We start from the raw sequence: 231,811 nt of genomic DNA on the forward strand, positions 1-231,811 counted from the left end.
AATTGATGCATGACAAGTTTGCATCAAACATTCAAGTCATCAAGATTGAAGAAGCATGTTGACAGACAATATGCTACTCTAGGCCTTACAAGTGATTTCAACCTATGGCTCTCTTTGGTGCCCAGTCATCCATAAATAACCTAAGCAACCAGATGGTGATACACCAACAAGTGTTGGTGTCCCTTTCTACGTCACATATTCCCAATAACCATCATAACCTAACAAATGAATCTAGGTGAGGAGACATATTTACCAATATCCTCCCAGCAGCAACAAATTTCTTCAGATTGTAAGTAATACAGATCAACCGAGAAGTACGAAGAAGCAAACCTGAGTCTTGGCAAAATAGCAAGAGAGACTAAATGCCCCTACTATGCAACACAAGCAGCCCAATTATCTTTGGACTTATGAACAGCATTTGACGCTAGAAGAAAGTATTGAAAAGAGTGAATATCCCCATAACACATAGACAAATATAGGCTAAATCCTGCATCTGTATAGTATGATCGACATTAATGGAGGAGAAACTGAACAAGTCAGGCTGTATTCTCCATCATGTATCCCCTCACTGGCTCACACCACTCTAGAGCTCAAACTCCTCCTCCTGGAGTGCCAGTTCTGCAGCTTCCTCCTCATCGTCATCAAGAGCAAAGTATTGGTTCCTCTCTGCTGGCCTGAACATGTAGAACATGAACAAGTAGAATGCCACAGTGGCCACCTCCTCTGCGGCAACACTAACCCATCTGTACTTGTAGTTAGTGATTGTCTTCAGAGCATACACAATTATCCTAGTGAAGTACAGGTATCCAATCACAACAACATAGAACTGGCGGAAAAGCGTAAGCTTGGCAAGGGTTCGGGCTGCCTTGCCGTCTGTCTTGGATGACTCCCGCAGCGAACGCATTGACCACACAACAGGGAAGAGCACGGCACAGCAGCAAGCAACATCCACAAACAAGAAGATCTGGTTCCATGTGACCCATCCCTGCAAGAATGGCCCTGTCTCACCGACCACAGCTGCAGCAATGTTAGCTGCAACCTGCAATGGGATCACCACCATGAGCACCTTCTTCTCTTTGTCCTGAAGGAAGGGCTTCAGGAATGACCAGCCGGTCCCAATCAGCGCAATCACCGCAAACAAGATCACACCCTTCACAAGCTGGAACAGATAGAACATCACATCCCACCCATGTGGTGTCCCCGCGGTGCGGATGTAGTGCTGGTCCTCGGCCGCCGAGATGCAGTAGAGCATGCGCGCCACGAGCAGGCCGGTCATGAGGTGGTGGATGCGGTGCGCCGACAGTCGGTTGCGATAGAGGGTAACGTAAAGCCAGATGGCCAAGAACACAAGATAGCAGACCGTGAAGAAGGCGTAGATCGCCGGAACGGGAGCCTGGCCGACGGAGAGGTAGTCCTTGGAGCCGTCCGGGTTGATGTTGTACATGTCGGTGCGGACCTCCATGGTGACGGTCGTCTCTGGCGCACAGTTGGCGAAGAAGAGGCTGTACTCGTCGGGGTGGGTGACGGGGAAGGTCTTGTTGTAGTTGCCGTTGCTGTCGAGGTCGGCGAAGCTGAAGAGCGGCTTGACGTAGGGGCTGGAGAGGACGCATCCCGGGTTGGGGTCGGGGTTGGGGTTCAGATCCGTGGGAGGCGGCTGCTCGTAGATGGCCTCGAAGAGCGCCTCGTCGGAGAGGAGGAAGAACCCGAACTGCGACTGGTCCTGCGTGGCGAGCTTCGAGGAGGTCCTGGCGCCGGAGATGGTGATGGCCACGAAGCCACGGCGGGAGAACCCAAACTTCTCGAAGAGGATGGACGCGCGGGAGTCGTCCTTGAAGGACTCCTGCTTGATCTCCGCCGCCGCGGGACAGAGGAGCACTCCGGCGAAGGCGAGGAGGAGGAGGAGGACGCGCGCGGCGGCGGTGGCCATCGCGGCGAGATCTGGGGGAGATGGGGAGGAGGTCGGAGTCGTGGAGGTGCGCGAATTGGCCAGACGGGTAGGAGGCGGTGACTTTACTAGGAGAGGCTTATGGAGGTAGACGTGGATCTTACGCCCGTTGGATCTGCGTCGCGATTGGTGCTCCTGTGGTGGGGGACTTTGACCGGGGGACTCTTAGCAGCGAAGCATCACGGGGGGTTTCGCGTCGGTTGGAGCGTTGGATGGTGATTGGACGGTGGATATGATTAGTATTATTATATATTACCGGTAAAATTTGGTCATGCTTTTATTGGGCTCTCACGCGGCTCTACGGACTAGCCCAATATATTTCGGCGACCACGCGGATGCATCTGCGTTGAAGGTTCAGGCGTTCAGCTAAAAGCGATTTGGACGAAGAAGATACGTACAGATTCTAGAAGGAAACGGGGTAAGGAACTGATGGCGAAGAGTCGACGGCATGCCGGGCCAAGCAAGGTCTTCGACGTGTTCGAGAAAGCTAAAGTCGCCGTGCTTCGCACAGAGGCCGTGAGATGGACGCACTTGCAGATTGACCATCAGGAACGAAAGGGTGTTTTGCTTATGTGTGTTAGGATTGGAAGCACCAGCAGAGAAGCGCTAGTGGAGACAGAGTGCGTCCTGACAGTGACTTGCCATTCTGATTGCCGTCTTTGTGTGCTCGCAAAATAGTACCCACGCGGTAGCAAGGCGCCAAGGCTGATCGGTACGAGAGATGCAGGAGCAGGCTGAAAATGGTGGGCAGCGGACGCGCCTCCGCGCTCTCTCTCTCTCCCGTCCGTGCAAAACCGTCGTGAGAGATGGTTCCTCTCGTGGCCCGTGGGCATGAGCCACCGGACTCGTCACGCGTATGATGTGAGGCACGGACGAGCGCGACCGACGGCTGGATGGTTGGTTAATCGTACGGTAGCTTTAGGCGTCGCGGGCGTGCGGTCCTGGGCTCCTGGTCTCCTGGATACGCCAGCGCGCTCGACTCGAGATATCGCATGCGTGAGCCGCGCGCCCGGCGGCGAAACCGGTGGGCGGAGTGTGACACCTTTGTCGGAGCGCGCGCGAGGAGGGAGGGAGGGAGTGGGCACACTGTCACCACCACCGCACCACCGACAACGGGGTCACTTCGCGTCGGCGGCTCGGCGCCTGCCCGTGCACCGCGCGCGCTGCCGACCGACGGTCCAGGCAGAAGGCAGCGTGAAAAGAGAGATGGGCTCGGACTGCTCGGTTAGACGGTTAGCGTGAGAAGGGAAGCGGGCGTGGTTGCAGGCAGCTCAGGTATGTCTTATGGGCTTGGGGGATAGGATGGGAGAATTTTTTGAATTTTGAATTTTATTTATTAAATATTTTATAAATTTAATTTTGTATTTTAAAAAATCACAAAACTAACCTCCTACCGTCCTCTAAGAGGACGGAAAGGTGAAGTGGCAAATGGCCGCGAGGGACAGCTGGCAACGGTGGCACGGCGACTTTTTTCATTTTGGTCCTTGGGCAAACTGCAAAAATGTCACATGCGCTTGGGAAATTTTCTATCCGATTGAACCGCGGTTTGATAATATATGTATAATGTATGTACTTATTTAATCATAACTACTATCTTAGCTTAGTCCCCCTCCAGAGATCAAATCCCATAGAAACACATTTTCTCCTATTTTTAACGCCCAAGAAAAAAATTTAAAAAAATTGCTTTGGCGAGGATTCAACCTCTGGTCTCCTAGCAACCACTGAGCCACTAAAGTATTTGTGACTAATTAATTACATACGTTATACATATATGCATCAAACCGCGGTTCAATTCAAAAATTCTCGATTCATTTGAAAAATTCCGAACGTGTACGTCACTTTTGTAGTTTGCCCCTTGCCGCCCTCTGTAAGGATGGAAAGGACCTAAATGAAAAGTTCACCATGTCGCCGTTGCCGGTCGTCCCTCGTGGCCGAGCGGTCATTTGCCACGTCACCTTTCCGCCCTCTTAGAGGGCGACAGGAGGTTAGTTTTATAATTTTTAAAATACAAAATTAAATTTGTAAAAAATTTAATAAATAAAATTCAAAATTCAAAAATTCTTGGGATAGCCTGCACCTGATATCTATATGGGCTGAAAGCACTAAGGACCTCAGTTTGGATGGGCCACCAGCCCATCACCAAAGAGGTATTGGCTAGGTAACGCTAACGCCTTTCAGGCCATGACATACTCTCAGTTCTTGCAGAGCTGCAGATAGAAGTTGTGAAGAAAGCGTCTCGAGTAGTCGAGGTCAGAACACAGAAAAAAGACGTACAGGCCCACTGCTTGACGAGGTATGCCGCCCATGACATTAGAATTTCAGTTGAATGGCAGGAGTGTTTCCTTTTTCTTCCGGGTAAACCTCGGTGGTGTCTTTTGATTGAGATCGTATGTTACTGACCATCACATCATGGGCGCATGTTATTCTTGAGCAATCACATCTCACCATTCGTAGCTTTGCCTTTTTAAGTACTTAAAGCACTAAACAATGCAAAAGAGAGGCCATCTATTAGGCCATTACCAGTGCTTGAGCTGCCGTGAAGGATCCCAAGCCCAGGGCGGATCTAGCACAAAAATCGAATAGGGATATCTTATTAGGATCGTTAGTATGCTTAAATTTTTTATACTTAACTACACATTAGTAATACACTAAATATTAATTTTGAGTGGGGTCCTAGGACCCCACTCCACATAACGTACGTCCGTCCCTGTCCCAAGCACGCCACACGTAGATAAGACCATTCATCCAAGAGTTTCTTCTCTTATAGTATAAGTAGCTTTAAAGGTGACCAAAACTTTATATATGCCAGCCCCCCAAATTTTATATTTTAGCCGTATGTTTTAGCAATACGTATAGAAATCCAAACTTTTACATTAAAGACTCTAAAATACATAAATTAATACAAAATTTATCCTACAATCTCCTCTCTCCTTAACTTTCCCCTCCCATCTCCCTTTCTCGGCTGGTGACGCCCCCTCTCCCTCTTTGGCGTCGTCGTCTCAAATCTGTCACCGATTCCTACTCCTTTGTCGATGGGCCAAGGTAGTGTGGACAGACACAGATCGAGGTGTTAGATCTGCACAGATTGAGGCATTGCCTCCTGCTCAACTCATCCTGACAGTGATGAAGGGCTCTGGATCTAGCTACAAGCTCACCAACCCTTCTTCTTATGTGGATTTGGGCGAGAGCTTGCTGCCCCTTCCCAGCTCAATGGCAATGACCATGGGTAAGCTCCGGATCTCATCTCATCTCCATATTGGCGTATCTCACTCGCCCCCAGGGGCAGATCTACCACCGAGGCTAGGAGGCTTCAGCCCCCCTACCCGATCTGCGTCACTGAAGTCCCCCTTAGCCGTGTACAAAATTTCTGGTATTATTGAAGAGAAGAGAGAGCTAAAAACAATTCTCTTTTGTCCAGCCCCCCTAATATTTTTTTCTGGATCCGCCACTGTCGCCCCCACCCTATTCTCTAGACGTCATCGACGCTTATCTCCTCTCCCCACTCGAGCCCCTTGGACAGTCACGCCTCCCTCCACTGTGTATCTCGAGACTTGTCTCTATAACGTTTGGCATAGATATCACATTCGGTAGAGGGCATGGGGATTCATCTAAAGCCACCCAGTCTCAACCCTCTCTCCACCATAGCATGCCTCCTACATTACGAGTTAAAATCACTGGTCACATAGAAAGCACTATGAATGATCTTACAAGCCCATTTTCAGCCTTCTGGTGCCACACCATCTTTCCTCTTGGATTTGCATGAGTTGTCAATGTTCAATGTATAATTGTCATGTACCCAGTTTGACAGCTATTAGCACTTGGGAACAGTGTTAGTGCTTTTAGAGACAAAGGAAATACCATATAATAATAAATAGCATGAGCTGAAAATCGCACAAAAAAAACACAAGCTGAACGTCTGTAAGTCTGTATGTACTGCTTACAATGCTTTCGCAGAAACAGGAGTGGCGCCTTCAGTGCGAAACAGGTTGTATGGTGCAGGTACCAACCACAAACAGCATAAATTCCGATAAAGAAGTCCTCACAACTGCAACTTTCCCATAAGATAAGCATTTTTTTTCCTTGATAAAGGATGTTTGTTCCATTCGCCTAAAATAGGTTATCTTCCAAACAACTAGTTCAGTCACATCACAGAAAAAATGTCTACAGTAGAAAGGAACCTGGCGTCTTGCGAGTATCACAGTTCGACCTGAGTTTGATAGGTAAAAGAAGTGTTCATTGGCTAGTATTTCTTTCCAAACATTTTTGGCAGTGCGAATCTAGTTATGCACATTAAAGCAGCAAAGACGACTGCTTAGTGCCATATGGAACACGGAGTAATCATTAGGATCAGTACCTGGAGATTTAAGCAGTCAAAATTCTTCACGAACTTTCTGCCTTTAGATGATCAGAGACCCCAGAATTGCTGCAAGATCAGAAGCTTTTTGCTCGGCTCCAAGTTTGGAGAAGCGGCAAAGAACACCTCGAGCTTTGAGAACTTTCAGAGGGCCCTTCTCTCTTCTTAAAGGGCAAAAAAAAAAAATTGAACTCCCACCAAGAAATGTCCGGCAACTATGGCCTGGCATGGGCAAAATACACGCACACAAAGATACAGTTAAAGCACTGCAGCTTGTTAGATTACTGTACAAGGAAAAAGAGAGAACAACTAACTACTCTTATCATAATTTAATCGTTTAGGGTTTATATTGTCACCTCAGGCGCCATGCATTTTCAGGTACAATCATGTCACCGTGTCCGTAAGGAAGGTGGTTATGAAATTTTGCATAGGCGGTTCACCGTTTCTATAATCTTTCCTAGTGCGTACGAATCTGTAGGGGAGCAAACACCAAACAAGAATCTTTTTCAAGTTCCAACCAGCACTAACCAAGTAACAGTGCCGGCAAAATATTCACCTTTAGACCTGCAATTCAGGATATTAACTGTTCAGAGTTGCAGACTTTTCTACTGTGATATTTTGATAAAAACCAATAAGTGGAATTTAGTAGGGTCCTAGGCACTTGATCAACACCTAACCTAATTGACACCCTTTCTAATCAGCACTATCATCTGCAAAGATGCAGGCCTGCTGTTTGTCAATGGGTGTTAGTTTAGATATAATAATGCCTTGCATTAGGGCTGGGGACCTAATGGCATTCTTATTAGATCTTTAAGCCATTTGCAGAACGTTGCTTAGTGCTCAAGCTGGTGCTGTGGGTACTCTGAGGAGATACAAAGAAGGATTCAGAAGAATATCATAAAGTCAAGGGCTTTAATTTAACGGGTTGCAAATGACAACCTGACGAATTTGTATATAGATATGTTCTTTTTTTTACTAGGGAACAAATACCTATTGTTTGCCGAAATCCGCGGGCTGCCAAGCCTTTTTTTACCTCGGAGTTTCTTTAGAGGTGATTCACCCTTATGGCCTTATGTTCAAGAAAGATCTGCATATTAGAAAAGGGACTGAATTACTTCCACAAACAAAAGAGGAACATCAGCATAGATCATAGATTTGAACAAGATAATCAATTGAAATGGCAAAGCTCCTGCCACATTCCTCGAAAAAAAAAGAACAAGATAATCAACCATGTCGACCTTAGGACAAATGCTAGGTGTGACAGATCTATCACATTATTAAGATGAGCTTTTTTACGCTATTTGAAAAGTATATCGGGGTGTAGCATACTTTAAAATGTAAAAATTTAGTACTTTAAGGTATTATGTACCTTAGGTACCAGAACTTTGCATTAATTTTTTTTACCTAAAGATACTTCTCAAAAATGATAAAAAAAATCCACCTAAGATATGGTAAAGAATCCACCGTGTTTAAGAATAACTAAAAACTGTCTCGTTAATAGTAGGAAAAATGATAAACATAATTGATCATGTTGAGTCTAAATTATAATGGTGCAAAGTTGCATGCAAAATACATTTGTATTTATAAAAACGAAGAAACAAACAATCATATAGGAGTAGCAAACTAATTCTAATATTAATCTTCGCACCAAATTGTACGGGAATGTCTGCTAGGTATTAACTATGCACAAAGGACTCGATGAGAGCTAATGCACGCCCAGCGATCAATAATTACAGCAAAGAGACAAAGTTGACAATGGATGCCAGCCCAGGCAGGGAGGGACAGCAGCTGCTTGCCTGCTTGTGAGAATAGGTAGAGAAAATGCCATAAAACAACGTTCTAGCTGCGCACGCCCAGTTTGGACAGACAACTTAAACAAGGGGCCTGAGCTCTTCCACTGATGTCACGCTTCACACTTCCACAGGTTGACATGAAGATGAAATAAACAAATAGCATACTGATCCATGTTTTGAGGGCATGCGTTCGTCCTTCCAAATTTACAATGATAAGCTTGAACAGGAAAGGTCAAGAGCTAATAAGATGTTTTACCTTGGAAGCAAGTTCACTCCAGAAAAACCTTTCAAATCCTTCAAAGGTTTTCCCAAATCAGGTGGTTTTGCTTTGCATGGATAGTTTAGCGGCCCTGCACCTTAGAGCATTCCCAACAGATACTCATTCCATCATCCATCCTGAAAATGGTTGTCTGTTTTTTAATCATGTAATAGTCTTGTAAAGCAAAAACTCGGTAATGTGGTGTTTTTCCTTTCTTCTAATAGTGAACGGCAGAGCTCCTGCCTTTCCCTTGAAATAAAATTAATCCAGGGGCTACCATCAAGCGAGCCAACCATCACAGAACATCTTTCAACACTATCTTGCGTTCTTGCTTGATGGAGTATGAGGTTTCCCCATTGCAGCCATGCATACATTAGCAGGCGGACCAAGCAGTTTGAGGCACCTGCATATCAGAAGGTACCAAGCAATTTGTAAATACTTGGTAAAAGTGCGCATCTCGTTGGCCTAGCTCTTAATGGATACCTTGTAAGCTACATGTTTAAACAAACAAATAGGTTAAGTCATGAGAAGAGAAGCATGCAGTGGAAGGAACGACTAAAATAACCTAATCACCAAATGCACTGCAGCCACAAAATAGGTCAATAATAGAGCACGACAGTAACTAGGCACCATAGTACTGCATTACATATAGCCGTGACAGAAAGAGGATTAGGATGCAAACAAAAGGCAGATCATAGGGGTAAAAGCAGGTCCCTCATAAGTACTAGTATAAGCCAATTAATAAGACTCTTTAGCTACGGGCATCCTGCTTTAAAGCATGCTGAAACTCCTTCCACTTCCTTCCTAAAACACAACCACCATCTTTGCCAAAACCAAACCAGAAACACACTCACCAAACACACAAGGCAAGGCAACAACAATGGCGAGACATGGCCCCCAAAGCCATGACCAACCACTCCAAGAAGAGGACTACATAGACATGGACCTGAGCTCACCTGCGGCAGCACAGGCGGTCACCGCTAGAGCAAGCTTGCTCTGCTACAGCACAGCCATGGCGGCCTCCTCACAAAACTCAAGGGAGTTCGAGTTCCACATGTCAGCTCCGGTTGACAAGTGGGAGCCCATGGCATCACCAGCCGATGAGCTCTTCTACAAGGGGAAGCTACTGCCGCTCCACCTTCCACCACGCATCCAGATGGTGGAGAAGCTGCTCGAGAGTGCAGCTGAGAAGGGACTGCTCTCCGCGAGCACTGCACCAGCAACACCTTACCAGTCGTGCAATGTGTCACCAGCAAATTCATGCTATGTCAGTGGAGAGCTCAATGCAGAGCATTACTTCCACGAATGCACGTCTGCTGGTATTGGAGCTGAGGAGGAGGAGGCGGCCTGTGAGAAGAAGACCTGGTCCAGGAAGCTCAAGTTCATCAGGCATCTCAACCTTGGACTCAAGCTCAAGGCATCAAAAGCTTATCTCAAGACAATATTTGCCACTAAAGGAGGCAATACAGATAGCAAAACTGGCACACCTGCTGCAAATGAGCTCTCTCATGCGCAGTTCAAGTCTTGGAGGAAGAACCCGTTTGGCCAGATCAGAAGCAACAGGTACATATCCTCACCTATCAGCAACAGCCTCGCGCTTGGAGGGAAGCTTAAAGAAGACGAGTTTGGCCACAGGAGATCCTTCTCCAGTGTCATTATCCGGTGCTCGTCATCAACATCAAACAAGACATCCTCTGCGTCAACATCATCATGTTCTTCATCGAATTCATCCTCCTCCATACTGAGCTCAAATGACTCTGGCGTGGGGCCAGTGCTGAGGAGGAGCAGCAGTGCAAGCTCAGAGATGGACAATCCAATCCAGGGCGCAATAGCATACTGCAAAAAGTCGCAGCAACTGGCCTCAGTGAGAAAGAGTGCAAGCGATGCAGGTTTTCGGTTCATGTCATCATCAGCATCACGGATAGCTGCAGAGTCTGAAGATTCAGACGATATAATTGAGATTTGCCGACGATGAAGTGTAAATGTACAAATTTAAACACTTTTGATAATCCTGTACACTTTTGATCTTCAGATACCTGCAGACATGATCTATCTTAAAATATTGTTATTCAGAAAAAAAAATTTAGGTAGTTCGTGTAAGACAAATAGTTTCGAAATTCTAATTCAAATATGTAATCAATAGGTATTAAAGCACTTAGTATGGCTATCTTTTGTTATATAATGACTTGGAGTAATTGTCTAACAGACTAACACGAGAGTGCAGATTTCCCACCAACAAACGAAACTGAGGTATTTTTTTCTCTGATAACTATCACCACTACAGGTGCATGTGCAGTACGCTGCTAATCAAAAGGATAAGTAAAAGATAAACAAACATCACAATTCAGAGAAAATGGAGCAGAATTAACCAAAGATAGCCAATTAATTTTTGGGTGGACCTGGCACTTTATTATGTGTCCTGAGTGGCTGTCTACACATGTTGCCAGTTCCTGATTAGCTCTCTGAAGGTTATATTTCAGATGGATGCCCAAAGAAATCAAGACAACGGAGTTCTTATTCTGCAGCCTGACTGCAGCTTCGAGTATTAAAAATGCGACAAGGGCAGAAAGGGCTAACTTGTGTAAGTAACAATGGGCACAGTGCGCCACTACATTAACTCAAGGGAGTCCACCTTATGCACAACAAGCTTTTCCCACGCCTTGGTATTAATAATTTAATCTGCATCTTGAGCTTTGAACTTCTGAATGATACTATTTCAGGGGTTCCGGATGGCAGTATGGCACTGTCATGGCCCTATGTTAACCAAGGACACATCTGTACTACAGAAAGTACCTTGATTAGAAAATACACAGTACTGGTGGCCGACACACTTAAAACATAAAATGTAAAAGGACAAAATCCCTTTCTTGCTGTATATACATAAAAAAGAAATCCACTGTAGTTCTTATTAGAAACATGACATGCTGATAGGCATATAATGCTCAACTCTAAAGTTGTGAATCATAAGTGGGGAAAGAACCAATTGATTAGGCAACAAAAATAGATGAAGAAGAATGGGAATTATGAAAACAATTGGAAGCAGAAACTTTATGTTCCCACTGATTATTTCCTGGGTATCCTGATCCGGATTGAAAGACAGATTAAGATAGGCTGTTGGGATATTACACTATTTCTTCGAATATGCAGAATAATGATCAGGGATTGATTGTGTACTACAGTTCCATGTTCCATTGATTTTTATTAACACCATCTTAAGTGCTAAAAAAGTATTCATGAGATTACATTGATCATGTAATTGCAATAAGAACAGAAGGTTCAATCAACAAGGTATGCCAAGGACATAAACCAATATACCTGCCACCAGTCAAAGCACAAGTCAAAGGAAATCATCCAATTTGGTCATTCCCACTTGGCATCCAGAGAGCTGCAGCCTGACGGAAAAAAGTCAGCTTCATTTCCGAAGTACTAAATTTGCAACTGGTTTGTTTCTTCATTTAAGCATAAAATAATGATGAAAACTATAGAAGAACAAATCTTCCTTTTATTAAGGAATACAAAAGATCAGGTATCTTCCTTCTAAAAAGAGCGCTCCTTGTTAAAGAATATCATAAATTGAAAGAAAAATATCCACTCAAGGGAATACTGTGTTCCTTGGCAGCTTGGCTTCAAAACAGCACATGTGGTAAATAAATGACCAAGTGAAGACAAATAAACCTTAAACTAAAAGCGTGTGTCGACAAAAGGCTGGGCAGAATTGAAGCCAAAGTTAAGCAGAGTTACCGACCACATTGATGATGTTGAGCTGTGTTAGGATAATAGGCATGTAACACGGCCTACTTTACACCTCCCTGCTTCTGTATAACCCTAACCCATAGTTAGCCAAATGTTTATCAGCACACTGCCTGTAGTTTGCATGACATAAGCTGCACATTTGAGCTAATGTGCTTTTCATGAATTTAAAGTGTTCTAAGATTGCTTCATGACTTGTACTGTCCATTTCCTAATTAGTGAGCAAATCAATTGTGAGTTATTGTGATGAACCAAAACCAGTCTTTGTCCCAGTCCATGTTGTCAACAAGATACAGGCATATCAGAGACCATTTCAGCCCCCCACAATGATGATACCTTTAGGCTTATGCATATGGTTCCCACAGTCCATGTTGTCTAACCGTTCCCTACTATGTACAGAAGAATCATTGCAGCACTATTCTTTTGCTTGATCAAAGATAAAAGATTATATGATTTTTTGTAACTATTTAATAGTGTAAACTATAAAATTAACTACTATAAAATTAAAATCCACTCTATAAAGATGGGTTGATGAACTTCTATATAGAAACTCTTTGAAAAAAAAATCACCATTTAACCGTTCGAAAAGCGTGTGCGCAAAAACCAAGAAATAATTTGGGGCAAAAGAACACAGCTTAGGTAATTTGCTAGAAACCTTGCAGGTCTTAACAGAAAATACGGAAATAGGACAAACATAGGAATAGAATACCATGTCCTCTAGATTCTTATAGGAATTGAAAACATATTAAAGTTCAAAACTATCCTTTGATTTATATACAGGAGAAACACAGGAGGTTAGAGCCATGAGAAGAAGAAATCATGAGGTGACCTCATATTTATTTTCCTCCAAAATCTCTATATGATTACCCAATCCATATAAATTTCAAAGGAAAGGGAAGGAGCAATCCTTTGTTTCAAATATTCTCATAGGACATATTTCCATACAATTGAAATCCTCCAAATTTTCTATGTTTTTCCTACAAATCAAAGGGGGCTAAAAAGGTCCAGAAATACCCTGCTAGTTATGCTAGAATTACAGATTCAACAAAAGACTGGAAAGGACTGGGAATATTAAAAGGCAAAGTTACAGATTTACAGTCACATTATTTAGATCCATAGCAAATTTTCATTTCTGGTCATAATGAATAAATAACCAAAAACTGAGAAAATGGTTCAATAATTTATTAGCAAAAAGGTTTATATTTACAGCATAAAACAGCAGCAAAATAGAATTAAGAAATACATCAAAAGGCAACATTGTAAGAATAAGATGAACAATTGCATAAAGGGATCTAAAACGTGTCAGATTCTGGTGCTACATTGTGACATGAAAGTTGATGAATGCATCACAGACTATAAGTAGGCACAAAAAGAATAACAAAAAAGATATTCTAATATTTCTCAAGAAAGTTGGCAAATGGAACAACTGAAGCTTTGAACAATTGAACGATTGGTATTCCATTTAGTTCTGAGTGGTTTGGTTGATACAGGTAGGAATTGTAAAATCAAGAAATACGTGAGCTATGTTATCTGTTAATGTGTATATCTGTAATTTTCATGTACATACTCAATCCAGAGACAGACCGAATCAAGGATAACCTTTCTCTTACAAGGCATACACTTGGTTAAGCTCTGTCTCTGAGAGCTCGGTATTATCATACCAGGAGCTCGACCCACTTCTTCTTGACATCTTCTCTTTTTTTCTTATCTTCCTTATGCGCTTTGATTTCACCACATAGTATGTCATTGTACCAAGAACACCAGTCATTATGATACCACCTATCAAACTAACCAGGAGAGCTGCCCACTGGAAATGGCGGCCTAGCACAATATAGCAAGAGGCTATGAAAGAAATGGTAGTGCAAACTGATGCCAACCACATAAGCTTGTTGATCACCTCAACAACCTTCCGCTCAGACTTAGTTTCTCCCCTGACAACTGTTATCTGAACTACGACCACCGCCAATGATGTAAAGAGAGCTATGGCATTAAAGATGAAGAAAATCCTAAAGGAGACTGTCTGAACAACAATTGCAACTCCATTGTTGGCATTCCCACCAGGTACAGTGAATATGGCTGCAAAGGCTACCGTAGCAAAAAGTACTGCAACAACAGTTACTGAGTTTGTTGCATTATTGATGCCTTCTCTGTGCAACTTTCTGAGTTCCTTAGCAATTCCATGCACATTTTTGTTTGTCTTTCTCGTCTGTTCCAGCTGTGTGTGGACATCTTTTTTGATCTCCGTCACTGTTTTTCGGAGTTCATCTCGAGGCTGATTCAGCTCCCTGGATCTTAGTGCGCCATGCTGAGTTAAAATATCCTTTATTTCAGAAGATTCCTCACATAGTGGCAAGCCTTCAGCTATATCATAGGCAGTCTTGTGGTCTCTGGTCAGTGCATTGACATGGGTATCTGGTAACCGCAAGAGAACAGCAACTATCTGTAGAAGATAAGAAAAAACAAACTTAAGTCTTAGATTAAGATGTGATTAGTGTGAAATATATCTATTGATACAAAAAGAACTAATGACTATCTATTCTGGTCCACCAAAAAATCATTTAATGCATCCTAAGAAAACTTTGCATTTCATACTAGATAATTTGATCAGCCAGGAGAATAACTTGGTTTTAATAAATTTGATTGGATGATGCCCATACTATTTCCACCTATTTGATTTCATTTAAAGTGCAAATTAATGTTTTCAAAAGAAGAGTAAGTCTTAGTGGATATTTGATCATTCTACTAACTAGGTATAATCACAGTGTAGAGTTCTAGGTCCTTTTAGTATTGCAGTTTTCTTGGCATAAAGTAATCCTTCATAATGGAAGAAAAACTGCCAGTGCAAGGGGGAGACAAAGTTTTCTAAAATGAAGACATCGAACGATATAATAATTACCTCTGCTCGCTTTTTCCTTGTTGCTACATGCAAAGCAGTGTTTCCATTTTTGTCTGGCAGCATTACAATTGCTGGATCAGCATCGACAAGTGCTCTGAGCACATCACAGTTTGTTCCTTTTACAGCCATATGCAAGGCAGTTTGACCTTTCTTGTCATTCCTTCTTGGTAGCTGAGGATCTTTCTCAAGTAATGCTTTAACAATTTCAACGTGCCCTTGTCGAGCAGCAAAATGCAAGGCATTTTTTCCATTATCTTTGGCCATTTCCACCAATCCAAAATCATCTATTTCTAGTAACAACTTGACCACTTCGATATGGCCCCTTGTTGCTGCTGATATAAGAGGAGTAGTATTTGCAGGTCCAAAGGTTTTGGCAAGCAACCTATTGTGAAGTAATATTTCCTGCATAACAGCTGCAAGAAGTGTTTGCTCAGAGGTTTGCAGACTACATAGCTACAAGGGGTAACATCAAGATACAATGATCAAGAGAAAAATACTAATTATACTATCCTAGCTATTCTTATGTATAAAGTGAAAATGAACTGGTGTATAGAATACATTAAAAGGCCAACACACGTTTTACGTGATTATGCACAGTTTCCTGCTACAAAACCAAGATTCAGAAATTCAAGATCACATGTTGCTATCTTAACAATAAAAAACCAGACTAGCATACTCTTTGAATCACACCAGGTTGCACCATGTACACTGAACTCAGAATAAAAGTGAACAAAGTAGGTAACAACTGATATTCATGGACACATAAGAAAAAGATAAGCAATAATCGGTATAGACTTCCAAAAAACCAGCTGATTGAACATGTGCTCGATATGAGTTTGATGCCTAAAAATCATATTGTGCAGGGCAACTACTACTATTATCCCGCAATCTTAGATCCCAGCAATAATTAGTGTTATGAAACACACACTGCTAACTTTTTTAATTGGATTTCCCTCTCTCTACGGAAATGCTAATGGCAGCACAAGTTATATCATAGACTTTTATGATAAGAAATCTCGAAGTTCCGGAATTTACAGAAACTTTTGCATCTAGTCCCTGTTCCGTCAACACGTCAAAACTCCAAATTTTGCCCCACGCCCCCACAGCTAAACATATTTCAACAGAGAACTCTGAATGCGTCATCTCACCATGATGCCCTTCTCTCGCCGCGACGTGCAGCGCATCGTACCCCGACCTGTTCTTCGCGGCGACGCCCTCAGCGTCCAGGTGCCTAAGCAGCTCCATTACCACCTCCAGGTGCCCCCTCTCCGCCGCGGCGACGAGCGGCGTCTCCCCGGCCTCGTTGGGCTCCGCCGCCACAGCCCGACGGACCTCCTCCAGCGCCTCCCTCCCCTCCCCCGTGGCCACGGCCGCCGCGGCCTCGTCCAGCGCGCGGCGCAGCGCCCCGGCGTCCCCTCCGCGGGCAGCCACGTGCAGGTCGGTGTCGTTGTGCCGCCCCGTCACCTGCCGCACGTACCGCCCCCGCTTCCCGCTCCCCGACACCGTCATCACCTTCACCGGCGCCGTCCCGGCCCCTCCTCCGTCCTCTGCCACCAAACAAACCAAATCAGCCCCTCGAGCACGCACACCACACCACACATTCCACAGCTCCAGCAGCGCCCACACACACTCACCTTCATGGATTTCGAGCGACATCGCGACAGAAGCGAAGTGTGGGTGGGGGGATTAGCCCGGCTCACGTCGCGCGGTAGGGTTCCCGAGGTAGGGTTTGGGCGGGCAGCTCTTAAATCGCCGGCGGCGGGCGGCGAGCGAGGAAGGCGCGAGGAAGGAGAGGTGGGCCGGGGGCGGAGGAGGAGAATGGCGAGAAGGTAACGACTCCCCTCTGGGGTGGTAGAAAGCGGAGGAGGTTTTGTTGGGGTTCGGGCGGGCGGAGGAGAAAGCGAGGGGCATGGGGCCCACCTGGCAGTCAGCGAACGAGACGGGGAGCGAGGCTGCGAGGAGGAGTGTGAAGTTGCCCGGTGGCTTCGTCGCCGTCCTTTTTCCTCGTCGAACGTCGACGTCGCGGGGGTCGGAGCTGCTGCTGGAGTGTGATGAGTCCAAGCGGAAGAAGAGAACGGAAGTGGGAGAGGACCGCGCTGCCGTGCGTCACATAAATCTATGGGGATTTAAGGCACGTTCTGTTTTTGGTTCTATCGAATGGTACTAGTCTTGCTAATTGCCGTCGTTCTCAACCTTTGTGCTCAAAAATAACGATGGTTAAACTGCTTGCCTGGTGGGTGGTCACGGATTAGTTATAAAATATAAGCACGGTGGCCCGCGCAGACAGCGCTGCTAACTTTATTATGAAATTTCTTATATAATATTAAATTAAATTATATTGTAAAATATAAATATTAAAGTAGTTTTAAACTCAGACCAAACTTAGATCAAACTTTTATATTTGATGTTCCACGCAAAGTAAAACATTGAATTCTTTTATATTATCTAAATAACATAATAGATCTAAATATAATACTACAACAGATCAAAGTTATACAAAATTTATGTCATAATACCTCTTCTTCCCTCCATCTTCTTCAATCACACATTTCATATATATTACTTATTTGTTATTATCCGCAACATGTTTCACTTTATGTTTACTTATGAAATAAATTAAATAATTTTTAGGCATATGAGATTATTTTTTTTAAGTTTAATCTTGCACGTTATCCTTGTTGAGATCGGACGGCAGCAGTGCCGATTAAAAAAAAGGCGAATTTTTTTCTTATCGGATTCCAAAACATACTATCTTTTCTTTTTTTTATCTCTTATTTTCCTTCGACTGCTCGATAAAAAAAACCTAATCTTTTTTTCCTTGGACGGTAGCAGCACCAATTAAAAAACTGATTTTTTTCCTTTTCCTTGTCAGGTTCCAAAAAAATATTATCTTTTCCTTTTTTTATCTCTTATTTTCCTTCGACTGCTCGATCAAAAAAACCTAATCTTTTTTTCCTTGGACGGTAGCAGCGCCAATTAAAAAAACTGATTTTTTCCTTTTCCTTGTTAGGTTCCAAAAAAATATTATCTTTTTATTTTTATCTCTTATTTTCCTTGTCCGACCAAAAAATCATTATCTTTTCATTTTTTTATTCCAGATAATCCAAAAATCAGGGTTTTTTAATCAAAAAATCACGTTCTATTTTCTATCCTAAAAAAATTTCTTGTCCGATCCAAAAAAATTCACAAAAATTTGGATGTTTCCAAATTGTATTTATAGATAGACTCTTCGCTCAATATCAATTATTCTAAAACATTTAATCTGAGATTTGAATTTTTCTAAACCATATTTACACATGGACTATTTTCTTTATATTCGAGATTGTATTTTTCTAAACTTTATTACACATGGACTTCTTATTATTATTATTATTATTATTATTATTATTATTATTATTATTATTATTATTATTATTAATGGATCTTTTCTTGTCCGATTAAAAACATTACCTTATCTTATTTTTATCTTTTTTTTGGCGTCTAGTATCTTTCCTGCCGTTTCTATGAGTCTGATTCCTATTGATGTACGATTGATTTTGTCCGATTAGCTAGATCTAACAACCAATGCATATATGCAGCTTTTGTCCGATTGATTTTTTTATTTTTTTTCTTATTTTTCTTTGATTAATCACAGAATTTCTAGCCCGTGAGAGTCAACATGGAGGCTTCTTTTTCTATTACTTTAAATATATAATAGATTAGTTCTAGTATTTAAATTTTTATTAAAATATTAATATTTTTCGTACTATTCAGTATTCCACCAATCACTTGTTATTTAAAATTTCTTCAATTTTACCCATGCATATCAATCATCTTCATTCATTCTTCATGTATTAAAGAACTATGTATACTGTCATTTTATTTGACGAAATTGACTTGTATCTATATTTGATTAATCGTCTTACATATAAATTTTGTGTAAACATATAAAATTATAAGTCGTGTTTAAAATATTCTAGTAATAAGTTAAATTATAATAAATTAATTAATAGCTATATAAAATTTTAAATAAGATAAATAATCGATGTAATAATCAACCGTGGTAAACAGAAAAGGCGAAGGGAGTACTAGCCAACCTAGAAAATTATGTGTGTATCCACCGAGCCGGCAATGACATATCGCAGATCAGTACGTTCGTGGCCCATTCAGGATCTCCCTTTGAGTGGGCTTTGTTTGGACGCGATACGGTGTTGGCATGGAAGGAGACAGGAGATGGGCGAGAAAAGGACGACCCGCAACCGGCAATAGGAATATGATGAGGAGGAAGCGATGGGAAGGTACGTGACAGCAACACACCAAAACTTCGCACCGTCGGAGGTGTCTCGACTCGCACGATAATACTGCTTGCGGTTTTTTTATCAAGCAGTGCAGAAAAAGGGGAGGGCGCGTCCGGCCATGGGCGGCACATTTTGGCCTACTAGTGGAAAGCTAGAACGAGTCGTTTAGCCTTTCAGGCAAGAAGTAGGTATATTCTCGCGTGATGTTGTCAACATCAAAATAATCTAACAGCGCAATTGCGCAAAAGCTTATGCTAGGGACAAGTTTAAATTCTCTGATCACTGACGTTTCCGAGCAAAAAAAAAATTACATACTTGACTATCCGTTTAATAATTTTTTAAATACGTAAAAGTATAAGCTATAAATATACATTTAGCTATAAATCCAATCACAGCAATAAATCATAATTACATAATTTTTTAAATAAGATAAATTGTTAACCGTATAAAAAAATAACGGTGATATATATTAAAATTTAGAGTGGTATACATTTTTATTATATTTTTCATGTACATATCTACCCAACCCTAACTTTACAAAATATACATACGCCATGGATGAGGATGCAATTCGCCAATAGATGGCGCAACATGGAACACGTCCTCACCGTGTAGCAGTGGCAGATCTCGCCAGTAAGATTAGAGGTATGAATAAATTAGAATTTAGCTCTCTTCTTATTGATCATTACTATAAATTTTAAGGAGCTATTCGTGTTCGTAAGGCTCTAAGCTTTACCGGGGTAGCACAACGCGCCCCTGCCGTGCAGCACAACGCGCGTGGTTGCGCGGCACCGGCCGACGGTGGGGCCAGGGCAGGCTGGTGCCGCTCAGTGGTAGCGCGACACCACGGATTCGGTGAGAGCATGGTGCCGTCGTGGTGCCCCGTTATAGGAGCATGGTATATGCATTTTTTTAATATTTATTTACTTGTGTATATACTTATAAATCGATGAAAAATGAATATATATTTTATAAAAAAAATCGTTTCCTTGACATGGACAGTAAACATCACGATCGGCATTGAATGAATAGTTTGAAATCCAATGCATGTAACGTCATGCAGACAGTAACGAGCTCGTGCTGGATGTCCGTACGTCATGCAGATAACGCTCTGTTTGACCAATTAATTCCAGGACGGCTTACTGGCTTGTCTGGGCCGGCCCGAAACGCCAGCGCTGCAGCACGAGCGGAAACGGCCCAGATAACAAACTCCAGAGAGTAAACCGAAGCCGTTTCCCCAGTGCGCGCCTCAACAAAATAGCGACGCGAGCCTCCTCACTGTCCCGTCCCGTCCCGTCCCCTGCAGGCATGGAAACTCCTCAACTCGTCGGCCAGCGCGGGGGAGAGCTGCCGGCGGCCGTGGCTGACGCCGCGTTCGTGCCGTACGCCGCCATCGCGGACTCCTCGCTGCGCGCCCTGGCCGGTCAGGCCGAGGGCTTCGGCCGCCACGCCATCGGCGGCCTCCACGGCGACGTCTACCACGTCACGACCCTGGAGGGTACGTACGCACACGAGCCTGCCTGTTCGTCTCAATGCTTCTTCCTCCCTGCATCTAACGTACTGGTGCCCCTCTCTCTCCAGACGACGGGGACGGCTCGCTCCGGGAGGGCTGCCGGAGGCGCGAGCCCCTGTGGATCATCTTCGACGTGTCCGGCACCATCCGCCTCTCGGCGGCGGTGCGGGTGTCGTCGTACAAGACCATCGACGGCCGCGGGCAGCGGGTGGTGCTGTCCGGCAAGGGGCTGCAGCTGCGGGGGTGCGAGCACGTCATCGTCTGCAACCTCGAGGTGGAGGGCGTCCGCGGGCACGACGCCGACGCCGTCCAGATCAAGCCCGGGTCGAGGCACGTCTGGATCGACCGCTGCGGCCTCCGCGACTGCGCCGACGGCCTCCTCGACGTCACCCGCGGCAGCACGGACGTGACCGTGTCCAGGTGCCGCTTCTCGGCGCACGACAAGGCCGTGCTGATCGGGGCCAGCAGCGGCCACGTCGAGGACCGCCGCATCCGGGTCACCGTCCACCACTGCCTCTTCGACGGCACGCGGCAGAGGCACCCGCGCGTCCGCTTCGGCAGGGTGCACCTCTACAACAACTACACGAGGAACTGGGGCATATACGCTGTCTGCGCCAGCGTCGAGTCGCAGGTACCTGACACCCGAAAAAGAAAAGAAACAGATCGAGCTGAAACTTAATTTGGGATGTTCATGTGTGCTGTGATTGTATGGGTTTGACCTGAAAAATTTTGATGACTGCGATACTGCTGCAGATTGTATCCCAGTCCAACATTTACGAGGCAGGGGAGAAGAAGAAGAAAGTTTTCATGCACATGAAAGAACAGGTAATTTGCCTAACCAAATTAATGGAAGATAAACAGGCAGAGCGCGTGTTTTATATAGACGTAGTAGATGATAAAAATGGACTGCATTGGTGACTAAAAACAGGCGGCAGACAGAGATCGGGGTTCAACCGGGCTCATCCGTTCTGAAGGAGACCTGTTCCTAAACGGTGCAGAAGAGTGCACTGCTCATGATTCAGAAGCTGCGGCAGAAGGGCTCTGGGACTTCAAGGTCCAGGATTGCTACCAGTCTTGTTCAGTCCAGCCAGCGTCAATGGCGCTCAAGGAGCTACTGGAGTGCTGCACGGGCTGGCAGCCAGTTCCACTGCCAGAAGACATTTGTCTCGAAGAAAAGACTGATCCTGCTCCTGCTACCACTACCGCTTGACATTTGAACCGCTGTAAAAAAAACTTGCTCCGAATGCTAAGTACTATACAGTCTAAGTACGATGGACCACTTTAAAAAACTTACTCCGAATTATAGGTAATATGCAGCCTAAGTACGATGAATATTGTAAAATGGGACTTCAGGTGTCTGAAACTCTGAATTCTGAAGCTATCGTATAGTATTATATTAATCAAACTTGTGGATCAGATGACTGTCATGCAGTCCTGCTGGAATATATAAAGATCAACATGAGGAATCAACTGATCTGATAGCGCCACCTGATTTTGACCTGCGCACGCAGACATTCATCTGCATGCCTGTTGTTTTTATGGTTTCTAGTGTTCCATTTGCGAGTTGCATATTTAATCCTCTGGTATTAAGGGATCTAGGCCGCGTTCGCTCCACCGGGTAAGACAACTTAATCTTCTCGTTTTTCGCGCACACGCTTACTAAATTGAACTATTAAACGGTATATTTTTTGCAAAAAATTTCTATAGAAAAGTTGTTTTAAAAAATCATATTAATCTATTTTATGTTTTTACATAATTAATAATTAATCAATCATGTACTAATATATTACTATGTTTTCCGAGCCAAATAAGTTAACTTATCCATCTCTCTACCGAATACGGCCTTAGTCTTTTATTTGCACACAGATGTATAAAACCGTTCCGTGTCATTGGCCTGTTTCAGAATGTACAAATATATGTTAAGAAATTAAATCGCTGAGAGTTTACACGTTTGCTTTGTTGTGATATACAAGCGATCACGATATATTTACATAAGCGTAACTGTGTATTACACCAATCGTGTTAAGTTTAGTAGTTTCGAAAGCATTTGAGATACATAGGCACATACGCGATAGACATGGTACGTTCAGGAACATCCTACACCAGTTCACTAGTTCAAATATCCATTTGCGTATTCTGAATCATGATTCACGCTGAGTTCCCAAACTTGATTTTTGTTTTGTTTTGCAGGATCAGTGCAGTGAGGATATCAAGTATGACGAGGTTAGTCATGCTGATCAGCTCTCCCATCATGGTAGGCTTCATAGTTTGATTTCCAGACCTTTCTCTAACTCAATTTCCACAGGAGTTTATTGCGAACTCCCGTGGCGACAAGCTGTTCACTTGCAGATGGACGCCGCAGAAACAAGCGGCAAAAGCTCTGATCTTTATCTGTCATGGTACTACTACTACTAACAGATTCTCTTTTACTGTTCATTCAATTCACACAAGCAATTAGATAATCTAATCTTTTTCACCTTGATTCTTCTTTTGCCAGGAATCGCAGGGGAGTGCAGCATATCGATGAGAGGTATCAATTATTCAACTATCAAGTTCATCCTTTGGTTATTCACTTATTCTTACCTGAGTACCTGATTGTAAGACTAACAACTGCACAAATATTCAGATACCGCCGCTCGGTTGGTGCGAGCCGGATATGCCGTTTACGGGATTGATCATGAAGGCCATGGTAGATCATCTGGCCGGAGATGCTACGTACAAAACTTCAGCGACATCGTCACAGACTGCGCGAGCTATTTCACGAGTATTTGCGGTATGAACTGAACGATATCGTCCTATCGAACACACACAGTTTTGGGGATGGCAAAGCTCTGAATTCATGGCTCCCGGTTTCAGAGAAGCCAGAGAACAGAGAGAAGAAGAGGTTCCTGTACGGCGTCTCCATGGGTGGAAGCGTGGCGCTTCTCCTCCACAGGAAAGATCCAGCCTACTGGGACGGCGCCGTCTTGCTTGCTCCTATGTGCAAGGTCCATTCATGGCGAGATGACTCGACAACAAAGCTCTCTCTCCTCTGAAACCTGTAGAGGTTTTTTTTACTTATAACACGGGCTTGAATTTTCTTTCCAGAATTTTTAAAACGATTCGTGTATGGTTGTTTGCTGTCTCGTACTCCAGATTTCCGATGACATGCGGCCTCACCCTATCGTGGTCAGCGCTCTGAAAATGGTGTGCGCTGTAGCGCCAAGTTGGAGAATCATACCCACCCCAGACATCATCGACAAAGTTTGCAAGGATCCAGAGATGAGAAAGCAGGTATAGCTAACATGTGCTAGTTTGCATGGTCGGAAGAAATGGCAGAATTTACTGAACTTACCTTTGTTGGTATATGCGTTTAGGTTCGTTCAAATCCGTATATATACAGGGGAAATCTCCCACTGAAGACGTGTCATGAACTCCTGATGGTCAGCTTAGACATCGAGAAGAACCTGCATGAGGTGAAATTTACGCGCGCGCGCTCTCTCTCTCTTCCTAATTAGAAGGAACAATTAACAAACGGGCGCTTTTACGGTACCTCCTACCTAGGACGGCAGTAGTGCAGTAGCTAAATTATCACAGTTGATTTTTATGGATACTTTTATCATTTGTTTAAGTAATGGGAGGGTCAAATTAGTCTTTTAAATTAATTGGAGTGAGTTTAGTAGTAAGCCTAACATGCTGTGCGTTAAACACACAAAAAAGGAAAGAAGAAAACGTAAAAAAGAGAACGAAATCAGACGTAGTTGCCGCCGCTCCTGTTTCCTCGATTGATCGTTGCATCCATCCAGCTCAGGCACCGCCTCCATCCACTGCCCGCTCCGCCGCAAGGGCCTTCATCAACCCGGCCAACCTAAACTACATAGAAGAGAAACAAACATACATGCCTTTCATGAACTGTATATTCACAGAAATGTCATGCTTTTTCCTCCAAAATAACCCTACTACTACACCACTACACAATCTAACGAGTATAGCAGAGAAGCATCTCGTTTGTTCGATCTGGTACAATGGATGGTTCACATCTATCCAAAAGTATTCTAAAAAGATCCTAACAAATAATGTATCCTTATTAGAACAGTGTATATGCCATTGCCATGCTTATTTTCTCGGCTCAAGCCGCAATAAAAATCTGTTCGCGCATATGTTCAGCTTTAGAAGCTTCAATCCCTGGAGTTCTAACATTTTCAGTTGACAGGTGACACTGCCGTTCTTGGTCCTGCACGGTGGAGAAGACATCGTGACTGATCCTTCGGTGAGCAAGCTGCTGTACGAGGAAGCATCAAGCAGGGACAAAACCTTCAAGCTCTACCCTGGGATGTGGCATGCTCTGACGGCTGAGCTTCCTGACGACGTCGAGCATGTCTATTCTGATATCATCTCCTGGATGGACGAAAGGGCGGAATGCACAACCGTTGTTTCAGAAATGAGCGGCACGCCAAGTGCCTGATCAAACATGTCAATCTCGTGCCACACCATTTGCTGATAGGTTGACTGAAGAACTGCATGTTATTTCAAGTAACTTGTACAGTTACTTCAAACACCTACTGAAACTTCTTTGTTCTGAATAACGAAACTTGTTCTGAGCAGGAATTGTGCACTGCAGAAAGCAGAGAGGCTGAGAACAAATGACATTTATTACCGAATACCATTATACTGGAAATCGGTGAAACTTTACGATTGGATGATGATTGATTGGTGTTGGTGTCGCTAATTTAAACAGGAGGTTTGACGTGCATTCGCTAACCACCAAGTTGTTGTTGTGTCTCGGAGAGGAGAGGAAAAGCAGCGAGCAGTTTGCATGGTTGCTTCGGTTTGACGAAAAGACGAGGAGAGGCACGAGACTACGAGAGCGACGCGCCGTCTCCGATCAGAAATTCAAAGCAGGGTCACCACACGATACGATGTGGCACGCGACATCCTCGGTCTAACGGCACCGCGGATCCGAATCTCCAAGCCGCGCCGCACGCACATAGTTACGTGCCTGCGCGTTATCAGTTGGGGGGCGGGCGAGATTGATCAGTGCACCTGCCCGGGCCGTGTGCGGTGCCTGGGCCAGACCGGGAGAGACTGTGAAGCTGTGAACCCTACCAACTTCCAGGTCAACCACATCCAACGAATCCCGGGGCAGTGTATTTGCGTTTGGAACCCTGTATTTATCTCATTTTTATAAAAGGTAACTGTGCAGGCAGAGCACACTTTTGAAAAGGAAAGCAAACATTATCACAATATATTTTTTATATATCCAAATTCATTACCATACATATAGAAAGAGCTAAAATGTATTAGAATATAAAATGAAGGTAATATACACCTAACACTCGCGGTCAAAGTATCAACGTTCATCGGTCCATGGGGGTATAAGGGTGATTGTGTAAAAAACTAAACAACATATTTACAAATAAAAATAATTTATGAATAAAAATTTTATATACGTATTTTTAACGATCTAAAAGTCAAGGTTGAAAAAGAAACTCCAGTAAAAAAAAATCTCAAGATCAACTCCAAATTTATGGTTGAAATTTTAAATTTTACTTTATAAACATAAGCATAAGCGGAATGATTGGAGTGATAGAAGCATGGTTATTACGTGAGCACGATTACACATCACATCTATCTAAATGCTTGAATATGAACAAACGTTAAAAATTGTCCTTGGTTATAACATATTAACATATTACTAATGCATACTTGTAAGGAATTACATGATACAAGGTAACAGTTGTATCTATGGATACAACTACTTATTCTGGGCTAAACAAGCTCCACATATTACATGAAGGATGTATTCACGTCGTCACGAAAGTACATCATTGTGGATATCGTGGTATTGGTATAATTTTATAAACACAATTTTAAACAATCATTACATTCCATCACCAACCTGGAAAACATCGGTTCTGGTACACTAATAAACTCTCATTTATGTATAATTTAAAAATCCACGGAAAGAGAAACTGACATGGCTAAAAAAGTTATTCGGGATGATCCAAACTGCAGCAATGACACATTTACACAGTCTAAATAAAACAAAATATAGGTTCAATGGTGAATGATGGTTCAAAGTGAAAATTAAAAAAATTAAAGGTATCCAAAGTGCAGTTTACTCAAACAAATATCACCGGACGATGTCCATCCATCAAATTTGAATGCTTGAGAAGGCTGATGTTTATAGTATAAAAAGTTCGATTTATGACATATTGAAAATAAAATTTGCTTGTGAGTGAAGCGAGTATGAGTATTTGTTGACAGTAGAATTGGTAAAAAGGACTTGAAAAGAATTTGCTAATGTCCTCTTCTGGCATGAAATGCGGGTGCTTTTTAACAAAAGGAGAACTGTTGGAGGGTCAATTCGCAACAATGTCTGAGCAAATGAAAACCCCAAACTCTCCTCGCAGTACCATCGGCTTTGTTTCTTCTCCCCCCAACTCGCCTCGCCTCACCGCGACGCCACCAACTACCTCCGCCACCGCCACGCCGCGCTCTCCCGCCATGAAGCAGCTCCACAAGCCGTCCCCCACCCACTCGCCGGCGGCGGCGCACGCCCCGGCGTCCAAGGTCCCCAAGCCCGCGCGCCCCGGCCCGCGATCCTGGGTCGGGTACCTCCTCCGCGAGCAGCGGCTGCTCTTCGTCCTCCTCGGCGCGCTTATCGCGTCGTCGTTCTTCCTCCTCCGGCCCTACCTCTTCTCCCTGAGCCCTTCCTCGCACATGCCCGAGCGCGGCCCCCTCTTCTCCTTCGCCTCGCGCTCCTCCGCGTCGGGCGTCCCCGCGGGGTTCCGCCCGCCGCCGCGCCGCGTCGTCGTCACGGGCGGCGCGGGCTTCGTGGGCAGCCACCTCGTCGACAGGCTTCTCGAGCAAGGGGACAGCGTGATCGTGGTGGATAACTTCTTCACCGGGAGGAAGGAGAACGTCGCGCACCACCTCCGGAACCCCAGGTTCGAGCTGCTCCGCCACGATGTCGTCGAGCCCATCCTGCTCGAGGTCGACCGGATCTATCACCTCGCGTGCCCCGCATCCCCCGTGCACTACAAGTACAACCCCATCAAGACGATCATATCCTTCTCGTCCCGGATCTGCACATACTTTTGATTTGCTTACCTTGATATCAACTTGATCTGATCGTTTCCTCTTCCCTTGGGTTGGTGGGTGGGGCTGGGAGATATGCTCCGAGCAAATTGAGCACCAGAGTGGTACAGATCAAACTCGTATGCTGATAGATTTGGCGGTTGTATTTGGATTTTAGAGAACCCTGGATCCTAATTTTATCTCTCTTTTTTTTTTAAAAAAAAATGGAGTTTGTTCTGGTAGAGAGATCTTGGGAAAACACGTCAGATATGTTAGTTGCGATGCGCAGTGTTAGATGTGGGTAACGAATTATATATAGTGCCATTTATCTAGACGATGTTTTTAACAGAGTAGTAGCAGTTCCATACTTCCATCAACAATCCTTGGCAGAATGGATTAATTTGCTCATTTAAACGCTATATAGCACAAACCAACATACATGGTATGAAAACTAAAATAAGGATTAGGAACATAGATACCATGATGCAAGTCAATGGTAGTATAATACAGCTGTGGTTTGAGTCAAGATCACCTGGATTTCTGTAAGGCACACTTCTCTATTTATTTATTTTCTTAAAAAAACTTTTCATGTGCTTCAGTGTAACTGAATATACTTAATATCAAACTTTTATGTTTTTACCTGGAGATTTGACCAATTAGAATTCTTCACGTTTTTTTGTTAAAACTGTGTTATTTTCCCTATCTGCAGTAGATTTCTTTGTTGCATTTATATATTATCAAATCTGGGTTTCTTAACAACCATTACAAGACAAATGTCATGGGAACCTTGAATATGTTGGGACTGGCAAAGCGAATTGGTGCAAGGTTCTTGTTAACTAGCACAAGTGAAGTTTATGGAGATCCTCTAGAACATCCACAGAAGGAGACTTACTGGGGGCATGTTAACCCTATAGGTACTGCATTATAGCCTTTTGATTCTGTTCAGTCCTTTGGATTTGGACCTTTAAAGAACTAAGCCCTAGCTTCTCCTCCATTCCAGGTGTTAGGAGTTGTTATGATGAGGGGAAAAGAACAGCAGAGACTTTAACCATGGACTATCACCGAGGTGGTGGTGTTGAGGTAAAAATCTAAATACATCTGCTTATTTTCCATGCTGGTTTATCATTCATTGAGATGAAGATTATTATCTAGATTATTGGGCCCTTTAAGATTTTCATTCACATGCATTTAACTCAATACAACAAAATGCAATGCAGCACAATCTATAGGAATGGTCACAGACCTGTTTCATTTTGGCCATTAAGGCCTGCAAGACCCCATTTCACCCCTGTTCTGAACAGTTTATTGCAGGGCATGGGAGTGACATAGTCTTTATTAGTTGTCATTTTATAGTTCATTAATTTCTATTCAAATTATATTATATGCAAAACAAAAAATGGTTAAAGTAGAATTTACATTAATATGTCGAATATATAGGGCCTGATTGGTAGTGCTACCTGCAGTGGTATAGCACAGCTGATTGGCTGCAGGCCTGCCGCAGATTTTATTTTCTGCCATTTTTTCTCAATGTGCAATACACGCTGCTGTTGCTACCTATTCTGATCAGGCCCATAATCTGTTCACTGACTCTTAACAAGATGAATAAAGTAAAACTGCTGTAAACACTGTAGTTCTTATTTTAGCCTTGTGTGGCTAGAATATAGTATTCTACAATCTTTTGCTAACTAACTTATATACAGGTGCGGATTGCTCGCATTTTCAACACATATGGCCCTCGAATGTGTCTAGATGATGGGCGTGTGGTTAGCAATTTTGTTGCCCAGGTTTGTTTAGCACATATAGTGGATTATTATTTTATTAACGTTTAGTTACAAATTTACACTGTCAATACAAAAATATGAGGTTATACGTGATTATACTTGCAGGCATTGCGTAGGCAGCCAATGACAGTTTATGGCGATGGGAAACAAACAAGAAGTTTTCAGTATGTTTCTGATCTGGTAAGAAATAATCAGTATCCTTTACTCATTAGTTGCAAATGCTGTCACTCTTTTCACCTATTGTATGTTCTCTGGGCAGCACTCTTTTACAGATAGTTTCATACTTCAAGATCCTAAATAAATGAAGTGTTTTATCCACAGAACTCTGTTATATTTCCTTTTTAACCATAAGGCATTCAGTTGGAACTATGGAAACACTTGAAAAAAACCATCACATGTTCTTGATGATCTGGGAATCATCAACTTATAGTATTGGACTTCTTTTCCGTTTATGTGATAAGATCTCTTATGCTTTTAATCATATTTCAGCTCATTTTATCTCTAGCAGATGAAGGGTGAACAATGAGTGCATGTTATTGTGTTCTTCTTGCAAAGTCTTAAGTTCAACAATCTTTTGTTGTGTTTTTAGGTTGCTGGATTGATGGCTCTGATGGAGAGTGATCACATTGGCCCTTTCAACCTGGGAAATCCAGGAGAATTTACCATGTTGGAACTTGCACAGGTTTGTGCACAATTTGTTTTGCAGATAATTTTCTTGAATTGGTGCATAAATACCATTTTCCTTCTACAGGTTGTGAAGGAAACAATTGACCCAATGGCAACAATTGAATTCAAACCCAACACAGCTGATGATCCTCATATGAGAAAACCAGATATTACCAAGGCCAAGCAACTGCTACGTTGGGAGCCAAAGGTCTCTCTCAGGGAAGGTCTTCCGTTAATGGTGAAGGATTTCCGTCAAAGAGTTTTGGATGAGTAATCAAAGCATTGTATGTTTACAGTTTACTCAACTTGATTATATATGTGATGCTGCAAATATAGTTAGTAGTACTTCACCTACTGGATCACGCAGTACAATGCTATGTACTGCATACACGATAAATGTTGTAGAATTACTTGATTTTTTTTTATCTTGGTGAGACAACAGAATTAATCAATCACTTGTCCACATTGTGGATCATAGAAGTCTGGTGAGAGGGATAGATTTGTATATCAGGAGCTACTATTGGATTTCAAATTTTTATCTTCTAGCTCCTAATTGTAATATGAATATTTGATTTAAGCGAAATGTATTCAGGCAAGTTTGCCTTATTTGTTCTTCAGTTCAATCATGTTCCTTCATACGTTCAACAGCCATTCTGTTTTGCAGTACTGCCTGTAATGGTTGACTGTTGTGATTTGTGAGCATCGCCCATCGTAATTTGAGAAGCTAGTAATATAAATCATATTGTAGCCCTACTTGAGATGCACCCTGAAACTGAGAACCCCGCTCGAGCTGCCATCTCTGCTAGTTTCGTGCGCATCAGCTGCTCTGACAACAGCGAATCCGGTGGCGCCGTCGTACCGTCCCGTCCCTCCGACCACCGCGACGTGAGACTCTTTCTGGTCGTCGCGATGAACCCCAAAGAACCTGAGGCTATCCTCCTCACCGTCGCCGGCGAACGAGGCCGTCACTGCCACAATACGGACGCCGTTGTCCCCCAAGCCGGTGACAAGGACTCCCCGCAGCTTCCCGGCCAGGGGCTGCCCGAACTCTTTCTTGCCGTGGAACTGCTCGTCGACGACGGCCGCCGCGCCGGGCTGGAGCGCTCCCGGCTGCGTCAGGAGGTGCAGCCAGCCACCGGAGTGGTGACCGATTGGGCCGTGACCGGTGAAGATTGGGTGTTGTGATGAAGGAACGACGGTTTCCGCCGGCGTAGCTCCGGCGGTGGTGTAGAGTGTCATGGTCTGGTCGGAGTCATGTGGGTGGACCAGGGGTTTGTGGCTCGCCGGCCGGTGGGCGGCGGCCGTGTTTAGCATGGTCAGTAGGAGCGCGAGTGCAGTGTAGGCTTGCGCGAGGATGCGCGCACGAGTTTGTGCTTGCATCTTGGCTCGGTTGTGACTCGTGAGATCTTTTTGTGTTTGATGGAGGTGTGATTTGTGAGTGTGTGTGTGCGCGCGCGCGCTTGCTTAAGCTGTGCAGAATTATGGTTTAGGTAATCATGATGCAAAACGATTGAGGAGCAAATGGAGTTGGTTCTGTGCTAAACTGCTCCATTTTGGATCTGCAACGACTCCCACTTAATAGTACGATCACACCAGGTGGAAAGAGGTGGAGCTGGCCCAGCTCATGATGGACCAAACTGAATGGTGATGGATCTTACAAATTAGGGGTTTTTTTTATCATCCTTTAAAAGTATTTTGAAGTACCAAAATTTTAATGTGGAATTTTGGTACCTCAAGGTACTATGGTATAAAATTTTGAACTAAATTTTTTAATGTTTTAAGGTACTTTTTAAAAATAGTAAAAAATCCTTTTAAACCGAGGTAGCTGGCGACGAGCGATTATAGGTGGTGTTTGAAAAAGGCTAAAATTTTTTTAGCCCATGTCACATCGGATGTTTGAACACTAATTTGGAGTATTAAACATGGACTAATTATAAAACCTATTCCATAACCTTGGACTAATTTGCGAGATGAATCTATTGTGCCTAATTAATCCATGATTAGCATATGTGATGCTACAGTAAATATTTGCTAATTATGGATTAATTAGACCTAAAAATTTGTCTCGTGGATTAGCTCTTATTTATGAAATTAGGTTTTTATTAGCATATATTTAATACTTCAAATTAGTATGTTACATGAACTAAAAAATTTTAGCCCCATCTAAACACCCCCATAATACATGTTGAATCTCGTGCAGGCATGCTATTCAGCTGCTATCAGTCCTATCACCTGCTAGTGTAGCTGCAAAGGCTGATGGGGGAGAAACGATCAGCAAGGTATCCCCTTTTACTTAGTGTGATATTATTCTTACAAGTTTATACATGCTGAAGTCATGATCTTTACCAGGCCGATCTTGATGAAGTCAGCGGTCTGCATTTGGACGCTAAATCATCAGCGCGTCTCCTTCAGTAGCAGCAGGAATGTACATCACCTAAGTTCTCTTGCAGTACGACGATGTACCAAAAAAACTCGATAACTTGGTAGTTGGTACTCAAGTGCGAATATTTCTCCAGAGCACTGAATTGAATTTTGCAGAAGTCTAGAAACCGAACTCTGTTCACATCCCTCTTTGCTGAGTAGATTGCATATGAATTATCAATCGTGTATCTAAGTTGCCCATGCTAATCAGTGTCCAGATCCTGTTTGCCATCTGTTGATTTTTATTAAGCAACTGCTTATCATCTTATTCTTTGAAATATGGTTCGCATTATCCTCCATATTTGATTGCGTTTATCCATCATTTTCCCGCGGCGGCGCGAAAGCTAGGCATCTTTGTCTCTGCTTCATCTCCCTGGAGGTTTTGAGGATGTGTTTAATGCACAGAGGCACATCGGTCTGTCCGTTCCACTGTCGCTGTACGTTGCCCGTGCATTTTCTTCCTTACAATGATAGCATTTTTTAGGTCGGTTCTTGATCATTCCTCCATTCATTGAATCATGCAGCGAAACGCGTGAAACTTGGTCTGAAAAGGCTGTAAACATTTTGCAAATCTGTGTTGCTATAGATATAGTAGTAATATAGCACTCAGGCTACGGGAGCCGTCGTACCGTACGGCACCGCCGTTCGCCTCACGTATTGCCGCCGCGACCCCAGCCACCGCGAAAACAACATCGATCGACGAGGGGGGGAAATGACGCACGCCATGACACCAATTCGCCCTGCAACGCGACACCACGCCCGATCGGCATCAAACCGGGGCGCGCGCGCGGTCACGCAGACACGCAGCACGCACGGTCACGCAGACACGCAGCACGCACGGCCCCTGCTAAAATTAACTTTTTGTGGCCCATCAGGGTCAAGTTGGTTGCTGGTATGGTGCTTATCAAGGCCAGAAATCCCCGTAGAATTGGTACCTACGAGGCTGCGACGTCGCAGGTACATTGCACCTTGGTTGCAACCAGTACACACCGGCCTCACTAGCTAACAGATCGACGACCTCCAAACCAAGGCGTCTTAGCTGGTGACTCCATCGGGAACTTGTGATCCACATTGGTTCGGTTTTGCGAATTGTGTGATGCGCCATCTTTCGCTCTGGATAGGGAGGGGGGACGCCTCAAAATATCTCACACAGTAGGTGACAAGTCCTCTTTGCTCTTTAGTCGCAGTCTCGGTATATATTTTTCCGCCGCGGCGACACATTTTATGTGGCTTTGCGTCCAGCGTAGATGGCTATGCTTGCTTTGGCCATTTGCAGCTTTTTATGTCACGGATTCGATGATTCCGTCTGTGCCCCGGTGATCGAGGAAGAGAAGGCTGGTCTCGTTCTGTACTACCTCCGTCCTAGTCAATTTTAATATAAGTTTCATGGGTAATAAATAAGGTGTCATGTAGATATTTTTGATGATATGATAAAATATTAATAAAGAGGGAGATAAAATGAGTTTTATGGAGATGAAACATTTTGTGCACTATTACCTAGATAGCTTGTGTCTTACATATAACCTAGAAACAACAATAGATGAAACTATGCATTGAGAGAGGGGGGTTTTATCCTAGTTTTAAACTTTTTAGATGACATATCACTCTAGATAATCGCGTCCATGAAACTTATATCGAGGATGGGCTAATAACTTTATTTTTCATTTTTTCGTGACCACCATTCGTCTTATTTGAAAAATTTATATAAAAACTTAAAAAAATAGTCACATATAAAGTACTATTTAAAATATTAATTAAAAAAGTTTTAAATAAAATAAAGAGTTAAAACAATGTATCCACCAACTAAGAAATAAAGTTATTATAAGACGAAAATAGTATATTTTTGATCAATGGGGATCAAAGAGTGAAGTGTTTGATTTGACAGGAGCAGCTATGGACGCTGCTAGCTGCTGCTGCTGCTGCAGTGTGTGAAAGAATCCGACAAAATGGGTACCAATTTGTTGATCGCACAGTGCCGGTACACTGTATCGGGATGGACCGCCGCTTGGTCCATCATTTCGTACGATGCAATTTGCCCGGCCAATGGGTGACCGCCACGTGGCTCAAGATCTCACTGACAAAATGGATGAAGGCTAGAATGCATAGCTGACCTGGCGCACTCCCATATTCCGGGAGCAGCTAACCTTAATCTCGGCAACATTTCGCCCGAATTTCCGGAGAGCTGTCTTATTAAATCTTGGTGAATTATCAATTTACCAACAGTGCGTGCTACAGTATTTTGCGCTTGATCTGCACCTCAGGCACATGAGAAATTTAACTTTTTGCCACTCTTACGAGAGGTCAAACAGATTTGTTACTCGCTGTCTATGACATGTGGGTCCTCATGAGTCTATGACAGGTGGGTACAGTGACAAATCTGTTATGAAAATCCGTAAGAGTGGCAAAAGTTAAAAGTCCCCAGGCACATGAGTGGATTTTGCATGTCCCCTCGTTTAGATTAATATAAAATATATCAGCACACAAACATACAAGTTCAAAGATGACTTCTACAATCCATAGGTTATACGTATACTATTCAGAGCTCAATTTGTTATGTTTGTTATAAATCGTAGAAGTCATATTTGAATTTGTATGTCTGTGTAGTGATATATCTTATATTAATCTATCTTCATAATTTTTTTTAAAATTTTTTGATGACTATTTAGATAATAGGTAATAGACGATGGGACGTCCCCTTGAGGATTAGAATACTTTCCCGCTAATGTGATGCATAGCGCCGTATGGTACAGTGTATGCGTTGTGCATTTGTGATTTTTATATTGGTATTTCATCTCCGATAGGAGAATGGTTGCAATACTGCAACTATTCTGTTGGGAAATTCAGCGGAGCAGAACCAAAGTGTGCCTACTCCAATCATATTTAGATACACATTATCGTATATCATATATTGAAAATATTTTTATTGATAAGTTGTATATGCACTTATTTCTTGTATCACCTAAATAACGATTAACAAATTGACAAGAGAGATTAATATAAGACATGTCTCTTTACACCCATGTAAATTTAAATTCGACTTCTACATATTATAAAAAAGTAACAAATTCAATTATGAACGTGTGCATCCTAGTTTTAGTTTAATTTGTTATTTTTGTTATAACTTGTAGAAGTTGATTTTGGACTTAAATATTTATGGAGTGATAAATCTCATATTAATTCATCGTGTCATTTTTTTAATTTTTATGACTATTTAGATGACATATAAGAAATGTGTGAATGTTTAACCGATTGATGAAAATTCATCTCCATCGTATATGGGTAACCGATGAATAATTAGAGGCATGATATAGCTGTCTCCAGGGCTGTTCATCTATGGTTTCTTATAAAATTAACGCTATCAAGTATCAAGAGATATGCTTTGAGCTTGACACATGAATTAGCAATGAAGCTATATATGGTTGTCACTGCGTACAAATCACTGTCGAGGCTGCTACGTCCTTCTCCGTTTTTTTTATTTAATGTCGTTGGTTTTTAAGTTAGATTTGATATCCGTCTTATTTTGCTATTTTTGGTTTATTGCCAAAAACACTATAAGTATGACTTATAATTTATCATATTTGTATATTTTTTCAATAAGACGAATAATTAGATATAAGTTCAAAAGATAATTGTGTCAAATAGAAAAAACAGAGAATATGGTATACACGTCTCTGCGTATCCTGTTTGACGGTACTATACCTATACTATTTTGGTATCTCATTCCTGTATACAGGTAGCAACATTATCTCCTGTTTGCACTGGAAAATCATCGGAGCTAGCTTCACCATGTATCATGTATGTAACGTATGTATCAGCTAACTATAAACAATCTGTCAACTTAATCACGGTGAATTCGTGTAGAAACTGAAAGTCACCACCCATGCATCGGACGGCCTGAAATTGACGAGCATGCGTAATTACCCCTGCGATCTGACCGTCAGGAGGCGCGATCAAAATCAAGCCACACACGAGACGGAAAACGGACAGGGTAAGGTGCGGGGGCATGGCGGGCCCGGAAAAATCCCCCTCCACCGCCTCTCCGCGAATGGGGAGGCGGCACCCACGTGAGCAAGCCCCACATGCTGACATGTCCCCACTCGTCGCACTCGTAGCCCTCCCCTATTTCTACCTCCTCGATGCTGCTGCTTGTCACGCTCTCGTTGGCCGATCGATCGCCAGCTATCTTCACCCATCATCAACCATCTCCTCGCCGCGACGCCGTCGACCGGTCGATCCGCCATTAGCGGCCGATCCGGCGAGCGGCAAGCTAGGATCTCTCACCTAGCTAGCTTGCTATCTCGATCTCCAGTTGTTCATTCCGAGTTAATTAAGCCAGCTCGATCGGTTGTTCTGAGAGATTGGCCGGCTTGTCCAGCTTGGTGTGTGTGTGTAGCTATGGACGGCGGCGGCGACTCGTCGTCGCCGGCTTCGTACATCAGATTGGTACTACGTCTGTTCTTCGTACCGCCGTGACCTGCTGGTCTGGATCGTGGCCTGCAGGATGGCTCATTCAGCTGCATGTACGTATGCTTTGCTGCAGGTGCAGCATCTGATCGAGAAGTGCATCTGCTACAACATGAACAAGGAGGAATGCATGGAGACGCTGGAGAAGCACGCCAACATCAAGCCCGTCATCACCTCCACCGGTAATATGCATGCTCTCATATATACTAGTATGTATACATAGGCTGCACAAAGGTTGTTTTTGACGCCGGATGATCCACCACTCTGCATGTATGCTTAAACATGTCTGGTTCTTCCTTTTTCTCAAAACTATCTATATACATGCTTGCCTTCCAGCTAGGGGTGCATGCAAACGGACATTAGCCTTGATCAATGCATTGTTATGCATGCTTAGTTTGTCTGGCCATATCCTACATGGCTACTGTATCTGCTCATTCACGGAGCACCCATCCATTTTTTTGCTTAATTATTCTGTCTTGAACAGTGTGGAAGGAGCTTGAGAAGGAGAACAGTGAGTTCTTCGCCACGTACAAGAAGTGCCCAGGAGAGGAGTCAGTGCAGAACAAGAGTAGTTCTTCACAGGAAGCTGCTGGTTCCAAGAGTTCAGGGGGAGACGACGACTAGGAGCAGTACTGAACCACCGATCCCCGTTACATGGGCATGTGCATGCATGCATGGCACTCGCAAAAGAGGGGCCTACTTCTACAGTAGGAGATCTATCAAGTCGACCGCACTTCGTACCTCGTACATCTCTAGCAGGAGAAGTACATAGCGTATAGTAGGAGTAGCCCCCTCATGAGCTGATTAGAAAATAATTTAGGACTCGGGTTCGCAGCTCGCCATCTATCAGCCGTCCGGTTGGTGTTGCATGCATCCGGATGATGATGACATGTGTGTAGATACTCAGGCGAGCGCCCCTGTTGCTGTCAGTGGAAAGATCGATGGATCTCTGTGTGTTCCTGTCTCGTCTCTCTATCACGGGCTAGCTAGCTAGCTCTCCGCTCTCTCCTGTTGTAGCGCACACGTAGTTACCGCTCTGTGTTGCAGAATGATGAAAGAAAACCCGAGGCACCGAGCCAAACCAACCCGTCGGTTAAGGGTTTCTTCGGATCACATGAATTTTATAGAAATTTCAGAGAAAATAGTTTAATTCCTTTAAAATTCCTGTAAAGTTCCTCCGAACCGAAGAGGGCATAAAATCTTAGCGCGGCGTGGGCCGCGATCGCGAGATGGACGTCTACGGACTACGGTGGCCGACCAAGGGCGCGCCTCGTGGCAAAACCGATGATCTGAGATGGAGGGGTGTTTTTTTTCCGGACAAACACGTGCACTATTGACGTGCTCGACCGTGCGACCGCGACACTGCCGTGCGCGATCATCGCCAACCACTTGGGGGAGTTGTAAGCGTGGGAGACGCACGCATGCCGTGTCGGCCGCAGAATATTATCAGGGCTAGCGCTTTCGTAGCTAGAGAGCGGACCAAGCTGGAAGAAAATTATATGGGATCCATGTCCTTCGCAAATTTAGAAATATTTCACTTACCTATAGCTATGTATCCATATACAGATCTTAAAGCCATGGCTCTACCTAAAGAAAAAAAAAAGAAGATAAAATTTTAGAGTTTTTTTTATTCTTAAGGAGATACCATAAGGTGCCACTCTTTTCTATGTAAAATTTAGTATCTTCTAGTATCTAAGGTACCAAGAGGTATCAAATTTTACATAGAAAACAGTGGTACCTCTTCGTACCTCCTTAAGGATGGTAAAATTGCTCAAAATTTTAAATACTTAAGGTAGAGGTAGAAGATAGATGTTGAACAAATAATAGGATCTTTCTGAATCGTGAAATAAGAATGTCTTAGGGAGGTCTTAGAGCTATGTAAAGCTCGCAAGCAAAGTGCGTGTGTGTGGTGGAAGTGCTCGTGTGGTCGATCAATGGACCGTGGGATGCCGGTCCCAGGCTAGGAAGCGGTTCCTCTTACGTTAAGTTAAAAGAGATGTTATCGCTGATATATAAATCGTATTATCTACGGATCAATACGAGTCAATAACACGATTCTCTTTGATTTAAAAGTCTCAGATCTCGTTCCTCCGGGCTGGTGTGCGTACTGGTGTAGTAGTAGAGAGTACAAGTAGTCTACGTACGAACGACTGTTGCGTGCTAGTGCCGTCGGCTGCGGCGCACCACGCGTACGCGCTGTGGCCTTCGTTCGTCGTCCGTCGTTCCGGGGGCGGTACGCGCGCACGTACGTACGTGTCGTGGTCGGCACTGCCGTTTCGGTAGGGTTGGTTGATCGGTCGGCCGCCGTTTTTGTACGTAGTACGTACGTGCGTGGTTTCACAATTTCACATGCTTCCGTAGTGGAGTACGTTACAACATGTGCTGCCAGATTCATTCCGCCAGGACGTACTGTCTCGTCAGCACATCAGCGTACGTACGGACTAGTGATGATGACCGGTTAATTTCCCTTAATTTGCCGCTTCACCACGTGAGCATTCCGATTAAACATCGATCGTCCCTTTTTAAACCAAACAAGGTAATATTGTCTGTTTATTGTATTGTCAACCACAGTCCAAAGTTTACATTCTACTCCCTCCGTCACCAAAAGATTTTATTTTTTAATTTACTTTCCTAGTGTTTGATCATTTATCTTATTTAAAAATTTTAAAAAATTAGTCACGCAAATTATAATTTTTTTAAAATAATACGAAGAGTAAATAATTGTATCCAAAAACTAGAAAATGAACTTATTTTAGAACTCCTGGGAGTAAAACTTAACTTTCAACGTTATTTTAGTTTTTTCATTGTGATATATTGGATTTTTAATCCACTAAAACACAACACATATAAACTACAAGTTCGTCTATAGGCACCAAGCACCACGTCATCATCTGGAAACCATGAAAACTCCCCCGAAATGTAACTCCTTTATTTGGCTTGTAACGTGGAACAGTAGATAGGCTTCAACAGAGAGAGAGAGAGCGACTAAACTAACGTACATGCCGACTCAGAGTTAAAAATGAGTTCTTCGATGTAATTGGTGTCAAAATACACTAATTATAATTAATTTTCAACATTATACTCGTTATCTGAACTATATAACTGTCAATTTTATCGGAGGTCGCCCGTGTTAGCTGACCACGACGAGTGTACTGTAGCTTTGCTTAAGAGCCAACCAATACATCGACCAATAGGACAGAATGAGCGCAGTGAATGAATGGTGGATGGCTCTGTCACAGGGTCATGTCAAGGACAAAAGAGAAGACCAAAGCTTGTGCCTAGCAGCCGCACAAAAGCTCAGAGAGCTTATTTCGTGGTGAGAGTACTTTGTTTATAAATAAACTCCTCTATAAATAACTACTTTCTTAAAAAAACTATAAATATCCGCTTTATCTCTCTTTATTGAAAATTAAAAGAGGCATACCTTCTAGAATCTTAGGGGTGATTTTTTTTTTGGCATATTATAGGAAAATCCAAACATCGTATTTACAAATAAAAAATAAATTATAAATAATTTTTTATATATGTGTTCTTAGCGATACTGGAAAATAAATTATCGTGAAAAACTTCAAAACCTACTCTAAATTTAAGATTAAAATTTTAAACTTTGACATATAAGCGTAAATAAAAAAACCGTTGTTTAGTTCAATTTTCCATAGTGAATCAGGAGTACAAGCTCTTTTAATGCAACTGTTTAGATACTGTGACTACTAGGGCCGCGTTCGGTGAGGGCGACCAGTTAACTTAAGCCCCTTGTTTTTCACGTGCACGTTTACCGAACTGCTAAACAGTATATTTTTGTAAAAATCTTCTATAAAAAAGTTACTTTAAAAAATCATATTAATCTATTTTATATTTTTAATAATTAATAATTAATTAATCATGTACTAATCTATTGCTACGTTTTTCGTACCAGGTAACCTCTTTAAACGAACGCGGCCTAGGCCGAGGCCAACCCGTCCGATGTGCTCCAGGCCTAATATTTCTTTCGCCCAGCCTGGCCTGCTTACGTTTTTCACTGTTACGAAGATATATACTCGTATCTTGTTTTTCTTTGTTTTTATTTCCCTGAAATGCATACCTTATGTTCCTGCACACAGTAATACAGTATACCATATAATACCACCGCGTCAACGAACCAAGCATAAGTTCCATGAATTAGAGATTTATTAGATTAAGCAGGCGTGGCAGTGCTGATTTACTGGTACAAAGGGAAAGAGGCGAGATGATTCCAAGAAAGATGGTACGACGAGAGTATAAATGAACATACGTAAGGATGACATACTGATAATTGCAGTATATCAAGGAGTAGTGGTAGATGTCAAGGGGGCTCCTGCTGCCTTGCTCGTCGTCGACACGGGCTTAGACGGCGGCACGACGGGGAGGCGGTGGCCGAGAGGCGGCGAAGGTGGGAATGGCTCCGTCGGGAGTGGCGGGAACCGCCGCTTACTCGTTCGCCGCCGTCGCCGTGGACGTCGTCACTGTAGCAGCAGCAGACGAAGCTGCGGCCTCCACAGAGGAGATGCGCGGCGGCGGCGGCAGCAGAAGCAGCAGCATTGTCGCCGCCACGGCCACCGCAAGCCGGCGCTGGAATCCATGGCCACGGCACCCCGCCATCTCAAATGCGGCAACGCGATGGGGGTAGAGTGATTCCCCCTCTCGTTTCGTTTTATAAGCAGGACAGATCGATACGAGCTACTAGTAGTGGCCAGCGTGGGATTATTAATGTTGGTATTGTGATCCGCTTGGCTAATTTGGGAGTGAACTGGTAGTAGTAATGAACTATTCACCCTATCAAGGATCATAGGTGCGATAAATGTATTTATGCATGCACGTTGCTCCTGCCTAACTTGATGCAGGGAAAACTGAAACAATCTAATCCACCTATTGTTAGGACAGTCAACTGGACTTGTACAATAAACACAAACCAAACTCGCACAAGCCCACATGCGTGAAGATTTACCCCATGCGGACCATCAATCGTACCTAGATCGGACGAATATACGTATAATGGTATTCGTATGATCCGTGTACGATACACACGACGCTGCTGTATGATCATATTCGTGTAGGATTGACGGTCAGGATGGCATGCGCCAGCGCCGTGCGTGCTACTTCCGTCCGTGGCTCCGCGTCAGCGCCGTGTGTATGATCGTATTCGTACGATCGGTGTACGATTGACGATCCGCATGGCACGCGCCAGTGCCGTGCACGCTACTTCCGTCTGCGGCTCCGGGCCAGCGCCGTCATACACGGATCATATAAATATCTTCGTACATATAGCAATATGTACAATCTTATTCATAAGATCCGTGTATGATTGACGGTCCGTATGGCATACGCCAGCGCCGTGTGCGTCATATGTCATATACGGATAGTACGAATACCATCGTACACGTAGCAGGGAGCAGAAGACCAGTACAAACTGTTTGTGAGCCTGTCATCAGCAAGCATGTGTTTACGGTATTAAAAAAAATACTACATTAGATGGTTGAGATAAAGAATCACGACCGTGTGACGGTGTAAGAACATCAGATTTGAAATAAAGTCAATATGGAGTATGATGTAGTGATATAGATTGTATCGATTTCCTTTTAACAGCAAGTACGCTAGTCTACCACAAGTAGTTACAAGTCACAATCTACGTTACCTTGGACACTGCCACCACACACACACACACACACCACTCCAGGATTCAATCTCATACACCCGCAGGTTTCCTGTGGTACCTGACGAGTGACAAATTTCTGAAACTATTGCTGCTAAACTTAAATAGTTTCAGGCTTTCAGCTAGAAATCTGTATAGTAATCCGTACTATAGTAGCACTGTTTGCGGCCTTGCGACCGGCGCCTGGCTATTTTTCATGCGACAGAGCATGCTCGGGCCGATGGGTGAACTCGTAGTCGAGGTGCACGAACGCTCGCTCGATCTCAGGCAGGCGTTCCAGCTTCTCTTGCAGGGCCTCGCCGATGTCATGCGCCTCTTGCAGCGGCATGTTTGACGGCAGCACGATGTCCACCTCAACGAAATAATGGGAGCCAAACGTGTAGGCCCGCACCGTGTCGATGTGCCTCACGGCCTTGTGATGGTTCCAGCAAAGGTAGGTCAGCTTCTGAAGGTATTCTGGCGGAGCTGATTGCCCAACGAGGGAGTGGACATTTTCAAGCACTGTCATCGACCATGTTCTGATCGTGTAGATTGCTAGCTGCAAACGAGAAAATAGAAAATAGTTTCTGAAATACAAACGTTTGGAGTACAAGACTTTGAGTAACTCTCATTCTCATTTTTAAAACGTTTGGATGCTGCAAAGGCCAATACAACACACACAGGAAGATGGAACCACTGGAGTTATTTACTTATTTCAGACTTTCAGCAGAGGAATTAGTATCGAATAACAGTTTTGAAAAGAAAATATTGGTCCCTCTAGGAAACCATAATAACCACCAATAACCTGTTTTTACTGGACGAAAGGGCAAAATCATACCTTCGAATAAGAGCAAAATAATACCTTCGAATTAAAAAGAAAACGTAACCGACCGTTACCTGGGTTTTTGTTCAAAATTTTGGTTTCAAACTTCTGGTTTGGCTAATGCATAGTTGCTCATCAGTCAAGCATTTAAAGCACATGAATACGCCTATGCATGGTGTTGTAGAAAATATGTATTCCAAATTAAAATTTAAGTTGTTCTGGCCAGTACCAGCATACTGGCTTGCGGATAAATGGAGATAACTGGTACTGTCGAGATTTGCATTCCTAGTTACAATAAGTCCTAGCTGATCTTTCCATCATGATAACTGGAAAACGACATGGTGTAAATTATCTCTCCTTTTTTGTCTTCCAAAAACTAGTTGTTTTCCCCAGTTAATTCCCAATCAGGATGGGGTGCGCATCACCAGGTTCATGACATGGTGAGCTTCTGGCTCTAAATTAAGGATTAGATCAAATATGGCATATACTCAAATTCTAATTTTACACTACTGCGATGGAAAAGGAGAGGAAACTCTTTAGTACTTACGATGATTGCACCAACCGGGTCGATCCAACCTTTGATATAAGTTGCAAGCAGTGCAGCCACAAGACCAATCATATTTGTGATGACATCAAAAAAATGATCCTGTGCATACGCCTTCACTATTTCGTTTGTGAACGTGCGGCAATATAGAACAAGGGCAAGTTTCACTAATGTCACTGCAAGCATGATGTCCACAACCCACTTTTCTTGCTCTTTTGTCAAGCTGAACTCATCACCCTGGAGACCAAGATTACCAATTCAGCAATAAGAAAGGTATATGGCATGGTAGTACAACAGAATTTCAAAGCCAATAAACATCCAACTTACATCAGATACCTATCATTCTAGAAAAAGATCCTCAAGCAAAGTTCTGGTCAAAAGCAAAATAAGAGTATAATTTCAAGGCCAACAAAAATCAACGGACTTACATCAGACACCAATGAGCGTACTGATTCTAGGATGATCTGAAGGCCAAGTGTCGCCATAACAGAGGCAAAGACAAGTATTCCCTGAAGAGATTATGATGAAGCAGTCAACATTTTGAAATGAAGTTAAAAGTGCATGATTGCTAATACTATGTGAAAAGACAAATTCATATGCTCAATCATTTAATGAAATTAGACTGGATAACTAATAAAGATTTCCACGCATAATTCAAACATCACTCCAGATTGTCTGACATTAGAGTAGCACAGATATGGACACTATACCATTGGCCTAACAGCCAGAGATACCTGATGAAAATTGGGAACATGATTTCTAGTAACTATGCAAATCCTCAGAACACAAAAATTCACGTGTTACTATAGTCCACCGGTCAAGAGTGTTTGCAATAGTTTCTTTTCATTCCTTGACTATTTCCACTTGGTTTTCTTTTCATTTTGCATATAGAACATTACAAGGAGTAACTGGTTATGCATCACGAACAGATGAGGTTTGAGTCTGTTGGAATAAATTACATAAATTACAGTAAGAAGAATGAGCATGGAAAACATGCAAGTAATCTTGTGATAGGAGTATAGGACTCACCAACGGCTGCATACGCTTTTTACCAATAGGGTATCTGTAGGGATTGGGTGTTTGCATAGAAAAGGCAGTAAACCACAAGATAAATCCTGACAACAAGTCAAGAAGGGAATCCAAAGTTGAAGCAATAATAGCAAGTGAACCGCTTCTCACAGAAGCATATACTTTTGCAGCAAAAAGAACCATGTTTGCTATGTTCGAAAGCCGGATGGCTAACGTCTCACTCCTAGCAATCTTTTCACGCTCTTCCTACAGGTAAATAAATTTAAGGTCAATGTTGCAATGCACCCTAAGGTTACAACAGAAAGCCTATAAAACATACCTTGGACATTCCTGGAAGAAAACCACGATCAGTAAGTGTATCCATTTCATTAAAGCCCTCTAGCATTTCCACTTGTTGTTGGTAGTATTCAGCAACAACATCCTCAGGACTTTGAGCTGTAGGAGTAGTAGGGGGTCATCTTTTCGCTTTTTTAAGGAAAAAGCTAAATGAAATATTTGCAAATGGAAAATAATTTGCGAATAAAACTTTTACATAGATGTTCACAGTGATCTAAAAGACAAGTTTAAAAAATAAACTACAATGAAAAAATCAACTCCAAATTTAAGGTTAAAAATTTAAATTGTGGCTTATAATATAAACAGAAAGCAAAGATGGGGGTGTTAAAGAACATCAATCACAAAAAAATGTCTGGCATAAAAACGATAGTAGCATTAGTGGAGCAAGCAGGCATAATTTGCCATATAGAACTACTGAATAGAATGCTATAGATATTGAAAAAAATAATAAGAATATACAGGAGAAAAAATGACTATTTTGATTTAAATAGGATTGCGGGGCCTTGATTTCAACCACCAATCCACCACAACTTTAAGTGCTACCAAGCTACCATAAACCCACAAGGACTCTCTAGTCCCTACTTCTATAGACATTGGGAAAGCAGTGATTGACAATACGTGAGAAAAACAACTAGACAGAAACCTCCAACATATCTAAACCCCAAATGGTGAGTATGGCCAAAATGACATGATTGGATTATTAATTCAACTTATGTGCGCAATGCAACTTTTTAACCGAAAGAAAACATCTAACATTGCTCCTAATCTTAATGAAATTGGTTAGCCCGGTCTGGGTTTACCCGGCAAAAAAAAATTCTGAAAATACATGAACAACAAGCATTGTTGGCATATCTCGTGCCATCCGACTGTCAGATAACATTGTGGGCTTGTCACCTTGATAGTCACCCAGTGCCTCACAAGTTACAAATCGGCTCAGTGCGAACCTCCCCCACAGCGGCCATAAAAAAAGGTTTTACAGGACTCTGTGCACGTGCAGTCCAAGAACAGGGCAGCTCATGTGAGGACTGTCGTGCCGACGTGCCCTGCCCCAGATTAGCACACCCAATAGACCAGTGCCCCATAGGCAATATCAGAAAGCTAAAAATTAAAAGGGAAACATACACATTCCTCATTCCACCACTATAACATTCCTCATTCGTATTCTTTTTTCTCTTAGTCATAGATTGCACATGAAGAATCTAGCCTACCATTGCCATCAACATCCTAATCCAATCCCCATTTTTGAAAAGGACTAGTTAGCACGGCTGAGCTCTGGCTAGCTGCTGGAACGAAAAAAAGTAACTTTTATTTATACCAAAGGACCTGCTTTTATAGCAAGTAGAAAAAAAAAGGTTACAACTACTTTACTAGATAGCTATTGCAAAAGGACGAAAACAAATGAACCATGTTGCCCAACACACGAGAAAGGTAAACGAATGAAGCTAGATCAAGCAATCAATCAACCAACCAAGTATACGTGCACAACAAAATATATCCATAAGCATCACAGCACAGGCATAGGACGCCAGGTAGTAGCAAGCGCGCGACGACGGCGAGTAGGAGAGAGGGACGTACACAGGACGCCGAGGCAGTGGTGGTGGAACCCGCGGGGCGGCCTCTCCTGCTGCACCTCCGGCGGGCGGAAGCCGTCGAAGTTAAGGCGCCACGACTTCTCCGCCGCGGAGGCGGCCCCCCCGCCGCCTTCGCCAGAACCGGCCTCGACGGCGGAGAGCAGGAGCAGCTCCTCCCCCTCCTCCCCACCGCCCCCCGCAGCAGTAGCAACCGCCGCCGCCGCCGCCATTCCACAACCCCGGGAGCCGGAGGCGACGACGGCGCGCGCGCGCGCGCTAGCGGTCCCCCTCGATCAGTGGTTCCTCCCTCCTGGCGCGGAGAACGGCGGGGGTAGTCTCGGCGAAGCGGCCGGTGGTGCGGAGGCGGAGCAGCGCGGGCGCTCGCGCTCGTGCTCGAGGGGGGCACAGAGAGTGCGGCGCGTCTCGTGGTTAAAGAGGGCCAAGAAGGCGGCGGGCGAGGGAGGGAGGGAAGGGAAGAGGGAGTGTTCGGCCGCGTGCGCCGAGCCCATACACCACCCCGGGCCGCGGTCTTTGGTCCGTCTTAACGGCGGTGCACCTGGCCTACGGACAGGTGGAGGGCCGCGATTCGAGAGGACTCGGATCCCCGCGGTTGCGTGGGCACGAGATGACATGGATATGATGCCGAGGGGGGATCGGGGGCAGCAAAACGGAGCAGGAAACGTGGGGGTCCCTTCCCTCGTTTTGACAAAAAAAAACGCATTGCGTGATTGCCTCTCCCTGTCTCCCTAGTCGTCCATCAGGAAAATGATCGATGCTGATGGCTGAAGAAACGAAGATGAACTGATCAAATGACGAACATGGACGCTCCTGGCTTGATAGACTGATGACACTGCTGGTGCGAGCATGCGTTGGAGAACATGGTTACTCGGGTAACATGTACCCTAAGTTTTCGTTTATGTTTATAATTATATGTTAAAATTTAAATTCTTAAATTTAAATTTGGAGTTTATTATAATGTATTTCACTGAAATTTATAATTTAGTATTAGTTTTTAGGGAATAATTAACTTTTTGCTACTCTTAGAATTGGTGCTAACATATTTGCCATTGGCCTCCACATGTCATAGACACATGAGAACCCACATGTCATAGACAGCGTGTGGCAAATATGTTATGTGTCATTTCTAAGAGTGGCAAAAAGTTAAATACCATGTTATGTGTCATTTTTAAGAGTGGCAAAAAGTTAAATACCCTGGTTTTTAGATGACTAAGAATACATATATAAAAATTTTATCCATAAGTTATTTTGTGTTTGCAAATATGTATATAAAGTATATAAAAGTTTCCATGAAAAAGCTAACACATCCAGGGGCGGATCCTGCGTGGGTGCTGGGGGCTTAAGCCCCACTACTGAGCGGATCCCCATAGAAAATAAGAGGGAGGAAGAAAAGAAAAATAGAAAAAATATGAAGAGTATGGAGGCTTGAGGAGGAAGAAGAGAATTAGCCCTCCCCTAATTTCTTAATCTGGATTCGCCCCTGAACACATCAACCCCATAAAATTTTTGGAAAAATAATTGCTCCATTAAGATTTCTGGGATCATCAGGAAGAGAGCCTCCTTAGGGCATATTTAACCCGTGGTTGTATGTAAGTGTTTTGAATCTATTATATGGATAGGTAAAAAGACCGATTGTATAATTGATAGTCTATTTTATTATCGGTAAGTTATGTAATATTTTATATGTAATTAAAATCAAATATAATAAATTATTGAATATTCATCGTCTGCTAGCTGTACAACCCGTCGATTCCGCCTCAGAGCACGAGCTCTCGCCGTTATACGGTCGAACGTCGGTCCCGTCGTCTACCAGCTGAGTTGAGTATTTTTTACCGTCTACAGGCCCGGCGTTGTACAAGGTGTGGTTGGAGTCACCTCCTACGTCGAGATCGCCGTAGCTTTCGTCTCCAGGACCTAGCGGCTCGGTGCGTGTACTTCCAACAAAAGGTGTCAAAACTCGAAACAAAGTGGACCATACGCCTCGTGTTTCTTCCATCCAATGACTCACGAGCCTGCCACCAGAGCGACGTACGCCGGGTAAGCAGCCGGCATGCTGAGAGAGACGCCGCCCCATCACTCCATCAGCCCATGAGGCATCAGCCCTGCAGGCTCCCCCGCGACGCTGACGCCTCGCCGCTCTGGGAACAGGAGTGGCGGACGGGACGTCGTCGTGGCCGATCGCCGATATCTGGCCGCGCGCCCGGACGCCGGACGGTTTTATCGCCGCCGGGTACGTACGGTCCACAGTTGTTCGTTGTCCCAATGCTTGCTTGGCCCACGACGGTCAACAGGCAGCAGCAGCAGCCGCCAGTCAGCCGGAGCAGCGCCGGCTGCTCACGGATAAACGTCCCTTCGTCGGAACTCGGAACGTGTGACTTTGCCGGTGCAACGATCCTGGGTCACTTGTCGCGGGAGACGTCACCCATCCGACTGGAGCGGCAGCAACATGCGCGGGAGACGTTCCACAGCTTGACGGGGACGGAGCACAGGGAGACAGGGACGCAAGGGAGGCAACCAACAAATGCTGCAAGAACACAAGAGAAAAAAAAAGAGAGATTCAGGTTTGGTGGGAGAAATGGGAGTCACGTCAGTGAATCGGTCAACAAGAAACAAAGAACCTACCTCGCTAAAACCACACATGTATACTCCAGTAGTATTACATGGTTGTTGGTTCGAAACTTGGGATCAAACCAGCCAACCGCTTACCGGCTCATGCCTTCAAACCCATCATTGTAGGCTGCAGTAAACTTAGAACAAAAATTATCAGAGTCCTATACATATTATAACACATATAATATCTTTATTTTTAACTAATAATATAACTAATATGGACTAAAATAATTAAATATTAAAATTCTATCTAAGGTCCGGTCACAAGAACGCCCCTGATTGACGACCCAGAAGATGAGCTTAATTGGTAAGCTCGGGAGTATGGTGGCCATGATGACGGGATAGTGGATGGCTGAGTAATAGGTTATTGTAATGGCATATCTGTAAATAAAAAATAATTTATGATAAAAAGTTTATAAACATATTCTTCGTGATCTAAAAAATTTAAAGATAAAAAATAAACTATGAATCAATCTCAAATTTAAATTTTGTATTATAAATATAAGCAGAAACAAGGTGCGAGTGGAGAGACGACAAGTCGGCAAAAGCTTAGGATAACGACAATTGACATGATTTCTATACCTATAGAAAAAAGACAAACCGAATTCAATTTTTGAAGGACATGAGGATAGCAAATAGCAGGGATGGCGGGCTAAGCGAGCAAGTAGAGTGGTGACAAACAAGAAAAGTGACGGCAGATGATGTGTCATTTAAAACTATAAAAATTAGAAACCTGAAAAAATAAGTACTGTTTTTTTAAGATCCTAAGACAACGAGTGGAATGTTTAACAATTCTTTTTAAAACATATACATTTTTTATCGCAATATGTAACGGCAGTTGCAAGCATCACCTAGCTGGTTATCTTTGTACTGGTGTTTGTCACGCAAATTGCACGCCCCACCTAACCACGTTATCCGCGAGAAAACACAACATAATATCATTGTTTTCACTAGTTCAACTTAGGGCCCGTTTGGTAGTGCTCTAAACTTCAGATCCTAGCTCTAAACTCTAACTCTAATGAGAGCTACTCCAATGGAAACCAGAGAGCAGATCAAAACTGTTTGATTAGCTTCGTCTGTTCCAGAACTCCTAAAATAGAATATGAAATAGATTGACAATAATAGCCTTGCGTATTATGTGTAGTCATGATTAAACCATAATTTAATTATGTTTTTTTCATGTAATTAAATATTGATAATTTTTCTTTTGAACTTCAACCACCCAACTATATGGTTATAAAATACTATATGATAGTTAAAACATAATATAAATATTTACTAATAATATATATAGTAGCATGAGTGGCAGATTTAAGTAATTACTATAAATTAATAAAGGGTAGTGGGTCTTTTGGTATGGAGTGGAGTTGTGGAGCAGCAAAAACCCAACTCTACCCCTGTAGTTCATTTTTCAGGAGCACCTCCGCCAACTCCGCTCCAAAAAAAATTAGAATCTGTACCGTTTGGCACAACTGCACCTCTAGTTAAATTGGAGTTGGAAGTTGGAGCTGTGCCAAACAGCCCTTAGCATGCTAAGGCTGCCCTACTCTCTCGACATAAAGTCAGTAACATGTGTCGAAACTGAGGATCCCCGAACTTCCACGGTGCCGTAGATCTTCAGAGAATTCCGTCACGTACGACAGTCCGTAAACCGGGACACCACGTACTGCAGTACAACTACTGCATATGGCCGTTCACTTGGGAAGTTGGTAGTTGGGGCACAACCGCCAGAGCGGTGCAGTGGGCCATAGGACATGGCCTGTCAGTGCTTGACCGAATGGGCCGTCAAGGCAGAAAGAAGGCCCACTTTTTAAACAATGGAACTTCATTAATCCAGCCTCTATGTCCACTAAGGATATACACGACTAAAACGTTAAGAAACACTTAGATTCATGCCTTAATAAGACGAAGAACACACATCCATAAAAAGAAAAAAAATATGACCTCAACGTCTTGTTTCTTGACATCCTCACTCGAAGAGTCGAAGCAACTAGGTTCAGACAAAGGAAGTCGTCTAGTCGCCACAACCCCCAATGCACCGTCGCTGCAAACCTCCACCGATGTCATCTTCATTCATTTTAGGTGAGGCGATGCCATGCGCCGCTGGTTAGCCCACTTTCTTCCATCGTCGTTCAGTCAAAACTAGCCAACCATATTTGAGCTGACGTGTCCGCTTTTGTTTCACCGGATTCTTAGGCCTTCGTCGCCTGTAGGGCCATTAACGTCATCGGGATCCTCTTGCTTCCGTCGGTGCCCACAAACTTGCTGATAACTCAGCCATCTCTCACAAAGGAAAATCTCTTCCATCCGGACTCCTAGGCCTTCACCGTCTAGGGCCACCATCACCGATGGGATCCACTTTTTTCAAATCTGTCGCCTCCTCGCCAAGATCCTTGCGTCAACGCTCAAGCCGCTGTCATCCCAGGCCACCGCCGCCACGGAGGAGGTCTTCCCCCCGGACTGACATAGGGGTTGCTTGGTTGGTGCCCTAGCATAAGAGCTTTCACTCAGATAGACACATTCAACCACAAACATATAAAATAGAATGTATTAATGTTTGACTCAGACATGATTTCGAGGACACCAGGCAAACAAGCCCGTAGGCCCCGTACTCCCAAGCCATTGCCGCCCATAGCCCATAGGGCCGCCGCTGCCTACGGGATTACCCTGTAGGGTCCCTACCGAGATGTGGCCGTCGACGACTCGACGCTCAGTCCTCAGCCGTCCCCATCACCATCCTCCGCCATGCCCGCCGCCTCCCGACTACCTCTGCTGCCGTCGCCACCCGCGCGGCCCGGCCACTAGCGGCCGCCACCGCCACGCCTTGAGCATTGCACGAGGCGTCGGCGACTCAGTCCCTCGGTAGTCATCGCGGAGGCCGGCGCCAGCGTGCGCTCTGTGAAGTGGACAGAAGAAAACAATTAAACGGGCACGTATTTCCAGCGGCGGCAGCGGGGGAGCCGGCATTCCGGCCGTGGCGAACCTGGTCCTTTTCTAAAGCCGGTGACGAGGACGCTCCGGCGGACGGAGCCCGGAGGTGTACCGAAAGCGAGCGTTCGTCGCGTCGGATTTGCTTCCGCGGCGCGCGGTTGGTTGCTTCAAACACCGTGGAATGCTTCCAAAATCAAAGGGGAACGATCGAAGAGGGTGAAGTGACCTATGAAGGGTGACCTGTTGGAACCTCATCGCGTCTAAAATTAAACCAACAGATCATCACTCCTGTGGGGAAGTTGCAAGAAAATCGATGCTTTTGTAACCTGAACATGTTTGCAACCTTAAGATATTTTTTTCCTTCTTTTCTTTACTTGTGATCGAGAGAGAAATCACTGGACATTACAAGGAGGAGGAAAGACAGCACGAGAAGAAAGAAAATCAAACGCGGCATAGTACTAAACAAGACACGAGATCAGTCTCGATCGAAGAACCAGGCCCCAACCTTCTGCACCTAGCCCAGGAACACCACCGCTTTAGGAGGAACACGTACCAAACAACACGCGCGTGAGGCACCGCCCTCTTCTCTAAGCCTAAGCACCGTACTTGTAGCTGGCGATGTCCTCCGTGATCATCTCCAGGTCCCTGGACGCCACGGCCATCGACATTGCCCGCCGGTGCCTCCCCGCCTGCATCCTCGCCGGTTGCTGCTCCGACGACGCGTCCGCCGCTGCGGGCTTCCGCTGCTCGACGCTGCCGCCGTCCGCCGCCACGTCCTCGAGGCTGGCGAAGTTCTCCGGCAGCACGAACACGCTCTGCGACGCCCTCCTCTGGTGCCGGCCGGCTCTCTGCGACATCTTGAAGCTAACAACGGCAGCAGCAGCAGCAGCAACGACGAAGACGCCTAGCTGCGACTTGGTCCGCAATATCGTTGCTTTGCTCGACGCCTTAGCAAATGAAGAAGAAGCAGCCGTTATATATAGGCTAACTCATGCACGGAAACAGTTTCATTATTTCTACTGCTGATCTACTGGTACTACAATTGTAGCTTGTACTAAATAATTGTGTGTCAGTTCCTGGCTCCCAAGTAGCATTGCATCCATGTGGAGACGTAGTCCTTTCGATTAGGATAATTTTTCTGATTAAACAAGGGGACCTGGTTGCTGAAATGGCACGGTGCTCTTTGCTGATTCGGTGCTCTACCGTCTGGCATCTCGCTAGCAAGGATCTACTGGACTAGCCGTGTGGTGTGATCGATTCGTGACTGCCTGATACAAGAGATCAACTTGGCTTCTAAACTGAAGCCAACTTGGCACGTACTGTTAACCCTGGTAGTTGACTTGGTTGGTGAGTGCAGTGTTTTTATCCATTTCCTGTACGTGTACGATGTCGCTATGAAGCTTCCTCGAGAGTAAATATATGGAATTCGTGAGGCGTATGTACAGGAATCTCAGGACCGAGCTCGCCATTTTTATTGGGGGTATTGCTTGGCTCATAAATCATTCTGACATTATCAGCAGAGAACCACGTGCTAACCGAGTAGAGAATCCACCAACAGAATCAATCGCATAATGCTAAGCAAGATCGACCACAAAAATTGAAACATGCAAGCTAGTACGGATGCCCTGATTGATCATGAAGTTTTTCCAATAACACACTTGCAAGAAATTTCCTCTCGCAATCCTTTGTCCCTGCACAACAGTATGATTCTAGTACTACATACAGGGTAGCGCTGTTACTGCCCACAAATTATTGTTAAGAAATGATCAGTTGGTTGATCAATAATCTTTTCTTTCAATCGTTCGCGCTTATCTCAATGGAATCTTTTCGTTTTCTTATTAAGAAGCGCATCACTCTGTGTGTTTTGTAGGTGCTACAACCTGATCAAGCTGGATGTTCATGCGTGCGGAAAGAAAAAGAAAAGGGTAGTTGTTAACTGTCAAAGAAAGCACCATGCATGTTAGAAGATTCCAAATTCCTGCCTCAAATCCAGCCTCACATGGGTGATACACATGGGTTGATCCCCCACGCATTGGGCCTGGGCTCCGCTCGTGTGCATCTCCAACAATTTTGCTGCAAGTCGCCAAACGAATGAAACAGGGTTTTGTGCACAGGACGTTTACGTTCTTCGTTCCGCCAAAAATTAAAGCTTGATTTGTAAATTGTAATGCGGGTGTGGGAACTGGATTGTTCCACACTTCCATGGCATAGGATACATGGTTTGGTCTGAGTACGTCGATGATCAAAATTGTGGTTGAACTGGCAGGCTGATCTAGTATGTATATTTGTGTCAGTTTGTGTTGAGAGCGAACTACTCTTTTGCCATGTATCGTGCTTCTTATGACCCGAGTTCACGAATCAGTAAGTGAACAGGTGACGGAAGACAACTTACTTTGTCTATACAATATGAACTCAAGTGTAGAAATAGTTAAATACTCAGCTAGTGTATTTCTTAGGTAATCTGGTTTTATACGAGGGGTATATGCTACCGGATCCCCTAGGAAGTTACAAAAGTATCTCTTGATCTACCTCGAACATACAAGGGCATTCCGATATATGAGTTGTTAGCAGCACTTGAGTGTTAGTTCCCTGAGAATCTTTAAAAGAATATCATGCGGAAACGGAGGTGGCAAGCTTCGTATTAGCTATTATCGAATTTTCCTTCTTGAGTGCCTAATTTCCTAGCACCTTGATCCTACATGCCTTAGCATAACCGTGCAAAGATACTCGAGCAGGATATTCAGCTTTTGGCCTTCAAAGTGTGATATCCATCAAGCAAGACGCCTTACTCAAGAGGGAAGGTGAATACCCTCCTCGGCCATGTAAGGAAGTATACACCATGGCCCCAAGGAAAATCGGATACTTTGAGCACAATGGGAAATCGAATACCTCGGGCACGTAGGGAAGTTCGGATACCCTTGGTGCATAAGCAAGGCGAACATTTGTAAGCGCTTTGGGCGAATAGAGGGTTAGGTGACCCTGTAGCAACCATGCTAATGAGAGGAGGTACAATTTCACCTTTTTGAGCTAAAAAGGAACATACTGCACTCCCAATGTTTGGTTTTAGTTTTTGTCTATTCGTATGGCTTATTAGCATCCATAAAACAATTTATAAGTAAAATTTAGCAATTTCAAAATTAAATATGGTAAATAAATTGTAAAAAAACATAAAATCAACTCCAATTTAAGTTTTAAAATTCATTTTTTTCTTACGAGTATGAACCCAAGCAAACAATCTAGATATATTTTTAACCATAGCTACCTATTTACACATGGTGACCTATCACATGTATTAGTGGTGAGCCTTATTTTTTTAGAAAAATTAACCATTTGCCACTCTTATAAGTGCAATTACTCTTATGTGTCTATAACATATGGGCCTAGATCCATATGTCATATGTCATAGACACATGAATATGACCAAAAGTTAACGCCACTCATAAAAGTGATAAAAAGTTAAGCCCAGACCCACCTGTGTGCAACTCAACCCATCTCTCCTCTATCTAGATATCCAATCCTATTTGGTATACTTATAATTAGCACGATCACCCTTATTATACTTGCTTTAAAACCGAATGGAACTGATAAAACTGAATCGACTAAACCAAATAAATCAAACGCCCACGCTATTAATGACAACTACAAGCATGTGAGTGTGATTTGGTGGTCGCGGAGTGTCCGTTATAGTGAATGTCATCATCATTGACATTGGCATCTTGATCTATGTGGTGATGATGCTTTGATTATTTTTTTTGAAAAAAATCCAAACCACACATTTGCAAATAAAAATAAAATATACATATATTCTTAGCGATCTAAAAGTTAAGGCTCAAAAATAAACTTTAGTGAAAAACTCCAAAATCAACTTTAAATTTAAGGTTAAAAATTTAAATTTTGGCTTATAAGCATAAGCAGAAATGAGATGAATGTGCTAGCATACAAGTTCATGTTTCTAACTGGTGACGGAGGTTCAACCGTTAATGGCAATTGACAACATGATCATCCACTTCCGCCCCCTGATGGCTGGTGGTAGTATAGTTGTGTTTTTTTTCTAGTTGAACATGAAGATAAAGATCATCTAAATTTTTGATAGTTACTTAACAATGCAAATGCTAAATTAACTAGTTGAAGATTTAGATTTTTTTGTGAAAAAAAAACATATTGCTTAGCAGTTCAGAAATGTTGCGTGCAAAAATAGAAAGAAAACTAAGAATGATCTAAACAATGAGCACAACCTAACTTCTCGAGTGATTATAGTATCCATGGTTCGCCAAACCACGGTAACCACGGCGATAATCATGATTACCATGTACTTCACTGGAGTTGATATAGAGACCGTTGGATACCCCTCGCTCGTTCATCGTCTCGGCCACCGTACGTACCCTAGGGCTCTCTATGTGCCATGCCCTTCTCCACGCCCATTATGGTCTTCGAGTAGGACGCTTTTCAGTGTTGCCCGCCTTCCCATCTTACCTGCCGGCAGCAAGGGTGGGATCCAACAACGAGCCCTTATGGGCAATTGGCTGGCGCGATGAGGCATGGCCGTCTTTGTTGCTAGCCATTGTGGCTAGGGATAGAAGGAAAGTGAAAAAGAAAGCAGAGAAGATTACCCTAAAAAAAAGAAAGCAGAGAAGAGAGAGGGTAATGCCGAGGAATTGAGACCCACGTTATTTTTGTTTTCCTATATAATTGACATACATGCCACATATATTTATTTTATTATATTTTATTTTAATTCCTCTGTTTCCACATAAGCATCACTTATTGATACAAAGATTTGGTAAAAAAAAAGGCGTTGTACTCTGTCAAGGGAAACAATCCTTAATTTGCACTGGTATTAGGGCATGTACAACCTAAAGATGGGGTCTGTCTCTAATCAATGATTTAGACAGATGAGCAGACAGGTCATACAACCCAGAGGCTATCTCATTGTCTGCAAGCAATTTAATGATGCACATATAACTAAAGATCAATTATAAATAAATTTATGTATACCACTGTGTGGCCGTAGAAAATGTATCAACCATAAATAATAGAAACATGGGCATTATAACATCACTAAACTGAACATTCAGACATATCGTAATATGACAAGAAGCTTAACACATGTATTGCACAATAAACTGAACAAAACAGTGCACAATCAAGTGAAAAAACAAAATCAGCTTCCGCCGCCAGAAGAGGTTTGGCTGCATAAAAAAATCAAGGATTCAATCATTACGAACACTTACAATCTACTTAACCATGTCCAAGAGAAGAGGGCAGCACAGCTAGGAGTTGGGCACGCCACCACCAAGCCGGAGAGCTGCCGCCTCCGCCGAATCCAACTCCTTCTTCAGTTTCCTAGCCCGGCCAGCATCGACATCTCAAGGATGAGGGCAGCACAGACGCGTAGGCTTCGACGAGGTGGTGCGAGTGAGATTTGGCAGAGGTCACGAGGGTGAAGAAGACGACAATGTGCAGAGGATTTGGCGGGCTGGGGATGATTTGGAGCGGGAAACTCCCGCGCTCGCGCACCCCGCGCGCGGGATCCATTCCTGTCGTCGCCTGAGGGAGATGCACCCTACATCGGTACCGTGGCTGTCTCTTCCACCTGGAGCACGGGACGGGAGCGTCGTCTCGCGAGGTGACACGGACGCGGTCGCTCGTGGAGGCAGGGAGGTATATGCAAAATTGCCTTCACACAGACAGGACAGAGACACCCGTTGTACATGTCCTTATAAGTCGAGGACACTCTATACCTAGTTTTGCGGTCGAGGAACGCAAACTCAACCCCTAATTTTTTTTCTTTTTTGTGAAATTTAACTCAACCACTAATTGAGGGACATAAGGTGAGCTTCTTCTGCTTGTGAAAGAACCGATCAAATGGGCCGCACGCCCGAAGACCATCAAGTGACTTCTTGGTGGCCCAAGAGGCCAAGAGGCCTAGACCAGCTCGGCACCGCAGATCCGACGGCCAGTAACGCCTCAGCCCCTCTCAATCCGAGCCGGGCGCACCCGGCATTTGTTGACAACTACAGCCGGTCGGCCGCCCCGGACCCGAGCGGCGGCGGCGCCAAGCCGCCAGTGGTCGCCATCTCGCCGCTGGGAGCTACGATGTAGCGGCGGCCGGCGGGGATGGCGTGGCGGACATGTAACGGGAGTAGGTTGGCATCGCTCTCGGTTCCCCGCCTTGCCGGAATCGCCGAGGTCGTCCCGCGGCTAGTCCTCGCGCAGTTCGGGGGAGCTTAGCCGCTAAGACGTATGGCGTCTCAGAGCTTCAGCAGCGCTACGGAGGTCTAGAAGAAAGCGGCGGCCTTGCTGTACGAAGGGGAGGACATGAACGGCTTCTGGTAGGAGCTCGCGCGGAGGTTCAGAGGCCCGACCACACCACACTAATCATGCCCGACGCCCTGACTCCTGAGAAGCATGGAGCTCCCTATATTGGATGGTAACTGCAATTTGATCAGGTTATATTTATTTCTCTGTGTTCCTAGTTCATATCTGCATAACGAACATTTTTTTTTTATTTGGCTGCATTTGATAGGAAACATGGAGTCGCTATAATGCGTTATGTTAAGTTCCTTTGCTCTAATGGGTTTAAATGGCAAACTCCAGAGGAGTATAATGCTGTCATTAATTCTTACAAACATCTACGTATGATATGTTTTATGCTTCAGAGTTTAGGCATGCTACCCATGGAGCTATGGATAATTATGTTAGGTTAGCACCTAGCTGATGCTTCCAAACTGTGCTCAAGAGTGTGATTCTTGTCATTGATTGGCAATTGTTGAAGATATACTAAGAGCATCTTCAAGAGAATGGTCATCTCACTTGCCATACTAAAATTTAGCAATTTTGTACAAAAAAATATCCTCCAAAAGAATGGCTATTTGATTTGCCATGCCATTTAAATAGCTAAACTTGAGTCCTCAATTACCTAATCTAGGAACTCATTCCCTCACTAGCCCAATTGCTATCCGTGGATTCCACGTGGGTGGGACCCTCTTGTCATCCTTTCCTAGCTAGTATTTGGAGAGTGGGGATGGATAGCCTCTTGGAGATGCTATATGAATTCGAGTTCCAAAACTAAAATGAATGGCTAAACTTTGATTTGGAGAGTCAAAATTTAGCTATTCTCTTGGAGATGCTCTAATAGTACACCCAGGTAAAATTGGAATAGTTTCATTTTAGACAAAGGTGTAGTCATAAGTAAACATGAACTGAGAGGCCTGAACATTGTGAATCTTGAAGGTAGCTAACCCCATTTTTCTTTTTCTTTTTTTGTTGGTGAGGATTATTTCCCAATTGTTGTTCAAGCTAAAGGTCTAAATCTCCCAATTCAGAGTTGAACCACTCCTAAAAACATGAGTTCAAACTCCTAAATCAAATCAAGGAACTTTATCTGACATGTTTTGATAGTGTCAACATTTCAGAGAGAAAGTAAAGCACCATATGGAATGCAGAACTTCTGTGAATCTTGTGGGCATTATATTGTTTCATACAAAATTTTAATGAAATTTTTATGCATTCTAGACAACGATGAAATAAATGAAGATCAAGCTTAATATAAGGACGAAGCTTCTTTGGCAATATCACCGGTTCAGTTATTCTGGAACCTGCACCTTTGAATTAGGAGCATTGCTGAAGTTTCTGCTGTTCCACGGCAGCACTGATGAAGTTATTGATTCAGTTCGTGTCAATAACCATCAAAATTCACATTAACACACTTCAATCTTCGTATCACCAAACTGCAATTCTGCAGACCCTAGGTCATTATTTGAGGGAAAAGAAGACATGTATCTAGGATCATGAAGTCATATGTTTGGTTAACAAGAAGCACCTGAATTATTTCTTCATGCTCAATCAATCTATTGAAACTTTGTAACTGTATCTATGATAACTTCTCTACTAATATGATGCATCAGAAATCTTAGTACACAATCAAATTTAACATAGTGTGAAGTAGGGTATTATGTCCTCTATCGCTGGGGCTTTGCATTTCCCAGATAACAGTAACCAAACACTCACCTGAGCTTTTCAACTTAAAAAAGCAAAAGTTGACACGACAAATACTAGTCCGCCACAAAAGATACAGTAGCCTCCACAACAAGAGCACTACTTCTGATTATTGTACTTCTGTAACGGAAGAACTTATACATGATCATGCATTCTATTAAAAGAGCTCCGGGGATAACACTCCATTACCATCTTCGCATCGAGATGAAGGAAGACCTGCCAAAGTTGTCTAGTTGCCCTACATGGCCTAGCACCTGCCTAGAGGATATCTTCACAGCACCAATCGTTGAGGCGTCGTCTTCAACACCGCCGGCGACGAAGCTGAGAAGTAGTGAGAACACTGCATGTTCTGCATGCAGGGCAGCGGTGTCAGGCCATTGTTGGGGATAGAGAGGAATCCAGGAGAAGGGTCCTCCATGGAAGATACTGTGTTTGGTTTCATTTATAGAGTGCCCATGAGGTTTCTTTCATCAAGTGGAAGCTTAGGTGGTGGAGTGCCTTTTCACAGACCCAAATGAGGTATCTTCCTTAGCATATTCCTTAGCATGTGGAAACTTTTTTTTTCTGCTCTATGCTTTGATTTGCTTTGTAGTTTTTCAAAGTATATTCCATGCTTTTGTGTGCCTTTTGGGGCCTATAGGTTTATGAATAATAATTTAGATGATGAATACTCTCTGTATGTACTGCGGTGTCTTGAGTCTTGACGAAGCATGGGCTGGAAAGTTGTTTTTGGTGGTGATCAGTGATCAGTGATCACCCAGAGCGGATCTTGCGTCATGGACCTAGGTAGCAGCTGAACAGTTTTGGCTGGCCTTGCATTGTGCCTGTCAGATCAGTTCTTTACTTGATGCACTGTTGTTGTTTATGCATGGAACTCAATACTAACCATATGCAGATTCCAGAACAAATTATTTTCCTTCTAAAAAGGGTGAGATTTTAGAAGAGCTGTATTTCTCTGTGGTGCCCTGCTGTTCTTACAATGCAAATTAGTGCGATAAATTGGCATCTGATCTGGCCTGGGCCTTGTGATTGTTGTAATCAAACTGAACTAGGCCAAGTGGGCCTTTTGCCTGCTTCGGTCTTATAACAGGGAAGTACACAAACTCCACAGCCCTCCCAAACAAGTTCTTAACACGATATTCCCTCCGTCTCGAAATTGGAAAACTTAATACTACTAAATTAGATGTTATATAAATCTGAATAGATAACATCGGATTTTTTTAAAAAATTATAACATCGATTTTTGAAAGCAACATTAACACTACCCCTATCTTAACATAGAAAAATCTAGTACTGGATGAGATATATTATAGAATTATATGAATCTAGAAAAATGATATTTATTATCAGACGTATGCTTATGGAGGTGTAGTTATAACCGATTAGTTGCAACGAATATATATTGCCAATACATTCCGTGAGAAAAATGTCGGAATGCTTGCATGCGCATATGGCAGGCACATGCATGGTGGTGGTTCTCAAATAAATCTTCAGAACATGTTGTGAAATCTTATTTGTGAAATGAACCGGATTTAATTGTTGCAAAGGTTTACATGATGTGACTCTTGATAAATATAAAATTTTGATGTATGTTTTCATATTAACAGTTCCTAATTATTTTCGGAATAGCAATTGCCAAGTTGTGGTTTCTGTTTAAACTGTTAATTTATGTGTTTAATACTTTAATTCATGCAACGGCCAGTTAAAAAAATGCTTAAGCCGATAAACGTATCTCAAAAGCGGCGTTTTTTTAGAGTAATTTTATCATCCAAGTATTGGAAGATAACATATTTTCTAGTGTAAACTTTAGCAACTCTAGTTATTTTGTATCTTGGGGTACTAAAATCTTAAACATAAATTTTGGTACCTAGAGGTATTTTCTCAAGATGATAAAATTACCCTTTCTTTTAATTTTGCCAACTGGGATTCAAACTCAATATGGAAACTTGAGGAAGAAATAACACTATGGAAATCAACCTAATGCAGATCACAATCAATTTGAGGCAAACCGGATATCAATTACTAATATAATCATAAAATGTTGAAATTTTACTCTAGCTCTAATGCTATATTAAGTTGAATGCATCAACTAGTTAAAGCAACATTAAAATGACAAGAAAGAACAGGCAAGTCACTCATACTTCACCATACTATTTGTAATTCTGAATTTTATTTATTCTATCTTGTACAAATAAATTGCTTGTTCCTCATTTACAATTATTAAATTTCAATATTTTTTATTGTAGAATTGAGTTCTTACACAAATCTAATTTATGACACCCCTTTTAATTTATTTTGGGATTTCAGTTATAATATATTCTAGATAACTTGTGCATTTTCTTAGCGTGAATTAAATATGAAAGTTTGATCCCACTAATTGATGAATATGCATAGCTTTTTTTGCAAATAAAAATTGGATTAATGTTTGAATTTCTAAGGAGTGACTAACCAGTATGCATGCACTATGTTACTCCCTCCTGTATTTCTATTTGACATTGTTGTCTTTTAGATCTATATTTGTTCATTCGTCTTATTGATAAATATTGTGCAAATATGTAAAATTATAAGTCATGCTTAAAATTTCTTTCATGATAAAGAATCATAGTAAAATACTTAATAATTACATAATTCTTTTAAAATAAAACAAATATTCAAATATAAATCCAAAAGTTAATAGAGTCAAATAAAAAGATCGAATGTAGCATAAAAAATAGACCGATGGATAGATAGATTTGAACATGTTATGATCTAAAATAATAACTTCGCCTCTAAAAAGTGCAACAACTCTACAAAGCACGGGGGATAATCACTTATACATTTGTCAGAGTTGAATCGAGGCTGTTGTGCTACAATCGACGTCAGAAATATGCAGCTGCGGAACGACAAAGTAAAAACGGAATAATTTCATGGATTTATTGTTATTTACAACAAAATACAAGTGTTCGTTTGTGAGTTCTTCACAATTACCCTGGCATATGAGCAATATCTAACTAATACCAGGAGATAGAGCCCAAATTACAGCAAATCTACAAAATGTTAAAAAAATATAAACAAAAGGAAGATCAACGTTGTATCTTTTATATTATCAAGAAACAAAGGAATAATTTGCAACAGCTACCATGCAAGAATCTGTGCAATTCAATGGAAGGATCAAAGAAAACAATCCAGCATGGCGAGCGCTTTGTGTACGCCCTGCCCGCCGGCGGCGAGGCCCACCACGTTCCGGCACTTGGCGCAGTTCTCCGACGGCGTCAGGTTCAAGTCCAGGCAGACACCGCCGCCGTCGCAGGCCTTCACGGGCGCCGGCTTACTGACGTCGTTCATCGTCGCCGCCTCGGCCTCCGCGCGGTGCCGGCGCATGTGCCCGCCGAGCGCCTGGCCGATGGGGAACTCGAGCCCGCAGACGGGGCACTCGTGCACCCTCGGCTTCGTCGGCAGCGGCCGCGGCGGCGTCGGCTGCCCCCCGAGGCAGAGCCCCGCCGCGTCGTGGGACGCGGCGCCGCCGAGCGCGCTGTGCTGCTGCTGCTGCTGCTGCTGCCGCGGCCGCTTGTGGCTGGCGCGGTGGCCACCGAGCGCCTGGAACGTCGGGAACTGACGGTTGCACGTCTTGCACTCGAACACGCGGTGATCGTGCGCCTCGGCGCCGCCGCGCACCACCACCGACTGCGCGCCGGAGACGAAGCCGCCCCCCACCACGCCGTTCTGGCTCTGCTGCGCGAGGAGCATCAGCACGCGGGCCGTGTCTACGCTGCCGATGATCTCCTGCATGTCCCACATGCTCCTGCTCCTCTTGCTCATGGCTGGCTAGCTGCGTAACCCAGCTGATCACTAACCACACGTCGCAGATCGAATCTGTATATCCCCTGCAATATGTAACAATACTTGCACATATGCTACGCGTATGAATATATATAGAGACACCAGAGAGGCAGAGACCGTGGCAGCTAAGCTAGCTAGATAGTTTGGTATACATAAGAAATTGATCCAGTTAGCACGACGAACGGCGGCCCCGGCTTGCTTCTAGACGTGGATTTATCTTTACTTTTCCAAGCGTTTGACCACGGGCGCGTTGCGATTATAATTACTTACTGCCATATAGTATAGTAGTACTTATGCCGCGTTCGTTCGTGTTGGTGTAAGTCCATGGCACGAAAAACGTAGTAATAGATTAGTATATGATTAATTAATTATTAATTATTAAAAAATATAAAATAGATTAATATGATTTTTTAAAACAATTTTTTTATAAAAAATTTTTATAAAAGATATACCGTTTAGTAGTTTAGGAAGCGTGCACATGAAAAAGAGGAGACAAGTTATCTAACCTAAGAGGGACGAACGCGGCCTTAGTACGAACACCTTGTTTGAGTACAACTCGCTAGCTAGTCAACATGTGTGTGCAACCAGCTAGCTAGCAATGTCTTCTTGTCTTCTAGAGTGGCTGCGCTCTCGCGCGCGCACCGCCAACCACTGGATTGGATAGCATGACGTCCGCGGGCGTGCCGGGTGGCGTGGCGTTCTGGCTCGGGCAATTCGCCATGGTTTGTTGCCTCAGCTGGGCGGCGCGCCGTCGCGTGCGCGCGTGGCCTGCCCGCCGGCCGGTCGTTCAATCCTCCCATTAATTTCCAGCACGCACACTGAAGCAGCAAGCAGCACGGCCGGGTTTCACACGTACGCATGCACCTCAGCCGGCCGGTGACGACTGACGACGACGCATGCATGCTACGGCCGTTTTCATTTATTGGACTGGCCGGCAGCTCTCAGAATTGATTGATTAACACGTCCGGCCGATTGATCGCGGCCACTCGATCGATCATCTAGAACGAGATGATCATCGAATGGCGTGCCTGCATGGCTGTTGATCGGTCTAGCAGTGGAACTCCTGTATACAGATCGAGCACGAGCTGGGCTGTGAGAAGGGAAAAAAGAAAAGTCTAGTGCAGTACTGTGTTGTCGAGACTGCATAAGCTACTCGTGACAGCAGTATAATGTCGTTCATGCATGCTTAATGTCACCGGCCCACAAATTTCTGGATGGAAAGCCTGGTCTTTATTATTCTGTCTGATGAACAACTGGATTAACTTTCCCTGAAGGATCAGCTTTGCAGCAGCTCAGTCAAATGCCAATCCGTGTTGGCTCACGTTCTGAGCTTTACCATTGAATTCAAACTATGCCATGTTTTAAAGTTTTGGAACTTGCGAAGATTATTGTGGTGGGCATACCTAACTTCTGAGTTTAGAGGCAACTGAGCAATTACGCTTGTAGATGATGAGAGGTTAACTTTTGTATATTCGCCGTTAGTTTTATTTAAAAAATTATAATATTTAAAACTATAGGTACATCTAATAATAAAACAAATCACAACATAATAAATAATAATCATATAATATTTACTAAGATATATGGTTATGGTTAATCTTATGTTCAACAGCCAATAACGTAATGTATTAAAAACCGAAGGGAGCAGTATTTTGGTGGTGCATTAATTCCCGGTCTTGGCGGCAAAATTAACGATTTGACCGTAATCAGTGGGGCGAAATGGCTAGGTGTATGCGTTTTGTTTGGCTGGCTGGGCCCATCCAATGATTCAGTTAATTTGAGCACCTGCCTCTAGAGGTGAGAACAGCAAAGGCCAAAAGGAGAACATGTCTTCTATGCAACTACTACTTCGTCACAAACTACTAATTGCCGATGGTCAAAAATAAGCTTCAAGAGTTTGACTATAATTAAGCATTTCCAAAATGATACTAAGAAATCATGCATAGTGCCTAAATTTGATAAAAACGGATCAGCTTAACTAAATAAACTCCCAACGTACTATTCAATTAAATGGTCAACACACATCCATGTCCTGAGCAGCTGGGACGTTTTTCTTCATTTTTTCTTTTTTTTTAAAAAAAATATTGAGCTGGGCCTCAAAGTTCCTTTTTTTTTTCTTTTTGCGGCACATATAGAACGACTAGTAGCTTGCATGCACGCATGACTCATGCGTGCGAGAGTCCTAGTTACACCTACCATTTGTTCCTCTTTTTTTTTTTTTTTGAAGAGTACCATTTGTTCCTGAACCCTGCATATTTTTTTCAACACAAGCATCACGAGTAGTGAGTACCATGTTCTAACCAGAACCAAATCTTGGACTCGGACTGGAGTGACTCAATCCACACATCAGTGCATGTGCTGCACGATTTCACCAAACGTGTTCTTTGAATTTCTTGCAGCAGTTGTACAGCTACAATAAATTAGCATTTTTTTTAAAAAAAATCCTTATTAGGTAAAGTGCTGAAGAGATAAGGGTTAACCATCTAGGTCATGCTTGCATAAGCTGTATCACTACTACTATGCCTATGCCTGCACGATCAGCTGAGTGCCAAAGGTCAGCTCGGCATATTTAATCGGACGACTTCTGCGATAGTGATCAGTGTGTGGAATGGATGTCTTTCCAAGGTCTAGTTTCTTCTAGCTGATGGAATTTAATTTGGAGCTCAAAATGTCCAAGAAAATTAGGTCATACTATCGTACAGATTTACTCTAGAAGTATAGGACTGACCAACTTGCGTCATAATTAATTCGCCATCAGCAACTCAAGATTATGGCTACGCTGTTAATCATTACGGAAAAATGATCTGCCGAACCCAACATGCATAAGCATTTTCCCCCATTGTACCCGATTGGAACGTACGAAGCGAAAATAGAGAAGTTTATTGTGCACGATGCAAATCATATAGGGAAAGTCACGACGCTATTTGGAAACAATGGGACCATAATTTCCTCTTTTTTCCCCTTTGTTTGAAGTTCATATCTATGACTTGCAATATAACATTGGCTATGAGAAAAGATGAAAAAGTTCACCATCGTCTTTTCACTTCTGCTTCGGTTTATAAGCCAAAATTTAAATTTTTAACCTTAAATTTAAAGTTGGTTTTGAAGATTTTTTTATCATAGTTAATTTTCTATCCTTTATTTTTAGATGGACAACTCTCCGGTGCATTTTATTGGTAGTATTATATTACCAGTAGAAAAAGAGTATTTTATACTTTGTTAATTACTTAATTAGCAGTATTTTATAATTTTATTTTTTTACAATAAAGATCATAATAAAAATGACGATATTACCCTTTCAAATTTCCAGTACACCTAATATTGTTAGTAGTATAATTTAATCATAGCCATCAGATAAAAATAGATCAGCGATATGGATTAAATTCTACTACCACTAAAATCCACCGGAGTCAGCACGTTTTTAGATAGTTAAGAACACATATATAAAAGTTTTATTTATAAATTATTTTCCGTTTAGAAATATGCCGTTCGGCAAAAACTGTGTAATAAGCACGGTATCCGGGTATCTTGTCAAAAACAGTGTAATACCTCTTTTGGCGTAACTAGAATTTTTTTAAGCCATTTGTAAATCCTTACCCTACTCTAATGCACTAATTCAGCAAGACTTTTGCACTGTTCGCAAAAAGGGTTCTTGAAATATACCCTGCTTTTCTAGACAAGGGGCAATACAGTGTATTTCAAAGTATACGAACACCTGTTGCAATTAATGGCGATATATTGGTTCCACACGGTGATCTGCTCCATAACGTACTTAGCATATGGAAGTCAACAATTCAGATGGAATGTACGCACATTTGATGTGGACGTTGGAATTGGTATGGAATTCATTGATGCAACTTGGATCAAAAAAACGCTCAACTCGTTTCCAAATAAACATCAGAATAAGCATGCAGTTGATGGCTAATCGATCACCAGCATAGGTGTATGGTTCAGTGTATCAGGAGTGTATCAGGATGATTGATGACTCCTAAATCCGGCAAGTCAGAAAAGATAACTATATATGCAGAATTGTGGATGTGCTTGTCTCTCTTCTACGTTTTAATCTGCGTTTGCTTTGCTGGCTCTTCACAGTCAAAGCAGATGAAAGAATGTCTCTGTCAGAGCATGTAATTAATTAGTATCAACTGAAGGTTCATCCAGAAGAAATCAAACAAGGATTTGCGTGCATGTATGTGATTGCATCATAGATGACATAGCAATACCAAGGTCAGAGTTTATTTTTAAACCTTTTCATATCTTGGTCGCACAGACGCACACCATGCCAATGCATGCATTCTTACTTGCAATGCAGCTTGCTTCATGTTGATGTTATGTTAATGTTCACAACGAATATATCTAGGCATGGTGTTATCTAGTAGTAAACGATATTGTTTTCTGTCTGTCTCTACAATTGCAGGAAACAAAATTTGCCAAAACCGTAGGTTCACCAGGTTTTGGCAAATACATCGTGGATGGCATGAAACCAGTAACAGCTGCAGTTTCAGTGTTTCTTGAAATTGTGAGCCATATACTTTTTCTCCAGCTAATCTTGTGGTTGTGGATATCAACAAACTGGAAATTATTTGCACTGAGAAAAACCATTTGCCTGAATTTTCAGAGAGAAGCTTGTTTGCTGCAACTGCTCGATTCCAACCCAGAGTACAGCTGTACAGGCTTCGGAATCAGAATATATACATATCTTACTTTTCCTTGAACCCATCCTCAAGCCAGCTAACTTCCCAGTAATTTCAGGCTTTCAACGTGTAAGTTGAGACTAAAGGGGTGATTGTTTGCAAACAACATATTTACAAACGAAAAAAAAATATGAATAAAATTTTTATATGCGTATTCTTAGCGATCTAAAATCTAAGACTGAAAAATAAACTCTGGTGAAAACCCCAAAATCAATTCTAAATTTAAGGGTGAAAATTTAAATTTTAGTTTATAAACATGAGTAGAAGTGAAAAATAGAGGTGTAGATAAATTTCGTACTTAATTTTCGTCATTGAACTGTTCTTAACCGATTAACATGCGCAAAAGTCAGACCTGAACTCTTTGTTCCTTCTACTTTTCAGTAGAAAATATCCTTGAACCCCTTTTGTTTCAGACCAGGATGTGCCCAGGTCAAGAGAAAAACCTTAACTACCCAGATTGCTGTGTCTGCAACTCTGAATGCAAACACATACCGGCTGTCAAGACATCAAAATCAGAAGACACTGTGCTCTTTTGAGGGTGATTTACTGATTTCTGACTTGATTAGCAGTCGACTACGTACTGACTTAGCTATCCAGTGTGAAGAAGTCAGCACACGGGAATGACTAGTAGTAGTGACTTGGCCACTGATCAATTTGCAGCTTCTTTTTTAAGAGTTATATTCGGTTTACCTGCCGGAGTAGTCGACTTTGAGAAGTTAGCTTGTACTGTTGTTGCACGAGTCCTTCACAAGTTGTTGGTGAATAACCTTACCTGACGAGAGAAAGAAGACAAGTTAGCATGATGCTTCTGAGATTGAATTCCATTTTTTCAGGTTAGCTAAGAGAGTCAAGTGTGAAATATTGATGGCACTTTTCATCCAAGCTGAGGATATGTTCCGTAGCGAGGAAAAGGGTGAAAACTTTCCATATTTCCCGTAAACACGCTTAACAAACTACTAAACAATTTTTTTTTTAGAAAAAAATTTCTATCTAAACATTTATTTAAAATAGTCTAAACAACTCTTCAAAAATATTAATCAATTTTAAGTTAATACTTAATTAATCATTCACTAATAAGTTTCTTGAAAAAGAAACCGATGATCTCTGAAGGCATGTTTGAAAAACAAGATAAGGATCGTTTGAGCTATAACTGATAAATCGTTTACGGAATTATCAGTTATCGGATCCTGAAAAAACAAAGTGCGTCCGTAGTGGTGATTATGTGCATGTCTATATGAGATTAGACGTTTGTGAAAAAAGAAGTCTACACACGTACATATGAGCGTATGCGTTTGGTTGGAGAGAAGCTTTACTGCAAGGCTGTAACCAGCCCAAGAAGTATGGGCCTTAGTTTGGGCTCTGGGCCGGATCATGATGCTATATTGGGCCGGATCATGATGCTGTATTGCAGTTATCGGATCTGTACCCGGAAAGTAAAAAAATCCGGTTCGCTCGCCTTCTTTCTCCTCCGTCTTCGTCCGGCTCTTGCTCCTTCCTTCCATCGCCTCGCCCCGCGCAGCAAGCGGCGACGAAATCCACCAGACCATCGCGGCAGCCCTTCGCCAACAATGCGAATCCACGTCCCCGAGATGGTAATTCCTTCCACCGCCCTCTTCTCTCGCGAAGTGTACCTGCGCGCATCTCTGTTTCTTCGGTTTAGTTAGGCCGTTAGGGTTTATGGGGCAAGACCGCAATAACAACTGGACAAATGGTGAAAATCCTGCGGTATCGGTGTGATATTCCATATATTCTCTCTATTTCAAGCGTAGAGAGACTATTTGGTGTTTTTGTTTGCCAAATTTTGCTGCCCGGAAATAATTTCTCTCAAGTGTTGGCTTTGATCGTTGCTCCGCGTGCAGGACCAGGAATCCTGCCCTTTGGTGAAGAACATTATTGTGCTGGATTCCGAAGGGAAGCGTGTGGCGGTCAAGTACTACTGCCATGACTGGCCCTCCTTGTCCTCGAAGCAAGCTTTCGAGAAGTCGGTCTTTTTGAGAACCAAGAAAACGAACGCTAGAACAGAAGGTGGTTTGCATCAAACTTTGAGCCAAATATACGCTGTTCTAACTTTATTCGGTAAAAATGAAAGCAATGTTTTTAATTCTACTTCCGTGGGCTCGGCTCTACCTGTGTAGTTAAACAGAGAATGATTGCCTTCTTCCTGAGAGCATCAATTAATAATTTAACAGCTTACTTCTCACTGCATGGCATTATTGGTTATTAGTTTATAAAGTTGTGGCATAATGTAGAGGCATACGCATATCTTCCTGTTGGAGCACCATTTCATTTTTTGTCTCATCTTTTGGAAACCCTGTTGATTACCCAGCCAAAAAAAAAAAAGAAGATGTCCTGTTGATTACGAAATTTTAATTTGCCAATTTCTGCATTGTGGCAGATTTTGCAGTGGAATGCCAACTTGTATTACAGTCTTACAGAATAACAAGTCTATCTGTTTTTTACTGATAATGAATTCTGCTGTTTTTCTTAAAATTGATTGAATGATACAAAGTTTTGGAGGGAAGATAGATTTTTTTCCCCAACAAATGCAATGATCTCAAATAATGCTAGGAGTCGTCTGAAATGCTTTATTCTTGGTTTAATAAATTCATTTTTGGTAATTGTAGAAATCGTGTTGCATTGCATGGGGGCATAGAAATTTGCATATTAGTCTGTTTGGTCCAATCATCCAGTTATAGTCATCCAATAATTTGGTTTTCTGTTTCCCATTTTGCAGCCGATATAGTAATGTTTGACAATTGCATCGTTGTATACAAGTTTATTCAAGATCTACACTTTTTTATAACCGGAGGAGATGGCGAGAATGAGCTCATTTTAGCATCACTTCTACAAGGCTTCTCTGAAGCTGTTGATTACCTTCTCAGGTGTGGCTGTACTGCTCCGTAAAACTTTTAACTTCCATTACACATGGTACTCAGTACTGTATCATGTCTTAACAAGTCTCTTTCTTGTTTCAGAAACAAAGTAAACAGAAGGGCTGCGTTTGAAAACCTGGAGCTTATCTTCTTATGCCTTGACGAAGTTGTTGACAGAGGGTAATTCTGTGTTTGCATGTGCTAATATTTGCTTTCCATCAATTTATTTGGCCTCTGTTTCCAAAAATGGATATGTACAATTTCTTGTCAATGTCACAAGTCATGAAGAAGGAACACAACTAGCTGAGGTTTTAATGACTATTATATATTTATATTTGATGAGTTTATAGCAAGAAGTTTATTTCAGTCCAACAAAAAGTACCTCGAGGTACCAGTATCTCGCGGTACCTTTAACCGTGCATATCCTACCCAGTTAGATTCAATGATGGAAAACGATTTGGTATCTCGAGATACCGCTATCTCGAGGTATTTTTTTCTCGTACCTCGAGGCAACAGATAGAGTAGGAGACCTGAGACCTTAGGCTTGCAATGCTGAAATACGAGATTAAACACTAGGTGGTCAGAGTAAAGAAACTAATTCTCTTTCCTTGGCCTTGTTTGGATGAGGAGAATTGGGCCAGAATTTGATTAAAAAATTATTATTGTCAGCTATCAGTTATCTATCATAAGAAAATGTAGTTCGTTGTAGGGTATGCTCAGTTCACAGCTCAACGTTCTTCAGATAACATTTGCAGAAACGACATGCTATGCAGAAAACCTACGATCAGGTGTTAAATATTTGATTAGTTGTAGTTTTCTGGACCTTTGCTTTTCTTGTTGATGATAATTGATTCCTCACAAATGGTTGTGCAGGATTGTTCTGGAAACAGATGCCAAGGCGATTCTTGAAAAGGTTTTAGGTCATGGACTGGATGGATCTGGGTCGCTCGCTGAGCAGGTTCGGCAGGCCGTCGCATCACCTTAAGTGTGCAATTGCAAATTAACCTGAGAGAGTTTCCTATTTTTACTTAATACTCTCTTGTGCGTGCAGAAGGTAAGCAATGCCCTGGCCACGGCAACAAGACACTTTGCGAGATCTATTTTCAATTAATGGCGAACATCCTTCAGGTTGAGACGATTGACGATGAGCTAACATCAGATAGATAGTTGTGTCTCCGTTAGCAGATCAATGCTCCCAGTTTGATGTGTCCTTCGAACATCTGTCGCCGCACAGTTGTTATTCTTGTGGTTCCATATCGATCTTGGGGTAATCGAGCACAGTAAACATGTCACGTTTTTCTGCTCAAATCAAACATGAGCTGGCTTCTCGGTTTCCAAATTGTGACTTCAGTATATACTGCTGCCATGTTTTGATATACGTTGACGACCAAGAGTAATCGTTTCGACGTGAGTGAACTTCGGCCTGGTTTGGAATTTGAATGAAACTAGAGCTTACCGATTTCTTTATAGCCATTTAAGTTGCTTAATAGTGTTTGAATAATCTCAGAATACTTGCTATCAAAACCGACCAATCTTGAAAACAACCAAAATTCGCATTACACCTCTATCATCTGTTGGTATCTTTCCTTTCATGTCAAGGAAAAGGAAAAGAAAAGGAAAGAGAAACAAAGCAAGCAAAGAGATCAGAATCACGCCGGCAAGCTGCTGCCGATCCTGCTCATATACTGGCACAGCAGGTCCCTCTGCGCGGCCGCGCCGACGTCAGCAACATCGCTGAACTGCTGCCTGTAGCCGTCGTCGTGGTTGTGCGACGGCGGCATCCCGCCCCTCGCCGCATCCTCGAAGTCGATCATGATGTTGGTGAGCAGGCAGCAGACGTAGATGATCCTCGGCAGCCGGTGCTTGTCTGGCCTCCACAGCTCTCCCTTGAGAACCTGCCACCTCTCCTTCAGGTTGGCCAGAGCACCCTGCACCACCATGATCGTCGCGGCGTGCCGTTTGTTGAACTCACCTTTCGCCGGAGATAGACCGTTCTCTTGGTACGGAGTCATCAGCCAGGGAAGAAGAGGATAGCTTGCATCCCCAAGAATGTACTCTCTCACCACTGACCCGCCCGGCTCTCCTGGAAGCTCCATTTGTCCATCCAGCCTTGCGCCTTTCTCGCACAGCCTGTAGAAGCCTGAGGTGCGCAGGATGCACGAGTCATTCAAGCTGCCAGGCCAGCCGCTGACAACGTCTCTGAACCGCATGTCGGCGTCGACGATGGCCTGCAGGACCATGCTGTTCCTGTTCTCGCCGTCGAGCCAGACATTGCTGTTAGGCTGAGCTGAAGAGCACATGAGGATGTGCGTTGTGTCTATGGCACCGCAGCAGTTTGGGAGACCCTGGATCTTTTCAAACTTGGCTTTGATGGTTGCCATCTCCTCAGGAGTAGGCCACTTCAGATGACTGGCAGCGCGCTCCTCCAAGGCCTCGATAAACTTCCAAGTGATGTTCGAGATGGCTGAGTGGTTCATCCCAAAGCGGTTCCCTATGCTCAAAAGTGACTCACCCGTGGTCAATCTTAACAATGCAACAGCTACTTGATCCTCCACGCCAAGAATTGCCTTGTCTCCAAACCTGAAATTTCTGAAACTTTGTGTCTTTCTTGTGAAGTCCCCACTAATCAAAGAGCAAAGGTAGTCAAAGGTCTTCTTCGACATCTTGAATACTGACTCAAAGTTTTGGCAGTCTTTGGAAAATTGGCCTGTGGAAACATAAGATTTAATTACAGATTGCTGTGGCATTAGTTGACTGTATCATAAATTACTTGACAAGAAGCTGCAGAAAGCATGAAGAGAAATTTCAGATATGCTGAAAGCTAAAGAATTTGATTCATTCTCTCCATACATATGGGTAGGAGAAGAACATGTGTGAACCTTCTAGTAGCAACTTAAACATAAGAGTTTCAAATCTAATAAAAAATGGTCCACAAATATCAAGATAAAGAGAAAGTAACAGTACTAGCAATATTGAATAATACTAAAAATGAGCTGGGCATATTATATGAGAAAAAGATTTAACTGTTTTGGCAATGAAGTAGCCAGATAGGAATACTCAATTCAAAAGTTAAGAGAAACATCAGTATAAGGGACACTGCCCTTGTTAAATATAGATGACTAGAATGCTGTCATTCATGTATCTAATTTCTTGAATCACCCTTGATGCTCAGGTTTGTACTAGATATTGAACAGCCTCTTGTCAAAACATGAAATCCTAATAATGTCACTTGTCATAAAGGATTGGTAAGGCATCCAGAACTGACCCTTCTCAGTGTTTCAGATCATTTCAACAATCAGGAAAGTTCAGGATAAAGATACAGTAGAACTTGAAGAATTCAAAAATCCTAATTTTCTATATTTTTTGGTAAGAACAAGTCTGACCAGAATAAAGTAAATCAGACTGACATATGGCTATAAAAATCTACATAGTTGTTTCAAGCAAATCGGACTTCTTTCGTGCTGCTTCACCTAATTATCTCTGACGAACAAGCTATGGAGAGGCCTAGTGAATAATTCCTGGGATGATCTATCACAGTGTATCACAGAAACAGTATATTTACTGTAGTACCAGCTACCAGAGGATCAATGAAATTTCCTCCTCGGAATCCATTTCTCTCATAACTAGGAACACGCCATTCAAGACATGTAGCAAATCCTATGAGCCCGACGAAACATTTTCTGGAATTGCCAGTCAATCTGTTCCAATCTCATCTTTTGTTTTCTTTCAAGAATTATTAGCAGCCAATCGGATGATGGAGTTGGGAAGAACTATCCATGAAGAAACAGGCAAATTTCTCGAAAACACATATGCTTCACTTAACAGTTTAGCACTTTAAAAACTATTGACTCAACAAGCAAAGCAATCCGATCACATGTATGAACTAATCGTTCTCCAGGAGGTGTTGTTGTTCCCTTAGTAAAACAAGCCAACAGTTACTTCATATGTTTCAAAGAAAAAGTAGGGCAGTTCTTGCAATGTCGAGCCATGAACAAGGGACCAGCCGATTCTGAATTTGACGCAATGGGCAAAATCAACAGCACCTGTAAAATTGTAGCGCCCAGAAATATAATTGCACCAAGGCTTCATAGATCTGGAATGGAGACGGGAACAACAAAACCACGAATGGCATAATCAAATTCCTCTCCCCAAACATGGCCTACTCGATTGATACCCATCGTAGCAACGGCATTCACAAGCTTTTTCCTTTGCTCATACCCTCTGAGCAATCGACATCCATGGTGGTCTCCAATCCAGAGCATCCCCGGCCCGAGATGGTTCGCGCCTCCCTGCACCGTACAATCCCACCACCTCCAAAACACGCCCACCGAAACAGCGGATTTGCGCACAGTAACCAACCTGATTAAGGAGCACTGCACGGGCAGATTAAGCAACGCATCGAACAGATACGCGCAGGCACGAGCAGTGCAAATTCAACGGCGGGTCTCCCTGATCTAACCCCGCGGAATCCGCCCGCGAACAATCCTAAGCCCGAGGAGATTAGCACGCATTACTCACCGGCAGCGAGGGTTACGGGCGCGGGCGCGAGGCTTACAGCGAGTCCAAGCACCAACAGACCGGCCATGGTTAAGGACGAGGAGCACAGTGCTCGAAACAGGGAGACGAGAGACAGAGGAAGAGAGAGAGAGAGGACCGCGAACGTATACCTGCTGCAAGCCTACGGGCGAAGCCGTCCCACCAATCCCCGCCTGCCGGCGCCGGCATCGCCTGCGCCGCCACCGGCATCGCCCTCTCGGCCTGCCGCTTCCTCCGCTTGGCTCCCCTCAGTGGTGCCATGACGAGACGAGAGCGACGCGACGCGAACCCCGGAGGAGAAGAGATCAAGAAAAAAAAAAAAAAACAAACCAGCCCAAGGCAGCAGAAGAGAGCAGCAACTCCCCCAATGACTTGAAAAGACCCCAGTTGTTTTAGTGCCTGAAACAAAGCAGCAGCTGTGCCAGAGCATTCGCTTCCGTTATTTATCAGTGCTTGCTAGAGGCATGCAAGAATCCAACAAGCTTACTGATGAGATAAATAAACACATGTAGCCCAAGCTCATGTCAATGAGATGGCAAGATGGCATGCAAATGCAGCAAAAGGGCTTGGAAATTTGGAAGAAACTTGGCAGGGTGGGTTGGTTAGGTCAAATGGAGTGGTCTCTCTGATCTACCTGTGGGTGATTTGGTGGTCTTCCCAGGGCTATAGTGTAAATAAAGAGAGGAGGAAGATTCTTTGTGTTGATGTGCTTGCAACTTAATTGGGAGAAAAAAATTCAAGGTAAAAGATACCTTTATTGGAAGAGTGTTTTGGGGTTGTTTGGTTGCCCCGCCTAAGGGAATTTAGTACAACTGATTCATGTTTTTTTGAGGGGGGTCTCTGTTGCTGCTGATTATCCTCTGCTGTTTCGTGTGGTCTGTAGTGCTTGTACAGTGCTTACAAGGCAGGCACAATACTATATGTGGATTTATTTACCCATTTCTCTTCATTTCTCATACTCTCACACTCGTATCAGTGGAATTGGTAAATTTTAAGGTAAAATGGCTTTGCTTTTTTGTGAAAAAGAAAACCAATGTTTTTATAGCTATAGGACTGATGTTTTTATGTAGGTTGTATGGGTTTCGCTAGATGTACAAACACAAGTGCTGTGTAATGTACTGAAGCGTATTTATAGTATATGTTGTACTTAATTAATTACGACGTGGTGTGATACAAGCATGCAAATATTAAACGCCGACGTACCTGATGTCTCATGAACTTCGAAAAGAACCTTGATTTGGTCACGTGTTAGATAGGCTGGTGTAGATATTTATTTACCACGATACCATAAAAAAAACATTTTTTGGTAGTTTGCAATGCAATATGTTGTTTAGTTTTCTCTAATTATTTGGTTCATTCATGGATTTACACCACGACACCATACATTCGGTAAGAAATTTCAAGGGGAAAAAGTGGGGAAAAAAATCGTAGAAACGGTCCCGGGAATAGTCGGCCACCTCGAGAACGTTTTCTGGTCCCTTTCATAGGCCCCATTAATGAACATATCCAAAACTATTCGAAATGTCTCGTGTTTAACTTTTTTCTAAGCATGTTCCCTGCTAATCTCGAGGGTTTTTTTTATCATCCTCGAAAAACACATCAAGATATCAAGAATTTTAGTACAAATTTTTTGGTACCTCAAGATATAACGTATCTCGAGTTATTATACGTTTTACATTAAAAATATAGTAAATTAAGATATTTTTTAAGGATGGTAAGAAAAGTTCTAATCTTGATCGTACTTAACTATTTACTTGACATGCATCTGTATCTTCCGGTTGTTCAAGAAGATAAAGCCAGTATACAACATCTTTGGAGATGTGAGCCACTGAACCATGTACAGTCAAGTGGGGATGGATATCACTCCTCATTTTCTTCTAGTGTCAATTTGCAAATCAAATCAATGAAGTATCTTGCAAAAAGACTTGGGTCATGTTTTTACGCTTGCAAATAATAGATTATGCTAGCCGCACGTCTTCAACAATAACCTTATTTTATAGCTTCCAAAGGGTAAATGGGAGTTGCCCGTTGCCCCTATTTCCTCGTGATATCGAAATGCCTCCAGTCTAACAAGTAGCACAACTCATATTTCTTGGTCCCTATTTTTTTTTCTTATATTTTACCATAGAGTCTATATGTACACTAGTTTAACATCATAGTAATTACATGCCAAAAAAACATCATAGTAATTCACGTGACTATTTGTTATGCATAGTATTTAGCCATTATCACATTAACATGGTCAAACACCACGATTCAAATATGGAAATGAAAAATTCGAGTAGTAATGTTCAAAACCATATACTTCACACAAAACACAATGCAACAAACTACCGAGCACCATGAAACGCTCAGAAATGATCCACTAGATCATCCCCAAGTTGCCCTTGCACTTGCCATTCTAAATATTTTGATGCATCTTAAGTAATTCCTCTAACATAAGTGGATTACGTTGTTGGCCCTCCTTCCTTAGCACTTCATCATCCTCCTGCAAGAATGGACAATTCATTCATTAGCCACTTAAAAGAGAAGCAAATCACCATATATCTGCCACTTTCACAATAAATTTAAATAAATTTAGGTTGCATCAGATTGTCGAGTAAATATCACACAGATTTCGTTTAACCAACAATGAATTATCAAAAAAGGGGGACTGATTGGGTTCTATTTCCGGGGTTCTTTTTATCATCCTTCAAAATTTTCTTATACATTATACCTTAGGATACAAATTTTTACACGAAATAATATGGTACCTCAAGTTACTTTTTTTTTAAAAAGATGGTAAAAAGGTTAATTTCCAGGATGTGTAGGATGTGAGATTTTGGGTTAGTATCGTGAAAACCGGAGCCAATCTCAACATATTGATCATCTTATTAGCAGCAGATAGATTGGCATTAGAGCAGGTACAATAGTACACTATAAGTCAGCTATAAATATATTTTAAAAAGATAAGAGAGGAAATAGTAGACTATAAACCAGTTATAAACATATTTTAAGAAGATAAGATAGGGGAGAGAAGAGCAGTGGGCTACAGATTTATATCCAGCTGCAGCACAGACTTCAATGTATGACAGGTGAGACATGATAGTATATGTTTTATAGGCAACTATTATATAAATTGGCTATTAAATTGATTATATATGAATTGAAGTTAGTAGTTGGCTATACCATTGAAGTTGCTCTCATTATGAATTGAAATAGTTTTGTCATAATGCCCACAAAAGTACATAATGATTGCTATCAACTAGTCAACAAATTTGTATAGGCTAAAAAGGTTCCAGGCTTGCTTCTTCAAATACAAAAGTAGTCACTGTCAAGTTTTTTGGCGGAAGAGCTACCTAGAAGGCTGGAATCACAATACTACAATACTGTATACTAGTTGTTAAATCTAATGCACAAGTCAAATTTGATGTATGCAGAAGCCACCGTCACCAGGATGAAGATGCAGCGACAGAGAAACGAGGGCCTGAAGCCCTGGAGCCACAATTGGAAGGTCGTTGCTGGGGGTGGAGGGAGGCAACGGTGGTCATCGAAGGTGAAGGGCCTTAGAGCAGATACAATAGAGGTGTTAAAGTTGATTCCAAAAAAGATATGGCTGAGTTGGAAAAAAAACAAAAAAAGAAAGAGAAGATGGATGGATGCTTAATTTAGAGTCAGTCTGCACACACAAATTAAGAAAAAGTACTACTTACAAGATAAGAAAGAGTGGTGATAGGGTACGTAAAGAATATAATATTATTGTCATGACAGAATAAGCTGAAAATTAAAGTCTTTTATTATATGTGTGAGCTACAAAATTACTTGTGTATGACATGGAATAAAATTGAAGTAGACAACTGATGTTACTATTGATATTGATTTTGCTCTTAGGAGAAGAGTGGTCATGACGGAAAAAGGGAAGCTCAATGGCGGTCACGCATAATCAGAAAAGTCTCCCACGCTGCCATAAGTCGGTACCTATACGTAGAATATTTTTTAAAATGTTTGTACAATAAAACATTTCTCTTATAGTTAGGTTTACGGCCCACGAGTGACATTACATTTCTACTCTGCGTTACGTTTCTCTCCACACCACACCGTTACAGTTTTTACAGTTTGAGCGTACCAAAATCAAAAAAAAAATCATATGTCTACCATTTTCCTAAGTCGATAACTATGCAGGGGCTACCTAGAGTCCCTGGGTCAAGGGATTGTGCGAGGTGATTCAGGGTCTTTCTATTTTATGCAACCTTTTATTTTTTTTCTTATGCTTATAAGCTAAAATTAAATTTAACTTTAAAATTTTAAGTAATAATTTATTTTGCGGTATTTACTTTAAATTGTTAAGAATATATATATATATAAGTTTTATTTATAAATTATTTTTCGTTCGTAAATATGACGTTTAATTTTTTTTCCGGCTAAAACGACAAAAGATTAGGCCCATGTGATCTCCAATAAAGATCCTACTGAACCTCGCTTTGTTTAAGTTGCTCTAGATGGTGTGATTTTGAACCAAAAAAAAAAGTCTGTCAAATAATCCATCATCGATTCAGCACTCGATCAGGGTCATCCTTTCATATGCAATTTATATTCACCAGTTTTTCTTAATCAGGGTCACCCTTGATCAATTATACGTAGAACAGCCTCTGAATCTTGCCTGTACTTGTAACAGTTCGGTTCACTACTTCACGCTTCAAGATTATAATAAAGATTCAGATGGGGCATGCAGCATGTCGTGTCTGGGCATCATGCTGTCTCGTGTCTTCGGAGTCCGGACTCACGTATTGACTATTGTACGCCCAGATTCTCTTGTCATACTTATTACCCGTATGTGTGTATGTGACGACCACCCAACCTTGCCACTTCAGTTTGCATTTGCGCATTTTGATCGACAATTTGGATTAGCTAGCTAGCCGGCCTGATCACGTATTCACGTTGAAACAGGTATCAGGTTGACCAAGTTTGGCTGAGTATATACTCCCTCCGTCCCATATTATATGGGATTTTGATTTTTTGTTTGTAATATTTAACTACTCGTCTTATTTAAAAAAATAAAAATATTATTTATTTTATTTATTATTAAAAGTATTTTAAGTATTACTTATAAATTTTTATATTTACACTAAATTTTTGAATAAAGCGAATGGTTAAAAATTATAAGTGAATATTCATAATCCTATATAACCTGTAACTGAGGGAGTATATATCAACAAGCTCAAGAAGTTTCAGAGTTAGAGAACATATTCAGATCCAAATCCAAAGGTGCCAGTCTGCCCAGTTGACGCTGTAAACTCGCAGTGCGGCACGCCCACCGGCCATGAGGCCCACGCCACCGGTCTGGGGCTGCGCTAGGTGGCGAACCGCCATGGTGTTGGGACGCCGTCGGTGGCCGCCATCGCACTGGACAGCCGATCTGGACTTCGCCATTGAACTGTTCATTTATTCGAGGTCGCTAGGTACTGCTCGTGGCGCTCGCATGCCCTCGTCGATGGGGCAAACAACTACCACTGGTCGTCGGTGCGCCCGTCCGCCCGCGGCTGCCCCTCCCGCCGATGCTGAAAACCACGGCAACTTGGGTATGGCCTGCCCCGTTGGTTTGTTATGGAATGTTACACGGTTCTATAACGCTTCCGTTTCCGTGAGCAATTAGATACTGCTCCCTCAGTCCGAGAATCCAACCCACAGTATGCCGAGTTCTTTTTTCACCCGCTTGATTCTCTCGTTTTTCATAAGCACTATTTCTGAACTGCTAAACAATATATTTTTTTTAAAAAATATATAGTAAAGTGCTTTGAAAAATCATATTAATATTTTTTTAATTTTTAATAATTAATTAATCATATAGTAATCTATTACTATGTTTTTGTGCCGCATAATTTATCCGTCGCTGAACACAGCCTACCTCCGCTCAATAAAGAGTGTATTTTTACGTTATTTATATTTAACATTTTACCGTCCATTATATTTAAATAAGAAGACCACGAAGAAAAAGAGGAAAATCGGAACAGTAAAGAGGTGGAAGTAGCATGAAGACAATTAGCCCCTCCTTCTTTAATGGGTTGGATCTGTCCCTCCACATAATATAGCTGTTTTTTTTTTTTTTTTGAAAGCACGTAATATAGCTGTTGACGCAACCAAGCGAGGCTTCCGCAGTTGCCTGATCATTGCATCAAACCATGGTGAGATATTCACGGTACTGCTAATTTTTTAAATGTCTGACGTTGTTAAGTTTTAATATATATTTAATCATTTATCTTATTTAAAATATTTATGTAAATATAAAAATCATGTTATGTTTAAGGTAATTATAATTATAAAATAAATCATAACAAAATAAATAATAATTATATTTTTTAAATAAGAATAAATGGTCAAACATATGCCCAAAGTCAACGGGATCATTTTTTTTATGAGAACACAGTACAACATATTAAAGCAAATTTTAAAAACCAAAGAAAGTACAGCATGAAATGATATAATCTTGGTCTATCCATGGTATCGTGAATGGTCGATGATATAATGCCAAAATTATAAGAACATATTAAAGCTTAATACATATCGATTCACTGGGATGACGTCGCGACACTAAAGCGTACCACTAGCAAAGTGCTTTCTCTGGACTAAAATTAATAAATAAAAAGAGTAGACAAGAGCTATACCGAAACGCGTGAGTCATTTATCAAATTGTTTATTACAGAGCAAGAGCAATTTATTCATTCTATAATATGTCAAGGCATTTTTTTCCTATAAGAGCTAGAATCAAAAGGCATCTATAATAAGAACAAAGCAAATTGGCGTGTGCGTGAAGTACAATGTTGTAGAAGATTTAAAGAGAAAACATCCTACACATCTCAGCTACCTCTATTCGAGAACTCTTTATTATATCGTGATACGTCACTCAACATCCATACTACAAAAGATTTACAAACATCCTAACCCAAGAGAATCGGGCTCATACTATACCTTTTTAAGAACAAATACGTACAATTTCCACGTATTTATTTCAACCCTTCATTTAATCCCGATGAAAGGTGAGGGGGTCAGAATTTGAACCCTGGCCGTAGGGATCACCAACAAACCCCTTTGTCAACTGAGCTAGAAGCCCATCATCTCTTGTCTTTGCTATATAATGGATAGATGGATGGGTACAGGGTACACGCAACTAGCTCCACTAAAATGATCTGGAGTAGGCTAAAATCTACAATCAAATCGCACTATTGACACAAGAGCCACGGAAAGATGTAGCCGTGACCACCCAGCTAGGCACACCGCACACGCAGACACCAACCGCATCGAACGGCTCGGACAAATCGGATGACGACAGGTCGGCTTGCCGTGCAGCGGGCACGGCCAAGATGGGCCTGCCATGCGCCCATGCCACCCATCCTCTACATAAATTCGGCCCATTTAACGTTGTATCCTTTGGGCTGTACACACAAATAATGCGGCCCAAGAAAGAGAGCACAGCCTATTACCGTTGTGCCTAGGCCTTTCGCTTTCAACCTCGTCACTTCTCGTCAGCCCATGAACCTTGAACTTTTCGTGTCGTTCGTTCGTTTCTTCCCCTCCGTCCGTTGGACTAGTATAGACGATTAATATACGAGCATATCATATGACTCGACTCAAGATCCACGTTCCTCTTGCGAGCGTTTTGAATTCCATGTCGGTATACACGTCCACGCGGCATTGCCCAAGCTGCACGTGTGTCCGCGCGAAGGTTGACCGCAGTACTGTGCAGAATTGGCCTCTAGTCCTTATCTCAAAAGCTCATAAGGAACGGTAGGGATTTCGAGTTCTGGATGCACCAATGGGGAAAAAAAATGCAAAATGTTGTTTTCAAGCCAGGTAAAGTATGGCTGGAAGCTGGATCTCTGAAAAATAATCATGTCTGGATTGATGCAAGATTTCTGTTGCATATGCGCACCGCCGTCAGTCCGTATCCAGTCCCCACTGCAGCTTCCAGTGTCCAGGCTTCTCTCTCTGTCTGCCTTTTCAAACGCCGCCGGTCTACAAAAGTTCATGTTGGAATTGCATGAGCCCTAAGGTCAAATCCGTTCAATGTCAAGCATTCAGATTAGCTGGAGTAAAGAGTATAACCTTCGTCACATAATAACTTTATTTTTTTTCCGTATCCAATGTTTAACCATTCGTCTTATTTGAAAAAAATATAAAAAACTAACAAAAATTAATCACGCATAAAGTATCATTCATGTTTCGTCATATTCATTCTCTAGTAACAATAAAAATATTAATCACAAAAAATTTCAAATAAGATGAAAAGTCAAAACATTATATAAAAAACTAAAAAATAAAATTATTATGTGATGGAGGTAGCATGTAGTACTGTATTTTGTTATTCTCCATCTTTTTGATCGTTTCTCTTTCCCGGTATGTCTACCTGCTTCTTTGGATTTGACCGTACTTACTGCAGAGCAGGTAACAACTGCTTTATCAACTACAGTTGCCAAATACTAATCAGAAATACTACGAGTATTTAGTACCAGAATCTTACATCAGCGTGATCTGACATCCACATCAGTTCTGGATAAAGCTCCAAGTTGATTTCACTGGCTTCTCTATACTTCCACTGACCCTAACTCCCTTTGCCGACTTGCAGTTGCACGCGTCCGGTATGCGAGAAGCACACTCCATCAAATAGCTTCCGGAACTGGCACTTGATGAGCTAGAACTCTGCTTTCGGCACAAGAAATAGACGCACGCAGCGCTAAGAAAAATCAACTAAAACACACAGGAGGAATTAAATTTCGTTCCGGAATTTTATATGCCTCTCCCCACGTACTCCCTCCGTTCCAAAATAAATCAATTTTTCACTTTTTACCTTTAATTTTTGGGTCTTCGTCTTATTTAAATTTTTTACGATTGATATTTTTGTTTTTATTAGATTATAAATCATAAATAATATTTTACGTGTAACTAATTTTTTTTTAATTTCCTGAATTTTTTTAAATAAGACGGATGGTAAAAATGTTAGATACTGAAACGGAAGAATTCGTTTTTTTTTATCGACGGAGTACTGGCGAAGCGGTCGTTGTCCCTACCGGTTTCTTGGCCGGTGGTGGTGGCGCATCCGTGCGTGCAGCACGCGTCACGTCCGCCGCCGCGCGGGGCTCGCCGGTTCGCATGCAATCCGCTCCTCGCCGACGCGGTGTGCACGGCCGCCGCGCGTTACACAATCCTTTTTTTTCGAGTACATTTAGCGGGTGTTTTGTTTCTATCTAATTTTTTATACCTATTATCGAATGTTTGAACATTAATTAGAAATATTAAATATAGACTATTAATAAAACTTATCTCATACTCTGGACTATTTCACGAGACGAATCTATTGAGCCTAATTAGTCCATGATTAGCGAACATGATGCTACAATAAATATTTGCTAATCATGGATTAGTTAGACTTAAAAATTTTGTCTAATAGAATAGCCTTTATTTATACAATTAGTTTGATTATCAATCTATATTTAATACTTATAATTAACGTCTAAACATTCGATACGACGAGATCTCGTCCGAAAAAGTCACCGATCCAAACGGCCCTTATTCCCACGATTAAACGTAGAATATTATCGGTACACGATACGCTGGCTCCGGCCATGACTTGCACCGTCCACTGACGTGACGGAATGGCCAGTGCACTGCCCTTTCGATTCGTCAAGATATATACGTACAGTTGCCAGATATATGGTCAATGTACGCACACAGTTAAGCGATCGAGATGGACAGCCAAGTGGATGACCCGGTGAATACTCAACTAGTGAGAGGAATATCCGGCCGGGGAGAAAGCAAACGGAGAGCAGTGCTCATTTTTTTCGGCTCGCACACAACTGCCAGGTGACGTCGCAGCAAACGCTTCCGTTTCCCGCTTGCTGATTCTCCCGCACTCTGTTGGAGGCTTGGAGCCAGTCGAAACCGGAAAGCTCCGGAGAACATTAAAAAAAACAAGAACGGCGGCTGTGGCGAACGCGGTCCACGCACGCATGCAGCGCAGCGGCGAGTTCCTGAGGTTGACGAGGCTTGCGAACGATCGGCTTCTCGAAAGAAATCGCGCAAAAGCAAGCAAACTTTTAGTTTTAGCCGAACCATGTGTGCGCGCGCGCATTGCGTTCCGACCCGACCCGGTGCGCGCCGCGGCCCACGGGTGGGCATACGTGACGCATACGTACGAGCAGCGCGCGACCGCGTCACGATTCTTCGTGGAGAAGCCTGGCGGCCTCGCTCGCGCGCTCGCTCGCTCGGCTTGCTTGCTTGCCTGGCTAGTTGGCGCCCGCGCGCACCAAACCCTTGACGTGAACGACTCTATCACATCTAGCGGTAAGCGCATTACACGCGCACTCTCCCTATATAAACAAGTACGTGCGCCAACGTGAGCGGAATTTTTAGCTCGTTTAATTCATTAAGAGCGAAAAGGAAGCTACTTGGGAATTCTTTCGGTTTTGTTGGTGATGACAATCACGAGAGAGGAAGCGGAGAGCAAGGAGATGGAGAGCCTACGGGTGCACGCCAGCGCGCTGCTCTCGCTGTCGTCGCCGGCGCCGACGGCGTCGACGCCGGCGGAGAGGAGGGCGCTGGCGGCGGAGGGGGTGTTCGAGTGCAAGACGTGCAACAAGCGGTTCCCGTCGTTCCAGGCGCTGGGCGGGCACCGGACGAGCCACACGCGGCTGCAGGCCAAGATGCTGAACGACCCCGCCGCGGCGGCGGCCGCCGCCGCCGAGAGGGACAGGGCGCGCGTGCACGAGTGCACCGTCTGCGGCCTCGAGTTCTCCATGGGGCAGGCGCTCGGCGGCCACATGCGCCGGCACAGGGGCGAGCCCGGCGCAGCCGTCGTGATCACCGACACCGACTCGGGCGGCACCAGCGTGCCGCAGCCGCCGGCGGAGGCCATGCCAGACCTCAACTACCCGCCGCTGGAGGACGCCGGCGACGGCCAAGAATCGTCGTCCGGTCGCAGCTCGGAGCCCGAGTTACTAAACCTACTTGTATAGGTTGCATCGATAGATAGATGTGAATTGAATTAGTGATTGGTGCCTGTACATACATATGGTGATTAGATTCTTTGTTTCTTTACCAAATTGATAGAAAAAAATGAAGTAAATTTTGGAGCGTGATGATCATGACATGTAACAGACTTTTGTTAACTGTAGATAGGTAGCTCTATTCATTTGTTCTATATGTACAGATGTGTTAATTGATTGATTGGTTGGTTGCGGTTTATTCTTTGTAAATAAAATATCGATCTACCAGTATACATATTTACTGATTATTGTTTCAGTTGCTTTGCATCGTTGAAAGATATTTCCACGGTCGATTTCATATGGAAGTGTTTTCCTCCCCAAGCATCCAAGCGAGCATAGAAGAAAAAAGAGAACGTTTTCGCTGTAAATCACTTTTTCCTTAAAATTCATACGATTTGTAGGTATAGTATAATTATATGTATCTACAATTTAACTAGTACTAGGCTATGGATATTTACGTATTAGTTATATACCAATTATACTTATCTATATCTATAGTATTGATTTTGTCAATTTTTTCGTCCGTCACCGCATGGGCTGCTTCTGCGTCAGGTCGTTGGCCCGCTTCTGCGCGTGTTGCGCTGTCGGCCCACTCGTGCCAGCGCTCGCCGTCATGCCCACTCGTGCCACGCTTTTCGCTTCTATGCCAGACCGTCGGCCCACTTCTACGTGCCGCCCGTGGCCCACTCGTGCGACGCACATCGCAAAAGATGAAAAATCGTCGTAGCCGGGTGTCGAACTCGGGTCAGCCGCGTTACAGGCGGGAATACTCACCACAATACTATAATGAAGCCTTTGATTGAACATTGTTCCTTAAATTTGTGAACGTTTTCCTTAGCGCCACGCCGGCAGCCAGCGTTGACGGGCTCCTTCCGAACTTGGAGCACACGGCGGCGGATGTCCTATTGCCTTGAGCGGCTGAGTCGAAGGAGTATCTTCACGTAGATTCAGCACGGCATGAAAGTTAGGTTAATTTGATGTAATAAACACCTTGTTTTCTCTCTCTTAAAATCCTACCTGAGCAACATGTTGCATTGTCATCGTTCATCAGTAATCTACGTGGTGTAGGGTCTGCATGCTCATTTCTTTATCATTTTCTTTATAGGGGTAATTCTTTGGGTATTTTCAAAAAAAATTATATATTTACTAATGAAAAATAATTTATGAATAATCTTTTATATACATATTTTTAGTGATCTAGAAGCAAATGCTGAAAAATGAACTACAATTAAAAATCCAAAGTCATTTCTAAATTTAAAGTTAAAAAAATCAAATTTTGGTTTATAAACATAAGCAAAAACAAAAGGACAATGGGATAAATTATATGACAGATCCATACATACACATTCACGAATACATTTGCTTTCTTAGATCATTCACTAGGGTGAGGGTTTCTCCGCATGAATTTCAATTGCTATGGGATATTTCTAATCGGCCACCAGGGGGAAGGTTTCTTTGCCTAAATTTCAATTACCTATGGAGTAACTAAAGCCAAGATACATGGATTTAGATATAATTACAGTAGATTGAAGTGATAGAAGGATGATAGTTTACACGTTGAACGTGGAAATAGTATTACACATGAATGGGAAGTAATACGAATTTCAAAAAACAAAAGAAGTATTAATGCAATGCATGTACCGATCGAAAATTATAACACATAGTAAAAAGACTTACATGTATGGCCATTTAAGAAGTCATTTGAGAAAACAAATTTTAAATGATATTCGCATAATTTTTATAGATTTTTTTCTAAGTTTTATGCCCGTAGCGAAGCACGGGTATTATGCTAGTAACTATATATATTAGTTAAATTGTAGTTATGCATTTCATGTGATTTTACCAGTGATATATAGTCACTTTCGAAAGGGGAGCCATTCATCATCCATGGAGATGTGAGGTCAACAATTACAGGCCAAGCTTAGCTTGACCTCCGACGAGTTCAGTCTGTTACAAACCAGGTGGCTTGTGAAACACAAACACAAGTCAGTATTTGGGCTTGGTTATATCAGCTTCGCACAGCCCATAACTCACCACTGATATAAGAGCCCAGTCCAGGATTTTGAGATTTTTTTTGTTAGCGTATCTACTTATATACTAAAAGTCAATTAAACATTCTCTAAAGTGCTCGTACACCGCCACATGACACTATAAAATTAGAGAAAACTCTAAAATTTCTAATAAAAGAACAAATCATCCAACCATCCGTTTCCACTTAAATAAGAACACCCGTAATTCTTGACCATTAGATTAGTTTTATAAAAACAACTAATCGAAAGTACATTAAACCTTCTCTAAGTTAATTAGGAAAGTCATGATTTATAACAAAAAAATATTTTATGGGCCACTACTTAGAAACGCCACATATAGTATATTTGTTAGCTTGGCCTCCCTCTCCCCTTCTTAATTTTCTTTAGCTTTCAACCGGTAGAAAAAAATACAATTAATGAAAACGTTTAAGTTTTATATATATATATATATATATGTGTGTGTGTGTGTGTGTGTGTGTGTGTATATGTATATATATATATATCCAATTTCCTGAATGCAGGGATTTACAAAGAAGAATATAATGATGAATGATTATTGATTAAAAAAAACAAGATAAATATTGCTTAAATTTCAATGTGTCAAAAATTTATCTACGACCTACATCTCCCAGCCTCTACATTAAATCAATTAGCTATGGAACAATTTCTATTATCTAAGTATAAATATTATTAAAAAATCATGTTATATTACCAATAAAAAATCATATTCCAAACATAATGTTGTTTGTGAAGTTGTCAGTACCGATCTAACCATCATCCTCGTCTTTTCGCTTCTGTTTATGCTTATAAGCTAAATTTTAAATTTTTTACTTTACATACGTGGTGGATTGTCACACAGTACAAAATTGAATTGGGCTCTACATGGATATATCCATACATTTAGCATAGCCCCGCATCCAACCCAATCAATTTGTAAATAAATAATAAGAAAATCTAGTAGTTTGAGAAAAAAAAAACAGAGGCAGGTGCATCCCTAGCATAAAGATACAGTGAATTGTGAAGTGTCTGGCCAATTCATTAAAAAGGAACTCTATGAAACCAAAAAAAAAAACTGTAGAGTCTATTCAACATTGATAACTGTTTATTATAAATTAGCAAACAAAGACATGAGCGCAAATATTTGTACGCACCAGACTGTCGTAGAATGCTAATTATAAATCACTAATCCTGCTTTTAAGATGGTTTTATTGGTTCCACTCATTGCAATTAATTAACCATTGAAAAAAATCATAATAATATCTCTTTAACGCCTAAACTATTTCTACCATCGGTAGCATTGATCAGTTTACCCACTTAGCTACAGAAAATTGCTCCTTTACATATGAACCAATTAATGGGAGGCGTAGCGTACAAATAAATAACATTTATTAGCGATAAACGTATTTGAAATTTGTTACGGAAACACACAGCACTTGAACATTCAGATTTTAAAAACAGAAAAATTGTTTTCACTAAATTTGTTGGACCTACTTTCTAAGCAAACTAAGATTCTATACACAGGCTACCAAAAGTTCATCAAACATCCCTAGAAGCAGTCCTGGGTCACCACGTGGCACTCTAATAAATTAGAAAAAAAAACTAAAAACTGTAAGAAAAGACATATATGCTTTAATTTACACTTAAACCGGTGGAGTCATGATTTCCAACTAGATATATGTTTAGAAAACAAGGCCCACAACCCTCCGCTCCTTCTTTCTTCCATTCCTGTTCTTTAGCCTTTTATATTAGGGTATGTTCAGTCCACTATATACTTTTATCCAATTTACGTCATCAACAATAATACACTACTTATAATGATACATACAAAAGTAGTAATATATAATTTCTTTATTGATACAACAAAATATGTTTTATTACGCTATTTTTCTTTTTATCTAGTCCGACACAACAAAATTTTCTTTAATAAATGCTAAGAGTCAACTATATGCCGTTGTCATGCATAACAATGACTCTTCTCTCTTCTTCTCTCTTTTCTTCATGTCATTAAATTTGCTTACGTGATGATTAAAAGAGTTAGCTAATAAGCAAATTTATATCTGCACTTAACAACTAAAATCAACACATTTTAGACTAATTGCTACTGTTAAATTCAAAAAACATACAAATTCTGAGAAAAAAGGAAAACGTCGCATGATATGTTTTCACCTGAATCAGTGATCTCAATAGTTTTAACCGTTAGATCAAGAAACAGTATCACCTGCCAATCAATAGATTAGATTTACAGGAAATAGACTGACTAATTCCTCCCCTCCACGCACGTAAACTCCAATCAATGTATTCTAAAATCCATAAAGAAGTATAGAAACTCAAAAACAAGCTACACACCAAGCCAATTAGCATGGTGAAATGGTGATTTGCTTCAACCAATTACGACTAATCCACTACCGCCTTTATGAGTAATTGCACAACCTAATAACATTGGTAACTACATAGAACATATAATTTATTCATTGCTAATGGAATTTCAATAGACACAAAAGAATTCACCTGCAAATGGATCCACGAACCGGTAGTGCTTCCCTCCCCTCCTAGCTCCCTGCATTTTTTTTTTCCAGAAATGCTTCGTACGATCCGTGTACAACCCAGACGGAAGCAGTGGACGGAAGCAGCGTTGACCGGAGCATCAGTTGTACATGGATCGTGAGATGTGGTCATACGTGATACGTCTGCTTTTATCCTCGAGTTTTTGGATTTAAGAGGATATTGGGACCGGGGATCGGAGGGCTTTTATAGTGTCTAGTGAATAACATGGTTTTCTCTTGACTTGTGGGTGGAAAACATCAAACAACATATTTACAAACAGAAAGTAATTGTAAATAAAACTTTTATATAGGTGTTCATTACGACCTAAAATTCAAAATAAATTTCGATAAAAAATCTTAAAATCAACTTTAAATCTAAAGTTAAAAATTAAAATTTAGGCTTATAAGCATAGGCAAAAGAAAAAAAACGACTCTTAGGAGGGCAGCATGAGGTTTGCCTGCAAAAAAGACATGTTCTGAGCCGATGGCAGCAACCCTCCGGCTGCCAAGATATATGAAGAACCGTGCCATTATGATTTTGCAGAGTTAGAAATATACCATTGGTATCTCAATGACATATATGATCCACATGAGTCACATGAGTCAATGACATGTAGATCAGGATGTCATATCTACGATTTCGTAAAATTATAATGGTATTCTTGCAATTTTCCCTATATAGAAAGGTGTTGGGGGTATATCTTTGTAAAATATAAATAAATAAATCAGATTTTTGATGCCAATAGCCCAAAGTTTGTACTCTAATAGATTTCCTGCACATTCTAGAGTACTATCCAAAATCAAGGAAATAGATCTTCAGAACACAACGATTCATTCATTCTCCAAACAACAATACAAATTCAAACCACGAGCTGTGAGATCAGAGACTAAGACATATACAAGACACATTTAATTGCTAACATATACTCCTATGGGCTATCAACCACGAAATTTTCGTCACATAGGTAGTACGAGATCACCATTCACCACACCGGCCGCTAGCCTGCAATTTTCTCGAGAAAGCTCTCTGTGAAAAACCAAAGTCCAAAAAAACTCCTCACCCCCCGACCTTTTTGCCCCCGTACTGCGCGTTGCCGGAGATGACCAGGTAGCCGCCGTCGGCCTTCTTGCCCCTGGATCTCCGCGGGATGCACCTGTCGTGCATGCCCACGGCCTCCGTCGTCGGCTCCACCTTCTGCGCCCTGCCATGCAGCGAGACAGAGATACTATACCATCGTATCACCAACTCATCATCATCAACATATTTATCATACAACACGACGCACTCCATGACGCCAAAGATGCTATAGTACGTAGTAGCTAGCTAGCTGTTGGTTTCTTTTCAAGCAACGTCGAGCTAGCCGTGCTGCAGATGCGATGATAACTGGAGTACTTATCAGGTTTTGGGTTAGGGACTCTGGACCACGCTTAAAGCAGCAGAGTTCAATTCAATAGTAGCTTCAAAATTGCTGACAAAGGCTGGTGCTACTGCTGCTAGGAGCTCGCGTCATATTCATTTCTTACCCCGGCCCGGATCCCTCTCGCCTCGTCACGCAGGCGATGAGTGCTGCTTATCATTGCGTGGCATCGTTCTCAACGAACCAATCAAGCCTTACGGATGAAGGCTCGCATGGATTAATTAGGGCCGGGACGATAATTCAAGCCCCGTCCCTGACATTCCCCTTGCGTCCCGTCGGATCTGTGCGCGACAGCTCCGCGAGACCTACTTCCATTTATGAATGCAACCACTAATCAGATACTAGTACGTACTCACTCATATCTTGCTTGTACAGCAATGGCATTTGCAGTTGAGTTCAGTGCCGCACTAGGAATTCTTAACTGCCGCCACGGCAGGATGGTTCAATGCAACAGTATCAGTTCACGTTCATTTCATCCTTACGACCACGAAAGATTTAAGAGCCAACCAAATTGAGTTCTAAACTGCTACGTACGGGATGGCAACTAACTGGTCGTACCGGTTTGGATACTTGCACTGCAGATTGGTTTGCCTTGATTTTTTTTGAAACCGATTAATCAACTCTGGATGGATTGTTACCTGTCGGCGTTGTAAGAGGATGACCGCCGGAGAACTGCCAGGTCTTGGGACGTGTTGGCCGGTGACGAGCGTTTCGTCTCGACGAGGCTCCCGCTGAAGTACTCCTTGTCCTCGACGATCTTTTGGCGGTAGGCCGGAATCTCGGTGGTGGACGCGAGTGTAGGATGGCGCGGTGGTCGTGCGCGGTAGTGGGCGGTGCGGGGCATCACCGGCGAGGCGAGCGCGCTCTTCACGGAAACGGACCCGCACGAGATGAGTTGCATGAGCACGGAGGACGCCCTGGTCCTCCCGCCGCCGGCGACGGCCGCCATGACGCGGCCGTCCGCCTTGATCAGCGCCTCGAGCGTCTCGGGGCTCGTCGACGCCGTCGGTGGCGACGTCTCCTCTGTGCTCAGCTCCTCCTGCGCTGCCGTGCCGCGCTGGGCGTGCCTCTGGTGACCACCGCGGCCGCTGCGGTAGCCGTCCTCGGTCTGCGTCGCGGCGTCCGCGGCCGCGGCGGCGGGATCCTCGGCCTTGTACACCCTGTACTCACCGAGCTCCGTCGGGTTGCCGGAGCTCTTCTTGTGGCGCGCCACGCCGCCGCCGTTATCCCACCCGGGCGGCGACGACGTGGCCGTCTCCTGCGAGCCGGATGAGCAGGACGACGCGGCGGCCGCGTCGAGCAACGGGAGCTGGATCGCGTGCAGCCGCTCCGTGCCCTTGAGCACGTATTCCCGCCCGGCCACCGGGTAGATGTAGTCGTCGTCCGCCAGGTCGTGCCACACGAACCCGTTCCGGTAGCTCCTGCATTGCAACAACATTGAGAAGGACGTTCCATGTCCAATGCCCGCTTGCACCTCTCCGGCAACCATGCTTGCAACCTCTTGAAACAAAAACTAACCTTTTGGATGCCCACGCGTACATGCGCGCCATCCCCTTCCCTCTGAGCGCGTCGAGCCGGTCGATCACATCTACGCACAGCACCAACGACGACGACGACGACGTCGAATGCATCAAGAAAAACCGAACACATAAGCGGAAGTAGACACGATCGAACAGAGCACTCGTACGTACCTCGGAGGCAGAGTCCATCAGGGGAGGCGAGTGCGACCTCCATGAAATGCGGGTGCTCGAGGTGCCCGTTCCTGGAGAGATAGTACACGACGGCAGCTCTCGCCGGCCCGGACCTTGGTCGCGGCGGCCGTGGCGGCGCCATGTCGGGACTCCTCGCCTCCTGCTGCCCCTCACGCCACGGCAGCCTCTGCTGCTCCCCTCTCCCCCTGCTGCCCGCCACCACCACTGCCATCTTCGTCAACCTACCCCTGCCGCTGCGCCCCCTCCCAAGCAATAATCCTTGAGCTATATGCAGCAAGCTGCAAGGCTGCAGGCGTCGTCGTCACCGGTCAGCAGCTAGCGCTTAAAGGGCGCGAGTGCGACACAAGGGAAGGTGCAAAGGAGGGCGCAGCGAAGGCAGTGATGAGTGTGGCATTCAAACGATGCCAGGACCAGCTCAGCTGTGAGAGCTGTGCAGTGATATGATATCAGAGGATTGGTAGTAATCTGGTAATAAAAGAAAAATCTTTGCTCTCTGGTTAGTTGCTTTCTTTCTTCTGGTTCTTGAGGTCAACACAGTAGCTACTGCTGCTGCTGCTGGATTCTGTATCACTACAGTATGGTAGACTGTCCTGTTGGGGTTAAGTACTGGTAGTACTGGCTTAATTACCGGTGGTGTTGACTGCTAATTAAGTTGTTTGAGGTGTGGGGGTTAGACCTGTGGATTAAGGGTGGGTAATTAATGTGGGGACTCTAGAGGATGGTGAAATGGCAGCTGGTTTGGCGCTGCCAAAGCAGTTCTTTTAATCGAAAACGTTTGACTAACGAGGCCCACACGTATGGGGCGCGGCGACGCTGACTAGACTAGCCGGTGGGCTCGGGTGTCAGTGAGCTAACCGAGGACTTCTCCCACTCTCAGAGCACTGTAAATCCTGGATGGTTTGTTAATGTGATTGCTGTCTCTGATCAATATCTGATGTGTCCGTAGACAAATAAGCTGTGCATGTGAAACCTTGAAGCACGGGTTGGGTTTGCCCGCTGATGCGAGTGGTATTAATATTTGGAAGCATTTGCGTGCATGGGAAGGCTGCAATCCCTGTCCTGTCCATTTGGGCCTCCCTCCAAGTCCCAATTAAAACTCTTCTGCCCCTGGTGGTGCTTCAGATTGCCATTGCCATGAGACAGAGCTTACTAGAGAACAAGTATACTAATCCCAGCCACGTGACAGGGACCATCCCCCCGCTTAAACACGGCTTGAAACACCCGGCGTTAACCTAACACGGGCCATTAAGCAGCGTGGCCCCACCGCGTCAGCGTGTCCCCGAAGCAGCTGCCGCTATCGCCACAAAAGCAGAGGAGGTGCTCCGTTTCGTCAGGACACTCAGGAGGAGGGGGAGGACAAGGGGGAAGGGTTCCACCGACTACGAGATGGCAAGGGGGGTGTGCATGCGCGCGCGCGCGCGCGGACAGCGAGACGGCACGGCGGACGCGCCCGCAAAGCCGGAGCGCGAGGCTGCGTTTGGTTCACGGAGACGGGGGAAGGACGGCCGGTGCGTGCCCGCCACCGCGCCACACCCTCGCCGTGGCCCGTCGAGATCCGCGCCGGCCGGCGTCTCGTCGTCTCGGCCCGCGATGCCGATTTTCTTTTACTTTCACATGGCACGGCCTGCTGCATCGTCTCCATCCCAGCTGCAGTCTCGGTGGCTGTTTTGATTTAGGGATTTTTTTCCCTTATCACATCGAATATTTAAACGTTAATTAGGAGTATTAAATATAGACGGATAATAAAACTAATTGCATAAATAAAGGATATTTCATTAGACAAATTTTTAAAGCCTAATTAAGCTACGGTAAGTAAATATTTACTGTATCATCACATTTGCTAATCATGTATTTATTAGACTAAGAATTCGTCTCGTAAAATAGTCTAGAGTATGAGGGTGTAGCATCACATTTGCTAATCATGTATTTATTAGACTAAGAATTCATCTCGTGAAATAGTTCAAAGTATGAGGTGAGTTTTATTAATAGTCTATATTTAATATTTCTAATTAGCATCAAACATTCGATATGACAGAACCTTTAAAAAAAAAAAAAGTTCGAAGCATGTCTGGCCCTCAGTCTCGCGCTTTGTTCTTTACCGCGCGCCGCCCCGGTAATTGAAGCCTGCTGATTACTGGGGTCCGGTAGTACTGATTACTGAGTCAGTAATTCATGCGTGCCTACTGTCAGGTATTGCAATCGATCGCTCGCGCAGCCGAGGTGTCGGAATTCGGAAGCGAGACGCGCGCAGTCGCAGAGAGCGAGCGGCACCGTACGCACGGGTCCTCCTTTTTATATTTGCGTAGGTCGACGCTTGTCCGTCTCGCTCATCGTCGCACATGTTCCTAAAGCAAAGTATTAGGCCCGGTCGGTCAGTGCGTTGCGTAGGTGAAACTGAGGCTGGAAGCTTGTGAAGTTGTGGCTGCCTGCAGTACCGGTGCTGCCGATCGTGATCGGGACCAGCGCGCGCGTTGAAAACATGAGACGTCTAGGTCACGAGGCCAACAAAGGGACAATGACAAATGGGCACAAATCAGCCATGCGAGAACATACAGATAGAGTAGCACGTCAGGCAGTTTGAGCGTGTATACACGGTACCACGGCATCAGCATACGCTGGTCCAGTATACTACGACTGCGCGAGGAGGAGACGAGATCGATCTTCTCCCGTGCTCGGGCAGGCCGCACCGCAGGCGCCGCGGTGTAACGGATGATGCTTCTTCCTCACAGCGGAATAAGATAATCCTGCAGGCGATAGTAGTACGGCGCTACGGGAGTGTAGCGCGTTTTTTCGTGTTGCGCATTTCTCAGCATACGCTTCTTCATTGCTGGGGTCACGACGGCGTCTTTTTCCCCATCGGAGGTGGGAGGAAAATGGCAGGCGGTACACGACGCAGAGGCGAGCGACGGCCGATGGGGATGGCATTGGGAGTTTTGCCCTCAGGATTTTGCAACCGCCTCTATCAGTAGGAAGCTTCAAACTGTATTTTTGGTGGCATTTCCATTTTCAAGTTAATTAAGAATTATAGTTTGAAAATAAGGTCAATAAATGCAAGAAAATTGCATAAAACTATGTTTTACGGTTTCTGTTGTCCAACTATCTAAGAGCAAGTTCACTAGTATAGCCAACTGTTGGCTCTAACTTATCTATAGTCAATATACAATAGCATAGACTACATAACTAATATTCGGTCCCACCTGTCATACACACATGTGTCTTAAAGTCCGTGCTGCAGCTGGCTATAAATTAGTAGCCCGCTGCACTTCTCTCTCATCTTTTATCTTCTTAAAATATACTTATAGCCTGCTATTGTACCTGCTCTAAGTTATATACGCGCTTCCTCTGTCTAATAATGTAAGAATGTTTGGAGTTTTTTTAGTATTAAAATTGGGAGAAGGTAGAGTTGTGATAAGTGGAGATAGTAATATAGTAGACAAGAATATTAAATGATGAATGATTATGATTGATTGAGATTAGTACGTAGATAAAGGTATTCTTAGGGCACCACCAATATATGTTTTCTTAGAAATGTACGAGTCTTGACACATCATAAAATTTTAACTTAGCTAAATATGCTTCAATGTTTAGACCTATATAATTTATACTAAGATGGGTCCCACTATGTTTAAAAAATATTATCTTTCTCAACTTGTTCCAACATGAGTCAATGAACCAACCAAAAGCTCCAACTAAAATTATTTTTTAACCTAAGCAGCAGTTGCCCAACAAGTAACAAATGCTTAGAATTTCTAGCCTAACACTTATACTCTAATGTATAGCACCCATTTCTCTTGTTTATCTTTTCTCCATGCACCTCCTTGGCAAATACATTGGAGTTGCCCTTACATCGTTGAATAAATTTTAAACTCTACGTGTTATCGTAATTTTTTTATGGAAGGAGTACATTATAGGGGTGATTATGAAAAAAAAAGTCAAACGGTATATTTGTAAACGAAAAATATTTTGTGAATAGAATGTTTGTATATGTATTATTAGCGATGTAAAAGTTAAGGCTAGAAAGTAAACTTCAATGAATAAATCTCAAAATCAACTCCAATTTTAAAGTTAAAAATTTATTTTTTTTATAAGCAGAAGCGAGGGAGGGGTGTATATGCATACACCTAAAGAAAACATGGGAAATGCTATAAAACATTTGATAAAATTTTTAGGTAGAAAACATTCAAATGTAATTGTATTGTAACTGAAGTATAATTATATTATAAAGTTAGAATGTAACCGAATATTAATTCGTATGTAATTACATGAAACATGTGCGTGGGAGCTTGCAGTTTTTTCCAACCGAGCACGAATCTTGAGGTGATCCAATGGTCAGAAAATGAAAGTTGGGGAAAATATGTTCACAGATCTTTACCAATCCCGTAAGAACTGTGCGCGGCCTTTTGTGCTTGCCATGCCTGCTTTGCTTCACCCACAAAGTATTAAGCTCAGTTTGGCCCATTGGGCCAGAAAAAAAAGGCCGGCGGCGCGTGGGCACAAACCTAGCGTGTTGACAGGTCCAAATCGAGCCGCCCCCCTCGCAAACCCCTCAACCCTCCTCCTCGCCGCCGCCGCCGCCGCCGCCGGCTGCTCTGCTCCGCCGCAGCCATGGGGAAGTTTCGCAAGCTCGGCCGCCACGCCGCCCACCGAGTCTCCATGCTCAGGTATCTTCTGGCATCTATCTTTCTCTCGCGCGCGCGAGATCCGCGCTTCTCTCTGTGTCCGGGGCTTATGGATGCGTCTGCTCGGCAGGACGATGGTGTCGCAGCTGGTGAAGCACGAGCGCATCGAGACCACCGTCGCGAAGGTGCGTACTCTCCCTTGCGTCTAGGATCTGGTCGAACACCTTGTATTGTAGGGGGGCCTAGGATTTATGTGCTGGGAGTCGTGGTTGGTTTCAGGCGAAGGAGGTGCGGCGCAAGGCGGATCAGATGGTGCAGCTCGGGAAAGAGGTAAAAACTGACTAGATGTAAAGCATTCTCCTGTCGCCATAGAACTATAACCTGAAAATTTTTACTGCTTGCTGTCATCCATGAACCTATGTACTAGTAGAGCTTTGTACTTTTGTTTTGGCACTACTGCACACACAGTTCGGCAGTACAAGTAACTAGCAGGCATGGATGAGTGCTTAATTAGTTCCATGAGTGCAGCATTTCATCAGCTATATGCGTTACTTTTCAATTTCATAAGAGATGAATTGAGGGGTGTCTTCAGTAATGGCAGTATGGATACAATGTACTCCCTCTGTCTCAAAATACAGGCATTTCTAGTTTTGTTCTAAGTCAAACTGTCTTAAGTTTGGCCAAGTTTTTAGGAAGTTATAATATTTGTGATATTGAATGAGCATAGAGCATCTTATATTCATTATGAAATATATTTGCATAGTTTATTATTTTTGGATGAAACGATCATCGACTAGCTTTGATTGAAAGATTAAAGGTCCATACAAGTTCATTGGGATCGCCAGCTCACAATAATGCCCAAAAGATAATGCAAATTCACAGCTCCTGAACTAACACATCGATCCTGACAGAACTAGAACTAAAACAAAAGAAAAGCAGAAACATCAGTGCCATCAGACTCCAAATTATCCATCCAAAGCATCAGACCGTGTCACTCCATTTGCTTCCGCCATCTTTGTGCATGTTCTCTCTGGGCCTCTTCTGGTTTATCGTACGTCTTCCACTGTTTCAATATTGATGGCACCTTGGAAGCTAACTGCAAAACGTTCGAGATATGTTGGTTCTTGCAAATTCAATCATTTCTAACTCACAGATTGTGCAGGCTACTTCAGCATAAGAGGTTACTGCGAATAGCCTCTGTTTGTTTCTGCTCCCTCAGGAATTAGAGACCTGAAAGATTCACAGGAAACAGGCAACACTTGCCAACTGAAAGAACTAGGATGCTCATATTTTGGGATGGCGAGAATTATGTTTTACATTGTGGTGTTAATAAGATTCCTATGAATTTTGTACTTTTTTATTTTATTCTCTCTTCTTTATGAGATGGTTGAAATGATTGAGTCGTATATAGCTAATTATTGATATGTTGTCTGAAAAGTTGTCTTTAATTTCTGTTACATACACGTTCCATCTGAATGATGTCATCTTGTTGTTTTGGAGTCGATACTACATAAGCCTTCCAATGATTGTGCTATTCCGCATGTTACCTCAAACCTCTTTTTATCTGGCTGGAATGTTGAAAGATTTGTTTTTAGTCTATCTCCTAGAGCTATTGGTCTAGAAGCTTATCTTTCATTGCATAAATTGTAGGGCACATTGGATGCAGCAAGACGTGCTTCTGCTTTTGTTCGGGGAGATGATGTTGTCCATAAGCTGTTTACAGAGCTGGCCTACCGTTACAAGTAAAACATCGTTATGTGCTATGGATCAATTTGATTTGTACTGCCATTGTTTCAAAGCATGTCATGTCAGCATCCCACATCAGAAATAAGGGATAAATTATAATGGTTATGATGGTCTTTGTAGAAATACATCTAAAAGCGTAGGATTTTATGCATCACAAAATGATAAGACCAGTATGCTATTTTCAAGCCGATTCTAATGATTATTTTGTTCCCTTTGAATTTTAGGAATCGAGCTGGTGGGTATACCAGACTATTGCGAACTAGAATACGAATTGGTGATGCTGCACCGATGGCGTACATTGAGTAAGCTTCTCTTGTGACTTTTAAAAAGGAAAAACGATTGGAGTGGCTTTTCCATTAGCTTTTATTAGTCAGTTTTTGCTATTCGCTTACCTTTACTTTATGTTTGCTATTATTCAATTACTACCATTACACTGACTTGTTTTTTCCCTGCTTCACGCGGAAGAATTGACTGATTGAGAGCAAAGTCATCCCCTTGCCTGTTTTTTTAAGTGAAAGAAGCTAATGTGCTAAGAACATCTTCGAACCATACAAAGTTCTTATATCCGAGTTTTAGCAGGATGTGCCATATATATACCATCTCAAATTTCCAGAAAACATAACTTGCTTTTTTTTTTTCAGTCAAGTCACTCGCAGTCTTAATGTGCAGGTTCGTTGATAGGGAAAACGAACTTCGAGAAGCCAAACCTGCAGTACCACAGCCACCTCAGCGGGCTCCTCTTGATCCCTGGGCCAAGTCTCGTGCTAGCCAACAGTGGGCGGGACCTAAAATCAGCGAAGGCTCCAGAAAAGAAGGCTTATGAGAATAATATCTATGTTGTGTTATTCCTTGAGAGTATTCATTTTTCCATGGCTACCAGGCACACAAGCTTGTCATGCTGGAGGTGTATTGTCACGAGATAATTGTCAATAGAATAATTTGAACTTAGGCTGCTTTCCATTTAGCCTGACCCTCGTGAGATGTATCATGTATGCTTGCAATTCATTTGTTGAGAAATGAAATGCAGAACTATCCTGTAGATTTGAGTGTAGGTGAGGCACTTGATTTGATTTCCTATAGCTGACGTATACGAATCCCCTTGCGAATTGATGCGTGTTGAGAATATGCTGTGTTCTTCAGAAATCACATAACACAACTGAAGTATACTATCATGCATTTTCCTCCCAGTTAGGACTTCCATATGCGAGATTAGATCCTAGCAGTATCAAAATCATATTCAAGCAAGAATTGCAGTATTGCACACATTTTTTTTATTTATTGGAAATTTATTCGAACGCTTATAAAACTCAATGCTTAAGATTATTCAAGAGTTCATAGGAGCACCTCGTCTTCCCCTGCCATGCTCTCTTGTTGCAAGCCTTCGGCTGGTTGGGCGATTGCGTGAGACTGACCAACAAAATACTACAGAAATTCCCATCAACCGCACCAAAATCTCGCCAGCTCCAGAAGGCCCCCCAAGTTTCCTGCGATCGGATGAGGCGCAGCGTGGTTCCCTGACCCAGCACATTGTCGCGGCTCATCCACGAGTGGCGTCTGCCGGCAACTTGCTCGACGAAATGCCGCGCCGGGACGTCGTCTCGGCCACGGCTGCCATAGGCGCGCTCACCCGCAGCGGCCGGCACCGCGGCGCGGTCGCGCTCTTCTCCCGCGTCCTTGTTGACGGCGTCGTGCCCAACGAGTTCACCTTCGGCACCATCCTGCGGTCGGCGAGCGCGCTGCGTGACCTTCGCGTGGGCGCACAGCTCCACGCCTGCGTCGCCAAGCTTGGCCTCTGCTCCAACGTCTTCGTGGGCAGCGCCCTCGTCGACCACTACGCCAAGATGGGCGCCGTGAGGGAAGCCCAGGGAGCTCTCGAGGACACCCGCGAGCCGAACGTCGTCTCTTACACCGCGCTCATTGCGGGGTTTCTGAAGAATGGGATGTTTGGGGATGCAGCCCGGCTGTTCCGCTGCATGCCGGAGAGGAATGCGATCTCTTGGAACGCCATGATCGGCGGGTCAAGCAAGGCAGGCCTCAACGAGGAAGCAGTCAACCTGTTCCTGGATATGTGTCGGGAAGGCGTCAGGCCGAACGAGTCCACGTTTCCCTGCGTGCTCACCTCCGTTGCCAACGCCGGGGCACTTGGCGTTGGCAGAAGCATCCATGCTTCGGCTATCAAGTTCTTGGGCAAGCTTGATGTTTTTGTGGGCAATTCTCTCGTCAGCTTCTATGCTAAATGTGGCAGTTTGGACGACAGCGTCAAGGCGTTCACAAAGATCAAGAAGAAGAACGTGGTGTCCTGGAACGCGTTGATCTGCGGATATGCTCAAAATGGGAGGGGAGAGGAGGCTTTGGAAGCCTTCAGGAGGATGAAAGCTGCAGGCTTGAAGCCGGACAGTGTTACTCTTCTTGGCTTGATGTTTAGTTGCAACCATTCTGGTCTGGTTGATGAAGGTTATTCATTGTTCAAGACTGCCGAGATGGAGCAGCCAGGTATACTGAGACCTGAGCATTATGCTTGTGTGGTTGATCTCTTCTCCCGGGCTAAGCGATTCGATGATGCCAAGCGGTTTCTTGATAACCTTCCCTTCGAGCCAGGCATCGGATTTTGGAAGTCAATGATAGGAGGGTGCCAGATTCACTGGAATAGGGAGCTCGCTGAGGGTGTCGCGAAGCGTATTCATGCACTTGATCCGAAGGACACTTCTTCATACATCCTTCTATCCAATGTTTACTCTGCTGCAGGAAGCTGGGAGGATGTGTCAATGGTCAGGAGGGAAATCAAAGAGAAGGGGCTGAAGAGGATCACAGGTTGCAGTTGGATTGAGGTCCACAACCAGGTTCATGTTTTCTTTAATGGAGATTGTAGACATCCTCGGAGTGATGATATTCACATGATGCTTGAATCTTGCCTGAGTAGTGAGGAAGATGAACACTGGCTTGTATGATTATCGGACAACATGAAAAAGACAACTCGAGGAATGGGATTCCAACTAATTTTTATGGTCCTTGAGAGCTCTGGCTTGACTTTGCATATGATTTGCTGAAGAGAATCTCCGAGAGATGTCTAAAACCGATCTTTAAAACCAAATTTTAGAAACTAGACTAGAAAATATATCTTCAACAGGTTATCAAATACATTCCTAATATTTACTCATGCCTAAAATTATCTTAATTTTATTCTAAATTTGGGACAAAAATATGGATTCTTAATACGAGTTATTCATTTTTAGATTTTGTTGGAGGAGTGTGTAATTTTTATGCCCAAATTTTTTTTAGATGAACTCAATACAATTTTTTGGATAGTAAAATATTAGCATTCTCTTGGAGATGCTAACATTAAGATATGTGGCCTAACATCATTAGCAAGAACGGTACCTTCGTGAAGATAAGCAGAGATGACCACCCCAGATGGTCTCCCATGGGTTAGAGGATGGTGCTGCAATCTCATCATTCATCAGAAAAAAATGCAACCATGGAACTTGGGTACTGACCATTTTCTTTATTTTTACCTCACATGCTTGGCTTCTTGCACAAAAGGGAAAACTGATCATATGCCACAAATACCATCAAAACTGAATTGTACTAACTTGTTAGAGACAAATTTCCTGATCAAACTGTAACTTCCTTTAGACGAGAAAAAATATAGAATTTTCCTGATCAAACTTTAACTTCTTTGAGATGAGAAAAAAATATTCGAAACAGTGTATTTCCTCTGAAAAAATGATTCAAAAACTACATTTCCTTTGAAAATTGAAAATTTATTTAAATCATACTGTTTTCCAGATGGTTGATAGTATGATGTTTTCCAGATGGTTGATAGTACAGAGTTAACACACGGGATAGATTGTCGTGTACAAAATAAAATGTTGGCGCTCGAAGCTGGATTTCTTTCTTTTCCCCCTCAACTTCTAGCCACAAAAACTTGCAAGCAAACCATAACATCAGAGTGTCAGACCAACAATATACGCCTTTAAATACCTGCTATAACATAACCTTGTGTTCAAAACATCCTATTCCTCCATAACATAAATGCCATTAATTCTGTTCTCAACATAGACAAGCTGCCACTGAAACGAATTTCAAATCCCAAGTAAGTAAGTAGCACTGAAGTCATTTTTTCTAGTGATTCGCTTGAAGCCCATTGAATCAAAAACACATTTGAAATTTTGATAAGATTATCGGTTCTTTTATATAGCAAACTTTACCGATTATACAATGATCCCATTGGGAAATCTAAGTGTTCTACACGTGGGAAGACAAACACCCAACGCACGCGGCATGCAGGGAGGGATCTAAATAGATCACACGCATCCTAAGACGACGTGAACTTGGTGATAGCCTTGGTGCCCTCAGAGACGGCGTGCTTGGCGAGCTCGCCGGGGAGGACCAGGCGCACCGAGGTCTGGATCTCGCGGGAGGTGGGCTTCTTGTTGTAGCGCGCGAGGCGGCCGGCCTCCTGGGTGAGCTTCTCGAAGATATCGTTGATGAAAGAGTGATTTGGGTCAAAGTCAAAATCTAGCTGGAGGCTTGTCACTGTTTTCCTGAGAAGCACGGATAGGACAGTCCGGCCTCCTGTCCAGACTTTGGTCCAGTCTCTGTTCAAGTTGAGTTAGTTAAGGGGTGGAAAATCTGTCCCTCTGGCCAGACGGTCTGGTTAGGTTTCTTTTCTAACGGCTAGATGACGTCTGCCAGTCTATATAAGGCACCCCTTGGATCTAGATGTTGGGGAGTCTTTCTATTCAATTCCACTGGTTCCTAGGGTTAACCTAGCACCTCTCAAGCCTCCCCATCAATCCAAAACAATTCCTAGAGAGTTTAATACGTGGATCATGTCTTAGGAAGGATGTTTAGACTAGTGAGCCATTGAGTGTTGTTTTTGGGTGAAGATGGATGCATGCGGAGTCAAGGTGGCCTATTACTCTTAGAGATTGATCTCCTAGACGGATAGGCGTCACCCGTGAGCCTCCGATTTTTTGTGGATCGCCCGGGAGCAAGTTGTGAAGGTTGATGCCTAACCTCCGCAAGGAAATAGGTAGATTGATAGTGGATTCTTGTGCTTCTTAGAGGGCTGCAGAGTAGAGCGGATTACAACCTAGGACCGGGTAATGCGCCTTGATCTTGACCTTGGTGGTCGATCAAGGGCTCACTAGTCCTTAGGCATGAATCTGGAGACCCGTGTTGGCCTTGTGTGTGGAAGCCAAGAGAGAAAAGATCGAGAGAGATCCCGCTCGAAGGAGCGCCTCAACGGAGAGTAGGATCAAAAGATCCAAACTTCGGGATAAAATATCCCGTGTCTTCGTTCTTGTGATTTATGTGTCCTTTCTGTTCCCGGAATCTTTCTGCTGTTTTATTACACACATAATCACATCACGTTCCCAGGAACATCACCGAAAAGGTAGATTGTCAAGTCTGTATTTTTCACTGACCGAACGGTCCGGTATTCTAACCAGGACGGTCCAGTCAGAGCTCTCGCCCAACCCGAGAGTGCCGACCGGACGGTCCGGCCCCTGTACTGACCGCTGCGATTTAAAAGATTTTTCAGGACACCTATTCACCCCTCTCTAGGCTGTCTCTCTGGGACTTCGCTTTATACATATAAACTTTATTACACGTATAAAATTTAGACATACAAATTTTATACATGCAAACTTTATATATAAAACTTTTCATATATAAATCTTTATACATATAAACTTTATACCTATAAAGTTAAGATCCATATTTGTAAAGTTTATATATACATATATGAAAAAATCTTTATACATGTAAACTTTATATATACAAACTTTATATACACACATACAAACTCTCCATATAAAAAATCTATATAGATATAAAATATTATATATAAACAAAAAGTATATATATCTATGTATTATAAAAAATCTTTATAGATATAAATTTATACATATAAACTTAAAACCCCTATTTATAAAGTGGAAAAAAATTGCCAGCCAAGTTAGGCCGTAACAGTAGATGGGTTGTGTTCTGTGGTGTGGGCCGGCAGTGCCGTGCGGCGCGCGATTCATTAGCCTTTTCGCACAAGAGGGGCTATTGCCATAGTGGAGCTTGCTGGCCTAGGCCTCTTAGGAGCTTCTGCAAGGCCACCGCTAGTATAGAGGGGAGAGGGGTGACCAGACTAGGAAGCTAGCGAGACCCCTGTCAAGGGCAGAGGGAACGTGGACAGGAAGGGATAGGTAGTGTTAGCGTTGATAGAGAGGAAAAAGAACGGTGGTGGTATGTGAGGAAAGTGAAGGGGCTCGTATTTATATGCGCTTCTTGTTTCGGGGTTGTAGTGTAAATTAATTTTCTCCTTATCAATAATATTTTTGGTAAACAACTTAGAAACATGTATATTATATGAAACAAAATAGTAGATAATTTACTGTTCAAAATAAAATAGTTTTTTTATCAATTTATGTCCATTATATATATTATAAAAAAGGTCAAAATGGAAATGAAACTAATGTATGACCAGGGTTTACAAATACCATTAACAATATAATTTCAGCCAATACCAATATTATATTTTTTTATAAATTTTGATTGCTTTCAAATAAATTTTAATTAAATTTATGGTGTATCATTTAAATTTGTCAGATAAGCATTTTCAACCGAAAATTGATTTTAAGTCATGTTGAGACGTCCAACAACCGTGAAACCAATCAACCTTGTGAAACTTTTTACGGCAGAGGGGGGGAAACATATCCTCCGACCTTCGTGTCAACGACCCAAGTACGTCAAAAGGGGAGTCCGCCGGAGGGCGGACGACCAACCTGACTTGAACACGCTGGCCCAGCATTAGGTCACCACGCTGAACTTCCCTTCGCCGCCAGCGTTTTCCTCCCTCCCACCGATCGCGGTTGGCCGATCGCCATCCCCCGGCGAGAAGACGGTCGATCCCGCCGGAAGGATGCTGACTTCTTGGCCGGTTTACTACTGGTGGCCCGCCGCCAGACGGTACAACCCATCTCAACTTCCCCCTTATGCAGTCCTGTAGTGATGGCGACAGCCAAAGTTGGATCTCCTTGGCGACAGCCATAGCTGGATCTCCTTCCGCAAAGATATGTTCTGTGCAAGCGCGATCTGATCTGGTCTGATCCAGCCCTGGTGCAGAGACTGACCTAGATCTGTTGAATCGCTTACCTGCTGTCAACACACTAGTGGTCGAGTTCGTGGTATAGTTCTTGTTTGATTGCGATAACCTAGGGCCAAAACCAACCTAACCCTGGCTGCACCTGTTGTCAACGAGTGAACACACACTAGTATTGGCTGGTTTCAGCTCACATGAGCATGAGATCTAGCTCATGACATATGGCTGTATCACAAATTCGCAATACTTGCTGGGTGATTTCACAATACTGGGTTGCAGCTGCATGCATTTTAGTTCACCGTGCAAAACAAAAGTAAAATAGTATCTCATCAGCTGATATGCCTGCTGTTAGCATGGATGATAGTAGTGACACAACATAATTTTTGTGAGGATATCTGTCCCTTATTTCATTTATTGTGTTTGGTTTCCTTGTTGATTTCACTCACTTGTTTGTCATGTACCATCCAGTCATCAACATATGTGTATAATATTGAGAGAGATCCACCTACAACTTAACATGTTGCGTTATTGTGTATCCTTTTCATCCAATGTTGCTTAGTGTTTATAGTCTGTAGTTTTGAAACATCAGATAAGTTGAGGAGTATGCATTTCCTTTTGTTTACTCCATGTAGAGATAGTTGAATGTATACTCTTCATTCATAGTTACCATGATGGCATACCTTTGCTTCTGTTATTCAATGTTACTAATGCCAACTAGAATTTTCATGCATTGGTCTTGTTTGTTGTCTGTACTGCCTCTTGAAACTAGGAAATGGATGCAGATGGCTTTTATCTATCAAAATTTAATTGTGTATGCAAGCCAACAATGATCATATAGCGAAGTGGATATCGCGTTAGATTCCGAATCTAAAAGTCGTGGGTTCGAATCCCACTATGATCGATTTCCCTTGGCTCTTTATTTTTCCTTCTTGTTTCTGTTGTTTTTTTCCCCCCAGCAGACAGGGACAAATTGGCATCATCCGCAAGGGCACAAGGTATTCAGTGTTCACTTGTGAACAGGGGTGGCCCCAGAACTTTGCTGTCTTTTGGGAGGATTTGCACGGGAGCGTGGACTGTGGAGCTCTACTCATCTTTAAATCTGAAATATTATTATAAACCTGTTTTACCCCTTCTAGCTACAAGACTGCAAATACAGTCATGCTTGAAACTTCACGGCTTATCTATTTCCCTTCTATGACGTGCGGGTGGCTGTCGTGAATTTCAAATTGGACCATTCCATCCTAGCAAGGTTTGGTGGCCCATCAGCGTTATCCTAAGCATGTGGCTGTGGTCTGCTGTGCTTGTTTCAGTTCCTTTTTTTTTCTCTGCCTGTGGTCTGCAGTAGACTTTAGCCTGACTAGTTGTGTTTGTATGCTTTTCATGGAAAAACCGTTGGACATAGATTTGTATCATGCAGGACGGCTTCAGTGTCAGAAAAAAAACGAGGTAGTGTGCCTTGAGAGGAAACGAAACATGATAGCCGCCACTAGCGAATTAACAACTCCTGCATGTATTCCTGTACAGCCCTGAGTGTTGCCCTATTTATAAGAACATATTACAAAGAACAGACTGCACCAGCTTGCAGACGATGTTGTTTCAACAGCTAGCTGATCAGGCAGGATGCCTGCTTATCACATTTGTTACGAAAAATTGTGATGAGTGGCAATATTTCAAAGTTTCTCAACGTTTACAGCCCAAGCCACACAGATACAACCAAATCAAATCGAATAGGTGACAAACATGTCCCAGTGCGATTCTGCCTTTCTGGGAGACGAGACCGCGATGACCAGCAGGCACACTAAATGAAAAGTATAGAGAAGTGAATTGCTAGTGTCAAATGGACATTTGGGGATCGACAGCAAAATCATGCACATTTGATGTGGTATAGTTATCTCTCCCCAGTTTCTTCAGAGCATTTCTTGAGATTTCCTTACGAGGCGCCGAACCTTTTTCTTGAAGTCATCCCTAGTCTCTCTCCATTCCTTCTGCGCAAGAACATAAGCCAGAAGTTCAGAACAAAGGTCCACTAAACATCTGACAAAATACAGTACAGATTGTCCTGGCTACAATTTTCTGTGGCAAAAAAAGAAAAGCTCAAATGGCTAACGTGTAAATTCACAAATGTTTCAGTAACTGTAGCAGACTACTAGTACCCGAGGAAATAATCAGAATTGCATGCAATATCCAGCATGATAATGTTAATAATAAATTGATAATCTTGTTGGACTGGAAGTGAGATTATTTTTTGATTATTTTTTAGGACCTGCCAACTTTGTGTTGTCCCTATTGGCAAGTACTTCAGTACTCTCCCCCAGTCCATCTGTGGCGGATAAAATGCCAATACTTGCCTAGGCCCAGTAGGAGCAAAGTTCTCAATTTCCATTAAAAAAAAGTTAAGTGAACTTACAGCTGCTTCAATATTTGCTGGTGATTCATCGTTTGGACTAGAAAGCATCGAAATAATGCTCAGAACTATACTCTCAACCTGTAAATGGAAAACACTCGTTAAAAATACAAGAAATAAAAATATGATGATTGGGCAGTAATATACCAGATGATGAGTTCGATACATTAAAGATAGAATTTGCTGTGATGTTTCACGCCATCATACTATAAACTACTGAAAGGTTACACTTAATCAATGTTTGATGACGAATCCTAAGCTAAAATATTCACCAAATATCAAGGCCCTCTGAGAGGCTTTTTCTAGAAAATGTTGGCATGAAAATATTTTCTTCTTCAAATGAGGAAAGATTCTTATGCAAACTTAAACTTTATACAAACAGAACCCATTACATCAAGATTCAAGCATGGTAAAAACCAGATAAAGTTCCTACCTGAATAATCGCATATATTTTTTCGCCGGGTCAGCGGGAAGCCGACCAAAATATATTAAGATGTAGAAAGAGAGTTTGATACAGCCAACATGGTATAACAGCGACGAAAACCTCAGTTTCGCCCGCAAACATGCTAATTACATTACAAATTGAGGGGGGGGGGGAGGGGGGAGGATAGGCTGTGTTGTGCACTAATCTGTCCAACTTGCTAGTCCAAAGGAAATAAAGGCATTGCACCTCACAGTAACTATATTACAGGTAAAAGGAATAACAACAAGAAACTACAGGTGGAGGGCAAAAACGTTATCATGAATATACATAAATGCAAAACAAAGGCATCATCAATGCTCGCAATTTTAGGAAATATTTGCATTGTTGGTGTTATGGTTGTGTGTTGCATTCAAGATGCTTAACAATCTTCCCAATTTGCATTACAAGATTCTTTCTGTTCTCAAAGATTTGTGATTATTATGTAACCAAAAATCAGAATATATGTCAAAAATATGGAACTAGTGCATAGTAGACACCATAAATCTGTACCGTATGCACTGGTGTCCAACGCTCGCTTGCAAGCTCATAGCCGGTGGGATCATCACCAGGCGGATGAAGAATAGAAATGCATACACGTCCATCCGAATAAACTGGAAATCGACCAATATTATGCAGTGTTAAAATTTGGATCATGAAGTTACAGAAATATGGAAGTTATGATTGCAGAAAACTGACCATTCGGATGCCACATTTCAGAAGTAAATCTGACTGTTGGAGGACTGTTAGGATAATTCTGTGGAAAGCTCATTATTGCGTTGAAGTAACCTCCATCACTGAAAATAAATGTCACTGTCAAAGGCATATTGAAAAATAACACTTTACATTATCAAGTATCAAGCCAGCACACAAAGCATGAATGCATGACAAATCAGCAAGCACAGGAAAAGCGCTTTATATCTGAGTTAAGGACTGTTAGCAGTTACCACTTACTAGAAGTGCAATCTATAGTAGCTAACTCATTTTGAGCTCATATCAAATGCTTACACTTAATATTTGAGATTCTAGACCATGGAACAAGCACAATACATTGGTTTATTGTGTAAAAAACCTTCTGTCCAAGCTAAGAGAACACAAAACAACATGTCCAAGCTCCCCAACAAGAGTGCAAGGTTCCATTTTAAGCTTACTCAGACTATTCTTTGTATCCTTTCAAACAAAGTGATGCTGAATTTTGTGACTAGTAACCACAGTTATTGCTCCATCTATTACGTTATTAGAAAGGGTAAAAAAAAAACTAACAGTGTAGATCGATTGGACATATGTTAGCCAACTACAGCAGTATGACAATTGTAACTTTACAAATAAACCAAAAAGATGCATGGCCAATACTACAATTTTTCATCTAATAGACTATATTCCCTGTATCATGGGAAATTAAGCTAGTTTTTAATTATGTCCCATGCAGGTTGAGTCGAACATCCTGTCAGCTGTTCGGGCTTTCTTAAAACAGCATCCCCATACCCTTATGTCAATCCATTTATCACTCGCTAGATTCGACTATTGTATTTCCTGTGATCCAATAGTGCATTCTTGCTGCTGTGGACGAAATCCTCTACACCCAATTCAAAGACTCAACTTGAACATAAGTTCTATGAGAAAAATCTATTCAAGCAGCAAACACCTGATGAAATTATAACGTAACTAAATACCTTTTGATGCATCAGTACTACCTGAAATTGAAACAAGAGCCAAAAACTCACTCTAGGTCAATTACCGACAACAAACCAATAATAAATAAGTTTAAACATCTTCCCAAAAGACCATGAAAGCTTACAATGAAAACATGTGCTTCTCAATTCATCCCCATTAATAAAAAAACAGTCAGACTAGGCGATACACAGGTTTCCATTTCCATGATGTAGTTGAAAAATCTGACCCCAAACTATTGCGATTCACAAATCTTTACCCGCAGCATATGCATACAGCAACATGCATGTTCGAAAGAATTGGAGATGGGAGGAAGAAAATACACTTGGTGTAATAATCATGCAAACCTTGTTTATGAAAAGTTGGATAGAATCTTGGTTAATATAGATTGGGAATTAAAAAATGTTTGATATAGCTGTTGATGCTCTGGCTATTCTAATGGAAAAAGCTCAGAACAGTGGTTTGATTAAAGGACTAGAAGAAAATAGGATAGAGGGAGGTAATACATTTTTGCAGTATGCTAATGATACTATCTTTTTGATGGAGGAATCAGTTGAGAATGTGAAGAATTTGAAATTTACTCTATGTCTTTTTGAACAAATGTCAGGTCTTAAGGTAAATTTTCATAAAAGTGAGATTTATGGGATTGGTATTAGCAAAGAAAAAGAAGAGATGTATAGTGCCATGATGACTTGTCAAATTGGTTTCTTAAAAATGAAATATTCGAGTATTCCAATAGATTAAAAAAGAATTTTGAATAAAGAATGGAAAAATACTGAAAATAAGGTGGAAAAGAAACTGAGTTGTTGGCAAGGGAAGCTCTTGTCAATTGGGGAAAGAATAACTTTGATTAGCTCTAGTTTAAGCAGCGTGCCCATGTATACGATTTCTTTTTGCAAAATTCCACAGGGAGTGAAGGAGAAAATTGATTTTTTTTCAGAGTAAGATTTTTATGGCAGGATCAAGGGATTAAAAAAATCATTTAGTGAATTGGAATGCGGTTTGTAGGCCCAAAAATCAAGGAGGTTTGGGGATCTTAAATTTGAAAAATCATGAATATTGCTTTGTTAGGAAAGTGGTTATGGAAGATGATAAATGAAGAAGGAATGTGGCAGGAATTAATAAGAAATAAATATTTGAAGGATAAAACCCCGTCTCGGACTAAATATAAAAATGGAGAGTTGGAGACTCACTTTTTTGGTCAGGTTTGATGGAGATCAAGGACTCTTTCATTAATTTTTGTAGGTGGCGTTTAGGTAATGGGAAAGACATTTTATTTTGGGAAGATATTTGGTTAAAAAAAGAACACTAGCCGAACAATTCCCTGATCTTCATAATATAACTTTTACTAAACATGTTACAGTTGAGAAAGTATTAACCAATGATTGGAGTGCTATGAGATTTAGAAGAGCTTTCATAGGAAGTAAAGCGGAAAGTTGGGAAAGATTGAAAGAAAAATGTGAGCAAATTAATTTGCTGATGATAAAGATGTATTGATTTGGAATTTGCCAAAAGATGGCAGATTTTCTATTAAGTCCTTTTATCAAGCAATGATGGTGCAGGGGGCTTGTTATCCTTTTAAAAGAATCTGGAAGTTTAAAGTCCCTCTCAGAGTTAGAGTGTTCATTTGGCTGATTCTCAGAAATAGTATCTTAATTAAAGATAATTTGTATAAGGGTTGGAAGAAGAAGAAGAAGTGTCAATTTTGTGAAAAAGATGAGACAATTGATCATCTGTTCTTTCAATGTAATTTAGCTACATTGGTCTGGAGTGTGATAAAATGTACTTTTGCTGGTAACATTGTGAACAACAGAAATGATTTGTTTCATAATTGGATGAGAGGTTTTAATAAAGCTACGAAAAATCTGGTTGGTAGCTGTAGGAGTTTCAGCAGTCTTGTGGTCCATTTGGAAAATCAGAAATAGTGCTTGTTTTCATGATAAGTTCCCAAACAATTCTGTAGAGATAATTTTCAGATCGCTAATTGTATTTCATTGTGGTCTCTTATGCAGATCAAGGGGGGCGGAGCAGGAAAACTTGAAGCTAGAGCAAGACTACTCAAACAAGTGGCAGTTGAAATTTACGATGTGAAACATGGCTGGGGTCTGAAGACAAAACATCTCAAGGGATGAGCTGGATCTTTTTAGGATCTGAAGATGGTTTGTTGTTTAAGTGGCTTGTGGACAGGCTTTGTTTTTTAGATAGATAGTTTTTGTTTTTGTTGCTAATCTTTCTGAAGTGGTGAGGCCGAGGATCCTGTTAGGTAGTGGCTTTGTTCATCTCTTCATAATGTTAGTGTTAATTGGTTCTGTGAAGTTTGCTCAGTATTGGGAGGCTAGGTTTGGTCTGTGTTTGCAGGAGTTTTGTTTGGATATATGGTTATCTTTTCTATTAATAGAAATGGAAGGGGTTGTTACCCTTCCTTCTCAAAAAAAAAATGCATGTGGACGTGCAAACTGCCATCACTTCAACAAACAGACTAACATCCTGCAAAACGAGATATTCATGCCTCACGCGCACATCCAATGCAATCAAACTCGATGAAATGGGCATCAACCATGTAACCTGGTTGTAGTACTGGAGGTAGCTACGCCAACCTTCTAACAACCTAAAATCATCACAAAATCCAATCGGAAGCCAACCTCGAGCCACGAATTCCAGGATTAGAATTTTTGCCAGAACGCTACTGGATCCAACTCTAGGATATACACGAAAAACAACCTCGAGCCACGAATTCAGGGATTAGAATTTTCGCCAGAACGCTACTGGATCCAACTCTAGGATATACACGAGAAACCTCCACTCGCATGGCATGAACACATATGAGGTGATGATTCATGGAAGCGTGCATCGATTTGGAGAGAATCCAACTCACTATAGGGTGTCTGGCGGGCCGATGATGGTGACCTGCCACTCGAAGACGTTGCTGTCGTCGACTAACCCAGCGGAGAACCCATCCACGGGGTGCTTCGCAAGATCTGCACCAATCACCAAAACCACAAACCAACCCGGAAATCGATCAATCCGCGGGCGAAATCGAACAAAAGGAACACCGACGAACGAGGGCGAAGCGAGCCGCACAGATCCGCACCTTTGAGTTGCTTCTGGAGGAGGAGGCTCGCCTGACTGGTGGTGGCCGCCATGGGATCGGTGGCTAGGGTTTTTGCAGCGGGCAGGAGAATAATTCTCGGTTTCTGGAAGCGGCGACGCGAATTGATAGGCGCCTTGGGGCGGCGCCTTCTTTATAGAGAGGTGGACGACGACGAGGAGCTCGGCGAAGGGAATCGGGGAACTGGGGAAGAAGGAAGAGGAACGGACAGAGGACGAGGTGAGAATGGGGAGGAGCACCATCTGGGAAAAAGTAGGATGGCAATCGGGCCGGTTTACTGGTAAAAACCTTATTAGAATTAGATTTATTCTTTATTTAATACTATGAATATTTTATTTGGTTAAAATTATTACTGTCTGGCTAAATGGGCATGGACATGGGCACGTGTACTTGTAGACACTACTCATATCCGGTTCACTTATACCCGTTTCATCGTTAATGGACTGATAAGTAGACCAACTAAAACCATATAAAACACAGATTTATGGTTTCCTCCGTCCATATTCCCGTCAATCTAGCCGTGCCTCTACACCCGCTACCGCCGCCCCCTTCCCTTCTCCCACTCAATGTCGGCCCACCGTCACTCCCATCCGACGTTAGGGCCACCCCCAACGTTGGCGCACCCATCCCTACCCTTGAAGGTAGCGCCCCCTCCGCAGCAGCCGCGCAACGCTAACGCCATGTCTACCACACGCCGACGTCGGCGCCCACTCTAGAAAGCGCTAGGAGGAAGAACCCGCTACTGAGCCACACTAGGTAGGACAATTATTCACAATGGTCGGCGTCATCGACATATAGTACGTTGATGCCGCAACTCACAAGAGTGGTGGCAATGAGGACAAGGAGCTTGGCTGAAGCCATGTGCGGTCTGCTTAGGTGTTTGAGCTAACGAACCTAGTGTTATGTTGCTTCGATGGTGATAGGTGAGGGGTTTATGGGGGTTTTATAGGCGAAATAGCGCGTCTTGTGGTTCGACGTGGTTTGGTTGGGGCTACGGTAACCAAGCAAGAAAACTTTGTAGTTTTGTATATATGATTTCCTGTACAAGAATGTAGTTTTCTGAATGTGGGTGTTTATCCGAACTTTAATAAATGTTTTCACTAAATCACTATGAACTGGAATTTAGTAATCCTTAAATATTTTCTAGCTGTCTGACAACTTGTCAAAACTCTAGACTTATCTTTTTTGGAACTATATCATTCGAGAAGGTTATCTCGAAGTTGCCTATCTTTAAACTTATTTTCTCAAATTAGCTTTTCACAAACAACCAGAGCAGATGTAATAAGGCTAGCATTTGCGTCATCATATAGGTTAGCTACTCTTATACCTAGCGATAGAGAAAAAAAAACTACTGATAATTTTTACTCGAGGACCAAGGGAGTGCCTTTCTGTCAAAGTGACAATAATTAGCTATGCACCTCTATTGCCCATGCCATCTTTTCCTTCGTGACCCTGTGGATAAGCATGGCAGACAAATACACAGACATGAGCATTGAGCAAACAAGGGTAGTTCATTGGATTGGACGAGGAGGTCACACCAGCTTCCCTTCTACTAGCACAATGTCCTTCGTCACCTTAGGTTCGCTACAAGGGAATATTCCAAACACATTTGTCCTGCAACCGACGTTGACGAGATAATGCTATCGTGCTAAAAGCCTATACCGCAACGACTTTCACTTTGATTTGCTTTTTCACTGTCTTTTCAGTTCTTTTTCACGTCGAGCCATGTACTCTAGCCCCACATGTTATCCTTGTGTTCCCCTAGCAAGCCTACCCTTTATGTTTACTCTACTCCTCATCTTAGCGTAAAATGCAGTTTATTTTAAAATCGATAACTTCTGAAAACGCATGATGGATATGGAGGACGAGGATGTGGCGACGTTTGTGTTTCATGCCTCACCTGGCTTGGTCGTGGCGCCTCCGGGGCCTAGGCCTAATTAGCATGGGGCTATGGGCTATTCATAGCCCATCTTCCCTATCGAAAGCCCTTACGCATGTACAGTTCTCCCTTATACACATCAAGCTCATATAAAATGGGTTGCGACTAGGGATGTTACTGGCCTCAGTCTTTTTATTTACTATAAAATTTAAGTGTTTGGTCTAAAGTAGAGCGGTCTAATTTTTAAGCTAAACATTTTTAGTCAAACTAGATTGGTGGAAGGCTACATGGGCCTTAGCCCATTACTACTGTGACGGAGGTCCAACGCTGAGATGATTCAGCGTGGACGTGCCAAAACACAAAAATGCTAATTGACGCATACTCGCGCACCTTATCCTTGTGCGAACATGTTGGCCCAGAGTATCTTTCCAGATATAGCAGATTAAACGTGATCCATTTGCCATGGCCAAACATATCTCGGCTCACTCGTAGATAAAAAGAAAACTCTCGCCGCCAAAAACAAACATATCGGTGCACGTAATTCACACGAAAAGGCCCATCCGTGCTCACGGGGCTCTTTTCTTTTCATGTTTTTATTTTTCTTTACAAAATATGTATAAAGTTTGCATGAAATTTATATCTATAAAGTTTTTTCTATATTAGGTTTATATCTATAATATTTTTCATGTATATATAATATTTGTATGTTATATATATATATATTTGTATGTGTAAAGTTTATATTATAAGTTTATATGTATAAAATTTATGTGTGTAAACTTTATATATATATATATATATATATATATATATATATATATATATGTCTACGTATATATACATATACTTACACGTATAGAGAACTGATCGCGCGCCCTCCCGACGCGCACACGCAAACTAGACCCACCCGCCAGAACATGCTGGTTAACTGTAGAACGTACTGGACGCAACGTCGAGGAGGCCAGGCCAGGGTCTCCCCGACTCGCGTCGCCAGCTGACGTCCCCACGTCCCAATCCCAACGCCTCACGTCCTGGAGGTGGCCCCTCCGGTACCATCCGGATCCTTCCAGAACGCCCCTCCGATCTGAATCCAACGTCCCGGATTGCCGCAACTCGAACATTCTCGAAACCGCATCAACCCCAATAAAACCACTCGCTCCTCCTCTTCCGTTCCGCCAACTCCAATCCTGCCAAGAATTCAGCGAGCTCGCGAGCGAAGAAATCCCTTGAACAGTCTCAGATCTCGAGTTCTAGGTTAGGTTTCGTCGGATTTTTTTTTCGTTGTTCGATCTTCCTGTTCGTGTGCGAGATGGCGAAGGGAGAGGGCCCGGCGATTGGCATCGACCTCGGCACCACCTACTCGTGCGTCGGCGTGTGGCAGCACGACCGGGTGGAGATCATCGCCAACGACCAGGGGAACCGCACCACGCCGTCGTATGTGGCGTTCACCGACTCCGAGCGGCTCATCGGCGACGCCGCTAAGAACCAGGTCGCCATGAACCCCACCAACACCGTCTTCGGTAAGTGTCCATGCTATTTTCCTCCTTGTCTGTGAGCTCAGCTATGTTTGCATGACCCTTGTGCTTTAATCGTTTGCGTGGTTTAGTTCGAAACTAGATTGAACTGTTCATCTGGATGGCTAGATGCATTTCTTATTTAGATCTAGGTGGCTAAGTTGTGTGATATCCCTACTGGACAAACAAAAACATTGTCACTGTGCTGTGTTTGCATCTGCTAATCTGTCATAAAAGCCAAATTAAATAATTCTTATCAAATAAGCATCATGTAGTGTACAAATACTTTGAACACTGAAATTGATAGGAAGTGTTACTTGTGAAGAGATTGAATTGATCATGTCGCTAGTTGCTTCACGTTACATTTTGTTGCATGCGTAAATATGTTCGTTTTGGAATTATGTTTGTTGGGTTAAGCAGTAATGCAGCGGCAAATCACAAGGATTAGGCATCTCATGGAATTTTTTTCGAGCGAAACATATATCACAATGTGTTGTGATTACATTGTCTAGCGGTTGATAAGTTAACCTGACTATTATTGTAAGCAGAATTTTCACACGGTTAAATTGAACAATCTGGCTCACAATCTCGTTTAATTTCAAATGCAGATGCCAAGCGACTGATCGGTAGGAGGTACTCTGATCCGTCCGTGCAGAGCGACATGAAGCTGTGGCCGTTCAAGGTTATCCCTGGCCCCGGCGACAAGCCTATGATCGTGGTGCAGTACAAGGGCGAAGAGAAGCAGTTCTCCGCCGAGGAGATCTCCTCCATGGTGCTCATCAAGATGAAGGAGATCGCTGAAGCCTACCTGGGGTCCACTATCAAGAACGCGGTGGTGACTGTGCCTGCCTACTTCAACGACTCGCAGCGGCAGGCCACCAAGGACGCTGGTGTCATTGGCGGCCTCAACGTGATGCGCATCATCAACGAGCCCACCGCTGCGGCCATTGCCTACGGTCTCGACAAGAAGGCCACCAGCTCCGGTGAGAAGAATGTGCTCATCTTCGACCTTGGCGGTGGCACGTTTGATGTGTCGCTGCTCACCATTGAGGAGGGCATTTTCGAGGTGAAGGCCACTGCTGGTGACACCCACCTTGGCGGTGAGGACTTCGACAACCGCATGGTGAACCATTTTGTCCAGGAGTTCAAGCGCAAGAACAAGAAGGACATCAGCGGCAACCCTCGCGCCCTGCGTCGGCTTCGTACGGCTTGCGAGCGCGCCAAGCGCACGCTGTCGTCGACTGCACAGACCACCATTGAGATCGACTCCCTGTACGAGGGCATCGATTTCTACTCGACCATCACCAGGGCTCGCTTCGAGGAGCTCAACATGGACCTGTTCCGCAAGTGCATGGAGCCAGTGGAGAAGTGCCTGCGCGATGCCAAGATGGACAAGAGCAGCGTGCACGATGTCGTGCTCGTCGGTGGCTCCACCCGTATCCCGAAGGTACAGCAGCTGCTTCAGGACTTCTTCAACGGCAAGGAGCTGTGCAAGAGCATCAACCCTGACGAGGCCGTGGCCTACGGCGCCGCTGTCCAGGCCGCCATTCTCAGCGGCGAGGGCAACGAGAAGGTGCAGGACCTGCTTCTGCTCGACGTCACGCCGCTGTCCCTGGGTCTCGAGACAGCGGGAGGCGTCATGACTGTCCTCATCCCGAGGAACACCACTATCCCCACCAAGAAGGAGCAGGTGTTCTCGACGTACTCCGACAATCAGCCTGGCGTCCTGATCCAGGTGTACGAGGGTGAGCGTGCCCGGACCAAGGACAACAACCTTCTGGGCAAGTTCGAGCTCTCCGGCATCCCTCCAGCTCCCCGTGGCGTGCCCCAGATCACTGTCTGTTTTGATATTGACGCCAACGGCATTCTCAACGTCTCTGCTGAGGACAAGACCACCGGGCAGAAGAACAAGATCACCATCACCAACGACAAGGGCAGGCTGAGCAAGGAGGAGATTGAGAAGATGGTGCAGGAGGCCGAGAAGTACAAGGCGGAGGACGAGGAGCACAAGAAGAAGGTGGACGCCAAGAACTCGCTCGAGAACTACGCCTACAACATGAGGAACACTATCAAGGACGACAAGATCGCCTCAAAGCTCTCTGCGGACGACAAGAAGAAGATCGAGGACGCCATCGACGGCGCCATCAACTGGCTCGACGGCAACCAGCTCGCCGAGGCGGACGAGTTTGAGGACAAGATGAAGGAGCTCGAGAGCATCTGCAACCCCATCATCGCGAAGATGTACCAGGGCGCCGGCCCGGACATGGGCGGCGCCACTGGCATGGACGAGGACGTGCCGGCCGGTGGCAGCGGTGCAGGACCCAAGATCGAGGAGGTCGATTAAGCTGGCGGTGGTCCGATGGTGATTCCGGCACGCAGGGAGTGTGGAAGTTTTAACCCGGGTGATGTTGTTGGGTTCAGTGTCGTGTGAGATCTGTGCTCACAACTTTTGGAAGTCTGTATTGCCATATGGTGTTACCTGAACTTGCCCTATGGTTTTACCTGAACTTGCCCTGAAATAGTTAAGTTTCGACTTTCGACTATAAATCTCTCTTGTGTCGTTCCTTTTTGGTTGCCCTGAAAATAGTTAAGTTTCAACTTTCGACCGTAAATCTCCTTTTGTCATTCCATTTTGGTGCAGCCAGCGTCAAATTTGCCTTGCCTTTTCCGCCCACCTACGAAAGGTCACTGGTAGTCTGCTACACAGCTTCACAAGGCGGTTCAATTGCAGTTCCAGAAACGGAACTGCAAGTAGCTCTTGCCTTTGTCTGTTCTACGGAAGACACTGACTGGGCATACCTTCCATCGATTAGTAATAGCGAGTTTTGGCTTCATAACGGAGCAAATTTATGATAACTTGTAATACCAGATGCTAAAAACAAGACCCGGTTATTCTGAAGGATATGCAACATGGACAAAGCAAAACCAGATTCAGTTATTCTTAAGGATATGCAACACAATTGACAAAGCACGAACAGACTTCACAGGTTTGTAGCACCCAGGCAGCTGGGTTTGTCATCTCCGCCGTACAAGACTACCTGGAACTCATCCAAATTAAGGAGCAATAGGCATGGACACTGACACCAAGCGAAGTGGTATACTAATTGAATTGAAATGCTGATTTGTTTTAGAAATCCACAGAAAAACCTTGAGATTGACTAGTGAGAACTCAGTTGAAGTCATTCTCAAAGTTTAATTAGAAACAAATTTTATACGCAACTATTTAGGTACTCCTATGTTGCTTGTTCAGGTTCCATGCCAGTCTACAGTTTCTGTTTGTCATCACAGCGCAACTACTGAATCTTCGTTCTACGATCGTTCGACTTCTGTGATAGCTGCTTTAATTTGCTTGCCTGACTAGAAGATGGAACTAATTTTCCTTAAATTAAGGTGCTGTTTGTTTCTATAAGTCGTAGGACTAATTTTTAGTCCTATGACTAAAACAAGTCTCTTTTAGTCCTATCCTATTTGTTTAGAGGGACTAAAAGAGACTAAAACCTCCTTAAATGACATATTCTATATTCTATAGTACACAGCACACATACATAGCTATAGATTTAAAGTAGTACAGTAGGTGTACTACAGACCTTTAGTCCCTTTTAGCACCTTCCCTAGGGACTTATGGAACTAGAGATAGTTTTAGTCCCTTTAAGTCCCTCCTATTTAGTATTTTAGGGACTAAAAGAGACTAAAGTGGAGGAACTTATGGATTAGCCCCTCCAAACAAACAGCCCCTTAATCCTAGAAAAAAGAAGTCCATTCAGTGTGTTCTTGGACGCGCTGTACTCGCAGTGGCACAGCTATGTTAACTGCTACCTGAGAATCTATACTTCATTATCTGACACTCACAGTTTGGCCTATAACTCAATACCTCTGCAGAGAGAAATCAAGGTGATATACTGATGTTGCATTTGTCTGCACCTCTGTGATTGGTTTACATGAGAAATGCAACTAAGCCCTACGCAAATTATGGTGCACTTCTTTTAGTGCGAAACAAAACAATCACACTCCATCGATCCAAGCAAGGAATAGTAATTCAGACAATTTATTTCTGGTTAATTCAACTCGGAACAAATTCTAGAACAAGCAATCTAGCCATATTCTACAAAGGAGAGCATGAGGGCTAAAAAGACACCCGTCATAGTAACATACTAGAATAAACTGAGGAACCTTCAGCAGACTTCGCTGAAGAGGCCTAGTACAGTACGACAAATACGCAGAAAGCAAAACTCTAAACAGATGGTCATGCTGGTACCTTCTCAGCCATTGAGGCATTAATCTGGTGGTCAGAAACAAGATCCACAAGGTTGACAGAACTTCCATTGGTTATGTCAGAAGTAGATCGTTAGCTGCAAGGTGAGGAGGGCGCATAGAGACTCTAACTTCATGTTCTTCTGGCTCATTTCCGCGTTTGGGAACCATGATCTCAAGCACTGCAGCAGCCTCATCAAAGTATGCCTCCAGCTTGGCGTCTTCAGGGATTCGTGTTGCAAGAGGTATTTCACGGACGAATTCCCCCTGAGGACAGTGCTCAGCCGTAGGATCAGCAAGCTTGAAAACCCTTTCATGCCTTCTGACATATGGCGCTTGGGCTGTACTAACACAAAGGATCTTCACTATACCATGAGTAGAATTGTTCCTCCATGAAACTTTCACCTTCTGCTGATCAACAAATGGTAAGCTGACCATTATCAAGTAGCCCTGATCGTCCTCGTAAATCGACTTGGCGGCAGTCACTGGCCCGTGAGCCTTTTTCATGACTCCGGAAAATTCATGCAGCCATGAAGGCTGCACTATTGAATGCATCTCCACATCCTGTTGTGTCCTCTCACCGCAAGAGTTAAGTGGCAAGAAGCATTCCTCATCCATGGCATGCGGAAACACCTCCTTCCTGCGCTTGCTGCTAACTGGGGAGAGATCCATGCCATCTTCTCCCGAGTGATTGGAGGGTGATGACAAATTCAAGCCAGATCCGTTAAGCATCTTCTTTGGGTGCTGGTTAACATTGCCCTTCATGACAGGATGTGGTCTGTCCAGCTCAATCTCTGTGTTTGGCATAGTCCTCCATGTTCCAAAATCACAGGCCTCCAGTGGGATAGCGAAATTGAGCTCCCTCCCTGTGAGCTCCACCCACCTCCTCCTGTCTGCCTCAGTTATGCTTGCAAGACTTGGTGATCTTACCACCTCAATCCCATGAATACACTGTGGATTTGAGAGCCCACGGTAGTGCTTGCGCTGCATCCGGTGTGATCGGACAAATCCCCTGTCAACACTGAACGGGAACTGCGGCTCACCAGGGCGAGAGTGCCCGTTCATGTAGCTCCTCAGCTGCATCTTGCCAAGGGCATTCTCCGGCCGCTCCTTGAACACCCACATGTACATGTTCTCCATGTCGTGCTGCACCATGAACATGTCAAGCCGGAGATCCGTCTTGTCAAACCCTGACACACCATTGGCGTCCCGGGAGACCTTGCCTTTGCACTTATCTGAAAGCAGGGGCTTGAAGTAGAACGTGAAGAAGAACCAAGCGCCCCAGATGCTGTCCCCGCGCTTGGCGGCCTTCCGGTTCCCAGCCTTCGGAGCACTGCTCAGCACGGCGAGAGCCTCGCCGTCGTACACATGCGGGCCGAGGCTGACGTCGAGCATGTCGCAGAGGTCAGTCTGCCACGGCTGGTTGATGTCCGGCGGAGGCGCGCCGGAGAGCGACACGGCGTGGGCGCGCCCGGCGCCGTCCCCGATGCGGGGCTGCACCATGACGCCGACGGCACGGTCGTCGAGGTGGCCGGTGGGATCCATGGAGAGAAGGGTGCAGAGGCTGTGATGGCCGCCGCCGCCGTTCTCCATGGACAGGGTGGTGACGAGGTCTTCCCCCATGGCTTGTCGACTCGCGCCTCGGGGTTACTGGTGCTAATTGCGGCCTCCGCCTGCTCCTCTCCTCTCCTCCCTCCTCCCCCAGCCGCTATCTAATCGGTGGCCTCCGGATCCCTCCGCATTCCAGCACGGCGTCCCACAGAAGCCAATCGTGCACCCACTCCATGAATCCCACCATCAATTTCCCCAACGGCTTCCGCCACAAATCTTCAACCAGCCCTCCTCCCCCCAACCAAATCCACACCCCCAACAACAACAAAATCTGCCGTCCCTGAAGGATCCGAGAAACCGCAAGATGCGATTCCAAACAGGCCCACCCGAAACCGAGCCGCGCCGGACGACGATGGGTTAGCCGACGGTGAGCTCCACCATTAGGAGAGCAGATCAGCAGGCTTCTTCGGCGTTAGTTCGGTGGAAGCACGAAGCTGCGTGAGCAAGAGCGCGGTGAGGAAGGCGAGGACATGGGGGTGGGGGCGCGGTGCGCTGCGAGGTAGGAGAAAGGGGGAAGGGAGATTGCTCGTGGGGGCGGCCGCTTATAATGGGCTAATGGCCTCTCAGATTCGGAAGCGGCCTCCACCGGATGCGGCCGAGACAACGACGACGGCGCTGCCCCCGTCACGCCTTACCCCTCACGCCGTTAGGGCACACGCCACCGCTCGCACGGTCGCACCCTCTCTCTTCTAATGAGATAATAATGCTACCACAGTTAGTGAGATCATTTTTGCCCATATTCGTTTGTCTCAAAATAAATATATTTTTAGCAATTATGATATTGGAGTTTATGAAGATAAAAAATAAACATATTATAAATATATGAAGTAGAAGATAACTATATTGAGTTTGATAAATCATATGTATGATAGTTTTTTTTTGTTTTTATTGGTATGTATGGGGTCCGTGAAAAACAAAGTTATTTTTGCAACTGAGTAAGTATAAGTGACATTTTTGCCAAGATGGTAGGCGGGGAAATAAAATAGTAGGTCCAAAAGTCGATTGATGTGAGATAAAGTGATACAAAAATTAATAGTTAAATAATAAAGTAGTATAAAAGTTAATTGATGGAAAATAAAGTATAGATGAGTCATAAAGATTATTTGATAAAAATAAAGCAACATGTATATATAAGTTATAAAAGATTACTTTAACAAAAATAAATATGTATATATTATTTTAATATATTTAAATAAACTATCACGGTCAAAGATATATTTAGAAGATTGTCATTGTCCAAAACGACCATAACAATTAAACTAGAGGGAGTATCTCGGAATGTTAACGTAGAATCAATTTGAATAAGAAAATATCATTATATCATCACCCCATCTTTTTTCATTTATATTTATGCTTATATGCTAAATTTTAATTTTTAACTATAAGTTTGGAGGTGATTTTGAGGTTTTTCACTGTAGTTTATTTTCCAGTCTTGACTTTTAGATCAGTAAGAAAATGTATATAAAATTTATATTCATAAATTATTATTTTTTACAAATATATCGTTTGGCCTTTTCTATCAGCCCATGTGACACAAAGAGTCTAATTTTAAAACATTATTAGCTTAGACTAATCCCAATAGATCTATGCTATCATCCATCTTGAAAATAGATGACAGGAGGGCAAAATAGGTTCCAATAGGTCATCTATTTCATTATCTAAAAATAGAACATCATTCATATTGGAAAGAAAAACACCAAATATTTATGTTCTCTCTTCTCCGTCCATATCTCAATATCTAAGTATAAGAAGAGAGAGCAATAATAATATAAGAATATGTGATTACGAAATATTAATAAAATATATAGATGATGTAATATAAATCTTCTGTTGGAGTGATAACTAATACGAATAAAGAATCTATTTTGAATGATGATCCAAATCACGATATGAGTGAGCTGTTGGGGATGCTCTTGGAGCATCTCCAATAGAAAGCTAAAATTAAGTCACATAAATTATGTGTTGGAGCCCTCCAAGAAAATAACGGATCTAAAAATTGGATACTAGTAGTCCGTAGGTTGGCCACATAAATAAGGTAGGACTATTTGTTGGATTCTTCTCCTCCTTCTTCCCTTCCACACGAATGACATCCGCCACCGATTCACCGTTGTATTGTCGTCGGACTTGATCAAATAATCTATTTGATCTTCTTATATATTGTGGAAATACGGAACACCAATATTGTACCCTAGCCATATGTGTCATCAATCAGGTAATATTCTATCCACTTTTATTAATTGTTAAGATCTTTGTACCATAGAAAAAACGGCTCGACAAAAAAAATCACGAGGGACACTCCCATATGTGGCACATGTGAAATTTCCCCGTGAAACGAGTGATTGAGAAGCGGATTGTTTCCCTAGATTTAATTCACTTTTAGGCTAGGATCGAAAGCGTAGATATTTTAGAGGTGAGATTGAATATCTATCATTGAAGGTATGTTTTTATATTAAGTCTAAAAAATCCTTTAAAAACTCTTTAGCGCACCGTTAAAGATGCTCTTAGTCTAGAAACCGGATAACCGCCTATCCAACCAAACAGACAGGGTTAACTTCTCTCAGTACCGGTCTTCCGGAGCCTGGACGGCGTCACGATGCATTACCGTCGCCGGCGGCGTTAACGAAGCTTTCCGGATCTCCGTGGTGGTGCCTTTTCCGGTGCGACAGATGCGACCCACCGCGGCAGCGCAGCGACCACTATGCAGCTTCTATTTCGTGGGTCAGCTGTGCGATACCTGTCTCGCCACCCCCCCCCCCCCCCCCCCCCCCCCCGCATTGCTTTTAGCAAAGCGCGATTCTACTACTACTTGCACAGTTGCGCTGCGGGCATCGCTGTCGATTAAGGCTGCGTGTTTGATCTACCAGGTTGCTTAGCCCCATAAACGACCAAAATCGCGTGTCAAATCAGCGTGGCCCTCGAACATCTTATCTACATCATCTTTTGTGGTGATTTCTTGCTGTGCCAGGGCCTTGCTAGAATCACCGACGCCGTTCATATGTTGCCGATTTCTTTGAGAGGGAAATATCAGGTTGTTTGGCGCATCTGTTCATATGCTCTCGGATCTCCACGAGATTTTTTTTGATTGAGTTCCGTACTTTTCTCATTGACACATGGAATCATATCTTATTAGGGTCCTCTTTAAAACCATTTGGAATGATAAATGACAAAAGTTTTAGTGGTAAAAGTTTTGGCATTATAATTTTGCAAGTCGGTGTTTAGAGGCATGCAAAAATTGCTTTTTTTTTGCAATAGTGAGTGGTGGTTCGTGTCCCTATGCACTTTTAGACGAAATTTGTTAGTCCAGACTATTAAATGCCATATACAAAGTTTCTATTTTCTTACCCTAGTGTTTAGATTTATTTCCAAAAAGTGCTTCAAGATCTAAACAGGGCCTAGGTTCACATGTTAATAGTAAAATCACGTGACTTTAAAAACAGAGAAAATTTCTAGTTTTTTCTAGACAGACAAGTAACACGGAGTAGACAGTAGAGTACACTGTAAACCGTACACTCTACTGTCAAACTAAGAGTTTGTCGTATGAAAAATTTTTTGGTTTACAGTAGAGTACACTGTAAAAAGAAATATACTAGGAGTTTGCCATATGAGGAAGTTTTTCATAAGTATGGCACATATTTGTTTTTATACAGGTGGCAAACTCCCAGTTTTTGCCACTGGACCTTGCTTTCAACGATCATATATTCCAAACATCGCATTAGAGCATTGTTTAGCCATGATAAGCACACGGTTTTATGTTTCTGCGGTACAGAGCCAATGGATTAGTCGATTATATCCTAAGATATTATTGGACAAGTGATGCTTCACAGTACAGTTACGCAACCAGCACAAAAGATACATAGAGATTTATATGCTTGGTTGTTGGGATCTCACTAGGGTTTGAAATATAGTTGCATTCGTCTTTGACTTGACGAGCTTAGCTTATCTCTGTACTCTCTGGCCAACGCTGTTTGCTCGTTTATTTATCAAACAAGAAAAACTAAAGCAACCTATCGCATCTCCGATTTCTCTCTTATCATGGTGGTTGGTAGAGTACGATCGAAGTGGTGGGCCTTGCCCTAATAGCGCAATCAGCTTATGATATGATTAAATTATTGGTGTGTTATTGAAAAGCCGTCATTTGATTATCGTAAAGGTGGATTAACGGGGAGATGGGCCCGGTGAAACCGGTGCTTGTCTGATGGCGATGGTTCCAATTGCAACATACAAAACCATCTGATTAACACCCCCCCCTCTGAGATGAACAGCTTTACCTTAATTTACCCGCTCTAATCTTACTCTTAATTTGAACAAAAAATTATTCACCTTCATGCTTAATTGTATTAACATCTATTTCGGTGCTTTAACTTTCTTCTATGCTTATTTTAATTTAGCACGACAAAGAAAGCATTGCACATAGTATATTTTAATTTACCATGACAAATAAAGCATTGCACTTAGTACCCTCTTTGTCCTCTATCACATATTATAAGAAGTTTTAGAGCTAGACACGATTATTAAAATTTTAGGAAAATTAAACGAGAAAAATACTATGATGGGCCGAGAAGAAAATAGGTGAAAAACTTTAGTTCCAAAAGTTTATGATTGGTTGAAAAGATAAGGCATAGATAAAGTTTAGTTATATTTTAGGATATTTTGAATGTCAAAGTCTTATATTTATTTTAGGATGGATGTAGTAAGTTTTTTTCTCATTTTGTCCTAACCCGAAAGAGAATAAAATACGGGAATGTTTGCTTGCTTCAGCTTAGTGGGCTCCAATGTGTAGGTTGAAATGCATCTTTCTCCTGTCACTCTCTCCAGTCTTCTCAACGCATGATAATATATGATTTTACCTCCGTATTACCTCATCGATGACGTGTTACGCTGTAAATTCCCTTGTTAGCTAGGCAAATTCTCTCCCCTTGCTAATTAATTAGAGGCCTCCTTATACAACTTGGCTGAATTATTGTACTTGTGCCACAACCTGCATCCTCATTGGGCTATCATTCGTGGGGAGGGAGGGCATCATTGGTCGTCTGAATTATAGCCCCTACGAAACGTCTATTTAAACGCAGTTTCTAGAGCGAAGTGGTCCCAGTCTCACTCCCAGCCATCCAACCACGCGGTGATTACTTGGGAAACACCGTGCGTGAGCTCATCGCCACAGGCTAAGTTAAACATTTTTTTAGCTCATAATTGAGCGCATTATATATAGGCCCTGTAGGAGGAATGGCGGATTAGATGTCTAATCCTATGGTGGGATGGGGCTCTGAGTGGCTTTTAGTCCGGAATAAAAACGCGCCTCAAATCTGAAAACAGCTCATGTTAACCTCAACAGTAACTTACCCTGAGTCACAATACATCTTCTACTCGCAACGACTCTCTGAATTGGTCCCAGCTGCAACTCACCAAGCATACACGCGTGAAAATTTGATTACTCGTATTAAAGTAAACACAGAACTAGCTCCCTTCCGTTTCAAAATGTTCAAAATGTAGAAATTCATCTAAAATAAAACAAGATAAACACAACATATGGCTACGAATCTAAATAATCTATTCACATTCATATTCCTAGGAAGATTCGATCAAATTCGTAGTACTTTGGCGTATCATGCAGATAACTATATTTTGAAACAAATAGGACTGTCAGTAGTTAATTGGCTTATCCCCGGGTCGAGCTTATCATCCTCTTGCGGCTACGGTGCATCCAGGGGAGGCTCTGAGATTACTTAAGTGAAAAGTCGTCGAGGCGATCGATCGGTGAACGGCGGGTGCTGAGCTGAGCAGGGCAAGACGGCCAAAGGCTAGTAAAATGCACGTGTTGCTGTCTCGGCTTCGCGAGTGGGCAGGTGTTGAACGGGGCGGGCGGCGCTTGCTTGGGCAAATTCTGAACTCGCCGCTTTGAGGTTTGCTCCGGTCTAATAAAAAATATCTCGAGTACCGATACCTCGAGGTATCAAATTATTTTTCATCATTAAATCTAGCTAAGTATGATTGCACTGTTAGATCCAATGATCAAAAATGATTTGATACTATAAAGTATCGATACCTCGAGATACTTTTAATTGGACCGAAGTAAATCTCCGTGGCTTTGCTTTCGGTTTGGACGTTTGGTCCGGCTCGCACAAGTGGAAGGAGACGTATCAATCAATCTGAGCAAGAGCTGTTTTCATCAACGGTGGGGTAAACTCGGCTCGTCGGTTGGCAGCCAGTTGCCCGTTCCGGCAAGCAATGCTTGTTTATTTCCACTTGAAGATACGGTATCAAGTCTGCGTTGCTTTGAATCACATTATTCAGCTCACGTTTTTCGAATGATTAAATAATATATTTTTTACAAAATATTTCTATACAAAAGTTAATTAGCACGTAGACGCTATTTAGATGTTATATTATAAAACAGCTATCATAAAAATTAGGCAATCTTTCTTTCTTTTTAACCGTAGTAGTGTAAGTCGATCGTTTAAGTATTTCAGATTTAAAAAGCCCTTCCATTGCTACTCCTTGTGTGCTGCTTACTGTTGGATCCGAAAGTGGCCGGAGCAGAGCACACGCTGGATGGGCGTCGCACTCGCGCGACGTACTCAAGCGGTCTGTGCGTCTGTGGCGATGGCGCTCGAGAGCCAGAACGACACGTCGTCCACTCCGACCGTCCAGACCCGACATAATTACGCTGCCCATAATTGCATCTGTTGCCGCCTTGCCGGTGGTTTTCGCCTTCACCTCCCGTAGATTATAAGAAGAAAAAAAAACCCACGAATGATTGCCCCCCAAAAGCACCCAATGCAAAAGCGAAAAGTTGCGAGCCCCAAGCAGATCACGGCACGGAGAAGGCAAGTGCGACGGAGACCAGACAGATGCGGTGCCGGTGCGGTGCGGTGCGTTTCTTTCTCGTTCTTCTCTTTCCTTTTGATCGGTCTGAACCGTCGCCGTGTTCTGTTTCGCTCTGTTCAGTGCACAGATCGAACAGAAGAAGAAGACAAGTGGGCGCGCTGGCTGTAGCATTATTGGTATTGCCGGTGGTGTTGTCCGAGTTTGCGAGCGCAGCAGCAGAAGAACGAGTGCGAGCGTGATGTGGCCTGCATGGAAGCTTCAGAAGAGAGCTGCCCCGGATATCAGCTGAGCTGAGCTGCAGAGTGGTGTGCACTGCTGGTGGCAGTTTTAGTTTTCTTTGTGCTCTCGGTGCAAATGGCACATGCACTTATTGGCTGATTCAAGGCAGAAGAAATTTTAAAGTGCCATGCGACTGACGATTATAGTGGCCGAGTTTGTAGCCCACCTGAGAAGTTCAGAAGAGGGCACTACGAGTGATTAGGTCAAAGTACAGCTGATTCGTGAGGAATGGCCCTTTTTGCTTTAGTAGCTTTGATTTCTAACGACATTAAAATGAGGTACGCTATTTGATTTGGCACGACCAATTACCAGTTGCAAAGTTCATTCAGCCGATCTGGACGAGCTAAAAACTCAGGTGTCATATGTTTGTCCAGATGCCAACTGCATGGCAGTCCGGGATCAGATTCGCACGATCCGGCATAAGGTGCGTTTGAATATTGCATGTATCAAGTCTGGCATATATTCATGGTTAGGATCTATGGTCGTTAGTCGCAGGTCTAGCGGGTAAAGTTCTAGGTCTAGAAACACGGCGAGGGAAGAGAGATACAGACCTTCGGTCTTCAAGGATGAGGACGCCATGGCTCCGGTGGTGGTGGCAGGGACGACCATGATGATGGTGGTGTGGGCTTGATCCTCTATTTTTTTTGCGCTCTCTAGATCGGTTGGACTAGATTAGGGTTTTGTGGGGAGTTGTGTGGGCATGACGAATCTCATCATTCATGCCCCGACGGCTCTCCCTGCTTTATATAGTGCAACACAGGAGGTGCCCACAACCATAGAGTTAGTTGCCCCCCTCCCGATGAGGGGCGGAGAGGGATCAGACTCCGATCCCTATTAGGAGATTGTAACTAACATTCATGTGTACAATCAACAAGTGTTTCGTGCTCTGCACGATCTTCAGGTCAAAATTGCCACTCAACCTAGGCCTGAGGAAAATCCTCAGATTGAGTTTCGTTTCTTGTTCGGGCCGGACATGAGAAGGCATGGAGATGCGTGGATGCAAGACACGAGAGGGGGTCACCGGTCACACACTCCACCTCCCTCGCCCCTATTTGCTCCTCGTAGCTCGTCGTCATCTCCGTCGCTCAGCTCACCATATGATAGTCGACATCATCTCCTCATCCGTGACGACCTTTATTGTTGGTGCTCACCCGCTCAGATCCGGCTACCCCCTCAGCCACCTCTGTCGCATGGTGTTGCTAGTTGATAATACGTCTACAGCCTATTTTTTATTTTGTAAAATTTCCCTCTGTTTCATAACAAAAATAACAAATTAAATTATGAATATTCAAAACATACTCACAATCGTATATTTGGATTTTTGCTATAGATTATAGAAGTTGTATGTTTGTGTAGAGATATATCACATATTAATCTATCTTCATAATTTTTTCATAGTTTTGTTGGCTATTTAAATAGCATGATATATGAAGGATCGTCCCCTCGAGAGCTTAAAACAATTTCTCGCATCTTTAGTCAGGTACACTCGTGAACAACGGAAGACGAGAGCAAAAGATGCGCAAAAACGCCACACGATTTTTTTCAGAGAAAAAGAAAAAGAGATGACACTGGAACGCACGTAGCCCTATATATAACCGGAAAATGACTCGCTCGCCAGGCCTTGTTGCGATCATGCTCCCGCTTTCGATTTCGTGTTCGTGGTGGCTGTTACTATTCTGTATGGACATTATTGGGAGCGTGGATGTGGCAGGATGTGGCCATGGAGGAGACGAGAATCTCCTCCCTCCCGCAAAGCGCCAGCCGCAGGCTCGCGTTCGCGCTATGCGCCACTACAGCTACACCGCGTTCAGGTGCTGCGAAAAGCAGCGTAACGTCTCTGCATCTTGTACTAGCTACGCTGCAATAATTCTGTACTATAACCACTTGTCTTAGATCTGATAAGATCGTGAGGCCTTTACTTTGATCTCTGATCGTCATCTGTCAGCGACTTTTTTTTTTCTCCTTTTTTTTCTCTCGGAAAGACCAGGCTTGATCAGTTCATGTTTAGGATGCCAGCTTTTCTTTGCAGGATTGTGGTCCAGGGTATTGTGATATTTTTAGTGAGAGCAATTTTACAGTCCAACAAAAAGTAACAAAAAATATCTCGAGGTACCGATACCTCACGGTACCAAATTGTTTTTGATCATTGGATCTAACAGTGCACATCATACTCAGTTAGATCCAATGATGAGAAATGGTTTGGTACCTCGAGGTACCGGTATCTCGAGGTACTTTTTGTTGGACCGGAGCAAATCTCTTTTAGAGAACAGAAGAAAGCCCCATTGCATTTTCCCCACAACCACCTTTTTTTTATTTGTTTTGCAGAAAAAATATGTATTTAAGTAGGTTTTCATCAGTACAGGAAACCAGCAGAAACATATCAGACAATGAACAGAACTAGCTAGAGTATAATATCTTGTGCATAAGCTCGGCACATGATTAGTCTTTATTTTAGTAACATGATTGAGGAGCCCTCTAGCTGTCTGGCATACAAAAGAACTCCAGAAATGATGGAGATCTGAAGGAATCTTTCGTGTTGTTTTTAAAATCCATCAACTTCTGTGCAAAGCAGAACTAATCAACTTTTTTTTCCCTCTCCTTTTCTGATTGTCGACAAATTTTTGTCAGCTGATGGCTGCTTGGCCACTTGTCTGCTCTTTCTTGCGGATCAAAGAGTGACCGATCCATGTGAAACTCTTCAGCCCTAATGTCGTTTGGTCTCTAGCTCGCTGATGAAAGCTTTATGAAAATACATGCATATATGGTCGAATGGCTTGATGTTAATTGCACTGATGTCTCTTCTGTTATTGTCTGGGATTCTTGGCGAAGCATATGAGCAACTTCAATTCATACAGACAGAGATCGGTTCAGACTTCAGAGACAGCTGGCAACACAGTGCTTTCTCAAAATCTACTATTTAGACATCTGCTACTTATGCTAAAGACAGTAGTTAATTCTAAGCATCGCTGGTATCGGCACACAGTTTTCAAGGGCCCAGTAGGCTAAGTTTGCATGATGAAACACTGGTCTGGCATAACAAAAACATAATTTGCTTCCTTCGCAACACCAAGCTGAAAGAAACCTGAAAGTCTGAAGCTCCTACGACTGTCGAGTACCACACTGACATAGCCAGAATTTATTTAGAAAACGCTGAAAAGCAAACCACCAAATGGCCCATCTTGCGCTTTCAGATCGATGTGAGAGTGAGCACTAGGCCTTCGCGATCTTTTGGCCTCAGTTTGGTCTACTACCCTTAACGCGTCTGTCAGGAGAGGCAAAACATGCAGTGTTTGTTAGGTTCGCGTCGCCGTCTCCAAAGCCCCCTCGTGCGTGCGTGAGTGAGTGCATGCGTGCCCGTCTAACCGCGAGACAGGTACATCGCCCGAATCAAGCCTCGCGTCTTTTCGCCATGACCGGCAAACCAACGACAAAACATGTGAATTTGTGATGATACGTGCATTGTTTAACAACTGGTCGACCGATCGATGGACGGATGCCGCCACAACCACCCTAAAAAGAGACTAGGCGTCAACAAATAAGCGTGCCTCCTTTTCTACCCTCTTTTGTTTCCTCATCTGAGAAGTGCTGCGATGAAGAACACACGACGCGTTGCTATCTTTTCGTGGCTACAAAATTCTTGTATGATTGGTTATGTAAAAAAAGAAATGTTGCATGATTGCACTTATAATAATATCTGTTTTGCAAGTGGTGTGATTTTATTTTCCTCCAGATCCTAATTTACTGAAATACATATTGGCCCGTTGATGCTCTTAAGGTCAAGACGAAGAATGCAGGGTGGAGCTAGACAGGCGTTTGATAATACAAATTAAGGCCAATAATTTCACCAAAGTCATTACCTCCCTTTCGGCCTCCGTCAGCCAGATTCCACAAAGCCCAGTCGATGAGCAGGAATCTTATGGCTAAGTCTCGTTGTCGAGTTATCCAAAGCGGTAAACTATTGGTTAACTAGCACTGTACGAGAAGTGGGCAATTTCGGTCCATCTGTCTCTTTTCGAATAACTTATCGCATGCAACAACAAAATGACCGGACCTTTTAAGTTTCAACGCCTCGCCATTGATCGACGTTAGCAGATTGTTCTGGCAGCGAAAAAGAGATTTTATTCGTGCACCTTGAAACACGTTTGCTTTGAGGTGAATTCGACCTCTTGGAGAGAATTCGGCTAGCTACAAGGTAACCCGATCGATCAGTCAGTCCTACTTGAGGTGACGAGAGGACGGCGACGACGAACCGTGCCACCCACAGCCTACAGGCCGGCCCAATTTGATTTCTCCTGGGGGTTGGGCCCTGGACCTCGGCTGATGTAGTGCAGTGCTTCTTCCCGCGTCGTCGACAAACCGGCCTTCTTTCTCTGGCTCGTGCTGCGCTTTTAGTTGTTACCGGGCTTTCCTTCGAAGCTTCAGGTTCTGTAAAACCAAGAGTGGTTTGTATTAATTATGATAGAAAATTAGCAAGTATTGGTGAAACGTGTATGTTGACTAATGATGGTCAGGTCGTGAAATCTGTGCCCGCAAAACGATTGTTCGGATTATTTGTATGCAGGTGCTTGGGTCAACCTTGGTCAACGACAAACCAGGATCAAACTCAGGGGGAGTTGTGATCTAGCACGGTAGAGGACGTTGGGTGACATGGTGGGACACAGGTACGTACGCAATGGACGGACATCGTGTGGAACCATCGGATATTCGCGAAGAAAATCGAAGAGGAGAAGGAACACATATACATGCATAGCTGCATGTGTACACATGCATGGTCATGTACCTGCATGCACTATGCATATGCTTGTGCGAGTTAGCTAGCCGGAGTACGTATTGTGTGCATGCATGCACGCGTGCTGTGCACAAGCGAGCCGCTCGGGTGGCAGGGCAGCGCAAGCCTACGGCCCAGCGCGCATGCATGCGGCTCGGTCGCTGGCATGCGGGCCCGGAGAGGCTGGATCGCGCGCGGCTGTTTCGGCGCATGCAAGCTGAGGCGTGGGAGCTCGCTGGCGAATGGGCCCCGGGGTAATCGCGGACCAATCGGCGACGGACGCATGGCCGAGCTGGCTGTCTCATGCGCGCACCGGAGGCAGTTGGAGGGTGTATCTTCTGTGGCTCGTGGGATCAGTTGAGAAAATCCTGAAAGTGAAGACGTGGCTCATTCTGAGGCGTTGATCTTGCATCCAACAGCTGTGAGGACTTAGAGTAGCCGCCAAGTTTTGGGGGTATTTTGGTCTTTTTCCAATGGAGGATCAACCCTATAAATAGGGGTGAGATGGTTGCTTGAGTTCGCAACTTCGTGATGGAATGAAAAATGTTTTTCGAGAGTGGTTTTTACTCTAGCTTGTGTTGGCTAGATGTGACAATAACTCTCATGAATTGTTATTGTTAAGCTTGTGAACCAAGCTTTGTAAACTTTAAATGAAATTTGAAGTTTACTTGTAAAATGAAATTTTATTTACCGCATTTAAATTTTACGCTTTCCGCATTTAAATTGCTGTCGATATTTCCTGCTCTGTTTTATTTTTGATATCTTCATTCCTGTCCTTCTATTTTCACGAAGATATTTTTGGAGTTTTGCGATCGAGTTGAAATTTTGTTCTTTTCGGGGATAGTTACACTTTAGCTATATTCACCCCCCTCTATAGCCAAATCTGATCTCACAATTGGTATCAAAGCCCGGTTATAGTTCGCTGTAACTTAACCGTGGCAACGAACTGTACTTAGGCTATGGAGAAGTACTCAACGAAGCCGTTCGTTTTCGATGGTGGCTTAGATTTTATGTTATGGAAGGCTCGAATGGAATCTTACCTCCAGGGATTAGGGTTGAAGGAATGGCAAAGTGTTACCACTGCCTACCAAATGCCCGAGGATACCTCAAATCTCACGGCAGACGCCGTTGCAAAATGTGAGGCAAATTATCGAGCTCGAAATGCACTTCTTGCTATGTTAGTGTCTGGGGAGTTCAGCAGATTGAACCACCTCAAGACTGCTAACGAAATCTGGAAAAATCTATACTCCTTTCATGAAGGAAGCAAGGAGATTAAATTGGTTCGTCAAAACCAATTCCAGAGGGAATACCAACGATTTGAGATGAACCCTGGAGAATCTATTGATGAGTACTTTAAGAGATTTGAGAAAATTATTTCAAACATGAGGTCTGTCGGTCTTGAACTTGAAGAAAATGCAAAGGCTCGACACCTCCTCAACAATCTCGATCTTGGACTTTGGGCTATGAAAGTTACATCTATCACAGAAAGTGCACCTTTGAGTTCTCTCACCGTGGAAATGTTTTACTCTAAGCTAAAAACCCACGAGATGGAAATTTTCCATCGCAAAGGGCAAAAGCACTCGATGGCACTTGTAGCTGAGCCCTCTTCTAGCGCTTGTGCTAATGAAACTGATTTGGTGTGTGGCAGCATCTCCCTTGCTGCATTACACTCCATCTCCGATGAACAGTTGGAAAAATTTCCTGAAGATGATTTGGTTCTTTGTGCTAAGAAATTTACTAGGGCTTACAACAATGTGAGAGAGAGAAAATGAGTTAAATCCACAAAATCATTTACATGCTTTGAGTGTGAAGAACCAAATCACATTCGTGCTAATTGCCCAAAACTGAAAAAGAAAGGCGAGAATATGTCCAAATGGCCTGAGGGGCGAGCACGTAGGAGCTAGAAGGAAGGATTGCGGAAGGTGATCCACAAGGTACTTGCCGCGCTCGAGGAGGTGCAGCTCAGCGACGTCGACTCGGACTCCGACAACGATCGTGACAAGGCCAAGAAGGACACGGAGCTCACCGGCATGTGCTGCTACACCAACGACTACCACATCGACATGTGTCTCATGGCACTTGAGAACATGGATGACTCAACCGAGCATTCTAAGGTACGACCCTATGATGCCCTCTCCCTCGATGATTCTGAAAATGATATGAATGAATTGTCTTATGATGAGAATTATTCGAGTGATGACTTGGATGAGGATGGCATTAGTAGAGAAAGAATGGCTAGGTTGATGACTACTCTCACTGAAAAATACAAGCCATGTGGTACTAAAATTGTGAAACTAAAATCTGAAAAGGATGATATGTTAGTAGAAATCGCTAGGCTTCGGTCCATGATACCTGAAGATGATGAGTGTTCTTCTTGCAAAAACTATCTTTCTGAAATTGCTCTTCTCAAGTCTAGAAATGATTCTTGTGCTTTAGGAGCTGGGATAACTGCTAGTGCTAAAAATGCTTGCTCAAAATGCTATGAATTGAAACTCGATATTGGTTTGCTTGAAATTGAGCTAAAAGAAGTGAAAGAAAAGCTTGATCATGATAAGTCTAGGAATTTTGAAATTTGTCAAAATCTTGCTAGTGAGAATGATGAACTTTAAAAGAAATTTGGTTTGCTTAAGATTAGGAACAATTTGCTAGAGCTCATGACAACTAAAACTTCTATTGAAACTTGTTGCTCAAATTGTGCTAATTTAGAAGCTGAGCTAAAAGACATTAAGAGTGATGTTGAGTCTCATGCTTCTTGTGCTTCTTGCATCTCTCTTAGACAAGATCTTGGTTCTGTTAAGAAAGAATGTGCTAAGAAGGAGGAGCGGCTAGCCATTCTAGAGCATAATCTTGCAGCTGCTAAGAAAGAGTGTGTCAGGAAAGATGAGTCCCTAGGTATCCTAGAGAGAGAGAAAATCTACTTGCAGCAATCTTTAGAAAAATTTACCCAGGGAAAGAAAAAACTCAATATGATCCTAGACCAATCCAAGGTGAGCAAGTTCAACCAAGGTATAGGTTATGATTTTGCTGAGTCTTTGAGGATAGGTGGACATGAGATTCTTGGCTTTCAGGATGGTGTTATAGAGTTAGCTAAAAAACCTACTGTTTTCAAGTCAGCTGGCTTCTTAGATAGCTCTAGCTCTAGTATACCCAAGTCTGTAGAAGCTGAAAAAGAACCTAAGCCTATCTCTCTAGAATCAGCAGAGTCTAAACCTAAGGAGCCAACGCTAGAACAACTCAAGAAAAATCCCATACCTACCAAGATACACAAGTTTATAGAGAAAACCAAATATGAATGCACCTTTTGCAATAAGTCTAGTCATTTGGTTGGGTTCTGCTTTAGAAAGGCCAAGAAAGAGTGACAAGAGCGTCTTAGGACTTTGAGAGCCCTGCGTAGTTAGCCTAGAGTCCCTGAGAGGTTTGAGTGCGCTTGTCATTGTCATTCAAGTGGTGTATCTCGCTTTCCTCGGCGAGATATGCACCCTCGACATGACTTGGCGGGGTTGGGGCAGAACAGGTGGGATCAGCATGTGCATAAAATTTTGGTGAACTCTAACAGTGCCTCTACCCCTCGAGTGAATCAGTACTGGATTCCTAAGTCCTTTTTCACTAACCCCAGTATTGATTTCTCGAGGTCTGATTTTTCTTTGCATTAGGTCCTTCAAGGTGGGAGAAGTAACTCTTGGCTTGTAGATTCTGGATGTTCTCGTCACATGACAGGTGATGCCAAATGTTTTACTTCTCTCACTCACGCATCCGGTGATGACACGATCACTTTTGGGGATGCAAGCTGTGGATCTATGATAGGCAAGGGAACAGTCAAAGTAAACACAATCTGCTTTCTGTTTCTCAGCTCTGTGATTTTGATCTAGAAGTCAGTTTCAAAAAGAATGATTCTAAAGTGCTTGATTCTTCTGGGTCTCGTGTCTTTGAGATTTTTCGAGTCGGCCGAGTTTATTTTGCTGATTTTGATCACTCTTTTGGTCCTTCTCGATGTCTCATTGCATCTAGCTCTTCTGATCTATTTTTCTGGCACCAACGACTTGGACACATTGGTTTTGATCACTTGTCTTGTTTGAGTGGCATGGATTTGATTCATGGTTTGCCAAAACTGAAAGATTCTAAGGATTTGGTATGTGCTCCTTGTCGTCATGGCAAAATGACTGCTACTTCACATCCACCAGTGACTTGGGTCATGACAGATGGACCCGGACAGCTGCTTCACATGGATACAGTTGGTCCTGCTCGGGTTCAGTCAGTGGGAGGGAAGTGGTATGTTCTTGTCATTGTGGATGACTACTCTCGATACTCTTAGGTCTTTTTCTTGGAATCAAAGAGTGAAACTTTTGGCTTCCTTCGTGATCTTACTCTTCGCTTGGCCATTGAATTTCCTGGAGCCCTAAGAGCAATTTGTAGTGATAATGGGTCGGAATTCAAGAATGATTGTTTTGAAACCTTCTGTGATTCTTCTGGTATTGAGCATCAATTTTCGTCGCCATATGTTCCACAACAGAATGGTGTGGTTGAGAGAAAGAACCGCATACTTGTGGAAATGGCGCGTACCATGCTCGATGAGTACTCTACTCCAAGAAGATTTTGGACCGAAGCAATTTTGGCTGCTTGCTTCATTTCAAATCGGGTCTTCTTAAGAACTTCCTTGCACAAGACTCCATATGAACTACGTTTTGGTCGTCGACCTATTGTTTCTCACTTTCGAGTCTTTGGTTGCAAGTGTTTTGTTCTTAAGCCTGGTAATTTGGACAAGTTTGACTCTCGCTCTTCTGATGCTGTGTTTCTTGGCTATGCTGATCATTCACGCGCTTATAAAGTTCTCATTCTTGAAACTAACAAAATTGTGGAGACCTGTGAGGTTTCTTTTGATGAGGCTAGCCCTAGTGCTAGACCAGATATTTCAGGGACTCCAGTTGTTTTAGAGACTTTGTTTATAGAAGAGGAGTCCGATGAGGATGATGATGATCTTCATCGCCCACCTCCATCTCGTGAGGTGGCACTTGAGCAAGATGATGGAGCTGCTACCACTACTTCACCTCTGGCAGATGCACCTGCAACATCTTCATCATCAGTTGATCATACGGAGATGAATGGTGGCACTTCAGGACCAACGGCTCCCCGGCATATCCAGAATCGACATCCGCCTCACATGATGATCGAAAGCCTGGATGAGAGGGTAACTAGAAATCGATCCTATGAAATTGCTAATTCTGCTTTTGTTGCTTCTTTTGAGCCCAAAAATGTCTGTCACGCTTTAACTGATGAGAATTGGGTCAATGCCATGCATGAGAAGTTGGAAAATTTTGAGAGAAACAATGTTTGGTGTCTTGTTGAACCTCCCATAGGGCACAATGTCATAAGCACAAAATGGATTTTCAAAAACAAACAAGGGGAAGATGGAACCATAGTTAGAAACAAAACCAGACTGGTTGCACAAGGTCTTTTCTTAAGTCGAAGGCTTGGACTTTGAGGAAACTTTCGCACCAGTTTCTAGGTTAGAAGCTATCCGAATTGTTTTGGCTTTTGCTTCTTCTAAAGGTTTCAAACTTTTTCAAATGGATGACAAAAGTGCTTTCTTAAATTGTGTTATTGAAGAAGAGGTTTATGTCAAACAGCCCCCTGGTTTTGAAAACCCAAAATTTCCTAACCATGTTTTTAAACTTGACAAAGCTTTGTATGGTTTGAAACAAGCACCACGTGCTTGGTACGAAAGGCTGAAAAATTTCTTGCTTTCAAATGGCTTTGAAATGGGAAAGGTTGACAAAACTCTTTTTACACTCAGAGATGGCATTGATTTCCTTCTTGTTCAGATATATGTTGATGACATTATTTTTGGTGGCTCTTCTCATCATCTTGTGGCCAAGTTTTCAGAAACTATGAGCAGGGAGTTTGAGATGAGCATGATGGGTGAGCTGACCTACTTCCTTGGACTTCAAATCAAGCAAACTGAGGAAGGCATCTTTGTGCACCAAACCAAGTACTCTAAAGATCTCCTGAAGAAGTTTGACATGACGGACTGCAAGCCGATCGCCACTCCCATGGCCACAACTGCTACTCTTGGACCATATGAGGATGGGAAAGCAGTTGACCAACATGAGTACGGAAGCATGATCGGCTCCCTCCTCTACCTGACCGCGTCAAGACCAGACATACACTTTGTTGTATGCCTCTGTGCGCAATTCCAGGCTTCTCCAAGGACTTCTCATCAACAAGCCGTCAAGCGCATTCTTCGCTACATCAAGTCGACGCTCGAATATGGACTCTGGTACTCTCGTTCTTCTATCTTGTCTATTCGAGCGTTTTCTGATTCTGACTTGGCTAGCTGCAAAAACGATCGAAAAAGCACTTCTGGTTCTTGCCATTTCTTGGGAACTTCTTTGGTTTCCTGGTCGTCTCGTAAACAATCATCTGTTGCACAATCTACTGCTGAGGCCGAATATGTAGTTGCTTCCAGTGCATGCAGTCACAAGTAAACTTCAAATGAAATTTGAAGTTTACTTGTGAAATGAAATTTTATTTACCGCATTTAAATTTTACGCTTTCCGCATTTAAATTCCTTTCGATATGTCCTGCTCTGTTTTATTTTTGATATCTCCATTCCTGTCCTTCTATTTTCACGGGGATATTTTTGGAGTTTTACGATCGAGTTGGAATTTTGTTCTTTTCAGGATAGTTACACTTTAGCTATATTCATCCCCCTCTATAGCCAAATCCGATCTCACAGGTTCTTGGGACAAATCCGGGTCCCACAGGAAATCTTCGGCATTGCCGTTCTGATCCCTCAAAAAGAAATTACCAAATGATGTACATTTTGTAAAGTCTCACGGGTGATTGTTTGGATTTTTCATAAAAAAATTAAATAACATATTTACAAATAAAAATAAACTATAAATAAAACTTTATATACGAGTTTTTATCAATCTACAAACAAAGACCGGGAATAATATATGACAAAAGAACTTCAAAATCTAATCCAAATTTAAACTCAAAAATTCAAATATGACCTTATAAGCATAAATATAAGCGAAAGACGAAGGTGTTAAAGCTCACAAAATATCGATTAGGAAAAAAATGATGATATAAAAAGTTACACGAGAGCACAGGTGATAAGGTAGTGGATTTTCAACTGTCATTTCTTGCTTATCATCTAAATATATTTTTTTAAAATAAAAAATAATATAATATATTATTACATATATAACTATAAAATTATAAATAGAAATTTGACTTGTAAAAATCATAAAAGAAATTAAAATAGAACTGATATACTGTTATTTTTTGTTTGAACTTATAAAAATGAATTTTAAATTTCTATGGTTATGAAGTAATATATCTTATATTACTCCATCTTGTTTTATATTTGAATAACTATTTATGTAATATGCAACAATGTCATCACTAGCAATGAAAACACTCTACCCAAATGGTAAGACCACACAGTTGGGCCCAAACATGGATAACTTCATTTCAGCGACACACTTCAAGTTGATGAAGCGGTTACACCTTCCTTCCTCTAATCCCTTGACCAATTAAACCAAACAACGATGAAGATAAACTTAACAAAACACGACGGGTCCATTCACTCATCGGGCAAACAAATCTCCACTCCACTCCACGCTCACTCTCATCTTCAAGTTCAGCGGCCACCACCGGAATGGACGCCGAAGAAGTCGTAGAACGGAGGAGCCTCGCTGTTGGGGCGCCTGTCCGAGCTCTCCGACTCCCCGGAGAACGACGCGGGCGCGGACGGCGTCGTCAGGGAGGCGGCGGCGCAGGCTCTCCCGGCTCGGCGTGGCTTGTGATCCGGCAGCACGAAGGTGGGCCGCAGAGGGAACAACTGTAGGGTCTCGCGCCCGGCGCCGCCGCCGCCACGGCCTCCCGCCTCCTCCGCCCTGTCCCCAACGCCGCGGGCAGCAGCCGGTGCGAAGTGCTCGCCGCCCGGCGCCGTTAGCTGGTACATGCTGGTGGCCGGCGGCTGCACCGAGACCTTGTCATGCGGCGGCGCCTCCATCCCTGTGTACTGCACGGGCGTCTGCTGCTGTGGGTAGTAGCCGGCGTTTGCCGCGGCCGGCATGAAGGTCGGCGACCTGTACATCACTGCAAGAATCGAAGTGCATGGATACAGTGCAGAACATGTCAATAGATACACATGGAGAATTGGCATTTCGGAATCGAAATGCAAACAAAATTTGTAAAGAACAGATTCTAATGATCATGCTAAAGAACACATTCAAAATGCCAGTGTCAACAGCGATACTAGTTGGTGGATTGGTTGGCGCGTGTACTGACCCACTCGTGGAAACATTTTCTTGTCCCTATATATTACTGTAGTAAGTGATGGCAGGTCAGCATTTCTTGGATGGGAAAGGAACCAACTCAAGGAAGGTTGTGTCTGGTCGTTTTGGCCGTAGCTCCCCTGGGCCGTGCATGCATGCACAGAAGGTCAGCAGCACAGTGCCACAGAAGATTAATGGTGTGAAGCTACAAAAGGGTAGCAGCAACAGCTACACAGGCAGGCAGGCAGGCAGCGTTAAATCGTGTGACCGTGACTAGGAGGTTTCTCTGCTCCACTGCCGCTGTACAGTGGGTAACAGTGGACAGCGGAAAAAAGACAGGTGATAGGAAACAAGGGATGAAATGGAAGGAGAAAATGGACAGGTTTACAGCAGTAGTAGCATGATCAGGGTGATGCACCGATGCATGCGTATCGTGACAGAAGTGCTACTGTAGCAGATAGCAAAGCAAGCGTGTAGTGCGAGTGCATGCAATGCAACGCATGCATGAATTAAGGCGCTAGATACAAAGAAGACAGCTAGTTGCAGTACTACGGTGCTATACTTCGTCATGCCGTTTTGGCGTTGGGCACCAACGGGTCAAGGTCAATGCTGAAGAATGGATGTTACTATATGCCAAGTATACTTTGTCATGCCATTATATTCATGCATGCGCAAAATGATTTCATATTGGTTTCTAACACAATTGGTCAACGCAAGAAATGCAAGAACTGAAACGTCAGCAAGAGTACTTTGACCTCTACACGCATGAGAACCAAGAAAAATGAATCGAGCCAGGTGCATGACACCGATGTGTAAAGCTAAATTAATCATGACATGCCAAAGAGAAGATTTATTGCATGACATTAAAAGCAAGAGAAAAGGTTGGTTCAATGCGTACCACCACCACCGGTGTTGCATGCGGTCGGAGCCGACGGCGGCGGGGGCATCGCCGGCGGTACGGTGAGCGGGAACGGACGGACGAGGGGCCTGTGGAGCACGGGCAGCGGCGGCGGGCGGCGGAAGAGCTTGCTGAAGTAGTCGAAGCTCTGCTGCTTCTGCTTCTGGCGCTGGCGTGCCTTGTGGTTCTGGAACCAGTAGAAGACGTTCTTGCCCTCGATGTGGCCGTGCTCCCGCAGCCTCGCCGTGATCTGCTGTATCTGCTCGGCGGTCGGCGTGCGCAGTCCCTGCCGGTACAGCCCCTCCAGCACGGTGATCTGCTCCTTGGTCGGCGTCCACCGCGCGTTCGCCAGCGCTGCCGCCGCCGCCGAGGCCGGCGACAGCGGCGGCGAGAGCGGGGACGCGGGATCGGATGCGAAGCCCGTCATCCCCTGGTGGCGCTGGCCGAGTTGGTGGGCGCCGGCGCCGGCGCCGGCGCCGCCCTGCGTCGTCTCCATGGCGGCTTGCTCTTCTTGCCTTAGCAAGCTCGCTCGCTCGCGCTTGGGTAGCGTTCGCTCTTCCGCTCGCGCGTGTGTGTGTGCTGCGCCGAGCGGGCCGGTGCGTGGTTTTTATGCGTGGTGCATGGAGCGCGTGCGCGCGCGGGCGCGGCATGCAGATGCAGCGGCTGTCGCCTTGCGGTCAAGGGGGGCGTACGTTTCGACGTTTTGTGAGGAAATGGAGCCGCGTAGCGCGGCGGTCGCGTGCCGCGCGCGGGCCTTTCGCCCTGCGCCCCTCTCGCCACCGTGGGTCGAGATAACTACGCACCTTACCACGTGCGGTACGTGACGTACGTCCTTCATGATCAGGTGCTAACTGCAGGTACAACATGTACTGGCGCCTGCATGTACACAGCGACACAGAGCGAGCGTGCGTGCTGCGTGCACGGAGCCATCGTTTCGATCGGGTCCTACTCAGCTCCGTGTAGATCACCACGGGTAGAGGCGTACGTGATCCAAGCGATCATCGACGTCGTCAATCGGTCGATCCAGGCGTGCCCATCGTGAGGTGAACGGAAAAGCAGTCGAAAGGACCTTTCCTTCGTTTCTTCATTCATCAACACGAATTTTTTTTTCCAGATCGCCTTGAACGCTGCACGCCGTAGCGCGCGGCGCGTCGATCGGGGAAAAGAAGTGTGAGTAAAGTGTGCGTGCTGTTCGACGTGGGCTCTGAAAACAATGGTGGGGAGGAGCAAGCAAAGGAAGCGGCCGGCCGGCCGGCAGGGAGAGGCTGCGGATCGGGCGCATGCATTGCTGCAGCTAGCGGTGCGAAATTTTCCAAGGAACGGAACGGCTCGGCTTGCCTTTGCCTTCCCAGAAGAGAAGTAGAGTACTACGTAGCTAGCCGATCTCTGCTAGTGTAGCTTGCTGCTCCAGCCAACCCCAGCCGTACGATCGATCCTCGTCGTCGTCCTCGGGAATGATGGGAATTCTTCGCTTGTGGCACCGGATTTTTCGTTTTACGGGCGAGATCTCGTGTGTTTAGCCTATTTCGGTAGAGGGGGACTGGAGCTAGCATCGCGTCGCGTCGTTGGCTCGCTGCATTCATCGCCTCTGCACGTATGCGCTAGCTCTCTGCTGTGCCCGTAGGCTACTTTTGCAATGCACGACTTGCATCGAGTTGTTCCATCGCATTGCATGCTTTGACTACCACTACTCCTGAACAATACTAGTACAACTATGCGGATTGAATTGCCTTGATAAACGGTATCTGCATTTGATTGGGCACGTTGATTTATGCTTGCGTGCTTGCTCAAAGAAAGCTATGCCCACCCAAGTTCTTGAGCCATTCTACGACATCAATGCAAGAGATCCACATCGATCTGGCCATTCGATTCTGTGAGAGGCTAATTAATTCGGCGTGATGCAGTTGATTGCAGCATGCGTGCTCATATATGTGCCCAAAAGAGGGTTCTACGAAATGATAAATCAGCAAGTTTTAAAGGCCACTTTACTGCGTGCCTATGCATGGTAATCAGCTATCACGAGCTCACAAACAATGAAGAGGACACAAGGCCGCGACCTGAATGATTCATATGGGGACAGAGGGACGCCGGCCATGGCTTTTACTCTACTGGGGACGGCAGCTAGGCCTGCTATAGGTAGGGATTGAAATGGCGAGGCACGTTGGGAAATGGAGACAGAGGCTGATACCGATGCAGACCCAGTGTATGCATTGTGTTGGGGACATGCATGCAGCTACGCAAATGCAAGGCGCTCGGCGTCAATGGGAGAGACGGCATGCAGACCGGACGGTTCAGGAGTCGGATATTGAGAATATCGCTTCCCGTTTCCCCGTAACGTGATGTGAGAGAGGAGGAGGAGGAAGCCGAGACGCTGTGCTGCATCGCATGCACGCCTGCCTGCGTCGCGTTACTCCTCACGAGCTAGTGTAGTGTAGGGAGGCAGAGAGAGAGCCAGACGAGAGGAGAGGAGGAGGAGACGGGGACGCTGCAAATTGGCGCTTGCTGCGCGCGTTGGGAAATGCCATGCGTAGCAAGAGGCTACCGCCGCGTCTTCTGCCTCACCCAATCGCGCCTCCGGGTGAGCAGTGGCAGCGTGATGAGAGAGCCTCGTCGTTGTCTCGTCTCTGACTAGCTAGGACATGGATTGACTTTGATCGGCGACAAATCTCTTCACAAGAGATCTGATCTGAAACTCCGGAACCAGCACCCCTGATGACCTGATCCGAGTTAAAAAAAAACTTCACCGGCCGGCCGGTTGGCCAAATCAAACACCGGAGTAGGTTAACCGAGTGAGGCATTGCTAAGAGCAGGTTCAATAGCTAACTAATAGCTTCAATTTATCTATAGTTAATCTAATAGTCAATTCATATAATAGTTACCTACAAAACATTAGTACATGGTCTCATATGTCATACATACACTGTGTATTATAGTCCGTGTGCAGCTGTCTACAAATTAGTAGCTCACATATCTTCGCTCTCCCCTTTTATCTTTTTAAAATATGCTTATAGCTGGCTTATAGCCTGCTATTATACCTGCTCAGCAGGCTATAAGCTAGCTATATGCTTATGTGGAGGAAAGAGGAGATGAGAGAGAGTGTAAGCAGGTTGTAAGCTTGTAGCCAGTTTGGGCACATGAACCAAGAAACTCAGTAAGAGTGACATATAGGTCCTGCATTAATGATGAAAAGCTAACTGGTACATGGGTGAACTAAGAGAAGACTATAAAACTTCTTATAGAAGTCTTGTTGGCTATATTATTAACCTTGCTCTAATACGAAACCACAAGATCCAAGGCCCGGGCAGTTGCCTGGTGCAGTGCAGGTGCAGGTAGACGCCGGTGGAAGGCGACGCGAGACATCCGCGTCGTCAAAGAAATCCTAGAATTCCGGGCATGTAGCGCAATGGTGCGTGTGCCATGCAACATGAGGAGCTTGTAAAAAAAAAAAACACTCGAGCTGTTGAGCAGCTGCTGGAACAGACATTCTGAACCGGTAAAAAAATAATTAGTGGACACGAGATGGCGAGAAGCATGAGTACAACGAAGTTTTCTGGGAAGATGATTTTTTTTTCCTGGGTTAGTTTGATTGCAGCAAGTGAAAATGTGTGCATTACTTGGTGAGCATGGATCAGAAAATGTATGCTAATACAGTGGAAGCATTAGCTGCTGTACATAGACCTGCAGCTTCTAGGACAAGTACAAACAGTATAGACACTTATTGTCTATTTGACGACAAACGTAGACAGCTAAATAAACAGCTTGTACAATGACTTGCCTATTTGTTTGTTTGCAAAACATTTAATTTATCCTTTGACACATAAATCAAGGTGATCAAAGTACTAGCGAATAAACGAGACGGGGCATGCAATAGTGCTAGCGATGTCGGTTTGGCATTAGAGCACGTACCCCTGCCGTCTCTTCGCGAAGAGACGTTGTCGTCTGTTAGATGGGACAGGTTTTTCTTTTTTGCAAATTTCGCAATATACAGACGGCTTAAAGACAAACATTGTATGAATTTGTCCATAGCTACAAAATCTTTTCTAAACAATCAATTTGCAAATGAGTGAAACATCCCTGCGTTGATTTGTCGCCGTAAAAAAATAAACGCATTGCAAATGCGTGCAGTAAAAAATTGCAAATGCGTGCCGTAAAAAATAAACGCATTGCAAATGCGTGCACTAGTTGGTAAATGCGGATCAGAAAATGTAAGCGAATCAGAAAATAGAATGTCAAATGAAATTCTGTGTCTAATGTTGATGAATTGCTGTGTCCAACTGTGAGGTTCATAGCTTGAGCAATTTGAATTGTATAGCCAACTACTGGCTTCAATTTATCTATAATCAATCTAACAGTCAATTGATATAATAGGTAGCTATAAAATATACTATAATGTCCCACATGTCATAGATATACTATGTCTTAGAGTTCGTCTACAGCTGGCTATAAATTTATAGCTCATTGTTCTGCTCTATCCTCTCTTACTTTCTTAAAATATATTCATAGCCGGCTAATGTACCTGCTCTTACTCATTTCTAGGTCAGTTCCACCAAGTCTAGGTTATCTAACCACCCTCGTTTTTCGCGTATACATTTCTCGAACTTCTAAACGATGTATTTTTATAAAAAATTCTATTAAAAAGTTGTTTTAGAAGGTCCTTTTGAGATTTGTAAGTTAAGAGCTAGACAGAGTTGAAGGAGGAGATTTCTGGGATCCATGAGGGAGCGGATCCTGATACTGTTATTTGGGAGTTAGAGAAATCTAAAGTTTCCTCTGTATAAGATCAATGTATAGAGCTCTTTCTTTTAGAGGTGTGATTGTAGCTAGGATGGTGGATATTTGGAATGCTCCTTGACCTTTAAACGTAAACCATTTTCTCTGGCAAGCGGATAAGGACCGGATTCAATCTGTTTTCCAGCTTAAGAAAAGAGGTTGGAGAGGGTCTGAATTTTGCAAACTGTGTGGTCAAACAGAAAATGCTAGACACATCATTTTTTATTGCCCAATGGCTTTTTGTGCTTGGTGCGTGTGCAGAGATGCTTTTAGTTGGAGGGAGATACCTAGAGATTTTGATCATTTTTATTGGATGATTATTGGATAGGCTGTTAGTAGAAACGACAGATTTGGGGTTATGATTCTTGCTGCAGTCAGCTAGAATGTCAGAAATGACATGATTTTTAGGAAAAATTAATCTCTTCTCCTGTAACGATTATTTTTTAAATTCTTTATCTTCTCAGGAACTAGAAGAGCCTTCTGAAGAGCAAAGAGGAGGCAATGTTGAACCATATGACAGCTGAATTATAGGAGGGAGTTACATGTTTGTCGCAGAAACGGACTGGACTGGGAGATAGCTAATGGATACTTTGTGTTTTGTGTTAGCTTGGGAAGCTTTTGTGGCAGTTTTACTTTTTGGTCTCAGTAAAATCTGAGCTTAAGTTTGCTAGTAGAGATGCTGTGATCAATGTCTGCTCAACCCCAGCAAAAAATACTTTGTTTCTCTTGTGGCTTTCAGTAAAAGCCAGACCACGAGCCTATTTTTTCAAAAAAACATATTAATCTATTTTATATTTTTTAATAATTAATAATTAATTAATCATATACTAATCTATTGTTATATTTTACACATTAGATAACTAACCCTCTCCACCTCCACTCCCAAACGCGGCCTATGTCCGAATACCTACAAATGAACGTAGTTTTCTTTGCTTAATGACATAGTCACTTAAATATCAATCATCAAATACGTATATAGCATAGAATGAGAGATAGCTATGAGTAAAATATTGTGATTTGAACAAGAGATGATTGATGTGGCAATTGAATATGCGAAATTTGAATTACAGAACTGCAAGGCAAATTAGTTAAGAAAAATAAATTAAATGTCTCCTATTAAATAAGGTGATATTATAGAATAAGGTAGTGGTATAATTGATATAGTTATCCAGAAATGCAGTTATATGAGGACAGATTTTAATTTCAGAAATGTAGTTATTATGGGACAATCGTAGAAGTTCTTTTTAGATGACTCTAGGCCATCAAGTGCGTTAATAAATAACCATAAAATGGACAAAATTTGTGTTGGCGTCGGCTGTACTGCAAATTTGTTGGGCCATCTCAACGTCAGAAACCATATCGAGCGAAAAGATACGGCGCACAAGGCCGATCAACTTATCATACAGGAGTGGAGCCTTTTCAAGAACGAAACCGACACCAAGTGACCAAACGTAACACAAGCGGGAGGACATGAAACAAAATCGTGGGTAACCACTAACCAGAACAATGGCCAGAGTATTAGTCACTGTAGTATCAAAAAATCATGTTACGCAGGACTAGCGTCGCAATGTTCTCAACGGAGCACCTCAGGTCTAGAGCATGCTATATGAATTTAATACATTAAAGATTGCAAAAGAATTCTCAACTTGGAACTTCTATTTCTTCTTGTCAGTGGTACCAGCAGACCTGCAAAACAAGAATATACTCATCAGTTTGCTAATTGTCTTAGCATGGTAAATAAAACTCATAGCGATTTCCCATTTGCATAACTTAGATCATTTGGTCTGCATAAAAGAAAATAATGAAGCAAGAAGCAAATAAAAGGGGTACACTATGACTAATGTTCAATTAACTGGAAAAGAATACTCATATTTCTACCTGCATCAAATAAAGTTGACCACTAGGACATTTTTAGTTCGAATTATGAAAAATTATAGACCTAATAGATAAATATCAAAATAATGGCCTTATTAATTTGCTTGAAATACATTAAAACATAAAAGATAGACAGAAGTATTTAGATACTGTCGAAAGAATAATAATTAAATGCTAGAAAGCAACCTACAGAATTGCTGCGTAAAATCTGGGCAGTGAGATTTGTAAAATTTAGAGCAGGTACAATAACAGGCTATAAGCCAGCTATAAGCATATTTTAAAGAGATAATAGGGGAGAGAGAAGAGAGCTGGGTGAGTGCCAAAACCTTTTTTTCTACTCAAATAGAACATTTTGCTAAAGCTGGTTTAGAGAGAAATAAATATGAGAGAGAAGAGAGGTGAGCTACTAAGAGCAGGTACAGTAGCAGGCTAAAAGCCAGCTATAAACATATTTTAAATAGATAAGATGAGAGAGAAGTGAGCTGAGCTAATAATTTATAGCCAGCTGCACACGGGCTCTAAGATAAAATATGTGTATAGCATATGGGACCATGTATTAATGTTTTGTGGATAACTATTATATAAATTAGCTATTAGATTGGCTATAGATGAATTGAAGCTAGCAGTTGGCTATACTATTGAACTTGCTCTTGCTCTAATTTGTAGTCAGCTGCACACGGACTCCAAGATAAAGTGTGTGTATGACATGTGAAACCATGTACTAATGTTTTGAAGGCAACTATTGTATGAATTGGCTATAGAAGAATTGGAGCTAGAAGTTGGCTATACTATTGAACTTGCTCTTAGAACGAACTAGACTAAGGCACAGAAAAACAAGCACACCTCATCTTCCTGATAACACCTGCCATCTCCTCTCTCTTCTTCTTTGCTCTCTTGTGGGTACCAAGTTTTCTCTTTGCGACCTTCAGTGCACGCTTGTCCTTTCCAACCTTAAGAAGCTCGGTGATGCGCTTCTCATATGGAGCAAATCCGGCTACCTCCCTAATCAAGCCTCTGACAAAATTCACCCTCTTGGTATTTTTCTGCAGTAAGATAAGAAAATATGTATTAGCAGAAAAGCTATAGAATATAGCTTGGGAGCGGTGGCAACGGACACTGTAATTCTCTTCAGGAAGATGAAAAGCTGCAGGTACCAATTAATATGTTACATAAGAGGACCAATTAGTGGCAATTCTAAAATTCCTTTTGGAATCTGACATAAGGGGACAAATTACTAGTAATTCAAAATTGCAGACTAAAGAGATCTCAACATCAATTGCTGGTAACTCAAAATTTTCCAGTTCAACATAAGTTGACCAAACATGACTTGATGGCTGCTTTTAATTTTAAAATAAGAAAGATTCAGAAGTTACTACAAAGATGTTAACAGAAATATTATCTTTTTTTTAGTTCCTGGTAAACAATAGGTCCGTGCAGAAAATAGCAATCGATTTTTGTTTACATTGTAGCTACCATACCGCATCAGAAACAGAAAACATACAACACAAATAATTAGACCATGTGAAAATAGAGTAGTGGATTTAGTGAGCCATTTTATAAACAAAATCATAAAGTGATTATGCTTCCACATTAGCCTCACAAAATAAATATCTGCCTCCAGGACTAGCAACTTGGAGTTTAGTTTTCCCCAAATAGCCAAAGTTGAGACGAGGCAAGAAAACAACGTAGACACAGGTAAGACAATCTAATGAGTTTAATGTAGAAAAAAGAAAATAGAGTAGAGGATTTAGCGAGTTATTTTAGAAACAAAATCATAAAGTGATTATGCTTCCACGTTAGCCTCACAAAATAAATATCTGCCTACAGGACTAGCAACTTGGAGTTTAGTTTTCCCCAAATAGCCAAAGGTGAGACGAGGCAAGAAAACAACGTAGAGACACATGTAAGACACTCTAATGCTGCTTTAATGTAGAAAAAAGATGCACCATTGTTCTGAAGATACTTGCAACTCAACACGACACCATTTCAGGCTATAAATCTATATATTAAACACAGTCGTCTTGGTTAACAGCAAGATGAAGAAGCACAAGTGCACAAGCCACTACGCACCAAATGTACTCATCTCAAATAGACAAAGCACTAATTTAACAAAACATCAATCGCATCTCAATGCCCAATACGCCAGAATGAAATCACCGAGCAACCAAAATACCGTACAGACCTACACACATAGGGGACGCATCCATGTCACAAAAACCAAACATGATCTACAAGACGAGATGAATGTGGACAGCCAAGGGAGGGAGGTGATTTACCCCCTTGCGGTCGGACGGGCGAGGCGGCAGCTCGCGCTTGGTGACGACGTGCCCCCTGTTGATGCCGACGAAGAGCCCCGACTTGGGCTGCGGCGCCATGGCGGGGACCCCTCCCCGCTCCTGTGACCTGTGGCGAACGCGACGGAACAAAACACCAAACAAAATCGATCAGACAGTGAAATCTAAGAGGAGAGAAGGCCAGAGATCTCGAGAAATGAAACGCGCGTGTTTGCGGCGGCGCTCGGTGGCTGCGTACCTTGGATGGCCGGGAGCTTCAAAACCCTAAGCCGCCGGCTGCGTACAAGGAGAAACCCTAGAGTTGGAATGGGTGTGCTTATATATAGAGGCGTGCGATGGATTAATGGGCCAATCGTAATGGGCCTTCTGAAGTTCCTAGGTCGGGGTGTATGGGCTATTGGGCCGTGCATAAGCTCTCCTCCTTGTTTTTTTTAGCTAGCGTTTCATGTTATCTCGTGAAGAGTTCTACCCCAAATGATCAAATCTCCTCCTCCTGCTCGTTTTTATGTATTTGCACTCATTCAGTCATGCAAGTATGCAACAACGAATATACCACTCGCCATTGGTGACGTGGAGTCGTGGAATATTTTTTTTTGTTATTTCAGCAATAGAAACTGTCGACGACTGTTTTCAGTAAGTGCAATACTACTCGTAAGAGTTGGTATGTTCAATCTCTCGAGGAAGAACGATTTTCTGATAGATGTAGGACAGCGTCTTAGACTCCCATTCCCATTGAATGGTTTTATTATACTGCAACTGTTGGAGTGCAAATGAATTGCTCATCTTTATTCATCAGCTCAATATTTTGGACTCAATTGATTGGTGCATGCAACACACGGTTAAATTTACCACCCTGTAATTAAAAAAAAACTGTAAATTCAGGTTAGCCTCCGGGCTGCTGTTTTCATTTCCTAGTGATATGATGAGTTTCTCTTTATTCCACGTACGCTCGATTCAACAAAAAAAATGGTAATGATTTTTTTATCGTTTTTAATCGGCAAATGTTTTACTTGAACAGACAAGCGTAGCAGAGATCAATCTGAAAAGGTCACGAAAGATCTGACAACGACCCTGGTTCTCTGGAATGCAACGCGAAATTGATCAGCACGAGCATCTTCACTTCAACAATCAGCAATGGATCCGATCCCCGCGTCAACGAGAGGCAAGCATGCTCTGTTGGATAGTTACAGTGCGTTGCTGCTTGCTCTCCTCTCCATCTCGAGGAACTGCCCGAGCGACGGCGCGCCGCGGACGTTCTCCAGGTGGCTCCGGAGGCAGAGCGAGAGCAGCAGCGCCCTGACCTTGCCGCTCCTGCTCGCCCTCGTGCTCCGCCGCCGCCGGCTCTCCATGGCGTCCACCAGGCCGATCAGGCTCGCCAGCGTCATTCCCCCGCCGGCGCCGCCGCCTCCGCGCCGTGACAAAGACCACGCCGACTGCAACAAAGATCACAAATGTAAGGATCAGATCCGGACGTGATTCTTTTCTGCTCTACTGTTCCATTGCTGCGTCGTGAGTTGTGACTTGTGTGTCGTGACACAGAGTGTTCGACCCTGCTGCAGAGTGCAGACCTCTGTGTCGAAATCAGACGAAGTCAAGGACGACGAAGCGCAGTGAGAGGAAGTGAACGCCGTGCTGAAGGAGGCTGAGCCAGAGAGATCCATGCTTCTCACCACTCCAGCTCTTGCATTCATGGCGCCAAGTCCAAGAGGCCAGCCATCCTGCACCATCTCTCAAAGAAACCACAAGCTTGCCATGATAGATTGAACAGTTTTACGCTAAACCGATCGAGAGGACAGAGCAAAGGAGACGAGATTAGAGTGACGATTAAGAGAGACGCGCACCTCATGGGCCATGATCTCTCGACGCCGAGCTTGCCGATCCCACGGGGGACAAGAGCAGGGTAACTGACTGATGAGGGCTGGACAAGCGTGATGAAGGTTTATATGCTGGAGTGAAAAGAGGGCAACACGTGAAAAAGCCAAAGCATTTGTCAGTAAAATTATCTGACAAACCTGCTTGTTTTGCCTCGAGGGTTAAAAAGTTGCAGGCGGACAAACTAGTGCCTAAGGGCATTCCCAACCTAATGATTAGGATGGTGTCCAACATTAAATAAGTTGCCATCTAGGATGAAAGATAATATGGCAAGTGAATAAATGAGGAAAGAGAATGAAACCATGTTTTGCATGAGACATGGTTTCTACATAACATTTAAGATATCATGTGAGATAAGTAGCATTAAATTGAAGTATGGAATAGTGTTGTTTGCATTGAAAGAGTAGTGTCTAGTACTAGTTTCTTGATGATGTGGAGTTGATAGAAACTATATCTAGTGTTATGGGTTGGAAATGTCCTAATTGCCAATACCACTAACATGGATTCAGCCTCGGTTAAGCATCACCATTCACCAGCACGAGCTCAAGAGATGCCAGTGGCTGCTGTGTGTGAGCGCCTGTGCTTGTGTTGCAGGACCATTGTGGTGGAGCACAGATCGGGAGAAGGCGGTTTAGATAAGATAATCGAGGGAAAGCCTTGAAAGACGGTGCGAATCGTTGGCGGTGTATGCGGACAAATGTTCGCCCGGGACTGCGGAAAGCTTTAGCTCCGCCGCTGCGTGCCCTGCATCGCATCCCGCGCTTCGCTTTGCCTTCGCTTTGTCCCCCGTCGAGACGATTCTCGTTGGGTGGTATGACGGGCCGGGCTGGCTCCACTGCCTTCTCGTTGGCCCAATCCTCTTTCAAAATGAACACGGCTCGTGAAATTCTGGGAGACTGCCGACCTACAAAGAACAGACCGCACCAGTTTGCAGAGATGTTTCAACATCTAGCAGATCAGGCAGGATGCCTGCATATCACATTTGTTACGAAAAATTGTGATGAGTGGCAGTATTTCAAAGTTTCTCAACGTTTACAGCCCAAGCCACACAGATACAACCAAATCTTTAGAATAGGTGACAAACATGTCCCAGTGCCATTCTGCCTTCACCAGCAGGCACACTAAATGAAAAGTAGAGGAGATTTGAATTGCTAGTTTCAAATGAACATTTGGAGATCGACAGCAAAATCATGCACATCTGACGTGGTATGGTTAACTTTCCCCACTTTCTTCAGAGCATTTCTTGTGATTTCCTTACGAGACGCCGAACCTTTTTCTTGAAGTCATCCCTAGTCTCTCTCCATTCCTTCTGCGCAAGAACATCAGCCAGAAATTCAGAACAAAGGTCCACTAGACATCAGACAAAATACAGTACAGATTGTCCTGGCTACAATTTTCTGTGGCAAAAAAAAAAGCTAAATAGCTAACGTGTAAATTCACAAATGTTTCAATAACTGTAGCAGACTACCAGTACCCGAGAAAATTATCATGATTGCAAGCAATATCCAGCATGATAATGTTGATAATAAATTGATAATCTTTTTGGACTGGAAGTAAGATTATTTTTTAGGAACTGCCAACTTTGTGTTGTCCCTATTGGCAAGTACTTCAGTACTCTTCCCCAGTCCATCTGGGGCGGATGAAATGCCAATACTTGCCTAGGCCCAGGAGGAGCAAAGTTCTCAATATCCATTAAAAAAAATGTTACGTGAACTTACAGCTGCTTCAATATTTGCTGGTGATTCATCGTTTGGACTAGAAAGCATTGAAATAATGCTCAGAACTATACTCTCAACCTGCAAATGGAAAACACTCGTTAAGATTACAAGAATCAAGAATATGATGATTGGGCAGTAATATACCAGAAGATGAGTTCGATATATCAAAGATGGAATTTGCTGTGATGTTTCACGCCATCATACTATAAACTACTGAAAGGTTACACTTAATCAATGTTTGATGACGAATTCTAAGCTAAAATATTCACCAAATATCAAGGCCCTCTGAGAGGCTTTTTCTAGAAGACGCCAACATTTGCTAATACAAGAAAAGAACTAATATATCCAGCTGAAGAAGATAATATCAAATGAATAAAGATTCTTATGCAAACTTAAACTTTATACAAACAGAACCCATTCCATCAAGCATGGTAAAAACCAGATAAAGTTCCTACCTGAATAATTGAACATCTTTTTTCACCGGGTCAGCAGGAAGCTACCAAAATATATTAAGATTTAGAGAGTTTGATACAACCAACATGGTACAGCAGCAAGGCAAACCTCAGCTTGCAGAAACAGCCTCTTCCTAGCCCGCAAACATGCTATTTAGATTTCCTACAGCCCATACTGTCTAGGTTTATATTGGCCCATACTTATGGCTATATATACTACACAGTCTAATGACTGATTTATTTACTAATCCCAAGGTTAGTAACATGGCATCAGAGCAGGTTATGGTAAGGGTTCCAATACCCTAATCTTTCCCCTAATCCCGCCTCATTTCTTTCCTCTTTTTCGGCCTACCATCTTCAGGCCAATCTCTGGTCGCCGTCACGACCTATCAAGCCGCCATCACAGCCACGATCCAGGCTGCCATCGCAGCCCCGGTCATGATCCAGGCTGTCGTTGCAGCCCGTGTTTTGGTCGTCGTTGCGGCTCCTTGTTACAGATCCTCAAGTCCTTGTCCATATGCAGCTGCTGCCATCAAAGATCCATCTCAGTGTTTTCTGTCCTGCCCAGGAGCACGTTCCTGTCTTCCTCCACCTGCTGAATTCTGTTGCAGCTGATACACGATGGTAATTGTTTTTTGTTCTTCCTGTTCTTGGTGCTGCTGTTAGTGGTAATTCTTGTTGCTTGCAATTGCAACATGTCGCAGTCTAATGCCATTGTAGTCAGTGTCATTCTTGATGGTCAGAACTATAGAGAATGGGCCTTCTGTTTAGAAACTGCATTGAGAGGTTATGGTCTTGCTTTTCATCTGACGGATGATCCACCTGAGCCCACTACAAACAATAGTAATGCCGCTGATATTAAAACTTGGAAAATCAATGATGGGAAGGTGATGGTTGCCATTGTCAATATCGTCAAGCAATCCATGATTATGAGTCTTTCTTCCCATAAGACAGCCAAAGCTATGTGGTCCTGTTTACAGGAGCACTATGTTCAGGATAGTGGTGCTATTCTTCATACTCATGCAGAAAATTCACTCAGTTCAGCATAATGATATGACCATTGATGAGTATTATTCTGCCTTTGAGCGTTTGATGGGACCTTTGCTCTCTATGGTGCCTCAGTGTACAGCAAATGAGTGTAAAGCACACAAATTTATTGAGAAGTTCTTCACATATCGCTTTGTCATGGGAGTGAAGACTGATTTGGACTCTATTCGTACACGCTTGCTGCATGATTCTTCTTCTTTAACAATGTCACGGGCATTGTCTGACTTGATTGCTGAAGAGACTCATATTCAGTCTATGGCAACAGCTCATCATGGTGTGCTGGCCGCTTCAAATAAGGGCAGCTACTCCAGAGGTGGTCTTCTTCTGAGCCAGGCAAGCATTGCAAGAAGCAAACTCATAGATCTGACCAGTGCTTTGTCAATTCCGAAGAAGCTTGCTGATTTTCGTGCCCGCCGTGCTGCTCAGGGTTGTGGTACACCTCTTCGGGCCTCTGTCTCTGCTGCTACTGCTGCTGCACCTATTGGAGCCTGTACATCATCATGGGCTCTTGATTCTGGTGCCTCCTTTCATATCACACCAGATCAGTCCCAGTTAATTGACTGCAAGCTGGTCAATGATGGATCATCTATTCAGACAGTTGATGGTACTTCTTGCCACATAACACATACAGGTGCTCTTTGCAGTTCTCATTTTTCTGTTCCTGGTGTCTCTTTTGCACCTCAGTTATCTGCGAATCTCCTTTTGGTTGGTCAAATCACTGACCAAAATTGTTTTGTCAGATTTGATGACTCATTTTGGTTTGTTCAGGATCATCAAACAGGGGCTGTGATTAGGACTGGCTATCGCCGTAGAGGTTCCTCTAGCTTCTATATCTTGGACACCTTACGCCTTCCTTCGACCTCTCATGCGTCTTCCATTGTTGCGTCTCCCACCTTATCATTCGCCAAGTGGCATCATCGTCTGAGTCATCTATGTAGGTTTCGTTTGTCCACATTAATAAATAGTGGTTGTTTAGGTCCAACGTCTATCGAGTCTCGTTTTCATTGTAAGGGTTGCAAACTTGGCAAACAAATACAACTCCCATATTATTCTAGTGACTCTCATTCTGCTAGACCTTCTGATCTTTGATGTATGGGGCCAGCCCCCTTTGCTACAAAATCTGGTCATAAATATAATTGGATATATTTCATGAAACACCATTCTGAATTATTCTCTATTTATCAATCCTTTCATTCCACATGATTCATACTCGGTTTTCCACCCCTATTAAAAATTTTCACTCTGACTCTGATGGTGAGTATTTGTCTCATAGGTTTCGCTAGTTCTTGACATCTGAGAGGACTCTTGCTCAACCTCATGCCCTAGTGCTCATGCTCAGAATGTTGTTGCTGAGCGAAAACATAGGCATCTCATAAAGATCGGACGGACAATCTTGATTGCATCTTTTGTACCCTCTCACTTCAGGGGGGAAGCTATTTCTACCGTTGTTTATCTCATCAACTGACAACCATCATCCAAATTATCAAGCAAATGGTCTAGGTGAAGTCCTTTTTGGTACTTCCCCTAAATATGATCACCTTCCAAGTTTTTGGTTGTACATGCTATGCCTTGCTTGCACCTCATGAGCGAACTAAGTTGACAGCTCAGTCTGTTGAGTGCGTCTTTTGGGGGTACAGTCCTAAACATAAGGGTTATCGATGCTATGATCCTTCCACTCATCGTATCCATCTCTCAAGATGTCACTTTTGTTGAGGATCGCCCTTTCTTCTATAACTCTTCAACACATTCATTGTATTCTCCCATAGAATCCACGTCTTTCTTGTGTCTTCCTCCCGTTCCATCTAATGATACATCCATTCCACCATCATCTCCACCACTTCCTGAGATCCCTATATCGCCTCCTAAACCACCACCACCACCACCGTATTCATGAAAACCACCTATCATCCACACCTACACACGTCGTCCTCCACAACACAAAGCTTCCGCCTAATGCTCCATCCCCAGCCAGTCCCCTTGCTCCTGATTTTGATGCTTCTACTAACACTAATGAGTCAAATGTTATTTCTAATGAGATAGGTTAATGATGGATATAATCTTCGTGATCGAACCACTATTGAGCCTCCTGACAGATTGGGTTATCCATGTGCAAGCATACAGTGTGTTGGTGTTGTTTTTCATGAGCCAAAAACCTATGAGGAAGCTTCTAGCATTTTATAGTGGCAACGTGCTATGTCTGAGGAGCTTGTTGCCCTTGATCATACAGGTACTTGGGATATTGTACCATTACCTCCACATGCGGTCCCTATTTAAAGTAAATGGGTGTTCAAAATTAAGGCCAAATCTAATGGTTCTATTGAGATATAAAGCCAATCTTGTTGATAGAGGTTTTCGGCAGATTCAGGGACTTGATTATGAGGGGACTTGTACTATGATTGCAGTGGCTATCTCTCAGATGGACGTCAAGAATGCTTTTCTTCATGGCGATTTACATGAAAAAGTTTATATGCAGCCCCCTCCAGGAGGTAATGCTCCTTCCGGACAAGTCTGTCAGCTACATCGTGCCTTATATGGCCTCAAGCAAGCTCCGCGAGCATGGTTTGAGCGCTTTGTTTCTGTCATCAAGGCTGTTGGTTTTTCACCCAGTGATAATGATCATGCCTTGTTTATCCATCTTTGTTCACGTGGTAGTACTTTTGTCCTCTTATATGACGACGATATGTTGATGTCAGGAGATGATGCCGAGCATATTTCTTTGTGAAGAAACAACTTGGTGACCAATTCCAAATGTCAAACTTAGGCCCTCTTAGTTATTTCTTGGGCATTGAGGTTACACACTCGGCAAAGAGTTATTATCTTTCTCAGTCCAAATATATTCAAGATCTTATTGATTGTTCTGCTATCACTGATAATCGAAAAGTTGCAACGCCTATGGAACTCCATTTGCAGCTTCCTCCTGATGATGTACACCTCTTGAGGATCCCTCTCGATATCGCCATATTGTGGAAACTCTTGTCTATCTCACTATCACCAAGGCCTGACCTTGCTCATGTTGTTCATATTTTAAGTCCGTTTGTCAGTGCTCCTACCCAAGTTCATTACAGTCATCCGCTTCGTGTGCTGAGGTATTTAAGGGGTACACCTTCTTGAGGCTTGCTTTTTGCTCGAAGCAGTCCATGCTTACTCAGATGCCAATTGGGCAAGTGATCCTACAGAACGTTGTTCTGTCACCGGATATTGTATTATTCTTGGTTCCTCTCCCCTTACATGGAAGACTAAGAAGCAAACTTCTATATCAAGATCTAGTACAGAGGCCAAACTTCGAGCATTTGCCTCTACCACAGCTGAGATTCTATGGCTTCATTGGTTATTGGCTGATTTTGGTATTACTTGTGACTCCTCTACACCTCTTCTATGTGATAGTATTGGCGCTATATAAATTGCCAATGAAATTGTCAAGCATAGCCTCACAACGCATATTGCTGTTGATGTCTTGTTTACCTGCTCTCATTGTCATTAGAAAACAATTGCTCTCCACTATGTGCCATCAGAATTACAAGTTGCAGGTTTCTTCACTAAAGCACAAACTCAAGAGCAGCATCAGCTGCATTTGCTCAACCACAACGCTTCAGAACCGCCTTGAGTTTGAGGGGGTGTTACAGCCCATACTATCTAGGGCCATATTGGCCCATACTTATGGCTATATATAATACATAGTGTAATGATTGATTTCTTTCCTGATCCCAAGGTTAGTAACAAGATTACACCCCCGGGGGGATAGGTTGTGTTGTGCACTAACCTGTCCAACTTGCTAGTCCAAAGGAAATTAAGGCATTGCACCTTACAGTAACTATATTAGAGGTAAAAGGACTAACAAAAAAGAAACTACAGGTGGAAGGCAAAAACGTTATCAGGCCAGTCTCAATGCATGTTGCATGGGGGTGTCATACACATTAAATAGGGTGCTACATCAGTAAAATTGTTGACTTGGCAGGGTCATTAAATGAGGGAGTTTCATAAGATGAGAGAAGAGTTTTATCCCCATGAAACTCATCTGGCTCGGTTATGTAGTTTACAGTTTTGGTAACAATGTCATAAAACTATGCACTGAGACTGGCCTCATAAATATATATAAATGCAAAACAAAGGCATCATCAATGCTCACAATTTTAGGAAATATTTGCATTGTTGGTGTTATGGTTGTGTGTTGCATTCAAGATGCTTAACAATCTTCCAAATTTGCATTACAAGATTCTTTCTGTTCTCAAAGATTTGTGATTATTATGTAACCAAAATTCAGCAGCTAATACCCTCCAGTCCTCCACACAGAATATATGCCAAAAATATGGAACTAGTGCATACTAGACACCATAAATCCGTACCGTATGCACTGGTGTCCAACGCTCGCTTGCAAGCTCATAGCCGGTGGGATCATCACCAGGCGGATGAAGAATAGAAATGCATACACGTCCATCCGAATAAACTGGCAATTGACCAACATTATGCAGTGTTAAAATTATGGATCATGAAGTTACAGAAAAATGGAAGTTATGATTGCAGAAAACTGACCATTCGGATGCCACATTTCAGAAGTAAATCTGACTGTTGGAGGACTGTTAGGATAATTCTGCGGAAAACTCATTATTGCGTTGAAGTAACCTCCTTCACTGAAAATAAATGTCACTGTCAAAAGGCATATTGAAAAATAACAGTTTACATTATCAAGTATCAAGCCAGCACACCAAGGATGAATACATGGCAAATCAGCAAGCACACCACTACTAGAAGGTCAATCCATAGTAGCTAACTCATTTTGAGCTCTCAAATGTTTACACTAAATATTTGAGATTCTAGACCATGGAACAAGCACAATACATTGGTTTATTGTGTAAAAAAAACTTCTGTCCAAGCCAAGAGAACACAAAAGAACATGTTATTTAACAGCAGAAAATATATTGAACACACATATGCAAGCTCCACGAGAAGAGAGCAAGGTTACATTTTAAGCTTACTCAGACTATTCTTTGTGTTCTTTCAAACAACGTGATGCTGCATTCTGTGACTAGTAACCACAGTTATTGCTCCATCTATTGTGTTATTAGAAAGGGTAAAAAAAGCTAACAGTGTAGATCGATTGGACATATGTTAGCAAACTACAGCAGTATGACAATTGTAATTTTACAAATAAACCCAAAAGGTGCATGGCAAATACTACAATTTTTCATCTAATAGACTGTAATCCCCATATCATGGGAAATTAAACTAGTTTTAACTATGTCCCACACAGGTTGAGTCGAACATCCTGTCAGCTGTTCAGGCTTTCCTAAAATAGCATCCCCATACCTTTATGTCAATCCATTTATCACTCACTAGATTCGACTATCGTATATCCTGTGATCCAATCGTGCATTCTTGCTGCTCTGGACGAAATCCTCTACACCCAATTCAATGACTCAACTTGAAGATAAATTCTATGAGAAAAATCTATTCAAGCACCAAACACCTGATGAAATTAGAATGTAACTTAAATGTTGATGCATTGGTACTACCTGAAATTGAAACAAGAGCCAAAAACTCACTCTAAGTCAATTACCGACAACAAACCAGTAATAAATAAGTTTAAACATCTTCCCCAAAATACCATGGAAGCTTACAATGAAAACATGTGCTTCTCAATTCATCCCCATTAATAGAAAAACGGTCAGGCTAGGTGATACACAGGTTTCCATTTCCATGATGTAGTTGAAAAAACTGACCCCAAACTATCGCAATTCACAAATCTTTACCTGCAACATATGCATACAGCAATATGCATGTGGAGGTGCAAACTGCCATCGCTTCAACAAACAGACTAACATCCTGCAAAACGAGCTACTCATACCTCACGCGCACATCCAATGCAATCAAACTCGATGAAATGGGCATGAACCATGTAACCTGGTCGTAATACTGTAGGTAGCTACGCCAACCTTCTAACAACCTAAAATCATCACAAAATTCAATCGGAAGCCAACCTCGAGCCACGAATTCCAGGATCAGAATTTTCGCCAGAACGCTAGTTACGCTACTGCATAAAACTCTAGGATATGCACGAAAAACCTCCGCTCGCATGGCATGAACACATATGAGGTGATGATTCATGGAAGCGTGCATCGAATTGGAGAGAATCCAACTCACTATAGGGTGTCTGGCGGGCCGATGATGGTGACCTGCCACTCGAAGACGTTGCTGTCGTCGACTAACCCAGCCGAGAACCCATCCACGGGGTGCTTCGCAAGATCTGCACCAATCACCAAAACCACAAACCAACCCGGAAATCGATCAATCCGCGGGCGAAAACGAGCAAAAGGAACACCGACGAACGAGGGCGAAGCGAGCCTCACAGATCCGCACCTTTGAGTTGCTTCTGGAGGAGGAGGCTCGCCTGACTGGTAGTGGCCGCCATGGGATCGGTGGCTAGGGTTTTTGCGGCGGGCAGGAGAATAATTCTCGGTTTCTGGAAGCGGCGACGCGAATTGATAGGCGCCTTGGGCCGCCTTCTTTATAGAGAGGTGGACGACGACGAGGAGCTCGGCGAAGGGAATCGGGGAAGAAAGAGAGAGACAGAGGACGAGGTGGGAAGGAAGGAGCACCATTTGGGAAAAAGTAGCGATGGCAATCGGTCCATTTACCCGTGGATAAAAAACACATTAGCGTATTTACATTGGAGGTACCATGTGCCAATTAGATCTAAATGATATATACTCCCTCCATCGCAAAAAAACCAACTTTTCGATGTTTGTGTCGAGTATTTGACCATCCATCTTATTTAAAAAAATTTAAAAAATTAGTCACACATAAAACACTATTCATGTTTTATCATCTAATAAAAATTAAATTATTAATCGTAAAAAAATTTTAATAAGCCGAAGAGTTAAACATTGTATCTAAAAACTGAAAAATTGATTTGTTTTGCGACGAAGTGAGTAGACCATAAGCCTACGGTGCATGGCCAAAAACCTTCTCTGACAAACAAATCTAAAGCCACTAAGTTAAGACCACTTGGCTTGCCGTTGCAGTGACCTAGCCAGTAGCTAAGATTAGGGTTGAAAGTGATTCGGATAATTTCCGTCCGACCAGATCGTTTTTCGGTCGGATAGTTCCGGAAATTTTTGGATTCGGAATCGAATTTGGATTTTTTTTCTTCGGATACGGAAACGAATACGGTACAAGTGATATCCGTCGGATTCAGATATCCATCGGATACTATCTGGATTTTTTCCCGAGTATCCGGACCTATGCATTAACCATTCAATCAAGTCAGCTCGACCTAAAGAAGTCCATCCCAATAGCCCAACTAGTGTTAATCTTAACTGATTCTGGCTAACTGACTTCAAACAGTCTAGGTGTCCACAACCACATAACCGTCATGGTTTTTTCTTTTTATGGTATTAGCAATCACTTATATTTAAAAAATTGATAAGTTATATACTTATATTAAAAAAAATAACAAGTTATATTTCTTCAATGATATGTGAAGCTTAGTCTAAGATGGTTTTTATGTTCCGATTAATATTCGTCATCGTAATCGTTTTGATTCGTATTCGCTCCGTATTTGTATTCGATAATATTCGATTCTGTTTTCATATCCAACTTTCCGATTTTGATTTCGATTCCGAAAAAATATGAAAACAAATATGATAGAGCTAGTTTCTGACCGTATTCGATTCGTTTTCATCCCTAGCTCATACCGAAAATCTTGGACTTAACCCCATAGAAGGGCAGCGAACCATCGAGCTTCTCCTCTTTCAGTCTACCCCGAGTGCGTGTGTTGCTCGTCCGTTGGCCTCTCCGTCATTGAGCGATTCCCCGGGAGCATGTCAACGATGGCAAACTCGGGATGAGGTTAAGAAGTGGCAAGTCGATGGCAAACCCCCCACGTGAAGTCGAAGGTGAAGATAGAGCAAGGTCCATCGGCTAGGGCCGGAGGCAGCAACCGAAGGTAGGCCTACTGAAGCGCGGTGGAAGGCGCATCTTCTGCCAATTGGTGTTGGAAGGGACCACTTTTTCATACCAATCGGATCCATCATCTTTGACCGAGGAGGTAACCTGTTCAGATTTGTCCCATTGGCATACTATCTAGAATCTTCCGCCATCGACGGTAGCTCAAAGACATCTAGCATAGTACAGTCACATTGTAAATGGCTTAAGGGCTCTCAGAGTGCAAGCACATACCCGAGTGGTCTCAAGGTGCCAACTAAGACGAGGCCACTTGTCAACTAGGAGAGGTGCGGGGTGCCGGCGGGGTGGTGGGCACGCGGGCGGGCAGATCTAGAGCGGTGTGGAGTGGTGGTCCAATGGATAAGGTTGACTATTGTTGACTAGGGTTAGGCTTACATACCATGTATATATGCTTTTTTGACCGCACCATATATAAAAGTCTATATTTGGTCCCTTTTGAATGCAAATGTGTCCCGCAGGGGACGATGATAGGGAGTGGTGTGCAGCATCCCCGCGCACGTCATCTCCGGTGGTGATGAGATTGGAACCATTTTATTTTTCATGGATGGTATATCTCAACTGTCCACATCCTCTAATGGGTGAATTCACCGCGGGAAAACGGTGATCGAATCGCCATTGCCACCTCTAACAAGGAGCTCAGCAAAGGGAATCGAGGAAGGAAGAGGGACAAAGGATGAGGTGGGAAAAAGGAGCGCCGTTTGAGTACAAGTAGGGATGACAATCGAACCCGTTTACACGTGAGTAAAAACCTTATTATGGTTGGGTTTGTTCACTATTTAATACCCACGAGTTTTTTATTGGGTCAAAACTAATAACCAACGGCTAAACAGGCACGGACACGGGTAGCCACTACCATAATCGCTTCACTCGTTTACCCATTAAAAGATTGGCAGATGGCCCAACTAAAACCGTGTAAAACACAGTTTTATGTTTTTCTCTATCCAGATTTCAGCCGAACCAACCCTGTCTCCACACCCAACGCCGCCTCCCCCATCCCTTCCCCCGCCCGATGTCGGTGTTCCCGTCCCCCTTCGAAGCCGACCCCCCTATATGCTGGCTGTGCCCAACCTTCCTCCTCTCCGGTAAGCCTCTATCCCTGTCCTCGTCTCTATGTGTTCATTGTTAGCGGGTAAATGGGTATACCCGCGGGTAGTGGGTTCAGGCAAATTTTTTATACGTCATATAGTAACAGGTTTATCTGTGAGCATAAATTAACAGGTTCGGATATGGATAGACAATACCATGCCCACAATGCCCGGTTGTCATCCGTAGGTAAAAGGACTTTGTGGGCGTTTAACTGTATAACTATGATTGTGTTTGTAATCTAATACCAGTAATAAGTTAGTCAGCCAACAATGTGGTAAACAAGGATGGAGGCTAATTCAAAGACAGTACTAAGTTTTTGCAAGCATTATGCTACGACTATGCAGCTGTGACATTTCATAATGCGTCCATTTTGATCTCATCCGTTCTAAATAGGGCGCGGTGTCAGATTCTCCGGGTCATAATGCAATGGGAGTTGAATGCTTCGGATTCATCGCCCTGTACACGCATCCATTCCGGGGAATGGCCGACATGCCGCTTGTGTCATTGAACAGAGTCATATAACGAAGGATGATGGAGACGGTATGGCGCGACCAGTTGACGAATCAAACAATGCGAGAGGAGCCCACCCTGGACGCCGGGTCGCACCTCGCACTCGCGCTCGCACTGCGGTTCGCCCTTCGCCCGCACCTCCGCAGCGACTGACGCTGGGATCCTCGCGACCAGCGGTAAACGGGAAACCGATCGGTATCCCGTACGACTGGACCGACAAGGGTGGGGGCCGTGGCAGCCGCGGAGCCGCGACGTCGCGTTCCACGGCCGCGCGCGGGTGCCCCCGCAGTCCTAGAGGGTAGAGGCGGGACTTGGGACATGCTTCGTGCCAAAATTGATTGTGCCGGTCTAGCCCGAATTGCTCATCGTGTTGTGCCGATTTGTGAGAGATGCCACGGTCCAAGCACGACCCAAACGCATGTCGTGCCTGTTTGGGCCGTGCTGGCCTATCCACCGCTCAATACTGATTGTCTGGTCCACTACCGTATCGTTATGTCATATTACGGTTACCCATGCGTTTAGGCGTTAAGTCACCAATGTCGTGGCATGTCGAATCACCAAACTAAAAGAATCGTTCGATCGACAAAATAATCGTGTTCATGTGAGTACGTGACAATATCCGTGAGGCAAGCATGTCGTGTGGCACATGGATATGACGCGTTAACATGACATTCAGTGATTGATGGACTTATGGTTACACGATCAATGGCCTAGAAAAATCGGTCTATTGTGAAAGCACAACCTAGAAAGAAAATCGGTATGACGTGAATGTTTTGTTTCTCTTTTAGGTCGTGCTGGCCCAGTATGACCCAATAGTCATGTTGTGTCGTCCAATGTACATGTGTTCTAGGTCCAAGCCCAACCTATGGTCATACCAGCCCAGCCCAACCTAATTCATGTTGGGTCGTACCGTACTTTATGCCGTGCCAGACCACCGTGCCTTAGGCCAGCCCATGAAATCACGGCCCAAGTCTTACCTCTACCCTGCGAGAAAATTGCTATTCTACCACTCTCAAAAAACGGTTTCGCTATAACACCACTTCTAGTTTTGATTTTGCTAAAATACCATTCTCAAACCTACGCAGCACGCTAAAATGCCATTTGTCTCATTTTTCTTCCAAAAAATCAATTCTGCACTGTTTGTTTATATTGGAATGACATTTACGCCCCTAGTCCATTGACTTGGAAAAGACTTATTTAACTTGCAAATTTAAGTGTGAAGGAAACCTAAAATTCTAACATAAAATTTACAATTGTGGTGCGAAATGTTAATTAAGTTAACTAATCAAATATTATTACAGTCCTTAGAATTATGATTGAGTGGTGTATTGGTGTATATATAATTTTGTTTTATTTTATATGGATTTTATTTTGTAACTTTATTATTTATTGTTTTCAAAAAATATTTCTCTAATTGCCATGCCATTTAATCTACTGAAATAGTAGCTTATTACTATACTATGGGGGTAATTTGGTAAACTCATCGAAGAAAAAAAGAGCAAAAGCATTTTGTTTTGTATCAAATGACTGAAAATGACATTTCAACGTGTTCCACTGGCTTGAGAATAGTATTATAGCGAAATCAAAACTAAAAATATTATTCTAACGAAACCACATTTTGCCGATAGCAAAATAGCAATTTTCTCGTGCCCCGCACCACCTGCTCCATCTGGACCGTCGTCGCACAGTCGCACGGCGAGCACGCCACGCGTATGTAGGCCGAACCACGTGACCTCATCCGCGCCCCACCACGGCAGCCACCATCTAGCTCCCTCCTGTCCTGCGCTGCTCCACGGCAATCCACGCCAGCCACGGAATGCGGTTTCAAAATTCAAAACTCGCCCACCACCTTCTACCGGTTGACAATCGTGTCGCTGCACTACTACAGCACCGGCACTAGCACTAGCATAGTAGCTTGTATAGCGTCGTCCACTTTTGAACGCTTCAAAGGTCGCCTCGCATCGCATCGCATCGCACCGCACCGGAAAGAGGGAGGAGATCGACCGAGGCGCGCGCTCTCTTGTCCTCCCCTTGACCGGCGGGCATTCTGCTCCTCCTCGTGAACCGGTCGCCGTCGCTGTCCTGCGCGCATCACTAGCGATTTTTGTGGAGTGGTTGCCCGCTGCGAGCGAGCTCTCTCTGTTTGTACCGCGCGCTTGTTCGCTTGCGCTCCGGTGCGGAGTGGTTGCTTGGCCGGCGAGCGGGCGGGCGGGCGGACGCGTCGATGCGCGAGCGCTGGTGACGCCGCGGCGTCACTTGTGACCTGTTATAGCCGTCCCGTCGTCGCCTCTCCTCCTGGTGCCGGTGTTACGCGCGGCGCGGCCATGGACGCGACGTCGCCCTTCAGCTTCCACGAGCTCAGGCGGCAGGCCTCGTCCTACCTCACCGACAAGATCCGCTCCGCGCGGCTCGCGCTGACCGACGTCACCCCGACGCAGCTGTGAGTGGCCCTCCCGCTCGATCCTTTGCCGCTTGTTCATCAGATAGATGTCACCGATGCGTTTCATCGTGTTCGTCGAGGAGGCACAGGGCATCGGAACATTCTGGTTGCTGAGTGTTTTTTCCCTTTTCTTTTGGTGGCATCACCAGGATGACGGAGGAGGCGACGAGCGGGGACGCGTCGCCGCCGAACGTGAAGACGATGAGCCTCATCGCGCGGCAGGCGTTCGAGATCGACGAGTACGTCAGGATCGCCGACATCCTCCACAAGAGGTGAGTGTCTTGTCTGGGCGTGGCGCCAGCATGGCTACTGTAGTGCACGCACGCCGCGCCGCGCCGTGCTCTGCTCTGCTCGTTTGTCGATCGATTGATCCGGAGGCGCGCGAGCGCGACCAATCTTCAGGTTCGCGAGGTTCGACAGGCGGCAGTGGCGGGAGGCGTACAAGGCGCTGCTCCTCCTCGAGCACCTCCTGACGCACGGCCCCCGCAGCGTCGCGTCGGAGTTCCAGAGGGACCGGGAGGTCATCCAGCAGATGGTCACCTTCCAGCACATCGACGAGAAAGGGTCCGTCTGATTCCTCGCCCTCTCAGCTTAGCTCATATTTCCCCTGACGTTTCTTGCCTCTTCATCTAATCACGGTGGCTTCTCCGCGAACCCGTGCCGCAGTTTCAACTGGGGGATGACGGTGAAGAGCAAGTCGGAGCGCGTGCTGAAGCTGCTGGAGCGGGGGCCGTTCCTGGAGGAGGAGCGGGAGCGGGCGCGCAAGATCGCGCGCGAGATCAAGGGGTTCGGCAGCTTCAACCTCAGCAGCGCGCAGGCGTCGGGCCAAGCCGCTGCCGCCCGCGCGTCGATGGGCCAGTGCTACGGACGGAGCAACTCGCGGTTCGAGGACCGGTGGAGGAGGGAGGACTGCGTCGACGACGGCGACAAGGAGAACCTGGTGGCGTCGACGCCCGAGCCAGATCAGGCGGAGGAGCTGCACCGTCGCCACCCGTTCCACAGCTTCGCGCAACAGCCACCGGAGGCGATGCTGCTGCTGAGCCAGTGATCGTCGTCGATCACTTCGTCAGGTTACTTGGAGATGTAATCAGATGAATCCTGTAAAGTCAGTGGCTTGCTGGCGTTGTTTAGGTTATCTTCCTCACGGCCTCATCGTATCGCACACTTCGTGACATTGTAATCATCGTCCTTCATCTCAGTTCTTGAACAATAATGCTTGGATACCCGAGCCTCTGAAGTCTGAACTCATGCGGGGAATGGAAATTTTGTGAAAAGCTAGAAGCTTACAAATTTCCATCATTTTCTGGTCCTGAATCAGACAGGTAAAACTAAAATGACCGTGTTAAAGAAGTGTGTCAGAGATCAGAATCACGTAAGAGTAACGTGATATACTGAACTGATCAGAATAAGAACTTTCTAGCCTGATGAGTAACCAATTTCTGACAAAAAAAACTGGCTCATACCAGACGGTTTTGAATTCGTGTTCCATAGCCTTTTCTTTGGGCATCATAAGTCCCAACGGTAATTCACTCGTAACCTAACATTACGAAGATGGGTTAGGTGAACATTTGCACGTTTCTTAGATGTCACCTAAATAATTATTAAAACATATAAAAAATAGTAAAATATATTAATATGTGATATATAATGTCAATTTCGACTTCAGCAGATTATAAAAAAATTTAAATTAAAATCAGATTAATGCGTGATATATACAAATTAACATTTATTTTAGAGTAATTTTACAATCCAACAAAAAGTAATAAAAAGTATCTCGAGGTACCGGTACCTTGCGGTACTAAATCGTTTCTGATCGTTAGATCTAAGAGCGCACATCCTACTTAGCTAGATCTAATGGTGAAAAATGATTTGATACATCGAGATATTTTTTATTGGACCGAAGCAAATCTCTTTATTTTATTATAAATTATAGAAGTCGAAATTAAAATTATATGCTCATGGAATGATAGAACTCATAATTGAGATTATGTCAATTTCACATATTTTTTATGCAGAAATACTACCATACGGGATCTCGCTTCGACGGGATCCCACTGCAGCGATGGCGACGCCCTGATTGTGGGTGTGCGGACCGCGGCCGAGAACTCAACGTGCACGAAGCCAAACTCGCAGAGCTTGGCGTCGAGCAGCACGTTGGACGCCTTGATGTCGCCGTGGATGATGGTGAGGTCCCGGCTCATGGAGGTTGCCGTTCGGGGTGTTCTCGAACACCAAGACTCCCTCATCTGCACGTACGCAGAAACAAGTTAACGTCAGTCGCGTTAGCTCAAACCGAGCAGAGCACATGTGCGGCGGCGATGACGACTGCGACGATGACGACGAGAATTCAGTAGCTTTGGGTGGTAAGATATCATGTTTGATACCTTGTTGGGATCACTCCGTTCCGGTATTAGCTCTGATACCGATGAGGTCTCGTATTTAATACCTTGTCGGAATCATGTCGTTTCCGGTATTAGATTTGATATTGACGAAATATCATGTTTGATACCTCGTTAAAATTATCTCATTTCAAAACAGGATCCCATATGGTAGCATGGTAGCAGTTCTCTTTTTAATAACTAATTAGATATTAGATAGCATACAAGATAGATAACATATAAGAAACATGCAGGCATCAAATGTGGACATCAACCCAAGTGCTGGAAACAGTTTCCCTTAACATCACGCAAACACTTATTCTTCACAAAGCACATGTCTAAAACTAAAAGCTTACCTTTTCGCTGTCACTTTTGCATGTAAACTGGTCGTCATCATCAGCTTACCTCCAAATATTCCAACTATTATCCCCAACGCTACTGAGCACTCTAGTTATTACTCTACTTAGTACTCCCTTAATTTCATATTATAAAAGTTTTTGTCATACTTAGATCGATCAAATGAATATGTTTTATATTTATGCCTAAATTCATTAATATTCACACAAACTTAGAAAACCTAGGAATATGTTTTATATTTATGCCTAAATTCATTAATATTCACACAAACTTAGAAAACCTAGGAAGCAATGTAGTATCTAGAATTTTTATTTTGAGTGGTCCAGCTTACATTTAATTGTCATAAATTAACATAAAAATATAAAATTGATAAAATATATTTTGCATATGTTAATAAATTATATATATGTTTAAGCTAGGATTTTTTTTTGGTGATCCTAAGACCACTGGGACCGCACTCTAGATTTGACTATGCCATGAAGATAAAGATGGATCCAGAATATTTTATAATGTAAAATGAATATAAACTGATGTAATATTACTTACTACGGGTAATTGAGTACTACCTGCTGAGAGAAAGAAGGGTACAACAACTCGCGGCAGAAGACAGCTGTGGTCTACGAGCAGCAAGATGACATGAAGATATTCCTCAACTACTGTACATAGCACACCTTTTTGACTATCATGTGCCATCCTACCACACAATAATTACCGGAAAATGGCGTAGATAGTGTGTGATTGAATTGTGCCATGTTCTATACAAGATCCCATCATGTGATACATGACTGAGTCATAATTCTACATTTTCCTCACAAGTACATAATCCTAACCAAAGGGTTCAATTATCGAATTTTTCATGTCATGATCACCAAAAACTACAGCACAATATCACCTGCTATAACGTATTGGGGCTTAGCATTTTACCTCCAACATCACAACAAGGCTGTGATAACCGGCTATGTAGAACACCGATCCTATTGATTAATATCACCAATAATCAGAAGTGTTCAATATCCATACATTTTTTAAGAGGAGAAATGGACACGACACAAGGATTCAGTGGTAACTAACCTGTTGAAGGAACCAGACAAATCTCTACTTCCTTCAGAAACAGCTAGATAATGGATTTTCCTGGGCTGATCCACTTATATTCGTTAACACGGGCTAAGAAAGAAAGAGGAAAACAGAAATCATGAAGTAATATTCACTAAAGAAAATATAATATATTCACCGGAAATAGCTTACCTCATATACAGATCTTGTTGCAGCATGGCGAGGCATCCACTTGTAAATTTTCACATTGCAAGTAGTAATAACTACGTAATACTAGTATCATACAAAAACAGACAGTACAATATTATGCCTGCAACCACGTGACCACAAACTAAATTCCACTGATGTACTAACAATCAAGAGGCTACTCTGACGTCAAACATGTCCTACCAATTTGGATCGTCTGAAGTTGCTCCATGCTTTTACTTTACCTAAGAATTTTAGCATGTGGCATGTCTAAGACGGCCACTTTCACATCTTCCAAGTCAATTAAATTCAGAATAAACAGCCTTACAAAATTGTTACTGCCAATCCAGGAATATAGAATCAACTTCCAGTTTTCTCTATGAATATAATAGACTACCGAATCAGCACATTCTTGAGCTGAGAAGATTGACATGGATGGCTAGATCGCATGTTACACAAAAGTCAACTGCGCTTCATTTGGACTTTTAGGGCATATAGAAAGAAAAAAAAAGGCTACTACATCCACTAAGAACACTTGTGCCAGCTACCCTTGTATTCTTGATCAAAATTTACATATTAAAACAACCTTGTAATTAATGCATATCTGTTGTTTTTTTTTCCTTTCGTTGATAACAGTACAAATGGTCAGGTATTTTAGATGCTCGCTTCTTTGATGCACTATATATCAGGACTCCATTAAGCTCATTTTCAGAAATAGGTTAGAATGAACTTAAAAGAAAAGAACATTGCATATTCCTACTCTAGTATTTGAGTTACAGAAATTGGTTAGAATGATCATACAGAAAAGGCAAGATGGTTAACACAAGGAGCATGAGAACAAAACCCAAGAGGTTAAAATACTAAAATAGATGACAGCGGTTATTCCTTGTTGGTGAATTCAGTCTCAAAATTGTACGCTGTAGCACAATAGGTGACAAGTGCATGCTGCGGCGCATAAGAACGAACAAAGATATCTGGTGTTCAACTGCGTTCTAAAGCTGGCTCCTTTTTTTTTTCGGTAGGACTTCTGAGTCTGCAAAACATAGATGAAAATGCCCCTTGATTTCACTGTAGGCTAGACAAGTCCACAACAGTAAACTAAACCAGTGGTGCTTTGTAACTTCTTCAACATACCTACATGCCATTGCTGAATCTTAATCTTGCCCAAGAACCTGGAGTGCTCCAAACATTTCCTACAAGGCTACAACTAACTATTCCCTTCTTTTCTTATATATGACGGTTAAACAAGATCATAATACATATATAAAGGAGGGAGTAATTGCATATTTCATAAAATAACACCACATATGAAGCCAGTCGGGGAATATGATAAATACCCCCTAACAAAAATCTGAACAGTACATTTCAGATAGACAGCTTTCAATTAGTTCCTTTATTCGCTCTTCAATAGCACAGAGGATACACAATTGCTGAATAGTTATAAGTTTGATAAATTGCGTTGCTAATCTTAAGTTTATAACAAACACATCTCATCCAGCATCAACACTGAATTTCCAAGATGCTGGTTTATAAAGAATGGGGTAAATGTGCCCGTAATTATCTAGAAAGTCTGGCATTTCAACCATGGCTTATCTCATGGATATTATTAAGAAAAGAACTTGATGGGTCCCATGGCTCATGCAAAGTACGCATGAGCTCACAGGAACAAACTGGTCCAGAAACTAATCAAATAAAGATGGGCTACCTCAATAGGTCCACTTTCATGGACTCTAGTGAAACTACATACAAAAGTTTCATGCATAATCAGTGGTCCCTCCCCAAAAATCCACTAGCCCATTACGAACATGAAACACCACAGAATGTTAGGAATAGCCCCATCCGCATATAAAAACTGTAGCTACTAGAGGCATATACAGCAACTATAAACGCTCCGATATGTTTTTGGTGTGACATGTTGGATAACTGACAGATTATATGGACATGTTTAGATTAGCAATACATGAAAATAGCAGCTACCATTTGAACTCTTTATTGGAATGGTTTAAATGCCCCCAAATCTCTACCGAACACAACAATATACAACTACCAAACTTCCATGACATCAGACATGAACAATGACCGATAGATAGACTCGAGAATCAGAATGCGTACCTATCAGTAAATTCATCAACCTGGTATACAATACTACTAAACTTCTCTTCATACTTTAGAGCTGCACTAGTTCATCTAGGAAGTTTTTGTTGCTGGGGCATCATGTATTCAGCTCACAACCAACCTATCAAATTTCAGTTCCCACACTAAGAAACTAGTGAAATGATCAGTATGGAGTAGATGGTAGGGTAAACTCACGTTTCGTAGCATTTGAACCATGTATGATGTGGCTTTATCACAAAAGGGATAGTTGCGCATATGCCACCCTAAATGGTTGGTTTATGTCCTCAACTGCGATTAACCGTGCAAAATCCTGGGCAATCAACTAAAGAGTGGACATTTGTTTAGTTATACTATCAGGAAACAGTAATGGCAAGCACAACTAGAGTTGGTGATGTTAGCAGGGAAGAGTGAGAATCAAAAACAGGGGTAGACAACCAAGCAACCTCCCGAGGGCCAAGGCGGCCAGCTCATTCCTCGAGCTTACCACCGATCTATCAATCTCCACACAGCCAGGGAACCCAGCCTCCCAGATTCTAGTCCTTGATAGAAAAAACACCAAATAGGCAAATGCATGTTGTCAAATTCTTTCATGCCTATTACAATGCAAAAGACACGAAAATCTATTGTGTTCTCTCAAAAAATGTTTTCAAATTATAATCCTCACACCAATTCCTCCTGCAATTGGACTTCAGTTCAAACACAAACTAACCTGATCAGAACAATTTTGAACATGGTGTTGTTCGTTTTTGGAACAAGTACAAGGCGTAGGTTTCTACACATGATATTATTTCCCTTAAAACTAATAAAGAAACTAGAAAGATCGTTACTACTTTTGCCCCTTCGAAATTCTCTACCCGTCACATTCCCGTAGTACACATTCTAAAATGGGGGAAAATAGTAACAAAAGAACAAAAATTGAGCAAAATGGAGCGAGCAATGGGGGAACATCCGCATCTCATACCAGAGGTAGTAGAAACAGATGCAGCTTTAGGAATACCAACAGTATACACCACCGATTAATTGCCCTTGCCGTTGGAAATGCCGATGATGACTTGCTATCGGTGCCGCCCCGCAGGGCTGGCGGTGACGACAGTCTCGTCGGTGGCGTCTGCACGCTATCAGCGACATCTGGCGCCATCGCGGCCGGCGGCGGTGCCGTGGCAGCGCTGTCGACACCGTCCCGGCTGAACATGTCCTTGGGTAGCAGAACCTTTGAGACGGCGAACACCGCAACGGGGTTTTGGTCGAACACCGTGCGGGTGATCGAAGCCTGCACGACGCCGGTGTCGATGGCCACGGAGCCGTTGACGCGCGTGATGTTTAGCGTAAACTGGCCAGCCTCGGCGCGCTCAGTGGCGAGCGTGGGCTGCACGGGGTTCACGATGGACTCGAGGGAGCCGAGCGGATAGTATGAGTGCAGCACGTGGAAGCGAAGCACGGTGACCTTGCGATCTGCGGGGAGGGACTGGAGACGATCGGTGGCGGGGAGGCCAGCGAAGGCATCGTCGGTGGGCACGAAGACCGTGATGCCGGCGCCGCGCTCGTCTGCCAGGAATTCGTCCGCGACGCCCGACGCCTCCAGCATGGAGGCAGCGACGTTGAACCCCCGCGCGTCCGCGAGGACATGGGTGATGTTGACGCCAGCCGGGCGGCTGGCGGAGGCTGCGATGTCGAGCCCGTAGGGGACGATGAGGCCGCCCACAGCGAGCACGCTTAGGTTGTAAGGCACCGCGGTGACGGAACCGAGGACGGTGGCGTTGGACCCCGGGAAAGGCGCCGGCGACCGGACCACGACGGTGGAGTTGCCCCCAACGGTGAGGTTGACGGCGCCGAGATCAGAGGACGCGCGCCCGGTGGTCTGGAACAGCGTCGTCACGAGCTTCCCGGAGGCGGGGAGGCGCGCGAGGTCAGAAGGGGAAAGGTACTCGAGCAGGACGTGGTACCGCAGCACGTCGGCGATGTCCGCGCCGGAGGCCGTCGCGAACGCCGAGGGCGAGCGCGGCAGGTTGTTGTTCGGCACGGCCAGCAGCGTCAGGGACGACCGCGCCGCCAGCTCCTCGGCCACCGGGCTCGACGCCAGGAGCCGCGCGAAGTCGGAGAAGCCGGGGAAAGCCGCGAGCGCCGCCGTCACGTTCACCCCGCCCGCCCGGGACGGCAGCACGGCGAGAAGCAGCACCGCCCCGAGCGCGAGGCCCGACGCCGGTGGAACGACTCCCGCTCCACCCCGCATCTCGCCAGCGGGGTAGCCGTGGAGAAGGAGCGGGGACTGACTGATGAGAGGAGTGTAGGCGAAGAGGACGGAGAGGAGACGGGGAAGAAATATTTTGCGCGTTCTTCTTTTTTAGCCTTTGTTTAAGGGATTTTTGCTGTTGGAAACGTTGGAATTAGATAGAGTAGCAACGAGCTATGAGCTGTAAATTAAATTTATAACTAGTTGTAGCACAGATAGTAAGATATGTATATATTTTATAATTAATTGTTATATAAATTAATTATTAAACTGACTATAAATAAATTAAATTAAAGTTGGTATTTAGAACTTGCTCTTAAACGGTGGAATTGATGGCGTGGGGAGTGTTGGTGGGACGATGTGGACTCCTGCTGCTACGCCAGCCAGCTCTTTCCCACTCTCCGCTACCAGGCGCCTTTGCCAACTTTGTACCATGATGCGTGGGTGGGTCGCATCACGTGTGCCTTGGTCCTATTCGACATGGTGCTGATTAGTAGAGTCGTCATTCTACCAACCAAACGATCAAATTTTGGCCTTACTCTAAAAAAATGGATTAACTATAGTATGATCTTGTAGTCCGCTACTTCACACCTAATTCACGATCATTTCAACAAAATTATTTCGAAAATAATGTTGTTCAGGTTCGACAGTAGTCGGTTCTGGCCTTCTGGGGGAGTGTTTACTCTGTTCAGTCTGCTGTGTGAAAACCGGCCACGTGAAGAGCGAAGTGAATTGGCAGCGGTTACCCATTTCTCGCCGTGAAAACGCATTTGGGTTCATCGTTTCGTTAATAATAAATATATCAAAATGACATATTAATAATTAAAAATATTTTATTGAAAAAACTTCTGCATAGGTGTATGTATCATTTTAAAAGTAAATATTATAAAATAAATTGCGATAAAAATTAAAATTAACTCTAAGTTAAATTTTGACTTGTGTTGGAGGATTAGGCTAATGAGATTACACTCAGCATGGCCAGAACAGCAAGATGGCCGAACTTTCCTAAGTGAGGTGTCGTCTTCCGGACCACTACGATAACACGCTATGTTGTGACGCCTGTTTAAGAAGCCCTGATTCATTCAGTACTAGTACCAAAAGTCACCTGCCCAAAAATGGGCAACTGAAACAATGAACGGGCAAAAGCCGAATCTAAATCCGTCAGAGATTTCACGTACCAGCATCTTTTCAGAAGTGTTTGTCGTTTAACTGGGATGATGCGAGCGGCGTACACAAACTACAAACGGGGCATGTGACCTGCCTCAAGCCACCATTGACAAACCTGCTTTACACTGACGTCGGTGAATACTTGCGGCATCTTCGAGTATATAGCAAAGAAAGGACGAGTACTCGAGAAGGAACCACGGGCGCGGGCTGAAAGCAAGACGACCGTGCAAAATGTACCGGTTTACCTCTACCATCATACAGTATGCTCCATCGGATTGATAATCTCTTGTATTGGACACTGGTTTTGGTAAGATTGACAGCTGCACCTTCAGAAATATCCTGCTTCTCAATTGGCAGCATGAAGAACCAGAACTGGGAGTATAATTTCCAACTTTCAGCTGTTTCTGACTTGGAACTGAGTTTGGCAAATTGTACAGATGAAATTGGAGGAAGGAAAACATCCCTCCCCCACAGAGAATAATCAAAAGAATAGTTTGGACAAAGCGCTAGCTTTCAGATGAAACGACCAATAAATTATAACAGAATAAGCATTGTTGCTCTTCTCAAAATTTGTATGGCATTCTTCCTAGCTGAGAAATGTACAATGGAACTACTATTACATCAAGCCGGCTGGCACTGCACTACTTTGTCAGGGAACAGACCTAGAAAGGGTTAGAGACACATCTATTGGGACACAGATCAGTCTATTGTTAGCCCGAGGATCAGCCTAGCTGAAATGAACCTGACATATCCGCAAAATCCACCTGGGGACTGTAATAGATGAGCAACGCTGCAGTAGGGGTGCTTGGAGACCGGACATCACACCACCAGACGGCAAGCAAAGAATGAGCACATGCTATGGTGCCAAAAAGAATCAGGGTCAGTCAAACAAGTCATGACTATGCTATCTAGCCTGGATGGGTTTAGAGTGTTCTGATTTGTTGGATCGGCACATGCAGTCAGGGCATGGAAAGGTGTATATAGATTCATTTGCTCTTTTCATTTCAATACCCTTGGCATCGCTGTGTGTTCTCATGTTCACCAATTGACGTTTTAGTGACTTCCATCTGCACAAATGGAACTACAATTTTAACAAATTGAAAATCACTATTTTTAACAATGAATAGTGCAAGAACATCTAAGATTTCCATAGTCAATATAGGAATTGAATACTCTCACTGCTCATGGGCTACAGTAGTAGCATACCCGATACGTGGACTATCGAAGAGTATGGCCAATCTTCTTTTATCAGGCTTAATTGTCTTCGAATGACCACCATAAAGGTATCTCCTATGACCAAGAAGGAAGTGAGGAAAATTTCCACCTTGAGTAGTCACAAAAACCTCACTATGAACACAGACACTGTAGTCGATAGCTGCCATCCTTGAGGAGAAATTCTGGCAGATATTGTATTATGTCAGATCATACTTCAAAATTTAGCCAGGAACGTTTTGCAGACATCATTTCTATATACCTTGAATGGAGCAAGTTCTTCATCTGATGCCAATGTTTCTTTTGTCTGCAAAAGAGGAAACATTTCAAGGAGAGGTGCCATGTTCTTCTCTGCTTTATATATCCTTCCAGAAGCCAAATATATTGCAGTGTTATTGCTGAAACCCATCCCGCGAAGCATTAACCCAACCTATACAGCACATAACATAAACATGTAAAACTGTGAGGCAACAATCTTAAGCAATTTCTATTAACAAAATCAGTGTAAATTTGCTGGAAATATTTAGATACTGGCATACCTCCAAAGGTGTAAGCGGGCATTTCCCATTCATTCTTATTGCTCCAGGCTTTATTACACGTCCTGGCCTAGTAAACTTTCCTCTCCAACCCCTCTCCCTGGCTGCATCCAGTTCCATCTTCTCCTCTTCACCACCATCAAAGACACAACAAGAGAATGCAACCATATCCTGCAAAAGAAAATCAATTGGTTGGCAGCTGTCTTGTCTGGGACCGGGTTCCCATTATTTTGGAAACAACACCCAATGGTATCACAAATAGGCGTTAATTATAAATATCCAAAGAAAATTAATAGAAGAAAACCAACCTCTTCAAAACGGAGATGCACCGCTACATATTTCCCATTGTTTTCAGCACTTTTTTCTCTCATTCGAGATACTAAAATGTCAGATAAAGTTGTGATTGGTTTAGAAAACTTTAAGGCTTCAAAATTAGCCAGACATCTCAACCGTTGAACAGCTGATGGAGCATCAAATGACAATCGGTTTGCAAAAGGTGATATCCTTATGAGCCTATAATTTAGAGAAAACATCAAAAAAAAAAAGATCACAAATCACAAGTGAACTTTCTTCAGAACCACAATAAATATATTGGCTTCAGCCTTACCTTTCTTCGATCAACTTAGGAAGAACAGCATCTTTGTAGTATTGGATAGGAGACCAAGCCTTTATCTTGAAATTAAATACATTACTCAAATTGTGACCAAATCTCTCCATAATAAACTCAGGCACCTTGTCAACTACACGGACATCATTTTTCAACCGTTGGAGAAAGTGTTCCTCATCATAAATATCACTAAATTTGCTGTGTCAAGAAAGATAAATGTTAGCAGTTTGCCTTTTGATGTTGGAACAAAAAACAGGTAATATTGATAACTGAGGACTATACAGACTGAAACCAAAGCTGTGTTCATGCATTCGTAAGAGGAATCTGTGAAATCATATAGTCAATTGTTTGCATGTTACTGTTTGAGTCATTTCTATGTGGCACTTTGGCAGAATATCATTTTCATTATCTTATATATGTCATAAAGAATGGCATAATCTGGAGTTAATGCAGACAAACTTCTGCTTGTTTTGAAATGTAGATAGAGATAGAGATAGAGAGAAACCTAGGATCCCTCCAGATGCTGTGATAGTGAAAGTTCGGGATCACAAGAGTTGCATTTAGAAAACCAGCAACCGCAACAGCATTGCATATCTGTGAAAAAATGCCCAAGAAATTGTAGGAACTCAAGATACTTCGTAGGAAAATATCATTAAAAAAACAAAAAGGGTTCACCAAAGGTAGGTAACTACCGATGCCCTTTGCTGATTCAAACCACCATTAGCCTCCACATATATGTAGCCATTCGATTCAGGCAAATCTAACATAAATATATAACTTTATTAGATAATTCCATCAAGATATGTGCAAAAACTCCCTCCATATTTTAATAGATGACACCATTGACCTTTTAGCACGCGTTTGACCATTCATCTTATTCATTTTTTGTGCAAAAATGTAACAAATATATATAGTAATAAATACAATTACAAAAAAATGATAATTAATAAGACAAATGGTCAAACGTGTGTTAAAAAGTCAACGGCATCATCTATTAAAATACGAAGGGAGTATATTTACTTTGACCAATAATAGCTTCATGGTAGTTATATTGACACAAAGGTGCCTTATGCCATTTCCCACGAATATATCAGTTGATTTATCTTTAAATATACTTCCAATTATAAATTTTGTAAGTTTTACAAATACATCAGAACAAAAGTTAGAGGTCAACATTATGTTTGGAGATCATGTCAAGTTGTCAACACCAAAATAGAACGTATTTTTGATTGGAAGAAAGGGGGTGTATGATATATTGACAAAAGTAGTCCAACGTGGAAAGTGTGCCACATATCACTCGTATGCAAAGGTACAGGTGGAATTATTTTTGTGCAAGTGAGATTTTTCTTTCTTAGGGATTTCTGTGCAAAAAGTGATGACCAGGAAGCAGCAAGCCAATAGAAGGAATTGAATGTCTGTTTGTTCAGGGATACACAATTAACAATCAGAGATGTCATATTCGGAAACTGAAGAAATAATACACTTTGTTCAGAAAAATCCTTTTTGGGCATGTGCACAAATCAATATAAGGGTATCTCTGGACCAACATAAATATGATGGTAGTATAATATGCCTAAAAACACTTGGAAAAGTTTTAACATCTTCCATTACAAACCGGGACCTTGACTATTCATTAGTAAAAACTGTTTATGCAAGGTCATACTATACGTATGACCTTGCATATTATTGCAGCTTAGAAGATGGAAGATGTCATACTATTGCAGCTTAGAAGAATATAAACAAATATAAAAACTGTTTGAAATTCATTAGTAAAAAAAATGAAAACCAGGAATGGCATACCATAGATATTATTGTTTATGCAAGGTCGCCAAATGCCACCCTTGTAAGCATGTCTCCATACAGTTGCTAGCTACAAAAATGTAGCAGTATGAGATTATAAGCATATATGGAAAAATATGCAGAAGTGAACTTAAAAAGGACCGGAGAAAGGGGTAGCAAACCAATAGAACTACGGATCTGTAACATATAGAATGAATATGCTACTAGATCACATTGAGAATCATGTTAAATAAATACTTCAATGCTAATGGGCAGAAGAGAATGTGAAAATAATGATAAATCAATACTCCAATAACGAGTGCACAAAGATCCGTATTGCAAATATCGCATAATCTATCTTTAATAAAACTCAGTGCAAAAATAATGCCCCACAGTGTTATAGCAAGCAGGTAGCAACTGTTGTACATCTTATTGTTTGCTATTCACCAAGGCAATTTTCATTTGGGCAATGCCTAAGCTGTCAGTTGTACTAGAAAACAGACTAATAAAGCATGAAAGGTCATTGGATACATGTTTCTTTAATTTGATTAAAATTACCGGTAATCATCTAAGCTGAACTTGTTTTTGTTGTCATCCATAGGGAATGGAGCAGTTCATTAAGGATGAACCAAATCCAACGCATTTACTCAATGTGCCACAACTGACAACCATTGTGGACGAAAAATAACATTCAGGTTTGTTTCAAAAACTCCCAACAGGCAGCACAATAATACAAACACATACATTATAGATTTTGACCCAATGTACAAACCCAGTACGCTATATGTAAAAACAGCAGCACATGCTATTGTTTGCAGCAGTTGAACTGATAAATTCTCACATTCCAACGCTCTAGTTCTGACCAAGCAAACCCATTGTCTGCTAATGCCCAACTGGCTAATATTATAGGACGCCCACAAATCCACAAATCTGAAGTAGGTTTCAACTGGTGAAGCACTATCAGTCTGCCCCTCTAATCCCACCACGCACATGCAGAAGGTACACCAAAAACAAAAACAGATACATCACACGCATTTATATAATTTTATTGCAATTCCCTAACAACTGTGAGAACACCTAACCCAAATCCAACCCAGTCAGCATAAACCAAATAATCTAATCATGTATCGGCCACTAGTCACAGACACACAGACCACTGTCGCTGCAGATATGCTGAAACGGAGCACACAACAATCCAGTAATCCAAGTACCACCGCCAGACCTAAGACAGCCCAAACACCAATTAAACTCGCTCACCAGTCATCACAAAAAACGACCAAATATTTTCATCACAAATATAATTTTCTAGTGCAATAGACCCGGGCTGCGGATGAGTAGGGGGGAGACACTCACAGCGTCAGTGGCGTTGTCAGCGTCCATGTCGGCGCGCAGGCGGGCGTAGAGCTGCGGGCTGCGGTACAGAGAACCGAGCGCCGGGCGCGAGATGATTCGGGGCACGCTGTCCAGAGAGATGGAGCCCATATAGAGCAGCATCGCCGCCACGTACAGCAGCGGAGCGAAGAGGAAGACCGCCTGCCGCCGCAGCAGAGCGGCGAGCACCGCCCTCGCCGCCCTCCGCACGACGCCTCCGCCACGCACGGCGCCGGCGCCGGCGCCGCCCGCCCCGGCCCTCCCCAACCCGCCCTTCACCGTCGACCTCCTCCCCGGCCCCCACCGCGGCGAAGACGGCGGCGACGGCACGGCCCCGCCGCCGCCGCTCCCAAGCCGGCTGTACGCGTGGTTCTGCATCGAGCCCCTCCCAGTATTAAAGCCGCCGTAGTTAATACCCACTCCAGTAGCTCAGCTAGGGTTTCTCCCGCGCGATCGATCGCCCCCCGCGCCGCCACGCCGGGGGCGAACCAACCAAGCCCGATGCTGCGGCGGCGGCGGAGAGGAAGCGGGCCGGAGTGGAGGTGGAAGGGGCGCACGGCATGTGTCCGCCGCGTGAACCCCCCGCGCGCGCGTGCGCTAGTGGCCGCGTGGTGGTGTGGTGGTGGTGCCCGGTGGTGGTGTTGGCCTCCTCGGTCGCGCTCCGATTTCCAGAAGTTTTTCGTGGGCTTTTGAGGCGAGGCGCGGATTTTTGGTTTTTTGGCCGCCGCGGCGGCTGGTGCCCCCGTCGCTGACCGGGGATTCGGCCTTTTCTGGTCTCTTTGATGTGGGGGCGGCCGGTGGGCACAGCAAAGCAAGCACGGGATAGATAGATTGATGTGGGAATGGAAGGCCTAATCTAATGCGAGATTGGAGTATGGGAGTATGGACTAGTCTCAGATTATCTTTCTATCCTCGCGTGGCCGCGTGGGTGGTGGACATTTTGGTTTGGGGAGAGATCCGTAACGCGATTCGATCTTTCGCCCTGTGATCGTGATAGGAAAGTGAGGTTGACGGGAGCAGCAAGACGGTAATGGGCTCGGTAACGACCGTTTTTATTCGTTGGTGACATCTGCCCGTGCAATCCAAACCGTTCTTGCAGCGTAAATTTGGATCGAAGATGACAGTGAGAATTTGCTCGCCGTGGTGACTGTGACGGCTAGGCCCTGTCCCCACGCAGAACAAATTCTCACGATGAATTTGGATATCTATCATGAGGACGCAAGTTTTATAAATGTAGCGGTTTACCACGTCATCAGTTCGGAAATACTACTAGTACATAATAACTACTAGGCCATGTGACACGCGGAGCATATAGAGAGACAAACAGAAGACACGCTTCCTTTTATTCCGGATCTTCCAAAGAAGGCGCTCGGCATCGATCTCTTTCCTCGTTTCCTAAGCTTTCACAGCTACACGAAAGTTCTGAGCTAAATGACAGCCGAATTTCTTCCAGAAGATACTGTGTGTGCCAATGTGAAGCCAAGAACTGTCACGACTCACGAAATTGTTTTTCTGGTCTTCTTCCGATCTGTCAAACACTTGCTTAGGGGTTGTTTAGTTTATAAATTTTTTTAAAAAAAACATCACATCAAGTTTTTAACACACATTTGAAGTATTAAACGTAGTATAATTACAAAACAAATTTCAGATTCCGTCTAGAAATCGCGAGACGAATCTTTTGAATCTAATTAATCCGTCATTAGCACATGTTGGTTACTGTAGCACTTATGACTAATCACATTCTAATTAGGCTCAAAAGATTCGTCTTATGATTTTCTCCATAACTATATAGTTAGTTTTAATGTTCATGTATGTTTAATGCTTTATTTAGGTGTTTAAAGATTTAATGTGACGTGTTTGGAAAAAAAATTTTAAACTAAACAGGGCCTTAGTTGCCTGTGGCCATGCATAGTTGGCGATGGATATTCTTTTCGTCTCAACCTCTCGGTCTTTCACACGCACAGAACATCAGTTGGGCCATAGCGTCATCTTTCAAGTGGTTATAGTTTGGTGTGGTATTTATTTTTGCCACTTAAATACTAGACCTGACAATGCAGACTATCTAAGCAAATTTCAGGTAATGGTCCCTCCTGTATTTTCCTCAGAGCTCCATCAAATAAGAAGTGTTTGTTCTTTTTTCTTTTTTGGGTTAGGCAACATGACTTTATATGCTCTGTACAGTTTGCATCTTTGACGAATCATCTGAAAAGGCTACAGACAATTAAGACGGTGCATTTTATAAATGACATGTTGATTATAGATCGATTGTCCAAAGCTTATAGCTAAGGTGACGTGGTTTCATGGAAATATAGTGCTTAATTAGAGGAAATAAATGACATTATTTACATTTAGTGGTGGTGTACATAAAGTGGGGACACGTAGGATCACATAATATTCGTTTACAGAATGTAGTATCCTGCTGTATCAAATATATACTACTCACTCCGATTTAATAATTCTTGTTGTTTTTTAACAACGACATGATATTCAAAACATGTCTTTGACTATAATTATCTATTATAATTATAAAAATAACCAAATATTTTTATAAAGAGTAATTTTATACTGATCTATATATATTATCATAGTGTCCAAGTATTTTCAAACTAAATATTTTAAAAGTTATTGATATCAATGTTTTAAAATTTTGATATTGACCTTATCCAAATTATAGAACTCGAGTAAGTATGTATTTATGAAAACAAATAAACAATCGGACAGCGAATACAACCACAAACTATGGAACTCAAGTGAGTACATATACTAATATAATAATAGAAAAAGGTGGTTTGTGGTGGTGTGTAGTTAATCAGAGACCCAGTCACCCCTCTACTAGCCCCTATTTTTTTTATGGAAAATGGTAATGAAATTCACGTGTCAACCACCCCAATATATATATACTTTCACAGGGCTAATTGGCAGATATGTTAGTAGCACACATGTATGTGTGTGTATATATATACACACATATACACACACGATAATCAAGAGATAAAATATGTACAATATAATGTTAATATCATGTTAATAATATTTTTAATAAGATTTTGTTGTAACTAACGAGCAACGCACTAGTGTATTTATGAAAAAAAAAGCTGCATAGCAAATACAACCTTTATATTTAAAAATCTGCATTCGCAATAATTTAATCTAGAATATCCATTAGTTTATATCGACGGGAGTAAAAGAAGCTATTCCCTCTATCCATAATATAAGGATTATTTTTTTGCAAAAAAAAAAGAAAGAAGAAGCAGAGAAGGTACCACTCATACACGAAAATTGGAGAAATAAAGTAGTATAAAAGTTTGTAAGCGTAGAATAAAGTAGTATGAAAGTTGGTGGATGGAAATTAAAGTATTAAGTAGGATTATAATATCTTTTATATGTTGAATAAAATTTTAGCTAAATCCATCGTAGGATGGATGTTTGATTAGTTTGTTCTACTCACACAATTGCCACTAAAGCTCGTCTAGCTCAGTCGGTAGAGCGCAAGGCTCTTAACGTTGTGGTCGTGGGTTCGAGCCCCACGGTGGGCGATACTATTTTATTCATCCATGTAACGCCTGAAGCTATCTTCTTCTGGCACAAACGCGCCTGGTCTTTTTGCAAACTTCTGAAAGCATAGCATGGCCTGCAATATTCGCTAGGATACGATAATATAAATTATCAATTATCGTGAGAATTGAAAACTTTTGGAAGAAAAATCTAAAAAGAATCATGGTAATCGTGATATATTACCGCGACAAATCATATGGTAGTTAAAAAAACAGGTATCGATTGCGCCTGGTCTTTTTGCAAACTTCTGAAAGCATAGCATGGCCTGCAATATTCGCTAGGATACGATAATATAAATTATCAATTATCGTGAGAATTGAAAATTTTTGGAAGGAAAATCTAAAAAGAATCATGGTAATCGTGATATATTATCGCGACAAATCATATGGTAGTTAAAAAAATAGGGTTATCGATATCATGAAAACTACGACGATTATCATCTCAGATATCATGATTATCGTTCTCACCAAATCCACGGTGATAATCGTTACCTACCATGTGGTTTGACCCCTAAGACCATTATAACTTTATTAAAAAATGAACTCAATTTCATACTGTTTTCATGCGGTTATCATCGATAATTGTATTATCGCTAGCACACGGTTTTAGCTTATAAAATGATAAGTGAAACCCTGTTGCATACGCCAAGAATGCCAAATTGCCAATCATCTAATATCCCAGTGACCCAAGAATACGTGCTGAGCGGACAACCCATTCGTGCTCTGGGCACCGGTACACGAGCGCATTCGTACTTGTGCAGTTGCCGTGACCCGCTTCCCTAGTTTCCTTCTGGTTTCCGTGGGGTCCCCTTGGTGGATCCCTGGTCATCGATTCATCTGGCATGATTGGCAGATTGTGGGCGTTGATGCACCTGCAGCCCGCAAGTTGTCCAAATAACTGACTCTGCCGAGTGCCGACACCACGCTAGTGAGCAGTTCGTGCTGCTGCCTAACGACCGGTATGACTGATCGTTGAGGAGTATATGTGCAGGTGGAGTGGTTGTGTTCAGCCTGTTTATTCACTCGAACGTATTTATAAATATGGTCTAATAAATTTGAAATTGTGTATCTAGAAATTAAATAGGACAAATGGTTATAGCAGTAAGAACTTAAGATCTATAGATTTATTCTTCCAGCTGTTGTACTCATTTTATCCACTTTATTCGTACCTATTCAGTATGTATAAACTAATATCTAAATTTTTTAAAGCACATGTTCACACTATAAAAATCTATCAAAATTGCATGAATTTGACTTAAACTCGAGCGGCATGGATTGACTCCATTAAATCGTAGATACATAAACTTAATAAAAAATTAAGTTTATTCATATCCTAACCATTCTCGTCCCGAAGCATGTGGGAGGACAGCCTTGTTCTTTTAAGGACAATCTCATTGTCAATTTCACTATATAATTTTTAAAACAGCTAACTTACTGAAACGATGCATGAAACAACTACTCATATCGCAACGTTTCATCGTACCATTTCAAAGCTAAATAAAATATTTAATTACTGCTGAAAGTTTTATTGCATGCAGACAATGTTTGATTGCATGGAACGCCTCAAGTATCTCAATGCGAGTTTCACTGTATTACCGAGAACTTGATAACAGTGCCCAAACGTTTCATGGCCGTGAAATGAATTCCCTCTCTATCCTCACAGTTTCATGCAAATATTCTCTTTTATGCCGATGTGTCACCTAAATAATGTGCATGACATCTCCACAAAACCCCTATTGAATCTGGCCTATCTGAGTTAACTAATTCAGATTTTCTCGTTTTTGCATGCACACTTTCTAAACTGGTAATGGTTTTTTTGAAAATTTTATATAGGAAAGTTCGTTAAAAATTATATTAATTTATTTTTTTATGTTTTTATAACTAGTAATTAATTAACTATATGTTAATCCATTGTTGCGTTTTACACGACCTCAGTAGAACCGGTTCATGGGATCATGTCCAATGCAGTGGAGTATGCATTACGGAGCAAATGAATCCTCTCATCTTAAAAAGGGTCCACCGACAAGTCCGAAGAACGCCTCGTAGATACATTATACATGGGTCAGGTTTGACAAAAACCACGTCGAGGACGAGGACCCGCCTCGACAGGGTTGGGGCCAGGGCCAAAATCGTCCCGTAGGGATTCAGGCTAGCGCCCGAAATTTTTTAGGACCGGGGATGGGGATAAATTTTCCGTGCGGGATCGTCCCGAAATGTTGAAAAGACGAATTTCTTAAGTTGTTTTTGATAAAAGCCTATAGAATAAACCCGGGCCAGCCCATGTCTCTCTCACTCAGTCGTTTAGCAGCTCAACGTCTAACAACCCTCGCTCTATCACTCAGCGCGTCGCCTCCCTTCGCCCGCGCCCCGGCGACGTCGTCCTCCGCTGGTGCGCTAACTCCGCCCTTCGCCTGTGCGCCGATGCAACCCCCCGCCTGCGCGGCCGTCTTCGGACCGACCGCACGTCACCGTCCTCTCCGTCTCCAGCTCCGGCGACCACCAGGTAAGCATCCTAGTACTGTTCCGGACCAATGGTCCCGTTCGTGATCAGGGATCCGTCGCGGACGAAGGTGGGGATCACTTTCCCCAGTTTCCTGTTCGGGGACAGGGATATATTTTGGAGGCGAGGGCGTTCATGCTATCCCGAGACGCCCCGCCCCGTTAATAAATTGATTTTAAGGGGGGTGGTAGGCGCCGGTGCTCAAGCTCAACCGATTTCTGAATCCTGACATTCAACACGAGCCCTTTGCCAACTAGACGGTCATGAATGAGTTGCCGATTGAACACGTAGTTTCTTCAGAACCACCATTTATCCACCGAATCACGAGCACGTAAAACATGGTCAGGCCAGTTACTCTATTTGGTCTGGTCACATTGCTCTCATAAACTCAGGAGAGTATTCTTCAAGGTCCCCCCCCCCCCCCCCCCCCAAAAAAAAAGAGAAAGGTTTACATCAGATGGTCGGTTGAGCGCCGCCGCGGCCATCTCCCCACGGCCACTCCACCACCTCGCCGGCGCTTGGATGTGTATTCTTACACGAGTATACTTCGTACTATTTACCATCATCGCGTCGTATACAGGTTACACGCTAGGGGGACTCCCATGTGGGGAGCCACAGCCGCAGCGGTGCGGCGGCTCTGCGCGGCCGGCAACGTCCGCTCGGCGCTCGCGATGCTGGCCCGCGGGGTGAAGGCGGGCGACGCGGCGCTGGACGTGACCGCGTGCACCGCGCTCGTCCACGGCTGCTGCAGGGGCGGCGATGTGGCGGAAGCACGGAGGGTGTTCGATGTAATGCCGCTCTTGGGCTTGGCGCCTAACGAGGTCACTTACACTGCTCTGATGCATGGCTACTTCATCCATGGCCACAAGGAAAAGGGTTTTTCCTTGTTTGAGGATATGAGGAGGGTTGGAGTTGAGCCGAACCTTTACACCTACAACTGCTTGATCGGAGAGTGTTGCAGGACAGGGGAATTCGAGCGCGCCCATAACTTGTTCGACGAAATGTCTGAGAAGGGCATTGTGCGCAATGCTGTTAGCTATAACACCCTCATCGCCGGCCTATGCAAGCATGGCAAGCTGTGGAATGCCGCCAGGCTATTGGATAGGATGAGGAAGGAGGGTACCCGTCCGAGCATCATTACGTTTAACCTTCTTGTTGATGGTTACGGCAAAGCTGGGAAGATGTCCAACGCTTTGCATTTCTTCAACCAAATGAAGGCGGCTGGTTTCCAACCAAGTGCAGTGACATACAATATGCTTATTGCTGGTTTCTGCCGTGCTAGGGATATGACCCGGGCAAACAGGGCTTTATCTGACATGAAGGAGCGAGGATTGGAACCAACTAAAGTGACATACACAATACTAATCGATTCATTTGCCAGAGAAAATGACACAGATAAGGTTTTTGAGATGCTCACAGGGATGGAGAAGGCAGGTCTAGAGGTGGATGTGCGCACTTATGGTGTTCTGATCCGTGCACTCTGCATGGAAGGGAATATGAAGGATGCCAAGAAGTTGTTTCAGTCAATGGGCGAGAAAGGTGTTGAGCCGAGCAATGTGATCTATGACATGATGATTTATGGCTATGGGAGAGAAGGTAGCTCATACAAGGCTCTTAAGTTCATCATGGAGATGAGGCAAAAGGGTTTGGTTCCAAATTCTGCAAGTTACAGCTTGACGATCCGAATTCTTTGCAGGGATGATAAATGTCAGGAAGCTGAGGCACTAATTGATGATATGGTTCATGCTGGTCTGCAAACAAGTGAATCGATCCGCCAGGCATTATTGGATGCCAAGGCAAGATGGAGAGGTTCTACTGACTCCTCTTTTGCTTAGGTAGCAAGACATTTATTTTCATGTATTATTGAAATATATCTATCTTGATTTTTGAGAATTAGAAAAATGATACACAAGGAAACACATTTTCAAATGGATGTATACTGAAATCTGTGTTAAATTGCAACATAAGAAACTGCACAATTATTTTCCGGATATCACCGAAACTCCATTGCAATTTGCAAGCGAAAATGATAGGCAGCAAAAAGACAAAGATAACTGCACGGTGCATTTTCTAAATAATAAAGGTCAGTGCTTATTGGCATCTTGTGCTTTTATGCTACCAAAGAGTTTAGAAATGTTCACCTCAAAAAAAAGATTTTAGAAATGTTCAACTATTATTACCAAAATTGTTTGTGAAGATTACAGCAACAGGTCAGGGATAAACAAAGGAGCAACGAAAGGATGTCTGGTTGAGCAAGTTTGTCTTGCACGGTTGAAGGCTCTGCTCAGTAAAACTCTGTTTGGGTAAAACTCTTTTCACATATTCAGGTGCCAATCTATACAAGGAAACTAGAGATATAATAGCTTGAACTATCTATGTGCCTGTCGGCTGTCCCTGCTGTATACTCGGGCATAGTACCGGTCCATATCAGCCAAGTAGTATTGTTGTTTCTCGTTTATCGGGTTCAACCATGAAAATGTTGAATGGGTTCCCGCAGTATGATAGACCGGCAGCCATCATTTTCCCTAGACAATAGAAAATCTAGCTTTATATTCATGTTATTATTTGCTTCATAAACGTTTGACTTTTAAGTTATAACCAACGTTTATCTAATGTAAAGTTTCCTGCCGTCTCCTTCTCCTACATTAATAAATTGCTTCCTCAGTGATGCAGTAGATTTTATTTGTCATGTACTCCAAGGTGGAGACTATGACTGACTCTTTAGGGATGGAGACCTCTTCCATAGATAAGAGATAGGCTACTGACAAAGCTCCGCTCCAGGAGGCCCCTGGTAATTAGCAGGCCTGTATGTTCCTATCCAAAGGCTGTTTAGTTGCCAAAATTTTTTGGTAAAAACATCACATCAAACATTTGATCGGATGTCGGAAGGGGTTTTTGGACACGAATGAAAAAACGAATTTCACGGCTAGAAACCGCGAGACGAATCTTTTGAGCCTAATTAATCTATCATTAGCACATATTAGTTACTGTAGCATTTATGGCTAAGCATAGACTAATTAGGCTCAAAAGATCCGTCTTAAGATTTCTTCCATAACTGTGCAATTAGTTTTTTGGTTCATCTATATTTAATACTTTATTTAGGTGTCTAAAAATTCGATGTGATGTTTTTTTAAAAAAAATTGGGAACTAAACAAGGCCAAAATTTACACCTTGGACCCATCCTTTCTGATGGCTATGTGATACCGGTTCCCACTTGCTTAGTTGCTTTAACACTTCACTTTCCAATTTTCTGATAGAAGAAACGAGAGCGAGTAATCCTTTCAGTTCTTTTGCAGGTACTTTTCAGTTCATCTTGTGTTTATGACGAAATGCTCTTTTGAACTCATTAAAAAGAATAATCTACTAGTTGATAGTAGTAACGAATTACTTCATATTTTCTTCGGGAAAAATAATAACTTCATATTTACTTTCTGTTATTTGTGCTTGTTATTTTGGACATCAACATAGTATATTTAATTGTATTTATAAAAAAAATGCTGAAAAACATATATAATCGGAGTACTTTTGATGTTAGATCTCGTGAATAGTATTATACTACGTCTTTTTTTTAATGTATTAATGGTCAATGTTCTTTAGAGCGTCCACTACACCTCTACAAGTACAGCTGAACTGGCAGTACGGCATAACGATGAGTATTGGCAGTTTACTAGTAGTACTCGACGACTCGTGGCAAATTGGGAATGTCATGGCACGCAGCGTACGCTGCTGCTCGCTGACTGCTCGCCGTCACGCGTAGCAATAGTCGTCGGCCCAGCAGAATCGCACCCGCCGGAACCAGGATCGGTAACGGACGGACGGCGCATATGACCGGGACGAAGTCTATTCCTAGCAGTCTGGCACGGTCGCACCGCGTCCAGGAGCCGTTAGGGGTTCAAACTTCCGGACCGCAACGGTAACTGCCGACGTGTGCGGCCGCCCCGCTTCTAGAATCCGAAGCGGCTCTCTCGCGCTCGCAACCCGACGGCGCCGTCAACTAAGCATGGCACGACCATCGCGTCCGCTACACGTTTCCTTTCGTCTCCAACTCGTATTGCTCCTCTTTTTTGTATTCCACCCCACCAGATTAGTAAATCATGCCACTCGCGTCACTGTACTAATACTTATGTTGTCACACATTTAACCATTCGTCCTACTTAAAATTTTTTGCAAATATAAAAAACTTAAGTTATAATTAAAGTAAATTTGGTAATAAATATAATCACAATGAAATAAGTAATAATTATAGAAGTTTTTTTAATAAAACAAATAGTTAAGCATGTAATAAAAAGTCAACAACGTTGCCAGAGTAAATATATATTTAAATAAAATGAAATTTATTCCAACCTTTTCTTCAAATAAGCTACAAATTATCATAGAGCTTGCAGGTCCAACATTGCATATAAATCATAGCTTGATTAAAAAAATACACTATTAGAATATCATCTTAAAGACAAATAACTTCCATGGGTGCATTTGTACCTGCATGTTACAGCTTGGCTAATTAGCACATGTAAAACAAGGAAATTGATTAGCGTATGATTAATTGAATATTGTTACTGTAAACTTGAAAGTTGTATTAATTTGATTTTTTTAAGCAACTTTCATTTTTCTTCTTTAAAAAACATATCGTTTAACAATTTAGAAAACGTGCGCACGAAAAAAAAGAAATTAGCCCCAATTGGCGTTTACGAACACGCCCCCGTATGTAGTTGTTGAGAAATTGCCTAACCGTTGTCTTCAATGACATGCAATTATACGTAGGTCTTGTCTTTCTCGAACTTGGAAATAGAATCTCCGAAATCGGTAGTCATATTTTGCTCACATCATCATTGCGACTGATGTCAAACCAAGCCGAATGAAAACAGAGATATCATCAAAGGAAGCTAAGGCCTTATTTAGTTTGTAAAATTTTTTTGAAAAACATCAAATCAAAACTTTAAATACACATTTGAAGTATTAAACGTAGTCTAATTATAAAACAAATTTTAGATTTCGCCTGGAAACCGCGAGACGAATCTTTTGAGCCTAACTAATCTGGCATTAGCACATGTTGGTTACTGTAGCACTTATGACTAATCACGTACTAATTAGGCTCAAAAGATTCGTCTCACGATTTCTCACATAACTGTGCAATTAGTTTTTCGTTTTGTTTACATTTAATACTCTATTTAGGTGTCTAAAGATTTGATGTGATGTTTTTGGGTGAAAATTTTTTGGAACTAAACAGCCCCTAAAGTGTAAATATATTTGACCGTATCTTGCTATTACCAAAACCAAAACCAGTGAGACCAAACTAGTAGGGGCACCAATATGATAGGGAACCTTCAATGCAAGACCTTTAAGAAAGTCATGGCATGTAGGATGTCACCATTGCTATTCTGAACTAGTTTTCACCAAGGATGTCCACCCGAGGCACGCAAACATCGCCTCCAACAAGGTGTGTGGTGCCCACAGGTGCCACCGACGTCTAATAAACATCAGTTAAACCCCGATCTGATCGTCCCGAAGCTTGCATTTGTTTCTTGCTAGTGGAGAGATGTCCACAGGATCAAGGAACATGACCCTTTGGCTTCACAATTTGTATGCTACCACCGAGCCCACGAGCGGATATGGCCCGAAAGATGCTAATTATGGTTTGGTGACCGGCCGCTCAACGTTGCTCGTAACATACACCGATGGGCGCCACCTCCAAACCACCATCCATCGCAGACACCCATGTTCACTATCATCTTCACCATATGTATATATAGCTTGCCGATATAATCATATTCGCTCTCCTAGCCACCATGATGCCCGATGTGTAAAAATTTGGGCTGGATAACGAGCCAGCTTGGCTTGGCTCGGCTCGTTATCGTAACGAGCTAACGAGTCAGTTCGGCTCTGCTTATTATAAAACTCGAGCTGGCTCATTAGGCTTGTGAGTCATGAATAAAAAAATAATCTAAATAATTTTTCAATAAGTTATATAAGAAAATTTTCATTTCAAACATGTAAATCATGTGAAATTATATTTAAATATTAAAGTTTGAACCAACAAATCACATGGTGAACCTATGAAGTACTGAGCACATGCATTCTAGGGTGAAATCAATGAACGTCGGTGAATCTTGTGTCTCTGGTCTAGCTCGTTAGGCTCGCGAGCAGCTCACGAGCCAGCTCGAGCTGGCTCATTATCTCTAACGAGCTAAAATACTAGCTCGGCTCGTTAGAAAAATGAAACGAGCCGAGCCGAGCCTGTCACGAGTCGAGTGAGATAACGAGCGCCCAACATGCTTGTGGTGCTCGAGTTTCCGATGAGCCTTTCAGGCCGTGGCCAAATGAGGTTGAGGCACAGATCTATACTATATCATAATATAATACTCCCTCTATGTTTGATCCAAGGTTATTAACTTTGAAAATATGTTTAACTATTTATCTTATCTTTTTTTAACACATATGCAAAGCAGTAAGTCGTGCTTAATTTATATTTAGTGATAGTTATGTATCTTTTGAATAGTATCCCCATGCATTTTTATCAATGCATTTTTGCTTAAAGCAACAAAAATATAAACTTTCGTGTTAAGCATGTCCCTAAATACATGATTTTTTTTAAAAAAAATTTAACTTTGATTTTTCACAGCATTCTTTTGATCTTTCGTAAACGGTACACAACACTGAACACAATGTTGCATACAGCGAAACTTGATCAGAGCAGGAACAGACTATAAGGCCAGCTATAAACATATTTTAAAGAGATAAGAGAGGAGGGAGAGCAGCGAACTATTAATTTATAGCTAGTTACAGCACGAGCTCGAAAACATAGTGTGTGTATGATATGTAAGTATATGTATTAATATTTTGTAGATAACTATTATATGAATTATCTATTAGATTGACTATACATGATTAGAGTTTAGTAGTTAGCAACTTGCTCTTAGTCTTTTGGTCTAAATTCCAATACAGAATAATCTGAGGGGCCTATCCAGAAAAAGGAGACGGAGTAGTAATTTATTCCTCTTGCTCGTCTTCTCCTTCCCCGTCGCTTCAACGGGCGAGGTTTTTTGAAAGCATCCTCTCTCTCCTCTCCATCGACTCCCCCGACACCCAACCCCAACGGAAGCCGTAGAAAGAGAGGGGAAAAGCTTGCTCTTTTATACCCTCATCTAGGGTTCCGAGCCACCGCTTCTCCCCCGCTCTGCTTCGCGCCATCTCTCCCGCCCGGCCGCCCCCCGCACATCCGCTCTGCCTTCCGATAGATTCGCGTCCGCCCTCCTGACCCACGGATTCGGTCCCCACCAAATCGGTCGATCTGGGGATCTGCTAGATTCGTAAGGCAGCGGTTCGGTCGATCTGCTCCGGGTTTCTGCCGCGGGGAATTTTTGATCTAAAATTCTGTTATTGTTTGTGGCGGTCTTGCCGTGTTAGGTTTGTGGTGGTGATGAGGATGTGCTTGTGCCGTTAGATGGGGGCCATGGCGATGGTGGAGCAGGAGGGGTGCGTCGAGAACCGGCAGCCTCTGGCGGCGTCGAGCTCGTCGGTGTCGGACGGCAGCAGCTATGGCGGCGGAGGGCTCGCTCAGATGTCGCCGCCGGTGTCTAGCTCGGCGAATTCCATCTCCGGTCTTAGGTAAGGAAGCTGTTTGCCCTTCAGTTGCGGTCTTATTATGGGAAGAATCTAGGAAATCCCGTTGGTTAGAGTGGCTAGCTCGTGTGGTAGATGCGAAAATGGGACTTCGTGAATGGCCTGATGATTTTGTATGGTTTTATCACTGGTAACTCGCGCTTTCTGTGATTCGGCAAAAGGTTGTTTGCGATTTTGAGAAAATCTTGCTAGAGGAATGCTACCTTGGTTGATATGTGTCACAGGAGTGTTGCGGTAGCTGCTTGAGTGATAACGAATAGTTTTTTAGGTACTTATTGTGTTCCCGAGGCATTTTTTTATTCAAACAGGACTTTGGGTGTGGTATAATGGATAGAATGATATAAAGGCGTCTTTTTGGTATGGCCTGTTGCTGTGGTTCATTTATATGATTAATTGCATGCCTTACTGATGAGTTCTGATAAAAATTGTTTATTTGGAATGGACTTTTTTTTATCATCATTGAGAAGTATCTCAAGGTACCAAAAATTTTAGTACAAAATTTTGGTATCTTACTAAACTGTACACTAAAAAGTATGGTACTTTGAGATACTTGAAGATGGTAAAAAATTTGGAATATTAAATTTGTCCATTTACATGCAGCCGTTGTTGTTCTAACTGGAAGTTTATTTTTTTTATACCATGACTTGATGTCCTATTAGATTTAGTATGCTTGGGCTACGGCATTGGAGACACCATTTAATTGTAACTTTGGTATCTATATTTTTTGTGCTGGCTGATGCGATAAATGTGGCCCTGGTACCCTAAGTAAATAGTTGTTTTAATGAGATAAAGGATAATTTTGTTAGGCTCTCTTTGGATCTTCCCCTTCATATGAAATTCCCGAGTTTAAAATAGGGCATTAGTAGTTGCAGTTACCACTTATTGGATCCAAGATGCTCTTTTTCTGCGGCTTAAACAGAAAAAAATTCAAATTATTTTTGTTGACAACCTTTATCTTATGTTAGGCGGACAAGTGGGCCAATAAGGAGAGCAAAGGGTGGCTGGACGCCAGAGGAGGTCAGCGCCTCTCTTTCTATATTATAATTTACAATTACTCAAAATTTCATATAAAATGCAATACAAACCTAAAATTATAACAGATAAAAGTTAATGTGGAATACAACCATCTAGTTTGGATTGCATATTTATTTCATATGGAGTTATGGACGTAATTAGTGGTAATATTGTACACTTGAAAAAGTTCTTTTTTTTTCATTTCTGTTTTTTATTGTACACTTATATATTTTTCATGTTCCTTCTTGAAAATGCTTCCCTGTTGATTTCATTACACACTCTGAAATGTTGCTAATTTGGCTTCAACTTATCGCAACAGGATGAGACATTGAGGAAGGCAGTTGAGGTTTATAATGCTAGAAACTGGAAGAAGATAGGTCTGACTCTTAATCACAGCACAAGTGTACAATTTTCGCACTTATTGTTGAGACGGATTTTATCATCATCTTAATGAAAACAACTGTTCAGGGCTGCAAATGTACTCACATATTGTTAATGGTTTGATTTTATTACTATGGGCACAGTTGCATTCTTATATATGTGCACACGAATATGATCTGAGCAAAAATGTTTATGTTGGAACTAATGGCAGTTACTGGTGATCTTGTAGATAGAATAGTTCTTTTTTCCTTTTATTTGTTGTAGCACTTCATTTAACATCAGTAACTTTACGTATACAGCATGACATTTTTTCCCTTCTCTTTATGCCAAGTATGGTAAGCTTATTGAATGTATCTGTATGCAGCTGAATGCTTCCCATACAGAACAGAGGTACAATGTTTGCATCGATGGCAAAAGGTTCTTAATCCTGAACTTATCAAAGGTCCTTGGACTCCAGAGGTTTGTCATATAGCTGACTTTGTAATGATAGGCGCTTGTATTATATCTTCGAATTGTTACATTCATGAATCATGACATATATTCTTCAGGAAGACGATCAAATCATTAATCTTGTAAAGGAGTATGGACCAACAAAATGGTCTGTGATAGCAAAGGCACTACCTGGACGTATAGGGAAGCAATGCCGAGAGAGGTATTATTTTTATATCATGGCCATATTGTTAGCAGTATTCAGCTTATTGTTAGTAATAAAACTTTTAATGCTCGGTTGTTGTTTTCTTTCTTCTAATATGCACTTTTCCTTCATATAAGACATTATTAATTCATTTTTGTAATTGCAAGAAAAAACTTTAAATTTGAGGATAGTTACTACAAAATCTCAGGATCCTTTTTATAATCAATTTATTAAGAAATGCAATGCTTACTTAAAGAACTGTGAAAAATAATGGGTTAACCATTCTGTTATCAAACTACAGTCCACATATAAGTTATTTTCTCAGTGGCTTTAATTGTATTTTTTAATGAAAAAAGTGCTAAGATTGACATAATACATTACATTATATGGAATTAAGTTTGAACTTGTATACTCTTAGGTGGCACAATCATCTAAATCCAGATATTAGGAAGGATGCTTGGACTGCTGAGGAGGAAGTGGCACTCATTAATGCTCATAAGATGTACGGAAATAAATGGGCAGAAATCGCAAAAGTTCTTCCTGGAAGGTACATCTTTAAACCTTCCCTCAGATTTTTTTTTTGTTTGGAGTTAGGTCAAAATTTCTTGTTCTCTATTCTCTGAGTGCACTGCTGCAATTGAGTCTATCTGACTTTTGTTGCAATTTCTGCTTTCATCAACTGTTTATATACATGTGCCATGGTCTTAAACTAATTACTGTTGGCTGGTTGTTTGTAAATTATGTTACTAGTTGTGCTCACCTTTGCAAAACTCTAAAGTGTGCTGAATGTATGCTGCCTTTTCCAGGACTGACAATTCTATAAAGAATCATTGGAACAGTTCTCTCAGAAAGAAGCTAGATATCTACAATACCAGCAATAATGTGGCAGTTACGAAACTGCCAGTTCATGATAAGTTCAAGGATAAACCAAAACTGGTGGCTATGGAGGGCCATCTTGATTTGAACAAGGCGCCCAATATTAATTTGAAAGACCAACATGGAACAGCTCGTCGGTCTAATTGCTCCGGATTCCTCTCTGTTTCCACATTGCCAACTGCTCAGCCACTAACTTCACATGAAGCATCTTTAGTTGATTGTTCTGCTGTTACTTTGGTGGCACAAGCTCTAGAAAGTGATTCTGTCCGTGACAAATGTGTGGAAATTGATTCTATTCATGAGAAAGGTCTTGAGGTTAATTCGGTACCTGATCCTACAGGGAACTCTGGGACCATTCAGTTAGAAGCTGCACCTGCCAAAGCTGAACCAGAATTATCTTTGAAGAATGGGGCATGCTCTACCCTTGGTCCGCTTTGTTACCAGATCCCTAACATAGAAGATGTAGCCCCTGCTAGTTCTTCGCTCTTTTCTGACTGTCTTACGGCGAACCATACATCTGAACATTGCGGGGATGGGATATCATCACCCATTGGCTGCATTACTCCCTCTCCAACAAAGGGAAAAGTATCAAGCCAGCTGAGTGTTGATTCAATATTGAAAAGTGCTGCCAACAGTTTTCCAGACACTCCCTCCATATTAAGAAGAAGAAAGCGGGATAAATCAACACCTGTTTCAGCTAGTGAGGTGAAGATCAGTGGAGTAAGCACTGATAACTTTTACACTCCCACGGGTATGGAACCTGCTACAGCTACGCCAGAGTCATTTAAAACTTCATCCTTTATGTCAGTGGGGTCCCTTGATGGATTATCAACTTCTGTAAGGAGCTTTGATGTTTCACCTCAATACCGGGCAAGGTCAAAAAGAATGGCTGTCATGAAAGCAGTTGAGAAACAACTGGATTTTTCATCATATGGAGTAGATACTTGTGGTTCTGAGATTCTGAACTCTCCTTGCCAGTATTCCCAAAGCACACTTTCTATCACTAAAGCCCCGAAAATGAAAGAAAAAGAACTTGGTGAACATGTTGTTCAATTGGAAAATTTAACCAATAATTTTGCGCACACGACAAATTTGGATGTAACCTAATCTTGGAAGGTGCAGGTATACTTTTACACAAATCTTGAGTCATTGTGCATTTCATAGCCAGTCTGCAAAATTTACTTAATTGAAACTGATCATGTTGGTAGCATTGGGTTTTTTAATTTTGAGTTGCACACGAAACAATGTACATAATTGTTTTTCCCATTGCCTTGTAGGAACTGACATCGATCTGATGAAGTAGGACAGATGAGCTGAAGTGTCTTTCTGAGCTGATGAGTTTTTTTTCTCAAAGTATATCACGATTAAACCACAACAAAATGGAACGCAACTAGTGGAGAAGAATTCCAGAATCGAAACTTTGTACTGAATACAGGAGGGCCACCAATCATTCTCCCATCTCTTCTAACCAAGGTGTACAAAAGACGAGCGACACTCTGTAGAAGAATACATTGCTCGCTGCGGTTTGTGAATTTACAGTTAGAAAATTCAGATTGTAGAATCCACAGGCGTGTACAAAACAAAAACATAGTTTTAGAACGTCATTATAGCTGAATAAGAGTCACCTCACCTCATTGGATTGTCACGTTTATTCTTGTTTGTGCGCCTCCTTTGTCACGAAACAGCAAGGGTCTCTTTGTAACAATAAATACAGCCTGTTTTTGCAAAAATATCGCCAGAGATTGTCAAGAAACTGTTTTGGCGAGCAATATCAGACTTGATTTGTTGATTGCTAACACCTATTTAAGTTCATATCATCTTCTATGACTGCTGAGCATCTTTTTACAATGCAGGGTATCATACTTGTTCTTATCATCTTCTAATCGTTTTTACTGATCCGTTCGTCCGATTGTGAATTTTTAACAACAAATCTAGAATAGAGCTATTACTCCAGCAGAATATTATAGAGTGGATTAAGATGTACGCGGGGTGCGAGTGGATCCTTCTGTGGTTTATTTTTAGCTTTTATTTTTTAGACCGCTAAGAATATGGATATAAACGTTTTATTCGTAAATAATTTTTTGTTTACAAATATAATGTTTGTTTTTTCTTTTAAAAAAACAAATGATCACCCCTAAGACTGAATGTCCCTCTTACTCTTCATGATTACTAGTAAAACATATGACCCAAATCAATCTAATGTTAAAATTTAAGTAATCTAAAAAAATGATTCGTTAATACGGCAGAGAACTATAATTGCGCTTAATTCATCGGACCGACGAGGCCAATTTCATACCCAACCGGGGTGCGGCCGTGCGGGTTCAAATCAACCCGCGTGCTTCCGCGGTTTCCGCCTTCCGATAGGCGCCCGCGGCATCATCATTCATCAGACTACTCTTCTTTCTTCCGCCCCAAGAAGCTCAGCCCGTGCCACGTGTTTCCTTCTTCCCTCCGCCGCGCCCCACCCCATCCTCGATTTAACCGCCGCCCCACCCCGCACCGGGAGCTCCTGCTCCAACTCCAAGCCCCCGCTCGCTGCCTCCGTTCATCGCTGCAGCCTCTCGTCTGCCTCGTCCCCCTCGCGCGATCCATGGCTCCCAGGAAGTTCTTCGTCGGCGGCAACTGGAAATGCGTAAGTCTCCCACCACCGCTGCTTTCGCTTTCGATCCGGAGACGCCATGGGAAGCGTTTGGTTTGATCGATGCGCTGTTTGCCGCGTGCAGAATGGGACCGGCGAGGACGTGAAGAAGATCGTCACGGTGCTTAACGAGGCCGAGGTGCCTTCGGAGGACATCGTCGGTGAGCCGCCCCTCGACGGCGTTGTTTGTTTTCCGGGGGGATGGATCGACTCATCGATCTGGTGCTGATCTGGGGGTTTTGGCTCTTTTTTGGGGGGATGCAGAGGTGGTGGTGAGCCCGCCGTTCGTGTTCCTGTCGCAGGTGAAGGGGTTGCTCCGGCCCGACTTCTCCGTCGCCGCGCAGAACTGCTGGGTGCGCAAGGGCGGCGCCTTCACTGGTGAGATCAGGTGAGCCGCCCTCTTCTCTGCCTCCCACTTTTGTTTTGATGCATAGTGATTTGGCATTGGGTGAACTCGGCCGGGCGGCACAAGCGAAGCGAGTGCTTGTCTGCATAGACCACAGTTAGACTCGCGTTACCAAATGAGAGCGTCGAATTTAGTACGGATCAGTAGCTGTAGAGTAGCTATAGTTTAATGAAATCCGACTTGATTATAGGCATGCATGGATTTGTGTGGAAGCTGAAGAACGAAGAATTCTATTTTGGTTATGGGTAATGTGTACTGCATATTGCAGTGCTGTTTTATTGAAGGCAGAATGTGGAATGTGGAGTCCCTCATTCTGTTGTTCCAGTTCTGATTCTGAGCATCTCCAATGCTGAGCTTACATAGGAGCTTACAAAAATAAACCCGTTTTTTTTTCGAGAGTCAGGTTAAGGAGGTGCTAAGCTTAGGCATTCTATGCTTCTTTAGGAGTCGATGCTGGCCTAAGTGCTTAATTAATTGAACCAACCACCTTTTGAATATGAGCTTTTTTATTATCCTTGAAAAATTACCTCAAAGTACCATACTTTTTAGTGTAAAAAATGCGGTACCTTGAGGTACTTTGTACCTTGAGGTATTAAAAATTTATACTAAAATTCTTGATACCTTGAGATACTTTTCAAGGATAATAAAAAAGCCCTTCGAATATACTCCTTGCATGGTTGCCGATTTAGGTGGAAAACTCCCTCCATATGCGTTGAAGGAAACAATTCTTATAGAAGACGGTTATGGTGTTTGGGGGTGTGGATTTCTGCAATCCACTAACGTATGCTTCATATTTGCAGTGCCGAGATGTTGGTGAACCTGCAGGTGCCTTGGGTCATTCTGGGACACTCTGAGCGGAGAGCGCTGTTGGGCGAATCAAATGATGTGAGTTCTTTCTTACATTATTTAGAGACATACGTTTTTTTTTTCAAATAACGTAGAGTTCTTTCTACATTATTTAGAAACATTGGATTTTTTCATGTCTGCTTTACTAGCAACTAGAATGTGGGAAGCTACTAGTTTAGCAAGGCTAGGAACTTCTCAATAATTTGTACAGTGACTCTCCTTTTTGTTTTTGTTCTGCACAACTAGTCCATACCTGTGGTGTTTGGTATCAACATTCAGTGGTGACTTAATATTAGCATAAAAGATTTGAGTTACTCACTAGTCAGGTTATCTGATGCAGAGTTGGCTAGTTAGACTTATAAATTGGGTTTGTCATCAATCTGCTGGAAATTATGTTTGAGATTCATGTGATTTCGACTTACTCTGTTGTTACTAACAGTTCTTTTCATCATTCATGACAGTTTGTTGCCGACAAAGTTGCGTACGCACTTTCCCAAGGCATCAAGGTAATTGCTTGCATTGGTGAGACCCTTGAACAGAGAGAAGCAGGGACGACAATGGAAGTTGTTGCTGCACAAACTAAAGCTATTGCCGGTAATTTTACTAGCTATCCTAAGTTTATCCATATATATTGGTAGCTTTTCCCCACATTTGGAACAGCTGAATAAGGATCTTCTTCCTTGCTTATGAAGTAGTAGCTTGTGCTGTTGATAAATCGATGCTTTCTTGTGTGAAGCACCTTCATTATTTTTATTGTCTATATTAACAAAATGTCTTCCATCTTGAAAGCTGTTAAAGACTAATAATAATTGAGCATATTGGCAGAACAGAATACTCTGATTGAAGCTTCTACACGTATTAAAAATCTAACAAGCGCCAACTCATGTACAGATTTGTGATGCAAAATTGCTAACTATGCATTTAAATTATTAAATGGTCTATCATTTCAACTAGAAATTATGTCATACAAAGTGTTACTATTATGAACATTTTTTGTATCAAAGAAAACACAGAATGTTTTGATTATTCATATCCATTTTTAGTTTCATCTATTCTTTACATCCTTTGTGTTTCATTCTGCTGCTTCAACAGAAAAGCTTCTCATTTCTCCACCCCTCACCCATTTTATTTTTTACTTGTCATCTTCTTTCTTCTTTCAGAGAAGATATCCGATTGGACCAACGTTGTTTTGGCATATGAACCAGTTTGGGCCATTGGAACCGGCAAGGTTGCAACCCCTGCTCAGGCTCAGGAGGTATTCCTTCTAACATAGAGCAATTACTGCATGATTAGCGTGTTCGCTAAACATTTATCTGCTTCCATAAAACAATGGTTTCTTCCTATGTCGTCTCTGTATAATCAATCACTGGTACCTGATTCTTCTGTTCTTCTCATTCTGATATTTAAAACTTGCGTTACCTTAGGTTCATGATGGTCTGAGAAAGTGGCTCGCAACTAATGTTAGCCCTGCAGTTGCTGAATCCACCAGGATTATTTATGGAGGTATACGTTTATAATTGTAGAAGAAGTATGAATTGAAATGACTAAATTTCGTTCAGTAAAATTGCCAATTTCTAATATACAAGTTAACTCTTTCCACTTCCTATGATTAACCTGCTCCCTTTGTCTTACGCATGTTTTTCCTCCACAGGTTCTGTAAATGGAGCAAACTGCAAAGAGCTTGCTGCTAAACCCGATGTTGATGGATTCCTTGTTGGAGGAGCTTCATTGAAGGTCATATTCCTATTTCCTTTATTATCCTCCATAATAATATTAGCATGTAGAACACAAACCTAGTTAAACAAAACACCATTTGATCAGTACAATCCTTGTGCCCAGTAGCATGTCAAATGTTTGAAGTTAATTCAATACATTATTTCACATATCATTTCAGGCTTACTGTTGTGTATATTACTGATGATTACTTTTGTTTCTGCAGCCTGAATTTGTGGACATCATCAAGTCTGCTACCGTCAAGTCTTCTCCTTAGTGCTTTTGGGTGCAACCAGACCCTAGGAGGAGATAATGCTCCGATCTTAAGTTGTGACATCTTTGATCAACTTGCTTTGTTGTTTCGAATCCTAGTGAACTTTGATCGTACTATAGAGCATGCAACCACATGTGGTTTCTCCTCTCTCTCTCTCCCCAGAGAGGATCCGATGAACTGAAAATGCCGTGGTGCCGTCAAGGCATGAACTCTGAAGTCTGTTGATGATTTGGTGCTATAATAGTTGAACCAAATACTTCGTGAAGTATTCTAAGCTGCCTTTGCAATGCCGGGTTATCATGTTGGTTGTTTAGAAAAGTTTGTTGTGTCATTTAGGCAATTTGACCATTGCAGAATAATAACTGGGTCGTTCACTCTACTCTTCAGTGACGTATAATACGTTGTCATCTAAACTAGTTATTAGTGACTGAATCCAGCAGTGACGTATTGTCATTCTTCTCGTCTTTGAATTCATATTCGCTGCAAATATTTTCAGGGAAGTAGTTATCTGGTACATGAGAAAAGACAGAAAGGGCTCTACGTACGACTCACACATACTATATGACCAGCATCTGACTCATCTCTTATGACCAAATACCAATCATCTAGATTGCTGGGGGGTATTGTTTCCGTATTTTTAGTGATATAAAAGTCATTGTTAGAAAATAAATCTTGGAAAAAATATTTTAAAATCAACTGTTAAAATTTTAAATTTTAGCTTATTAAGTATAATTATAAGAAAAAGATATGATACTATTTTAGTTTACTTACACGTGGGCTCTGATCTTATACTTCTGTGTTATAGTCATACAAAGGCTAGACACATTGTACAAAGGTCGGACACTTCAATAGTTCAATTGTACGGACACTTCAATAGTTCAATTGTACGCATAGTAATTCTCTTACTATGCTTGGTAGTATAATTTGAATTTACATGACTACACTCATTATGAGATGGATGTTGTGAGGTAGAGGAGAGTAGAGAAATAGACAGAGATAGATTTAACTAATTTCTGCTTGCATTAACCATGAACTAACCGGCTATATAGTCTTACAAAGTGGTAGAGCCCTAATCAATCTAACAAATCTTATCCTAATTAAACTTTAGAGTCCTAATCAATCTAACAAATCTTATCCTAATCAAACTTAACAAATCTTATCCTAATCAAACTTTAGAGTCCTAATTAATCTCGCGTGCAGGCTGCGGCCGTGTGGGCCGGTCGGTTTTCTACCTGCGCCGCCCGAAGGGGATTCTCCACATAACAATGGAGTATAATAGTACATATAGCATCTAATGCGAAAGCATACCGTAACACTTATTATTTTCTCATTAATGATGTCATTAATTTTTAACACACGTTTGATCATTGATATTATTTAAAAATTATATGTATATATGAGAAAATGTAAGTTATAGTTAAAATATATTTAGCAATAAATTCAATCACAATAAAATAAATAATAATCACGTCATTTTTTTGAATATCATGAATGGTCAACAGTGCGCAAAAAACTCAACGACGGCATCTAATGAATTATGGAGGAAGTAATAAGCATGCATATACTCATTCCGTATTACATATTTGACTTTTAGCACACGTTCAATTGGTCATTTTATTCAAAAGTCATCTCTCTATTTTTTCTCTCTGAAAATTTCTGCATTCTAGATTTCTGCAATTCTGCAACGGTGATCCAGGCTTTGGCTAATTTTTCTCTCTACGAGTTGGTGTCGCTTTTTGCTTATTTGTTCCGTTTAACTTCGCAGTTGCTGAAACTGAAACGCAGTGGCAGAGCATGTAATTTATCCTGCATCTTTAGGTGAATTATGCATTTCTGTGATTGTCATCTACCTGTACGTAATGTGACACCAACAGTTACTCAATTTTGCTGTTAATGTCGTGCAGGTGATGTCTGATGGTGATCTAAATGCTTTGTTTTCAGCACGGTTGAAACGGCCAAAGATATTACAGGCTCACAGTTTGTCACGACAACAACTGATATATATATATATATATATATGCGATTTCCCAACCCGTGTGTTCCGTATACCCGTTCCTGTTATTCTGATACATCATTGTCATGAAAACCACCTGACAGGTCGACAGTCAGAATCAAACTGCTTAAGCTGGGACCCAATCTTCAGACATCTGGAATTCTATCTGACCGTTCCATCTCGAGTCTCGGCTGGGACTGTTCATGCGGACAAACGGTTTCTACGCAAATTCGTCTCCAGGCTGCAGTCTCAGTCCACGTTTTTCCTCTCTGACGATTCGTCGAACTTATCGCGTAGATCGGGACTCCCATGGACATGGACGCATTTAGGTCGGTCTAGATTGAGAAATTTTTTTAGGATAAGTGCCACATCAAATATTTGATCGGATGTTGGAAGGGGTTTTCGGACACGAATGAAAAAAACGAATTTCACGCATAGCCTAGAAATCGTGAGACGAATCTTTTGAGCCTAATTAATCCGTCATTAGCACATGTTGGTTACTGTAACACTTATAGCTAATCATGGACTAATTAGGCTCAAAAGATTCGTCTCAAGATTTCTTACATAACTATGTAATTAGTTTTTTGGTTCATCTATATTTAATGTTTTATTTATGTGTCTAAAAATTCGATGTGATGTTTTTGAAAAAAAATTTTAGGAACTACGCCTCTAGCAAGACCCACTTCCTCGCGACGAGACGGATGGAAAAATATCACCTTGAATTCGATCTAAGACGGCGAGACCAAATCACGTACGTACGCGTCGTCGTCGAGCAGACCTGGTTGTTGAACTGCACGGGTTCAGAGAACAAAATCGTACTAAACTACTACTAATCAGGTAATAAGCATGTGCTAATGTCAGGAGGATTCACTGGGGAAGGAATCACACTGTGCGCATGTTGTTGACCGCCGGAATAATACCACTTGAAGTTGTATTTGGGATAGCGGGACTGCGGGAGGATTTAATTGAAGACTTTCTGATTTTTTATAAACGATAAAATTAATTATTATAAAATTAAAAATCTTTCTTAGAAATATGAGACATTAAACTTCTATATGAGTTTTTTTTACAGAATACATATTTTACCAATTTATAAAGTTTGCACGTAGACATAAGAAAAGAACAGTGAAACCAAGGAAGAAACGGAGCCTTAAGTAGGGTGCGTTGTATTAGCACAACTGCCCAAAGCAGCTAGATGATTATAACGGCTAGTGCCGCTTCTAGGAAACCGTTATTAAATAATCCTCGCAAAGAAATCAAAATCGTTGTTATGCACGTACTCCCTCCGTCCACCACGAAAACCAATTTTTTGGTTTTTGTGTCGAGCGTTTGAACATCCGTCTTATTTGAAAAAATTTTAAAAAATTTTTAAAAAAATAGTCACACATAAAGTACTATTCATATTTTATCATCTAATAAAAATAAAATTATTAATCGTAATTTTTTTAAGTAAGATGAAGATATCTAAAAACTAAAAAATTAATTTATTTTGGACGGAGGGAGTAAGTAGTAGTAGTCCCCAAGCTAAAAAAAATATGGCTAGTTGTGGTTGACACTTGACGGGGAGAGGAAGGAGAGAGGAAGCAATATAGGAGAACGCCTCGAACCGGTTCGGTTCAACTCAACTCGACCGGTCGACCCCGTAGAAACGTGCGGGTTCCCACGGTGGCGACCGCTTCAAATGCGGGAGCTTTGACCTGTCCCAGCCTTCGCGCCTATAAACTGGCTCACGCACGAGCCAACTATACGGCATCTTGAGTTCATCGCTTAGGTTGCAGACTTAAGCAAGAAACTTATCAGCTAGACACCGAGAGGCGCAGAAGAGAAATCGCGGCGAGATTGTTTGGCTGTTTCAGTAACTCGGCCTCGACCAAGCGAGAGGAGATCGAAGAGGAAGAAGATGGCGGGGAGCGGTGTCCTGGAGGTGCATCTCGTCGACGCCAAGGGCCTCGCCGGCAACGACTTCCTAGGTGAGATAGGTGCGTCCTCGGTTTCCGCGGCGGAGGCGAAGGAGAACGAGGCCGATCGATCGAGCTCGACCGATCGCACGCGTGTTTCCTCTTGCAATCTCCCCTGCTGTGTAATTTGTTTCGTCCCTACCAGCTGTGTGATCTCATGGCCGCTCGCGCGTTTTTGCTTGTGCAGGCAAGATAGACCCGTACGTGGTCGTGCAGTACCGGAGCCAGGAGCGCAAGAGCAGCGTGGCTCGAGGTCAGCCACTGCTTCTTCATAGCTACTGCAAACCTTTTTGTTTTTTCGTTTCAGAATTCAGATTGGCTCCGGTTCATAGCAACCGTGAGTCGTCTCTGGATGTATATTTAGAGGAGGCAATGACCGTTCTAGCTGGGATTCTCTGACCTGAAATGCAGATCAAGGCAAGAACCCGAGCTGGAACGAGGTGTTCAAGTTCCAGATCAACTCCACCGCGGCCACCGGGCAGCACAAGCTCTTCCTCCGGCTCATGGACCGGGACACCTTCTCAAGGGACGACTTACTCGGCGAAGCAACGTGAGTGCCATTGCAATATGCTCACCAAAACAAAGCCAACAACCACATGGCAGTTTAATCATAGCAATCTTAAATAATATTACCCCGTTTATGTTTTTTTCTAGATTTATAGAGCTAAAATATCTTATAATATAAAATGAAGTAAGTACTGTAATCTCAATATGTTGAGAAGATATATGGTTAGGCAAATGATTTTACAAACTTTTGAGCTGCGTGCACGCAGAAATCTAAATCTATCTTCATGTGTGTTGTAATGCAGGATCGACGTGACTGACCTGATCAGCTTAGGCATGGAGCATGGCACATGGCAGATGAGTGAATCCAAGCACCGGGTCGTCCTCGCGGACAAAACATACCACGGCGAAATCAGAGTTGGCCTCACGTTTACCGCCGCTGCAAAGGTAAGCAAATGCCCAGACGCCTGACTGAATTATTAGTTATTCATGCTACGCGCCGTTGACCTCGATCGATTGGTGTCTTCTGATTGGCCGGGATGTGAATTTGATTGGGTGTTTATGTCCAATGCCAGCCTCAAGATCATGGAAAACAGGTTGGAGGATGGGCGCACAGCTTTCGTCAGTAGAAAGATTGTGACCTTAAAGTCGGGTTCGTGTGGTACCATAAGTGTAATTCCATAATTATTAGTATATTCTTAGCTGTGGCATGTGGTAGGTTTAGATAACTAGCGAGGTAGGATTTTGTGAGTAACAACGGCATCTAATGCCCAAGATTGATGTGATTCAAAGTGTATGTGTGTTGCGTCATTTTTTTCGCTCTCTAGATGTATATTCAGAACATTCTAGAGTCATCGAGTCTGTTAATGGCTGTGAATTATGAAATTCTTTATGCTTATTTCTTTCGCCTTTGTACAACTTTTCTCCCTCTTAACTCAGCGCGCGGTGTCGCTCCCGAGCTGCATGGAAATGGGCAGTGTGGGTAGGGGCGTAAGTGGGCCGGTCCATAAACCCGCTTATAGACTAATTAAGTGGGTACCCGGTGGGCTACCCGTTTAATTGACCTATAAACGGGTTGACGGGCTAGCCCACTTACACCCTTAAGTGTGGGAGATGCAACTGACGAATCCAATTTCCATGAGTGACTCGGATGAAAAGCATCTGAATCTATACAATTTTTTTAATATAAAAAGCTTAGTAGTGACGGTAAACCGAAGTCTATACTTTATAAATTTACCCATGTTTGCCATCGCTCCCTTGGACAAAGTGCCAACCAGTAATAATGTTCACGAAAAACTTGATGAGTGAAAAAAAAAATTACGGTCCCAAAGACTCAAACCGATCTCTTTTCAGTTGAGCAACATAATCCAACCCATAAAACGCAAACACCATTAATTATGGTTCAGAGGGACAATCTCCTGGCGGCAATCCTTTTCGAGCAGCCGAGCTCCTCGCTCACGCTACCAAAAACTTGCACGGGCTTCTCGACCAGCCTACTCAGCGGTGTGTGCACGGTATTTGTTAGAGACCCAAGCCCAAGGTAACGAACCAAAAAGTGGATTCTCTCGTCAATCTAATCTCAACTCAAACGTAGAAATGCTTAAATACGCATGTAATGTATTCCTTAGATAATCTGTTTTTTCTACTGTGAGGGTGACATGCTTTTATAGCTTCCATATCACCTCAAGAAATTACAAGATTACCCCTTGATTCACATAGGTCCCACGAGGGTATTTCGGTAATCTAAGGATGTGTTTGGTTCCAGTGATGAGATAGGTTGAGATAGAGCTAACTCATCCTGACCCTGTTTGGTTGGTGGATGAGTGTGAGACGGGGTGAAATATTTAAGAGCAAGGTTAATAATATAGCCAACAAGCTGGCTATAAGACTTCTTATAGTCTTCTCTTAGCCCATTTAGCTCTTCATCATTAATGTAGGACCCACATGTCACTCTCACATAGTTTCTTGGTTCTTGTGCCCAAGCTGACTATAAGCTTACAGCCTGCTTACACTCTCTCATCCCCTCTCTCCTCCACAAAAGCCTGCTTACACTCTCTCATCCCCTCTCTCCTCCACAAAAGCATATAGCCAGCTTAGGGTATCTTTAGTGTATATTTCCTTAGTAAGTTTTAAGGATAGACATGTCATAAGGTGCTAGTTTAGTTAAATATGCTCCAATGCTTAGACTCGTATTGCTACACTAAGGTGAGACCCACTAAGATAAAAAGTTGTCATCCTTCCCACTTTTCCCTCACCATGCAATATTTTTTTAATCTAAGCACTAGTTGCTTAGATAAGCAATGGGTGCTTAGAAAATTTAGCTTAGCACCTCTCTCCAATATATAGCATCTATTCTATAGATTTCTCTCTTCTCTATGCACCTTCTTAGAACACATTAAAGATGCTCTTATAGTCTGCTATTATACTTGCTCTAATGGAAAAACTACCAATTAGGTCGAACTGTGAAAACCATTACATCTCCAAACATCGAGATGAGTGTCATCTGAGCAAATGCAACCAAGTTTCTAGCATGTGTCCTTTGCGATTCCATATCTTAGTACTCACTCCATATAAAAGTATAGGGCATATTGGCTTTTTCCACGGTCTCTAATCTATTCTTTGACTTAATTTCTTTTATAATATGATATCAACAACCATAAAATTAACATCATCTAAAAATATTTTCAAACACAAATCTAATGATACTACATGTATGCCACAAAACACATGTATTGTTAGCTCAATTATTAATCAAGTTGAGTTTGCAGAAAACAAGGACGCCTTACATTTTACTCCAAAAGGAAGACTAACTCAGAAATAAATAAGTAAAAGGAATCACTATTCTTTCATCGTGTCAGCCCATAAACCAACCAAGTATAAACATCAGCAAAAATCAGCAGAACAGCAGAAAATGCATCCAACTATACAGTTATTAACGAATGTTGGCCTTTGCACCTAAACAGAAAAGCATCAATGTACCAGATCTGTTCCCAGAGTCAAAATAGATGTACAAGTTAGACGATACATACCTGTTAAAAGATTCAAAATGTGACCATACCCCTTGAAGTCAACCCGTTTGTTCCATGCAAAATGGGCTTTATAGTAGCATAAGCTGGAGAAGATAGTCCCGGAGTGGAGATTGTCACCTCCAAGTGCCATAGGTAACGCATCACCTCTTGCATTTGCATCAAAATCAATTTCTTCATATCTTCACTACATAGGAAATGACAGGTCGGTGCAACTTGGCAACACCAAATAGCAAACCTGTGTTCCATAGGCGCATTGAGTTTCTGGAGTAGTAGTGTCAAAGATTCTATGTTCAGATCGTGAGGCTGTGAGCATCAAAAGGTGATTGCACACATTTTTACTCATCTGAAACTTCTGTAAACTCTGTAACTGATAAGATGTCATCACGGGGATGGGTTGCTTCCACAATGACAGTAACTTCATCACCCACTTTCCCTGTTGAAACCACGGTTGTAGCTTGGATCCCAACCTGCCAAATATCACCAGAATTGGAATATAATACCCCAGTGACAATATTGAGAAAGTGATACTACCACAAGAGCGCCATATATGCCAAGAAATTAGAAAATAATTGTGAACTAGTGGCAAAATAGACTAGCACAGCAGACAAATTAACCAGCTGTGACTGACAGTAATCCTAATATATGCGTCACTAGCTGTGATTACTATGCACACATAAAAATATATTAAAAAACGCGTAAAAAATCCTCTCTCTCTCTCTAAGCCGCAAAGCTCAAATGCATATCGCAAATGCACATGTACAGGAAAGGGTTTCGATCTAGTAAAGTAGTAATACAATAGGGTTAGCTCCAGTTGGTTCTAGCATAATCATATTGTTCCTTGTAAGATAAAAATTTTAGCAGTTTGGACACTTTTAGCTGCTAAAAAAATTGACAGTTGGTGCTGGTTGGCCTTGCAACCCTTCCAATTCACTAAAAGTTTTCAAAACAGAAGGATAAGAAACATACAACTTTGCTCTTATTTCAATAACCCCGTCTCCACAAATTTTAACCAAACATGGCATCAGAGCTCAGAGCATGGTGTAGGGCAAGCATTGCAGGTCAGTGTGATGCTGGGGCTAGGGCTAAGCTCAGTTGACGCACTGGATTAATATAAGATTCCCCTTTAATCTAGCAAAGCATGTGCATTTAGACTGTTACTTCAAATGCTAAGGAAGATACTTGAAAAACTTAAAATATAAAGGAAAACAACTAAGGTTGTAGTTAACTACTTGCCTACTTCAATTTCGTTTGTACATGAGCCATCAAACAGTTGACTAGTATATGCTTTACCATGCCTTCTCCATATTCCATGGAATGTAGTTTTTTTTTATCCTGACAATAGGTTAACGTGGCTTAGGAAAATTAAAACAGGCAAAGAAATGAGCTACCACCGACCAGTTTGCGTGAACCCAACCACAAAAAGGATTTTTTTTAATAAAAAACCAGAATAAGATTGAACAATCCTAAGTCATCTATGAGATTGGTCATAATCCATAAAACAATTGAATCAATTCAGGAATAACCAACTAAAATGATGTGACCAAGCAATAAAGTGGCTTTTATACTGGTTAGGATCTTATCACCTTCCCCAAGCCAGGTTACACTGGTTCTCTAAGTTCTGGGCAAGACCACTAACAATATCTGCATAGCTGCTATTGTAACAAATACAATCCCATAAAAGCAGCAACAATAATCTTATATATCAAATAAAAATGTAATGGATGAAGCATGTTTGTGTACCTCTAAAAGAAGCAAAGTAGCCAAGCGATCCTTAATAAACTTAAGAATCAGTGCTTTATACTTCCGTCCCTTTGGTTGTCTCCTCAAATATTCCAACAACCAGTAACGTAAGCTGTTGCTATGGAGTCTCCTGGCTACTTTAACATGCATGCTTGCAATAAATGTCATTCCTTCTAGGTCACCGGCTGAATATGGTGGAGATTCACCTCTAAGAAAAGCCTTTATCTGCAGTTTAACACATTTCCCATCAACATTCAAAAGTTTAGTATACCATAAACATAATATTGGGATCAAGCTACAATGAAACTAGATTTCACTCATGATATAAAATGCAAGGTGGGCAATTGACAATAGGACAGTTCATTGTAACTGCCACGTTCCTGCAAACTGTTAAACTTCTCCCTAGAGGCATATTTACCTGATAATGAGCTAGGAGATCAACATATCTTCGAATAGGCGAGGTGAACTGCACATAACCAGGAATACCGAGGACACCATGTGGCACAGGTTTTTGGAAATCCATTTCTGCGGCACGTAGCACATTGATGTTGGCAAAGCTCCTGGCAGGCCCTTCAGGAAGATGAGCAAATGCTGACACAGCTGTGTTAGACTGGGGATGCCCTCTGTATGGCAAAGGAATGTTGTTATCAGATCCAAAAGCAGACACGGCCTCCCCACAGAGTATCATCATCTCAGATACAAGTCGCATTGCTGGGTTGGATTGGTCTTCAACATATAGATTAATGCTTGGTTCAGGATCATCAGGATTTGCAACCTTGATACGTGGCTCTATCATAGTAGTGTCAATTGAACCCTGTGGACTTCAGAATGTCAATGTTTAAAAGTAGCAAATGCATTATTCAGTTGATTAGGTACTGACATGATACTTCAGAAAATCTTTGAAAATACAGGCTTATGATAAGTGGTATTTATTTGTAAGCTTAGTCTAGGAAAGGAAACTGGAAAAAGTTCCCTTATCCATAGAAATCTGGACCACAACGATAATCAGGCACTTATGTTCTGCTTATGTTTTATCTCTCTTTGTATGAAAATTACGGTTATAGTTCATCCCGCTTGCATTTGCTTATCACAAACGACTCATTATAATTGATATGTTGATAATTTTCGAGCATTTTGCTAATCACTTCCAACTAGGCAAGGGAATCCTAGTTCTTTGATTGGGTCACATGACTCCTAGAAATAAAATCCAACAGTACTAAAAACTACACTTGAGAACATGCTGAATGGTGGCATTGAAAAGAGAAGGCAATGTCCCCTATGCTTTGATCAATTATTGCTGATGGAGGAGCACTCATTTCATCATTTGGCTCTCCTGGTAGGGAATGGATTTTCTAGTCAACACATGCTAGTGTGTATAACCCTTTTCCTGCTTTACAAATGCCCAGTGAATCAAATGTGCCAATAGACAGAAAATAACAAAGGCACATTCAGTACTTACCTGACTACGACGCCACTGTGCACGAAGAGTAGCAGCTTCTTGAAGAATCCTCAGCTCTTCCTCTTCTTCCAAGTTCATGTACAGTAATTCAGTCGCACTCTCATATGTTAACATGTAGGTAGGTTTGATGAGTGAATTCTCTATACTATATTCTGCAATACTATGTACAACACAAATAGTTGTCAACAATTTCGCTGCAAGAAGCAAGAGAAAAGCAATAGGTAGACGGTGCGCTACCTTCCATCTGGCTGCAAAATCACAGATACGCTAACAGATTTACAACCCTTGCCTTGTTGCAAGCTCATGGCATTCATGGCAAGCCTCTCTGGGAACATTGGAAAGGTAGCAGTTGGTAAAAAGATCGAGGTTCCTCTGTGCATTGCTTCCCTGTAGGCAAAGCAATGTTCTCTTATACATAAGATCAGATGATACTTAAAGAAACAATAAGAAGAGGGAGCAGAAGAAAAACCTATCAATGATGCTCCGGGGTTGAACCAAGCTTGTTGGGTCAGCAACATGTATCCATACCTTTATCCTACCATCAGGTAATCTAGCAGCACTTAGTGCATCATCAAGCTGAGTCACCAAAAAGAGAGAGCTTTTAGTGGATTTATCTGTGGGCACAGCTGCTAAATTATATTATCCAATCCCTTGGGAAAGATGCAATGACAGAAGGAACAGAAACATGCCTCATCAGCCTCGTCCACATCAATAGCATACACCTTCAAAGTTGAGAGATCCTTCCTAATATGCTGAAAAGATGGATTGAAAGCAATGCTGAATTTATATACAATTTTAAGGGAAGACAGTAGAAGAGAGGCTTGCTGTTACTACAAAATTGGACAGTAGGAGAGAGGCTTGCTGTTACTACAAATTAACTTAGTAAAGCTGTGTGGAAAACTTATGAAAAACTAAAAACAAACAAAGAGCATCACCATTTTGTAGTAGACTTCCTGCCTATACTAATGATATAGCTGCATAGCTAAACTTACAAAAGGGAAAATGCAATAATACAAAGAACATTACTATTCATCAGTAATCAAATATACCATGTCTGAGTCAGGGCAGTCTACCAGAAGTTCCTCTGCAGCTGACAAAACTTCCTCAGTATACCCGGTGCGAACATCATACCTGTAAAGATCAAGATTGACATGCACAGGGAAGTACCCAACATTTATAAGGATCTTCAAGGCAGCTGATGATGTCTTTGAAAAGCCCATAGCCTTGAGAATCTGCAATTCATTAATGATAATGCAAGCAAACATCAACGACAAGGGACAACTTAACTATTTCCTTCGACGAATAATGATGTTACACTAGAAAAATATTTGCCTCAAAACTTTTTGAAGGACCTGGTACTTTACGATGGTAAAAAAGGATTTTTAGTTATTCAGTAGGCGAACACTTAGCGTAAACAGACATAGAAACTTATTAATGATTATGCATGAAAAAATAATACTAGCAGAGTAGAGGTATAGGATATGTTACATTTCCCGCCGTTCTCCTTTGTTCATCATCACATGCATCAACCGCATATGCCTGAAGTGACTCAATTCTTTGCTTGGTTTTCTCTTCCATCAACCATGAATCTTTTGAAGGCTTAGCATCTAGAGGCAATGCTTTGGCAGACTTGAGTAACTGGACAAATTCTTCCAACTCCTTCTCAGCTGCCTCTTTAGCAAGTTTCCGTCGTAAAAGTTCCTCCACCTACTACCAGATGAGGAATTTAAGTCCAACAGGCAATACATAAAAGCAAGGATGTCCATAAAATTAAGAGACAAGAGCAACTTGAGGAATTGAGAGTGTGATAAGTACTTCTTTGATGGAAATTTAACCAACAAACCATGACAGATCAACCATCAAACTTAATATAGCAACAAGATACTTGGTCAATAAATACTAAATAGAGAACTAATTGAGAATACATGAAGTCGAAAATTCTTATTTGACCATCAAAATGTCTAATAAATTATCTAGATTGATCAAATTAATTTGATTTTATTAGACTTGCTACTCATAATATAATAGACTTAGCAATAATTGTGGCACTTTGGAGGCTACATCAGTGAGAAAAACAACTAAATTTTGTGAAAGACAAGTAATTTACAGTGTGTATAGAGAGATGAAATCATGGATATATTTAGGAATATACCTGAGCAGGTGGTCGAGGTTGGTACACAGAAGAATCCCTGCTTTCTACCTTGACAAAATAGACTATGTCTCTCGATAACAAGAAGTGTGCACAATAGCTTTCCAGAGACTCCTTGCTACCATAAACTATCTAAGAAAATCAAAAGAGTCGAGTTACATCTGAATATGAAATACAAGATTGAAAATCAGATAGAATAAGGGAACTTCTGACCTCTGCGAACTCTTCTACTGTTACTGATTTATCATTCTCAGAGAGCTCCATCCAGGCACACTCCAAAACAGTAGGGTCCTATAAAATGTATGCAAACAGTAAGATGCACAATTATCTATGGTGCACATTCATATCATGCAATGCAACACTTCTTACCAAAAGATCTTGTGCTTTCTCAATAAACTCAACTATTCTTGAATGGTTATAATTGATGATACCAGGTATAACATATGTAACTTGCTGGGGTTTTATAGAAGACAATATACCATTCTGTACAAATAAAATAGCCATATCAATGAGAGAATTCATAGGCAAATAGATGATGACAAACATATGCTAAGAAACAAAATGTTTATTCAATTGGATATAGACAGAACTACAGTAAAAATATCTTTTGATACCTGGTCAGTCACTTTCCAGTTTTTCTTTCCATCGGGCCTTTCAACAACTGCAAGCAAAAACCTCTCAGAATCTTTCTGAAATTCAAGAAGCAACCCTTTCTGTAATGTTCTATTATCTATCTTATTGTCAGGCAGTTCCTTTGTCCCCTGCAGTCCTATCCTGAAAAAGGGACTCCAAAAGCAAGCTTCAGTATATTGTCAAATGGTTAAGCCAAACAATTAATAAGGATAAAAATTACTAAAATTAAACATCTATATGCAAATTTTTCAGTACTAACCATTCAGAACTATTAAAGCTAACAACTAATAAGGATGACAATTATTAAAGCTAAAAGAAATGAAGAAAAAAGAAACGCTTGTTTGTCAGGTAAAGTCAGTGCCATTCCAATAATATATTAAATGGTAGCAAAATTAGACATTAACTGGCTGAATATCGACAGCTATATGTGTTCCTGATTTTCCGCATTACATTATGTATTGCACTCAACAAATTTACCAATAAAAATCCCTGCAAAAACTATTTGATCTTCCCAGAAGCTCCTTGGGTACATCATATGATTATTCTTGTTGGCATACAAACATTTCATACGAACAGCTCACAAGTTATGCTCACCTACTCGCATCAATAAAGAATATATTATGGCAGCTGGTCACCGGTATGAATGTTCATTCCTTGGAGGTTTGTTGTAATCCTATAGTCTGTTTGGTTCTATGCTGATGGTTGCCAGTGTTTGTCTTGCCAACTTTTGGTACCATTGAATGGATAATGGGTTAGACCAGAATTTGGTTTGCTACAAAATGTCAGGAGGATTCCTTCCTATTGGTTCTCTAGTTAATTTCACTACCAAACTTCGGCAAGGAGTATGGAAAATTTGGCACAAACTACCAAACCAAACACCTCTAGGGTCATTAGGCACGCACCAACCGATGAAGTTAGGAAGGAAAAATCTCCTTTATGCACATTAGTAATTCGGTATAATGTATAACTTAATATCTACTGCCAGTCTGCAACAAGTGAACAAAGCGTACACCATTGCAGCTCAACAGTGCCCATTATGGGTTCAAAATGCGCAAGTATGTGGTCTAGAGAATGACAAGGGCAGGGCGCATTACTTTGCCGAAACCCGGCCTCGCCTTCGTGACCGGAGCTCTTCCAGGACGGAGTCGACGAGGCTATGGCCCTGGCGGCCCCAGCAGCCGCCGCATACGGAGAAGTGGCCGCCCGCGCGAGCGGCGTCCGGGCGGACGGCGCCGCCGAGGGGGCCGGGGCGGAGGCGGAAGAAGGCGAGCGCCGCCGTGGATCCGCCGCGCACCGCCATGGGCGACGGCCTCATCGAACCCGCCGCCACGAAGCTCCCCACCGGCGTCGTCTCGCCGGAGAGGGTTTTGGCGATAAGAGCCTCCCGCGAAGTGGAAGGCGAGGATTCAGCGGCGTATCGAGAGGTTAGCGATGGCAAAATTTGGGGAGGAAAAAAAGTCCCACGATATGGGCTAATGGGCCGCACCGGTTTTGTGAGCTAAATTTGGTTTAGTTTCATGAAGCTTTTTGATTGGGCCTAAATAGAAAAGGTTAATTGGGCCATCAGTGGCTATCGTTTGTAAATTGTAACATTTGATTTCCTGGCTACTGAGGAAATTCTAGTCTGTCTAAGAATTTAGATTATATGTTCTGGACAAAATAGCTGCAAATTTTCAGATGAAAATTCAGTAAGTTTGGCGTGATGTAACTGATCAGGTGCTCATTGAGTTGTACCAGTACAGTGATGAATGCAAGCCATTAATTGGATATTTGGATCCTCTAACCGGTGTCCATGGGAGCGATTGTTTGTCTTTCATGTAAAAGTCCAAACAATATATTAAAAAGAAAAAATAATTTGTGATAAAACGTTTATATACATATTTTTAGCATTCTAAAACTCAAAGCTAGTAAAAACTTTGATAAAAAAATTTAAAATTACCTCTAAATTTAAGGTTAAAAATTAAAATTTTAACTACGTCCATCAGTAGTCTTGCACCTAAAGCGGTCAATGGTGTAAATTTGTATACTAAGGCCATGTTCAGTTCCCAAAATTTTTTCTTAAAAACATCGCATCGAATCTTTGGATATCTAAATAAAGCATTAAATATATATGAACATTAAAACTAATTACACAGTTATGGAGGAAATTATGAGACGAATCTTTTGAGCCTAATTAGGACGTGATTAGCCATAAGTGCTACAATAACCAATATGTGCTAATGACGGATTAATTAGACTGAAAAAATTCGCCTCGCGGTTTCCAGGCGAAATCTGAAATCTGTTTTATAATTGGACTATGTTTAGTACTTTAAATGTGTGTCTAAATATTTGATGTGATGTTTTTACAAATAAATTTTGTAAACTAAACAAGGCCTAAGTTTTCGTTTCCAATGTCAGGATTAGCTACTGGGCTCCTTCCCAGTGTCAGAGCAAGTTTAATAGTATAGCCAACTACTAACCAATCTAATAGCCAATTTATACAATAGTTACATACAAAACATATACTGCTATGTATCATCTGTCATATACACATTGCATCTTGAAGTACATGCTGCAGCTGACTACAAATCTGTAGTCCGCTGCTCTTCTCTTTTCTATCTTATCTTATTAAAATATATTTACGGCAAGCTTATTCATACTATTGTACCTGCTCTCACATGTCCTCCTCATCTAGGGTGGCAGACAAGAGTAATGCCAAATCAATCTAGGATCCATGGCAGTTAGCAATTAATTTGACATCCACGGGATCTGGACATCCCACGTAGACCTTCTAGAAGCTAAACATGTGCCGTCATCACAAGGACAGAGACGCTCTCTGATGTTCCCTACCGCACTGTCACAGATTAGTACACAACATGCAAACTGTACGTGAAGACTCTAGGTCGAATTGATTCTCTCTCGCACAGTGCTAGTGTGATAGTACTAAGTTACATTCAAACGAAGCTGCTTAAGATTTACTCCATAAGTTATAAGATCACTCTAGGTCCTTTTAGGAGGATTTGGAGGCGATTTGGATTTTACCAATTATGGGTGGGAAGAAAGATCCATTTTGATGATTGTATGCACATCATGCTTTCTAATGATATTGTTAGCGAGTGAATTAATTAACTATATATGCAATTAACAATAACCATTGCAAGTGGTACATTTTTCGGTGTAGAGTTCCGTTTCATGGTTCAAGAGTGTTATGTCATCTAAAGAGGCTGGAGTTGATGAATAAAACAAGACATCCGATGCACAATTTTATTGTGTGTTTTTATATGCTAGTTATACGTACCATTTAGTTTGTGTTCTTCTATAAGATAAAGATGAAATATTTTTTGATTTTTTTATAATAGTACTTAATTGTAGAAACATGAAACTAACGGTTACAAAGTTAAAAAAAAAACTAAGTTAGAAATGTGATGTGATAAATTTATATTTTTCTTAAAAAATAATGTTGGTTGTTTGGAAAGCATACACGCAAAAATAAAGATAAATAAGAGTAAAATCTGCAAAAAAAATACCACACTAATAGCGTTGCATGTAATTGGTTTGATGTATAGGAAATAAAACGTTCTATCCTTCAATGTTTGTTTCAAGCAGCTTCATATCTTGAAAACACTATATGCTCAACTTCGTACAGATGAAACTCATTCTCTTTATAATCATGTTGTCCTATCATTTGCATGTGATTGGTTGAACGTATAGAAAATGAAACATTCAGACTTCCATGCTTGTTTCAAAGAACTTCGTATTTTTGAAAACCGTGTATGCTCAAGTGTATCCAGATGAAACTCATGCTCTCCTCACAATTATATTATCGCATCGTCAAAATTGTTTCTATAATACCCATTCAGCGAGAATAAATCTCTCACTTGGAATGGTAGTATTCGGGAATGATGTCATGATTAACGAAGAGGGCGAATGCAACTTGAGGGGTGTTTGTTTCCGTCCCGGTCACATTGAATGTTTGATACTAATTAGAAGTATTAAATATAGACTATTAATAAAACTTATCATATACTCTGGGCTATTTCACGAAATGAATCTATTGAGTCTAATTAGTCCATGATTAGCGAATATGATGTTATAGTAAACATTTGCTAATGGTGAATTAATTAGGCTTGAAAAAATTGTCTAATGAAATAGCGTTTATTTATACGATTAGTTTTGTTACTATATTTAATACTTCTAATTAACGTCCAAATATCTAATGTGACAGAGACTTTAAAAAATCTTTAGATCCAAAAAGCCACTGACGTGTGTTATAGGGTGTCACCAAGGCAAGTAGACAACTAGTCATGGTCAAACCCGACGCTATTCCCAAGCGGATCAGGCAGCGGACGAAAAAAAAATGTGTGATCTACCGTATAATTGAGCTACGTGCCCCGGACAACTCCGAGACCGGAGCCGCAGGAAAGTTGCATCTTCTTCAAACACCAAACTCTGATGGCTCATGGTCAATCCGCTACTTCTCTCCTTTCCCTATGAAAATAAAAATGCAAAGCAAAGCGCCCCCAAAGCTTGGGGCATACGGATACAGTGCACCTGGACGCTGTTTGGTGCGCCGAATTAACAAATCATCCGGGGCTGCTTAGCCGATAAGACAGTCGGCGGTCAGCTGACGGTCAGTGATTAGTACGGAGCAATAGCGATTAATTAAAAACTGGTGCGAGGTTTATGAGTGATTGTAACTGTATATTTGTAAACTGCAAGTAGAAGTTAATTTATAAATAAAATTTTTATATAGTGTTCGAAACGATCTAAATGCTAAGTATGAAAAATAAAGTATGATAAAAATTTCTTAAAATCTACGTTAAATTTAAAGTTAAAACTCTAAATTTTAACTTATCATAATAATCAGAAGCGAAAAATAGCCGGTTTAGTTACTCCGTTGGGGGCGGTTTTCGCACCTGCATACGCATGGTGCATGGACCTGCAGCTGTTTCAATCCTACTTTTAACCATGGTTTAATTACCGTGCCGAGGTTTCTGCCGCCACACAGGGTGGGTAACGAAAGCTTTGCAGGGAAATTAACGAGCGCCTAATCTGATCAGGACAGTGCACGTGGATTTAGCAGCATCTATCAATCTCTCATCATTAGTGAAACCGCTCTGATCAGCGTTTAGCGAGCGATGACAACATGATCTGATGCAGGTCAGGAAAAAAATTAATTTATCTTTTGGATAACGTGATAAACAGATCTAAAAGTGGGTTAAATCTTCGCAACACATCAGGGCTTCAGAAGAAGTCATGAAGAAACAAACGCGACAGAGCTAGTATGGCGTATAGTATTGGTAGCACTAATTTTCTTCTGATGGCGACCGAGCGGAAAACTGCTCGCGTAGCTGCATGCACGATTGATTAGTCCTTTGCTGGTGAGTAGCTTTCCCTACTCACGTAGTTGTACTCATGTCCTGCTATTTATATAGTACCGTATGGTCACTAAATAAACTAATTTCTCACTTTTTATATTTAATTTTTGACGTTTCATCTTATTCAAAAAAATTTTGCGATTAATATTTTTGTTTTTATTAGATGATATACTTTACGTGTGACTAATTTTTTTCTAATTTTCTGAAAAATTTTCAAATAAGACGGATGGTCAAACGTTGGACACGGAAACCGAAGAATTTATTTTTTTGTCGGAGGAAGTAGGTAATAGTGTAATACCTAGTATATACTCCCTCCATTTACTTTTGGTTTCCGTGTTCATCTGTCTTATTTAAAAAAATTCAAGAAATTAAAAAAATAGTCATATGTAAATATTATTCATGATTTATTATTTAATAAAAATAAAAATGTTAATTATAAAGAATAAATAAGATAAAAAGTTAAGTATTATAGGTAAAAAGTAAAAGATTGATTTATTTTAAGACGGATGGAGTACGCTGTATCAGTTCAGAGAAAACTCGATCCAGCTGGCAAAAGTCCAGTTTCTCAGGCCAGCTGATCAAACGAAATGACGACATCCACTAAAATCAGGTGACGTGTTTTTTCTTTCAATGATGGCTGGTGCATAATATGGACCGAGCATGGCAAGAAAATTTTTAGAAAGGATTTTTCAAATGGATGCGATTTTCTCGTGCTGGAATTGCTGATAATGAAATTTGGCGGTTTTTACCGGACCGCGTATTTTTTTTTCTAAAGACCTCTATGGACTATGGTGATTGTTGGAGATGTCCAATAAGCAGCGCTCCTCTCTGTCAATAATCTGAACGATACCGGCCGCCTGCATTGTTGTGGCATGAATATATTATGATCCGACAGAAATCCAACAACTTCGTCCGTTCACTGCTGAGTATTGTCCAAGAACAAAACAACAGCATTATTTCCGACAGAAAGCCATATATCGTTCCTGTTTTATTTGCGGAAAATTTCAAAGGGGACACGTGGAAGTTGGAACTTACTTATTTTTAAAAAATGGTTCTTTAATTTGGTGATAATATTTTCCACGCCACCCACGACGGTGAAATCTTTGTCGCGGCATGTTTTTTCTTGCCACGACAATGGCCACGCTCGGCACCCTGACTTCTCTCGTTTTTTTTTGGCATAATTTCAGAATTGATGAGCGGTGTTTTTTTTTTTGAAAATTATCTATAAAAAAATTGATTTAAAAAATCATATTAATCTATTTTAAAATTTTATATAACTAATAATTAATTAATCATATATTAATCTATTAATAAGTTTTTCCACGCCGGATTACTAGCCAAATGAACGCAGCCAATGACGTCCTCCATATCTCGCAAGTGTTTGATCCAAAGTTTCAAGTTATAACTAATTAAAATTTGAAGAGTACTGTTTAATTTGGTTTTTTTGGATGAGGATTCAAAAGGCAAAATTTAATAGTGTTGGTCATTTTCCGTATACTGTACGCGGATATATATGAACCACGTTTAGATTTAGCTCGGGAAGCAACTTTTAAGTGGTGTGTGGTTATGAAGTTTTCACTTATACACGAGTCTATGACGTCACTTTAAAAAGTTGATGGTGCTTATATTTATTATACATGGGTGCATTTAATTAAGTTCAGTAAGAATTTTGTGAACTTCATGGATCCATCAATATATACTAACTCTAGTAGCAATGCATTTTCACAGTACGCTTATAAATATAAAAGATTTGTGACTTACATTTAATTTTGTTTACAAATATAATGGATTTAGAGTACCACTTGTCTTATTAATCATCTCTTTTTTTTTTATTTTACCCGATCCTCTACCACCCTTATAGTTTTATTTTGTTGTCTTTCTTAATATTTTCAAAAATACTTAAAGCTTTTTATATTCCAGGACGAAGAAAGTTTGTAAAACAATTCTTTGCACATTAGCTTCTTTAAATTTTATCTCCAATCCTCGTCACTGCTGCCTGTTGAGCGTGTATGGTTTTACTGTAAAATACCCATTGGTGTGTGTATACAATGTAGTGCATAAGACTATCTTCGTTTCATAATGTAAGATGTTTTATTTTTTTAATATTTGACCATTCGTTTTATTCAAAAGTGTAGTACAAATATAAAAAAATGATAATTCGTATTTAAAGTTCTTTTGATGATAAAGTTAGTCACAAGCAAAATAAATGATATTTTCATAATTTTTTTAATAAAATAAATGGTCAAATATAGGGAGTATAATGTTATACAGTATGCTGTGTAGGTTGCTCGTTGAACATCCTGCTGTCATTTCGCCAGTAGTTGTAACTAGCTTCCTTCAGGCGTAATGCACGTAGCACTACGACCCCTTTGTTTACAGATGAAGCAATCGTAACTGCTACGTACGTACGATTAGTGCGTACTGTACGTGATGATGCACGACACGATTGTTTATGCCCAATTGTAATGATCACGCCCTAAAGAAACGAACTTGGACGAATATAATGTACAGACCGATCGAAATAAAAAAGTTGCTCCAAGAATGCAAAAAACTTTAAAAACAAATTAAACAAAAGCCTGAAGGTAGCTAGCACCTCCAAAATATAAACATCCTCATGTCTGATCCGAAAAGATTCCATCTGTCAGTTTTCTTGGTCTTGTGGTTTAGGTACAGTGTACCAAGACCTTCTAGAAGGAATCTCCCGGGGGCTCTATCCACTTGCATCTGCATGTGATGCAGCTCGCATAGTGTAGGAGTAAATAACGAGTCTCAAGAA

At 42.6% G+C, this 231,811-nt stretch overlaps 32 protein-coding genes, 2 long non-coding RNA genes and 2 other non-coding genes across 39 annotated transcripts; 17 read left to right on the top strand and 19 right to left on the bottom strand.

Annotated features, from left to right (window-relative positions):
* Positions 1 to 312: 312 nt before the first annotated feature.
* On the bottom strand, positions 313 to 2,001 carry LOC102699546 (protein CANDIDATE G-PROTEIN COUPLED RECEPTOR 7-like). The gene has a single exon (XM_006644911.3). The coding sequence runs from the start codon at positions 1,925 to 1,927 to the stop codon at positions 584 to 586; it is 1,344 nt and encodes a 447-aa protein (XP_006644974.1). The 5' UTR covers positions 1,928 to 2,001; the 3' UTR covers positions 313 to 583.
* Positions 2,002 to 4,822: 2,821 nt separating this feature from the next.
* Positions 4,823 to 6,843, bottom strand: LOC121056740. The gene is made up of 3 exons (XR_005813490.1): positions 6,656 to 6,843; positions 6,300 to 6,521; positions 4,823 to 6,152 (listed from the first exon to the last, which is right to left on the bottom strand). It is a non-coding gene; the product is annotated as an uncharacterized LOC121056740 (long non-coding RNA).
* Positions 6,844 to 9,231: 2,388 nt separating this feature from the next.
* Positions 9,232 to 10,481, top strand: LOC102708956 (probable membrane-associated kinase regulator 4). The gene has a single exon (XM_006646398.2). The coding sequence runs from the start codon at positions 9,232 to 9,234 to the stop codon at positions 10,324 to 10,326; it is 1,095 nt and encodes a 364-aa protein (XP_006646461.1). The 3' UTR covers positions 10,327 to 10,481.
* A 2,932-nt stretch (positions 10,482 to 13,413) lies between these two features.
* On the bottom strand, positions 13,414 to 16,841 carry LOC102709238 (ankyrin repeat-containing protein NPR4). Its single transcript, XM_040520097.1, has 4 exons — positions 16,632 to 16,841; positions 16,146 to 16,544; positions 14,998 to 15,410; positions 13,414 to 14,541 (listed from the first exon to the last, which is right to left on the bottom strand). The coding sequence occupies exons 1-4, from the start codon at positions 16,651 to 16,653 to the stop codon at positions 13,708 to 13,710; spliced, it is 1,668 nt and encodes a 555-aa protein (XP_040376031.1). The 5' UTR covers positions 16,654 to 16,841; the 3' UTR covers positions 13,414 to 13,707.
* A 3,741-nt stretch (positions 16,842 to 20,582) lies between these two features.
* LOC102699823 (pectate lyase 4-like) lies at positions 20,583 to 22,244 on the top strand. Its single transcript, XM_015834848.2, has 4 exons — positions 20,583 to 20,772; positions 20,856 to 21,418; positions 21,541 to 21,612; positions 21,716 to 22,244. The coding sequence occupies exons 1-4, from the start codon at positions 20,583 to 20,585 to the stop codon at positions 21,995 to 21,997; spliced, it is 1,107 nt and encodes a 368-aa protein (XP_015690334.2). The 3' UTR covers positions 21,998 to 22,244.
* A 620-nt stretch (positions 22,245 to 22,864) lies between these two features.
* Positions 22,865 to 25,231, top strand: LOC102709523 (caffeoylshikimate esterase-like). The gene is made up of 9 exons (XM_040529342.1): positions 22,865 to 22,871; positions 22,946 to 23,010; positions 23,093 to 23,186; positions 23,285 to 23,317; positions 23,414 to 23,560; positions 23,644 to 23,774; positions 23,923 to 24,060; positions 24,144 to 24,242; positions 24,980 to 25,231. Exons 1-9 carry the CDS (start codon positions 22,865 to 22,867, stop codon positions 25,229 to 25,231), a joined length of 966 nt encoding a protein of 321 aa, XP_040385276.1.
* A 1,885-nt stretch (positions 25,232 to 27,116) lies between these two features.
* LOC102700099 (UDP-glucuronic acid decarboxylase 1-like) lies at positions 27,117 to 30,901 on the top strand. The gene is made up of 7 exons (XM_006644913.3): positions 27,117 to 27,834; positions 28,613 to 28,760; positions 28,847 to 28,926; positions 29,547 to 29,630; positions 29,733 to 29,807; positions 30,217 to 30,309; positions 30,379 to 30,901. Exons 1-7 carry the CDS (start codon positions 27,142 to 27,144, stop codon positions 30,565 to 30,567), a joined length of 1,362 nt encoding a protein of 453 aa, XP_006644976.2. The 5' UTR covers positions 27,117 to 27,141; the 3' UTR covers positions 30,568 to 30,901.
* A 142-nt stretch (positions 30,902 to 31,043) lies between these two features.
* LOC107303831 (dirigent protein 25-like) lies at positions 31,044 to 31,673 on the bottom strand. The gene has a single exon (XM_015834859.2). It carries the CDS (start codon positions 31,671 to 31,673, stop codon positions 31,044 to 31,046), a length of 630 nt encoding a protein of 209 aa, XP_015690345.2.
* Positions 31,674 to 36,884: 5,211 nt separating this feature from the next.
* Positions 36,885 to 38,315, top strand: LOC102710086. The gene is made up of 3 exons (XM_006646401.3): positions 36,885 to 37,157; positions 37,255 to 37,360; positions 37,663 to 38,315. Exons 1-3 carry the CDS (start codon positions 37,110 to 37,112, stop codon positions 37,800 to 37,802), a joined length of 294 nt encoding a protein of 97 aa, XP_006646464.2. The 5' UTR covers positions 36,885 to 37,109; the 3' UTR covers positions 37,803 to 38,315.
* A 4,429-nt stretch (positions 38,316 to 42,744) lies between these two features.
* Positions 42,745 to 47,569, bottom strand: LOC102710367 (metal tolerance protein 5). The gene is made up of 6 exons (XM_006646402.3): positions 47,133 to 47,569; positions 45,541 to 45,656; positions 45,222 to 45,467; positions 44,621 to 44,701; positions 44,196 to 44,429; positions 42,745 to 43,384 (listed from the first exon to the last, which is right to left on the bottom strand). The coding sequence occupies exons 1-6, from the start codon at positions 47,356 to 47,358 to the stop codon at positions 43,034 to 43,036; spliced, it is 1,254 nt and encodes a 417-aa protein (XP_006646465.1). The 5' UTR covers positions 47,359 to 47,569; the 3' UTR covers positions 42,745 to 43,033.
* A 5,449-nt stretch (positions 47,570 to 53,018) lies between these two features.
* On the bottom strand, positions 53,019 to 53,621 carry LOC102700383. The gene has a single exon (XM_015841337.1). The coding sequence runs from the start codon at positions 53,542 to 53,544 to the stop codon at positions 53,281 to 53,283; it is 264 nt and encodes an 87-aa protein (XP_015696823.1). The 5' UTR covers positions 53,545 to 53,621; the 3' UTR covers positions 53,019 to 53,280.
* A 9,923-nt stretch (positions 53,622 to 63,544) lies between these two features.
* LOC102710656 (zinc finger protein ZAT11-like) lies at positions 63,545 to 64,682 on the bottom strand. The gene has a single exon (XM_040519835.1). The coding sequence runs from the start codon at positions 64,481 to 64,483 to the stop codon at positions 63,836 to 63,838; it is 648 nt and encodes a 215-aa protein (XP_040375769.1). The 5' UTR covers positions 64,484 to 64,682; the 3' UTR covers positions 63,545 to 63,835.
* A 5,998-nt stretch (positions 64,683 to 70,680) lies between these two features.
* LOC102700663 (coatomer subunit zeta-3-like) lies at positions 70,681 to 73,539 on the top strand. Its single transcript, XM_006644915.3, has 6 exons — positions 70,681 to 70,790; positions 71,058 to 71,223; positions 71,933 to 72,080; positions 72,174 to 72,251; positions 72,945 to 73,029; positions 73,123 to 73,539. Exons 1-6 carry the CDS (start codon positions 70,767 to 70,769, stop codon positions 73,180 to 73,182), a joined length of 561 nt encoding a protein of 186 aa, XP_006644978.1. The 5' UTR covers positions 70,681 to 70,766; the 3' UTR covers positions 73,183 to 73,539.
* LOC102700942 (protein ALP1-like) lies at positions 73,529 to 76,982 on the bottom strand. The gene is made up of 2 exons (XM_006644916.2): positions 76,739 to 76,982; positions 73,529 to 74,778 (listed from the first exon to the last, which is right to left on the bottom strand). Exons 1-2 carry the CDS (start codon positions 76,866 to 76,868, stop codon positions 73,721 to 73,723), a joined length of 1,188 nt encoding a protein of 395 aa, XP_006644979.1. The 5' UTR covers positions 76,869 to 76,982; the 3' UTR covers positions 73,529 to 73,720.
* Positions 76,983 to 87,001: 10,019 nt separating this feature from the next.
* Positions 87,002 to 87,844, top strand: LOC102710940 (zinc finger protein ZAT8-like). The gene has a single exon (XM_040519965.1). The coding sequence runs from the start codon at positions 87,053 to 87,055 to the stop codon at positions 87,590 to 87,592; it is 540 nt and encodes a 179-aa protein (XP_040375899.1). The 5' UTR covers positions 87,002 to 87,052; the 3' UTR covers positions 87,593 to 87,844.
* Positions 87,845 to 92,910: 5,066 nt separating this feature from the next.
* Positions 92,911 to 95,701, bottom strand: LOC102711217 (protein SOSEKI 2-like). Of its 2 annotated transcripts, none has more exons than XM_040525864.1 (4): positions 95,305 to 95,701; positions 95,132 to 95,201; positions 94,252 to 95,034; positions 92,911 to 93,421 (listed from the first exon to the last, which is right to left on the bottom strand). In XM_040525864.1, exons 1-4 carry the CDS (start codon positions 95,534 to 95,536, stop codon positions 93,253 to 93,255), a joined length of 1,254 nt encoding a protein of 417 aa, XP_040381798.1. In that variant the 5' UTR covers positions 95,537 to 95,701; the 3' UTR covers positions 92,911 to 93,252. The 2 variants fall into 2 exon arrangements, with proteins under 2 accessions (XP_040381798.1, XP_040381801.1); XM_040525867.1 differs by having other exon boundaries at positions 92,911 to 93,397; positions 95,305 to 95,699.
* Positions 95,702 to 99,844: 4,143 nt separating this feature from the next.
* Positions 99,845 to 102,819, top strand: LOC102701218 (50S ribosomal protein L17-like). Its single transcript, XM_006644917.3, has 6 exons — positions 99,845 to 99,986; positions 100,075 to 100,129; positions 100,224 to 100,274; positions 101,595 to 101,686; positions 101,915 to 101,992; positions 102,360 to 102,819. The coding sequence occupies exons 1-6, from the start codon at positions 99,931 to 99,933 to the stop codon at positions 102,511 to 102,513; spliced, it is 486 nt and encodes a 161-aa protein (XP_006644980.1). The 5' UTR covers positions 99,845 to 99,930; the 3' UTR covers positions 102,514 to 102,819.
* Positions 102,820 to 102,880: 61 nt separating this feature from the next.
* On the top strand, positions 102,881 to 104,840 carry LOC102701494 (pentatricopeptide repeat-containing protein At5g42450, mitochondrial). Its single transcript, XM_015834878.2, has one exon. It carries the CDS (start codon positions 103,001 to 103,003, stop codon positions 104,636 to 104,638), a length of 1,638 nt encoding a protein of 545 aa, XP_015690364.2. The 5' UTR covers positions 102,881 to 103,000; the 3' UTR covers positions 104,639 to 104,840.
* A 4,774-nt stretch (positions 104,841 to 109,614) lies between these two features.
* On the top strand, positions 109,615 to 109,687 carry TRNAR-CCG. The gene has a single exon. It is a non-coding gene; the product is annotated as a tRNA-Arg (tRNA).
* Positions 109,688 to 110,303: 616 nt separating this feature from the next.
* Positions 110,304 to 116,668, bottom strand: LOC102701772 (ubiquitin-conjugating enzyme E2 7-like). The gene is made up of 6 exons (XM_006644919.3): positions 116,413 to 116,668; positions 116,197 to 116,299; positions 112,350 to 112,447; positions 112,164 to 112,264; positions 111,194 to 111,271; positions 110,304 to 110,771 (listed from the first exon to the last, which is right to left on the bottom strand). The coding sequence occupies exons 1-6, from the start codon at positions 116,462 to 116,464 to the stop codon at positions 110,694 to 110,696; spliced, it is 510 nt and encodes a 169-aa protein (XP_006644982.1). The 5' UTR covers positions 116,465 to 116,668; the 3' UTR covers positions 110,304 to 110,693.
* Positions 116,669 to 119,491: 2,823 nt separating this feature from the next.
* On the top strand, positions 119,492 to 122,357 carry LOC102702055 (heat shock 70 kDa protein 4). The gene is made up of 2 exons (XM_040523043.1): positions 119,492 to 119,829; positions 120,432 to 122,357. The coding sequence occupies exons 1-2, from the start codon at positions 119,619 to 119,621 to the stop codon at positions 122,165 to 122,167; spliced, it is 1,947 nt and encodes a 648-aa protein (XP_040378977.1). The 5' UTR covers positions 119,492 to 119,618; the 3' UTR covers positions 122,168 to 122,357.
* A 1,491-nt stretch (positions 122,358 to 123,848) lies between these two features.
* LOC102702334 lies at positions 123,849 to 126,219 on the bottom strand. The gene has a single exon (XM_006644921.3). The coding sequence runs from the start codon at positions 125,695 to 125,697 to the stop codon at positions 124,150 to 124,152; it is 1,548 nt and encodes a 515-aa protein (XP_006644984.2). The 5' UTR covers positions 125,698 to 126,219; the 3' UTR covers positions 123,849 to 124,149.
* An 18,792-nt stretch (positions 126,220 to 145,011) lies between these two features.
* On the bottom strand, positions 145,012 to 147,236 carry LOC102712323 (WUSCHEL-related homeobox 5). The gene is made up of 2 exons (XM_040529426.1): positions 146,744 to 147,236; positions 145,012 to 145,663 (listed from the first exon to the last, which is right to left on the bottom strand). The coding sequence occupies exons 1-2, from the start codon at positions 147,234 to 147,236 to the stop codon at positions 145,203 to 145,205; spliced, it is 954 nt and encodes a 317-aa protein (XP_040385360.1). The 3' UTR covers positions 145,012 to 145,202.
* Positions 147,237 to 152,983: 5,747 nt separating this feature from the next.
* LOC102702614 (60S ribosomal protein L36-3-like) lies at positions 152,984 to 155,980 on the bottom strand. Its single transcript, XM_006644922.2, has 4 exons — positions 155,918 to 155,980; positions 155,662 to 155,788; positions 154,229 to 154,428; positions 152,984 to 153,196 (listed from the first exon to the last, which is right to left on the bottom strand). The coding sequence occupies exons 2-4, from the start codon at positions 155,758 to 155,760 to the stop codon at positions 153,166 to 153,168; spliced, it is 330 nt and encodes a 109-aa protein (XP_006644985.1). The 5' UTR covers positions 155,761 to 155,788; positions 155,918 to 155,980; the 3' UTR covers positions 152,984 to 153,165.
* An 883-nt stretch (positions 155,981 to 156,863) lies between these two features.
* On the bottom strand, positions 156,864 to 157,406 carry LOC102712601. The gene is made up of 2 exons (XM_015841972.1): positions 157,248 to 157,406; positions 156,864 to 157,112 (listed from the first exon to the last, which is right to left on the bottom strand). Exons 1-2 carry the CDS (start codon positions 157,404 to 157,406, stop codon positions 156,864 to 156,866), a joined length of 408 nt encoding a protein of 135 aa, XP_015697458.1.
* A 1,082-nt stretch (positions 157,407 to 158,488) lies between these two features.
* Positions 158,489 to 167,341, bottom strand: LOC102702896 (ubiquitin-conjugating enzyme E2 7). The gene is made up of 6 exons (XM_006644923.3): positions 167,123 to 167,341; positions 166,907 to 167,009; positions 165,299 to 165,396; positions 165,112 to 165,212; positions 159,270 to 159,347; positions 158,489 to 158,860 (listed from the first exon to the last, which is right to left on the bottom strand). The coding sequence occupies exons 1-6, from the start codon at positions 167,172 to 167,174 to the stop codon at positions 158,783 to 158,785; spliced, it is 510 nt and encodes a 169-aa protein (XP_006644986.1). The 5' UTR covers positions 167,175 to 167,341; the 3' UTR covers positions 158,489 to 158,782.
* Positions 167,342 to 172,422: 5,081 nt separating this feature from the next.
* On the top strand, positions 172,423 to 174,056 carry LOC102712878 (epsin-2-like). Its single transcript, XM_006646408.3, has 4 exons — positions 172,423 to 172,766; positions 172,916 to 173,038; positions 173,169 to 173,330; positions 173,433 to 174,056. Exons 1-4 carry the CDS (start codon positions 172,651 to 172,653, stop codon positions 173,812 to 173,814), a joined length of 783 nt encoding a protein of 260 aa, XP_006646471.1. The 5' UTR covers positions 172,423 to 172,650; the 3' UTR covers positions 173,815 to 174,056.
* Positions 174,057 to 175,954: 1,898 nt separating this feature from the next.
* LOC107304517 lies at positions 175,955 to 177,973 on the bottom strand. Its single transcript, XR_001550636.2, has 4 exons — positions 177,875 to 177,973; positions 176,747 to 177,773; positions 176,573 to 176,665; positions 175,955 to 176,475 (listed from the first exon to the last, which is right to left on the bottom strand). It is a non-coding gene; the product is annotated as an uncharacterized LOC107304517 (long non-coding RNA).
* A 1,597-nt stretch (positions 177,974 to 179,570) lies between these two features.
* Positions 179,571 to 181,148, bottom strand: LOC102703169 (fasciclin-like arabinogalactan protein 4). Its single transcript, XM_040520225.1, has one exon. The coding sequence runs from the start codon at positions 181,083 to 181,085 to the stop codon at positions 179,811 to 179,813; it is 1,275 nt and encodes a 424-aa protein (XP_040376159.1). The 5' UTR covers positions 181,086 to 181,148; the 3' UTR covers positions 179,571 to 179,810.
* Positions 181,149 to 182,812: 1,664 nt separating this feature from the next.
* LOC102703442 (protein ESMERALDA 1-like) lies at positions 182,813 to 188,547 on the bottom strand. The gene is made up of 10 exons (XM_040519995.1): positions 187,740 to 188,547; positions 186,408 to 186,477; positions 185,300 to 185,367; positions 185,113 to 185,201; positions 184,608 to 184,805; positions 184,309 to 184,513; positions 184,004 to 184,171; positions 183,727 to 183,894; positions 183,459 to 183,649; positions 182,813 to 183,319 (listed from the first exon to the last, which is right to left on the bottom strand). The coding sequence occupies exons 1-10, from the start codon at positions 188,133 to 188,135 to the stop codon at positions 183,157 to 183,159; spliced, it is 1,716 nt and encodes a 571-aa protein (XP_040375929.1). The 5' UTR covers positions 188,136 to 188,547; the 3' UTR covers positions 182,813 to 183,156.
* Positions 188,548 to 191,220: 2,673 nt separating this feature from the next.
* TRNAK-CUU lies at positions 191,221 to 191,293 on the top strand. The gene has a single exon. It is a non-coding gene; the product is annotated as a tRNA-Lys (tRNA).
* Positions 191,294 to 194,309: 3,016 nt separating this feature from the next.
* Positions 194,310 to 196,431, top strand: LOC102713155 (pentatricopeptide repeat-containing protein At4g11690-like). 2 transcript variants are annotated; one of them, XM_015840007.2, is made up of 2 exons: positions 194,310 to 195,407; positions 195,508 to 195,568. In XM_015840007.2, exons 1-2 carry the CDS (start codon positions 194,414 to 194,416, stop codon positions 195,537 to 195,539), a joined length of 1,026 nt encoding a protein of 341 aa, XP_015695493.2. In that variant the 5' UTR covers positions 194,310 to 194,413; the 3' UTR covers positions 195,540 to 195,568. The 2 variants fall into 2 exon arrangements, with proteins under 2 accessions (XP_015695493.2, XP_040385123.1); XM_040529189.1 differs by having other exon boundaries at positions 194,310 to 196,431.
* A 4,414-nt stretch (positions 196,432 to 200,845) lies between these two features.
* LOC102703735 (transcription factor MYB3R-2) lies at positions 200,846 to 206,066 on the top strand. Its single transcript, XM_006644926.3, has 9 exons — positions 200,846 to 201,118; positions 201,216 to 201,416; positions 202,397 to 202,448; positions 202,765 to 202,822; positions 203,191 to 203,285; positions 203,375 to 203,478; positions 203,879 to 204,007; positions 204,267 to 205,458; positions 205,614 to 206,066. The coding sequence occupies exons 2-8, from the start codon at positions 201,253 to 201,255 to the stop codon at positions 205,441 to 205,443; spliced, it is 1,779 nt and encodes a 592-aa protein (XP_006644989.1). The 5' UTR covers positions 200,846 to 201,118; positions 201,216 to 201,252; the 3' UTR covers positions 205,444 to 205,458; positions 205,614 to 206,066.
* A 721-nt stretch (positions 206,067 to 206,787) lies between these two features.
* On the top strand, positions 206,788 to 210,478 carry LOC102704015 (triosephosphate isomerase, cytosolic-like). The gene is made up of 9 exons (XM_006644927.3): positions 206,788 to 206,968; positions 207,060 to 207,135; positions 207,239 to 207,362; positions 208,181 to 208,265; positions 208,688 to 208,820; positions 209,387 to 209,481; positions 209,651 to 209,729; positions 209,878 to 209,960; positions 210,166 to 210,478. Exons 1-9 carry the CDS (start codon positions 206,927 to 206,929, stop codon positions 210,214 to 210,216), a joined length of 768 nt encoding a protein of 255 aa, XP_006644990.1. The 5' UTR covers positions 206,788 to 206,926; the 3' UTR covers positions 210,217 to 210,478.
* A 3,457-nt stretch (positions 210,479 to 213,935) lies between these two features.
* LOC102704293 (elicitor-responsive protein 1) lies at positions 213,936 to 215,571 on the top strand. Of its 2 annotated transcripts, none has more exons than XM_006644928.3 (5): positions 213,936 to 214,185; positions 214,352 to 214,417; positions 214,576 to 214,714; positions 214,974 to 215,115; positions 215,244 to 215,571. In XM_006644928.3, the coding sequence occupies exons 1-5, from the start codon at positions 214,107 to 214,109 to the stop codon at positions 215,295 to 215,297; spliced, it is 480 nt and encodes a 159-aa protein (XP_006644991.1). In that variant the 5' UTR covers positions 213,936 to 214,106; the 3' UTR covers positions 215,298 to 215,571. The 2 variants fall into 2 exon arrangements, with proteins under 2 accessions (XP_006644991.1, XP_015699248.1); XM_015843762.2 differs by having other exon boundaries at positions 213,936 to 214,176.
* Positions 215,572 to 217,398: 1,827 nt separating this feature from the next.
* LOC102713435 (ribonuclease II, chloroplastic/mitochondrial) lies at positions 217,399 to 225,099 on the bottom strand. The gene is made up of 15 exons (XM_040523392.1): positions 224,773 to 225,099; positions 223,660 to 223,819; positions 223,415 to 223,528; positions 223,259 to 223,336; positions 223,049 to 223,177; positions 222,385 to 222,603; positions 221,946 to 222,128; positions 221,586 to 221,648; positions 221,366 to 221,472; positions 221,134 to 221,283; positions 220,897 to 221,056; positions 219,856 to 220,251; positions 219,438 to 219,662; positions 217,698 to 218,164; positions 217,399 to 217,623 (listed from the first exon to the last, which is right to left on the bottom strand). The coding sequence occupies exons 1-14, from the start codon at positions 224,991 to 224,993 to the stop codon at positions 218,033 to 218,035; spliced, it is 2,337 nt and encodes a 778-aa protein (XP_040379326.1). The 5' UTR covers positions 224,994 to 225,099; the 3' UTR covers positions 217,399 to 217,623; positions 217,698 to 218,032.
* Between the last annotated feature and the right edge of the window lie 6,712 nt (positions 225,100 to 231,811).

Source organism: Oryza brachyantha, chromosome 1, assembly GCF_000231095.2.
Source record: "Oryza brachyantha chromosome 1, ObraRS2, whole genome shotgun sequence".
Lineage (NCBI taxonomy): Eukaryota > Viridiplantae > Streptophyta > Magnoliopsida > Poales > Poaceae > Oryza > Oryza brachyantha.

Bases quoted from the DNA above. Each gene is read 5' to 3' on its own strand.
- LOC102699546 (XM_006644911.3), bottom strand. From the start codon at position 1,927: ATGGCCACCGCCGCCGCGCGCGTCCTCCTCCTCCTCCTCGCCTTCGCC.
- LOC102708956 (XM_006646398.2), top strand. From the start codon at position 9,232: ATGGCGAGACATGGCCCCCAAAGCCATGACCAACCACTCCAAGAAGAG.
- LOC102709238 (XM_040520097.1), bottom strand. From the start codon at position 16,653: ATGTCGCTCGAAATCCATGAAG. The intron at 16,545-16,631 runs GTGAGTGTGTGT...GTTTGGTGGCAG, and splicing joins GTCGCTCGAAATCCATGAAG to AGGACGGAGGAGGGGCCGGG. The intron at 14,542-14,997 runs GTAATTATTATA...TATCTTCTACAG, and splicing joins CAAGGAAAAAGCGAGCAGAG to ATAGTTGCTGTTCTCTTGCG.
- LOC102699823 (XM_015834848.2), top strand. From the start codon at position 20,583: ATGGAAACTCCTCAACTCGTCGGCCAGCGCGGGGGAGAGCTGCCGGCG. The intron at 20,773-20,855 runs GTACGTACGCAC...CTCTCTCTCCAG, and splicing joins CCACGTCACGACCCTGGAGG to ACGACGGGGACGGCTCGCTC. The intron at 21,613-21,715 runs GTAATTTGCCTA...GACTAAAAACAG, and splicing joins TCATGCACATGAAAGAACAG to GCGGCAGACAGAGATCGGGG.
- LOC102709523 (XM_040529342.1), top strand. The intron at 23,187-23,284 runs GTACTACTACTA...TTCTTTTGCCAG, and splicing joins TCTGATCTTTATCTGTCATG to GAATCGCAGGGGAGTGCAGC. The intron at 24,243-24,979 runs GTGAAATTTACG...TTCAGTTGACAG, and splicing joins TCGAGAAGAACCTGCATGAG to GTGACACTGCCGTTCTTGGT.
- LOC102700099 (XM_006644913.3), top strand. From the start codon at position 27,142: ATGTCTGAGCAAATGAAAACCCCAAACTCTCCTCGCAGTACCATCGGC. The intron at 28,761-28,846 runs GTACTGCATTAT...CCTCCATTCCAG, and splicing joins GGGGCATGTTAACCCTATAG to GTGTTAGGAGTTGTTATGAT. The intron at 30,310-30,378 runs GTTTGTGCACAA...TTCCTTCTACAG, and splicing joins CCATGTTGGAACTTGCACAG to GTTGTGAAGGAAACAATTGA.
- LOC107303831 (XM_015834859.2), bottom strand. From the start codon at position 31,673: ATGCAAGCACAAACTCGTGCGCGCATCCTCGCGCAAGCCTACACTGCA.
- LOC102710086 (XM_006646401.3), top strand. From the start codon at position 37,110: ATGGACGGCGGCGGCGACTCGTCGTCGCCGGCTTCGTACATCAGATTG. The intron at 37,158-37,254 runs GTACTACGTCTG...GCTTTGCTGCAG, and splicing joins CGGCTTCGTACATCAGATTG to GTGCAGCATCTGATCGAGAA. The intron at 37,361-37,662 runs GTAATATGCATG...TGTCTTGAACAG, and splicing joins GCCCGTCATCACCTCCACCG to TGTGGAAGGAGCTTGAGAAG.
- LOC102710367 (XM_006646402.3), bottom strand. From the start codon at position 47,358: ATGGCGGCGGCGGCGGCGGTTGCTACTGCTGCGGGGGGCGGTGGGGAG. The intron at 45,468-45,540 runs GTATGTTTTATA...ATTTACCTGTAG, and splicing joins TTCTTCCAGGAATGTCCAAG to GAAGAGCGTGAAAAGATTGC. The intron at 44,702-45,221 runs GTGAGTCCTATA...TAATCTCTTCAG, and splicing joins AAAAGCGTATGCAGCCGTTG to GGAATACTTGTCTTTGCCTC.
- LOC102700383 (XM_015841337.1), bottom strand. From the start codon at position 53,544: ATGTCGCAGAGAGCCGGCCGGCACCAGAGGAGGGCGTCGCAGAGCGTG.
- LOC102710656 (XM_040519835.1), bottom strand. From the start codon at position 64,483: ATGAGCAAGAGGAGCAGGAGCATGTGGGACATGCAGGAGATCATCGGC.
- LOC102700663 (XM_006644915.3), top strand. From the start codon at position 70,767: ATGCGAATCCACGTCCCCGAGATG. The intron at 70,791-71,057 runs GTAATTCCTTCC...CTCCGCGTGCAG, and splicing joins GAATCCACGTCCCCGAGATG to GACCAGGAATCCTGCCCTTT. The intron at 73,030-73,122 runs GTTCGGCAGGCC...TTGTGCGTGCAG, and splicing joins CTGGGTCGCTCGCTGAGCAG to AAGGTAAGCAATGCCCTGGC.
- LOC102700942 (XM_006644916.2), bottom strand. From the start codon at position 76,868: ATGGCACCACTGAGGGGAGCCAAGCGGAGGAAGCGGCAGGCCGAGAGG. The intron at 74,779-76,738 runs GTATACGTTCGC...ATGTTTCCACAG, and splicing joins CGCCCGTAGGCTTGCAGCAG to GCCAATTTTCCAAAGACTGC.
- LOC102710940 (XM_040519965.1), top strand. From the start codon at position 87,053: ATGACAATCACGAGAGAGGAAGCGGAGAGCAAGGAGATGGAGAGCCTA.
- LOC102711217 (XM_040525864.1), bottom strand. From the start codon at position 95,536: ATGGCAGTGGTGGTGGCGGGCAGCAGGGGGAGAGGGGAGCAGCAGAGG. The intron at 95,202-95,304 runs GTACGTACGAGT...TGCTGTGCGTAG, and splicing joins TGATGGACTCTGCCTCCGAG to ATGTGATCGACCGGCTCGAC. The intron at 93,422-94,251 runs GTAACAATCCAT...ACGATGGTATAG, and splicing joins TCCTCTTACAACGCCGACAG to TATCTCTGTCTCGCTGCATG.
- LOC102701218 (XM_006644917.3), top strand. From the start codon at position 99,931: ATGGGGAAGTTTCGCAAGCTCGGCCGCCACGCCGCCCACCGAGTCTCC. The intron at 99,987-100,074 runs GTATCTTCTGGC...TCTGCTCGGCAG, and splicing joins CACCGAGTCTCCATGCTCAG to GACGATGGTGTCGCAGCTGG. The intron at 100,130-100,223 runs GTGCGTACTCTC...GGTTGGTTTCAG, and splicing joins TCGAGACCACCGTCGCGAAG to GCGAAGGAGGTGCGGCGCAA.
- LOC102701494 (XM_015834878.2), top strand. From the start codon at position 103,001: ATGCTTAAGATTATTCAAGAGTTCATAGGAGCACCTCGTCTTCCCCTG.
- LOC102701772 (XM_006644919.3), bottom strand. From the start codon at position 116,464: ATGGCGGCCACCACCAGTCAGGCGAGCCTCCTCCTCCAGAAGCAACTC. The intron at 112,448-116,196 runs GTGAGTTGGATT...ATTTATTTTCAG, and splicing joins GGCCCGCCAGACACCCTATA to TGATGGAGGTTACTTCAACG. The intron at 112,265-112,349 runs GTCAGTTTTCTG...GTCGATTTCCAG, and splicing joins TGAAATGTGGCATCCGAATG to TTTATTCGGATGGACGTGTA.
- LOC102702055 (XM_040523043.1), top strand. From the start codon at position 119,619: ATGGCGAAGGGAGAGGGCCCGGCGATTGGCATCGACCTCGGCACCACC. The intron at 119,830-120,431 runs GTAAGTGTCCAT...TTTCAAATGCAG, and splicing joins CCCCACCAACACCGTCTTCG to ATGCCAAGCGACTGATCGGT.
- LOC102702334 (XM_006644921.3), bottom strand. From the start codon at position 125,697: ATGGGGGAAGACCTCGTCACCACCCTGTCCATGGAGAACGGCGGCGGC.
- LOC102712323 (XM_040529426.1), bottom strand. From the start codon at position 147,236: ATGGAGACGACGCAGGGCGGCGCCGGCGCCGGCGCCGGCGCCCACCAA. The intron at 145,664-146,743 runs GTGGTACGCATT...CGATTCTTGCAG, and splicing joins CGCATGCAACACCGGTGGTG to TGATGTACAGGTCGCCGACC.
- LOC102702614 (XM_006644922.2), bottom strand. From the start codon at position 155,760: ATGGCGCCGCAGCCCAAGTCGGGGCTCTTCGTCGGCATCAACAGGGGG. The intron at 154,429-155,661 runs GTAAATCACCTC...ATCTTACTGCAG, and splicing joins GCCCGTCCGACCGCAAGGGG to AAAAATACCAAGAGGGTGAA. The intron at 153,197-154,228 runs GTGTGCTTGTTT...CTTGTTTTGCAG, and splicing joins GGTGTTATCAGGAAGATGAG to GTCTGCTGGTACCACTGACA.
- LOC102712601 (XM_015841972.1), bottom strand. From the start codon at position 157,406: ATGGTGCAGGATGGCTGGCCTCTTGGACTTGGCGCCATGAATGCAAGA. The intron at 157,113-157,247 runs GTCTGCACTCTG...TCTTTGTTGCAG, and splicing joins CGTCTGATTTCGACACAGAG to TCGGCGTGGTCTTTGTCACG.
- LOC102702896 (XM_006644923.3), bottom strand. From the start codon at position 167,174: ATGGCGGCCACTACCAGTCAGGCGAGCCTCCTCCTCCAGAAGCAACTC. The intron at 165,213-165,298 runs GTCAGTTTTCTG...GTCAATTGCCAG, and splicing joins TGAAATGTGGCATCCGAATG to TTTATTCGGATGGACGTGTA. The intron at 158,861-159,269 runs GTAAGTTCACGT...GTTCTTGCGCAG, and splicing joins CAGCAAATATTGAAGCAGCT to AAGGAATGGAGAGAGACTAG.
- LOC102712878 (XM_006646408.3), top strand. From the start codon at position 172,651: ATGGACGCGACGTCGCCCTTCAGCTTCCACGAGCTCAGGCGGCAGGCC. The intron at 172,767-172,915 runs GTGAGTGGCCCT...TGGCATCACCAG, and splicing joins GACGTCACCCCGACGCAGCT to GATGACGGAGGAGGCGACGA. The intron at 173,039-173,168 runs GTGAGTGTCTTG...ACCAATCTTCAG, and splicing joins GCCGACATCCTCCACAAGAG to GTTCGCGAGGTTCGACAGGC.
- LOC102703169 (XM_040520225.1), bottom strand. From the start codon at position 181,085: ATGCGGGGTGGAGCGGGAGTCGTTCCACCGGCGTCGGGCCTCGCGCTC.
- LOC102703442 (XM_040519995.1), bottom strand. From the start codon at position 188,135: ATGCAGAACCACGCGTACAGCCGGCTTGGGAGCGGCGGCGGCGGGGCC. The intron at 186,478-187,739 runs GTGAGTGTCTCC...ACATTTTTGTAG, and splicing joins CTGACAACGCCACTGACGCT to CTAGCAACTGTATGGAGACA. The intron at 183,650-183,726 runs GTATATAGAAAT...AATATCTGCCAG, and splicing joins AAGAACTTGCTCCATTCAAG to AATTTCTCCTCAAGGATGGC.
- LOC102713155 (XM_040529189.1), top strand. From the start codon at position 194,414: ATGTGGGGAGCCACAGCCGCAGCGGTGCGGCGGCTCTGCGCGGCCGGC.
- LOC102703735 (XM_006644926.3), top strand. From the start codon at position 201,253: ATGGGGGCCATGGCGATGGTGGAGCAGGAGGGGTGCGTCGAGAACCGG. The intron at 203,479-203,878 runs GTATTATTTTTA...GTATACTCTTAG, and splicing joins GGGAAGCAATGCCGAGAGAG to GTGGCACAATCATCTAAATC. The intron at 204,008-204,266 runs GTACATCTTTAA...TGCCTTTTCCAG, and splicing joins GCAAAAGTTCTTCCTGGAAG to GACTGACAATTCTATAAAGA.
- LOC102704015 (XM_006644927.3), top strand. From the start codon at position 206,927: ATGGCTCCCAGGAAGTTCTTCGTCGGCGGCAACTGGAAATGC. The intron at 208,266-208,687 runs GTGAGTTCTTTC...CATTCATGACAG, and splicing joins TGTTGGGCGAATCAAATGAT to TTTGTTGCCGACAAAGTTGC. The intron at 208,821-209,386 runs GTAATTTTACTA...TTCTTCTTTCAG, and splicing joins ACAAACTAAAGCTATTGCCG to AGAAGATATCCGATTGGACC.
- LOC102704293 (XM_006644928.3), top strand. From the start codon at position 214,107: ATGGCGGGGAGCGGTGTCCTGGAGGTGCATCTCGTCGACGCCAAGGGC. The intron at 214,715-214,973 runs GTGAGTGCCATT...GTTGTAATGCAG, and splicing joins GACTTACTCGGCGAAGCAAC to GATCGACGTGACTGACCTGA. The intron at 215,116-215,243 runs GTAAGCAAATGC...GTCCAATGCCAG, and splicing joins CGTTTACCGCCGCTGCAAAG to CCTCAAGATCATGGAAAACA.
- LOC102713435 (XM_040523392.1), bottom strand. From the start codon at position 224,993: ATGAGGCCGTCGCCCATGGCGGTGCGCGGCGGATCCACGGCGGCGCTC. The intron at 223,529-223,659 runs GTATCAAAAGAT...TTATTTGTACAG, and splicing joins ACTGGAAAGTGACTGACCAG to AATGGTATATTGTCTTCTAT. The intron at 221,057-221,133 runs GTAGCGCACCGT...TGTTGTACATAG, and splicing joins ATTTTGCAGCCAGATGGAAG to TATTGCAGAATATAGTATAG.